At 46.9% G+C, this 252881-nt stretch overlaps 12 protein-coding genes and 2 non-coding genes across 17 annotated transcripts; 3 read left to right on the top strand and 11 right to left on the bottom strand.

Annotated features, from left to right (window-relative positions):
* Nucleotides 1-8389: 8389 nt before the first annotated feature.
* LOC148593652 (small nucleolar RNA SNORD65) lies at nt 8390-8461 on the bottom strand. Its single transcript, XR_015913667.1, has one exon. It is a non-coding gene; the product is annotated as a small nucleolar RNA SNORD65 (small nucleolar RNA).
* Nucleotides 8462-9268: 807 nt separating this feature from the next.
* Nucleotides 9269-9343, bottom strand: LOC148593651 (small nucleolar RNA SNORD49). The gene has a single exon (XR_015913671.1). It is a non-coding gene; the product is annotated as a small nucleolar RNA SNORD49 (small nucleolar RNA).
* Nucleotides 9344-11916: 2573 nt separating this feature from the next.
* On the bottom strand, nt 11917-27391 carry NCBP3 (nuclear cap binding subunit 3). The gene is made up of 13 exons (XM_088530029.1): nt 27230-27391; nt 25647-25712; nt 24548-24653; nt 24175-24300; nt 19784-19912; nt 18214-18287; nt 17232-17340; nt 16380-16479; nt 15917-16023; nt 15237-15522; nt 14317-14474; nt 12949-13113; nt 11917-12600 (listed from the first exon to the last, which is right to left on the bottom strand). The coding sequence occupies exons 1-13, from the start codon at nt 27380-27382 to the stop codon at nt 12365-12367; spliced, it is 1815 nt and encodes a 604-aa protein (XP_088386155.1). The 5' UTR covers nt 27383-27391; the 3' UTR covers nt 11917-12364.
* A 3479-nt stretch (nt 27392-30870) lies between these two features.
* On the top strand, nt 30871-44312 carry CRK (CRK proto-oncogene, adaptor protein). The gene is made up of 3 exons (XM_088530020.1): nt 30871-31192; nt 37196-37731; nt 42410-44312. The coding sequence occupies exons 1-3, from the start codon at nt 30949-30951 to the stop codon at nt 42545-42547; spliced, it is 918 nt and encodes a 305-aa protein (XP_088386146.1). The 5' UTR covers nt 30871-30948; the 3' UTR covers nt 42548-44312.
* Nucleotides 44313-49142: 4830 nt separating this feature from the next.
* YWHAE (tyrosine 3-monooxygenase/tryptophan 5-monooxygenase activation protein epsilon) lies at nt 49143-72271 on the top strand. Of its 3 annotated transcripts, none has more exons than XM_088530041.1 (6): nt 49143-49333; nt 59056-59255; nt 64755-64861; nt 65589-65795; nt 67292-67428; nt 72240-72271. In XM_088530041.1, the coding sequence occupies exons 1-6, from the start codon at nt 49270-49272 to the stop codon at nt 72254-72256; spliced, it is 732 nt and encodes a 243-aa protein (XP_088386167.1). In that variant the 5' UTR covers nt 49143-49269; the 3' UTR covers nt 72257-72271. The 3 variants fall into 3 exon arrangements, with proteins under 3 accessions (XP_088386167.1, XP_088386168.1, XP_088386166.1); XM_088530042.1 differs by lacking the exon at nt 72240-72271 and adding an exon at nt 69716-69761; XM_088530040.1 differs by lacking the exon at nt 72240-72271 and adding an exon at nt 71306-72208 and having other exon boundaries at nt 49145-49333.
* A 1030-nt stretch (nt 72272-73301) lies between these two features.
* On the bottom strand, nt 73302-124910 carry MYO1C (myosin IC). Of its 2 annotated transcripts, none has more exons than XM_088530019.1 (32): nt 124802-124910; nt 93343-93498; nt 92655-92770; nt 89518-89716; nt 88559-88639; nt 87875-88054; nt 87580-87678; nt 87243-87356; nt 86575-86646; nt 86152-86271; nt 85812-85894; nt 84952-85057; nt 84481-84561; nt 83975-84066; nt 82930-83024; nt 82655-82701; nt 82347-82427; nt 82073-82178; nt 81406-81523; nt 81099-81212; nt 80841-80917; nt 80635-80703; nt 80244-80328; nt 79501-79660; nt 79049-79132; nt 77333-77426; nt 77173-77228; nt 76790-76925; nt 75332-75402; nt 74791-74888; nt 74476-74575; nt 73302-74107 (listed from the first exon to the last, which is right to left on the bottom strand). In XM_088530019.1, exons 1-32 carry the CDS (start codon nt 124871-124873, stop codon nt 74081-74083), a joined length of 3189 nt encoding a protein of 1062 aa, XP_088386145.1. In that variant the 5' UTR covers nt 124874-124910; the 3' UTR covers nt 73302-74080. The 2 variants fall into 2 exon arrangements, with proteins under 2 accessions (XP_088386145.1, XP_088386144.1); XM_088530018.1 differs by lacking the exon at nt 124802-124910 and adding an exon at nt 100258-101558.
* Nucleotides 124911-129515: 4605 nt separating this feature from the next.
* On the bottom strand, nt 129516-139967 carry INPP5K (inositol polyphosphate-5-phosphatase K). Its single transcript, XM_088530017.1, is given in 15 exon segments — nt 129516-129882; nt 130982-131086; nt 132320-132403; nt 132900-133037; nt 133169-133361; nt 135008-135034; nt 135458-135567; nt 136115-136226; nt 136776-136948; nt 137302-137418; nt 138703-138811; nt 139388-139495; nt 139681-139805; nt 139807-139917; nt 139920-139967. Coding segments are annotated over 15 exon segments (1650 nt in total). The 5' UTR covers nt 139959-139967; the 3' UTR covers nt 129516-129783.
* A 3587-nt stretch (nt 139968-143554) lies between these two features.
* On the bottom strand, nt 143555-168070 carry PITPNA (phosphatidylinositol transfer protein alpha). The gene is made up of 12 exons (XM_088530045.1): nt 167941-168070; nt 162432-162462; nt 156078-156223; nt 155386-155477; nt 151953-151960; nt 151013-151087; nt 150541-150624; nt 149168-149245; nt 148125-148235; nt 146799-146921; nt 146011-146080; nt 143555-144730 (listed from the first exon to the last, which is right to left on the bottom strand). Exons 1-11 carry the CDS (start codon nt 167958-167960, stop codon nt 146033-146035), a joined length of 816 nt encoding a protein of 271 aa, XP_088386171.1. The 5' UTR covers nt 167961-168070; the 3' UTR covers nt 143555-144730; nt 146011-146032.
* Nucleotides 168071-172835: 4765 nt separating this feature from the next.
* On the bottom strand, nt 172836-197366 carry SLC43A2 (solute carrier family 43 member 2). Its single transcript, XM_010216655.2, has 13 exons — nt 197172-197366; nt 190615-190804; nt 189628-189683; nt 189058-189134; nt 183913-184005; nt 183499-183632; nt 182862-183064; nt 182053-182196; nt 178527-178665; nt 177888-178020; nt 176905-176978; nt 175255-175378; nt 172836-174386 (listed from the first exon to the last, which is right to left on the bottom strand). The coding sequence occupies exons 1-13, from the start codon at nt 197329-197331 to the stop codon at nt 174225-174227; spliced, it is 1689 nt and encodes a 562-aa protein (XP_010214957.2). The 5' UTR covers nt 197332-197366; the 3' UTR covers nt 172836-174224.
* A 5387-nt stretch (nt 197367-202753) lies between these two features.
* On the bottom strand, nt 202754-207037 carry SCARF1 (scavenger receptor class F member 1). Its single transcript, XM_088529942.1, has 11 exons — nt 206891-207037; nt 206354-206415; nt 205954-206055; nt 205331-205856; nt 204790-205008; nt 204588-204716; nt 204408-204511; nt 204201-204312; nt 203968-204092; nt 203711-203848; nt 202754-203568 (listed from the first exon to the last, which is right to left on the bottom strand). Exons 1-11 carry the CDS (start codon nt 206992-206994, stop codon nt 202754-202756), a joined length of 2436 nt encoding a protein of 811 aa, XP_088386068.1. The 5' UTR covers nt 206995-207037.
* Nucleotides 207038-208459: 1422 nt separating this feature from the next.
* Nucleotides 208460-213190, bottom strand: RILP (Rab interacting lysosomal protein). Its single transcript, XM_088529977.1, has 8 exons — nt 212930-213190; nt 212159-212282; nt 211661-211782; nt 211275-211466; nt 210790-210956; nt 210533-210655; nt 208748-208831; nt 208460-208619 (listed from the first exon to the last, which is right to left on the bottom strand). The coding sequence occupies exons 1-8, from the start codon at nt 213188-213190 to the stop codon at nt 208463-208465; spliced, it is 1230 nt and encodes a 409-aa protein (XP_088386103.1). The 3' UTR covers nt 208460-208462.
* Nucleotides 213191-213338: 148 nt separating this feature from the next.
* Nucleotides 213339-232766, bottom strand: PRPF8 (pre-mRNA processing factor 8). The gene is made up of 43 exons (XM_088530021.1): nt 232707-232766; nt 232495-232604; nt 232236-232404; nt 231421-231585; nt 231099-231317; nt 230509-230721; nt 230111-230236; nt 229928-230033; nt 229201-229391; nt 228885-229004; nt 228618-228807; nt 228178-228297; nt 227826-227960; nt 227602-227731; nt 227020-227216; nt 226701-226907; nt 226449-226612; nt 225955-226081; nt 225642-225834; nt 225045-225232; nt 224594-224832; nt 223855-224001; nt 223390-223600; nt 222723-222839; nt 222387-222634; nt 222028-222207; nt 221450-221585; nt 220671-220840; nt 220257-220386; nt 219936-220082; nt 219545-219705; nt 218692-218883; nt 217859-218096; nt 217478-217606; nt 216969-217082; nt 216669-216842; nt 216216-216409; nt 215625-215864; nt 215393-215534; nt 214857-214997; nt 214434-214573; nt 214034-214236; nt 213339-213537 (listed from the first exon to the last, which is right to left on the bottom strand). Exons 2-43 carry the CDS (start codon nt 232592-232594, stop codon nt 213383-213385), a joined length of 7008 nt encoding a protein of 2335 aa, XP_088386147.1. The 5' UTR covers nt 232595-232604; nt 232707-232766; the 3' UTR covers nt 213339-213382.
* Nucleotides 232767-234886: 2120 nt separating this feature from the next.
* On the bottom strand, nt 234887-237468 carry TLCD2 (TLC domain containing 2). The gene is made up of 4 exons (XM_088530043.1): nt 237281-237468; nt 236873-236955; nt 236084-236166; nt 234887-235264 (listed from the first exon to the last, which is right to left on the bottom strand). Exons 1-4 carry the CDS (start codon nt 237460-237462, stop codon nt 234887-234889), a joined length of 726 nt encoding a protein of 241 aa, XP_088386169.1. The 5' UTR covers nt 237463-237468.
* Nucleotides 237469-244893: 7425 nt separating this feature from the next.
* LOC148593650 (apoptosis-inducing factor 3-like) lies at nt 244894-251890 on the top strand. Its single transcript, XM_088530034.1, is given in 18 exon segments — nt 244894-244955; nt 245092-245201; nt 245287-245396; nt 245991-246035; nt 246114-246195; nt 246322-246434; nt 246849-246935; nt 247425-247516; nt 247748-247878; nt 248492-248607; nt 248989-249060; nt 249365-249428; nt 249875-249973; nt 249976-250149; nt 250564-250662; nt 251135-251210; nt 251622-251726; nt 251848-251890. Coding segments are annotated over 18 exon segments (1680 nt in total).
* The last annotated feature ends 991 nt before the right edge of the window (nt 251891-252881 follow it).

The raw sequence follows: 252881 nt of genomic DNA, 5'->3' as shown, positions 1-252881 counted from the left end.
AGAAATAAAACTGTTTTTTTTTCCCTCCCTCTATCACTGCTGCTCTGGGCTGGGGGCACCAGTTGACCAAAGTTTTAAAGCCTTGGAAAAGTGATTGCGTCCATTCCCCAGGGTCCAGAAGTGCTTTGTTACTACTACATTGTGGATTTTGTTCTTTTTTTAAAATTTTAGAGACACGGATATGGGTTTTTTTGACAGCAAATGACTTGCTCCAGTGCTGGAACAGTCCCTAGGGCTGCCCAACCGCAGGTTGAGGACTTCCCCCTAGCCGAGGACCAAACTTACTCCCTTTGCTAGGGAGCCGCTCCGTCTCCGTCCGCATCCCCAACTCAGCAGGGTTTACAGCCTCATGCTCCGGCTTTTAGTGAACTGTGGGCTTTGCTTTTTCTGGGTGTAAACACAGGCCTTTTGGTCCTCCCTTTGCCTCCGTCTGGTTCCCACTAGTGCACAGGAAGCCGCATGCCTTGTGGGCTGCTTCTCTTCCCTGTGCAAGCAGGAAACTTAGAAGAAACTCTGCTACTTGTTCTAATACATTCAGCAAAGTTCAATATGATTTGCATGTAGCCGAGGCTTTTTGTTTGTTTGGTTTTTAATGCTAATTCTTCCCAACAGGCATGAAAAAAATTGCAGTGAATAAAGGATTCTGTTTGAAATGAAGGAATTTTACCCATAATGGAAATAAATGAGGATGTTTAGTAAAGACTTGGTGTTGAATTTGCATCTTGGGCTACTCGCCCAGCCAAACCTGCTCAAGGAGGAGGAGGTGGTCGAAGAGCAATAAGGGTTTTTCTGCATGGGTCACCAGCTGCCTAGAAAAATAAAAAGCCCAGGTTGTTGGCTGGAGCCTGCAGGATGGACACAAGACGTGCAGAAGCATCATAAAAGTAGCATTTCTTAATTTTTATTTTATTTATTTTTAAGTTTATAATTCTCACCAGGGCTCAAAACTTTCCAAAGCTCCTGGGGAGCCTGTCAGAAAGCGTGGGGATGAATTATCCCAGCGCCGAAAGAAAAACAACCAGCAAGGGCCTCATAAGCAATACATACATGCACACTAAAGCATACACCAAATAAATGACTTTCAAAAAAAAAAAAAAAATCCACCCCGACGCGGCGCCAGTAGATGCAGTTATAAAAGCACCAGGGCTTTAGCTAATCAGGCTCTTTTCCTTGCAGTGCAGATTAGGTCAATTAGCGAGTTATTGCACTTCAGAGCAGCGATGATGCTGCGGGCACAGTAAAAAGTGCTTTTTTATTTTTATTTATTTATTTATTTGAAAAAAAAAAAGAAAAGAAAGCAGCAGGAGTCTGCTTTCCTCTCCAGCCCATCAGCATCAAAACAAGCCTGGCGCTCCCCCGTATAGCATTGCTATTGCCCTTGCTGCAGACGGATCCGGAGCTTTTCCGTAGTCCAAGAAGGGCAGAGCCGTCGCTCCCATGCTTTTCCTGCAGCCGATCAAACACACCGTGTTCACACGCAACGAGGCGTTTTGCACCCAGACTCTCACATCTCCGTGATTTCCTCCCGTTCACCCCTCAGGAAGATGCTTGGCCTTTCGTGCATTGTTGCCACGAAAGCTCCCGGTTTCCATGAGCTGGAAGCACATCGGGAGCCGACGCTATTGCCAAGGAAACCGGCTGGTCTCGGGGACACGACCCGGTGATTATTAGGATGGGGAAAAACAACAGATCCAAGCCCCGTGGTGCGGTGCGCTCGGGTGTGCAGCACATCGGAGCCCGGAAAGGCAGCACGGCTGCAAATGCCTCCGTAACGCCCAGCGCCTCCGAGCTGGGATCTGCCCAGCGGGGTGTCTTCCACCAGGAGGTCGTGCACAGCCGGCATTAAATGACATCATTAGCATTAAATCTCTTCTAATATCATCTGGAGGACTGCTAATCGGGGAGCTTCTCTGACAGCTCTTAAGAGAAAAAAAAAAGAAAAAAAGCAGGAAGTGTTTAGGTGAATATCAAGTTTTGGGGTAAGGGGGCTTTGCTGTTTCAGGAAAAGTCTTTGGGCTGTTTTCTTACAGAAAATACTGCTTTAACTCCCTACCATGGACCTGGAACTGTGCTTTTAAGCATGTAGCACAGTAAGAAGGATTTCAGAGAGTCTTAGCCTGAGATGCCCTGTCCTCTCCATCTGCCAGGTCCCTGACACCGGTGCCAAAGCAGCGGCTGGGAGACACGAATCCCTCCTACCAACTTAAATTACCCCTCAGTCTTTCCAACAGGTAAAAAAATGGGAAAACTGCTCCAAGCTGGCAGTATTTGCAGAGGCCTTGAGATGCTTCCAGACACAGCATTAAATAAAAGCAAAGGATTAAGAACACAAGCTGAACGTAATCCACAGCTGACGCTGCTCCCGCTAGTTAATGGATAAAACGTACAACCTTGGAAGGTTAAGGGTCCTCAGAGGCAGCTCCCAGGGCTTCTCTGCATAAGGAACCATCAAGGGATGGTTTCCTCGCACTGCCAGGATCGATTTCAGTTTTGGAAACATCTCACGGCTGCAGTTTACAGCCCCTTTTGGCAGTCTTAAACTCTGCATTTTCTCTCCTCTCTTCTGTAACGCTGCAGCACCCAGTAACTCTTTCACCTGAAAGAGTTAGTAACTCTGCTTAGGTGAAAGTAACTCTTTCACCCGAAACTTAGCTTATGGTGTTACCTCAAATGGAAACCCGAATTTAATGCAGTTAGAAAAGAAGCAATCTGCTCCCCACTGCCCTTTGGTTACTTGTGCAATGGTCTCAGTCGGTTCCCCACACACTAAGCGCTTACTGATTCGGTAGCATCTGCTCAACCTTTCATCTTTGTTTTCCATTTTATTAATTCACTCATAGGAGAAAATAACCCCATGGTGCCCACACGGGCACATGGGGAAGGTTTGCTTAGCTGTGTGGTCTGTTTGCTTGCACGATAGGTGAAATTACTGTGGTATAAAGATCATATAGAAGAGACTATAGCCCAAAGCATCCTATTAGGGGCACATCTGTCCGATGGGTATAAAGCCCTGGAGACGCAGGGACTGGTCCTGTGCAATAGTCAAAGCTAAAGGGGTGCCCAGAGCAGGGGGAGCTGCCCCATCCCGGCGGTGGCAGAGGGATCCCACCCTGGACACCGGGATTTAATGAGATTATTTGGGGTCTAACATTGCTGAAGGCAGATTGTGTCATCCCGGCTTGCAGCTACCCAAAGGCCTTGCTTTCTAACATGGATCAGCTTATCAGGGGATATAGAGGAGAGCAGAGAAATTGCCAGAGTGATTAACAGCAATTTGAAGCCTTTCTATCAGGAAAAAAGACTCAGCTGCATGGGATGAACCTGGGGCTGGTGGAGAAAGTCTGTGCTGCATCTGTCCCACAACTTTAATCTTATTTTGCACGTGTGGTTCAGCTCAAATACAATAAATACATGTTCTGCACAAAACAAAGGTCCTGCACGAAGGGCCGGGCTCCCAAACACCCTCTCGAGAGCTCCCTGCAGGAGCAGGGCCAACGTTTTCCAGGTTCAGCTCTGAAAAATCGTCTTAATTTCCTGCAAACATAGAGCATCTTTCGTCCTGGCCGCTACCAGGATGCTGCTACCAGGACACGCACTGGGAGAGAGGACCGGAGCAGCGTTAAATCCGATTCCAAGGGCACGCACCTCCGTGCAGCTTCCTCCCACCTCCCACCTTGCTTGGAAACAACTTTCATCTTCCTCCCAGCAGGAGCCCTGTGCATCTCACAGCCCGAGCAGCGCTCGGCACAAGGATTTCACGTATTTGCTGCTACGGTGGAAGGCAATAAATAGCCGATTTGACACAGTTAAGTAAAAGCACTTGGAGAGCTGGCCGGCTGCTCTGGTTTTCCTGGCTCACCGGGTCAGCTGCTGCTCTCCAGCTCTTTCTTCCATAACTGGGAGCTCCTGGAGCAACCCGGCCCCACAGCGATGCTCATTTTGAGGTGGTTTGAGGGGGCACGATGGAGAAAAGGGCTGTATCCTCAGCCGCCTCCCCTGCTGCCCTCGTGGGCCATGCTGCATAACTGTGACTTATCCCCAGGCCATAGCGTGGGCATTACATTTGCTATCAGCTAAACGTGCCCATAAACTGCCACCTGCACAAATCACTGGCATCTCGACCCAGATATTTATTAGTAAATCAAGGTGAGAAAAGAAACAGCAATATCCCACCAGGAAGCCATCAGTGGCATCAGCCAAACTAATCACGAGGGGGTTCATGGAGAGACTTTGTGCTGCAGCTCTTGTACACAGCTATTTTACTATAAACTATTAATAATAGCGTTATGAAAAACCTAACTAATGCAGCACAAACTCAAGCAGCCGCTCCAAGCAAAACAAGCAGGTGCCAGAAAGATGCTACAGCCCTGTAGATAAAGCTGATTGAAACAGCAGGGATTTCTGCTTCAATCTCCACAGCATAAATAATTTATTTTTCTGTGTTTTGCTCAGGTTTTACAGTTACAGGTGGAGCCGCTGGGCTGTGAAGCCACTTGACTCCCATGTGCCTGGGTTAAAAAAAAAAGGGGGATTTAATTCCTTTGGGTTCTCCCAACACTGGGTGTTTCCATCCCCACAGAAAGGAGGACTTTTGCTCCCATAAACAGTTTATTCTCCATTTATGCCCTCTGTATGCACACGCATAAACAAATTGGGGCTTGGAGCATCAGTATTTCTTGCCAAGGAAAAGGGAGTCGCTGCCTTTGCTAGTCCTGCCGTAAGAAACATGATTAACAGCCAATTAAAGGGTGACATTTCACTGTGCGGGGGATTGCCGCTTATCAATAAAAACTGCAAATCTCAGGCAACAACCAAACATGAACTAGCAGCAAACTGGCCAAAAAAGAGTCTCCCAGGGTTTCAAAAATCTCTTTCCCTATCGGAGATGCTCTGAAGTCAATCACTGCCCCATCTTGTGGTCTCCAGCACCAGGTGGCAAAACAGGGCAGCCTCCTGGAGCATAAAGTGCATATTATTTTTTATTATTGTATGTTTATATTTTCTTGAGCGTCCACATCAATGGGCAAAACAACGCAAGCAATTCCACATTGTAGTTTCTTGCAATCCGGAGTTGGGACCAAGATAAATTAATCGTATTCGTCCTCAATCATTTTAAGCATGAAAACCAGGACGCTCGCATGTACAAACTGTCAAAATACGGGGCAGAGTGGTCCTACCAGAGCACTTAAATGACATGTCAACCTTGTCCTTCCCTGCAGGCACCCATGAAGCTTGATGAGACTTTGCAGAACGAAGTCAGGCGCTAGGAGCACCGCTGGCCACAGCTATTTTGGGCCCTTCCTCAGCCCGCAGCTCTCTTGGCTTCATGCAGACCATTCAGTGCCGGCCTGGAGCACCGGAGGGATTATAACAAAGCATTTGCTAACGTGGCAGCTGGAAGAAAACAACCCCCTAAATTTTCTTTGCATGACACTCTCATCTTAGTCATGCGGTGCTGGAAAAGCTATCCCTTTGACAGCGCTTTTGCCTCCTTCATTTGAAAAGCTGAGGGAGAGGAGAGCTGAAAATTGAACTGCTCTTGCATGTACCTTCAAAAAGAAAAGGAATCCGAGTTCCACATTCCAGGACATTTCTTCACTCTGCAACGGTGACATGCTGGGAATGATCCTCCCTCTGCTTGCAGTGAGTGGATGCAGCAGCTAAGATTGATTTAACCGAAATAGCAGCCCCCAAGTCAGAAACCCAAGCACATTTTTAGATTTGATAGCTGCAGTGCAGTAGTTACAGTAATTTGTATTTTTGCAACAGTGATTATTTTAATGCTGCTGCACATGCAATTGCTTTACAATAACACATCAAGACATAATGATAACTAGCATTTATATCAACTGTGCTGCCCGTGGTTTGCAGAAAGGAAAGGGGGGCACTCAAAACGCAGCCACCTCCCCAGGCTCCCAGCTCCTCACCCTGACACGACACCGGCCCTTCCACATTTTCATTCCCATCTTTTTTTGTGCAACACTGGAACAAGCAAAGGATGAAACAAGTGAACCTTAACCAACCATGCTAGCAAACCATACGCACAAAGCACGTGTAATAACTGTTTCGTTTAAACACGTTCTCCCACCTGGAGCACTGTATCTCCTCGGGTCTTTCTCTTTTTCCCTAACTCCTTCCCCTTTGGAAGTGGTTTTCCATGTGCTCTGCCCACAGTCCCTGCCTTTTGCCCTACTCATGGGCAAATTCCCCGAGCCGAGATGCCAGGTCAGTGCTACCTGATCCCCTTCACTGCATCAAGAGGAGCCTGAGGATTCGGGTCTAGTTATTATTAAATGAGTATTCACACAGACGAGTGACCTTTTTTTTTTTTTTCTCCCAAAGGAATTACTGAACAACATTCCCACATTCCCATTCTTCTCATTGCCAAACTGACATTTCACCACTCAGCTTCTCTGATTAAGGTTTTCTTGCAGCTTTAATCTTCTCATCTATCTCAACTTTGGCTGTTGTTAAATGCTGGGGATTCCTACCAATTATTCTTTCAAAATCCTTAGAAAACCCAAAATAACTATATTTTAAATCAGTATTTTTCTATGGTTTATTTCCCAGTGCTGGAAAGCCAATGCGGTTCAAAAGTAGTAAGAAAAAAATAACAATTTTATTTCTTCTCCTCTGAACACTGTAAGATAATGTATGTTCTCATTTAAGACGTGTTGTAGTATTTCACATTCAGGGCACCTATTTTGTTCCAGAGGCTCCATGTTCTAATAGGAATAAAACGTTCTGTTTATCTTGGACAAAAACAGCCTTTTGGCTGATCCCTGCTGAGGAATCCTCTTTTTGATGAAAACAATAAACAAGTAATAACAAAATGGAACTCATGAATAGTTAACTATAACAGATTCCACCAAGTTGCAACTTCAATGAACTCAGATAAACTGTTTCCTGTTTACCTAAGTATTCCCAAATCAACTATTCCCTGTTTTAATGAGATAATCCCATACATACTAGGAAGAAACAATTAGAAAAACAAGCTGCAGCAAAGCTATCCTGGGCAAATTAAACAGCACATTAAACAACTGAGCAAAAAACTGCTGAGTTTCTTCTATTTACTGGGGTTTGAGACCCTCCTTGGCTCCACTACCATTAATAGCAGCCAGAATCTCATTTCAGAAGAACTCAGTTCCTTGTGCTCTTTCTGGACCCTATAAACCCATTTCTTATGCATATCACACGGGCTAAAAAATGTCTTCTGTCAACAAATTCTAACGCACAAGCTCTGCAAACTGGACAAAAATAGTTTTGTTTCAAGAACCAGTGGAACAGAATGTAACTTATTTAAAACTTTAATTGAAATAAATGTCCCTGGAGCAACCCATTCCTATCTGAATGCATGTTTGAATAGCACAACAAAGCTAATTAATTCCAAGCAAGTTCTGCCTACGCCATCGCCCAGGTCGAGTGATTATGGGAAGCCCCACGTATTGCAGGGGCGCCCTGTGGAAGGATTGGGGTTCATTTACCTGTGCAGCGCTACCTACTTTATTATTATTGCATTTTTCAAAACTCGTGCTCCAGACTGAGCCCTCTCATGTGATGCCACCAAGTGGGCAGAATCTCCAGGAGCTTCTGCACTGTTGGGTTGTCTTGGTGGACACATTCAATCCCTTCAGGTTTGCCAACTTTGCAGTAACCCAACGCCTCCCACCAATCCAAAAAGAGCATCAAGGCCATAGAGCTTCCCAGTTACATAAAGTACACCAATGTAACTGAAATTTCAGCCTCAAGATACCATTTTCCTCCAGCACCTCCATTTTAAGTCTTTCTCAAAAAAAGGGTAATTCTCTATTCGTCAGCTTTGCAGTTCTAGTCAAGTTTTAAAACATTAAGCTAAATAGTTGCATTTGTCTCATATGTTCTCTCTTAGTGGTACTTAGGGCCTAATCTCTGTACTAATTACAGTAGCAGTATTGGCAGCCCTTGTTTTAATTGCTTAATGCCAGAAATTATCAAACCCAATGGAATGCTTATACAGGTAAAAATCTATATACCTTATCTACAATAATCATATTGCACTTATGTTACAGCCAATTATGAATGCTATGTTTTTTAATCCATTACACAATACTGTTATCTGTCCATAAAACATCCCTTCATACAGTAAAAGAAGACAAAACACACACCTCGTTTTGATAATTTTAATATATACGCAACAGCTTCATTTTTAATATTTCTCAAAATCTTAGTACAGGAAAACACACAAGTTTATGGTGACTACTCCTCTGCTCACTGCCCTATTTCAGTGGCTTTCTTCTTCCTCAGACATCACATTTCCGCCACACAGACACCTGCAATACAATAACAGCATGAAGCATGAATAAATTATCAGCACAACACTAAATATTATGCTGTTAAGGTTAAGAGATATCATCAGAAAACCTTGCATCACCACCAGTCAATCTGCCGGTAATTCCAGCAATTTTGGTTAATTTCATCATATGATATCTTTACATTAACTGATATTTTTAACAGAAACAATACCTTATTCCTCTTCCCATTCTACAGTACCATTAGCAAAACTGTAGCACAAAAGACAACCATGTTTACACATGTATTTCACACAGTATTTTGGCCTGTGACTTCATTTATTACACCTTTAAAATCAAGACTACACAGAAACATGGCTGCTGAAAGGTCATGTTTTGAGAATGTGGCCAAAAAAATATCAAAACAAACTCGGGAGAGCACAGAACTCCCAACTCACCAGAAGAATCTCCTGCTCTTGTAGTCTTGCCTTCTTCCACACGACTTGTAAAGAACTGTTACATCTATTAACAGATATTAACAGCAATTAATATGCAGCAGCCAAGGCCTGCAAGCTCCATCTAAATATACAGATCCTAGGCCTTTAATACCACGGGGCCTTGAACTGTGAGGAACAGAATAGGGAAAAACAGATCGTTCCAAACTATTAAAATGAATCTACAAAACTCCCTTCTGAAGTTCTTGGCAACCCCATAAGCCTCATTTATTCTTAGCTTAGATTCCATCCTGTTTAGAAGTTAAATGGTCCAGCAAAACTCATCGCTTACCTTCACATTAGTGTCACTTTCAGAGAGCTGCCTGCTCCCTGCACTGAAGGGATCACATTTCTCTGGAAATACCAAGCTCTGCAGCACAAATGAAACAGAAGGATATTAAGTTATAACAAATACTATAATTTCACTTATTACAGAAAGCACAGATCAAAGTTAGTTCTAGCATGTAAACTTCCAGACAACTCAAACTCCGCATGCAGGCAGCTGTGTTTCAGACGAGTAAGAAGGTTATCGTCAGTTCTCGCATCTGACGGCACTTCCTATTCAGAGGTATCATCATCAACAGCCAACAACTCTCGTATTTAATTGTTTCAAAACTAAACCATGATTGAGTCTGAACAGATTTTCTCCTTCATTTATATTAGCTCTATAAGCTGGTGGTAGATAAAATTAGTTTTGAGACAAAGAAATTATTTTTCTTTTGTTTTTAAAGCCCTGTTTAACTATATCACGAATAAATAAAGCCTAAACATTCTTAACGACTTTGTGCAGCTTTATACAAAATAAACTTAACTTACTTTTTAGTTCAAGACACCATTTTTTCCTGAGGAGAAAAAAAAAAATTATTGTAACACTTTCCAGCGGATCCAAAAAATCTCTACAAGTAATTTTCAGTCTGGAGACCTAAAAGTCTCCCTTCGGCGGCTCTCCACGCTCTAAGGGCATTTCTATGCTGTGAAGCAACGACCCGCCCAGGCCCAGGAGCGCCGGGCGCTCTCGGGCGCAGGTCGGCGGCGGGGCCTGCAGGCCGTGCGGCGCGGACCCTCCCGGGTGAAGCCCCACGAGCCCCGGCAGCCTCATGGGAAGACGCTCGGCAGCGCCCGGACGGCGGCGCCCGGGTCCCTCCGCGGCCGCGGCCTCCTCCGCCCCCCGCCGCCCACCTGCGCCTCAGTCCCGCGAGAAAGGGCGGGAAGGCGCCTGGCGGCCGCTTATAAAGGTTTGGGCTGTACCACCGCTGCGGCGGCGGCGGGGGGGGGCGAGCAGCGCGCATGCGCGGAACGTACCATTGCTTACGAAAGGCGTGGGACGGGGGGGAAGAAGCCGCTACCATTTCGTCGTCGCCGCCGCGGGCGCTGCCCCGTCCCGGGGGCTTCAGGGCGACCTGGGGACGGGCTCGTGGCCCCGCTGGTTAAACAGGGCCCCACGTAGCGGCGGGCTTGGCCCAAGGCACCGCCGTCGAGGCTGGGCCGCAGGAGAGGCGGAGGAGGCAGCACCGTCCTCCTCCATTTCAATGGAAGACTGGAACTTCATCTGGATTTTTTCTGCTTTCTTTCCACTTCCTATATATAGTTTATATGTTCATTTTCAAAGAAAAAAGCTCAGCTTTCAGCCTTGGGGTGGACTCAGGACAAGGGATAGAAGGGCCTTTTACCTTTCACACCACATTGTCTCTATCCTTCCCTAGACTCAAATTCTTGACCTGAAAACACAGCAGTTACAGCAACACAGACACAAGAACTCTTAAAAAAAATCCTGTGGAACTTCTGGTGCTTCAGTTTGTGGCCATTTCCAACACCTTGTCCCTAGTGCAGGCCTGGGTTCACATCTACCTTCTCCTTTCAGGAAAAGATCACAGAAGCTTACTGGAAATAATAATAAATAAAAAAAGACACCGGTTAATAAAGTTACCAGGATCCTGATAAAAACAGGTTCAGTATGATTCTATTGCAAAGCTTTAGAAGGGATATTAATGAAAGCACACATTAAAATGAATTATTACAGTGATCAGACATTGCAGTCATTTACTCTTAACAGTATTTTGAGTCATAGTTATAGATTCAATAATTAAATACCAAAAATCAAGGGTGTCACAAGAAAATAAGGCTTGAAGCTCTGTCAGTCCTCAGCTGGCCTTTCTAGGCACTGCGCCTTTCGCTTTACATGCTCCTATCTCACACATAATGAAGCAACACAAAGTTAATTGCAGATTCCCCACTTCTGAGAAGCCTCAAACTAACTTCAACTTAGTATAAAAATAGAAGAAAAAGAAGAAAAGATTCATTTAAAAAAGCAGAAAGAGGAAGAGAGATCCACAGACATTTGGGGCTGACAGAACTTAGAAAATTAGGACAATGCAGACAATTTTCCAGACTGTCAGAATGCAGCAGGCAATGTTCTCATTACACGTTCAGTTTACCAGAATGTGATATGCTATCATTATTCCTTACTGAGAATTATTGGCAATCCAAATAAATGCCATAGGCAACAAGAAGAAAAAAAATGCAACTGTACACTGATTTATCTTTTACCTACCTAGGGTATGGGGCTAAAAAAAGCTGAATGTAACAACCATGTGCACATCCACATGTACTATACAATGAGAACATTGAAAAATATTGACATGAGACAGGGATCCTATAGTCCTCCTTTTCTCTTTCAATTATATATACACATATATAGTTAAACAGCACATAGTAAAACACCACTATAGCTTTCACCATGGCCAACAGGAAAATTCTCACAAATATAAAAATGTAAGATTTTAAATTGTCAAATTTCTTCAAAACATAATACAGCTAAATTGAAAGAAATACTGGGGTTTTTTTCAGCATAAAGCCAAAGGGGAGAAAAAAAAAAGTCTCAGGAATTTGCACAATTCTCAAATATCAAACTTTGCAGTCTGGAACCTCAATCTCTACTACAGCAGAACACAGTAGCACCAAAACAAACAAGTGGAACTCTTTGAGAGCAATGACGCTACTTGGATATTATTTGAAACTTTACCTTTTTTTTAAAAAAAAAAAAAAACACTTAGATTTACATTCAGTATTTTGAGGAAGGGCACATGATAGTCCCTTTATGCTTTATCCTTGCCATCTGCCCATCCAGGAAGCATTATTTTTATTACTTAGGAGGAAAGAAAAGGTGCTGGTAACAGCCGGAAGGGCAAGGCGATGTTATTTATTATGAAATGTCCTGTTCTTTGGATGAACTGTGTAAAATATTTTGTTAAAAGACTCCATGTTACAAATATTAAGAATGAAAAGGTCTTCTTAAAAATACAGAGTATTTCTGTCTCTTCTAAATTCAAAGCTTGGGGAAATGTGTTTTGCTAGAATTAACTACAAGTTTGCTGTAATAAACATGTATGACAATGCCCTACATAGCACAGGGCCAACCACAGACTGCAGACAAATGTGATTGCTTTAGGTTTCAAGTGATTACGCATCTCTATTTTCGTATAAAAGGAATGCACACACTTCTGGAACCTTCGCTGCAGAGTCTTTGCCAGTGTCCAGCTTTTGGGCAAAGGAAAACTTGCCATATTGCAGAGTCATAATCGTGAGGATCTTAAGTAAAAACCATCATGATTCAGTGTCTGATCCAGAACTGCTTTCCCGGCTGATTTCAATTTGTAGAGATGGTAAATTATCCAATCGACTCTTTTTTTGTCGAGACTGTTCTTTTTCCTTAATGAGAGCACCCCAAACCCGCTGGAGCTCCGAATCATCTTCCTCTGTAGATGCCACAGAGTTTTCAGGTTTATCTGAAGGCTTTTCTTGTGTCTTCGGAGCAGATCCTAAGCGAGTCCATAAATTACCTAATGAGATGAAGGGGGAATGAATGAATAAATAAATAAATAAAGACTAAAAGTTCTGGAAGAAGCCTGAAGAGCCCAGTACACGTATCTATATAAAAATATTGTATATAGTCCATCATGTTTTATGTGAATTGCATCAGAACTTCCCGGGGCAGAGCCTGACCCTTTTGATTTGCAATAAATGCTTTATAAGTTTTTGTAGACTTAAAAGGTCTGTACACACATTTATTAATTCACATTTAGTTACACTCAACAAAGCAGTCTGGTTTGTTGAGTTTTCAGTTGAAATTCCTCTTACACTCTAAAATCAAAGAGATTGCATTATCACATTTGCTCTACAAAACTAACCTGATTTCTTCTCTCTGGTATCTGAGTAGAGGCCTTTTACGTCTTGTTTGGGTATTCCTAATCGGCTGTGTACGTCTGATATTGGCTCTCGACGAGGAGCAGAGGTATTATTTGGAGTTTTAATTTCTGGAGAATGTGGTCTTTTTCCCAGTCTCTGCCGTACATCTATGGATATTTTCAGTGATTAAAATGACAAAAATCACATATTGCATTTAGGTTAGTTCTGCCGGCTAGTTTTATGTTCTTCACTTTGTAAAACTTCCAACCAGAGAGGTGACCTTCCTAAAAAAATCTTTTCTGAATTCCTTTCATTAAGTCTTTCGTGCTCAATATTCACTGCCTTCCCCTGCCCCCCTTTTTTTTTTTCCTCCAATATATTTAACATGAAATGTCTTCAGGCTGTGTTCTGTCCAAAGGACCAGAAAAACAGTAGTAATTACTGCATGGCTTACTGCACTTTTAGTTTAGCAACACAACAACAGAAAGAGTATCCAATATGAGGTATGATTAAAGGAAAATTGCTATGCCTTCAATGATTCTTTTCAGATAATAAATAATTTACTTTAGAATTTTAATACTGCTTAACATCCTGCAGAATAAAACAAAAACCAGAACATAAAAATCCTAAATGTATTCATAATTAATCCATGATACAAATAATGCATTTTGACATTTGCCTGGTTTGGATTGACGTTCCTTGTCTTCAAGAAGGTTCAAAGAGAAATAAGAGCACAAAGGAAGCTGAAACATTTATGTAGCAAGTTATCATAGCCTCAAATTGCACAAAAGGGGCAAAATATACTAATGGAATATATGTTTTATGTGGTACTTATGTAAAAGAGTATGTCACTGCCAGTTAGACAACCTTTGCAGCAGCTGAAGTTACATATAGATATACTTTTCTTGTCCAAAAGGGAAACAGTGTAAAATAAAACAATTGACAAATAAAAAAAAAGGCCTCATTTTCACAGTATATGAATACTTTCATATAAATAACTGGAGTCTCAAGCTTGATTTGTACATGAGCCCCCCCAAAGTGGTCTGTATTTTCCCCTAGAGGGGTACAGATTCTCTGTCTCAAAGAGTTACTAAATCTAAAAAGACAAAGTGAGGGAAATACACACAAGCAAAGAAAAAAATTGGATAAAAATAAATGTCATTCACTGACTTAAATGTACTTCATTTTTCCCCAAAAGCAATCCCCAGCTCTGTGTCTCAGTGAGGAAAATTAACTGTATAAATGCAGAAAGTGCTGCTGAACAGAATTCCCTCAGGTCTGTAAGTTACAGTGGAGGACTGATGTGAAATGAATATAACCATTTTTATGAGCCAGTCGTAACTCTGCACAATGCAGGAATTTCAAATTACCTGATTTTACAATGCTGTTTTGCTGACGTGGCCCACTGCTGTTCTGTCGTTTTTCTTCCAACAGAAGTCTTACATCTGCAACTTTCTCCAATGATCCTTTATTGCCAATCCGATTTTTGATGTTACTGGTTGCTATACTATCTGCTCGCATAGAGTTCCTAAATAAAATAACAAGAGATTAAAAAGTCCCTTACATTAAACATAGTATAGTTCTTAAGACTTCTGTATACAAAATTAGACTACTGAAACATTAAAATCAAGTTTTCTCCACTGAGAAACAGGAGTAAAAACATTACTTAAATTACTTCTCCCTGGTCCAGCTATGATGCCAACATGTATATTGTGCTTGTTTTCATCAATTTCAATTGATTCCACTTTCAGCTTCATTATTAATATCAGCAGAATTATTAACATAATGCTGGATTGCAGAAATCTCTAAAGCAGCAATATTAAAAAAAAAGGAACTGAAAGCCTGTATTAGCATTTTCATTACTGTGTATTTCTTCATTAAAATACCTACTATACAACCACACTAAGAATTAAAATTGTAGCATCAGCCATTTATCTTTACGCTGTTACAGTTCTGTTGCTAAGATCTGCTGCAATCAGTCTTAAGGGAAGAGTCATCTAAGGAAAGATTTCAAGGAGAGTTATCATCTACCACTGAGAACTCTTCACATGTACAACTGTGACTGACGTACAGTCATCTTCCCTCAAGTACTGTCAGCTCCTGGCACTGTGGACCCTAGATATCTCCAGTCACACTGGTAATTTGTTCCATCTCACTTTGTCAGAGTTCAAAACCACATACTCAAATATGGCCATAACCACTTGAATGGAACCAACTTTATACCTTATTTAGTCAGATTAATATTTTTAAAATTTGAATGTTTTCATTTATACTTTAGAAAACCTTTTACCTAATGTTTTTCAGTTGTGATTCCACCTCGTCTGCATACATTGTCATTTTCATGCTTTTTTTGGGAGAGGGGGTCGATATCATCTTCAGTTCCAGATCATAGTCCATCTCATCAGAATCAGAAGCACTAGCACTTGAGCGTCTGGTTGCGCTGCGCTCTCGAGACTGTTTGAAAGCTTGCAGTTCATCATGGTACTCAACTACAACCCTATCATCTTCATCCATATCCTGATCTTCTTCCTCCTCTTCCTCCTCCTCAATAGGTTCCTCAGGAACATTTACTAGACCTGTAGCAAAACATATTCTGATTAAGTACCTTGAAATCGAGGTTAAAAAAAAAAAGCAGTAGGGCTTAATGTGACAATTGCTGGCTGTGCATGCTGTACAATCCCTCTGAGTCATCAGCAGCAATGCCAAAGAGAACATATATATCATTAGTCTGAAAATAAAATAAAAATGCTATTTGGTAGGGAAGTGATCAGCATGAAGTTTATACCTCATCTGTTCCTTGTAAAACCTTAAAATGTACCTTACTTAGAGACTTTGTTTGTATGTTTTTGAGACATATACCTGACTTTCATGGAAACAAGACTTTCACCAGATAAGATATAGTTAAGGTCCTTTCCAGCCTTCTATTTCCCAGGTTTTGTCCTCTAGGTTCTATGTACTGGCATCAATTACCTGAATGACGATGTTTATAAGGAGGAGTCAAGCCAACATCATCCCCAATGAGGGTCCTTTTCTTTATCACATCCCGATGGATTCGACGCGAATGGTATCTTCGTTTCCTGAAACACCAATAAAAGCAGCATATTTCTGTCACAGGAAGGCATAATGAATGAGCCATATGCAATCCTACGTTAAGCAAATGCAATTAACACCCGCTTTAATAGCAGACAAACACATTTATGCCAGAAGTCTGTTTGGGCAGAATGTTTTGAATATAAAGTTCATTAACTTCAAAAGAAAACATTTGCCTTGCAAATTCATTGTCACTTTACTAAAACATGACTCACACCTAAAGATCTACATCTGAAAGAAAACAAAAATGTACAAACTAAACAGTTTTAGATTATGTTGTCTGACTACTTTCAACATTCCAATTCTTCTAGCCTGTATGCAAAGAATTGCTGAGAATACTCACCAAGAATTGCTAAGAATCCCCTTCATGCCTCCATAGTTGGGATTGCCATATTTCATGTAGTACTGGCTTCGCCTTGCAGCTCCCAGCTCCTTCTTGTCATCTGAAAAAAACATAAATTACAGGAATCTTGCCCCTGTAGAATATATCTTACTACACTAAATTAAAAATAAATAACCACCCAGCCAAAGACACAGAAAATGAATGGAAGACTGAATGCATCTTACAGATCACTATTACTTTGATCTCCCTCATAGAGGAGGCAAGGATTTGGAGGATTTTGCTGACAAAATTGTCCTCCCACCACAGTTTTGTGTTCAGAAATATAAGTCAGTGGACACTCAGACTTTCTGTGTATCAGCTTTATAGTGTGTTACATCCCACTGTAACTGCTGGAGCTCATACTTACCTTCTTCTGACTTTTTTATTCTCTATGGATTTGTCACTTTTCACACAGCCCAGAAGTAACATGTATGTTCATTTTACTCAGAAAAATGATTTATTATCTCAACTGTATTCAGCAGAAATTTCCACTGATACCTCGCAAACATCTCATATTTTCATATTTATAAAATATGAAGTTAACATTTGTGGAGAAGGGTATCATAAAATCCGTTTTACAGTATCAGGAAGAATACCTCATATTTAGCCCAAAATAAAATTGTATAAACAACAATCTTTATATATCTTGAACTTGAATTATTTATGTATTTATTGCAAAATCTTAACACCTGATGTTAAGCAAAAACTAATAATTTTTCAAATAAAAATTAGAACATTCAAGTCATTAATTAGTCAACAAATAAAACTGCAACAAGCAATCAATTCATTATGCTTGTTAAGCTGTTCATTTACCTTTAGTAGCAAATCTCATGAATAGCTTGTTTCCTTTAGCCAGTTTATTGGCAGGGCGAAGATCATTACGCAGGAGAGAATCCTCTTCTACCTGGGAGAGGGCATCCAACTTTGGGGGGCAAAAAAGGGATTTTGGACTCAAAAATAAAATTACTAGTGAATGAAAATGGATTGCTTAAAGAGAAGCAATCAACTGATTATTAAGAAAGTCACTTTTCAAGTCCTATTCAAAATAACTTTTATTCTTCTTGACAAACTGATACGAATTTAAGTAATTTGTCTTAAAGATTTTAAATATTCCTCCTCTTCCTTCATAATATTAACTCAGATTAATAAATCCAATAATTTTCCAAATGAAATACAGAATCAATTGAAATTCAGAAGATAAATAGCACTTAAGTTGGACAACGAAAAACAATTTTTTTTTTGTTTAATTTCTGAAAGGTTTAATTAACAAGTTTTCATATCCTCACATAGCGAGTAAAAGGCATTTTAGAATTGATGTGTGTTATACAGACTAAAACTCAAATTTCCATGGCCTGTATGAGTGTTTACTTATTGATCTCAAGAAAAATTGATCACACCTGTTATATATTCAGCCACTAAAGATTAATTTGACAAAATATCAATGTGTATGCCCCTTCCAACTTAAATCCATGGACAGCCTAAATCTTATTTGTCCATTTAAGCATTGTCATTATTCAGTCTCTTAATTCTCTTTCATGTCTTTTCTCACCAGAAAAGAGCAGCCACTCAAGCACTTAGCTGCTGAATGCCCTTTCATCCATCAAAATCAAGTTTCACCAAGCATTTTTATGCGGACAGCGTCTCCAACAGCATATCTGCTCTTCCTGAGATTTCTCCATCCAGTTTATTTTGAAAATTAATTAGAATGTATATAGTTAAAACTATAATGTTTTATGGACTTTATACCAATCACTGCAAAACTTAAACATTAGAGCTTTTTCCTTTTTATACCGACCTCAACATCACTTGGATTGTCATCTTCAACCTCGCCTTCTTCTGTCTCATCATCAGAACTTTCCTCTGTTTTTTCTAAAAGGAAAAAAATGGGAAAATAGTCTCCATTTTAGTATGTTGGTAGCATTTTGATAACATTACCTACATTCTCCAAAACCAAACTGAAGATGTTACCCATTCTGTGCAGCCTAGAGAATAATCAAAACAGTAAATGTCTAGAGAAATTTGAAATATGCATGAGTACAAAGTAACATTAACCAGACAGCCCCTGTGCAGATAAGTGCCTAAGGCAGCACACATGGATAATTAAATTCTATCAGGGAGAACATTCAGCCATTCTAAAAAAAAAAAAAAAAAAAAAAAGGAGGTAATATCACATCTCACACTTTAAGAGGTAATTGAAAAGCCTGAACTTTACTTAATATTCCACTTTTCTAGAAGAACAGGTGAATAAGTATGTCAGAGGAATTTAGATGGCAACACTTTATTATGTGATGCATAATGGTGGGGTAATATTTAATTTGTGGCCAACAAGATTAATATACAAATATTAACACCTGTTTAAACAAAAGATTCCCTAACATCTAAAAACGTCATAGCAAGCACTATCAATATTTGCCCAACATCTGAAATTCTGTGGATTGTTGAGCAGCCACTGCCTTGCACAGAAGAGCAACAAGAAAACAAGATGAATAAGAAGGATCCATAAGATCAAGAAAGGCCTAAAAACAGACTTCACAGAAAGCCTTTGAGTAGCACTGAAAAAGAAAGTGTGAAGATCGGTCATTTGCATTCTTTTTGATAGATTTTATTTAAATATGGTATGTAATAGGGTTAACATATTGCTCTTTGCTAGCGCTGTATGGCACAATACTTTTACCACAGCAATAATTCATGTCAGCCTAATGGCAAAACAGTTCTATACAATCACAAGGAAGCAAAAGCCTGATTCTCCATTTATATCCATAGAAGTAAAATGGATTTAAAATTAGGGCATGCAGGTACCAGATTTATCACAACATCAAAGTGTTTTGCTGCTTTTCTCTATTATAACTGACCTTTTAGTGTGCTTCCTCTGTAAAAATATAAGGGCCATATTTAGAGGTGATATGCACAGGGAAGGAGTGACACATTGTCATATTTTCTGAAATAGAGCAGTTGATTTTTTTGATATAATGCCATCCTTTACCATGTGTGTTATTAACAGTGACATTCCAATTCCTCACATCTATTTTTCCACACATAGTTATAATCCATCCTTCTAATTCCTTTGCATGCATGACTTATTTCTGTGTGACCTATAACACTATAAATATCACATCTGAACATGACCCTGCACCTAACATGCTCAGTATGGACTGAATTATTGGTCTAGCTCCAACCCACCTTTTAAGAAGCAGCTTCTTCAAAAGGTTTCCAAGATGAAAGCCTTTTTTAAAGTGGCAGAATACATTTACCTGAAACTATACGATAGAAGCTCCTTCAGTAACTTAGATTATGCAGTACCCAAGCACAAGTTTAAAGTTTCATTGATTTTACTAATCATCTCTATATATGCATATCTCATCTACCTTTCTTGCTTTTTTCAGCTGCCTTCTCTTCATTGTTTTCCTTGCTTTTTGGTTTCTCTTGATCAGGTAGAGAACTCATATTTATTAGGGCTCGTGATGCTGTTACTTCATCAAGCCAGACCACATTACCTATGAAATACACACAAAAGAAAAAGTTTCTAAAACAGGCAGTTACACACTTCCTTAGTGGAGAGGAAACACTAAGAAGAGTTCAGAAACATGTCAAAAAAAAAAAAAGCTTTATCCATTCATCCATTCAGTACAAATACAGTGTGGAGGCTTGTTCAAAGACAATAGTACCTTGTTAGCAGATAGTTAACCACAAGGGTGTCAGTCTTTGCAGCAGATGGGGGACAGAGCCGAGAAAGACGAGGACTGAGGAACACCTCCCCCTGCCTCGTGTGCGACGTGTCTTGCCAGAAGAAAAGAAACAAAGCCAGACAACCGCGCAGGTGGCCAGATGCTGATTGGTTGTGAGCTTTGCAACACTTGTGTTAAGAAAGTATAAAAAGAAGTTGGTTTGGAAATGAAGTTGTCTCACTCTGCACCCCAGACTGAGTCCGTTTCTTCACAAGGTGCAACAAATGGCGCCCAACGTGGGGCTCGAAGACTAGCTGTCTCTCCGGTTGCACCGCCCAGCTGAACTCCCGGGAATCACGCTGAAAGGAAGCGTAAGGATCAAGCTGAAAGGAAGCTTACTTTGTGTGCACACTAAAAGCCTCTTGAAAGGAAAGAGGTAAGCGGCTGGGAACTATGGGTTCATACCTAATGAAGGAACAAAAGGACGATTTAGAAGCTTCTCCTAAAAACTTGAAACCGCAAAGAAAAAAATTAGGTGAAGAAGAGCTGCAAAAGGTTCTTGCATGGGCTTCTAAAGACGATCCTTCGGTGAATAGTAAGAATGTTTTTAATCTGGAAAGATGGGACCAAATTGGGGTCCGACTGTGGGATAGTGCCACGCGCGGTGATAAGGCTGCTGCTAACCTGTTGCCACAATGGCGAGTTGTACTCGAAATATTGAAATCTCATAGTGGGTTGCAGTCGAACATAAATGACGGGATCGGGGCCCCTGCCATCCCCTCCGCGCCTCCTTTACCTCAATCGTGTCCTGATGAGAATCAGAAAAGAAAACGTGCTGCAAAAGCCTTTGCGGTACTGCCACCTGATGACCAGGACGATGATCCTTTTGGTCCGGGTCCTATTGACCCTGGAAAGGAGCCAGACCTATACCCCCCGGATCCTCACGATAAATGGGCCTCAGTAAAGCGAGGAGCAAAACAGGCGGGGGATGTGGGCATGCTGAAAGCCTTTCCCGTTATCTGTGCACCAGACCAGAATCCGCGTTGGGAAGGTTTGTCGTATAATCTTATTAAGGACGTGCGACGTACGGTGACAGATCATGGCCTTGGCGCACCATATACCACCCACCTTATACAATCTCTTTGTGATTCTTCGGTTTTTACTCCCCATGATTTTAAAACTTTGTTTCGCCTCATTATGACTGATATGCAATACACGATGTGGGAATCGAAAATGAGAGAGCTTGCTCGAGCTCAGGGGGAGGAAAACCAGCGGCTGTCGAAAAAAGGTCCTTTACGGGCTGTTACTGTGGACGTGCTAATGGGGGAGGGCGATCACAGTGCTACAACAGCACAAGCAGAAATCCCCCCTGAGGGCTTGCAACAAGTTAAGGCACTTGCTCTCCGCGCCCTTAAGGCCGTTCCGGAGAGTGGTAAACAAAGACAACCTTTTGTTAGCATAAGACAAGATGCGAATGAGCCATATATGAAGTTTTTGGATCGGCTTAATGAGGCTCTGGAGAAACAAATTGATAATGAACAAGCACGAAGCTACATTTTTAAGCAACTAGCAGTTGAGAATGCTAACCCTGATTGCCAGAGAGTTTTGCGGCCACTAAAGGATCCTACTATTGATGACATGCTAAAAGCATGTATTAATGTCGGTACCAAACAGTATGAATATTCACTGATGGCCGAAACATTTGCAACAATGTCTATGAAAAGGCCATGTTTTGCTTGTGGCCAATTTGGGCATATTCGTAAATACTGTCCGAAAACACAAGCAAACAAAGGAGCGCCTGGACTATGTCCGCGCTGCCACAAAGGACAACACTATGCTAATCAGTGTCGATCAAAATTTGATAAGGAAGGTCGACCGCTAGCCCCTTCGGGAAACTTCAAGCGGAGCGCGGCGAGGGGTCGCGCCATGACGGCAAATCACCCCTCGGAGTGGCTCCCACCGGGAAGCAGCCGCCGCCTGTGCGCCCGCACAGGGGGCAGCGCCGGGGTGGACCTGGCCACCACAATAGAAGTGCTAATTACTGATACATCAGTTGTGCTAATTCCAACTGGTGTCCACGGCCCCCTGGGGCGAGGAATGGCAGCACTGTTAATTGGGCGATCTTCAACCACGAGACAAGGGCTGTTTGTGTGTTACCTGGAGTTGTCAACGCAGATTTCAAAGGAGAAATTAAGATAATGGTATGGACTCCGATACCACCCTGTACTGTGCCGATGGGAAGATATGGACGATATATTGATTGCTGCAGAGCAAAAGGAAACAGCAGAAGAGGCTCTGCATCAGATTACGCGAGCAGCATCAGCTGCAGGATTAAAAATTGCAGAAGATAAAGTACAGGAAAGTCCGCCTTGGCGATATTTAGGATGGAGAATTTCTGATCATCAAATTCGACCACAATCATTGACCCTAAAGACAGACATAAGGACTTTGAATGATCTTCAAAAACTTTTGGGAACTATTAATTGGATCCGTCCCTCCTTAGGAATTTCCACAGAAGAATTACATCCTCTATTTAAGCTCTTAGAAGGAGACACGAGTTTGACATCCTCAAGAAAGCTCACTCCTCCCGCGCGAGCTGCGCTTGGTAAAGTTGTGGACAAATTAACCACTCAGACTGTTCACAGACGAAAGCAGAATTATCCTGTCAGTCTTTTTGTTTTTTATTCTAGCTTCCAACCTTATGGCCTATTAGCACAATGGATACCACAGGACGCATGTCCATTAATAATCTTAGAGTGGGTGTTTCTGCCTCATAATTTTGGCAAAACTGTCACCACCGCTATTGATATGATTGCAATGGTTATTCAAAAAGGAAGAGAGCGTTTGATGTTTCTAGATGGCACAGAGCCTAATATTATTTATTTACCACTTGATACAAAACAATTAACCTTTTTAACTCACCAGTCTTTTGTTTTTCAGTGTGCCTTGGCAGATTATCCAGGACAGATAAGTATTCACTTTCCAGGACATAAAATCATACAGTCTTTCAACTCTCTTTCTCTATTACCTCTTTGCCATTTGAGCCTTACGCCAATACCTGATGCTCTTACAGTATTTACTGACGGCTCGGGTAGGACAGGTCGTGCAGTTGTAGTCTGGAGAAATGATGAAGGGCATTGGGAGAGCGACATACATGTTGTCACAGGTTCACCGCAAATAGTGGAATTATCTGCAGTCGTCCGCGTCTTTACGCGATGGCCCTCTGCAGTTAACATTATAACAGACTCTGCCTATGTTGCAGGATTAGTCTCTAGGTTAGAACATTCGTTTTTAAAAGAGGTTTCAAACGAGACCCTCTTTGCGCTTCTTTGGAAGCTTAGATGGCTATTAAACAGAAGGATTTATCCGTACTTTATCCAACATGTACGCTCGCACACCTCACTGCCTGGACCTATTAGCGAAGGTAATGCTCAAGCAGACAGCCTTGCAGGAATTAAGTCATGGCTGTTCAAACAAAAACAAATAAAGAAGGGTGAGATGTGGAGGCTTGTTCAAAGACAATAGTACCTTGTTAGCAGATAGTTAACCACAAGGGTGTCAGTCTTTGCAGCAGATGGGGGACAGAGCCGAGAAAGACGAGGACTGAGGAACACCTCCCCCTGCCTCGTGTGCGACGTGTCTTGCCAGAAGAAAAGAAACAAAGCCAGACAACCGCGCAGGTGGCCAGATGCTGATTGGTTGTGAGCTTTGCAACACTTGTGTTAAGAAAGTATAAAAAGAAGTTGGTTTGGAAATGAAGTTGTCTCACTCTGCACCCCAGACTGAGTCCGTTTCTTCACAAGGTGCAACAATACAGTGTCTCAATTCAAATGATGTTCCATCATTTAAAAGTGAGACATTTTTCTTCTAAATACTCAGCTAGGTAGTGTACTTCACGTTCACTATGTGTTATTGGTTATGTCCTTCCAAATCTCTTTTCACTACGGGTGATTATTGGGAAACTGAGACAGACAAAAATCACTGACTTAAAAAGTCACTGAAAAATGAGAGGCAGAGCTAAGAGTAATATTAAAAAAAAAGACTAAGAGCTATGAAAGAAAAGAAAAGGAAAAAAAAGACTGCTTACTTACATGATGTATCATCTAACCACTCAATATGAGCAGGAGGATACTCTTTGAAATAGGCAAAGATGTCCTGTGTACTCATCTCATCAACCCCACAGATGTAAATTGTATCCAGCCTCACTTTAGGAATTGCTATGAAGAGAAATAAATACAAAAATAGTACTCATTTCTATAGAATAAGCTTTCTTGTAAAACACGTTATTAAACAAACATTTTAACTAAGCTAAAGGGGTGCTCACAAAAAACAAATATGATATACACTCTTCTAAAAGACTTGAATCATCCTACAGTGTGAAACTTATTAAGTACTATACTAAACAGTGAACAAAGAAACTAAATAAGGGCATCCTTTCTTCTTGACTTTTTGATAAACTTATACCTTTCTTCATCATGTCTCGATCCAGGGCCACATTCCTTTGGGCAAGATTCACTTCAGCTCGAAAATGAAAACGTTTTGCTCTTTGTTCCTTTTTCTCTATTGCTTCCTAGAAAGTGTAAAACAATGCAGTCAAAACAAAAAAGAACTTTTCCAGAGATGACCATTTTCTCCTGTCTAACATAACTCAGTTCTTTACTGAATTACAATATACAGAAGGTAAATATCGAAGCCAAAATATCAGATTTACAATCTTCATCAAGAATTCTTTTTGTACTCTTCAGCAAGTTTTTGAATGAGTTTCAGTAATACGAAATGTGAATACATTCCTTTTATCAAATCATTGCTGCCATGAGGATTCATATTTGTATGAACATGTAAAGTTATCAGTACTACAAAGTACATAGACAACTAAATGCTTTTTCCTCCACTACCACATGTTTTATATATAGTGGTCAACTACACACTATGAAAAAACGCCAACTCAATACTACAGAGACAGGAGCCATGAGATTAAGTTTCTGAAGTTCCATAGAACTGTGTAGTTTTAAATAATTTAAGTACAACAGCTGTTCACATTGTTCAAACTAAGTCTTAAATAATATGATGTCCTTAAGCAACACAAGACAACGAAACTAGATTTTCCTGCTAAGCACTTGTTCTTCCTCCTCCTCCACATAAGAGGAGGAAAAAAGGTCAGCTGACATGACTCAAAGGGCTTTGTTTTGCAATTTTGAATGACACCAAAGCAATTTCAATATATATATTTTTTTTAAAGTTGTGTACCAAAGCCCAATTAACAAGACTATAAATTCTTGGGGAAGTATAGAAGCTTTTTGTGTACATGAATAATTATGAATCTGCAACTCCACAGATTGTGACTTAAAAATGCTGGTTTTTTTTTTTTTTTTTTTTTTTTTTTTTACAGCTTACAGTAGACATCACATCACAAAACAAAGTGTAACCAACAAAAGAATTACATAGTTGTTGAAAAATACCAGCTATCTGAACAAAAGGTTAAACTCCTGTTGCATCTTAGAAAGAAATAAAGTGTTTCCTCCTACACAGCAGCAACTTTGAAGAACCATAATGCAAAAATTACCTTGGAGGTTACATCTATTCCAGTGATGAAACTTCCAGCTTTGTTTTCATATCTTCTACTGGTGTCCTGAAATAAAGCAAAATGGTGATGATATCTTGATACACACTGAAATCAACAAACCTGCTACTCAAAAAAAAAAAAAAAAAAAAAAAAAAAGTTCTATGAGAGATTCAGTCTCTTCTCCTTGACCCGCACTCCAAGCTACACCCCTAAATACTTACATAAACATAACTCTTACAGACATGACTGATGTTAAAAGCACATCAGATGAACCAAACTTCCTCTAGTATGAGCACTCTTTTCTTTAGCAATACTTAGTTTCTGCATTAGCATCCACTATGGTTTTTACTTACTCTGTCTCAGCAATGCACTGGAATGCATGCTTCTAATTAGAACCTTTCTAATGAAAATTTCCACGATTTAAATTTTAGCTATAATCTCCTCTGAAGACATTAAGAGATTTAACGGTTAAATCAAAGATATCAGATCCACAGAGTTTCAATTTACAACATTAAGTCACAATCAAAGTCAGAACACCAAATCATTTTCCACAGTTAAACAAGGAACTCCTGTCCGTCTTCCATTCATTATTTCATCACCCATCTCTCAAAACAGCATTAAACTTTTTTTTTTTTTTTTGGTACAAACCTATTGATAAGAGTAAATACTGAGAACAATGTAGAAAAACAAAACTCACAAGTTTCATTTCAATCAGCCACCAGGTCTGCTGAATTTGCAAGATTGCGCTAAGCTCCACATACATTGAGCTGAGTGACTGGTGCAGAGTATTCCACTGTTTGTTTTATGTAACAAGGCACCTTTTCATTCTGACTTCTGCAGCCTCAGGACCATCACCAGGTGGGCGCAAACGTGTTGTTTATGCTACTGTTGCAATAATTATTTTGGCTTAAGGTACTTTTTATGGGGGGAAGCAATCCAGTATCGATTTAGAAACAGCAAAACACACAAAATCTAAACTTTTTCTCAGGAACAGGGTCAAACTATCTCTGAAGCAGCAAAATGTGGAGAGATATTACCACGAAAGGGGAAAATAAAAGGTTATCTGAAAGTGGAAAAAACCCTGACTGGGTTTGACTCATGAAGCATAAAGAAGTGCAGTAAGGTGCTGTCTGTTGGACTGCATAGTTGGTAGGAGCTAGAGCATGTTGGTAAATCAACTAGTTAGAGATTTATTTTTACAGAATTTCCACAGAAGCTTTCAGAGTAGAAAAACGAACACAAAAACTACTCAGGCGTTTAGCTCTGCTCTGACCCACTTTTTCAGGTATTAGCCCTGCCCTCGCTAGTTTTATCCAAGGGAAAGCGGCACAAACGCGGGAAGATCCTCGGAGCCGCGCGCTCGCCAGCCCCCTCCGCCGGGGCCGCCCCCGCTGCCGGGCGCTCCCTCGTTCCCCGCCAGCCCCCCGGGTCCTTCCTCACCGTCCCCCGGCCCCCCAGCCCGTCCCGGCCGCTTCCCCCCTCGGGCACCGCCGCCCCGAACTCCCTCCCAGCTCCTCCGCGACTCCCCCCGGGACCTCCCGCCAGGCCCCCGCGGGGCTCATCCCGCCTCTGTGTTCCCTCACCGGGATGAGCTCGCGGAGCGAGCGCCTCACGGGGATGGCCTCCAGCTCGCCCTCTTCCACCTCCATGGGCTCGGGCTCCGGGCCGCGCGGCTCCGTCGCTGTCGCCGTCGCCTCCGCCTTCACGGAGATCCGCAGGCCCCGCACGGCCGCCATGGCTCCGCCGGGCCCGCCCAGCGAGACGCCGCCACCACCGAGGCGCCGCGGCGGGTAGAGCGCCTCCCCCGGCTGCCGGCGGGAGCGGCGCCGGCGGCCATAGAGACACGCTCCGAGCGCCGCCCCGCTGGTCTTCCAAGGCTACGGGTCGGCGGAGGGGGGAGGCAGCCATTTTCCTCGCGCGGGCCGGGGCCGCGTCGGTGCCCCGGGGTTTCTCCGCGCGGATTTACGGCGTCTGGGGGAATTTGGGGCCGCCCGGAGCTTCCAGGGAGGAGGCGCGGGCCTTGGATCCGTGGATCCTTTCACAGGAGCCGCCACGGGCTCTCCCATGCCTGGAAATCAGTTATGGCAAAGCAGAAAAGTCGTAGAGGAAAAAATAGAATCATTGTGGTTGGAAAAGAGCTTCAAAATCATCAAGTCCAACTAAATACACGTGTGCACAGAAATGGACTAAGATGGCAGCACGTTGTAAAGTCTCAGACCCCCTGGCACAGGCACTGCCTCCTACAATGATGTCTAGCGTGTTCAGATGCCTCAAATGTTATTTTCCTCCCTCTGTTCTATAGGAAGGTCCTTATGTATCGGATCAATCTAATCTCCAGCTTTAGGTTATTCATGGCAAATTCTATTTTGTATTCTGTCATTCCTGAGCTGTGATGTGTCACCTTTCCTTAGAGCCAATAGTGCTTCCCAACAAAGTTCAGTAGCAAATGTTGACTTTTCCAGCATGGCATGAAGAAACCTTGTAACTGGAGGAGCCTTTATGTTGCCAGCAGGACCAAAATATCTTCTTGCTACTGGTCACACTGTTGCACTTTCCTGGCTTATTATTTTTAACAGGCTCAGAGCAGAGGTCCGTACACAACGGCTAATGTCAGCTGGGCTCCCCACAGTGCTATGTTTGTCACTGACATCACGTAGCCAGTATCTGGCAGGAACCACAGACACACGTGGTACCTCCGAGCCAGATGTGAACGGTTATGGCAGAGGCCAAACGCCTTCGAATACACGTAACACAAATATGTGAGTGATTACAGGACACGGAGAGCTGCTGCGATTCTGAAATGACCACAAAAAGAAGCACAACTCTCACAGATTTTTGTTCGAGACCATGGAGAAGAGAAACCAAGAGATAAACCTCTTCCTCCTTTTAGTTTTCACTCAGTAAGTAGAAGTAGCACTGACATATGTGATCTACATTAAGAAAACAACCTCTTCAAAGTAACGATTAGGACAGGGTCATGTGACACCAGGCTCTTCAAAACTGCAGTTATTAGAGAGCAGATGAAGTCTTCGGTTAATCCAGATTTTTTCCCTTAATTTTATTTTAACATCCTTGAGTGCTTTCTGTGACAAAGGAATGCTACGGAACCATATTACATCCCTCTCTGCTCAGTAGGATTTTGACTTGATCAATGACCTCAGGAAGAAAGCTTCTACTGATTAACTGTGCTTTTAGATCAGCTGCAAAAGTTTTAGTGCTTCTTAGGAAAAATCATCTCTAGGTTCAATGCCAGGGACAGATCAACTTTAGCTGCATTGGGAGAGGAAAACCAGGCTGTGAAGAAGAGCTTGAGCTAATAGGGCTTTTATTCTCAGGTAGGTCAATGGAGTCTTTTCTTGGTATCTTGCAACTTATTTCAGAATCTTGTTTAAGCTTTTAACAGTTAATTATTCAGAATTATAGAGTGATCTGTTTTATTCCTCTGAGAATGTGGTTGAAAATTCTGTTCCTTCCCATTCATCTCAGGCTGCAATTCTCTGCCTTTAAGAGGCCAGCACAGACATGCAGGTTTGGGCAGAGGGCTCCACCTTTATTGCAGCTCTTGTGCAGAAAGAATGTGTCAACAGTAGCAAAATCCTGCGTATTGCCTAAGTGCTGAAAACGTGAAGGAAGAGGAATTCAGGAAAGGTTACCAATCGTTACGTGGAGAAACTCTTAGTAAAAGCAAAGTTACAAATAATGAGGGTCAGATATTGACTTCGAGCTAGAAAAGTAGCTTTTCACACTGGGAAAGTTTTATTCATCTCCCCATTGCTGACCACCAGAGGGAACTCTTGTAATAAGATTCCCAGCTGCTTGCAGCACGGAAAGCCCAAGCTGATGTAAAACTCCATCATCGTCTGTAGTTTTGTGGTTCAGCTCAAAACAGAAGGAGATGGGGTGCAAGGGTGGGACTGGGAAGGGAGAAAAAGCAGCAGTTTGTGAACCCACAGTCAAAAGCTTTTTTTTTTTTTTTTTTTTTTTTTACAGTGGTCTGGCAGGAATCAGGGGAAAAAAAAAGTTTGCCATTGTAAGTGGCATTTGCTGTGAACCACTGAACAGAATAGACATATTTTCTTGCCACAGTGATTTAACTCTTCTAGATGCTTGGGCTCTCAGCGAGAATCCGCAACTGCAGCTTTTCAAATATGTGAAAAACTTGGGCATGGAGCTGTGCCAGACACATATTTCTGCAGCTAGCTAGTGAACATGTCAGCAGCTGGAATGGGGCTCTGGGTTCTGAGCACATTGTGACTGTCTCCTACCTATCTGGAGAGGGCACAGGATCAGCAGGGGAGGATGTTTCTTTGTTAAACCATTGGGAAAGCCGCTATCAGCACCTCTTGTTTTCTTGTGGACTTGCTGAGCAGCAGGTCGCCACCTGTAAGCCAGGTATATTTTATCACTAGGATATTTTGAGGGTTAATATGATCCTAATTACCTGTCAAAGTCCTGTCTATAAGATAGCTATGGGGCTTCAAAGCACTGTGCAAGGAAAAAGATTCAGGCAGGCATGAGGACAGCACAGTTAAGGACAGATGGACTCCAACATTATGTTTATCCACGTACTGCCACATGGAGGCCACACAGTTGAAAAAGCCCATTCCTTTCTGGATAAAGCTCGCAGAACTGAGCAGTGCTGGAAAATAATTCAATGGATTTTTATACAGGCTCTACAGACATTCACCTGGATCTTAGGAGAGACTGGAGAATAACCTGGAAATGCTTACTATTGCTCCATCTTTACAGATACCTCCCTGAATTCATGCCCCACACGCATTTCTCTGTGGTACCACTGGATCCTGTGCTCTCCCTGTCTGCAGACCCCCGCATTGCCAGGGTCAGTGAGATGATCTGGCAAAATTTAACCTTTAAACCTGAGTAAATATAACCTAAATTTAACCACCGGCCGCCTCACGGGAGGCGGGGCCGTGGGTAGAGCCTGCGCTCGGTACCCCGAGGGGACCAGCGCGGTAGCGGGCAGCCCGCGGCAATGACCGACCCCCGCGTGAGAGCGGCCGCCACAGGTCACGCCCCCTTCGCCTCAGCGCGCCCCCGGCCGCCGCGCATGCGCACGCGCTCGCGCGCGCGCGCCCATCTCCCGCCTCACGGAGCCGCGCGGGAAGATGACGACAGCGTCGCCGCGCCCGCGTCTCCCGCGTGCGGTCACATCCGGTAGGTGAGGTCAGGGCAGGGGCCGCCATTTTGGGTGGCAGGGCTGGGCGCGGAGCGGGGCCCCGCGGGCGGCGGCGGCCGCGGTGGGGGGCGGGCAGCGAGCGCGGCCTGCGGCCCGGCGGCCCCCATGGCCGGGCAGTTCGACTCCGAGGACCGGGCGAGCTGGTACTGGGGGCGGCTGAGCCGGGCCGAGGCGGTGTCGCTGCTGCAGGGGCAGCGCCACGGCACGTTCCTGGTGCGCGACTCGGGCACCATCCCCGGCGACTTCGTGCTCTCGGTGTCTGAGAGCTCCCGCGTCTCGCACTACATCGTGAACAGCCTGGGGCCAGCGGGCGGCCGACGGGCCGGCGGCGAGGGCCCTGGGGCCCCGGGTGAGTGACCCCCCGACCCGGGCTGGCGGAGCCCCGCAGCCCGCTCCGCCCCGTGGAGAAGGCCACGGCGGCCTCCTGGCCCGGGCCTCGTGTCCGTCCCGGGCCGCGCTGCACGAACCGAGGCGCGTTTGGCTCCACCGGCCTCCCAGGAGCGGAATCACAGTTAAACTCGCTCCGGAAGCGGGAGCCCCGCGCTCCCCGCAGCGCTCCCGGGGGACCCGGCGGCCTCGGTGCTCGGCCCCAGCTTGTGGCCGCAGAGCGGGGACCAGAGGGCGGTGCGAGCCGCTCCCGGGACCCCTTTGTGGAAATGTCACCTGGCAGAGCCGAGTGGTGACGAGCTGGTCCTGCGTTAGCAGGCAGGCTTTCTTTCAGGGCGCACATCAAAGTGTGTGTTGGGTGATTTAAGTAGTGGGAATTCCTGAGGAACAGAAAGGCCTCTTTAAAAAAAAAAAATCAGTTGTGTTTTTTTTTTCTTCCTTTTGCATCCTTTGATAAGGGCGGTTGATAGCATTCCTCAGCACCCTAAGATCTAATATGAAAAAAAGCTTAAATACAACACCGGTAGGACAGAGAATATCATTTATGTTAGAAAAATATTTCATGAGAAACAGCTTTTTTGAAGGTGCAAATGTAACTTAATTGAAGGAGAGTCCCCAGCAATGCTTGATCCTTAGATGTGTGAGAACATTGAGTTAAAAGGCAGCAGAGTCCCTGCTGGGGGAATTACTGAGTGCCTTGCTAAAACTACTCAAGTTGTGATATCAGTGTTCACAAAGTGATGTGGGCATGTTACTAGCATCTCAGAAAGGAGCTACTAAAAAGTTTTGAAGTTGGGAAGACCTGCTATACAATAAGAGGTCTGTCTGACTTACTTGCAGAAAAGAAAGCTTAGCACATGAATTGCTAGAGACAGATGTTTTCTGATGCTTTCTGATATTTGTGTTTGCACCATTATGCTGTGGTCTCCTGTGCTCAAGGGATAACACTTTACAGTTGAAAAATTTGGAAAAGCCAGAAGGCTCAGTTTATCCTAGGAATCTGCCATGGTTGCACAATGCATCCAAAACATGAAAAACTTCACAAGGAGGAAATCAAAGGTGGCTGATTTCAGCTGGAAGTGGAAGTCATTACCTCCATGGGAAGTCAAATGGTTTACCAGAAGACCTGGTGAATTCCTTATTGCTTAATGTTTGTCAAAGCAGAGACTTACTGTTGTCATAGGTTTATGGAGGCTTGATGCAGGAATTGCTGTGCAAAATGCTGGATTGAAGGTATGTAGAACAGGGAAGTTACCGGGATAGTCCCCTGTGGAATCCAGTCTGATAGGATTGTAAAGATAGTAGTGAAGGAGGACCCTTCAGTTTTAGCACCAGTCACTTTGCTGGGCTGTTGTTTTGGGCAGAGGAACTCTTCTCTGGAGAAACAGTGTTTATATATGTATGTATATATATATGTATATATGTATTATTGAATGCTTGTTCTAGCTACTGTGATACTGCTTCAGTAAATAGCTGCTCTACTTTTTATTTATTTATTTAATCTTATATTACATCCTTAAACTCAGGGAAGCTTTGTGGTATTTGTTGGACTGGTTCATGTTATGAGTGTCTTAACTTCATTGGATTTTGTTTCATTTTTATTGCTGAATGTCCTGTAGATTGTTATTTTCTCTCTTAAGTGTTTGCCTTTATTAGAAAGGTATGTACTGTTGTAGCTGTGTAGGCTGTTGGCATAGTAGGATTAATCTGTAGCAAAAATAATTACATTTTAGTTGTCCATTTTTTCCCTCCCCTGGTTCCGAGGATGTTATATGAATATGGGTGATATCTGCACTACAGATATTTCTACAATGAAGTTTTAGTGGCTTTAAATTACACCTCTGTGCAGAAGTTGCTGTCTTCTCGCTCTCAAACTAATGAAGCAAATGAATAATAGAAAAACAGATTTTTTTTTCAGAAAAATGTAGGTGAAGGGGGGATGTTCAGGATTGGGAGGGAGATGGAACCATTGGTAGAAGATTCAAGAGGATTTCCTACTTGGATAGGGAAGGTGATGCATAAAAGCTAGGTAAATGTTTGCCAATTGTCATGTTTATATATTGTCATCAAGTTTTTGTCATTATTGTCATAATTGTCACTGTGGTATAACTTTCTTGAGAACTGATTGTATTTGGAAAATGCATGCCTCCACTGAGAAATCTGAATATGCCAGATCAGGTTCTTTGCTCTGATTTTTGTTAGTCTCTGTTAAGCATGTGCTTAATTTCATGGGTGCTTTAAGTTTGCCATGTGCAGATGGAACTTAGGAACCCAGCTTCAATACAGAATGAATTAGATGAGGAGCTTTGTCTCCCCTAATATAAAAAGTCTTAGTGTGTCATAAAAGTGAAATACCGTCTTCTGTTTCCAAGTTATTAAAAAAAAAAATCCTTAGTTTAGTTTTGGATTTCTTTACCTAAATGTGGGTGTTAGCATGGTAGTGGACAATAAAGGAAATATTTTAATGCATCATGTGTTTGCAATTTGACTGATGGATCCAGGGTAAAAATGTAAGATATGCACTAAAGCAAAATGCCTAAAATATCTGAAGTAAAACATGTTTCCTGTTGAAAGCACAATGTGACAAATTCGGAAACCTTATGGAGTCATAAAATTTGTCTCTCTAAAGTAGGAAAGTATGACCAATACAGTGTAAAAGATGGTGCTTTCAGTAGGTATGTGTTTCAAGAATAGGCTTCTTAACTTACCCTTTTTAATCACTTCCATTGTGATTTCATAAAATTCAGATGGTACTTCCTGGAATCATGTAAACTTTACTTAATGATATCCATACCTAGCTGTTTGTATAATGAAATTACTTTAGATATGAGTGAGGAATATGGTTTAACTCAGACACTTCTTATTATTTTTTAAGATCTCACATTCCAAGTTACCGGAAGCTTGGGAAGTGCATGAACTCAACTAGGGCAGAGTGAGGAAGAAAGGGGATACGTCTGTGTGATTCAAAGGAGTTGCTTACAGGGATGAGTAGTTCTGCTCCAGGGGCAAGCTGAGCACCTACTCTTTCTTTGCCTTTGCAGAGCTGGGAAGGAGGGAAGAGAATTTCTGGTGCTTTTTGATTGTCCAACTTCAGTAGCAAATGACTAAAGTTTCTCCACTATCTAGACTTCCTTTTACATACCTTCTCCTCTTCCCGAAGGCCCTTAGAAGATGCAGACAGCGTGCTGCTAGAAATAATGCCTTCCAGAAAAGTGTCCCATGATTATGGGAAAAAAAAATCAAAGGACTAAAATAAATGCAGAGTTTACCAGCTACTTGATAAGCAGTAGCTGTATTTTCTGACCTGCATTTTAAAATCTTTTAACTATCTTTTAAATGGTTAGTCTCATTCCTTCCCCACAGAGGTCCTAAGTAGATTTTTCCTCTTAGAGTCCAACTTAGGTTTTATCCAGCTACTTTTGGCAGCCTTTCCAGACTGTTATGTGTTAGTTCAACAAAGCTGTTTTCAGCTCCTTGCTGTAAGGTTCATTTGAGCCTCTCAAACATTTCCAGTCCCATCAAAACAAAAAATAAATCTTTATTCATCCAGCTGATAATTGTGGTGCTGACAAAGCTGATGAATGCTCCTGTTGAAGTGCTTGTTTCCTATGACTTTAAGCTTTTTCTGTATACAGTTATTTTGCTGGAGGCAGAAAGCCTACTGATTGACTTGGTTTGTAGCAGGTTTTGCAAAGGTAAATCAGTGTTTTAAACTCTAGATTTGTCATGAGAAATCAGTTCTGTGTCAATACTCTGCTGAAGTATCTCTGGTCATTAGAGAATCACTGTTCTCTGTGTGACTTCTCTGAAGATCTCTGGTGTTCTGACACACGTGTAGTTTCTATGATTTTTTTCTTTTGATATGTGTCCATGTAAGTTTAAAGGCTCTCATATGTAAAATAATAACAGATGCACACATGTTTCTGTCAGAAGCTTGATATCTCTGTCACTGCTTGTGAAACATGTCTTCCCACTGCTCACAGTGTAGCCGACGTCCACCATTGCCACATATTTGGATGTTAAATGTTTGTATTGTGAACTCAAGCTATTTTGAAGCACTGTAGGAATGTTTTGTGGCTGCACAGGTAGAATCTACTGTAAGAGCACAGAGCTAAGAGGTGCCATCAGATGAAATTTCAGAGTTCTTGCTAGTTCTAGAGCTGGGTTACATTTCATCAACAAAGTTGAGGGTTTGTTTTTGGTCTTTGTTCTTTTTCAGATAGCAGATTTTCTTCATGGTAGTATATTGTGCTTTGGGAGAGTAACAAGGAATATTACTCTTCTTTTATGCCAAGTTCACACTTCCTACTGATATTTGTGATAACTTCCTTATCTATTGTTAGCTTTTTTTTTTTTTTTTTTTTTTAAAGATATGGCTTTGTTTCTTGGCTCATTGCAGTTGCACTAATTTCTTTTGAAAGTCTTTCAGGCCTGCCAGTATGTTCAAATGTGCATTTTCCCATTACTTAATTATGCTTCTTTAAATTTCCAGTAACCAGCTTCCCTGATGTTTGAGTTCCTTCAAGATACTTTAACACTTATTTATTGAGTGTTTGTCAATGTTTATCTTATAGAATCCGGTGTCACTATTGGAACCCCTTTTTGCTCCCTTGAAGGAATTTCTTGTAGAGTTAGCATTCCATGCTGACAGTGCTACTTTGGAGGTTTTTTTGGATCAGTGACAGCTTGAAGAATTCTGCTCGCTTTGTGCTCGAGCTAAGTCTCAGAACTGTTAGATATTCCCTGCAGAGAAACAGACTTGCAAAGGAAGCCGCTCATTCTTTCTAGAAGAGTTACTCATTAAAGCATAAATCTTTTCCTCTCCATCGCCCTCCCCCACTCTTCCACAGTTCTTCCCATAACTGAATACACAGTGTATAGCATGGTGGAAATACTGCATCATGCATATGTTCTTTTTTTTCCCCAGCTAAGCCTGAAGAACAGAAAATTGGGGAAAAAAAAGGTGTAAAGAACTGGTTGAAAACTGAAGGGGGTATCTCTGCTTTCACACTTATGTCTCCAGTATGAACAGGATCAATTTCAGCGTATTTGAGGATCGGCTAATGTATAATTTAGGCTCAATTTAATGTGCAGAGAAACTAGAAGACTAGAGATTAAGAGATGGAATTACACTTGTTATGAGAACATATATTGCCTTCTCACATGCATATACATTTATAATTTTATTTAAGTAGTAACTTTTATCAAAAGGAAGAAAATATTTTGCCCACTCACGCAAGTTTGCTGTACTAAGCTGCTTCCTTAGTGGCAGTGCCTGTAACTCAAGATTTCTTACAACATATGAATGACAAATACTGCAGTGTTGTCTTTTTGAAACAAATTCAAACTGTGAAGGGAAAAGTCTTTTTTAAAACCTCTTTCTTGGAATAATACCAAAGTTTCATTTGCTTTCTAGATTTAGAATATAGAACAACAATAAGAAAGGAAACGTCTTGTAGTGAAAACTGCATATGTGCCTGAGAAACTTAGATGTACTGACTTTTTTTTATCTGTTAGGTTTGTATAATATCCAAAGAAACACAGTACTTTTTTTCCTACTTAATGAAGATTGGCAGTGCCAAATCATTTGTTTGTTACATACTTTTTCCTTTCTTTGACAAAACCTGTGCAATGCAACTTTATCTTCAGCATCGGGATAGTGCTGTCTCTGATTAAAAAGGTGCAAAAGATCATTACTTTGCTGCCCTGCTAAACCAAACTGGGAATTTCAGATTTCTTTAATATTAGGGAAATAAGTCCCAAACTATGACTAGATGCAAGCAATTTTGATTATTAAGAAGTATTCTTTCATTTTCACATCACATAGGTTAGACATGATGAATGTGGATGGTCCAAAGGTGACCATTCTGCATCGAATTACCTATCTGTAAATATACTACTTAAGTGTTTAATTTAGTCGTCACTGTTGTACACTCTGTTGATGCATTGCCTTCTTTTTTTTCAGGGTTGAATCCCACCAGATTTCGAATAGGTGACCAGGAGTTTGATTCTTTGCCATCTTTACTAGAATTCTACAAAATACACTATTTGGACACTACAACATTGATAGAACCAGTTTCCAGATCCAGGCAGAATAGTGGTGTTATCCTCAGACAGGAGGAGGCCGAATATGTGCGAGCTCTCTTTGACTTTAATGGAAATGATGAAGAAGATCTTCCATTTAAGAAAGGAGACATACTGAAAATCCGGGATAAACCTGAAGAGCAATGGTGGAATGCAGAAGACAGCGAAGGAAAGAGGGGAATGATACCTGTTCCTTACGTCGAGAAGTATAGACCTTCCTCTGCTTCAGTATCTACTCTGATTGGAGGTAACCAGGATAGTTCCCACCCACAACCACTGGGTGGGCCGGAGCCAGGGCCCTATGCCCAGCCCAGCATCAACACTCCGCTCCCTAACCTTCAGAATGGCCCTATTTATGCCCGGGTTATCCAGAAGCGAGTCCCTAATGCCTACGACAAGACAGCCTTGGCTTTGGAGGTACATAATGGGCAAAACTTAGAAGGAAGAGATCTGTTCAAGGGCTTTCCCTTTCAATCACATTATAATTTTTGTAGGAATAAGAAAGAAAAATATTGTTATACTGATTTTGCATCATGATTAATAAGTTACAGATAAAATTTTGTTTTGGAAATTAATAAGTGATTAGCAAAGAGTTTGATTATTATAGACTGTTTAGCTGGTGAATCAATATCCTGTCTTTTGTCAAGCATCACTAACATAAGTGTTTCCATCCATGTTTTCACTTCTAAAGTCTTTCTGTTTTATGGGGGAGGGAGAGGGAGTGGTGTGGTATGTCTAAGCCTATGTTTACTGTTGATTGCCTCACCCCAGTCTTTAAAAGGTGTGCTCATTTTTTTTCTCCTATCTCAGATAAGTGTGGTTTAAAAGCAATCACTGGAAGCATTGATAGGTCTCTTTAAAATTACACAAAGATGACGAGGATCACACTTGAGTTTTATAGTAACACCTTGACCTCAAGCAAAAAGTTGCATTGTTTTTAGTTTGTTGAGCATACATTACAACTCATTAGGGAGGTCTCCTGTAAAGCAGTGATTGATGGAGTATGATTTGTAATAAAATGGTGAGTTTTCCTAAGATTGATTCACTTCCTCATACAATTAAATCCTTGTACATGCCCTTTTTAATATTTCCTCTTAAAAGGGGAATAGAGTGCTCTATCTCTACACATCAGATAGTTATCCCTCAAGTCACATTTGAGGAAATTGAATCTAAGGTATTCTCAGTGGCAGACCTTTCCCTTAGGATGATATGTAAATTGTATCCTTTAATCTAGGCTTTCTTTGAGCTAAAGGCTCTGGAATTTCCTGATACCTAATTGACTTCCTGTTTATATAACATTTTAAGTACTTGGGAAAACAGTTTCTGTGCTGAGTCAGAGTATCTCCCCTCCAGTCTCAAAATACTTAGTTTAATTTTTCTTAGTATAAAATGCATATTGGTACTTCAGAGCAGTGATAAGTATATGTACATCTCTTAAGTACAAAATTAGCAAAAGTAGAACAATGTATTGATCTTTAGCTCATGAGATATAAAGTTGCTTTGTATTGCAAGCATAATTTGTCTAGGCATCAGTGTGACTACAGTCTGAGTTACTGTATGTTCTGTTTGTTACATTTCTGAATCAAAAGGATTCAGTACTTTTGGGGGATTAAGAAGTGTGCATTGATATTCATGCCAACTCACATGATTTTGTACGAACATACGAAGATTAACTCTCGGAGTTTCAAACAGCCTAAAATGACCTCTTTTTACCTCTCTCCTTTTTTAACCTCACTGTCCTAATCCAGCTGTCTCCTGGAGTTTGGAAACACCCCTGAAGTTTTCATGGGGACTGTTACAATTACCAAGTTTTAGGTTTTGCTTAAGATTTTGGAGATCATGTCTCGGCATATTTATCAAAATCTTTTGTTTTTTTTTTCTGGGTTTTGTTTTTAAGCTTTTATTGACTCCTTTGCTTTCACATAAAGCAGAACCTCAGCAGAATACTCCCACTTGTCTTAAACAAGTGAAAATGAAAACCTTTACCCACTGAAGAGCAGCTTTTTACTGCCACAGCTGATCTTCTGTTATCCTAGTCCTCTTATCAACTCTCACGTTCTGTCAATTATGTTGTGCTTGGAACGTCCAGTTTCATGGAGAGCATCACTAACTTGTATCTCTAGTGTCTTTTACTGGCTTGTGCTGATCAGCTTGAAGTGTTTGAGAGGAAGTCAAATGTGTGGACTCTGTTCATATCCTGACTCTGTCAGGATGTAAGTAAAATTTATACTGTCTTTCTACCTTTGTACTGGAGCAATGCCCTTTGTAGAGCTTGCAGACTTAAATACCTATTTGCAGACTTAAAGATTTGTATTTTTTTTTCTACAAATCTTACAAATTGAGGTGGTTATCACTGTTTCTAATAGACCTTCCTAGCTTTCCTGCTCTCTTTATCACTTAAAATTATAATGTTAGAGAGTTGCTTTCAAAGTACCGTACTGGGGTGGGCGAAGCAATGTGCACTTCTTTCTCCGAATATTTCTTCATCCGGTCTGTCTAACTACTGTTCTATGTTGTCTCCTCCTTTTTTCACATTTTCTTTCACTTCGTGGCATTCCTGTTCTACTTGAGATCTTTCTTAGATGCCTTAGTAGAAAGCGCTATGTAAGTTTTGTCAGTCCATTTTTGCCAAGGCCTCTTAATAATTATAAATATAGAACTTTTTTTTTTTTTTTCCAAAATGAGAACCCTTAATTTTAAACCTGCCAGTATCTAGAGGTGGAGGTGGAGCACACTGGTCGTTTTAGGCAGATAGGTCCTTCACATCAAACTTTTTTTTTTTGACCAAACTACAAAGAGCATATCTGTACTGTTCCATTAGGTTAAAGCTGACATAGTTTCAAAGAGCTAAGGATGGGGGATCAGAGCAAATGATGTTCTAATCAAGGCTGTGCTGCATTATGGGAAAACCCATTTAACATTTTTATCTTTTATTTGAGTTTTTGCTTGTAACTAGACCTATTCAAGGAGCTTCCAGAGTCTGTTTTTACTTAAGAGGAAGAAAAAAAATATCAGTGTGGTAGATGACTTGAAAAATATCTTGCCTTTTTCACTACAGTATTTAAGAGTGTATTTTCTTTGTAACAGTAGTAGAACTCTGCCATTTTGACCTTACCAAAGAGGGGTACCTGCAATAAAACTACTGCATAGGGAAGGCTTCACATAAAGTTTTGTTTTGCTTTGAAACATATGGGATATATTTAGTTTTACAATTTCGGATGAAGATAGGGATCAATCTGACCATGTAGCAGAGTGCAAGTGCTTTCCTGATGAGCTGTGCTTGCTGGAATAATGCACAATAGACTAAGGATACTATAAGTCAACATTAAAATTAAGGAGAATTCAGTGGAACAGCTGTCTGATCTAAAAGCAGAAAAGTTTTGCAATTCCAATAAGTTATAGTTTTGCTGAAAACTGTACCTAATCTTCAGGAGAGTATCTGAAATGCAAAGTAGCATATGGTGTTTCAAACTAGATCTAGAAAGGCCTGTAAGGAAAATTACTCCAAAAATAAATTAAAAAGAAGTTTCAATTCCAGTAATGATGGAAATGAAAAACATTAGGAGGAATGCCTCTGTGACAAAGTTAAAGCAATGAATGTATTTAGATTTTTTTAAATTTTTGCTATAAATAAAAATAAAAATAATTGAAGTAATGTGATAAAATGATCTATTTGAAAAAAGATAACTCTTCTAGCTTGAAAAAATAATACAATACAGGATCACTCCTCTGGCACAAGATATTGGCAGGCATCACTTTAATCATTGATGTTACCTGGTAATCTGTTGGTCTAGCTGGATGGGATGACAAGCTTTTTTGTCGGGTTGGAACTTACATTTTGGAAGCTCATGCAAGGATTATATTCAGATCTGAAATATTTTAAAATTATTTAGCATAGTATTCTTGTAATAGTTTGTGATTAGGAAACACAGTTGATATATTGTTTTGCTAAATGGACTTTTTCCTTGGGTGCAAAACTCCCAGTGATTAGCAGCAGTAGCAAAATTATACGTAGTGCATGCTTAGGTTCATGAAGAACAGAACCAGCATGTAGTAGTCAAGAAAAGCTTCATTTTTGCCTGTAGCAAACACATAAGAGATTTTTTTTTTCCAAATCTGATTCATGAAAGTGTCTATACCCGATGTTTACAAAAAATAAAATAAAGCAAGACGGCGAGAGTCTCCAGTGTACCTCTCATCACTGGATGAGTAACCTCAGAGGCACAGGAGATTAATTAAATGCCCGTGTAGTGTTTTGAATTTATGAATTGTTAAAAGCTGTTCTGGCAAAAGATTTCAAATGATTAAAACCTGTAAAGCTAATAGACTAACATTTTAATTTGTTTTCCTTGTTCTTCTCTCACTGCCTGGAAGGTGAGAATAATGAGATTCTGTCTTGGGTCACAGTGTTGAGCATCTTTGTAACTAGCGACTGAATATTCAGTGAATCTTTGGATGAAATGCAGTAAGGCTTGAGGACATGCCCTGAGAATTTATTTATAGTTTTATGAAATTAAAATGGAGAGTATAACTCTCTGTAGCGTTCTGCATCCTGTGACCTGGGAAGTGTTCTGAAAACCTTTCTGTGTTACCTTGTAAATAAGAGTATTGATTAGATTCTGCATGCAGGGGAAGAAATGCAGTTGGTTGAACGACTTTCAAAATTAAAATTGAGGAACTGTTTAGCTTCCAGATATACTTTGTACACCTGAAAACCACTCCATCTTAATGAAATTGCTTATCCAGTACAAGCAGAATACAGACTTCTATCAATTCTGGCAAATCCATTTATTGTGATGGAGACTGATCAGTCAAGTCTCAAGGGTCCTAAAAGGCTCTAAAAGTTGGTATTGGCTTGCAGATTTTCAATTTAGGTAGTTCTCACTTAAAATATATGTGCTACTTTCTCTTCATACTCTCTTCATGAGTGAATAACATAAGATAGCCTGGTGTATTAAAAATGGTTAAGACTAAAATTCCTTTTTTTATAGAAGTATCTCTTGATGTACTTGGGGCATAAGACTCCAGAGGGAAGGGTAGCAGATCACTCTATGTGTTTTTATGCTCTAACACTTACTTATTTCTTATTCTACAGGTCGGTGAGCTTGTAAAGGTCACAAAGATTAATGTGAGTGGTCAGTGGGAAGGAGAATGTAATGGTAAACGTGGTCACTTTCCATTCACACATGTCCGCCTGCTGGATCAACAGAATCCTGACGAGGACTTCAGCTGAGTGTGGCTCAACAGTTTCGCTTACAGATGGGAACAATCTCAACTTGTTTTAATGCAGATGCCATCAAGACTATGTTCCGACAGATGTTGAAAGCGGTATTGCTTGTATAAGCATTCTGATGATAACCTGCAAACCCCTGGGACTGAACACCACCATTCCTTAATCAAGGGTCATGTAATTCAGGGTACGACAGTAGATAACTTGTGTGTCAAGTGGCAGAACTAGTACATGATTATAGGTTGTAATGCCTGCTTATGTCCACGAGCACAGCAGACTGGACCTTGCCAGCAGCAGCAGTTGGAGAAAGCAGTAACATAGATGTTATTACAGCGTTTATAGCTCTCTCCAGTTCTGTTTCTTGTGTTGTTCTTCCTCAGGCAATAAACATCAACCTTAGACAATTCAATGTGTAGGTAGAAATTTCACAAATTTATCCTGGAGCTTTCTCCATTTTTTTTTCCATTCTGAATTCTCTGTCCTAGAAAGGCTATGTGTAGTACTCCACATGGTGAGTTAACTGCACATATTACAGATTTTTTGAAGCACATTGGGGACAGCTATATGATTTAGAGATGCTTACCATTTTAATGGTAAATGACAGATCAAATCAACCTCAGAATTCTGTAAGTTTGTGGACACTAGATGTGATTTTTTTCAGTACTGTTGATGCTTCAAACATAGCAGCTGTTTTAAATTAAAATTTTTGATAATACAGCAGTATCTCTCTTATCCACAAATATAAGGCTTATGGAAGTGTAAACATCCATATCAGTGCTGAAAAATGTGCACTTTAATGCATAGCTTTAAAGCAGTGTTTGATTCACTAAGTATACTAAAATATTGGCACTGCTTTCAGATAAAATTAAATTAGGTAGGGCTGGTTTAATATTTTTAGAATTTTTCAATATTCCTCTACATTACAGTAAAAATCAGCGTCAGACATGATGAACTGACAAACCAAATATTGCTTTTATTTTAAAGTTACTCTGGGGACTCTACTGGTTTAATTCCCATTTGTAAAAATATCTGATAGTTAATTCATGAGGATTTTATTTTTAATAAACTAATGAAAAATACCTGTGTGCTTCTGGATTGATTCTCAAAAGGCATAATAGAATAATTACAGCTTCATAGTTCATAATGAAAATCAGTGCATTGAATAGTGATATTGTGCACTGCTTGATTTGCTTTCTCAGCCTGTTCTTCTAATTATCTGGTTTTCTCTATTATAAATCAGAATGGATTCAGTAAGTTTTGTAAACTAAAATTAAACACTGAAGTAACTATCCCTCGCCTGTACCTATATACAGCACTCTAGTGACCAAACTTAAGCAAATCAGTTTTGTAACTCTGACTGCATTGTAATCCATACAGAACAGTTTTTGTAAATAGTATTAAACCAAAAGCATTTTTTTTGGTTGATAGAAACCACGTGACTAGAATGTCTCATTGGCTGTAAATGCTGCGGGGACTAGTTCTCACTGCAAAGGCTATTGCTGCAAGGCATGAACCCCTAAAACAGAATACTGGTAACACTTTACCTCAGAACTGTGTAACATGCTGGAAATAACACTTGCGATATTTAAGTACTAGTTGTTTTACTTCAGAACTAACTCGTCAGCAAGTCTGACCAATTTTCAGGTAATGGGCACCCAATAATACTGTAGACTAACGCCAGTGTACATGAATTGTACTTTTCTATCACCAATATCCTAAGCACTACAAAAGATTATTAGAAAACTGACAGTGGGTCTGTGTTTTTTTTGTGGCAGTGTTCTAAGAAGAATGGTAACAGGGTAATTGCAGTACTGTTCTAGCTTGGAGTGCTATTCTGGTTAATATGATATGCCGGTCTTCAATTGTGGGATCACTTTCAGCTTAGTACAAAGTCTACTTTGGAGAAAAATTGAGGAACTAACTCTAAGTTCAGTAACACATTGATTTTTGTAAGTCTAATTTGTATTTTTCCTCTGACTGATATTTAATGCAATTTAATTTTCAATAGTCATAGTTGTTAAATACAGACTTGCATACTAAGCTTATCAGTTTGCCCATATATGCTTATATTTTTCTTCAGGTATTGCATAAGCAGCCTAATGAACTGTTCTTCAAATAACATGGTTTACTCTGAAGGATTTTTTTTTTCCAATCACAATTATTCAAAGCCCCTGCATTTGTAACTTTCCAATCAGCAGTTAAGATACCAAAACTTTCTTTTTTCCTGAAAGTAATTTTATTATGCAAGTCTTTCATTTTTACTATAAAAAATGAATTGTTAACTAGCAGATACCCAGAAAACTTGGCAGGGTTTTTTTTTTTTTTTTTTTTTTGGTGAAGACTGTATAAATTGCAAATATTTGTATACTTTGAGAGAGAGAAAAAAAATAGAGTCTTAATAGCTGCTGTTGCACTAGAATTCAAAGTTCTTGTCAAGCAGTTTTTCTTAGTCAGCTGGTACATTATGCAACCGTTTTCCACTATTCTGTTTTAAGCTGAGATGTGATTTTGTTTCATAGGTGATAGAAATTACTATGTTTGCTTTTGTACGAAATAGACATTTCAACTTATTGAGCTCTTAAAAGGAAATAGGTAGAACATACGTTCATAAATGTGTAGACGAAATCCTCTTGTGGCCTTTGTTTCTCCTCTTCTATTTGTTCCTTCTCCCCAATGCGTGCAAAAAATCATTGCTCAGAATGTTGGTCACAATCTTTTGTCTCTACTTGGCTGTGTTTTTTTGGTCTATTGTGCATAGGCAGGTGTTAGAACTAGAATAATCATTTCTAGGAACACCGTGAAAGCAGAATGCTCAATTACACTGTGTTCTTCTGGTGCATTTACACATTATATCACACTAAAAGTACAACTGGCTGCTATGTTTTTTTTAATATATATTTCATTTTGGTAAACCCCAGCCTTTTTACTAATATTTGACCTGGTTAAATCTTGTTAATCCGTTTGAATTGTATTTGTTAATAATGCAAATATTTCTAATCATGTTAAGAATAAAACACTTTTTTTTAATGGTTTTGAGGAAGGATTCTAACCAAACCAGTTTGAAGAAAAATATGAACATGTGCCATTGTATTATAACACTATCCACTTTCTTGACAGTTCAAGTCTTTTTTTTTATTTTTTTGTAGCATGTAATGTATATGTTCATAGTACGTGAAGTAAATAAAAGTATAGCCAAAACATTGTCCTTGTCATTCAGCTACCATTAGAGTATTTGCATTTAATAATATAGAAATACAACGGTTGTCTCTAGTTTTAAATGCCCCTACTTGTATGAAAACAACTAAGCATAATACTTGCAGAAATAAGATAAACCAAGATGACTAACAAAAAGTATTAACTCATTTGCAAATGAGAATTCATAGTGTTGCTGGTGTATCAGAAGATAGTGTTGGGCTTCTTTGGATGGGGAGTGTCAGTGTGGAAATATGAAATGCTTCCTATGCAATATTTGAATTATCAGCAGAAATGAGCATTTAAGTATACAAATAGTGGCAACAACTTTCTCATATAAGCATTTACTACTGGTTTAACAGGGTTTCTTTTCAGTTGTGATAGTGGGAGAGTAAGGTTTCAATGAAAGATTAAGAGCTGTGGTGCTGTGTCAGGGGATGAAGTCCATAGAAAATGAGGAATAGGTCTGATCTCCCATGTGGGAGGACATTTCAAACATGCCCCTGTGTTAGACCTGCTTTTCCCACCAGTCCTTAAAAGCTGCAAGGGGAAGAGGCCTTCAGGCCCCCAACAATGAGAATCAATTTAGCTGTAAAACCATAAAAAAAAAAAAAGTTCTAGAAACATACTGAAAAAATGGAAAGATGTCTGTAATGGTGCTATTACTCTCCAATATCTAAAAAAACAGGCAGTTTGAACTTGTGGTGTTCCAAAGAACAGTTCTAGCTTCCCTGCACCACTTAGCTCTGCACTTTGAGCCATGGTTAATTATGGACCAAAATAAATTACATTTGAGGTATTCAAAATCCGTCCAAGCATTTGGCCTTCTGGAGGTGATCAACTGCCCCTTGCTGCCTGGAAGCTCCTTTGTTCAGTCTTCTATTTAAAACTATTTGTAAGAAGCTCTACTAAATATTCCCATTGAAACTTTATTTACTTCATTATCGTTTTTTTTTTTTCTAAAAGAATCTGAAGAGTAGCCTTTATAATGTTAGCACTGCAGTTAATAGTTTTCCTCGCTTATAAGCAAAAGGACAGCATTTCTCTTGGTCACAATATCACAGTGATGACTTCTTATATCTTAAGTTGATTCATACCCAGTTAGCTGGCTAATATAGATAATTTTCTCAGTCAATACTGCGTGGCATAGTCTTCAAGTGGAAATTTAAGTGAGTGACTGTTTTTAATCATACTGAGATGCCAACTACATTTCCTTGTAATGCCTCTATCATCTCCAGGTGGTAAATTTTCATAGGTTGCAGTTCTGCCCCAATTTTGCTGCAGTGTTCTTCTAGTTTGGCTGCAGGAGAACTGAAACCAAAGCCTGCCTTTTAATGGCATGACCTGGGATAATTTAACAGCTCAACACAGCAGGAGGGTCCTGTGCCCCTATCCACACATCCCTGAGTGCCATGTCCTGATTCTTAACATGGACCAGTACTTTGCCTGTTTTCTCTGAGCTGATGTCTCAGGACTTGCACAGAAAACTCGTGCCTCTCCTTCCTCGTCTGCCTCCTCCTGGCGATGATTTTCCACTGCAGTAGCAATTGAATCAACTCGTGTAAAGGTTGCTGCTGCAAGGGACGAGGCAAAGATTGCAGCCGGAAATTCTGCTTGGATCGTTTCCCTGCATTATACTGTTTACTCCTAATGCTCCAACAAACCCCAGACCACTTTCCAAACATTTGTGTGCCCTCTGCAACTAGTGCATTCAAAAATATTTCAAGTATCCAATAATATGCTACAATTCGGCAAGATTATCTTTTTTTTTTCACTTTTAGCAAATAAGTATTCTTAATGTGACCTGGTTTATTTGCACCATTAAGCGCCACATAACTTGAGTACCTACTCAAATAAGGATCACAGAAAAGACACTAAATGTGATCCAAATCTAATTTCTTGTGCAGAGCTCCCACGCAAAGTCTCAGCTGCTGAAAAAAAAAAAAAAAACCCAAGCTTTTATGGCCAGGATTTCTGAAGCGTAGAGGTGATTTGCAAGTCAGACACTCAGTGAGTTTTTGTATATTCACCCAAATAGATCATGACTCTGCGGTGCTGGACTCTTCTCTATGTCTTCCAGAAGCCTTGAGAATTGTACCTCATAGTTACAAATATCTCGGAGGTAGAGATATATAATGGTTTCCAATTCCTCAATTTCAGGAAAAAAAAAATGACATCTTCTGACTGTACTTACATTGGAAAGAGTGATTTTTTTAAAATTATTTTTCTAGTCTTGACACCTAATTTTCACCTTAGTCCAGAGTATGATAGAATCTTTGGGGCTTTTGTATGAATTTCTTATTAGAAATGCTGAGATTTGAACTGTGGCCCAGAATGTCACAAGGAAAGTTAGGCAAACAGTGCTATAAAAAAACAGTCTGTTACATTCTGAAGTATATTTGTAAGAAGACCTTAAGAATGTGTTAATTATATCTACTCCAAAGCTCTTTGCTTGCTAATTAAAATGAGTTAAAAGCAATCCGGAAAAAATATAAACCATTAAAAAAATGTGATTTAAATTAGGATTTGGCCATATGCTCAGTTACAGACCAGGAGCCCATTTGAACAGGAACAAGAGAAAAGAGCAAAACAGAAGGGTGCCCTGACACTGCCTGGGGCAGCTGGGTCCTCCTCAGCCCCTGTTCTATCTTAGGGCCCGGCAGGGTCCTTGGGCCCTTCCTCACCTCTGTAAGGACCTCATAGAGTCAGGAAATCCAGGCTTTGCCTCAGGTCTTTAAATCCCTGCTCCAAATACTTCAGAAATGCTCTGTGAGGAACTTCTGAGTCATTTGGCCCAGATTATGGCTCTTCTGGAAGCTGAAATCGTCGCATCCTGCCTCAGATAGGGCTTTGGAGATGCTATTTCTCTTGAGCAGTAAGCCCTGGGGAGAGAAACCTGCTTAGCGCGACCTTCACCTTTGCTTCTAGGTACACCACAACGTAAAGAGCATATGGTGTGTTTTGTAAGAATAAAAATTAAAAATGCACCGAGAGGTACTAAAATAATACTGTCAGCATCTGAGGGCGGCAGAAACGCGCTGCCTGAGAGGGAGATACCGGATGCGTGACAAAAAAAAAAAAAAAAAAAAAGCCATTTTCCTACCCACCCCCGGCGCTCCCTCACGCGGGGAAGGGGCTCCCCCTGGCAGCAGCCGGGCGGCGACCCGCGCTCCCTCCTCCATCCCCAACCACGTCTCTCCTCGGTGTCTCCCAAATAACGATCCCCACCTCCCAAGCCCCAACATCGATCGGGCCCCCACGAAGCCTCTGGTAAAAACGGCGCGACGGGATCCCCGCCGCTCCCCGCTCCTCAGGCCCAACCCGGCGCCTCCCGCCCGTTGCCAAGGAGCCGCCGTTGCCATGGGAGGGCGCAGGGCGCATGCGCAGAGTGGCGGAAGTGCCCGGATGCAGCGGGAGGAGGTGCTGCCGCCATATTTGCCCGGAGAGCAGCGAGCTGGTAGCTGCGGAGCCCCCCAGACCCATCGCCTTCCATCCGCCCCGCGCAGTCCCCGACGCCGCCCCGCCTGCAGGACATGGACGATCGGGAGGACCTCGTCTATCAGGCCAAGTTGGCCGAGCAGGCTGAGCGCTACGATGGTGAGCGCCGGCTGGCGAGGCCGTGCAAGGCCGAGGGGAGCGGGAGGGAGGGAGCGGCCACAAAATGGCGGCTGGGCGGGGGAGGGGGGGCAGGGGCGGAGGAGGAGAGGGGAGGACACGGACAAAATGGCGACTGGGAGCGCCCCGAGGGGCCCGTGGGGCTGGGGGGCACGAAGGAACCGGCCGCCTGGGTCGGGGCGGGGCCGCTTCGGGGGGCGGTGGCGGCTGAAACCGGGAGTAAAATGGCGGCCGCGAAGGGCGAGCCCCGGGGGGGAAAAAAAGGAGCCGCCCCCGCCTCGGGAAGCGGGGCACCGACAAAGAGACCCCGCGGCCCCTCGTCGCGTCGCGGCCCGAAGCGGTTCCGCTCGGTCGCGCTGCCCGCGGAGCCCGGCGGCCGAGCTCGGTTCGCCGCAGACAACGCCCAGCGCGCTGCTCTCTGCAAGGTGGGTGCCCGCCTCGCCCAGCCCCCCGGAGGCGACGCCGGGGAGCGGCCCGCTCGCCCCGGCGGCCGCGGGGAAGGGGCTGGCGCTTTCCTTCCTCCTCCTTCGCCCGTGCCGGGGAGACCGCCGCCCCTGGCAAGTGCAAAGAGAGAGGGAGCTCTCGCCCTGGAGCCGCCGAGTCCATCCTTCCCTGCCTGAAGGGAGTGCACATGCTTTCTTTATGCGGTGGAACTTGCTAGAGACCATGTTTCCCAGCGTTATCTTCTCTTTTTCTTATTTTTTTTCCTGTAAAGTTCCAGCACTGTGCCCGATGGCTTCCAGTGTGCTAGGGGAGAGGGCTGAGCTGGCAACCTGGGATGGTGTCTCTTGTCTAAAATATCTGCCCTGCAACTGTTTCTCTCACGCCTAGTAGAAAAGGCCTCTAATTTTCTTGATGATGTTAATTTCCGAGGACAGTTACTTTTGACATAAGACCTTATGTTTATGCATATAAACTGAAATAAAAACCTTTGTATGTAAAAACTGTGAACATACTTATGCTTCGTTTAGAGGTAGGAAGACACCTCAAATACTTGCCTTGTTTGTCATTTTCATGGCAAAACGACATCAATTGGCAAGAACTAGGTCATATTTTCTGAGTTACTGCTTGGAAAATTTCTAATAGCGCTATTTTCAGGCGTAAGAGAAATGCACATTTCGGGGGAGGAGAATCAAGTGCAACAAAAAAAAAAGTAAGGCTTAAATGAGAACTTTCTCTTTGTGACTATTCAGCTAGGGAAATGGGGAAGAAATAAGAACTCCAGTAAATGACAGTAAAAGTTTAGATGGTCTTATCACAATAACTGGAAGGGATTATGGAAAAAAATGCCCTGAAACAAGATCTTAGGACGAGACTGACTTGAACGGGGGATGGAGGTGGAATAAAGGTATGGGGGGGAGTACAGGAAGGGTGGGCATCAGTTCCAGTATTGCACAGAAGGCTCCCAACTTCCAGTAGTAACAAATTACTTTATATTTGTTAGTCTGTTATTACTACTCTAAACAGTGTGGAGTGGGATAATCCATTTCAGCAAAATAAAACAACTAGAAAAACAGACCCTTTCAACAAAGCTCCTAGAGTTGTTTCTTTGTTCATAGGGTCTTTTTCCTCTTAAAGAGGGGAAAAGGGCTCTCCAGCAGGTGTAGATGAATTAGTGAAACCAGAAGTGTTGGCTTTGGTTTGAGTGGAAACCCAAAGTGGGATGCTTGACTAGCATCCTAAAGGTTTCATAATCTTTTGGAGCTTTTGAGGCAAAACTGTCTTTGGTGTTTTCCCGGATCAGTGGTAGATTATTCCTATTATTCAAAAAGTAATCAAACTCTACACCAGTGTAGAGATCAGACTTCCTGTTAGCTAGGAAAAATGAGTTGGTAGGGATTGAGTTGGGGCAGCATTTCCCTGTTGGTTTTCTCTTACACCACGGTCCTGGGTGTTTGCTAAACAGTCTGGTTAGATGAAAATGTGGAAGGAGATCTCATTAAAGAAGCTGTATACTTTTCAGTTGACACATATAAAATAATGCCTTTTTCCCTTAGATTTTGTAAAGTTTTTTGGAATTGTGGAATTAAGCGTCACAAGTTCCAAGTACGTCTTTGTGTCTGTTGGTTCTGGTCTGAAAGACAATATATTGTAAATATGGTTTAGCACCTAGTTCTGTATTCCTGTTCAGCTGAAGCAATTAAAAATATTTATCTAGTTCCCTTATATGTGTGTGTATACACACACATACAGCTGAAATGCTGTAGATTTGCAAAGATTGTAGTTGATAGTGTTAAATAATCAGGTGAGCAGAATTGTTTGGGGAAGGTATGTTGAAAGTGTAGGTTAATTCTATTTTTTTATTTATTTATTTTGGTAGTCTGTAAGATAATGCGACTCTAAGGTCATGCTTAGTAATTGCAATATATTATATCCTATGATGGTAAGTACTGCTTACAAATACATAGGAATACAAATCTGTCATGTAACTTGGATGTGCTCTTGGAATGACAGTTTTTTTGTGTTAGTCCTAAAAGGTGAAGAACTTAATGTGGTTCTAGGACTAATACAAAAAAAGTCCTTTTACTTCTGGAGATATATAAAAATATATGTATAGAACACCATTTTAATATGTACTTCATGGCATTTACAGCAGCACTAATGGTAGGCATCTAGCTTGTAGTAGTTCCTTTGGAGATGCTTGCTTGATATACTTAAATTTGTGAAGTCTTGAAAGATGTGCCTGAGAACAGGTAGAAACATAGCCCTTTATTTGTATTGTCCATAGCATATTGCTGCAGATCTAGGACATGCATTTCTACGTGCTTCTGCAGTGAAAATAACACTTGAGGCCTGATCAGTAGAGACATTAGGAGATTTGAGTGTCTGTCTGACTTATCTTTACAGATCTGCTTAGGTGTGTCATGATAAATCAAAATGCCAGGAAACTAGCTTATAATATGGAAAGCTCTGACAAATTCATGAGATGCTGTATCTGCTGTTCCTGCAGAGAGCATTCTTAATAGCATAATATGTGATATAAATTGTCTTTGATAAACTATGCTGAAAATCCATTATTTTGGAAAATGATTGGAGTAGGTAAAATTGTGTTAGTATGTGAAATAAAGTAACTTATTTGACTTTTTGCAAGGGTAGGTATATGCATTTTTGTGCAGTTGAATGTTAAAACTGTTTTGGGGTGTGGGAGAAAGAGGTCTTTTTGCTTATTTTCCCTTGTGGAAGGTAGGTAACATCTCTCTTCCAATCATGTGAGATGTTCAGTGGTAAGAGTAGTCTACTAGGGCTTTAGGCACTGGTTTTGATAGTCTTGACGTCTATAAGTCAAACTTTGCATAAAGTATAATTTTGATGAGTTGATTGCCCAGTTTGGGGGATGGAGGAGAACTAAGAATCAAATTCCATCTGTGAAGAAAATGTGCCGTATTGGGAGTTCCAAGTCAGGAGACCTACCAAATAGTTGTTAACTGCTGCCTCCTATATTCTTAAAAGCAATCTATCATCTGTACTACCGAGGTGGTGAAGTGTGTATCAGCTGACTGAATCCAAGGTTTGAATGTTTAAAAGATTGTTAACAGGTCTGGAAATTACAGCTCAATCACTAAGCCAGCATGATTCTACATTACAAATGAGAACTTAAGCTGTATATTGATTTCAGTTTGTAGAGGACCTGTCTCTTTCAGCAAATGCATCAAGTACTCTTGAAGCTTTTTTCTATATTAGTGGTTAATACCTTTCAGTCAAATGTTTTACTGTTCTGGTTATACTGAGTGTAACTACTGTCTTTGTATTGGCTATGAGTGAAAGTGCTAAACGAAAAATCATATCCCTAAGAAAATGGCATGGGCAAGAAAGTGTTTGAGGAATTGGGTTATGACTGCTTTTATTTTGGAGCATAAAAATCCTGATCATGATGGGTTGTTTGAGAGAGGACCTTTTTCCATAACTAGATTCTTGAATCTTGAATACCAGATTAAACAAAGGAGATGAACCTATAACCTTACATGGTTTGATGCCCTGCAAAGAGTCCAAAAATGGAGTTGGTACCCAGTATGTTATTTGAATACTTGCATTTGAAACTCATTTAAAAGCAGACTTTGATCAAGCAGAGAAATATGTGATGAGACTTGGTCCTTAGCTTTGCCTACATCTCCTTTCAAGATTTTGTTGTTGTTGTTGTTGTTTGTTTTAAATATTGGAAAAATCCTTTTTTTTTTTTTTTTTTTTCTTTTTAAACTTGAGACTTCAGAGCTGGAAGTGATGGTAGAGATGACCTAGAAATCATGGTCTTGTTGCAGGAAATACTTCTGATGCTCTGTAGGACTGATTGTGCGAAAATAGCACTGTTGCATAGATAATTGGCCTTAAACTGTGCATTTCTCTGAACATATAGAAGTACAAGTATGTTTTGTAGGACTGTATGTTGCAGAGGTATATTATCAAATGTTAGAAGTGTCAGGGCTGCACTAGCGGTTAAACTTTGTAAAGGCAACAGCAGTATGACCCACTGCTTCTCCACAAAATCATTATCTGAGCCACCACACAGAATGGGATACTGTTATATAGTTTTTGTCTTACCTGTTTGGTTGCCTTAATCTCTAGAAATACCTCATTCTTCCGTGGATTTTTTTTTTTAATTAAATTTATGTATTGTAACACCATGCGGAGATCACTTACAGGGAGATTATCCCCGTAATAATGGGGATATTATTATGGAGGGTTATCAATATTTAGTACCTTAGTAGTTATACCCAAGTTTCACATGTCTGTAATAGTTTGTTTGGGGTGCTGAAAGCATATGAAGATCTGAGGTGGGGAAATTCATGTGCATGAATAAACATTAAGTTCATTTTAGCTTTAAAAAAAAAATAAAGATGGAATGACCTAGTCTGATAACTCTTTGCTGTTGATAGAGGATGGCTCTTCTTCCTTTGCTGTCTCGTATACTTACTTGAGTTCTAGTACAACTGTTAGGATGAGTCCGGTTCTCTAAAATGTAAGCACATCTTGCATGGTGGCATGAGGGAGTTGATGTGGACAGAAAGGAAAGGCACAAGGCACTTTTTTTGCATCCCCTCCTCCTTTCTGCCCCCCAAATCTAAGGGAACAAAAGGACCTAACATGGGCAGTGTAATAGCAGTGTATTTAGAACAAAAACTTCTAATGGATGGAAAGAATAAATCTTTCCCTTGTCTTGAGTTCAGTGCTAATCATTGTAGTTAATAGGATGGTGGCTGCTGACCAAATGGAGGCCTGCAGATCTGGGGAGAACATAGTCTGTGGATAGTAAATCATTATGTCCATACTTGCTACTTCATGAGGAAGTATGGAGATGAAGATTTTATAAACTTTGAGGTTCCTTGGTTCTTTCAGTCCTTGCCTTTACTGATCTCAACAGATTGCTGTTTCACTGAGTTACTACTTATTTGAGGGTTTTTTATTTTTTCTTTTCTTTTTTTTCTTTTTTTTTTTCCCCCTCTTGCATTGCTTGTGAGTGGTAGTGTATTTCCCAGCATTTCTGTCTGGTTTTCCACTGGTCATCTCCCTGCATTCTGAAAGCTGAGCCTGTATTCATACCCTATTTCCGGTATTTCGGCCAAGTATCTATCCATGTGAGGAATGTGCTCCTTGGAAGGATGGAATGTGCAGAATCTATGTGCTTACTTTCTTGTCCTATGGCAGTTCCTTAATCTTTGGTGAGGTACCTTGTCAAATGCCTTTGGGAAATCCAGATAGACTATATCAATCATGTCTTCCTTGCCAAATGCTTGACTTATTCACAAAGGTGCAGTATATCTGTGAGATGTTATTGGTCTTCACAGAAATTCATGTTTCGTCTTAAGTGGAGTAGTAAAATGCGGGGGAAAAATGCCTGTATCTGAGGGCAGTTGGTTTTGTCAAATGCCCTCCCTTCTCTCCATAAGAATATAAAGCTACAGTGCCTGTTCAGACCAAGCATCCATTTAGCATGTTATGTCTTAAAACAGCCAACAGCAAATTTCTAGAGAAGAGCATAAATCTAGGGCAAACGTGTTTCTCCAGAACATTCTCCAATTCTTTCTCCATAACTTAAACTTTGGGGATTTCCTGCTCTGATGGCATGATCTGACAGCACCCATAATATGGTGACAGCCATTATCAACTGCAAGACTGGAATGTAACCACTTAAATTACAGTCTGTCTTTCTGAATCTGCATAACACTGCTTTTCCATAATGCAGTGTAAGTGTCTATGGGTTGTGTATGCAATGAGTTGTCATTACTGCAGTAATCCTCCTTCCTGAAAGGTAATCTCAGATTGGCTTTTGTTGTGAATGGTCTTAAAGCTTTCTGTTGTCTTATGGAATCTTCCAGAGAGGTAAAATTACACTCCGAACATTAAATACTTGCTCTGTTTGCAGACATATATGGCTTTATTTCTGTATCTAACTGCTTTATTATTATTATTCTTTATTGAGGAAAATACAGTTATGTCATCTTATTGCATTGCCTGAATTGTTAATACTATTCATCAGGCTTAAAGTTTCGGGGCAAGACTTTGCTGTAGAATACCAAGCTATATGCATAATATCATCTAGCCCTGTTGGAATACAGATTCCTTTGTTTCGTATGTTAGTAGAACTGAGCTCCTTACCAACCCAGACACCTCTCTCATGGATATGGTAATCTTTTGTCTTTAGGCAAGATGGTTGTTCAAGGTTAGAGGGTGGGTGAGGGAACATTCTAACATGTATTTATGTATTCAACTAGTAACAAAACTAACATTTCTTTTTGAAAAGACACCTTTCAGTATTTTGGTGGCTTCCCCTTGGCATAAAGTGTATTTGTCTTACTATCAGCTCGTGGGATAAGAGACTAGGGGGAGTGACAAAGCCTGTTTTTTTTCCTGCTAGTTCCTAGCAGTTGACTCTAGTTTCTTTTGATGGTTCTGGAACATGGTAACTGTTGACCTTTGCAGAACATCTGAGAGAGACAGCAAGCTTAATACATCACCTGTCTGAGACTCTGGCTCCGCAGGCATGCCTTTGTAAAAGCTGTTGGTAGTCTTAAATTGGATTTGTCCTCCACTATGCAAAGATCTTGGATCTTTGTTTTAGGGCTTATAGGTGTTTAGACTAATGATAGATAAAATCCTGCAGAAGCTAGGCAAGTGATTAAAGTTGTAGGATTGTGTTTGAGTGTGATCAGTGAGTGAGTGTGGTCAGATGCTTGCAGGGAACGTGTCTTTATGTGGCTTTTTTTTATTATTTTTTTAATCTTATAAGTGAACTCGCTTCCAGGGTACAGACTGTAAGATCTTCAGTACAGTTGGTAAATGTTGCCTTTTTTTTTTTTTTTTCCCTTCCTTTTCTTGGTTGTTGCAGTTCTCTGATACAGGTGATCAAACGTGGGAATGGTTACATGCTTCGTGTCTCCAGGATTCTAGAGTACATAGTTTATATGTATCACACAGGTTATTTCATAACCAGCTGAGTGGGAACTGTCTTTTATTTCATTAGGAGACAGATTTTGCATGGAAGTTTTCAATCATACAAAGTTATATACTAAAAGCTCTGTAGTTAATCCCGATTGGTAAATCACAAAAGAACATGTATTCTGTTTTTTTTTTTTTTTTTTTAAGAAAAACACCTTTATCTCTTGTAGTATTTTGCTGTATGCCTGCCCAACATTACCAGTAGGGCTCAAGGTTGCTAGTGTAATCAGGTAAGACAGGGTGTTCTTCACTTTTCTGTGAAACTGACCCTTTTCTTGAGAGGAAAAGAAAAATCGGAGGAAATTGAGCAACAACTTCGTAAAAAGGCCTGATGGAGCAAAGCTAATGTGGTCTTGGTTAGACTTGCCATGTAACTGAAGCCATGCCTGCTTATTTAAAGCATAGCATCATACTGGATAAGACAAAAGATCTTGATGTAGTAGGTGAACAGGATGATGTGACTGCATCCCTTACTTTTCCTGAACTTTAAACTGTCTGTATTTCTCTACAGGATAAGTTCTTGATGCACTCTGGTTAAAGACTGGAGAGAGGGCTGTGTGTTCCCAAGTACAGCTTTATTTCTTAAACTGTAGTGCAGTTTCAATTGCTCTTATCTGATGGCTGTTAAACATTAAGCTTAAAGACAAGACGTGTTTCTTGCTAGAGGTTGGACTCCAGCAAGCAGGGCTTCCCAGAACTGAGTACTGGCAAGCAGTGTATGCGTTATGGATGTAGCTCTGCTGTTTTAAGAAACTTCAGAATCTGGGATGACTAAACTTGCACTTTTAAGTTACCTCTTGGAAATAAATTATTTAAATAGATTTTAGTAAATAACTTATAGCAGTCATTATTTAAATTGCATATTATATCACTCCACCTTTCTGATAGTGAATCAAGCCATTGGAAAAAACTTTGGCTTACACATGTGGAGACCTGCTGGAGGCTGATAACATTCTTCCTTTCAGGGAAAAAGATTGAGCCTACAGTTGCTGTTCTGAGACAGCTCATGCCTGCTATGCTTTAAGATCTGGCACCTGAGGATAAAATAGGCTGTTAAGTTTCATTTGTTTTGTATTGCCTGTGCTGCCATGATACAGTGGAACATATTCCCAAGGAGGTAAAATGGTGGGGGAGGGATGACAAGTGGACAAGTTAAACTTTACTTTTCTGTGGTTTGCTTCCTTTGTTCTCCTGTTAGATGGTCACATTAGGGGAGACATGGCCTGATGGTTTTCCCACAGTATTGACAGAAGCTAAATACAAAACACTGTCTTAAGAGTAGATAAGGGTAGTTGAGAGGGAGGAAGTAAAGGCTGTTGTTAAGGAGGCTGTGGAATCCTCATCTATAGAAGTTGGAAGGCAAATGATGACGGAAACAAAATATTGTTGGTCTGAAATATGTTTCATACTAGTCTCTTGTCTGGGATATATGTCATCCTTTCGGTTTTCGTTTTTCTGATACATAACAGGCAATCATAATGTGATTAGATAATGAAGGGATTATAACTTTCTTTAGGTAGTTAAGGCCTTTGCTTCCACTTGAGTTTTGGAATGCCGTATTAAATAATCTATCACTCCCTCGTGGCCCCTTTCTCACCCTCTCCAGTTTAGAAGTCTCTACGAATGGCTTAAACTAAAACTGCTTGGCAGGGGTAACTATGATCACTCTGGTTACCTAAGGATGATTTTTCTGTTCCTTCTCCAAGCAGTTCATTTTTCTTCTGGTGATTTCTTCTTGGAACTTTGACTTGATTTCCTAGTCACAGTATTAGTAGTTCTCTACATACATTAAAATCTGCATTTTTGTTAATTACCATAATGCGCTGTATGTTAGCTGGGAACTCAGTGGTATGTTCTGCAAATCTTCCGTTTGTCCTTAGTATGTTGAATACTAACATACACTTGCATATGTGTTGTTTTTTTTTTTTGCTATTCACCACCTTTTCTGGAGTGCCTTGAACACACATTCCTTTAGGATAGTTCTGTTAATCATTATCCGCTATGAAAATGGAGCATTTACAGCCCAACCTTTTCTTCCCCGTCTTCTCTTTAACAAACTGCTTTGAAAGAATTTTTATGTTTTCATTTTCTTTGATAGTGTGTCAGATACATCTTTTGTGTTTATGCTCATTGACTTGTTCTGAACACTAAGCATGAGATAACTGTATGAAAAGAAGGAACCTATTTTGAGAAATTAATAATAATGTGCACTTTCTATTGCAAAGCTCGAAAATGCTTTGACTGTGAGAATAATTGACTGTTTTCCTTCCTAGAAATGGTTGAATCAATGAAGAAAGTAGCTGGAATGGATGTGGAGTTGACAGTGGAAGAGAGAAACCTGCTTTCTGTTGCATATAAAAACGTGATTGGAGCCAGAAGAGCTTCCTGGAGAATAATCAGCAGCATTGAACAGAAAGAAGAAAACAAAGGTGGAGAAGATAAATTAAAAATGATCCGGGAGTATCGGCAAATGGTAAGGCTTGGTTGATGTTATGGCATAATGCCATGTGGTTTTAAAAAGGGCTAGATCCCAGTTTTGTTACATTATCACAAACTGCCATGGTATTACAGCTTGCCTGAAGCAAATGTCTTTAATGGAATGATAATATTGAAAGGAAGAGTTTTCTTCCCTATCTGGAGAAGGTATTTGGTGGTAAAGGGAGAGTGGATGTCGTTCTGTAAGTGCTCCAAAGAGTAGCTCCAGAAAGAAGTAGGGGAAGGTTTCTTTCTATGCCTGCGTATCTGCTCAGCATTTGAACCGACTTTGCAATTTGCCCAAGTGTCAGGCTGCATATTCAGGAAACCTCTTTCCTCTAATTTCAGTTATACTGAGCAGCTTTAATGGCATAACATGTCTGAAAAAGTGTTTTGCTCTTAAACTGGTCTCTACTTCTGGTGAAAGTTGCTTTAGAGCATACCAGCTTAGGCACTTGGCACTGTTGCTGGGCTTGTGACTACTGTGAACTGGAATCATGAACTAGTATGGAATTCAAGTAACATGGTTAACATGTTGAAATATTAAGAGAAGTATCTTCTCTCTGCATAAAGAGCAGCACTATATTCAGATCATCTGTATTCTCTGCATCTATTCCCACTGTGGTAGTTGGATTTCTTGTATGTTGATCCTGTTTGTTACTCTGCCTTGCAAAGGAAAACTTTGCAGGAGTTGCTGCAAGCTGAGTACTCTGCAGTTAGGTGGTAATGGAGAATAGCTACCTAGCTAGGATTAGTATAATTGAATTGACAGACCTGTTACTAGCTCAGACAGCAATGCCTGTCTTGAAATAAATGTTGGGATAATATCCACTCTCTGACAGCATTTAGTTCTTAAAACAGATTTTTTTTTTATCTCTAGGCTGGTCACTTAAACTGATAGTACTCAGGCATCCAATTTAAGGTTAATCACTATATGTTCCTGAGGGAAAAGTTAAGGTGTCATGGCTGTGAAACTTGCAAGTGTCATAGCCTCCAAGGTCTTGCTATTTTCTCTGGCTTCAAAGAGGAGGGGGAAAATGGTTCAAATAACTTTGTGGTGATCCGAATCATTTTCTGTAATTCACTTAAGACAGGGAATTTGGAGAAATCTTTGGCTTTTATCAGTAAGGGCTAGTGAAATCCTCACCTCTTAGAGAAGTGAGTCATTATCATTCCATCATCCCTTGCCCTTTGGAGGAGGCATATTCCTGTGCTCTTTAAGTTCTGCTGCACTCCTCTGCAGTGAGACTTAGTCTGTCATTTGGGGATAAGTGCTTTTCCTCTGAAAGTGAAGATGTGAACCATATGGAGGCAAAGTCCTTTATACCATCTGGCACTGATTCCTAAACCACCCATGGCAATGATACTGGCATTGGATTTTTTTTTTTAAACTCTGTGTTTTTTGTTGCTGCATGGATTTGTTAGTTACAAATTTCTAGTTCTGCTGATATGCATATGAGATGAAGCTCTGCCAGTTTCATACTATCTAGCTTAGTTGCAAATACTGTTTTCTTGATGACTGTCTAAGCTTTTTAACAGAGTACAGAAGTACTGGGAATCTAATATTCTTTAATTTTGCCGTACACTGCGTGCTTCCAGTTTACTTGCTTGAAACTTTTTTTACCTAATATTTTGTGGGCAGTTAGTATCTTCTGGCAAAGGTCCTTTAATGTCGAAGATTTATATTACTTTGAAGGGATGTTAAAACGAGGCTTTGTTCTCTTTTTGAGGGAAGTATAGCACAGAACAGGCTGGTGTGCAAGATCTACGTATGCTGTTTCAAGGACTATGTATAGCATGGAGTGCTGTGCCCTGCCAGCAGTATCTTCAGCTACCAAATTCTCAAAGGAAGCACCCATCAGGAGTTGCTGTAGGGTGAATGTAGGCTTTAGGTGGAAGAATGCTGTGGAGACCTGTAATGTGTTTCCATACAGGAGAGAGACTACTTAGCTCTGGGCTGAGTTTCCCCAGAGGCTAATACTTACCAGCTATAGCTTAAGACCATCTCCCTCGCAGTAGCTGTTGGAAAACTTAGAGTAGATACTAACTCACAGTAAGGAGAGACTTGTCAGGACAGGTTTGGAGAGTTCAGGGCCTGAAGAACTTATGCAAAGGTTTGGATGAAACTCCTGACTTGCTGTAAATGCTAAAGCAAGATGTGCAGCAGAGCTGTGCTGTTGTCATGCTGAGTGCTTCTGTTTTTACATGGAAGTTTTGCTTACTTTCCATGTCAACAGATATCCATTGGCATGGTATGGCATTTTTCAGAGTAAAGTTCAGTGCTGTTTGGACAGTCTTCCTTGGGCTGAAGAAAAATGCTTCTCTGTCTGGGACTTATAGGCTAAGCTTGAAGTGCTGGAGGAGTGGGAGAGGAATCTTTGGAAAAGATGTTTTTCACTTGCCACTTCTCTACCCTCTCCCAAACTGGTTTGGGCTTTCACGCTTATAAATTGTTGCTTGACTTGAATGGAAAGTAGCTTTTTTTTTTTTTTTTAAAGTAAATACTTGAGATTTTGGTCCACATCAGTATTTATGTTATGATTTTGACCATGACTTTTATTTCAAATGTTTGAACTACTATCCAATATGTCTTGGGGCAGGCTTTGAGGAGTGGTGGTGTTGTCAGTATAGGACTAGGATGGCTTTCAGTATGGGACATGTGTAGAGCAACCCTGAGCAGTGATGGAAGAAGCCAGCCTGTATCATTACCCAGATCATTACTTAAATGTAGCCAAACAAACGAAAAAGCCTTGGGGGGAAAATGCCACTTGCTTTGCCAGCAGGCTGCTTTTCTGAATCCAGTGGCCTTTTGGAAATGCATCGAAGTGGAGCCTCTGGCTTTCCTGCTCTCATCTGACTATACCTCTGTGAATGAGAACATGCAGTGAGGATTTCTTTGCTTGTGCTTGGAAAGATGAGGTGGTGAATGTCCCAGCACAAAATGCAAGTCACTTCCTTGTAGTAGGATCTAATGCATTCTTGAATTGCACAGGACACGCATCATCCTGTTGGCCTGTATTCATTGCATAGGCTGTGAACATTTCTAGTGTTCTGATTTTATAACCTGAGTGATATATTCTGGGGCAGCTGCAGGGGTCTCTTCTCTCCTTCATCCGTATGTGTCAGGTTGACTTAAGTGTATGTTTGTGTTAATAGCAGGTAGTGTACAGGCTTTAACAACTCCATTTCTCGTAGTTTCAGATTGCACATCAGTCATGATATGCAGCTGTTTTGGGGGGTACATGTAAAGAGGTTAAACATGTATGTATATTAACTTTTTCCCTTGGCTACTTTTAATAAGCTTCCTTACTTAAGTCACCAGGTGGTATTACAAAGCTTCTGTACCTGCAGAGCTAAGAACACAGCCTGGAATCTGCTTAAGGCAGGGCTGCCACTAAAATAGAGACAGGCTGGATCGTGGGAGTAGCAATGTGGGTTTCGGGATGATTTGTCTCTCTTTGCCAGTCAGAGCCTGTAGTTCACTATGCCATGTGCAGAGTAGAAATTTTGATAGGGCCTAAAACTTACTTGTTAACTGCCCTCAACGAGCTCAGATCAGCCTCTTGTGCAGGCTCTTAGTGAATCATTGTCTAGAGTAGATGCTTTCTGTATGAGGGGTCTTAATGTGTGTGTGTGTAGTGTTTTTTTTATCAACTCAGTCTGTATTAAATCTTCTTAAAATAGGGTAGGTCAGGGTGTCTAAATTGCCTTGGGCAGTGAATGATCTATGATAACTTGTCTGTGTGGCTGATGCTTTAAGCAAAGCTGAAAAAGGACTGTCTGAGTTGAAATGGAAGTTTGTACATTTGTTAACAAAAGAAGATTAGAAACTGATTTAATTCTTTGCAGTTTTGCTGAAGATCTCTCTGCAAGAAGTCATTGAAAAAGAGGATCAAGAGGAAAGAAGTTTGCAGGAACTGGCTGCTGGCAAAGGTTTCATAGCTTTTGTAGCCCAAGAATTTATGAAGTAGACTTTTTTTCCAATGGCCATGTATCAGTACTTTCCTTAAGCGTTTGTTTTGTAACTTAAGTGTAGAATCTAAACCTTCCTTTGAATGTTAGGGCATTCTGATGTTGTTTATGTACAAATTTTGCTGTAGATTAAGCTTTCTAAAGGAACTGCTGAAAATTGCTAAGATGCTTCTTATTTATAAGTATGTGCATACCTGCCAGTTTAATATTAAAATTTTGTGTCTGTAACTTCAGATTGCTAGCTTTTGAGGCTAATTATTTTGTTTACAAACCATAGCAATTTTGGAGCTATTTAGTGATAAAGAATATTACATAGCAGGAAAAATGTGCAAGGGAAAGCAAACTGAGGTGAGGAAAGGTAAGGGGTAATGGACTGATTATGGCTGTTCTTGTGATCAGAGACTTGCAGTTACCTATACAGTTTCTTGTAGTTGATGCTGCCTTTTTTTTTTTTGTTTTTTTTTTGTTTTGTTTTTTAAATCTGTTTTACAGTACCTAGAAGTAGCTTGAGCCAGAATAGATTTCAGCTAAAGTTGTGAAAAATCATTGCCAAATCATGAGAGCAGCAATCAACTGCTATCTATGTTAAACCAGGCCCTTTTACTGTGAGTGACTTGAGATGCTCAGTAGAGAAAATTCTTCCACAAACTGCAGCAAGTCTGGTTTTGTTGATGCTTGTTGGAAGGCAATTTTTAACTTTTTGGATATATGTAATTCCTTTGCTTTGAGGCCTGAAACTTTTCTTGACACCTAATCTCACAGACTTGTTTTATGTTTCTCAAGGTAAAATGAATAAATGAAGGTAACGTGACAAAGTCTTCAATTTTGGCTATTAAAATCCAATAGTTATTCTTAAAGAAGGCTTATATTTTGGTTTTCTTTGGCCACTGATCTGTTAATGTTGACAGTTTATCCTTCTCTTTTCTCAGCTGCTTTTTTGCCTTTTATATCTGACCATTTTGCTTGTGTGGTGTACCTTTGTGGTGTTCTAAGAGAGGCTCTCTTGGAAGCTTCTCTTAGCTGTGTTCCCCAAGTAATAATTGGAAACTTTGTTCTGAAGATGCTATTTAATAGTGGGATGGAATGAAGTCTAGCTGACTTGAAATAATTAAATAATTACCTAGAAAATGTCCCTTTTACCATTGTCACTTTTAAGGTTGCTTTCCAGGATCAAAAATTTGAGTTGGGAGTTAGGCAAGTCTTGCATTAGCTGCAAGTCTGGCAGCAGCTGCATCCTGAGACAGACCTAATCTAACTTTCTAGAAACGTATCTTCCAGGGAATTTATTCTTTTAGCTGAACTTGCATTTCATCATACGTAAATCCTCGCCTCTTTTAATGTGTGGCAGCTAATTACCCAGTACTGCTTTGCTTAATGTATCTGTGGAACAGCTGAATGTGTGTTCTGCACTTTTTCTTTCTTTTCTCTTCCTGGATTGTTACAATTTCTCCTGTTGGATATTGAGTATTTATAAAACAACATTTGAATCTTCCATACTAATCTCTTCTCTTTTGTTTGTTTTTAGGTTGAGACCGAGCTGAAGTTAATTTGTTGTGACATTCTGGATGTACTGGACAAACACCTCATTCCAGCCGCGAACACTGGCGAGTCCAAGGTTTTCTATTACAAAATGTAAGTGCTACCTTTTGAGATGAGGACATCCTGTTTGTACCTGGACTAAGTAACAGAAAGTAGCAGAGTGTGTGTGTGTGTGTGTGTATATATGTCTGTAGGATTCACTCAATCATAGTAATTTATTGGAAAAAGTAATTCAGTCATGTCTCGCTAGTTTCCTGCTTTGAATACAGCTGGTGGGCTTAGCATCCTGCTTGACAGTGTGAGCCCAGAAAGAAGGGCTGGAGACACCAGTTTGGTGTAAGGTCAGCAGATCTTCACATAAGCTATTGCACAGCTCTTATATATAAGCTATTTCTTTAATTGAACTGATAAGGTAGAGGTCACTTCTTTGCTTATTTTTAGTGTGAACTGTACACGTTCTGTGATGAAAAAGCAAAGGGGGTAGATGGCTGTCTTGTTAGTTTCCAAATTGCATTTTCAAATCACACTGGACTTTCTTGGAGTATATTGCTGTAGCCACTAGCTTTGATACTTTTGCAGTTTCTGCACTAATACCCTGGGATTCTATGTTAATGGAGTAAAATAGCTGAAACCAAAGTGTTTATCATACTTCATTTTTTTTAAGTTTACTTAGTGCCTCAGTATTTATTTTCTTGATAGTAATTAGGATGACCCTTTAAGTGTGTGGATGTATAAATATCGATTTCAGGGCTAAGGAGATTGTTTAGTAGTGTGGAAATTAGGGACTGCTAATGACTGCTTGTTCTGTTCCTGTTTTCAGGAAGGGGGACTACCATAGGTATCTGGCTGAATTTGCCACAGGAAATGACAGGAAGGAGGCTGCAGAGAATAGCTTGGTGGCTTACAAAGCTGCTAGTGATATTGCAATGACAGAACTCCCACCAACACATCCTATCCGCTTAGGACTTGCTCTCAACTTCTCTGTATTCTACTACGAAATTCTTAATTCTCCTGATCGTGCCTGCAGGTAAGTGGTGAATCAGAAGACAGAGAAATCTTGCATGATAACCAAATAAGCCAAAAGTGATTGTGACTTGGGTAATTGCTTTCTTTTAACAAAAAGATGGAATGACCAGCTGGATAGATGAGGGGAAGAGCGGTGGACGTTGTCTATCTTGACTTCACCAAGGCTTTTGACAACATCCCTTACAACATCCTCTTGGGCAGGCTCTGGAAGTGTGGGATAGACAAGTGGACAGTGAGGTGGATTGGGAATTGGCTGGATGGCAGAGCCCAGAGGGTGATGATCAGCAGTGCAGAGTCTAGTTGGAGGCCTGTGGTTAGTGGTGTCCCCGCAGGGGCACAGGGTGCAGTCCAGTGCAGGACTACGAGGATGATCAGGGGCCTGGAACATCTGCCCTATGAGGAGAGACTGAGGGAGCTGGGCCTGTTCAGCCTGGAGAAGAGAAGGCTGAGAGGGGACCTGAGCAGTGTCTAGAAGTACCTCAAGGGAGGCAGTGAGGAGGATGGTGCTGGCCTCTCTTCACTGGTGGCCACCAACAGAACTAGAGGAAACAGCTGGAAACTGAAGTATCAATAGTGCCACAGGAACTTAAGGAAATTTTTTTTAATAGTGAGGGTAACAGAGCACTGGAACAGGCTGCCCAGAAAGGTTGTGGAGTCTCCTTCTCTGGAGATCTTCAAAACCTGCTTGGACGCAGCCCTGTGCCACGTGCTCTAGGTGACCCTGCGTGTGCAGGGGGGTTGGACTAGATGATCTCTCGAGGTCCCTTCCAACCTTGAGCATTCTATGAAAATAGTGGACTGCTTTTTGCTTGCTTCTAGTTGATGTCTTCATGCTGTGTGATGTTCATTCATTAGAAAGCTTTTGAACTTTGAATCTGGACATGTTTGTTGATCTGAAAGTAGATAAGGTATGAGAAGCAAAATAGCAATAATCTTGTATTGATCAACTAAGGGCAGCTTGACAGCTTGCCCCCTAACTGCATGTGCCCTTGTTTTGCAAAAGGGTGAGTTAGTTTAACTTAGCTCTTTGGCTGTTGGCTAAGGTGCAGGGTAGCAGGGGTCACATTACTAGGCATTTCCGTGGCCTGTGAGCATATGTCAGCCACAATAGCTCATTTCTCTTTAGGGATAAAGCTTGCTTATGAGCATAAAAATACGGATTGAAGCAATTACATTTTATTATTGCTCTCACTGCGGGTGACATGGATACCTTTTCAAGCTCTTAACAGATCTTGATCAGTTGTATCATAAGATACAGGAATGTTTTATAGACAAAATCCTGAATATCCTGTTTTCGATAAGCACCTACAGTGGCCAGTTGTGAAAATTTGAGAAATTTAGGGAAACATCTAGCACTGCCTTGGGAAAAAAAATAAAGCTTAAAATGTCACATAGGCAAACTAGAAGATAGATGTTCTGTAATACAGATTTAATTTGTGTATTTCAGGATTCTCTTTAGCAGTACGCTTCTAGATCTCATGTGTTCTATACTTACAGGTTGGCAAAAGCAGCTTTCGATGATGCTATTGCAGAACTGGATACACTGAGTGAAGAAAGCTATAAGGACTCTACACTTATCATGCAGTTGTTACGTGATAATCTGACACTATGGACTTCAGACATGCAGGGTGATGGTAAGTAAACCTGTCCCAAAACACCTCGTCATGGTCAACTCAACTCCAACAAAACAAAAAGCAAAGCATGGAAATGTAGACCAGCTTGGTGTTCACTAGTTTTGTCTGTTTTTCTTGATGGCCTTCAGAATTTCTGTCCTTTCTTAACGCTGGATAACTTGATAGCAGTGACACCATTTGTTTTGAGAGGCCTCTTCAGCTCATAACTGAAGGGAGAAGATGGGGAATTACTAACATCTCCTCACTACCCCCCCCTTTCTAGAACGAATATTTGGTTTCATCAGTGACTGCTTTAAGTGTAGTAGAAACTCTTCATTTAATGCAGTTTTTCTTTCTTGAGGTTTGTGATATTTGCCATACAGTTGTCATTATAATCTAGTGTGAACCTGCAGTGCAGGAGAAAGTTCTTGCAAATGTCACTCAGTATTTCTGTAGGCATTTCAGTGGCAGATGACTTTCTGCTGTTGTGCTAATTACTTTAGAGCACTTTACATAACTGCATAACTGTCCACTCTTGGGAAGCATGAATGTGAAGAGGAAAAAGGAAAGCAATCTTTAAGTCTTTAATTACTATTACTGGTTGTGGAAATCTAATTAGCTTTTTGGGACATTAGAAGTGCCTTTGGTATTGGTGTAGTCCACTTTATGCTCCCAGTGAATGACTCAGAGCATTGCCTTAGTAAATGCTGAATGTGTCTTCTGGCACTATATCTGTGCGTGAGACATAGATTGCTTCTGTTTACTAGCATCTCATAGTTACTTAAAAGGCTTATTTTTTCCACTTTCTAGATGGACTTTTTTCAGGGACGCCAATGCGTATAAACTTTCTCTGTCACTTAAGTTTTTTTTAGCATTAATGCCTGGTTTACTGGCTAGTAGTATCAGTGAATTAAACGTTCTTTATCTAGAAAGATTATACAGGTAGAGAGATATGACTGGCTTTGTTTTTAACTTGGAGAAAACTTTTCAATCCTGTTAAGAATATATTTAGGTACATATGTATTCTGCAAGGTTTGAAACAGTATTCCAATTTGATTTTTATGTAAATTTCTGAAGAAAGGAGGGATTATTTGTGAGGAAACAAATGTTTTTAGATATTTTTGTGGTATAAACTGTTTGAAGCATAGTCATGTAGTTGCATGACACTGCTCTGAAATACTTTATTGGTTATAGTCTCCTATTTGAAAGCAATTGTAGAATCTTTTTTCATACTGCCTCTGTTACCATGTGGCTACCGAGGTTCTGTGGCTTTGTATGATTTTTATTTGTGTACCTTCTAGCTCTTCAAGTAAATAAGCAATATTGAGTGTCACAATTTACACTTTATCCCTATGCCTTTGGGCTTTGACAGTCCTATGAACTGGAAGAAGCTCTAAGTGTGCTGGGCCTGGGCTCTTAATCTACCCTACATCCCAGTGCAGAGTTTCTTGCAAGAGACTGCATACTGCTTTTGTAGGTGTAATTTTACAAATTGTAACAAGTCCATATAATTATCCTTACGCATACAGTCTCTGTATTTGGCTCAGTGCAGACACTGTTCTAAATACTGCAGGTATTAGATGCATTCCTTATTGCAATTGGCGGAAATTATTCCTTTGTCTAATTTCTGCAATTTGAGCCAAGAAGCCTTTACAGAGACTTTGTAGTAACTCATTTTATACCTAAGTCCAAACTTGTTGTTTCATCACTGGTTCCGTAGTATAGTAGACAGACACTTTGTCCTTTCTGAAATAATTCAGGTCATTCTACTCCATTTCCGATACTTGCTGTGAAGATAACTGTTGTAAACTTAAAAACCATCAAAAAACTACCATACTATTTAAGATCATGTTGCTGTGTCTGTCCACAAAGAATTTGATGTTTAGCTTAATATTTGCACACAAGTAATTATTCCATCCTTTTACTCATAGCTTGCTAATATGTTGACTTCATATAGTTAAAACTTCTGCTTTCAGAACTCTGCAGTTACTTCTAAAATTAGGTAAAGCCTGTGATGACCTATGACAGTTAATGTTAGTAATGATATTCAGAAACATGGTCACAATTACTAGTTTAAGAGGAAAAAGATTCAGAAATGGCTCATTTTTTTGCATAAAGCTTCTGTCCGTTTCCGTTGTGCAGGTTGTAGGCAGTGACTTTCCTAAGGCAACTGTTACTGAGCTGCTGTGTTTCTCCATCTCATTTATTGTATCTTCTAACCATATCATAGACGAGCTGTTGAGTTAATTTTCACGCTTGTGATGTCGTCTTCATGATTCCTGTTTTCCCCTTCTTTCCTGCTATATAGATTCCTAAAGGAAAGTCCAACTGTTCATTTCCTAAAAACTCTACTTTGTAAGTCTTTGTCATGGCTCAATGAACTTTTCAACGTCAATTTTCTGATCACTAATCATGCTTGCCTCTTTCACTCTCTTGCTGCTCATAAATTGCTTGTATCTTTGACTCCATTCCAGGGCTAAGCAATATTCAACCAGCTGGTGACCTGTTACTCCTATCCAGGTCAAAATAAGCATAACTGAGATCCAAAAGAACTGAAACATTTAATAATTGAGCTGCACACCTGGATGGATATTTAGAATATTTGGGCATGAAAAGCATTTTCACTATGGCCTGCTATAGGAGTATTTGCATAAGTGCATTGGCTAGAGCATGCTCAGATCTTTTTAATCATCTTCCTGGGTTAGGGCCTCTGCTTCCTTCTCTTAAATAATTTGTTACGTAATTCTAAATATTTTGTTGTTGGATGTCTTATGTTCCTAGGCCACCCCTTCAAATATACCCTGCATTGTAGCTGGTGATAATGCTGAATCTGGACATGCTCTCAGCAGGCATTCTGATTATATGCTGAAAGTCATTGTTCTCATTTGATTGGATTTTATTTCAAACTAATTGGAGTGGATAGTTTATTGATTGCCCTTAAGGCAATACCATCTCACATGGTTAAGGATAATTGTAAAGAAAACATTCTCCAGTTTCTTCTATCAATTAACCCAGTCTTGCATGTGTTACGGTACTAGCTCAAGTATGTTGAAGTTTTCCTGGTGCAGCAGAACTCTGGCAGAGCTGCGTGTGGGCAGCACTGCCTGCCTCTGGGTAGAGGTAACTGAAGTAAAACTGGATGTTTGATGAGTCTGTTCATTAAAACCTTTTCCCTGCATGTTGCAGGCTAGTGAAATACCTCCAAACTGATCAGACCTTCTTTCAAGAAATAAATTTCCACAAAGTATTCTCCTTTAGCAACCTCAAATCTAGGATTTCTTGTCATGTTCAACTTGTGAAGTATAGAAGCTTATTAATACTTGTTTGTGTAAACTAAATCCACACCATCACTGTCATCTTCCAAATGGACTGTAGTATTTTACTCTTGTTGAGACTAAATGGACTTGGGCAGAAAAAAACTTATCAGTCTGAAAATCTGTTTTGGTTTTATTGTTAGTGCACAGATGCTCTTAGCTCTCTGTGTAAAAATTCAGTTATTTCTCATGAAAGGTATGTTCTGATGTAAGGATGTTGATATGCAGCCATTCTGCTAACTTAGTCTTGGCTGTACATCTTTGATATGATCATATGCAAAGTTTTACTTTTCAGCAGTGTTGGTTTGTTGTTTGTCCTTACGCCAGGGTCTGTGTTCTAATAGCCTGTGCTATAACTGTTTTCATGAAACGTGGCGAGTTGATTACAAGGCTAAATGTCCATGGAAGGGCTTCAGTTCAGGACTGGCTGTGTCATGAGTGCGTGCGTGTGAGCTGTTCCTGCAAGTGTGCAAGCGAGCGTGTGTACAACTGCATGAAACTATTAATCTTCAGACACTTCTTGAGCCATTCTGCCGATCTCTTTTTTTTAAAATTTTCTTTTTTACTTTTAAAACCTCTTGTAGGTGAAGAACAGAATAAAGAAGCGCTGCAGGATGTGGAAGATGAAAACCAGTGAGACACAAAGGCCAACAAGAGAACCCATCTCTGACCACCCTCCCCCTTCCCCACAAAATCCCTCAGTGTCACTCTGAGAACCACCAAATCTGACTTTTACATTGGGTCTCAGAATTTAGGTTCCTGCCCTGTTGGGTTTCTTTATTTTATTTTTTTTTTACACAGTTTAAAAGTTCTTAAAGGCAAGAGTGAATTTCTGTGGATTTTACTGGTGCCAGCTTTTAGGTTAAGACACTAACAGGACTTTGTAAAGGCTCTTTCAGCATTACTGTATGGTCCTCTGCCAGATGTGGGGAGGGCGCCCTTAGCAGTGAACGTTACATCTGGAGGCCGGTAGACTTGTAGGGGAGATCTGTATTCGCATGGTAGCGCGCATGTGGTGGCATTTTTCTTTTTTATAACTGTTTAAACTGAATTTTATACCAATGTTTAAACTTAATTGGGTGTTTAGCTTGAAGTTACAGGTTGCATTGGGACACATTGTAGTGGTTTTACTGTAAAGTTTCCAAACTGCTCAAATGTTGCTGAAAAACATGGTGCTGGTAACAGTTCAACAATCCGTGGCTGCTCATTCTTGCCTACTCTTTACTTTTCCTCAAAGCAGGTTAGCATTGAAGGTGGCATTGATAAGCCTGCATGCGTGTTCAATATTTTTTCTTTCTCCCTCCCCTTTCCCCATCTCCCTTCGCTCGCTCAACCTCTTTTGTTCAGTATGTGTAACTTGAAGCTAATTTGTACTACTGGATATCTGACTGGAGCCACAGATACAGAATCTGTATTGTTCTTACTGAAACACAGCATGGAATTAACATTAAACTTAAATAAAACAAACCTAAATTAAAAATGCCAAATACTACTATGACTTTCTTTTAATTATTTCAGCAGGAATAATTTTCTGAGCCCAAGAGCAAGCGAGAGCCAAACGGGCTGTCTCGTGTGTGGCTGCGGGCCGTGCCCAGCAGTGCTTTATCCCGGCTGCAGCCGCTGCCAGCGCCGTCCCAGCGCCCTGGGGCAGCCTCCTGGATGCAGCTGCAAGAGGATCCTTGTCCAAGGAGCAGCAAGGGGAAAAAGCAAACGAGGAAAAAGCGCTTCCCCTTCAGAAATTAAGAGCTATGAGGAAACCTACAGACAAGGTGTGGCTTTTACTGTAAAAATTTATTTAGCGTAGTCTTGAGGTTATAATCGCGTATACAGCGTTGTACAGTATATACACTATAGCATATACAGTAGTATGGGGGGTGTGTGCATATATACTACAGTGTATACAGCATTCCAGGCCTGCTGCAGTGTTTGATACCGCGTCATGTCAGAAACCAGAAAGAAGGAGCCTCTGCCCCTTGTGTCGCTGGCAGCGGGTTTGGCTGTGTTGGGGGCGCTTCGTGTAGCCTGGAGCTACTGCAGCGGGTGGAGGGGACCACGAAGGGCTGTGAGGGGAGGCCGAAAGCCCTGCTGGGGTCTGGGGCTCGGGAGGGAGCTGGAGCTGCGACCTGCAGCTGGCAGCTGCTTGACACAAGAGCTTGATCGTCAACTTCCTCTGCTGCAGCCCGAATCCTTCTGGCTTGGAGTCGTAACGGGTGCGGGGACACAGCTTGCTTGGGAAGATGCTTCCGTGCAGAGGAGCCAGGAGCTGTTTGGTTGGCAAGGCCAGCAGTGCTGAAGTAGCCCTCTCGCCCCCTTTAAGGCAGTATGGAGAGGTTGTATAAACACGGTGGAGCTTTACTGTGAGAGCTCAAACTTCCAGTTATCCCTGAAAACATAAAGAGGAGGAAAAGCCTCCATGGGGAAGGTGCTGCTCTGAGTGGAGGGGAAGAGGCAGTGCCACTTCCAGACAGGTACAAGGTGGGAGAGAAGCTGCTGTGCACGTGCTGTGCCCAAGGGCTGTGGTTCCAGCCCGGGGGAAAGAGGAGGGGAGACCTCCTGGAGTTGGTACTTGTTGTTTGGATGTGTGGATATGAAAAAGTTACTGCAGTATAAAAACATCATAGAGCAAGAAAGGGAGAGGTGCCTTAAAAACAAGTGTTCCTGGATTGAGATTAGGGAGGAAGTTACATAAGGGGGATCCTCACTTTTAACACCTTCTAGTCATAAACTAAAAACAACATAAAATTCAAATCCAAAACAAAGTTTCCACATCAACTCCATTTCTTGTAGTGCATCTCTCATACTTAGCTATAAAGTATTTACAGGGTTTTACTCATTTACACAATATGGCTTTAATATTGTAACACAAAGCATCAAAAAGTCTCAGAGCAAACTTCTTCATAAAACATTCTTTCTGAATATAAAGTTTGGCATCTCACTGATTTGGCTGACCGTGGCAGCAGTACTCGTCTCCTGCGATTGTGCTTTTTTAGTTGATGACAGAAGCACAAATTTTGGTCATTTCCATCAGAGCTTAAACTCTCCTGGAGTCAGAGCTACCTCCCTCAAAGCCCAGCGCAGCAGGCGGGGGTCGGGAGCTGCGGTTTCACAGACAGTGCCTTGGACCCGTGTGTTTGCCACTAAGGTAAGGAAGAGAAGGCCTTTCTTTTGGAACTTTCAGATTAAGACAAGAAAGCAAGTTGTATTTTGTTTTTCTGAAAGTGCAGGTCTTTGGTAACAATAAACAAAATGAGCAAAGCGAGGAAGGAAAGGGGATTTTGCTGGGAACGTTGTCCAGCCAATTGTCGAGGGTGCAGTCGGGCTGATCCATGGCAAGGGCCGTGGTCTCGTGGCACGTTTCATCACCGAGAATTCAAACGAGGAGCAACCTGCAGGAGAAAGACGAGCTAGAAACGGCCCTGAAGAAGGTGCTGTGACAGTTGGAGCTGTTACGTGCTGGTGCCCCAGCCTTGGGGTAGGAATAAGCTGCGTGTTACACTAGGGTAAGTGAAGCTCCCTCTAGTCTGGGGAACTGGACGTGGCTGTTCTTGGGGGGAACCACCAGGCCAGAAGGGCCTGCGGCCAACTCGCTCATGTCCCCGTTCTGTGACTGTGCTCAAAGCTTCTACCTAGCTGCATGGTGCAGGAAAACGGGGTAGGAAGGAGAGCCACGCTGGGAACAAACTGGAAACGCTGCTTCCTTCCAAGCGCCCTGCAAGTGAACGGTCACCGCTCGGCAAGAGGAGCCCCTACTCACCACGGTTAGGTGGCCATTCTTGGCTTTGGCTATAAGCAGTTCTGATCCCGATATAAAGTCAATGATGCCTTCCTTGCCTTGCCCCACTGTAAATTTGATGCTGCAAAGAGAAAGGTAAGAATAGACTGAGCACGTGTGAACGTCAACCTCTTCTATCGCCTTCCTTATAAAGAGATGCTGTGTATCGATGCTGGGTTGCAGGGAGATCAGCTCATTTGACGAAACGGAGCCCTGGTTGTGGTTTCCTGGAGCTGTAATGCTAAAGCAGAGCCTCTGTTCAGAACAAACCCAAGAAAACCGGCCGGCTTCGCTCACCTTCCCTGATTGATGTTGACGTTATTGACTTTGTCCGCCCGCATCGCTGTTTTCGTTAGCGTCTCGATCACGTGGTCGCTCTGAAGCACAACATCCCCCTGCGAGGGGAAACCCACAATGAGCGTTTGCAGTCGGGCCTTTTCACAGACTAGATGACAAAATCATTTGTAGTAATTATGAATTAACAGAAAACCATCTCTGCAGGAGAGGAGCCCATGGATGGGGGTGCTGCAGTTGTCCAGGGCCTCTGTGTCACTCTCATCACACTCTGCAGCTAGAGCTACTACCCAGGTCCTGACGTGTTATCAATAATCAGGACAAGGAATAGCTCAATTCATGGGTAAGACCCAGGGTAAGGCCCATGAATTGAGTGTAAATGCAAAAGAAAAATAAAATCTTAGTTAGAGCAGGCACAAGGTTAGGTAAAGGGGCTGCTCAGCCATGAATCATCCCCCACCAGCACTTTTTGAGCTGGATCTTCTCTTCCCCCCGCCCTAATTCTTACTAGCAGTAGATGGGGAAATCAAGCAAGTCCTGCTACCTTCTGCTTGTTGTCCTCACAGTGCACGTGCAGCACAAACAGGTTGTCGCTCAGGCTGCTCACAGAGATGCCTGTAACAGAGAGGAGCCGTTTGACGCCACCGCCACAATCCCGGGATCCTCACAAGCCTTTCAGGCCTCTCCCGGGAACGCAGCAGCTGTTAAATCCACAGCAAGAAACGGGGAAGTGCACAGCAGCTCTGCAGGGAGAGCAGCGGAGGGATGGAGCGGCTGAGAGGTGACAAAAGCAGCTCAGCTGCCTCTGAACACACCTCAACTCTCTGCTGCCTCCATCAGAAAGGAGGACAGCGCTCACGGCTTTTGTGGCCCTTATCACTATGGCCTTGAAGAAGCGCCAAGGACTCTGTTCCAGCGACTAAAACGTTACTTGCCCTGGCCCCACGCACGGCCACTTGATTCTAAACTTGCGCCTGGATCAGGGCTGTAACTGCTGGGGTGCTAAGTAGGAAAGGGACACGTGCAGCAACGCGCTCGCTGTTGGCGTCTGCCCACAGCGGGTGGGAAAGGCTGGGGCAGCTGTAGGGGAGCAACTCCGGGAAGCTCCACAGCGCTGTGAATTCCTGGGCCGGGGACAAGGCTGTTGGCGTCTCGGTCTTTGCGGAGCTGCTGGGAGGTGGCTGGTGCTGCGGCTCCGGGCTCTGGATTTGAGCGCTGTGTCCGAGCCAGCTGGCAGTGCCTCCTGGCCGTGCGTCAGCAACAGGATCACCCTCTGTAACACCGTGACTGCGAGTGCTAAAACACCAAAACACCTCCCTCGGGCAGGTGGATTAATTATGGAACACTGTGCTGTGGTGCAGCAGGGTCTGTTTCTTCCCAGTTTATCTGGGGATTTTGTTTAGCATCGTGACGCTGCGTTAGCTGTTCAGCTCTCAGCCGCCGGCTGTACCGCGCTGCAGTAAGTGCCTTTTGGGAGGCCCAGGCCCCTGAAGCGCGGCTGCTCTTGGAAAACATTTTAAATGCCGACAGCTGAGTGCTTCCACATTGCCCTAATGCAATTCTTAACACCAAACCTGGCTCTAAAGAGGACTACAGCAATGCTGAGAGCTGCAGCTGAGAGGTTTCAGATGAGAAAGCCAAGCAGTGACTACAATGCATCAAAGACAATGTTTTTCTCCACCCCAACAAGGTTTTCCTCTCTTACTCCCTCTATGACATCAGTATCAAATACACAGAGGGCTTAATTCCCCTTTCAATGTGGAAGTGAGACAGGACTTTGGTACAGAGGGATTTTTTGCTGTGAGACTGAGTGATCTTTGCAGGTCCCTCTGCAGCTTCAGGCATCACAAACCTTAGAGTGCTTATTGGGATCAGGTCAAGTCTTGACCAGAACAAACACAAATTATTTTTTTTTTTACTTTTACCTGAATGGTAAAAGACCTTAGTCTTTAGCGTGGCCATAACCAAGCCAGCCCAAGCCCGTGCGTGGTGTCAGGCCCACCTGTCAGGTTGGCGTAGTCGATCCGCTGCTTGATTTTGGATTCCTCCACGATGACGACTGCGTTCTGGGTCAGGAGCAGCTGCCGGGATCTCGCTTTGTAGCCCTTGCGGTCGTACTTGGTCACCGGCACCGCGTACTAGAAAAGTGTTAGCAGGGGCTGAGCCCGGAGCCTGCGGCGGGGGCAGCTCCCTGCTCCAGCCCGGAGCGCTCGCAAGCGGCACCGACCTCCCCCCGGCTTTGTTGGAAACCTTGGAATTCTGGCCTTACCCTAATAGCAAATTCTTAATACATTTTATTTGGAAGCGCAATCTTCCCATACAGATTACAAGTCTGCTGACTAATTCTAAGATCTTAACAAAAGTAACAAAAGACACATATCTCACCTTAATTGCTTCATTTTCTAAAGCCTGCAGGACTTTAGCATTTATCTCCTCATTTCCTAAATGAAAAGCAAAGAGGAGGTGTCAGAAAGAGAAATATCTAGGAAGAAAAGAGTAGATGAGTCCCTCTTTCTTCCTGTTCAGATATGCAGCACCTACTCACCAAGTCGAGTGTTGATGAAGAGTCTAGGAACGCTCTGAGGATAATTGTCCTTTTTATCCTTAAAAATCTCACTGGCAATCACTTTTTGTTCCAGCTGCAAGGACAAGAGATGTATTTTTCTTTTTTTAGTATGAAAACTCTTTTTAAACAAAAAAAAAAAGTTTGACTTAAAGATACTAACAATAATTCTCTAGTTCTGACCCCGTGACTCATACTAGGTAGAAAATTACACAAAATATTCCCTATCCTTTCCACAGCTACCTGCTCTTTACAGAGTGGGCTGGCAGAAAAACAGTCTCTCAGCTGCCTGATTTCTGCCTTCTTCCCTCTTTCAAAACCTTTCATCCTAGTTCTGGTTTGAGTTTACAGATCTGTGGCACCTTTCTCTGCATTTGGTTACTGCCTTTCTTAGCTCAAAGAGTCTCAAATCTTCCAGTGCAGAGACTCTCTTAACCTCTTCCTTCTTTCCCACATGTTTCACATATTATTTTTCCTGAAGCCTTTTAAGCTGGTCAACATCTTTACTAAAATACAAAAACATTACGCCCCTGCTGTGTAACGTGGTCAGGGAACTCCCCCATCTGCTCAGCTCTGCCTCAGCCTCTGCCCCACAGGGTGACTCCGTTTGGGCCACACGGGCCTGGGAGCTCCCGTTTAGAGCATTAGTCACCTCGATCCTGGATCCCGGAGGACCAGCCCTGGGAGAGGGAACACTCCCCCGCCCTGGCACTAGAGCCCTGAGCTCCTGCCGCGTTTCCTTGGAAGAACAAAGGAAATGAGAAATTCCCTTTGCTCTGGGAGGGCAAGCGGACAGCACTGCGGCGTAGGCAGGAGGTGAGATAAGGAATTGGAAATTCGGTCTCGACAGGGCTGGTTTGCTTCTGGGGGAGCATCCTGCTCTGTTTCCACCTCCAATTTAGTGATGGCAGCTTTTAATCCCGTGTCCTTAATGACAGGCTTAATGACACTAGCTGATCTACAGTTTATCATTACAGGTGCTTAGTATGTTGGCTTTCAGAAGCAATATACTTCAGCAATAATGCAATATTAAAAAAAAAAAAAAAACAGCTTGTAACTGTTTGAGAGCTATCAATATTTACCTTTAAACTCGACAAATACATTTACCATTATCTCTCTTTGCTGAGCTTCTCACTATGAAAAGAACTCACCCCTAGGACTAAGCGGACTCAAATTTCAATATAATTTTCCATCTTCAACTGGAAAAACATTGGAACAGCCCATTATATGAATAATAATTCACATAACTTGCCTGTTTGGAAAAAGACTAGTTCTGTGCCTGCTGGATTCTCACTCTGCTTTATATGATGCAAGCAGGAAGATCCTGCTGCTTAGATTTTTTTTTTATCTTTCACAGGAAGAATAACATGGCAATTCAATATAGAAATTATATAGGGGCATGAATATACAAATGTTTATATAACATATTAAAATATTTATATGATGTTTTATCTTCCACACATTCCCTTCAGCTCCATCTTTCCTTTTCTGGTCTTTTGTTTATAAGGTAAAAATTGAGAACATTCCAAGCAGAGGAGAATTCAGGAATTCCTTTCCCATTCAGGAACTCCTTTCCCATTCAGGAATTCCTTTCCCTCTCTCACAGTCCCTTCATTCCTCTCGTTCCACTCTGAGAATCTGTTTTTGCTCTCAAGAGGATCAGAGTAATTGGGCAGGAGTTGCAGATTTGCGCCCTACCTGCTGCTTCCACTCGGGGCTGATCCTCTTGCAGTAGCTCCACACCATGTTCTGCATGCACAGCTGCCGCAGCAGCTGGGAGGCCTGAGGGGGAAGGCAGAGAATAAGGGCAAATAGCTCCAGTTACAAAGTCAACCCAAGAGTCTAAGCAAAGACAGAAGGACTTGCAGAAAATATAAGACTGAATTAAAAATGTTTTATTAATATTTTTTTAGAAATAAATGATAGGAAGTTTATTTCCTACTCTCTTTTAAGAAAGCTCGCCCTGCAATATTTCTCAGCTGATTCAGAACGCAGAACAAATACTGGTGAATATTCCCCTTTACCTGGTTATTCCCTTTTTTGCTATGATCCAGCAATAGGGGACTTTGGATACGATAACTGGAGGTTTCTGCAATCTTATTTTTGATCAAGTGACAAAGCCCTTCTTGTTGTCTGCTGGTGCTGCCTACCTCACAGAGCGACGGAGGAGGAGTTGGCCATGATTTGTCCAAAACCGTCTTTGGTAAATTACGCTTAAGGTTCATCAGGAAGGAAAAGCGGATGTAATCAAGGAAATACTCATTCTCTGGGCAGCGAGGGTAGTTCCGGTAAATAAAACCTTTAATGAACCTGATGGGGAGGGAAAGAAAAGAAAAAGAAAAGGGTTACTCTGATAGAGGGCTCTCCTAATCCCATCAGCTCTGGGTCCCCAGGGGGCTTTCACCTACAGGGAGGGTAAATGGTGAGTTAACATTTAAAGTGGGTGGATGGTTGGGGGCATTAAATGCACTGGGACAAGTCTTTGAAATTAGCATCAACACTGAGAGGAAAAAGGAACTGAAGTTTATGAGAACCGGGAACTTGAGTTTCATTAGGGAATCCCAGAACTGGCAAGTACCAATGGACAACTCGGAGCTGCAGACTGCCAAAAGGGATGTTTCCACAATAATAAAATATGGAAATCTAGTTTCCAAATTTTCTCTGCTGCATCTGCTAGCAGGGGAGCCAAAAAGCCTTCCCTGGCTTCAGGCACACATACTCAAATGTCACAAAATAGCCTGCTTTCAAATAACAGACACGCCAGCTTCCTGAGATTTATTTATAAAAAAAAAAAAAAAGTGTCATGGCTATTGAAAGATTCCAAGCACTTAAGCATCTTGTTGTTAGACAGTAAGTACTCAATGGATGGATTTTTAATTTTTTTTTAACGCACCTTCTAATAGTCTCTGCTGCCCACTTCTTTTTGGCAGCTTTTCGGCGTCCTAAGGTTCCCCGCCACCACGACTGGATGGTTATTGCTAGAAATAATAAAAACCATGATTTTTCCCACTGAGCAAGCTCTTTAATATAAATATTGGCTCTGTATATGAGCTGAAAATGAAGAGGGCTCATGAAAGCCCCTCCCAAAAATGAGTCTTTTCAGTGGTATATCGGAAAGAATATAACTTATTTTCTATATGATACAATGAATAAATAACTAATGTCAATAAAAACTCAACTGATGGTTGAGCAGCAAACACAAGTCATCTCTGACCTCTCCTCTAAAACCACAGTGGCCCTTTCAAGCTATGCAGGTGACTACTGCAGTTTCAGTTCTCTCATACCTGAGTGTTTCATGTGCAAGAACTTTTTCCGTCGGTAAAAACCTCTCCATGTGGCCTGCATTTTTGTTGCTGAAATGGCAAGAGAAAGAGCAATTTGAAACTGCGACCAAACATGAGATTTTTTTTGTTGTTAGGAAAGGCTTTTTTTTTTAAATAAGAAGCACAAAACAGCTAGCTGTCCATGAAGCTTCTGTGCTGTGACTCACCAAGACTTTGCTTCCTAACTTCCAGAGCATCTTCCGTTGCAAACAAAGTCTTGGGAAATCGGATAAAAATCTTTGTTCTAGAAATAGAAATGCAGAGTTATGTTTAGCATGCCAGAGAAGTCTGCTTCCTGTCCTTAGCATCCCTTTTGGGACCTCTAATCTTTTCCCCACCCATTAGACAGAGAAGCCCTATTTAAAAGCACTGGCGCTGACTTCCAATAATTCACAATCCCAAATTAAGAAAATACAGGAACTAACCGTCCCATTTTGTATTCCTCTGGTTTGTAGCCAAGATGTTTCACCAGCACAGCCACTCCGTCGTGGGGCCGTCCATCCCACGTGGGCCATGTTTCTGGACAGAGGGATTTGTACCTGTAAATTGACAGCAGGAGAAACCTCAGCAGGAGAAAGCCCAGCCTGTGCAGTGCCCTGGAAGGGAAGAAGGGAAGCTCCTCCTCTCTCCCTTGGGAAAATCTCTTGGGTTCAGGGGCTGCCTGTTTGCTGCTCACACCCTCCCTAGCCACAACACTGCAGGACAAGGCAGGGAAGCCCAAGGGCATCCTACCTCTGCAAGAAAACTTCGTATTTCCTTCGGTAGGCGAAGCCAGCTCTGCGCACTCGCAGGTTCTCCATCAGGCCCAGGTATTTCACCTGATGTCGGATTAAAACTTCATCAAATCGATCTTGAGAGAGCATGAAAATGGAGGAATGTTACTCATGTTCCCCTTCATATGGGGAAGGCACTTTCAGCTCTTTGTTAACGGATGACTTTTCACCTCTACCCCATCCTCAGGGTGTAAATCCTACCCAACTTCCTTGGTGTCCCGTGTTCTTCTCCCCACATTTTAATATACATTAAATAATGTATCCTTAAATATACATTTATATATAGGCTTCTAATCTACACTTATTTATTTCCAAAAAAACGGTGTCCTTAATGCTCTTTGTGAACAGGAAAAGGAAATGGGGGAGAATAAAGGAGATCATTAAAAGGAAGTGATGCAACTTCACATTCTTCACCTTAAACACAACCCTACTCCATCACTTCCCGCAAGACTCCCGGTTGCTGGTACTGCCACTGCCTCCCCACAAGCCCTGGCACTGGCCCAGAATAAAAATCTTGCAGGATTTAGTCATCTGAGCGCCTCTCTCTGCCCGATTGCCTGGGATCTAGTGGTCTATGCAGCTGTGGTACAAAAACAAAGAGAGAGGAAGAGGCCCCAGAGCCTTACCAGCCTGTTTGGAGTCGTTAGGTTTCATGCAACGAATGTACGAGGGTTCTTTGGACATCAGGATTTCCATGAGTTTGGAGAGGCTGTTTTTAAACTGAGTTGCTGCCTGGGAAAAAAAGGAAAAAAAGTTGTGTGAAGTGGTGGTCGGCAGCTGGCACCTGTGCCCGAGGACCCAAGTGCAGAGTCTCCCCAGCGTGCGCACGGGCCGCTCGCGCTCAGATCACTGCCCCAGGTGGCACATGGCTCTAAGGACATCTCACTCCTGTGTTCTCACCGTTTCTGGTCTCTTTTTGTCCGTCAGCTCTGTCCTGTCGAAGCACTGATTTATGATAGGATTCTCAGAGTTGCACATGGTCTGCAGAGAAATACATTTTCAGAGATGAAGCCTCAGAGGAACACGGGTCAAAACTGGGTGCTTTTTGCTTTTTTGTTGTTCTTTTAATAGGTGCCTCAATTTTCCTTTGCATAGTGCAGTCCCTATGGGTGCACATCCTCCAGATGGAGTCTAAAAGCAGGATTTCCCTCAGATGCCATCCCATTGATCCAAAACACAGTAAAACAAGCATTCCTATCCACACTCACCTCCTTCAGGTTCCGAAAGAGAAGGTCGTTGTTTTTATCTAGAAAACCTGGGTGGGAGGAAAAAGAGAAAAAAAAAAAAGCTCAGTCTACCACTGCTGTCCCATAGAAACTTCACAACGAGACAGGAATTTAAGATGAGAGATTCATGCAGTTAATCATGATATGTGGAGGTGTTCTATGCCCACATTGAGCTTTATTATCTGTGTTTTAATTGAAAGGACAGGAGATGGGAGGGGAAGGAAATAGGAGGCAGCCAATTTGGTGCCCGCACTTACCTGCAACGCTGTAGGTGACCTCCCCGGCGTAGTGCAGGAGCCGGAACTCTTCCCTGCCCAGGGACTTGCGAGTCTTCTGGTCAGCCAGCTTGTGCCTGGTGAGAAAACAAGGAAGCTGCATGAGGAACAAGCAGCTGGGAACCCACCTCAAAACCCACTGCAGTATCGGACCCCTGAGTGAGACTATATGAGCTCAAGGGGGAAAATATATCACCCTTGCTGATCTTCAGGACTGAAAATAAAAAGAGTCAGTCACCAACCAGGAAGTCGGCTTCCAGTCATAAAATCTGTTTACATTTCTTTCAAATAAAGGAACTTTCAGCTTCCTGGCAGCAAGCTGGTATGCTCCTGGGACTTGGATAAGGGCAAAGCAGTGTTTGATAGGAAGGGACAGGACATTTGGAGCTGCAGTGTTTTAAATAATCACTCCAAAGCTGAAGTGAATAGTCTTGAGAGCCACAAACATGGAATTCACACCAATTAAACCAGAGAGATGGCAATGGGGGTATTTTACCAAAGTCAAGGAGAAGATCACCTGGGAAACAGACACACACAGTGGTGAATGAGTGTGATATTGAACTCTCAGGCACACCAATTCCAAAAACACCAGCACTGCAGCATTACTAAAATCACTCTAACACATATACCTCCCTCTGACCACTTTTACGAGCAGAATTCTGCTTCATGCTCTAGTTATTCCTTTGCTAGACTTGAGTCATCTTTCCCCAGGAAGCCATCAAATGCTGGGGAATGACATGGCCTAACACTCTGAGGCAGAAGAGGAAAAGCAGAGCTCATCACACCTAGAGTATTAGGCCAGATCTTACAGCGGCCAAGAAACTGCAAGCCTGCAAATTCCTTGGACACATTAGCACAGGGATGCCAGGAAGAGATAAGCAAAGAGGGAAGAGAGTAAGGAATGTTTTATTGCTCCTATTGTATTTTGAAGGTTAGTCTTCAAAAAATCAAGGCAACTGGTATCAATAGCTCTGTCACACACTTGGATCCTGCTAGTATAACTGTCCTCAGCTATGGGAACACTCACGTGAGAAAATGAGGGTGATTCTTCACAGTTTCCTCAAGCTTCTCCAAGAATGTCATATCTGTGGCATCCCCCGGTCTCAGACACTCTTCATCCTAAAAAGGAGTTGGCAAATACATGCACTCCAGCAGTGACTTCTTCACAGGCTCGTCAGCATATGGGCCACCTCTAATTCTATCTCACTGAAACACCATCTTCATTGGGATCTTTGAACTTATCACAGCGAGGCCACGTCACACCTGCACTTCACTTAGTTCAGCAAACGAGAATTGTTGAGCTGAGAAGGAGAATTCCTTCTAAACTGCCTGACTGGAAGCTGCTTTCCTGAGAGCAGGTGAAGATGATACACATGGACCTGTGATGGTGTCACTGTTCTGTGTACTAGTGCTCTGCCCTCCAGCAGGAACTATCTTTATTTAAACTTTCGTCTTTCCCTTCTAGGTTATTTTCTCCTTGTTTTCTACCATGCTGCCCCAAGATTTTCATTTGAAAAGGTGTTGTCAACTCACCAAAATAGAAATGATGCCTTTGAATTTCTCTTCCACCAAATCACAAATGATTTTGTTATTGAAGTACTGAACTGGTTCCCACTGCAAAGACAAGAAATCACACTTGAATGACAACAATCCTAGACTGCCAAAAAAAACATGCAAAATTCAGTATATTTCAGACAACACATAATTTAAGTAGTCTTTCTGTCAAATTTGAAACCTAAAGCTTTCTCACTCATAACATTTGTTTTCTTAATGCTCCTGTCAAGTGCGTTCCTGCCCTTTCTATCAAAGACTAAAATGGCATTACTCAATTCCAGATTTTTCACCTACTGATACCAACACAGTTGAAAAAGAAAGGAAAAGCTCCTTTAAGCATTTAGTTTGGAGAACATTGTTATTAGCAGCTCCATGTCTAACCATCTGTCTTCTGGCCCACGGAAGGTGATACAAAGAAGAGAGAGGAAGGGTGGTGATGCTGGCTCTTACCGCTATGCCCTCTGACTCGTATTCCTCTTGTTCTGATTTTAAAGTGAGCTCTATGAAGAGCTGTTGCAATTTTTCATTACAATAATTAATACAAAATTGCTCAAAGCTGCAGACAAAAAAAAAAAGAAAAATAATCACTAACACTGCACTGCTGCACTGCAGGTAGCATAAGTTATAATCAGTTGACAGTTATAATCAGTTGACATGAATATATCTATGTTTAAATCAAGAGAAATATAAGAGATTTAGTGAATGTATAAATTTATTACATTTATTATTTAGTGAATCTCATGAAACAGTTCCAGAAGGAATGGAAAATAGACATGAAAGGTGATACAGAGGAAAACAAAAACTCTTAAGAAAGGCCCACAAATATCATCAATTGGAGTGTCTGGGTTCCTTGCTATCTGTCCAGAGTTGGGTTCCACACTGACATAATCTCTTAAATTGTTCAATAATTGTGTTTTCTCATTAACACTTCCACAAAAAGAAAGCAGAGCAATAGTCATAACAGTACTAGAGATCTATACAAAAGCATGGTTTAAGATATTATATGAATATGCCCCCAAAAAACAACAGTCTCTTTAAATACCAGGATGATAAATAATTCTAAATGCTAAGTATTAGCTGGATGTCTCATATATTAAAAGCTCCTACTTGTGATGTGGAGCTTAGGCTTTTCAGCTGCCCTGTGATGATCAGTTTTCAGCTGACTTCCTCAAGTAGAAACATCACCTCTTTCTCTCTTACTAAGAAGTACCAGACATGGAAAATGTCTTACTTTGCATTGGAGAAAAATACTCTGAGCACTAAGTCATGCACAGCTTACTCAAAACACAAAGAGACTGATAGAAACTAACCTGTTGTGCTGGAAAACTTCAAATCCATAGATATCAAGCAATCCTAAAACTGTGGTACTTCTCCAGCCTGGAAACTCTCCCTCCTGCAATAGGGCAAAAAATAAATGTTCATATATAGTCATGCTATGATGCCTCAATGATCTATCCCATTTAATTAGAGTATTTACTCCTTACCCTCTTCTTAGTGGAATACAAATTCATTTGGAAATTACTGTATGTATGCATGGTACTGTGGCACTGAACTCAGCACTTCTCCGCTTTGCAGCTACAAAGTTTGAACACCTTTTCACACTTGGTTGTATGTCAAAAAAAAAAAAAAAAGAAAAAAAGGTTCATTTACCTTATAAGCAAGAGACTTGTTGACCTTGTTCACGAGCCAGGAGAAAGTGCGTCCATATATTGCCTTAGCAAGAGCATCCCTTGCATAGGCTGCCTGCTCCAAGTTCAGAGGACTGATTAACTGTATGCAGAAGGAGAAGGAAAATAAAAAAAAAGCCCTTCGGCAGCCATTCCACTGAGAGATTAAGTCTCCCTAGTTCATTGTTAATAAACAGCCACTTAACAGCATCCTGTTTGGGCTCAGCTCGCATCACTGTCTCCCAGCCGCGCTGGCTGAGTCACCATTAGGTTAGATGGGACTGGCACTGACAACCTCCTTTGAGAAGTGTCAGAAATGAACTGTGTGGCTTTGGCACGAGAGCTGCTGGCTGCTTGCTGGTTTTAACTCCCTATGCCCCCCCGAGCCCGCAGGGCATCTTCTTACCTCCTCCCCTTTTGCTATGATCTTCTTGTGGATCAGCGAGTCTCGAAGGACAGAGCCCTCAACTGCTAGAAGCTGCAAAGCAGGAGAATATTAACTCTATTAAGTCTTACTTACTTACTCTATTAAGTATTACTTAATATTTTAAGTAGACTAAGTTTTGTGTAGTTTTGTGTTTTTGTGTATTAAGTAGACTAGACTTAGTCCACAAAACTACAATCCAGTGAAATCATCTTCTACTCCCCATTTAAACCGGCAAGACTTTTCATGTCAATCCCTCCTTTCCTCCCACCCAACAACTCCTTTCTGCCAGTGATATGATCTAACAAAAACACCACCACAGAGGCTTGACTATTCTTGCCCAAAGAACTGACTGAGCAGAATCACAAGGGCTCTTCTTTCTTCAAGTCTTCTCCAGAGAGGGACTATTCTTGCCCCAGTTTTAAAAGGCAAAATCTCAGCCAGCGGTGGATTGAGTGGTAAATAGAGGAATTGTTAAATAAGAAGAGTTTTAATGTTAATGTTGGCACTGTATTTAGGTGAAGGAAGAGTAATTTTGCAACAGAAGGCCGAAATCATATTCCAAAACGAAAAAAGGCACCAAGTTCAAAATACAGAAAACCTCTCTAATGCAATTTTTATGTAATGTATCTCTAATAGATGATACTTACCCTAGCCAGATATTTAATCTGATTCTCTGTAGTCACTTGAGCATTTCCTTGCTCATCAGCAGCAAACTGCACATTCCCCAGATGCAGAACACTAGCCACAATGCTCAGCAAATCCTAGGAACCAACATGGAGAAATCAGCATTATGAGTCAGAAACAAGTACGGAAAAAGCATATCTACTGAAGTCAGGGAGATTTTTGTGTTAATTATCCTAATTACCAGGCCATACATTTTGTTTCAGGATTTTTGCAGAGAATACATTCATTGCAAAGACTGCTCTCGGTCAGAAATAACAAACTGAAGCAAGAAGAACAGCTTTGCCATCAGACATGTCTTACCTCCACCTCGTTGTCATTGAAGCTTATAATGGTCAAGGCCCTTCGCACAATCTTCCAATCATTTTTGTCACTTATGGAACTCACCCTTGCACACTGACCCTAAAAAACACAGTGTTAGAAAAAAAATATTGTCAGTGACAGATTACTTTTGCTGAATGCATTTCTGCCATAAGCTTCTTTTTATAGCAGAATCATTGCAGGTATTTTTGAAGTGAGGGAAGGAAGCTACAAACTCAACTGAGAATATATTTGTCCTATAGTATAAAGCCAGGAATGCTTGTTAGTTAATGCAAACCTTTACTAGGTAATGGTACTGCTGGGGATTCTTTTCGAGGCCTAGCCTTCGCAGCAAGTCCTCTTCCCCTCCTTCTAGCAGCTGGTAGAAAATGTGGAAATTCCTCTCTCCGTGATTCTGGTGCACAACGCGAGACTTTTCCAGGAGGTAGTTCAAGATGTGGCCCCCAACAGGTGCCCCCTAAATCAAATCAGATAAATTGGAAGAGCTCAGAGAGAGGAAAATCTACAGCAAAAAACAACATAAAATGACAACCTACAAAAGCAAGAAAAATACTGTCATTTTAAATCACAATCTGTATCTCTCATATAGCCAATACACAGTGATAACTGGAGTTTTAAAGTGTATGCTAAATGAGTATAAAATGAAAATATAATGCCATTATATGGATCACTGCTACAGCACATACTGAATACTTTCACTTTTACATTCCGCTTTTCAGAAGGGATTTGACATAAAAGAAGCAAAAAGATGAGTGTGGAAGGACTACATATTGTGTTTTCAAAAGGGACGTGTGTTCTAAAACTCCTCTGCAACCAAATTTTGCCAGACATAGATGCTATTTATGTGGTCTGCAGAGAAATGCAAACCAATAGCTCCACGCAGGCATCAGTGCAAGCAGAGGCAACAGAGTCCTCCTATGACTGGGACCAGTTCTGAAGTATAGAACAGATTTCAAGTTACCCTGTAATCAAACTGCACATCCATGTATTTTCCAAATCGGCTGGAGTTATCATTCCGGAGGGTTTTTGCATTTCCAAAGGCCTGAAATGAGGATGTATTAAGAGATAGAAAAACAAAACAAAACAACAAAAAAGAGAATTATAAACACTTTGGTGAAGCTCCCAGGTGCTTATGTATGGCAATTAAAGCCCAATTTCCCACTTTGGCAAGGGAAACCAAGAAGGAAACATGGAACTTCCCAAATGCTAGTGTTGATGTTTATACCCAATGCAAGTGTTGCACAGATTCTGAAAACAATTCCACCCCTTCCAGCAAGTTTATTTTAATGCCATTTCACTGCTGACAGCACATGTCATGTCTGAGAGCCTCAAAGCTTCCTCTTCTGTCACAACTGCCGGTGCACAGAAAGCCACAGCTCCGCTCCCAGAGGCTGCAGCTCAACAGTCCTAGGCCTGCTGGGCTTTCTCCTCTCCCTGGGAATGCACCTTTCCCATGCACACAACACCAATTGGAATAAAGAGCAGAAACAGTAAAAGAAACTACCAATTCAGCTTGGGACTGGACACTAGAGGCCACCACAGCACTAGAAAATGTGGCCATAAACGTGTTTACCAAAGGGCAAAGCTGCCCTTGGCAGACGTGTCACCGCCTGGCCTTGCAGGCTCATCCAGCCCACCAGGACTCTTCCTGCTCCACCCGGCGCTCTCGTCGGGCACGAAAGGATTTTGGGAATTTGGCAGCAGCTGCCTTGGCTCAGGAGCAGCCAGGATTCCCCGTCACAGCGACCTGCCGGCGTGCAGTGACCCGGTGCTCCCGGGACACGCTCGCCACGCTGCACGCGCAGCTCAGTCAGGCTGGACGTGCCGGGGGGGTCCAGCTGCCTCCACGCTCGGGTGGAAAACACGGCCACGCTGCGGGTGACTCAGTGCCCCGTGCGGCTGCGGCGGGCTCGGACTTGCCTCGAGGACGGGGTTGGATTGCAGCAGCCGATCCTTCACCGTTTCCACCTGCTCGCTGGCCGGGCAGGTCACGGCGTAATACTGCAGGATCTTCTTGGTGGCCTCCGTCTTGCCCGCTCCGCTCTCCCCGGATATCAGGATGCACTGGTCCTTCCTCTCCATGCGCAGCGAGCGATACGAGTTGTCCGCAATGGCATAACTAGGGAGCAAAGATAACGGGGCATTACTTCATTTCCACAACTGCAGGGCAGAGGCTGCTTGGGCTAAGACTATCCCGTACTGCAAACCCTTAGCAGAGAGAGCTCAGAGAGCTACACATCCATGGGCTGGGTTGGAGCTCCTTATGGCTTCTCCACACAGGTGACAACAAGGGAAATCCCTGGGGACACCAAGATCTCCATATACATCTTTTTAGGCCAAGATTCTGCAGGATGATGGCATAAATCTGTGAAATTAAATACCTGCCCTTTATGGAAACGGCTTTCACGCTACTAAAATCATTTGGCAGTGGATGTGCAAGGCTATAAAAGGGAAAGAGCAGAGCTATTTGCTCTCTGACCATTTCCATGTGCTCAGACGAGGAGAGTTTCTGTAGAAAAAGCCTAGCTGGTGTAGATAATCTTACTTTTCTAAATAAACACCGTCTCTCAGTATTCTTCCCTGTAAGAGGAAAATATTTTACATTCAGGCAGCTTGTTTTCCACTGATCTTTATTCTAGCTTGTCCTTTAAGACTCTCGGAAAGTCTTTGCTGTGCTGCACTATGGGGGTGGCTACTGCAGCGTGGCTCCCGCATAGCCCAACCTCCTGCAGCTCCCCTGGGATTGCAGGAAGGATTGGATTAAGTCGGCACAGACGGATAAGCAGCCTAGAAGCTACACAAATCACCATCCAACCTGGACCAAATGCAACCCAAACCAGCCAGTGCTTCCCCACCTGCATACAGCCAGTGCTGTTGCTGCTATCCCTCAACCCAGGCGCCAGAATTTGTCTTTTTTTTCCTCACTTCTTTTTCTCTTTTCCTCCCTATGGCCAACCAGGCAGTGTCTTGCAGCAGGAATCTCACACACACATTTTCACAACACGGGAGAACAGGAGGTTGAGTGTGACAAAGGTGACAGCTGCTTAATGGAGGGATGGGGCAAGAGAAGGACCAGATATGAGAGAAGTGGATAAGGGAAAGGAGGAGCAGGCGCCTTCAAAGTGCGGCCACGTAAGATGACCTCAACAGCCATATTTTTAGCTGTCTTGCACGTGGTTATCAAGCACATATCCTGTCCTCATATACTTGGCAACCTTTTAGTAATTATTGGGCCTTTTCTTGTTTTTCACTCTCATGCTGTGAAATTAATTAAAAATGATAACGTCAAAACAGCAGCCATGGCCTTCTCAAGTCTATTAATACTTGGTGCTAAGGCAACACCGCCGAGCTACCTAGCAACACAACTGCACACTTGCCCCAATGAATGTCACGGCCTCTTCCCATCCACATTCTGCCTCTGCATTATTTTGAGAGCGAACCAGCCAAATAAATATAAATTTCATTTACATTTTAAGGCCTGCCTCTACACTGCGTGCCTTTACGCAGGGGTTTCAGAATACTTTTAAGGAGAAAACTGGCAGTCATGCCAACCGCCTACTTGATACAGAATCCCACTTATTTAGAGCTGTTTGCTGTCCCATTTGTAGTCACGATCCCTGAACCCCACAGCTGGCTATAAATAGGGCAGGATGTGACAGATCACTCTGGGAAGTATGCTCCGTTTTGAGCCCAATGGGATAACTTTTTTCCTTTGAATGAAACATGTGACGCACTTCCCAGAAAACCCGGCGCTCAGGCCCAGACTTGAACTATTTGGACACTGCAATAGCAATACTGAAGCACTCTGGTTTTCTAGAATCAGGTTGGGGAAAGAGGGAAAGACCTACCTGAAATGTTGCAAAGAGACAGAGGAACTCGGCGTATTACACTATGGAGCACTTCGCTGCTTTCAAAACTACTTTGAAGAGCATAAATAACCAAGTAAGGAGCAATAACAAGAGGTGACAAAAGCACTGACTTCTCAGATGCAGCAGTACTGGCATTTGGTACTCTGTGCTCAAGGGTTTACTTAGGAGCTGCACATTTTATATTTTCTTGTGGAACAAGCTGGAACACTAGAGAATTGCATTTGAGCTTCAAGTGTCCAGGCATTCCCAAGGAGCGGCGTCTCCTTCCCTCCCTGCTCTGCGCTTGCAGCGCGTCCTGCGTTTTGCTTACGCTCCTGGGTTATGTGCCAGCCATAACAAACAATCCAAATAGTTCACTTAAAAGTAATATCATTTGGTCTTCCAAGACCTTAAAAAAAAAAGAGAGGAAGAGAGAGAGAGAAAAGAAAAGGAAAAAAAAAGAACAACGCACAACCCCCCTCCAAGAGGTGACAGAATTTGGCTCTTGGTCCTGAAAGAAAGTATTTTGGAGCCAAATGTCCTCAGCTCTCAGTCATCTTTCTCTTCAGTCTGACAAAAAGAAAGTCAAATGCTTTCAAAAATAACTTTTGAACCTCAAACTTCTTTTTTTTAATTATTATTATTATTATTTTTAATGGGAAACTGGGAATGCTCTCCAGGCCAGGCCATGTAAATAAATACATTCCTTGTTCCAACAGGCTCGGGGTATCTTAGCAACGAGGGAAATATCAGATAAATACTGGTCAGGCAGCAACAGAAGAGGTAGGAAAAAATCCCCGCAAACCCAGCCCAGCGCACGTAGAGCCGCAGCCTTTCCCCGCGCCAGGTCCGTGTTGGATGAGGCTGCGGCAGCGGCGACCGGCGCGGCCGGGACCGGCAGCGTCCGAGTGACCCGGGAACAATGACCTCCTGTCCTGCCAGGGCTGGGGAGCAGCTCTGTTCCTCCAGCCAGGAAGGAACCAACTCCCTTTCCAAATACCGCTCTCGTGGAGGCAACTCATCCTCTTTGGAGGGAGGAACGGGAATAGAAAGAGCCGGCCACCGCACCCTCCGCAGGAGCCTGGACATCCCCGTGGTTTTTCGGGCTGTGTCTGGGACAAGGAGGGGTCTCGGTGGCTCATGTTCACCCAGAGGGTTACACGAGCCCCAGGGGAACAGGCATTGACTGTTGACCCACAGGCCACTCACAGGTGAGGAGAAACTTCGTAGAAGCTGACACCGCGGTACCGCTCCATGTGCTGCTTGCTGTAGATTTCCAAGTCCTTGTATGGATTGACGGACACCAGAACTGAGCCAATGTATGTCTGGAAAACAGAGCAGAAGGGGAAGTGACTACACGAGGACCAGCCCACAAGCGCTCTGAGGTTGACAAGGACTCCCTGAAGCAGGTCCTTCTGCTAACAACCTCCAAAGAGGCTGAACAAGCCACCCCCCAGCACAGAAAACATGGTGTTGGAGGCGATACGCTGGATGTGTCATCCTGGCTGGAAACACAGTTCCCATGGACAACTTTAGTCCTTCTAACCAGTGAGGATACTGGATTACTTCTCATCTATCGCTTGGGATCAAGTTCTAGCCTGGGGTTGTTGAGCGCTCACCACCATAGATTCACACACTGCAAGAACCTGGTGCACATTGCATTTTCAGTACTGGCAAAACTGCCAAGCACCAGCAGGTCTCAGCTGGAGTGCTGCAAATGAGGTCCTGCACATGTGAACACGCCACTAGCCCAGGCTAGTTCTGCATCGAGCAGGCGTGGGCTACAAAAGCTGAGACCATCATCTCCAAACCCCTCCGAGTGCAGAGCAAAGCCCCAGCAAACGCCCAAGTGCAGGTCGCTGATGAGCACTCTGCCTTCTGCCCCGCTGCTACTCACATAGATGAGGTTCTCCTTGAACCGCTTCCGCAGGTTTTCAATAAAAGCTGCTTCGCTGGTGAAGTTCTCCAGCAGGACAAAGTCCTGCACTCCCACGCGGTCGCGGGCCGTCAGAGCGCTCTCCATGGTTATTCGGACACCGTCGCTCCCTGCTCCCTGCAACCAAAAGCAGAGGAAGGTTGAGACGTTTGGGATCCTCTGTGCAGCTCATGCAGTCTGCAAGAACCGTTACTCAGGGACAACCTGTAAGTAGGAGAGGATATTAAAGCAATTGCCCTGCTGCTAAAAATGTCACTTGATGTATTTTAGCATTATCAAATAGTTTATACTAATGGCTTTAATGGAAGACAAGCCAGTATTAGGAAAAAGGCATTGCTAGATTTTAAATCACTACTTAGAAACAAACAAGCAAATGAAAAATACCCCAAAATCCCGAGCCCCAAGCATTTCACAGAGACTAATACTAAGACCTCCTTTCCCAGGCATCCTCCAGCAGGAGTGAGACTGAGATGAACTCTCAGCTCTTCTTTTTCTTTCTCATTTCATACTGGGAAGTCATTTTTAGGTAAGGAATCTTTCATGACTAACAGTGATGATTCATCTTATGAGCAAACAGCTTCACACTGCTGACCAATCTAAATGCTCTAGCAAAATACCCAATGGGAACATCCTGGGAAAACTGAGAATGGACCATTATTATATTCCAAACCACTGTTATGAATTTAGTTTGGGATCCCACGCATCAAGCAACGTCTGTTCCTTGATGCTCCCTTTAAAAAGCCACATTTTTCAGTGCAATGTGGTTCAGAGAGAAGCATCTTCGGAAAACACAACTGCCGACTTCCCACTTCATTCAGCCTCACATATTAAAATAGGAACAGGAAATGTGCACCACGAGACTCCATCACTCTTTGCAGGGAGAGTTTTTAGTAATAGCACCAAGACCCACTGGACCTGTGATAGGCGACATGCAAGGCAAAGATGAGACACCACAGAAAACAGAGACAAGAGATACAGTTATTAATTTGCCTCCTATCTGCCTGCAAGCTCTCCTGTTTCCTTGCAGTATTTTAAAAATTGTTCTTTCTTTGAAAATTCTTCAGAACAAGCACCTTTCTCCAAAGCACTAATACGATTTGGAGCTGTTATTTCCTGGGTTATTTTCATCCGTGGCAGGAACCACTGCAGCAGCCTCCTAAGGGTATCTGCTAGTGCGGGTGCCCCAAGTCATGCTGTATTGCAGCAGCACCGGTGAGTAGGAACGCAGGAGCCCTGCTCAAACACTACTTTCCAGCCCCAAAATCCTGTGCAATGATATAGATGATTTTTGCAGACTCACATTTTCAGGGCCTTTTTGCTCCTTCTTAAGATATAAGAGTGGTTAGAGCACAGGGACTGCTGCTGTGCAGGGGAAGTAATATAAAATAAAAAAACTTTGGTCAGAAGAAATTTTAACTTAAGATTTGTTTTATTAAGCATCTTACATTGGGGAAAGAAATAGGGATAAATCATGTACGAATAACTCAGGCTGGAGATCAGAAGGCTTCTACCAGAGCAGTGCAGTTCTGGAGCAGCCTTTGGACAAGGTAATGGGAACAGAAGCAAAACCAAAAGAAAATAACTAGTTCTCAAGTGGGTAAGTTTATGAATACAGTTTCAAAACACAGCTGCCTGAAAAATTACCGAGGGGAACCTTCAACTCTCGCACAGTTAATCCAAGTTTATATAATTCCGCAGACTTTCACCGAAAACGTCACTTTGCAGTTTCAGCAGCCCTTTCATCAGCTTCATCTCGGGACAAACCAAGCCCAGCTGCGCTCACCAGCCTAGGGAAGAAGCTCCTTGTTCTACTTCAAACACAATTTCCTCCACAAAACACACTGTACTTCTTTGTACATTTAAGGCATTTAAGGCTAAGCAGCTTTCGGTTTCCTCCACGCTTTTTTTTTTTCCTTCTCACTCAACGCCAATCTCTCAATCAACAAGAGCAAAACGACTGCCTGAAATTTTCAGCCCCTTCAAAATAAACAAACTAAACTTCCCAGCAATAATTACACACAATCACGTTATCCAGTTGACACGCTGCTGTCAGATTATCTGGGATATAAACTTAACTGCAGTGTTGTACCTCCCCAAGCCCAAATTCAATGTAAATTTAATACGCGACGGTCTGAAACCACAGCTGAGCAAGATGTTCTCCAGTGCCACCACTTGCTCATCCGCTTTTCCCAAGTTTACCACCTACTTAAAATGTCTACGTTAACTACTGCACTGCCAATAATATCAACGGATGCAACGAAGAAGGAGGTGGAACCTCATTTTTAATGGAAATAGAACAGTAATGCGGAGGGAAGAAAGCAGAGAAAAAAGACATAACATTTAGGAAAAAGCAGTCACAAAGACGACACTATCTTCCTACTGAATGATGAGTGTGACAGTAAGCAAGTGAATATGTACAAAAATAACTGAAGTGCTGGTTATTTTATGTCAGCAGGCAGACATAAAAGCTGGTAGGTGTTAAGTCATGGCTAGAATCCCCCTCTAAGTTAAAAATTGTTACAGTGAGGCCAAATAACCATTAAAGCAGCTCAGCTACGGACAGGAGCAGCTCCATATAGAACCTTCACAGCAACATCTCTTTTTGGCTGAGCTGCACCAGCAAAATACCAAGCAGACACTGAAAACAGGTAGTTCTCGGTCATGGAAACCACCCTACCAAGGAGGAAGGTGAGTTAAATCCTTCCGGCAGAAGGGGAGCTCATGAACCCCACCACGTGCAGCTCCAAGGGACCCATTCCCACACTATTTTAACCCACTCTTCGCTTCTAATCTCTTCTCCAGAGCCGACAGCACAACAGTGGCTCCCTGCCAGGAAAGGAAAACCCGTCACCCGGGCGGGGGACGGAGCCGGCGCCGGGCGCACCGCGTCCACACGCACCGCGTCCACGGGTCCTTTTTCAGCGGGCGCTGCTCCGAGCAGCCTGTGGAAAACGGGAGGCAACGGGAATTGGAAGCCGTAAGTCGGCATCGTGAGGATGCCGGCAAGCACCTGGCTTTGAAACTCTACCAAAACACGCTGAAGACTCTCCTGTTTAGCCCTTTGAGATCCCCGAGGAGACCCGCGGCCTCCTGACCGTTGCACAAGGAGCTCCTGAGCACTTCGGCCACGTGGGCAGTCGAACACGTTGGGGAAATGTCCTTTTGGGAGGGAAGAGGAGGGAGGGCGATTCCGGGCCTCGAGCAGAGAAGTTCAGGGTTGCTGTGACCCAAGGAAGAACCTCCCACGACCGCTTTGTGCTCAAAGGCTGCACAGTGCCCCAGTAACCCAGTAGGCCAGGAACAACATTTCCTGGCCGCGATCTTCCCCGAGGGTGTCACCGGTGCCGATACCACCCGGCAGCTCGGGCAGCCCTTGCTCCAACTGGAGCATCCATGGGGATGCACGAGAATTACCCCCAGCCCTCCAAGGGAACTAGCTCATACGGAGCGGGGAAGCTTTCCAACCATCCCATTTGGAAAGAAGTCTCGCCACGTAAAGGACATTTCTGCTTCTCCACCTAAAACGCCTGCTTTAATATTCTCCCCCGCTGCAGCGTTATCACAAATTAGCTACTGTCTATTCAAAAGACTAGGAGATCTGCACTAAAATCAGGGCAGGAAGCTGATGCCGTATGAGACGTCAGGCATCTTTATCTTGGTATCGGATGGAAGATGATTGATCTGAGGGTTTCAGAAATAGTGACAAAGCCGGGAACGGAAAAACAGGCAAGAACCAAACGCGAATGGGAAGCGAAATTCAGATTAGATTCTGGAGACAATAACAAGCCCAAAGCAAGAACAAACTTCTTGTGGGGAGGTGGCAGCTAAGATGCATTTGTCTCCTGGGTAGTATGACATTTTTCAGGATATCTGGTCATTTTAGAGTGGCAGGAAAGAAAAAAATATGAAAGAAAGAAAAGAAAAAATATACTGCACTCTACAGCCCGGGAAAGGGCTTGGACGTGGCAAGGGTTGGACAGTGGAGGAGACAAAATCAGCTATTTTGCCCAGATCCTCAGTTCCCGAGGTGCAGAATGGAGGAATTCTCAATTCCTTTGGCATTAACAAAGCAATAATGAAAACAAATAAGATGGACCAGAGCGAAGGGAGCTCGGTCCAGCACTTGCTGCCTGTCAATGATCCCCTGCCAGGGAAGTGCAGTTGCTCGAGGTCCTCCCTTGGCCCTACTGAAGCGGCTCCATGTGTGGGACACAGCAAACCCCACGTTACCAACATTATCTGGGTTGGAAAGAGGCTTCTGAAGAGCCAGCTCCATGTTGCGTGTAAAAATCCCCTTGCCCATGCCCTTTGCTGAAGCCAGCTCAGCTCAGAGGAGTAGTTATATGACACACGTATCATTCGCTGGGCTGGTTTAATGAAAAATGAAATAAGATGAACTGTTTGGTTTTGCTTTGAATTATGTCAGTCCAATGAAGAGTTAGCACCAGATTTCCCATAAAGCAGGTAAGGTCTTTAAGCGGAGAACCAGGCTTTTCAGCCTGAAGGAGATCCAAACCTGAGGACACAGACTATCAGAGCTAAAGGAAATAACTTTAACTTACAAAAAAAAAAGTTACCATGTCAGCAGCTGCCACTCAGGGACCATTTATAGCAGAATCATTTTTTATTCTTGCTTCTTTTAGAGCAATACATCGCCAGCAAAGGAATGTCTGGAGCCAGGGAGCGCCTGCCCGTGCTCAGAACTTGGTTCTGCCTCTCTGATACTTCCCTCCTAAGACACATGTTGAATGCATTTAACTGCAGAACACACTATTCCAAAAAAATAGAATGAGAAGAAATGCCACTCCCTTGACTAATTCCTTTAAGCTATTTATTTTGAACGCTTCCATATTTTCAGTACAAACTGGCATTAAAACATAGAATAAGTAAATATCTGGGGGAAACAAGCTTATTTTGCCCTCACAGAGATTTGTTACGTCCCTAGCAGCAAACTGCCTCTAAATTGAAATTCTGTCTCTCTTACTTTTCAAGCTACAAAATCATTTAATCTCCCTCCCCAAAATGCAAAGCAGACTGGGAAATCAGAGCAATGTAATCACATTGCACAGGCAATTTAAGGATCTATTAAATGTATGTAGGTCATGAGAAGTTAAAACTGCGGAAACAAAAATTTAATCTTTCGAAAAATAATAATGTGGGATGTGGATGATGCTGCAGTTAATTATTACTCTTAGTATATTAACCGATGGTTTTTGACACTTACTATTTTTAGAACAGTAGGAATCCTATCTAAGGAGGCCACAGGTACGTTAGAAATGCAAATAATGACAGATCAGAAACCACAGGAAGGCCATAGTGATTTACACGGCAAGCAGATAACACTATTTGGTTAATGCTTAGAGCTAATTTTATTTTCTTAACCTCAGTGTTCGCTTTTTAAGTTAGGAAAATAGAACAAGCAGGTAGCAGCAAGAAGAAAAAAAAAGTTTTAAAAAGTGACCTAAAGGACAGCAAAACTGTTTACTGCTAAGAGAGGATGTTGATATTTCAATCAACAAGCTAAATATAAAATAGCAGTAAAAAAATGAACTGGGCAAACCAGAAAGATCAACAAGGCTAGAGGAGCAAACGTGCTGAAATGTCTGTGTTCAGGGAGCTGCTGATTCGGTTCCTGACCAGGTGGTGCAAGCTGTGCTGCTCGTTACAAGATGCTGTTGATTATGGGACACGCTGCGGTGTCACCTGGGCCCGCGCGGCACCCTGGCCAGCGTCACTGCTTGTTGCACTCGTGTGTGTCACATATATCACACCTAAAAGCACCCGAGAGAAATTCAAAGCCAGCCCTCTGGAGCACACGCGCTCCAGCTGCCCATGCCCAGCTGCGAGCAGGAATTAGCAGGTCTTCCCAAAGCTCTGTCCTTGCCCCTTCACTTGGGCCCAGCCTGACCAACGTTCTGTCTCAGACAGTGGCCAATATTTGACTTTTCAGGAAAAAAAAAAAAAGTGCAAGAAGCTGCAGATTAAGCAGGTATGGGATGCTCTGGCCCCACACTGACTCTCCTTCAACAGAGGGAACTGCTGAATCCTGGGGACGTGATGTTTTCTGTCTTTCTCTTCCTAAATTTGGCAACTTTACTAGGTAAAGCCGCCTTCTTCCTGACCTCAGCAACTCTCAGTGCCCATAAATCCTGTGCCCCAATTGCACATTGTACAGAAAGAATCTTTGCATCCATTAGACAACTTTTAACTTAATTGAGTATCTCCCTTCTCATGTTACAACACAAAACCAGGAGCTCCTGGTCTGTTCCGTAGCACTACTGCATATATCCTTTTGTCTCCTCTTATTCATCTGTCTTTTTTGGGTAACAACCCTTGTCTCCTCGGGCTTTCACCACATATTCATTTTTCTAAGCTCACAGTTGTTCTCCTGCACTGCTGGACATCAACCCAGGCTTTTTGGCTGCTGCTAACAGGCAGACAAAGTTTTGCTAAAGTAAATAGACCTGGAGGGAACAGAGTGGCAGTGAGTCCTTAAGCAGGTATTTCCTGCCATTCCCCAGGGTGGTAGTCACAGAAAAAACAGCCCCAGTGCCCACACCAGGATGACACATTCACATGCTGGTGCCCAAGCAAATGCTCCACCCTTTCTTCTTCCCCAGTGCAGCCCACAGCTACCCCCATCTCTTCCCACTTTCTCAGCTCCCACCTTGGCTTCCACCTCAAAACATCCCCCCCAGTTTTCTCTCCTCCCCATTTCAACCATTTTCACATAACTTTCCAGCTAAGGGGTCTTTCGCGAAACAAGCGCAAACATCTCAGCTTCCTGCTGAAGCCGTGGAAACTTCGCTCCTTCCTCTTGCCCTAGATCCACCTCTGAAAACGGGGAAAACACCAAGAGTGTTAAATAAGTCTTACCGCGGCTCTGAACTTCATTTCTGCCTCCTTCCAGCTCCCCCAGCGCTTTCAGAGACTCAGTTCAGGCTGCTGCATAAAGCAGGAATCTGAGGACAACTTCTCTCTTCTGTCAGTTGCTTTTTTTTTCCCTTTTTCTTTTTTTTTATGGCATTTTCAGCGCAGTCAGAACTCCCTCCCTCCTGCCCAGCTCTTACTGGAGCATCCCGGGGAGGGCGGTTTCCGAGGCAGGGAGCGGAGCTCTCCTCCCCTTCCAGAGGGGAGAGCCGGCCGCAGGAGAGGCAGTCCCGGCACAGCTGTCCTCAGCCGGAGTCCCCGACGGCAGGGGAAAACGGAAAGAGAAGCAATCAGAGCCGCTGGAAAACTCGGTGCGCAGCCTAACATGCAAAGCCACAGCAAAAAGGACAGGAAGCCATATGCTCCATTATGGCTTTTTAATTTTTTTTTTCTTTTTTGCACTAAAACAGTTCTCTGCGCGCAGCAGGATCCAGCGGGCTCCCCAAACCACTGGAAATTCACCCCAACCGCAGCAAAATCCCCCGTGCCCACGCGGGGCCTGCGATGGTTCTTCCTGCAAATCCAAAGGACCACAAAGAGTCTCCAGGCAGAGGAAGCAGCTGGTCGTGTCTGTCTGTGCAGGGAGTTCGTGGAACTGAAATGTTTTGGGATCTCCATGCTCAAAACATCCCCTCCGTATGGAGGTCCCCGGGGTCACTGTCACAGAACAAGCCACACTCTGATGCCAGGGAATGCAAGACCCTTCCCTATAGGATACAGTCAAGAAACTGTTGTCTTAGCCTCCAGGCCTTGGAAAATTTAGCTTTCCCAGAGGCAAGCACGGGTTTGGTCCCACTTTAAAAAAAATACTGGCCTTAGCTACATTAAGAATGGGAAAAACCACCAATCTCCAGGGATAGGAGTATTTTGAGAAAAATCAAAATGCATGTGTAGCTTTTGCAAGCACTAGGTGGAAAGTGAAAGATGGGTGGTAAAGCACACAAGCCCAACTGAGGGAAATTCCAGTGGGATATTAGGAAATCTTTTTTTTTTTTTTTTTCCACAATGAGGACAGTCAAATACTGGAACAGGGGCCCCAGGCGTTGGGAAACTTCATCCTTGCAGATTCTCCCAACCAGACCAGGCAAGGCCTGAGCTACCTGAGCTACGTTGGCCCTGCTTTGAAGTGGGGTTGAAGCAGAGGTCCCTTCCAACCTGGATTATTCCCTGAGTCTCTTAATGATTTTGCTCTCAGCAGTCTAAGCTACACACGAGACCATCTCAGTGGTCTAAGCTGCATCACCCAGGCCCGGCCAATGTTCAGCAGCTTGCAGGAGTTTCAGGCCACGGAGCAGCCTGCAAAGCACCGTCAAGGGCACTGGGGCTGGGACAGACCTTGGAGGAGACGAGCTCTGCCCCGAACCACATGAGCTTCCATTTCCAAGCACTGGTGACTAAAGAGTTAGTCATCCGCTTGCAGTGACACGTAGCAGCTAATGAAGAGGATGGGTTTCTCTCCTCACATGAATAACAGTCTGCTCCACGTTTCTTCTTTATACCACCCTCTGTTTGGAGGTCACTTGCTCTAAATGCTTCCAGCTCCTATTGCGCTGAGTAAACTAGAACCTGATTCAGCCTCAACTCCTACTTATCCATGAGAGCTTTACCAAAATTAACGGGAATATAATCTTCAAAATTAAGGGGAATATAATCTTTCCTTCAGTGCATCCTCTTCAAAAAGAGACTGCTGCTGACCTTTGCATCTGCTCAAACACTTCTGCACCCTAGGTATGACACTGGAGTCACTGTCACACTGAATGTTAACTAATGTTGCTGGCTCATTGCCACGTGCAGCTGAGCAGAGGTGGCAAACCGACTAACACCCTTTCCTCCCCAGGTAGCCTTTTCAGAGGCTGCTGCTGCCTTTTTCTTTCTCCTTTTTATTTTTCTCCCCCTAAGGGTTCTACATGACCACAGGGAGATGAAGAAGGCAGAGCTAAACCAGCTCCCTTTCTCTGAAAGGCTCCTTGGTTAGTCCCAGACACCACTGCAGGAGCCCAGGTAGCATCCCTGTCCTTCAGGATAAGGCCAACTCTACACACATCTGCCCCAAACCGACATTACAACCATCTCCTGTGTTGGAATCCATTTAAAGTGGTCACACGTGGCAATCATCACCCAGTTGTCCCAAGACATGAGTCCTTCCAACTGTTGACAAGCCATGCCCTGAAAGTATTCCCAAGGCTTTCACCACTGCTGGCACCAGCTGGAGTCAGCTCTGCTTGAAGCAGCTTTTTTTCCCCTTCATCAATACTCAAAATCCTATTACAATAAGCTATAAAACAAAAAGATTTAAAGCAAAAAGCATTAAAGCAAGTGAAGACTGTGCATGACTACTGCTCTGATGGGTGACTATTTAAACCCAAGAAACGGAGCAGACCACGTCGGGGTCAGCGCTCTCCTCTAATGAGTTGTGACCCCAGGCCCCGACATGGATCTCGGACAGGGAGCATGTCATTCGTCATGGGAAGAAGATGCCAGTGCTTCCAAGGATTTGTGTGGAAGCCTGCACACCGCTTGTGAAGAGCCACGGTGCCAGTCGCTCCTCTGCCCTAATTAGATCTTCCAGGTTGGAGAAATTATTCATAGTCCCTGCGCGACTTCAATGGGCGACGGGGTCCCCTTCGCCTCTCATCATTGCGTGGCTGACGAGCAGTGTGAATTATTAAAGGCAGCAGCCTGAGGACACGATTCAGAGGTGGGTTTAACAGGGGGCTGCTCTACAGCCTTGAAATGAGCAAACGATACTCGGAGGCCCCGCTCACCGGGAAGATTATGGGGAACCTCCGGTGCATTTCCCAAAGGGAGCCTTGCCAACCGCCCCTGAATCCCTGCAGCAAGGCCCGAGCCAGGAGGAAAACTCCAGCCCTGCGCTATCGCTCCCCAGATCACCCTGGTTGCAGCCAGACACCGCAGAGGTCAACGTAGTAATTCAGGTTACGTTTTTAAATTATGCATCAGCGCAGGGTTCATCTCCACGCTGACAGCTTCACCTTTCCCATAGTGGCGGCTTCCTGACAGCCTCGGAGCACATCCCACCGCTGCAATCTGCACTACGGGAACACACAAGAAGCCAATTTTCAGGAGTGCATTTTCACACATTTCCTGCGGCTCTTGCAGGCACAGAAACCTTTCATTTATTCTTTAATCAAAACCTTTACTCAAAAACATTTTTTTTTAACGAAACTGCTGCCCAACTCCTGTTGGCCAGGAAAACAAGCCTGCCTGTGGCTTAGCCTAAATTAAGAGAATAGCTGGCAGAAAGCAGAGGTGGATGACAGCATTTTCATTTAAGATTCTCGATCCTGCACTGTTAAGGTGATAAAGCCACGTTCCTGCTTTGCAGCAACGCAGAGCCCAGCGCTAAGCGGGGCAGGCTCGGGCTGTCTCCCTGCTCCCAGCACTACACACACAGCCATGAATCAGGTTTTCCAGGCTTCGCCAGTTAGGAGTGACTCATATAAGCCTTGGATTAGAGCTCTGGGACTGCTCTGCTCGTTGCTGATAAGCAGCTGATTCCCTGCATACAATTTTGCATTCAAAGCTACAGCACTGGAAACCTTTCCTGTCAGCCCTGCTGCGCCGGGCTCGCCAGGCTGCACCCGTGAGCACCGGCTCTGCTGAGAAACGGAGCCCGGCCCGCGAAAACGGCCTCGCGGTCCCCAAAGCTGCACTGAAAATGTTAATCGGGAGGTAAGAGATGCTGCTTGGGGTACAGCATATGCCAAAGTCACCGTGGTTCACAGCTACACGATTCCAAAAGCAAAAGAGGTGAAGTTCTTCGATCGATGCTTGCATTTTTTTTTCCTGGATTTTAAAAATATTCATTATGTCTGCCTTGCAAAAGAACTGCAAAATAACATACTTTCCATAATTAGAAAGAACTTGGCAAAGATATCATGGGAAACAAACCACCCTGAACAGGCTAGGAATTTGAGAGACTCCCTCTTACAGGTCAGAGGGAAGTTTTAACCAAAAATACTAATTTCTTCAGCCTGCCAAGTGCTTATGGTATGGATATCTTACACTGAGCAGAAGAACGATCCAGCAAACATGGTTAACTAAATAAATCAATGCCTTGACAAGGAAGCAACATTAAATAGTGGAACAGGCTCAGAAACCAGGCCAAATCTCTTCCTCGTGCCATCATCTTTGTTAACATTTGTCTGGTTTTAACCCCTTTTTTTGTTTTCTTTTTTTTATTGATGCATCCCCTGGTCCCCCAGCAAGGAGCTAAGCAAGAGCAGCCTGTGCTTAGGGCATCAGTCCCAGGGGACACAGCATTCCTGGTCACTTATGAAAACGCAGACCTGAAAGGTTGAAATCAAAAGTCTATTATATTCACAAAGAAAGGTTTCTCCAGGTTGTAAATTCCTTAATTTCACTGCAAATATCATGACATCACTAGTTCTCAGAATCCTTGGGTTCTCTGTGGAAGTGTTTGCATAGAAACTTGAGAACACGATAGGGTGTGGCCAAAAGGTTCCAAAAACCAGAAAACACACAAGAAATATTTAAATTATTATTTCAGATTCTAATTTATACTTTGTAATGCCTAAAACTGTCAATACTAATTTTGTGTGTTTCAAGAAAGTCCTTTCCAGAGAGAACACTAAATGTCTCTTCTCCCCAAGCTCAGTCTTTCACAATAAGTGAGGATATTACCAAAAAAATTGAAGGCTACAGCGAATTCGGGGAGACATAAACATCTCCTTGGGCTTCCTACACTTCCTCCTAAGCGCCACTCACTATTTGGATATTTCCAATAGATGTGTTTGAACGACTGTGGATTAAAACCCACACATGCAGCACTCGTGCTTAGCCACGGCTCGCGCACAAACACAATCGTTTTGCGTCTGTGACGTGAGTGAAAACAGAAACTGGGTTAATCCAGCAAATTACAATTATTTTTCCCTCGTTGCTGCTCTCTGCCGCATCCACGGAACAGCAACGGGTGACTGGCTTTGACAGCCGCCAGCAGAAGCAGGTCCCGCTTTATAAGGACCAGATGCCCCTAATGCGACGGCTGCCGCGGGTACCAACGGCTCCGTCGGCGGCTTTGCGGGACCAGCATTCCCAAGTCCGCTCCAATTCCAGCCCTAACTGCTCCACTGGCTTTGATACCGAGGAGCTGGAGGACGAGCACTGATGCTGCCCCGTGGCTGCTTTGATAGGATCATTTTAAGCAGCTCCCCTGCCGAGGCCGCCGCACGAACGCGGCTCCGCTCAGCTGATGCACATTCCTCACTACTGACTTTCTAAACAGTCCCTCCCAGTGGCAGGACCTACAGCTTCCTTTTAAGGGGAAAAAATGTTTTCACAGGAAAAATTAAGTGTCCGAAGCCTGTGCAAATCTCAGCGCTTTCAGTGAGCGCTCTCTCCTCTAAAAACATGTTCCCGCAGTGCACAAAAACAACAAATTTCTCCCTCCTTAACATAAAACTGTTTCTCTTAACACAGGCACTAGCTTTCTGTGGATAGCCAAATGCTGGCAGAACCAGGTGAAACCTTTCTAGTATTTTTCCACCCAGGGCAACATGGAAAGGAGACTCAGTTTTCCGAAGCATTGGGAAGAGTCATTTTGAGAGAGGAACATGGCTGAGAAAGAGACGGCAAAACTCAGAGGCTGCAGACGGTGTTTGCAGCTCAGGCTGGTGACCGAGAGCTCCTATTCCTTCAAGATTCTCCCTGCATTTCTGGAAAGAGGCTTCATGTTAGAGAAGAAACTGAGATTGGCGCAAGCACATCATAACAAAAACTTCTTGTCCCACGGATGCTAGATAAGAAAGAGTGAGCAGTGCTGCTTTCCCCCCATGTTAGACGAAGGAAACAGGATTTCCCTTTGCTACTCCCCGAACAAGATCCCAAGGAAATGTTTCTAATAATAGGAAATTACTATATAAGGCCACATCAGCACTAAACTGTTTGCAGTCTGGTGAAGAAGAGTATAGCAGAGTGCTGAGGAGGGACACAGCTGGCAGGACGGGGCTCGTGGGTTTCCCGGGAAGCGGCGCATGCGGAGCCGGCAGCACAGAGCCTCCCGGGCGCTCGGGGCCTCTTCTCTCCCGCAGCCCAGAATAGGAAACTAAATGCACAAATTAGAGCTGCTGTGGCCTCTATCCCGCCCCCGCTTTTCTCCAAGGGAGGAAAAGGGCAGAATAGACTTTTAAAGCTACAAAATAACGTGGCCAACGCACGTCCTCGATGCACCAGGGCGGCACGAGACGTGGCCGTGCCCTAAGGCGCGACGGGGCTGGCGCTGCTGCCCTCCCTGCACACAGTGGCTGCCCTTTGCTCTCTTCTTCATTTTATTCCAGACTATGTTGGGCACATGTGGAGGCTGATGGTTAATTTGCACAACGTTTCCTAATGATTGTGTGCGTTAATTTTGTGCATTAACAGCTCGCAGGCGGACAGTTTTGGCGGCAAACCTCTGCGTGCATCTCGTCCTGCTCGGAGCTCTGATTCTAGCTCTCGGGCACCCCTTTTACTAGCAGCTGAACACGTGCAAAACCCGCAAGCCCAGGTGAAGACACATTTCCCTTCACCTTATCCAAATGAAAGGGAGCTCCTGCACAGAGCCTCACAAGGACCTAGTTTGGAGACCGCTGAAAAGCGAGCCCTGTCTGCCTGTGCTTCCCAGGCAGGGAATCTATCCATCGCTGCCTGTTCTTTGGATAAAGCCAGGAGCTCTCAGCTCCCTGAGCACACTGAACAAGCCCACATGGACACGGTCTCACAACTGCCATGGAAATAAGCTCACTAACACGTTCCTAGGCGGGTTTATCACCCAGGCTGTTTTTCCTTATTGGCTCAGATCTTTGAGACAGAACATACAGATAATTTTGTATCCACAGTCCTGCGACTTCCTACCTGTCTTCCACCTACAGCTGCAGTTCCTGTAGAGTTGCCCAGCTCCTAAGGGGCTTCGAGGCCAAATCCACCCAAGATTTTCAATGTATTAGCTGGTAAGGCCTCCTTGATCTGAAGCGCTCAGTTTGCCACAGCAAATTTGCGCCAAGAGCCTTGGAAAAAGAAGCTCGGCTTCCGTTTGGGAACGCTGATGAGGTGCAAAGACAGTTTTGACAGCGGGAGCGCAATCCTGCACCGCGGCCCCGGCGGGGATTTGCACATCCCCGCGCTCAGCATCACCCACCTGCAGCTGCTGCTCCCTGCGCTTGTCCCCGTGCGACGTGGCCAGAGAAGGGGGTGCTCGGCTTGTCCGTGCACCTACCTGTTCTCACCCAGGACCATGTGAGGCATTTGGCTTATCTTTAGCGATGTCTTCATTTCCCAGCACTTTTACACTAGCCTTCAATTTTTACCCAAATATTTCACATTCCTGAATGTATAGAGAAGGGAAAGACAAGCGGAGGTAAAAGCAGATTCCCCCTCTCTTTTTTTCAGAACTAGAAGACAAAAATTGTTATGATTCTTTGATAAACCTACTACAACTAACTATTTTAGATTAAACACTTTTATGCCTTTGTTTTTCTGTAACGACCACTGCATAACCATTATAAAGCAGCTCAGAGAGATGGCAAGCGCTGGGATTGCTCGTGGTCAGTAGTACCTCAAAACTAATTAATTTCAGAAAAAAAACATTTAGGGAACATAGCTCCTTGTGCATCTCATGACACATCAGCACAAAGCCTCAATTCTAACTCGTGGCCCTAATGCTGCTATCTTCTCTATTTATGTCTTAGGAGGCAATCAAATGAGTTCAGTTTCAGAAAATCTGCTCCAAGAGAAATAAGATTTTTGTCCTGGCCCTATACAGAGGAGAATCATATTTATGACACCCAGATTTTGGAAGCTGAGATCAACGGTCCCTGTTAATGTTACATAACACATAGAGACTTACCCCAATTTCTTGAGGAATTGGTCACCGATACAGTCGCTAGATTCTTCTGCAAATATAGAAATTCTCCATCTAAAACTGCTGACATCAGAACAGCTAAGTTTAAGTTCCCTCATTTACTTTAGCAGACAAAATCTGAAATTTAGAGAAGATTATCTGAGTAACTGTGTTGTTAAGTACGTCACTACATGTCATTTAGAGACATCCAAGTAACAGATTTAACTACAATCTCGGATAGCTTTACAGAAAACAAAAAAGCTCTACCCAATTGCTGTCTCCCCAGCCTCCACATTTTTAATTGGCACCTTTCATTAATGCAGCTGTGCATTAAAATAGACCACACACCTGACCACCTGATAAATAGCTTTAAAAAAAGGAAATCCCTCCCTCCAAAACATCCAAACTAGCTTGTTTCTTTTACTTCACCTGACGCTTTTCTGCTCAGTAAAGTCTGAATGAAGCTATTACTGAATTTCTAGTTTGTCATCACATCCGTGAACCTCTCTGCTACCCAGCAACCTGAACACCCCTAGCTGATACCAGGCACATTCCGGCTCATAGGAAGCTTGAAAAGTAAAGGCCAAATGGATAAAACTTTCCTGAAAAGCATGCATGAGGGGATCCCATACGGAATACATTTCCTGAAATTCTTTTTTTTTTTTTTTTAATAAATAAAGTCTATGGATTCCTTAAGAGAAAAAAAAATCAATCTGCAAGTATTCAAGTATTCTTGGGACACTTTGTTCTGCTACCAGCAGTGGCTGATATCTGGGAGAAATGACACTCTTGTTTTCCTTCTGGGTGTGACTCTCTTTTGATGCAAACTGAGCAATGCCACAAGCAAACTACAAACTCTCAAGCGGAGCCAAGTTCCGGGAGCCCAGAAGCAGGGCACATTCAATGCTTCAGATATTCTAACAAACTGCGTAGCTTTTCATTTGATGACTTAGGAGCACAGAGTTCACAGGCACAATTTGTGCTCCCACCACGTTTTCCTCCTCATGTCCCAAACTAACATTGCTGGCCTAAGGGAGGCAGCTATTTTGCCATGGTGAAAAGCTATAAATAAGTTCAATTAAAGCAATCAGGAGCACATATGGCACCGAGCTGATTTCAAGCCCTTCTCTGTAAGGCCACAAAAAAGCATTCTTCATTACTGCGATGGCATAAAGCTCCCTATTAAAAGTTCAAGAAAGCCAGTCAACACTAGTCTGAAGTAAAACCAGAGTCGAAAACCCCAAACTAGATCACAGACGCAAAACAAGAACACCAGTGATCTGCAGAAATTCCAGATTGCGCTAAAAGCAACGGCCTGAGCGGTTTCCAAAAGCAAAGAAACGTAGACAGGCAGCACAGCCGGGCTCCCTGGCCGCGTGTCAGCCCGAGGCCTGGCAGCCAAGGGGAGCACGTGGCCAGATGATATTGCAGCTGCCTTGTGTCTGAGCTGCTTCCCTTTCCCCTGTCTGTTCTCTTGCTTCGGCGAAGGAGAGGAAAAGCCACCAGATGAAGGGTATTGCCTGAGGTAATCGCCTTCTGACCAGTGCAGAGGTACCATGGGGATCCCACAGAGAGCCTGCAATGCTCAATTCTGCGTGAAATGCAACCGTTTTTATCCTTAAATAGGTATATCCTCACTTACAGATATGATCTGTGTCTTGGCAAAAGCACGTCGGGATACATGGAAAATACAGACATCATTTCAGAATGACATCCCGCATCCACTGGCACCCAGCACCCTGCAGCTTGCACTCACCAAACGATCCAAATGAAGGTTTTCCAGCAATTTCAGGAATGAGCTCTGCTATTGACTCCAAACTCTATTACATGGACATTTTTATGGCAAAAGCAGAGGTAATAGCATTGTTGGAAAAAGAAAAGTCACTGGCTTGCAAGGCAGTATCCTCTGAAGAAGAGATGGCCCCAGCTCTCTGCGCGCTCAGGAGGACCACGCTTCCCTGCTCACAGCACTTCCAAGATCTTCTGTTTTATCAGGGACATGGATTTAATCAAAAACAAAGACAAAATACACCCTAAAGAACAACCAAGAGGCCTGTTCCTTTGTGGTTCCCAGGAATGCCTATTCCACACCTGGATAAACACGGGCTATGCGGCGAGTGGAAACATTCATGCCCCGGCTGTGGCCTGGTTCAGAGCCCTTCTCTCTTTATCTCTCTGATTTACCTATGGTCCTACTTTGGGTGGCTGAGAAACTGCAAAAATCTTGCCAAGGCAGACAAAATAGGCAGCAGCTTTCCCTCTTTACCACTACTACACCAAAGAAAACCTCCTCTTCTTGGCTGTGATTTTCGACTCAAATGAGAGATTGGAAAGGAATTCCCATTGCTCCTTTGACTCAGGTATGAACAGCTGGTGTGATGGATATGGAGGTCACACAATTATCCAAAATCCCAACTGTTTTGCAGCCTTCTGGCCTCCATCGAAAGGTGAGGACCAGCAGCTCTAGGAATCAGAGGTGGGAAAGGAGAAACGTCCAGTTGTGCGAATGCAGATGATGAGAACATGAGGAAAGGCAAAGCAGAGAAGCGAAAGGCGACCCTCTGCTTTGAGGACACCAGTGTGTAGATGGAAGCCCCTTCCACATAAAGCCACAGAATTGAGGACACGGCCAGGGGAATGATAGGGATTCAGAAATTGCATGGAAGCCGGGTATGCAAAATGCAGGCAGCAGCTTTAGTCCCGCTGCTCAAACTCTCTATTCCAACAGCTCCCAGATACTGCCAGGGCAGCATCATTTGCTCATGCAGCAACATGAACCTGAGCTGCTCGACAATAATGACAGTAGCCTGCAAAAACAGAGGGCTGATAGAGTGTGCGTGGCCCGAGATTAACTCTGCCTCACTGAGATCAGCTGTGATGGAAAAAAAGGGTTAATCTTTTAAAAATGCAGCTAAAGAGAAACATGAAAACTTGCAGGTTTGCTTCAAAAGAAACAATCGCTTGCTTGGCTGGACTGGAAAAAGAGGGAGGCGGGGAAGTTCATCACTGTAAATTATTGATCCGCTGCTTTCTAGGCATTGAAACTGGTAATTAAACAAATGGTAAAAAGACACTTCATCAATTATAGAGGTGCCACTTTAAATTACACTTGCTTCAGGATGAATAAAACACAGAGGTTAAATGCTACGGCTGCTGCTTCGTGCCAGCTTCGCTTTCAAAATCCTCAGCTACGACACTGGTCCCGGTCCTCCCCGTCCTCCCTGTCACTGCTTCTGAGCAACGTGCTCTTTGCACACTATTGAGCCCAGTAAGAGGAAAGTGAGAGCCTGTATTTCTGCAAGCTTTTTCATATAACGTCCAGAAAACATATTCCCATGATCAGGAGAGGATCTGGAGTTGGGACTAGCGGGACCCGCTCTCTGTTTAACAGGATTAGTTATATGGCCTTAAGTCAAGGCCACAGCCTCTGTGAAAACTGCCCTCCCTCAAATAAAAGAGACTAAAAAAAAGTTTGTGGACTGGCAATTGTGAAAATCAAATATCTGTTCAGTACTGGGCAGACATTTGATACTGGCAATTGCTTCTTGTGTTTTCTAGTAAATATATATGTTATACACCCTCCACAACCTAAAATAACACTGGCAAGCTGCTGCTGGGGAACTAGCATGACATCAGAGATACCGTTTTAGTAGAAGTCACAGCACAACCACTGTGACTACTCTAAAGTTTGATTAACTCACAGTAATATTTTTTATATCAGGGTGCATGATTTATGGTGTGAAGCTTAAAAATATCCCAAATTCATGTGCTAATATTATATATATGTAAAAAATGTAGTCACTCTCTGAGTCACTCATATTGAAACCAAAATAAGCATGAAAAAAAGAGCTTGGCCTTCTTGAATTTGGCAACATAGAGACCTTCTAGAACCACTATTCTGTCCCATAAATACATTTCATTCCAGAAAAGCATCTACTGAAAACTGAGATCATCAACTGAGATAGGTCAGAGAGTGGAAGTGCTCCAGCTGAAAGGCTGCATGTGCAGCATAAGCAAAGAGCTTAGAAAATACAAGATATGTGTGTGTGTATGTGGATGTTGTATATGCAAACCCAGCAGGTGTGCAGAGCTGGCATCCCTCCCCGCACAGAAGCAGCAGTGAAGCAACAGTGCCTGGAGGCAAGGGCAGGAAAGCAGAAGCTGCTGATGGAGTCAGAGCGACCCTGGAAGTCAAAGAACTTTCGCCCGCCGCGGTGGAACGGGGAGGAAGCGGAGAGCCGCCCAGGAGGGAGTTCAGTTCGGGATGGAGCGCGGTTCGGTTCGAGGTGATGGAGCGCAGGGCTGCTGGGGAAGCTGGAGGATAGAGATAAATGTGTTATTGGTGGGAGATGAAGGCTGGGCTGAGGGAGAGAGCAGCTCCTGGTAGGGGAAGAAGAGCCTCAAGAGGCAGAGCTGACTCTCCCTACTGCTCCCCAGCTAACGAGGCTGAAACGCAGGCAGAACAAGCTCTGCTACGGGCCCGGCGCCAGGCGCCCTATTAACTTTTCCTTGCCTGTTCTAAGGAGAATTACACAATGCAGAGCTTCAGGCATAAGTGCTTGACGGCATCCTGTGTATGCAACAGCTCCTACCAGCAGAGCAGTTTTTGTGGGAAATGTGAGGAAGAGTGTCTAAGAGAGATAAAGGCTTTTGAGTTGCACACCAAGCTGCCAGTCCTCATTTCCAGCTTGTCAGAGCAAGTCCTGCTTGAAGTCAGCAGGCTGGAATGAAGGGAATCTGGCATTCTTGCCTGCATGTATAGTTCAGACAGACGGAACTGGCTTTAATCAGACTTTCCACGATGGGAGGGGAGTGGGAGTGGCAAAACGCAGTGAGCGAGGGGCATTATCCTCTCTGCATTCACAGATTCCTCCAATTCGCCTTTGTATTTCCAGCCTGACCTCTTTTCCTGCTTTCTATATAGCCCCTAGAGGAGCAGTGGAAGGGGGAACACCCGGCACGGGAATTTGAGACAGTCCTTTAGATTCCCTGGATTCCTGCTGTCTGTGACAGGCAGCATAAAGGCAGGACACACTTGTGCAGCGAGCCTCCAAATTCCAGGTTCTGGAGCACTGCTGGGACAGCTGATGGCTCCCAGGAGCAGCTCTGTGAAGTTGCTTCTTCCCTACGAAGCTGAGCCTCACTCCTCCAAATGCCAACCCACTGCTGGGCAGTAACCTGCGTGTAAAGCTGCTCCTGTGTAAACCACAGGACTTTGAGGATTCCTGTTAAAACCACCTTTGTTTGCCTCCTACCCTTACAATGAAGCTGTGAAATCACGTGAAGCTTCAATTCCACCTAGAAACAGCCTCTCGAAAGCTTCTGTTGTGGGATGGTGTCCCCAACTTTGTTTACTTGGGTGCCACTGCTGGTGAGGAGAGCAACAGCAGCCACGAGCTCCACTAACCTGCACGTATGCCCAGCAAGGGCACTCGCCAGAGCCAACCCCTCGCACAAAAGGTTCTGGCAGGCAGGCACATTCCTTCTCTCTCGTCCCCCCTTCTGCCTGTGTCGATCACCACGTCACGCTCAGATTGCACAAAACCGCGACCTTGTGTTGCTGCTCCACACACAACACCCTGCCGGAGCCCCAAGCCCTCCAGGAGAAGGATGTTTACTCCTTCCAGGAACAGCAACACCCTGGGAAGGGCAGAGATCCCTGCTCCAGAGAGGGCAAAGTGACATCGTGCCCGGCCGGTGTCCTCTGCTTGGACCACGCTCCTCGCTGTGGTCCCGGCTGCTCCAGCAAGAGGCAGTGGGGACACCTTTTTCTCCTGCCTCCATGTCCAAGCAGGATTGTACCCGTCTGCCTGCACCTGGAATTACCTGCGGCTCTTCCTGGTCTGATACCACGTCAATGGGCACCGTCAGGGCGAGCCCTCCATGGGCAGAGGGTCTGGCACTGCTCTAAGAAGGATTAGAATTTGGGAATCCCCATTACAGGAAGCAGAGCTGGGACGGTCTATCCGCAAAGCTTAATAAAGCCATCATTTAGAAAACAGTTAATTATCATTTCTGTTCCAAACAGCTGGCCGGGCTCCCTGTGCTCTGGGAAGCTTTAATGCCATCCAGCCCACACAGCTGCGCGCAGAAGTCCCCCGGCTCCACTGCGGAGGCTTCCAGCAACCTCAGACTTCTCCCGAGCATCGACTCCCAGGATCCCAACCCAGCAGCGGAACCAGAGAGCGGCTGCACCAGCCGCCTCCCGCGCTGGGTGGAACTGGGGACACTCCTCCGGGGTGAGGAGAGAGCACGGAGGGTCCCCGAGGTGCCAGGGCGCAGCCGCAGGCTGCTCCGAGCTCTCCTAAACTGACCTTGTTGCAGCCCGGCCCGGCTTGTCCTGTCCTGCTCCTCCTCTGCACCGTGACGGACGCGCTGAGACTCCAGGGAACTGCAGCAGCAGAAGGCTGGGGTCTGTCCCCCCAGTTCCTCCTGCCCCAGCTGCATTAGTGCTCTCCAAGTTTGGTTTCAGCTGTCTCATCAAGGGGTCCAACAGATGCTAGTACTGGAAGGCAGGGGGTGCTGAACTACAGCAACACTGGTATAAACAGGCTTATACTGACATGAAATTACACATTAAATATCAGGGGAATACACCCTCTGGGCAGACACGTGAAAAAACGTCAATTAGTTCAGAATGAAGCGGAGGAAGCTCGAAGATCCTCTGGCTGCTTGCTTACTTCCCTACTCTTTACACAGACAAGTGATTCCAAATGATTAAAATGATTAAAACTCTGGAGAACTGATGCGTGTGCATTACCAGGAGCAGCAGCAGCCTCCAGGTCGAGCCCAGGAACAATGCTAGAGGTTACAGGAGTGTCAGTCACAGTGCTCCACTAACAGGGAACCAACAGCAAAAACTACCTGACCCCAAGCACACGGGGACATAAGTCACACCAGAAACACCCCTGGCCACAACATGGACCTGCTACACAACAGGACACTGAAGGACCTGCCCTTTTCGGGACGTGCCTGAGAAGTGAGGGCTCATGATGCTGGACTCTGCCTGCGACCGTGGAGGACGGCGGTGACAGGGACACTCACTGCACATGTTTGTCACAGAGCTGCTGACTGACCCAAAGGACCTTCCAACTCCCTGTCAACCTGCAAATCTCAATCCAGCCCATGCTGAGCACTGGCTGATTGATTTTTTTACTCTGACAAGCGCTGTGTCACATCTGGGTTGATTAACTATTCACGACAGATAAGTGGTTTGCAATTAAGACCTTTCAGTTTGGAGCCAGGGAAAGCACAGACTAAAAAAGCCCCTCCAGAAATCCAGCCCGGGGCTAGTGAAGCTACCAGGGAAACTCACTGCTCCAAACAGGCGGCCGGGTCCAAGCGGACAGTCACTTCTAGACCATTTTACTAGGATTTACCCTCACAACCGAGCCAAAACAAAATGCAAGATTTGGCACAACGTTTCCCCTGAAAGCAACGCCCTGCTACAATGTTCGGAGAAGATTTTTTCATGGAAACGTGCACTCGACCTGCAGCAACATCCGTCTTCTTCAGCTCACCATTTGCAACTGACGGGGCAATGGGACCGTTTCACAGAAGCTGCCTGTTTCTGATGGATGACAATTCGTATTTCAGGCAAAAATGCATTTTAAGACAAACAGCCAACTTAACTGAAGACTCTAGAAACAAAGTAGATGGTCACGAGTGCAGCTTTTGGGCTCCATGGACTTCAGCCTGGACATAGTTCACATTCCCATCCTACACTTTTCACCACTTTCAGGAATTTTCCCTTCAGCGTAAGGCTCTGCTCTGACATCTGAGCTAAGAAAGTTGTTTGGATAACAGTAATTTCCAGGTAAACATATTCCAGACCCAAGATTAGACAGAGCTCCCCTGTGTTCCCAATAGACACAACCATCAGAGCAGGAAGAGGCACTTGGCTACCGATCAATCAGGTTCCAGTTTGAGGGAGAAAGACCAAGCTCTCACCTTCCCTCCACAAGTTTTTGTTTGATTTGCTTTGTTTTTACACACAGAACTTTGCATCTTTTGCAACATTTTCCCTTCACAAGTGCCAGAAGAGCTCATCGCTCAGGTAACTCTCCCCAGCACAACAAAGAGGCTCCAGGGTGACCACCCTCTACAACAACAGTCCCCAGAAAGTCAACTCATCTACAAGTTGCTTCTTTATTTTGCTCTCCTTTCCTTAATATTTCCTTGTAGTACCAGGACACAAGTGCTCAAATCAGGTTAGTTTACATTTTAGATGAGTAATGCCTTAAGTTTTGTCCAACTACACAGATGGCCTATAACCAAACCATGTATTCTTTAATTATATCACATAAAAAGATATTGTGCCCGCATCACTCATGGAGTCAGGTGTTTTTTTAACATCTTAGGGATTAACTCACCTGTTTTAAGATACCTCATAAAAGTGCCCATATTATCCCTTCTCTATTACTCAAATTGTTCCTAGCTTGGTTTCTCCACTCCCTGCATAAGCAATCCTGAGAGCAGCTTTTCTCCAGTGAAATCAGGACTTATTTTCTTGGTGATGTTAAAAGATAATCTTGGATAATTTTTAAAAATATCTAGCCAATATCTAAATGACAAAGACAGCATTAGCGCATCTCCGTACAGACCAAGATTTCAAGTAATTTAAAGACATTTCCTGCTGGAAACCAGAATTTTAACATCTGAAACTAAGTGCTACCTGGAATAATAAGACAGCCAAGGTATATACACAGGTCCCTAAACTATTTCATAAAGCAGAACTTCAATTTTCTTCAGCTCTGCTAAAAGGCCTGTGCACCCACTACTTCAAGAGGTTGCAGAGACCCACATGGGGGCAAAACGAGATCAGCCTGATGTCTGCCACAGGCTTCGGCCAGCACAGAACATGCAGATCTCCCAAGGGTTATGATACATGATGACCCCTATCCAAGCACCGGCATGAACCTGGATAGATGCAGATAAACTTTGACTTCTCTGGCCCTGCTCTAGCTGAGGGGTCACAAACCTGCTTCCATGCAGCATCCTGCGCTGTGCGAGCCCAGCTTTACCCCCAGGGAAAGGCTCCAGCACTGGGAGCAGCTCCAGGCTTGGCCAGGACTCTGGCACTGCACAGTTACCCTGTTAACAGGGTGAGAAGCTCTGACATGGTCAGATCCATGGGGTCACCTACAGGTATTCCTGTGATGAGCGTTTTGGAGCAATGTATTCCTAGGGTTTAGGGGTGATGCAAAGTCCCATTGTGCTTGTTTAATCAAATACACGTTTGCTAATGGCTCCATAAGCTCCTGGGTCCAGTTTACGGACAGAAGAACAGCAGGATTAAAGTTAGAAATGACCTGATCTCCTTAAGAGCAATAAGTCCAAGCACAAATAAAATGGGGTACTTAATAGAACTGAAAAAAAGGAAGAATTGTGAACTTCTGAAAAGAATAGAGTCAAAAGGAAGAGCCAAAATATTGTCGAAAGAACGTTACATTTTAACAGTCCAAGAGCTCTTCCCACACAGCTCCTTCACATGCAAGTCAGGCACGCTTAGCAGCCCCCAGTTTTATTTCCACATGCACAAACTCCTGCACAGACTATTATACTGCATCAGATACACTCAGCTTTGTTTGTTCAGTACACTGGAAAACACCAGGTACAGAAATCTTGGTTATAATAACAGTGTTCATAGATGTAATGGGTGGACAGGAAAGCTACCTGCAAGACCTGGGAGAAATAACAGAAAATAGAAGGCAGTCAAAAAAGGCAAGAAACTTCTCCCAGCTGAACTTTGGCTCTTGCTAAGGGAAAAGAATCACGTTTTGCCATCTGAGCTCCACGTCGGAGACAGAGCTCCCGGCTTCCCGATGCAAAGGTGTGGCTTTCCCTTGCAAGGTGCAGAAGCAGCAATTCCGAGGAGCCTCCAAAGCCCTGGGAGTACGGAACAACCTGCTATTGCAAACAGCAAAGCCTTCTGGTCTCTAATTTGGAAGGATGAATTAAATCGCTCTTAAAAATATTACAACCAGTCTGTAAATAAATCTTGTCAAGGCTACTCTATGGGACACATCAGCCTTTCCTAAAAAGTTCCCAGTAAAAACAGGAACTGCAGAAATACTACTTACAACACAACATTGTACAGTGCTGCCAAAGCCTACCAGGTTTTGTTCTTTAAGAACGTTGATTATAGAGTGCTGCCTTGTAACGTATGGAACTGCAAGTTTCAGTTGTTGAAGTGAGCAAACAAGTCTGGCTGCTGAAAGCCGTTTCCCTGGGTAAACAATGACTCAGTGTGGACTGTATAATGTAGAAGTTATTAGTTACTCTGAGCAAGTTTGAAGAACCCAACAGGCAGCTTTGAACAAAGACATATTTCAGAATGGAAAATAGCTTTCCTCCTACTTCTGCAGTTCCAGTTATTCTATTTTAGTGGAATTTATTTTTTAAAAAAGTTAAATAGATTGCTATCTCCTCATTATACAACTGGACATAGGCTTTTCTGGACATCTCGCCCATGTTAGATCTAGAGGGCAGGTGGTAATGAAAATGCACGTAAAAACAACCATGAAATATTGAGTATGTGGTAATGAAGTCAAAACACAGTTGTAAAATCACGAAAACCCTTTGACAAACACTGCTCTCCAGCTGAACTAGAGCTGCTTCATTAATCCTGCTCTTCATTAGCAAAATGGCTAAATACACTTGGTGGCAGGCAGCTGGCATAAGGCACCACAGAGCACTCTGCTAATGAAGTGTAATTTCTCCTTCCAGGATACAAAGGCTTCCCGAAGTCTCAAAATCTCTCTAAAGGCTGTTTTCCAGTCACGGGTATGCAGTATTCCAAAGAGCAGGACAATGTCTCTATCTTACCCTTAGAAGGAATGAAAACTCTGCTCAGAGACAAGAATACTCCAACTGAACACTGAATGTCAAACACCCATGGTAATTATTTTGCCAGAAAAGTGCCTCCAAAAAAAATTACTGAGATCATAATTTTAAAGGCACAGCCTTTTAAAGGAACTATAGCTTCCAAGGTGCGCTTTGTATCTAAATAACAGGTTGAGTGCCATCATAACTGTGTTTTGTCTGCATGATTCTTTTTGCCTGATAGTGATTTCAGAAGGCTCTTTTATGGAGAAAGAGAGAAAAAAAGTCTGTCTGTGGTAGAGGGAGGCCTGAAGCAGACTGAGTGGGTATGTGAGCAAGAGTGAGAGATTGATTCGCAGACCATCCACTTCCTCCCTAAAATAAGAACACATCTTGACACAGCATCCACCCGCTTTGCCACCAGCAATTACACTGCCCATTGGGTAAGAAAACTTCCAGTAACTGCAGGCTTCTGCATCCCCCAGCTCCAGGACTTTGCCGTCTAGGAGGTAAATGCCAGAGCACTCCAAAGGCACTGCCAAGTGCTCCAACTTGGTGTTCATTTATTATCAGCTGCTCACCTGAACTATAGGAAGGGTGGAGACTGAGTTGGACCAAGGTCAAGGTACTGGTTAAAGAGATGCAAGTGTCCCAGTGAAGAAGAGCTGGTCACTCAACTTGTAATCAAGCTCTTTGCCAAAGAAAAGAAGCTGTCAGGGAAAACTGCATGCCCAAGTGGCACAGAAGTTCGAGATAAGGAGCTTTATTGTATTCCAGTACAGGAACTTAACACAGGACGGACTATACTCAAGATATACATTAAACAGAAAAGGTATTGAGTACTGTTCCAGGTAATTAAGAATATATAATGTAGGGCAGGGCTCTAAAGCTACAGAGGTTTCGTTTCCCAGCAGAACATGACTCAGTTGCAGCAATTTACTTGAGATCTGGCCCTCCAAGAGCCTCTGTCGCAGCAGATTTTTCTTAGCTTTTCACATTTACCTATAGCACTCGAGTCCATCTGTATTAATGCTTTCAGAGAAGAGCTGGCCGCCTGCCCCACTAATGCATCCAGGAGGAATAAGCACAATAAAAGCAGCTCCCCTAGGCAGAAAAATAACAAGTGGCAACAGCTTGTTGTAAAGACAACCCGTACCAACCTCACCCACTGGGAAGGATGATAGCAGGTTAACTGCATGGTTTCCACCAGTACCCTAAAGACAGTAACCCCAGTCAGAGCCAACCACATCACTCACCGTTAGCTACAAAGGGATGAGAACTGTAACACAGTGAAAACCCTAAGACAAGCACACGCTGTAGCTACCTTTGCTTCATGTCAGTATAAACCACTGCTGTTACCACAAGTTCCACTTGATCCCAGGCGCTTCTTCCGATGCCGTAACAGGCGCTGGGCTGGCACAGACAGACTGACGTCCAGGTGTTCACGCGGTGAACGGGACTAGGAAGCAGCTCCGGACTAAAACTAACTATTCATTTTGTTTGGTCAGCTCTCACCTGGATCAGTTCTGTAAAAAATTAACCGTATTTGACTGTCGCTCGCACAGGTAAGGCAAGGCAAGCTAACAGCCGGGTTCCTGATGGCTGCATTTCAGCAGCACGCAACTACAGCTCTACCCAGGGATCTTCAGCCCACACAAAAGGGTGTGCGACCGCAGTCCCCGGCTCCTTGCCTACAAAAGGCAGGAGGACACACAAGCTGGGGAAGTTCTGCTGCGCTTTGTGGGAAATTCCACCTCCTCTTCCGCAGCAGCAGTAACACACTGGATTTCCCCCAGTTTTCACTTGTCCTATGGATGACGTTAGGTATTTGAGCACGCGCTGTGAGCAGTGCTCACCCATGGCTCTTTCCAACCTGGGGGCCAAGAGCTCCAGCCCCAGCACCCTCCACATTTTGCATACAGGAATTATTCAGAGCTGAGAGCACGCGGGTGGGCAAAGGGGCACGGGACTGAAAACACGACGCTGCTTTAGCTCATACCCTGCACCGCGGCAGCCCCAGCTACCCCAGGTTCCTCCTCCCGCGTCGAGGTGCAGGTTGTCCCTTTTGACACTGGGAGAGGAATTTGTTCAGTTCCTAGAAAGTGTACAGTTCCCAGCACAAAAAAAAAAGCTATACCACAAAGCAAATGAGCATTCCTGATGCTCAGATGCCACTAGAAAAGATTGAAATTATTTTACCTTTGCATAGAGACCTCCATAAAGTTAGAACTTATTCTTCAAAAGAATGTGTCACTTATCATTGTATTTGATCTGTTATTAGTGTCCTAGGTCCTCAGTTTCTGTATACCCATCTAGGCTTAGATCAAATTTAAAATATAAATATCTCTACCCGTCTTGAACAATTTTGTTAGGATCTACATATATATTACTAATTCTTAAAATAAATAAATAAACACCACCATCCCCCATCTGAGATCACAAGAGTCTGAAGCCACGGAAGTTCCTTCACTATTTGTTATGCAAAATACAACAAAGAACAGAAATTGCACAGTCTGGAGTCCTGAGTCACACAGGAGCCCTCACTCCCTTAGTGTATGATGATTCAGATATTAAAAAATACATATATATATACCCCCTACATAATGATACACTAGATATAGGATGCCTATAGCTTAGCACCCCTTTAGCCACAGCACAGAAGACAACGTTTTTATTTACACAGGCCCTTGCAAACCCCATGATTATAATCCTGCATCAAAAGTGAAAACCCTCAGATGTTGGAGCAGCAGTTGCCATGCCAGGGCCTATAGTGAAAATTAAGAACTCATCACTTCTGTGCGCCTTAGGCACTTTCTAAACAGTTTTCAGAAGGTGTTGACAGCTGGTAATTATCTATTGCTCCAAAAGGAGATGAAAGAAAAACGCTTCCCTTCCAAGCCATTCTCAGATGTGGTTCTGCTTTCACGGCTTGTCCCACCAACCAAGCAAATTTTCTCATTTGTCACTTGCTAAACCCAGACCGCTGTCACCTCGGAGAAGTTGTGGGGAAGCTTTTGGACTCTGGCAACAGCCTCACGGGGACTAAATACCGCAGGGCGCTCTGCACCGTACCCTGGAGTTGTTTTCCTTCTGTAGCCCCCACATCCCAAAAACTACAAAGCAAGAATACAAGCAATACAGGAAGCAACCAGAACTGGGTTAATACTTTGAATATTCAAGTCACTAAGCTAAGACCGGACCGGCACAGAGTAGGGTTCCTTCCCTAAATCGCTGCCACTTCCCCAATAAATCCAGGATACATTAGGAAGGGGCAAGACAGGCACGGAAACCAGTGCAGCACATGGGGACACTTGGAGAGGCCACCTGCAAACGTGACTTTCGCCACCGGCCTTGCGAGCAAAGCGCTTTGGAGGCACCTGTGCAGCCCGAGGAGAGAACCACGCGGCGGGCAGCGCGCGGCCGGGCGCCCCGGGCACCGAATGGGTGAAACACCCCGAAAAGGGGCATTTTAAGGGCCAGGGCCGGCCCCGCGCGCCCTCCCCACCCCCCCGGCCCGGCCCCGCTTCCGCCGCCGCGGCCGGGCCCGGCGCTGCCCGCGTGGGCCGGGGCCCCGCGCTCGCTGCGGGGACCGAACCCCCCGGGGGCACCGGGGAGCGGGACGGGGGGTCCCGCGGCGCGGAAAGCGGCACTCGCTTTTCGGCGGGGCGGATTGCGGAGTTTCCGGGCACGCCGCTCACACTTCGGGGCCCGGCGCCGCTGCCGCCCGGGCCGGGGGACGCAGGGGGGCACCGAGCGCGTCCCCCCGGCCCCGCTCCCGTCCCGGCGCCGCTCACCTGCGCGCTCCGCGGCCCCGGCTCCGCGTCCCCGCGCGGGGCCCTGCGGCGGCTCCGCGAGCGCCCGGGCGCCGAGTGGCGGCGGGAGCGCGCGCCGCGCCGCTAGTGAGCATGTCCGAGCGGCGGGAGCGCGCGGCGCCGCGCGGCCCCGCCCCGCCCTCACCTGCGGCGGCGCCGCGGGCGGCCCCGGCCCCGGCCCCATCCCCATCCCGCCGCCGAGCTCGGCCCGTGCCCGGGGAGTTGGCGGTAACGCGGCCCCCTCTTTGCGGCAAGGCCCGAGGGTGAAGGCCGGGGTGAGCCCCTGAACCCCCGGGGGCTCCGGCCAAGCGCTGCGGCAAAGAGCGAGGGCGCTGCCACCGCGTTCCCTTCCGAGGGGCTGCGCACCCGGGACGGTCACTGCAACAGGGGGGAGCGGGGTGGGCTGCAGGCGGCCGGAGCCGAGCACGGAGCAGCGCGGGGCTTCTCTCCAGCAGCACCCGCTGCTCTGCGGATACCCCGCGCCCTTCTCAAAGCAGCAAATGACGCTTCTGTGTGCTGCTAATGAGCGTTTAAAACTTTTTAACGGGAGCTTTTCTCTCCGCTGTGTCCCGCAGGACTATAGCGGACAAGCTCTGAAAGAAGCTCCCGGTGGGAAGGACAAAGGAGCAGGGCCAGAGCCCTCTGCTTCGCTGCAAGGCAGCCGTAACCTTCCCCCAGCGCTCACTGGAAACTAAAGAACAGCCGAGTTGCGACTATCACATCTCCTGACAACGTTTTTTTTTTTTTTTTGAAATAAAGCAGCTCTACCTCACACTTGGGTCATGCACACAGTAAATATCTTAGCTAATTTTCAGGTCGAGTTTCAGGTTACTTACTAGCGAGACACTGCGCACAGAGGTGTGCTCTAGCACAGGCTGGCTCTGCCCACTGCACTGCTGTTACCGGGAGGAGGGATATTAAACACTTTTCAAGGACCTATGGCAAAGAGATAGGGACATAAATACACACTTGCATTTAGGTATAACATGATTTGCTTAAGCAGCTTTAAAACCTATTGCATCTTTTTCAGCTGTGCATTAAGTACTAGTTTATCCATATTAGATGAGCAATTATGGAATGGGATGGTTTTCTTTAATGTGAGTTATTCACCCCTCAGTGTAATAAGTTGTGTTATTAGCTATAATCGACAATCACAGTTTCATATTCAGAAAATGAAGCCTTAGCAAGCAAAGAAAACACCACCTGTGACTTTTAATCACGAGAGATTTAAAGATGTTTTAAAACTGTTCATTCTCTTTAAACCCTTTCAATTAAACTTGTATAGATACAAATAGAAAATATTCTAGAGCAAATCACACAGAACCACCATTCATTGCAATCTTTGCAATTTGAAATTATTCTTAGAGAAGTACTATGTCTTTCTGAACTACTTAACACAGCTATGCCAAACTGGGAATACGCAGCTCGCTCAGATTTCCCATTTTTATGCTTACATACAGTCCTGTCCCTGAGTCAGCAAAACAGCTACAACAGTAAACGCGATTCAGCAAGAGGAAAATAATGTCCCTTTGATACATTCCTCTATCCCCAAACTTTTAAGGCAAGAGCTTCTGTGTGACATTCAAAGCATGAATCCAACAACACCACAGACAACCAGAGAGGATCAAGGTGCTCTTTTTCAAATCTGCCTCCTGCCTTTTCATTTTGAAGGTTCTTGCAATTTTCAGATACAGCCAATGCTACTGGGCCACGAGACCAACTGCTGATCACAGCGACTGAAGGACCATGAAGTAGTTTACATGAAATACACCTTAATCATCTTCTAAGTTCCCAATCACTTAAAATAAAAATTGCTCCTAGTTTTAGTGAGAGAAAATTCTTTGAAACATGACTACCATCAGGTCAATGACTACTATCACAGAAGCCTCCCCCTCTTCTCAATTTATCAAGTGAGGACACATTTACCAAGTTAGTTATCTCATAAAAAAGACTACAGCAAGAGAGAGAAAAAGGGAACAACAAAAAAGCATCTTACAGTCTTGCGCTCATTGTGACCGACCACACGGATGATTTCTCCTGTAGGAATAAGCTCAATCTGCAATTCCATCTTTATGAGGCTTAAGCTAGTAAATCTCTCTGCTCTATACAGACAGTTCCAATGTCAAAGCACCGCAGCAGAATTCAGAGTAGCTGGGAGAGCCTCTCACTTGGTGCAATCCCTGGTTCCGAGCCCTGTTGTGAGAGGAAGAGCCTAACCCCTGTATTTATACTAAGTGCAAGTGTGAGCTGGAACAACAATTAAGTTCAAGAACCAGTTTCCACCAGCTACAATGTGTCAAGACGGTTCCAAGAAACCTAAATTTATGTTTGTGTTTATTGATGTAAAATTCTGTTCATGTTCCATTTTAGTCCCGGTGGACTCAGGAAAGTCAAGCCGCTGCGGATGCCGTTTCATAGGTATTAGCACGGAAGACCCTTTGGGTAAACTACAAATCTACCCAGAGGTTTTATGTGGGAAAAGTTCCTCATCTTGCACTCCAATGCATTTTGTTTAAAGAGGAAGAGCAATAAAAAACCCCACCATTTGCTCGCATGGTAACTACAGGAAGTTCTTCAAAGCCCAGTAGAGATAAAAGCTTGAGTAGCTAAACAGTGGAAAAAAATTAATTAACCTGCACTGTACAAGATTTCCTACGATGGACATGACAGGAAGAACTAGCAAATGGTGGTTTAAGGGCTACTGAGGAGCTTTACTATAGTCCAATCATCCATTAAAGTGGATCCTTTGTGTGTTCAGCCATTTACCGTGGTTGAACAGAGCAGCCACACACAGAATATCTTACTCCGTAGGACCATTTACTACAAAACTCTTATGTTTGAAGAAACAGAGTTAAAGAATAAGAAGATGAAATAGCCAACTGGCCTCAAAAACTTCCATCTTTTCACAAAATATTTTTCCATTCTCTTTTAAGCCTGGTATAAGTGGAAAAAAAGTAGGTACAAGAAAACAAGAGTATTCCACATCTAAAGGACAAGTTGTAAAGTCGTTAATAATGTTGGTATTTACATAATGGTGAGTACAAAGAACCCTTGGAGATCATATTTGAATAATGAATTCCCTGTATCCAAGGATAGAAAGGATCATTGGATATATTCCTGGTAGTAATGCAGACTTCTCCAAAAAAAAGGTATCATTTCCTCCCTCAAGGAAAACCTAATTCCAGCTTTACTGGACTGGCCTTTCCACTGCAATATATTAAAGTAAGTTCATCTGAGTGTCACTTAGTGTCCAAGAACAGAGAAGGAAGTAGTGGTAGTAGAAACAATAGTCTTTATCAAAGTGTATTTTTAGGGTCTAGCAAACACGCAAGAGATCTTGGAAATATTTCCTGTTTACACAGAGCTGTACTATCTATGTGCAGAGATACATTACATGTCCTGCAGTTAGCTAGGAATCAGAAATATCCCATATGGAAGTTAAATACAGCTATATTAGCTAACATCCCTTGGTAGACATCTTTCCTATTTTAAAATAAATCATGAGCAACAGCAAGGAATTATGAGGACTTACACTTAGATGAAAGCCAATTGATACAAAAGTTATATAAAACAAAAATATTAAAAATATGTACTGTAACAGATCTTTCAAAAAGACAAGAAAATTTCAGGGCATGTAACCCATGAAAAAGTGTATTTGGAAGAACCTGCTTTTAAAAATAAATTTTTAAAACGTAATTTAGATGATTTAAGTGTTTTTACAAGGAAAATACCAAAACCTCAACCGAATGAAAACCTCAGTAAATGAGAAGGAAATCAGCAGTGCAATAGAGAAGCAAGAATGCTTTGGGAAAGGGAAATATTAGTTAGTACCTCTTTCTTGCATGGGAAAAGGCTCAATCCCCTGCAATAAAGTGCTTGTCCAGTTCAAAAATTTAAATTTCCTACAGGAAGAAAAAGGGCACTCCAGAATTCCATATTATTGAAGTATCTTTTGCAGTGGAGGGAGGAGGCGATAGGAGCTATTTATTCCCAACAATCTAAACACACTATTATTTTGGTGTATTCAGACATATTTTCTTAAGGAAAAAAAATTCAAAACCAAAGTTTATGATATCACTCAGGTTCATTAAATGCTAAAGTCATTTAAATGAAAGACTTCTATTTGTTCAAAAGAAAATCTATTTTGTATTTGGCCCGTGTTTTTCAATCCAAAGCCCTACGAGATATATTACTACTGTTTTGTATTTTAGAATGCAAATATATCTTCATTTTAAAAATACCAGAATTAAATGGAGAATTGCTACCACGCGTGGGATGAGTCTCCCCCCTCTCGTCCCCAGTACATTTTTTCTCAGATTAATAGAAGCATTTAGAACAGTTCACTGTCAGGATTTATTTCGGTGGTACATGAAAAGAAAAAAACATGGGAATAAAAACATTTCCAGTGATTATAACACATAATTAAAGGTTTTTTAAGAGAGAGAAATTTCATCAGAAATTACATTTTAACAGGTCATGGAATACTTTGAAAAGCTACCATAGGTAACAGTAGTAAACAATATTTAAGAGTGCTACTGTGTGCACAGGATGAAAGAAGGGAGCTACAGTTTTGTGCAGTGTCTTACTTACACACAGGCAGATTTAATCACAGCTGCTGTGGGCATTTTCAGTGAAGTCCTGTGGTGCAAAGGATTAGTTTACAAAATGCAGCTTCTCTCTCCAGGGCCTGAGAAGGTTCTCGGTTCCCATGCAACATTAAGGAGCTTAAGTTTCTTGCCCATGTGAAGTGCCCCTGCATGGCTGTGTGGCTCCCCCTCTGAGCTGTTCCTGAATGGCAGATGCACCCTGATTAGAAGAAACTGGATCTTGGTCCATAGTAAGTCACCAGCTGCAGTCTGGAATTCAGAGACCACAATTCTTTCAGCTTTGAGCCCTCCGCTGGAATCTCCTTGCATGGAACACGGTAATACAATCACACAAGTAATAGCAGAAGCAGAGCAAGAACTCAAAAACTGCAGGTTATTTGAAGTTTAGGAGGGATTTGTCTGAAGATGTAAATGCCATGGAAAGTGAAGTATTAGAAAGCTTTAGTACGAAACAAAGCCTTGCAAGGTTGGTACAAACATGAAAAAGGTTTTCAATATTGCTTCAAAGTGTAGTAAGACTGTACTAGCTGTCAGCATCAAGCTAGATTGAATCCGTGCACTGAACAAAGTACCCCCTAAATCTTCCATCACTATAGACAACCAGAAACAATTCTCAATACCAAACATTAGGCTAAGATAAACTAAACTTTACAGGCTAAGTGCTCTTAAACTCCAAATTGCAACAAAACTAACCAATTTGTACACAGTGCAAACCCTAACAGAGCTGAAGACTCTTTGACCCCAGCAAGCTACCTAAAACTGGTATCACAGAGTGCTCACTTTCTCTTTCCAAAGATCCTAACTAAAAGAACAACACTGAGACGTGAGTAAAAAGGAATCCATTCAGTCCTCAAGCAACACTCCAAAACAACACCTACATTCTCTGCTTCTCTCTCCCATTTGAACTGAATTTTCTCTTTTCCATTCAAGCCTACAGTACAGTGATTAGTAACTAAACCTACTTAACCACGCATGCTAGGCAGTTGAAAGCTGTATCTAGAACATGGGAGATTAACCAGTGCTTTTGGTTGACACCGCAGTCTGTGATTCTGTCAGAGCTACTTCCAACCCTTTTTAAAGATCTCTACTTCCTCATCAAACAAACCCATTTCTAAAGCCAACCATTTTTTTTTTAAGTTATTAGATCTATCTTTCTCATTCTACCTCCACTCCCAAATGTACAAGATACATTTAAGCAGAAGCACCTCTGGAAAATCAGAAATTTTACAGACTGGTTACTATAAACTGAAGAGCCTTACAGTTTTTGGTAGCATGGGTTATGCCATAAGAAAGAGTTTGTTCCATTTAAATTCTCTATTTATAAATCATGTGGTCTCTGCAGTAAGCGTAGCAATTATTCATGTGGCAAAATGCCATAACAGAAGTACTTAAATACGGCTTTAGCTTTCTAAATAAAACATGAGAGCGGAAAACAAAGATACTACCATCATCTAGCTCTTCATCAAATGCCTCCTGAACTTCTCTGCCTACCTACACTAAATCATTTCTTTCTATAAGATATATCTTTCTGAAAGGTGTGATCTTAGTTTAACTCCAAATCATTGAGTAGTATGTGTTTATCTTACCTTTAATCAAGGGGAGAAAGGGAATAGACAAATTGTTATATAAATTGCTTTATAAAAGAAGAATTTAAAAAACCAGAAAAAGTGCATTTTGATTGATATATCACTATATATCAATTGCTGAATTGATAAATCAATTCTGGAAGAATTACAGATGGAAAATCCTGCAAGAATTATAAGTGAGAAGGCAGAAGAAAAAGAAATCTATTACCAAAGGAGAATTTACATGCTCTAAAAACATTGTTTTCATATGACCTGTTGTCACATGAAACGTGACATGTGACGTGTTTCCCAAAAGGTTACAAATTAGCTTACATTTAAAAGTCAAACAAAAGATTAAAATATGCTAGATAACTGTATCTAATAAATAGTTTTTAAAATAACTTCAGATAAACTCAAATATCAGCAATTAAGTGATTACAACTCTGAACCGTAACACTAATAAAATATCCTCTGGAAAAAAAGAAAAAGAGTAGGTCCAAAATCTGTTATGGAATGCAACTTACTTAAGTTGAGTTATTGGATTACAAATGTCTGTTTGTTAGGTACTATTTTTACAGTTCGCATCCAGTGCAACATCAGAGTTACTCTCATTGTAACAATAAAATACTTGTTTCCACACAATACATTATCTTCTATGAGCTTATAAAGTTTCTCGGCAGCCCTACCTGTAGGACCCTTGCACTACCTCACTCCATCTTCTAAGTAGAAATGCCTATAATTACTAAGAAAAAGAAGGCAGTCATCTCTGACTCCTGAATCAGGACTAATAAACGCCTTTTCCGACTTCAAAATTCGTTATGTGATTCCAGATTGTCAGGTTTCCGCATCCAACCGATCTCCTCCTGTGCCAGATCCTTTTCTGTTAATGTTCTGTTTGGCTGAATCTAGAAGAAATTAAGTTGAAAAACTGTCAAATATAGCACAAACATTCAGAACACTGCATTTGCTCTATGCTGTCAGCACACCATTAGATAAAGATGTCCTCCATACTCTAAGAAAACATACACTAAGAAAATCGGTATCTCTACGCAGCAATTATGATGCTTAAAAAAATTCTATTAAAAAAACATCAAATTCTGATATTAACTGTTATGGAAAAAGAAAGGCATTCCAAATGACTAACGTGATTTCTCATATTCCTATAGTGCACTGTATCCACATACCACTGACAACTATGCTCCAATGTTTGTGGGACATCTTATGCTTGGAGACAGCTGAAACACTGGACTCTGCATTTTTTTTTTTTTAATGCATTAAGTATGTAGAGTAACAGGGAGTTTTACTGGCCTAGTAATCTTCAGTACTTTAATAGATTTTGAGAATCTCCTAAAACCCCTTTACTCAAGAACAGCAAGGAATTTGCATTTCAATTAATCTAGCACACATTAGGACAGTCATGGCAGCAATGAAATTTATGCATACACATTAAAAAAAAGATTTTGGCAAAAAGTGCTTAGGTAAAAGCAGCAATGACTGGTCACTTCACTGGTTTGTCTGATTAAGTTATCCTTAAAAAACAAACAAACAAACAAAAAAAAACGATACACACACAAAAAAAACAATAATGCCAACTTGAGTTTCAGCTGTCCCCTCTTTCTCAAATTTAAACATCTAAACATACAGGAAGCACTTCTGTGCGAATCTACCACAGGAGGGAGCAGAAAGGGTTCATTTATGATCTGTAAAGTTAGCAACTTAGTCAAAAAAGCTGCCAACTTTTTGACAGAAATTGACAGAGATTGAAGTTCTAAAAACGAAAGCTAAGAGAAATGAACCTGCCTTATTTCATTATGACAAAGCGTTGCTGTAACAGCTGCTTTTAGCATATCAGCGATTTTTTAACTGGATGTTAGCACATACACTTCTTGCTATTACTGCTGTAACCTTCCCCAGTATTAACAAAATCGCACACACGCATGTTCAGATGCATATGAAAGCAAAATAAATAAAAGTACCATTAATCAAAGCTTCCAAATATATTACCTGAAAAGGCTGGCTGATACCAACTATTGACTGCATATTATTGCTGTAATAACAAAGCACAAATTCTCCTCCCATATTAGGTATTTCTTCGGCATTCATGTAAACCTGCAACAAGAAAAAAAATATAGGCAAGGGATTACTTTTACAGAGAAAGCAAGTTACAAAAAAACATTTATTCACAGCCATAATGCCGTATGCACCATAAATGCAGAATTTACAAATAAGTCATTTTTTAAACATAATTTTAAAAGGAAAAGGACAAATGTAATGTTACTGCTTCACTCACATCTCAGGGAAATACCCATCCCTAGGAATGTCCTTAAAAACTTGAGGATAAGGCTACACACTCTGGCTGAGCCAACCTACCAGCTTGCTACTTTAGAAAGGGGGTATTTCTTTGTAACCCCCTTCCATGCATGCTGGAGATCAGATGACTCCTCACAAAACTACCCAGACAGAAATATTGTAGAATACTGGCCGTGTTTTGTGTGCAAGTGTGCACACATGCATGCTATTTATTCCTGTTTAATTGAGAAGTTGACACAAAGAGACAGATGGACCTATACATAGGGGAGGGCAACTGATACAACCCATTCAACTATCTGAAAACTAAGCCAGGGATGGAAGAGCAAGTATTTTTCACCACGTTAGCAAGCTGAATTTGTTCAGCAAGAAGTGAGAAAAAAAGCCACAGTTGTTCCAGGGAAACAGCAAGATAAACAAGGAAGACAGAGGGAGCTGAACTGCCTCCTGGTGGCAGTAACTGTTAGATTAAGAGTTAGCAAAACTAACCTGTGTTTTGTACTACCCTAAAAACCCAGTTCCTAGACGGCTGTCCAGAAATCTCTACTAAAACATCATTCGTAGTGTTTAAAGTTCAGAGATATTTTGAGGTTAAGCATATTCATAAAAGACATTTGTGACTAGTTATAAACTTTTTAACTTATACAATCCATAACAAGAGACATTGCTTTCTTTCAAAAGACAGTCTGGAAAATCTCATCTATTCCTCCACTGACTTGGGCTCCAAATTTAACTTAGGCAATTTCAACTTCTGCTTGTTTAGATAAACACTTCTGGAAATATTTCATTTGCAAATATTTCATTTGCAATCAAAATAAGGATAAAAGTTGCTTGAGTTTTTTTTTTTTAATTGCTTTAGTTAATCCCTACTAGAAAGGAACAAATCCTAAAGGAAAAATAGCAAGGTGAATTATAAACAGCAGTATCATTCCCATTTAGGTAGGAGAAAGGAGGGATACAGAACCAGAGCATGAAGTGAAAATGGAACAAATAGATCCCTGAATGCTACTATTTAAGTAATTATAATTGGCTTACTTGTTTGCTGTCATTGTTAGAAGAAATTTCATCATCTTTTACCCAAGCATAAGTGACATAGTCATTCACATGCTTGAATGTCACCTGCAAAGAAAGTTGCAAACTGTCAATCTCCTGAAGGGCAAACACATACTAAATGGAAAACTCAAAACTGTTAGAGACATATTTCCTACTTCACTGAAGGTCTAATTAAAACATGGTATTTTTAAAATCAAAACAATTTGGGGGCATGTATGAACCTTTAGTATCTGAAAGGATGTGAATGCTCTGTTCTTTAATTCTTCTACCAACCTCCTTCTATTTTTTTTCTCCTTTTGAGAACTGCAGGCATTTTGGAAGGACTATTCTTTTCCATAGCTTCTATCTACCTTTTTGCTCAAATAAATCATCAGCTGCACTTAGCAGAACATTTTACACAGAATGAAAAGGCCTACATCCGCCTCTGCATGGAGTTAAACTCTCAGCACACAAAACTATCAGCTATCAAGGATACAAGAAAATATTCCATAGAAAATACTTCTTCCTGTCACATTCACCATCTACATTCCAGTAAGGAGCCATGATGTAGTGGTAATATCACCTTGAAAAGTCCAATCCAGTCCCAAGTACTGCTTGGGAACTCAGGCACTGCAGAATAGCTGATTATAACATCATGTTCAGCACTCCATTCACCCTCAGGTTTCAGTATGACAGAAGGAATTGATAAAAGAGGCTTCATCTAGAACAAAAACCAAGATTTACAGTAAACCAACTCTTATTCTTTCAGTTACTCTTACAAATACTTACAAAGTTTAGAGAAATATGGCTTAAATTAACAAGCTAGTTTTAAAGAGTTAAAGCAGACAGCACCTCAAGCCCAAAAGTTCCTGTAACAGGTTTGTGATCACTGATGCCATAGCCCATGTGGCTGATATAGTTATTCAAAGTAACAGATATTGTCTGTTCTTCTTCAGATAATTCACTTTCTTTTGATGTATGCTGGCAGAGATTCTTCACTCTCCAAAGAACTCTATCAGTCCAAGCTGGCTTTCTTTTCTTCTCACTGTAAGAGCGCAAGATAGAAGTGAAATGAGCAGAAAAACAGGAGCTGCCAAAAAGCTAAGAACACTGTGTAAAAACTACTCAAAGTTAAGATTCTCAAGTACATGTATTAATATTAGAAAGCAATCACATCCAAACTTCATTTTACAGCTCTTTACCATGCTCTACAACCAAGGTTTCCTTAATTTGAACTCAGCTCCATTTACAGGAGGTAAGTTTCACAGATTTCTGAAAGAGAGGAGTAAAATGAAGGGAAGAAGGAGCATTCCCATGGGTTAGTCAAGTTTTCTACAGGAAATGATACTTTCTCCTAAAATGCACTATAAAAACATGCAAGGACATTGAGATAATACAGGATCTGCCTCAGACTTCGAATGCTGTCATTCTCAGAAAAGGGACATAACTTTTAAGGAGGATGCAGAGTTTGAATGATATTTATTTCCTTATTCAAAACTTTTTTTAGAACAAATTGTTTTCAATAACTAAAATTGGGCAAACTTATGTAGCTTATACTAATCAGAGATGACACAGCAATGTTTTATCTAAAACTCCTCAAATCTGTAGCATAGAAACTACTGTTGCCTCATAGGAAAAGGCTGTCAATCCCATAATGAAGAAAACATCTGTAGCCTGCAACTGTGCTATACATCAAACTGCAATCATAATTCAGAGTTTCCTTTTATACCATATCAATAACAACAGAAGACATGAGCCTTTCGTGGTTCTCTCTGTAGTGGGAGGAAGGCTTAACAGCAACCCTCTGTATGGATGTATCACTTCAAATTGAAATGGAGAAAAGATCATACCCTATGGAAGAGGAATTAGAATGGACTGGATTGAATTATAAAGGTTAATGAGCAGGATGTGTAAGGAAAACTGTCAGTTTAGTAACTTCGAATATCAAAATCATCATAATCTGGAAATGTCATTTAGTTTAATGTTCAACATGCTTTTTCTTTTACCCCTTCCCATATATAGGTCTGACTCACCTATAATAAGGTGGAAAGATTTTAAATGACTGAGGGGCCATATCCCACTTACTTCAGTAATTATATAAACCGACAGATATCTTTATGAGCTGCCATATGTCTGCTCTGCTGTGCAAGAAAATACCAAAAGAACAGCTTAAGTTAATACATGTGCTACTTCAGAGAAAATGGTGCATAAGATGGGAAAGAAAAACCTCAAAGCCAAACTGGAAAAAAAAAGCATCAAAGATCACAAATTCCTATGGGCTTCATTTAAAGCAAACTTGGCAAGGATGCTTAGAAGACCCAAGTGCCTTGAAGTCACCCTCCAAACAACTAAATCACCTCTGCTAGCTTTAAAATCAAGATGCATATAGCATACATAAGTGTACTCTTTGTTTATTTGTAAACTGGATTTATGTTACTCCCTTTTTATCTGTTCACACTCAGACAGCAAAAAGTCTTTGGATACGAATGAGTGGACTTCAAATCTTCAGTGCAACAGCAGAGGAGATCACACTGCAGCTTTCAGACAGGTTGAAAAAAATCCCTGAAGAAAATCAGCTATTATCTGATTTTCATATATTTTCACAAAAATCAAATCCAAAGCTCAGGAGGTGCATTGTTTTGATTCAGAAATATTTACAAATATATGAAATGCAGAAAATTCTCTTCTTACTTAAACCAAAACAGGGACTTCTGTTCTCTGGAAATAAAGAAAAAGATCAGTACAAAACCCCTGTTTGGCCAGGAGCTTATTCTTCCATTGAAACATTATTAATACTTAACAATAAACTTTACAGTCAGAGCAAAACATAACTCAGATATTAGGAGGAAAAAAAAAAAAGAAAAATGAACTACTTTGCTTCAACAAGTGCTATCTTACTCTGTGAAACTATTCTTTCCAAATAAGAATAAACAAAAAACAGGTGTGATGATTCAGCCACTCCTACTTTCCTCACACAATCAGCAGAAACATTCATTTATTTGAGCCTGAATAAGAGTTCAGCAGCCTTAGTTAACTTGTAAATTAAGGAAAGCTTAGGTTTGCTATGCAAAGTGATATTTACTTTAGCACCAAGTTCAAACTAATATCTCATGTCTTAAACACATCTTACTGCACTTTTACCTTGTATCATATACATCTGAATAAAGGTCAAACTTGTAGGTGGGTTTAAACTGCAGAGGACCCTCTATGAAATCCTGAAGAAATGCTTCCTTCTTCTTTGCCATATTTAACTGCAAAAATAATGTTTATATAAAGAATAGCTTTTGAAAGTAGCATTTACATAGCAAAGCCTGAAGAATACTCAGGAAAGGAATTCAGAGAGCACATTCCAAATAGAATCCAACCTTTCAGTAAGTACAACATATCAAAAAATTTCAGAAGGTCCCTTTGCTATTGCCAGACAGTTGACATGACCAGTTCAGAAGCTCTGTAGCAGTTCTACACAAAACAAATTCCAGCATCATCTTATCTTTTAAAAACTAATTATTAGATGAAGAAAAATGAGACTAAATCACGGCATGGAACGTGAGCCATGAAGCCCACTGAAAGCTTCAGTCATACCTGAGCGCTTGAAATTACTATGAAACTAAAAAAAAAGGGTGAGTTTGCAATTAATTACAATGTTGCTTTTGATGAAGAAGTTTGAGAACAGTTAGATCTGTTCCAGCTCAAAACTACTCTGAATCTGTTTTTCTTAAATGGAAAAGAGAAATACAAGAGACACTGTTAACTTAGGTGTTGTGTTTGTATTCAAAAAGACAAGAAAAGTCAAAATACCTGGTCCTTTTCCCACAGTAGATTGTAACGTCTGTTATTTATCGATTCTCGAACAAAATGTATGCCATAATCTGCTATTCGAAAATTCAGATCTCCAAACCAGAAGAGAACGCTTACAAAAAAAAAAAAAAAGAAAAACAAATATGTATAGCTTTACAGGACTACATTAGTGGTGCCAAATTAAGCATCACAGTTTAAGTCAGGCATCAAAAGTAGGTGTAATTCATATAGCTATAGAAATTATCAATTAAATAAAGGCCAAGAAGCCCTCGACCAGACACTAAAATTTCAAGAGGCACAAAAATGGTTCAAAACGCCACACAGATCTTTATACAAATACATGGAGGAAGAAAACAACTCCCAACAATCAGAAAGATTTTGCATATACATGGGCTTTAGCTCCTAACAATCTTCATTTCTCCATAATATCTGCACTTTACGTGCTAACAAATTCAGTATAATCCGACATGGGAAGAGACCAGTCTTCAAATTAGATCTCAGTCTTTCAGGTTACCATTTCCAGTCTGGTCCCCCCACATTCAGGAACCACACTGAATGACATAAAAGTGATCTGAGAAAAGTCCTAAGTGCAGAAAGTCACAAATTTAGAGAGTACAACAGATAAAACCAATATAGATAGAGCAGGGTCGGAACAACTCACTCATGATCCAGGGTACTTGGAATATTCTCTTCTTCAAACCGCATTTCCAGAATTTTCTCAAAGTCATCCAACCGCTGCTCTGTGTTCTCCATGTGAGCTGGCAAATGGCAATTCATGAAACAAACTGTATGGCCATAGAGGGACATGCGAATGGCAACTCCTCCTTTGTTCCCCTGGTAAGGAAGGTCAACAATATTCTCTGAAACTACAATCAACACTTGCAAATTCAATTATTAACACCATCTATTAAATTTTTAGTCTTGCTATTTAGGAAGCAATTGTGTTCATTTACATCTAAATAAGCAGCATGAAAGTAACAATTTATTTCCACTAGTCAACTGTTGAAATATTACAGTCTGTGCAGCACTTGTATACAATATTCAATTAGGCAAGACTCATACGGCTTGTCAGTTTATTCACTACTAATAAGCCACACGTTCTCTCTCCCGTCACAAACCCATTTAGAGGCACACACCAGCATAAACACCACATAAGCAAAGCAATCAAGGCTCAGACAGTGCTTTACCCAGTAGCCATAGAGGCCCGTGCGTGTATACTGGGTATGGATGTCCCGTATGAAAGGCAGGTGCACGTGCTTCAGGAAGACCAGGAGGAGCAACCCCTGCATGCGAACAGAGGAGAGCTGGAACAGAAGCAGAAAAAAGACAGGGTCACTTCCAGGGATTACAAATCTAAGGTGACCTCAACACATGGGTATTTGTTGATACAGCTCTTTACAGGCCTTTTTTTTTTCCTGCTTCACCATTCCACTGTCTCCATCTTTAAGCATTCCATTCATGAATAGACAAATCCTTGATTTTTCACCTATAATCTTAATAGTGCAAATCTACAAATCCTCCAACAACAACGACAAAAAGCTGTTCCAACCAAAGCAAACTTTATCACATAGCCAATTGTTCTGAAAACTAATAAAAACGTATAAAAAAACCCACCACAACTACTTGTAGGCATCTGCAGAAGCTACAAACTGTAAGCAGCAGCAACTCTTGCTGCAATGCCTGTAAAAGTTGATTTACTGAATGCTTCCAAAGCAAAAATGCTTAAGGAACATGTAAGACATTGTTTCTGCATTAAGATACTGGTATGTTATTCTTTGTGTGAGCAGAATTAACTCCAGATCCACAGTCCACCATAAAACCTCCCTCTGCAGGCCCTGAATATCCAAACACAATGGCAACGGATGCCTCTTTTGCTGGGACTCTTATTAATCCCACCAATATGTAAAACCAAATCAAGGAAAGACCCTTTATGGAAAAAGCAAGACTTTGCTTATGATGAAAAGAATCTGATTGATCCCAATAACCTAATGCTTTAAGAACAGATGCTTTTAGTGAAGTGAGAAAACATCCCAAGGAGGACTACACCCAACCTCAACTACACCTCTACACCTAGCCGTGCCCAAGGTCACCACAGGACAGGAGAACAGGTAACTGCTTCTCTGTCCGATCGAGCTTATGCAAGGAGTCATGTGGAAAGCTGGCTCTTCTAGATGCCCACTTTGATTTTGACCTGGCCTGCCAGGAAAGCATGTCAATGACCTGGTTCTCCTCTTATTAGAGCTAATTAAGTCTTGCTGAAAACCATTAGGTGGCAGTATCCATTCATTAGTGCATCCTAAGCTCTGCATTAATAATTAGGAATTCAGTCAGCCACGCATACCACAGGGAATTCATTTTAACTCTAGACAGTGCTTGTATGTCATCCTGTGGCTATATTTTAAAGGTTTATCAGCAAGGACTTGCACTAAAGTGAAGTATGTTTTCTTTCATTTTTTTACATTTCCAATGGCTGTTTTATTTTATTTATCTTTATGTAGAGAGATCAGTCTGAGGGAAAAAAAATCTGAATGGAGCTGGATAAGACAATTTTCTTCACTGTTGAGACATTCAGAGATGTAAACCGTTACCTTGATGTATCCCAGTGGTGACAGTACATTCATGAAAAAAATGCTCCAAGGATCATCAAACGCCAAGTCAGAGAGAAAATTCGTGATCCTTGAGTTCACTTCCTGTAAGCTGAACACATGAAAATTACCGTGAGATCATCAAGTTTTGACAGAATTCATATAACTTTATCAGAACACAAACCACAACATTCTGACAGACCCCTGTGCACATAAGCAAGAAATTTCTTAATGCTGTCCAGTTTTTCAGTTACAAGCAGTTTCACTCATCCACAGATCTAACAGAACGTGTTGACATATTCAACCAAGTTTGGAAGAGGTGACAGTTTCACTAAAAGCTGATACAAACCCAAAGGGGCACAGATTCTACCTAATTAGTTTGCACCAATTTCTTTAAAAGACACTGACTTTAGACAGCTTCTCATCGAAAATATTTAATTCCTTGAGCTTAGATAAAGAAAAGGTATTTTGTGTTTTGTCACATGAAACAACTTCAGAAGTGGGAGAAGAGTCCCTTGTCATAGATCATCTCTGTTCTTTGTCATTAACTCTAGCCTTCATCATCTACAGCGACAGTATTAAGCTCCCTCCTGGGAGATGATTCACACTGCATAGCCCTCCCCAAGCTGCTGAAATTTATAGGTTTTGGAATAAAACTTATAGAGCAACTTCTTTAACATCTACTTACCCAATAACATACATATCCATTGCTGGACCCAGTGAATTGAGCTGAAGTAAACTAGTGACATCCGGCGGTGGAGAAGCTGTGCCCACATTCCAGGTAACTATGTGCAGCCTACAAATGAAGGAGAAAAAGAAGTCACACAACACCAGTGCTAGAATTTAAATACGAATAAGTACCTGAAGAGCATCTAACCTCCCTAACCAAATTTCTGTTAATAGAACACAAGGATTTTCTGTCATTATCGGTCAATCAGAAGTTATTCCTAGTATAAAAAATAACAATCAGCTATTGGAAACCTGAATTCTTGCCACTTGTCCTTCAGCTTCTTGCCCCAGATAAGGAAAGCTTCATCTAGCGTGCGTGCCACTTTTTCATGAATTTCATCATCTGAGCTGATGTCCTCCACACAAGCCATGAGCTGGAGCTACCCGCTGCCGGAGCTGCAGGCGGCTGCTGGAGCCCGTGCTGCTGAGGCTGGCGGAGCGGCTGCGGAAGCCGTGCGGGCCCCTCAAGTCCTGCAGGTGAGAGGGGCTGGGGAATCCTGAAGAGCATCCTCGCTACTGAACGATGCCATCTGCTCTGGAAAGAGCAACTATATTCCAAAGGACTGATGCATTAAAATCCCGAGTATAAAACAGTGATTTGTCTTGAGGGTCTTTGAAGATCAAGTTTCACTTGCGCGAAATTCAGCACTGCTTCTAACCCAAACGGGACAAATGCAGATGCAGCAGTGCTGAAAACTGCAGCGGTACCACCACATTCAAGAGCCTGTTACGAAGCTGCACACTCTGAATCATTTTTTTTCTAATAGATTTAATGTGATTAGTTCTATAAGCTTAAGTTTTTAAAAGAATTTATTGTTGATGTGAATCAATCATGTGCTTCCATCCGTAGGTTAGCAGAAATATAATCTCCAGCTTCCAAGCGCACAAACACTCACTTCTGTCCAAAACCGAACCAACTGCTCCGCTCGAGCTTCCAGAGTTTGCCACAGGACTTATCCACTGTTTTACGATAAATATTTTTCTTTTTGATTTATTTTCTGTATCACAACTTCTAAAAACAAATCCACTTTACACATTTTGTGTGAAGGCCCTATAAGCACTGCTACACAGTTAAATAATTAATCTCGCCCAATATTTCCATTATTTTTATGCTCCCTGACAATCAAGGGTCTGTTCAAGGTGACACACAAAGAACAGGAAAATGACATTGCATCCCAAACTAGTTCAGTGATTCACAATTTCCCTCAACAATTATTTTTCCTTAAAAGACTACACTGATGTTAACCAAAAGCTACCACAAACTGATCCTAAAACACATTTCTAGAATAAGAAAGGGATGTTGCCTGCAGATCTCATTCTAGTTTCAAAGAGATGCATCACTTGGGAATTCTCTCCACTTATTAATTTCTGAAGATAATTACCCAAGGAGGCAAAAGTCAAATAATATTGAAGTTAGCAGTCATTACCGATAGAAATTAAACTCCTCCAATACCTACGCTACTAACAAAAACAGGAAAAACTACAGCACTAAAATTTACATCAGAAAAAAAAAAAAAAAGGAAAGAAATTCAGGAGCACCCTCAAAGTGATCATGCCTGCAGGAAGGAATTAACAGCGAGGGATGTGTGTTGTCCTGCAAAGAACATTCCGAGAGAGCATTTAGAGTCCTCGGTTTCTGTAATTACTCCAGAGCAGGGAACTTTTTTTAGGCCTGTGGAGTCATCCTAGCACAACGTCATGACCACTCGGATACCTCTAAGTAAACACGAGGTTTATTGCCCTCATTTTTATCTCTCATTGCAGAAAGCTGCTCGCGCGCTGCACACGCAGAGGCCTCCTCATGTCAAAGGGAGCTCGCCAGAGGGGACACCGCAGTTCATCAGCGTGGAGGAAACGACGACGAAAATAATAATAAAGGGGGGGTGGAGGGGAAAGAAAAATACTAAAACCTTTGTGCTCTTCCCTCCCGGCTACGAGCAGCGAGTCGAGGCCCTGCGCTGGGCAACAGGTCTCGGGCCCCCGCGAGCCGCGCAAGCCCCCCCCGGGGCGCTGCGATGGCGGCGCTTTCGCCTCAGAAAAGCGGCTTTTCCTGCCCGTTTCATGTGATCGCGTAACGCGGCCGATTAGGTCTCGCTAATTCCCCGCCGTTACGTCAAGCTGCCGCCGCGGGACCGAGCAGCCGCCGCTCACCTCAGCTCCCTGGCGCCGCCGCACCGCGCCGCCTCCATCCCGCCGGCCTGGCCGGGAGCGCTGCGAGCGGAGCGGAGCGGAGCGGGACCCCCGGCCTCGCCGCGTCCCGCCCGGCGCAGCCCCCGGCGCCGCCCGCTCCCCTCAGCGCCTCGCTCGCCTCAGCGGCGGCGCGAGCGGCGGCCGGCGCTCATTGGTGCGCGGCGCGGGCACGTGACGCCGGCGGGAGGGGACGGGGAGGCACCCGAGGGCGCCGCCCGGCGCACGGGAGGAGCGCGCGCAGCCCCCGCGCAACCCGCTTCCTGCACCGATTTTTGCACCAAACAAGAGACCCCAAAACTCCCTCTCCTTCCACCACCCCTGTAACCCCCCTTTTGCACCCCCCAGCCTCCCTCTTTGTAGCCCCCGCCATGCTCCCCCTTTTCCAAGCCCACCTTGCTGCCCTCCACACAAAGGAGGCGGATGCACATGAGCTCGGTCTAGTATTTTATTAGATTTCATTTCCAATATGCCTGTATTGGAAGATTAGGAGACAAAAAAGGCACAAACTCACATGAAAGAAACGACGAGATCATCTAACCCATCCTACAAAGTGTGTTGCCAAAGGAAAGAGCACGATGAGCCGATGAGAACGTGGCGGGGGGGGGGAACCCAGGGGCAGGCGAGCGGCCCTGGCGACACCGACACTCGTGGGCTCGGAGCGTGGAGGGTCACGGCACAACCAGCGCCCTAGAGCAGAGCAGGAGCCCAGCGGGGAGCCCTCCGGAGCCAGCGGGGTTTGGGGGCCGCGCGGCGGGCGCCGCGCCGTCTTCGCTACGGGATCCGAGCGTCGCAACCCGAGGGCCGGTACGGGTCGCGGCTATCCCAAGGCTGAGGGATGCTTTCACTTTGGATCGAATCGGGAGCAGAGCAAGCGAAGAGGGGAAAAACACAAGTTCAGGATGGAGTTCCTGCCTTTTTTTTTTTTTTTTTTTCTCCCCCCTCCTGTTTTTTCCACTAATCAGGAAAGCTTTATGTAAAAGCTCTTACTCTGAAAACAGAGGATCAGCAAAGGATTGCACGGTGGAATGCTACAATCTGCTTCCACAGCGATTAGTGTCATCGGCTAGAAAGCCTCTTGGATAACAGAAATTTAAAGAACAAACGTGCCGTGTATTCTGGAGTTGTCCTCAAGTGTAAGAATCCCTCAAAACGTAACCAACAAACACAAACAGAAGTCAGTGCATAAATTTTCAGTTAAAAATATTTCAGACTGAAAGAACTATTAAGTGGGGCCTACACTCCTAAAATACTTGTTGAACACCTACAGAAGATGCCATGAAACAACATCCTGGTCCCAAATAGCCTTGCGGATTAAGATTTAGTATCTTCACCCAGTAAGTTTGTTTTACCTCTGCCTGGTGAGTTTGCTAAAAACCCCTCATCCCTCCCACCCCGCAAAACCGCCTGAGGTCACTGAGAAGAGCCTGCCAGAGTTACTGGTACAATTCAGAGCTTATTGCACTTAGACATGAGTAAGGCAAAATAACAAACGAAAAAAAAAAAAAAAAAAAGGGATAAACTGCCCCCTCCCCAGTAACCAAAAACCATCCTCTCCCTCCAGACCTTGGATCATCTTTCCTCACACTGGAAACAGTTCAGACCCAAGCACATACTTTTCAGCATGGCCCAGGGCCATTTCGGGGTTTCCTGCTTGCAGGAAAGGGCTGAAGGAGTCAGATGCATTAATAAGTGCCCAAAAGACTCCTTGAAAGTGCAGATACACCCATGTGTCTGTTTGGCATTCAGTATTTCCCATCAGTGCCACCAAATACAGAAGTGGAAAATAAAGCGATGCCTGTTGTGGGGGGTGTCAAACATTGGGCCTGAAAGCAGAGCAGTTGGGGGGGGGGGGTCTCATACGTATTTTAAAAAAAGCACTTTTTTTTTTTATTCTGTTCTGCTTATTTGATTGTCTAAAGCTGATGCAACATAAGGATAGTTACAGAAAGAGTTAGAGTTCATTAAATACCCAGAGCTGTCTTCATTGTTCAACAGCATCTGTTGCAACTTAGAAGAACCGACAGGTATCCTACAAAACAACTGCAGGTTTTTGTAAGTTACTGTTCTATAGAAGGGAACAGCACGTTTCAAGTCAGTCTGGCAATGGGAAGAATATTATTGCTGAGCAGAACTACCGACCCAGGCACCTGAATGTGATCAGATACCAAGACCTTATTTAAACACTAGCTTTGCTACGTTCTAATTTGTCTGGAAGAATCACATTATTATTAATCAAAATATTTTTACCTTGGTGTGCTATGCTAAGTCTTGCTAAAGAAGGAACCAGGAAGTTGCAGCATTTGTCAAGTGAGTTTTTACAATGATTTTCTACAAGTGACACACGAAGCTAAAGGACAACAGGGCGACACAGGCCAAAGGGACCACAAAGGGATCACTGAACTGAAACTCCACAGTTATGTGCGGAAGGACCTAGCACAGGGATGCCGAAAACGGCTTCTGCTCAGTGTTTACTCTGTCTTAGCACAGGGGAGTTGAAATATTGCCATGCAGAAGCCACATATCAGCACGTATTCACTGCAGACCAAGAACTGTATCTGGCTACTCCTGATTACGCATTCAGGTTATACTGTTAAATTTGTTACCTTGGGAGCAAGGTCAGAGCAGAGAATTTTGCGGAACAGTTTTGCCCTCTAAAATATTGACCGTTTCCCTCTCCAAATAGACTTTCAAAGAATGGTGAAGGGCTGGGCAGAAACAAAGGTGGCAGTTTATCCCAGTTGAAAGAAAAAAAAAAATCTAAGTCACCACATCACAAGACTAGTTTAGCTAAAAATGACACTTGGAAATCAAACAGGGCCACATGGAAGTTGGTCTGAACACAATGAAAAAAAAAAAAAAGGGAGGGAGAAGTTGTAAATACAGCGATCTCTAAGTCACACGTTTCCAAGGAGCTACCTCCTTCATATACGTGCTAACATTGGAGTGCTTAGTACCAGACAGTCTATTTGCTCACAATATTAAAGGGCATCTAGAATTAGCTAAGGGAGATTTAAAATCGCCTGCCGATTGGATATAGAAAGGCTTGATCCAGAGATGGTCCATCAGTCAAGAGTGTGGATTCCCCAGGCCTTCCTGATGACTGTCTTGCAAACTAAAATAGAGAGACAACAGGAAAACATTTCAGAACCACTTTGGAAGCGTGGCAGAAGTGTCAGATTGAGCCCTCATAAAGCAAATGCTTAGACACAGTGCCTCCAGTGCAGTGGCTACACACCACGTTTCAGCCCTAATCCAAAGCAGAATTTCCAACACAGACTAAGACTGACAAACATGAATTGCAACTTAAATAGCCCTAGCAACCCAGAGGCCACAGTAGAATTATGAGAAGACCATCAAGTCACTCTCTAAAAACTAGAGTAAATGAAGAGGAAACTTAATAGCTCACATTTTGTTAAAAGATTAAAGTGTATTTAGCTGATTTTGGAAGGTGGTAAGACTCCCCCTCCATGTTCCTCTCTTACCACCACATAACCACTAATTGATAGAGCACATGTAGGGGCAAACAGTCAGTCCCTGATAAAACTGGGATTGGGCCCCATTCATTCCAAGGGCAGCCAGGACTGTGATTTACTGCCCTGGAAATGTTTTGGATTTGGAATTCTCATCTCTGCATAACATGGACAATCTTTTCTTTCTTGCTCCTACTCACTTCCCCAGTATCACATTTAAAAAGAACAACAACAACAAAAATCCACACCCAAATCCTGCCCACCCCCTCCCAAAGTCCAAATCAAACCTGATTATATGATTTAACAGAAAATGGTTTAACATTCTCAGCACTGCTTATGTCACCATCAAGTGTGCTGTCTGGAACAGAGCTTAGGGGGTTAGCCAGCAAGGGCAAATTCATATATGCTCTCCAATATGACAGTCCCTCATCCCCCAGGCTAGCACATTCATAATGAAATACATGAAGTTAGCTAAAAGCTTTAAAACTCTCCTCTTGTCCTTATTTCCCTCTGATGGGGAAGCACTGATGCAGGTTTTGATCCATTAATAAATACTGTTAACAAATGATATTCCAGAAATACATTCAAATGGTAGTATCTGCAGGTCCAACTAATTCCTCATAGACTGACGAAAGGTTTTTTTGCAAGTCTCGGAAATGGGCACATGCATTATAATGAAATAAAAATAGTAGTGAAGTGCACAAAACGTTCTAGCACATTTTACTTCAACTTGCAGCTCAAATATTGCTTTAGAATAATTCTGAAACAAGACAGTAAATTCACTCACTGACTTACCGGTAAAACAGGTTTATTATCAATTAATACTACAGTTTGATTGCCAGAAACTACAAATGGGATCATTTGTCCAAAATGTATTTGTCTTAAAGAGAGCAATGAGTTTTGTCAAACTCTCAGTACCTACAGTGTACAAGGAAGAAGTCACTTTAGTCATCTGCAGCCGTCATTCCTTTCACTGGATCTTTTTCTCTCATCTGAAAGAGGAAACACGTCAAATATTGATTCTCACGTGACGTTATTTCAAACTCTGTTGGTGTTGAACACATTAAACAATCTTCTTTATGTAAGTTCTTGTCTATATCTCGGTATTGCAAAACAGTTCCTGTGAACCTGCATATCTAGACACCACTTTTGGTTAAGCTCAGGTCTTCTGACAATCTGTAACCATTAGCCAAAGAGCAGAATGTGAAACTAATGAAACTAATAAAACATGAAACATGAATGTGAAACATGAAACGAATCCAGTACCTTGAAACACCAGGTGAGGGTGGGTGCAAAATACACCCAAATCACAGAACTATTATCTCCTTAACAGCAAAATCAAGTTTCTCATAGAGCTAAAGAATGGTTTTAGCAAACCAGTTTTTGGAAATTTCCAATGACCAGCCAGCCAGCTTTGGGTAAGAGAAGATTAAGTGACAAAAGAACCATTGACACTCGTACTCTGTATTACCTATGCGTCAATATATTTATTGACTCAAAAATGAATGCAAGGAGAAGCCCATAATGATTAGAAGGAGATACCAGAGCAACTAAGTCAGAGCAATCATTCAAACCACACGCAGAATGACCTAAATAGCAAGAGGACAATATACAATATGCTGGGACAATGGAGCAATCTTTCCTCTCTTGAACGTACTGGTCGGAAACATTTTCTTTCACAACCCACACCTGCCCTGCTTTTCCACTGACCTCATCCAGCTGTCTCTTGGTCTCCTCCTCCATCCTACGGATGTCCTCCATAGTCAGATCAACCCACTTATCAAGCCAGCAAAAGAGCTGCCGATGGAAGTTTGTGAAGAGACGCTTTTCTTGCTGAAAAAGAGAGAGGAAACATGATGTAAAATGATGTAAAAATAATCTTTCATGTAAAAACGATGCCAAAGCAATTAATATGGATCCAACTAGACCATAACAATTCTCAGAGAACAGTATCAACGAGCTCCCTGACATACCTTTCTACAGATGTGCTAGAACTGGAACTGAAACTAGCTCAGTTTCAGCTCACTTACTCTTTTAGGAGAACATCTAGAGCCTTGAATCTCTAAAGAAACTTTTTTTTTTTCCAAGCCTAGACAGCAGCCTGCACGTTGAACAACAAATTACTGAATGCTTTAGACATCTCCTTTGACTCAACAATATTGTTCTGATTGAATATAGCATTCAAGGCTTGGTTTACTTAAAGAATGATGCTAAGACTGAAGCAGCACAGAAAAGCAGAATCAAAATAAAAATTGTTTTCAAATAGCCCTTGCCTTGCTAAATAGTAGAGGCCAGCAAATGTAAAGGACTGAAATGCACTTACCTTGCTTTTCTCTTTTGCAGTGATTTCAAACAAGTCTAAACTTGTTTCCAGAGCTGAAAATCTTTCAGTGGAAGTAACTAACGTGCATAAGCTATTCCAAGTTACAGGCAATTTATTTCCGTTTTATCAGAGATAAGCTAGGCAAGATCATTATTAGATAAAGGTATGCAATTGGTCTTGGCAGGTTTTCATTGGGGAAGGGCACTTCAGTTCTACAGTTATGATTTTGCATCTGATAAGTTGGTCTCGTGAAAAGACACTTGATTACTTTGAAGCGAATGTGCAGCGAAACAGAAAAGGCTCGAAGACACTGCTTTGTTCAGGGCTTTTGTTATAGACACTTGAAACCTGGCAGCATGATCATTCCTCCTTGCAGTTCCCTTTTAAGAATGACATCACCAAACCCAGGTTTTTGCAGAAGCAGTCCTGTAGTTTATCAGTATCAACTGAATACTCTGAATCCTGAGTCTAGTATTCTGCTGTAGTTCATCAACTCATTCAGAGAAAGAAACACTCCTCCCCTCACAAAAAAACACCTTTCCAGGATACCAATTATTCACTTTAATATGATTTTTTTTCTTCTCTTTCCCTCTGCCCCCCCCCCCTTTTTTTTTTTTTCTCCAGCAGATGACTGGAAAAGGAAAACATGAATATAGGAGATGGGAGATGAAACATGCCTTAGTTCCTCATCTTTGCCCAAAGAGCTCACTTACCTTCTGTATAAAGTTCTCAACTTTGTTTTGCAGACCCCACCACTTGAATTTGACTGTTACCAGTTTATAAGCACACATGTATGGACAATCCGTCTGCTTCCCCAGCTCCTTCTGCAAAGATATAAAGATATTTACATCAGGACTCAGGTCAAACTTTTCCAGGAAAGTGGCTCCTTCTGTCAGTATCATGATGCCTTTCTACAGTGCCTCACAATCATCATTCATCCTTACACCTTTAATATTTGTCAGCAAGTTTTGGCACCTTTTTGCTCACCCTCTTTTGCATCAAACCTATAGATTTTCTGGAAACACCTTGCGGTCGCTGGTGGCCTTCCCCGCGTTTTGAAAATGGACCCTTTCTTCCTATCTTTTGTTCTTCATTTTTCCTCCATTAAATCCATCTTCACCCTTATGCCATGGCTACTTAACTTCCTTAAAAGTCTTTTGACAAAGACCCTAAACAAAGATAAATTTACAAATCCATGTAGATTTTATCAGCTGGGTCATCCATACAGTGATCAAGACTTTGAGGAGCTCCACGAGGTTTGAAAGGCAGGATTCCCCACATCCTTTCACAGAAACCAGATTCACCCACGCAGATGTACACTACTTTCATCCCTTATTACAGTTCCAACTAGCCTTGCCTGCTAGAAATCAGTTGAATACCTGTAGCTCCACAGATCCCACCCAGAGTCCCATTTAGAGAAGGGTGACATATTCACCATCTAGACTCTTCATATACCAAAGGTTTAAGTGAAAGGTTAAGCACTGCTGCTCATAACTCAGCTATCTCATCCTTGAGTTCCCTTGGTGAGCTCTTGGGTCGAACACCAGACAGTTCTAGAAATTCCTCTGAACTCCTCCTGCTCGTATCAAACTTCCAGGTTCTTTAATAAGAGAACAGATCAGCTGTTGAGTTCTGTGTTTCCTGCCACAGAAGCAGATTCAATGTCTTGCACGCATCTCTGTCTATGGTCCCCAGCAATTCAGCCATACTTCAGGCATGCAAACAGGTAGCGTTACTGAACTCATGGAATTCACACCTTCCAGTTGGGACCCAGAGGTCCACGTCCAGTCTTCACAGATTTAAATTTTGCTGGATCTTCTTCTGCCTTGTAATCCTGTTGGATGGATGCACAAGACAAAACACAGGTTATCCTAGTGTTACCCAGCTGCCCACTGTCACACAGGAGATATTTTCTTGGTGAGCAGAAATCTCTAACTCACTTCTGAAGAGCTGCTGTTTTCGCTCAGACTTCACCATTAGCTCAGGCTCTGTTCAAATATATATTTCACCCTCCTGTGGTCCATCCTAGATCTATGTGGGGAAGTGGCATCAAAATGATGCAACTTTTGTACGGCATGCTTCAGGACAACACTATCAGATCTGTAAACTCCCAGGATACTTAATTTTTCCACATATCCTTCAGGGGCTAAAACAGCTGCTGCAGAAAATACCTGTGCTGTCCAGGGCAGCGGCATCAGGTAATTTTCCTATATCAATATGATGCTTACATACTGCATAGTGCAAGTAGAGTCAAACTCACAATATCACCAAAAAGAGAGACATTAGTTACGGGCCTCTACTGAACAGCCAATACAATTTGTAGCGTCCTCCTCTTCCAGGTTAGATTAAGACCAGGGCATGCAGTCTAGTCCGAGCCCCACTTCAATTAAAATGAAAATGGACTCAAATCATCATCAAGTTACTGTCAGAAGCATCTCCAGGCGACCTTAGCTAGCTCTCTCAGAGCATTTAGTTCAGAATAGTCTGTATTTGCAGACATATCTTACTACCTGTCTAGCTTGTCAGAATGAGATGCTACTTGCATTCTGCAAATCCCTCTTTATTGGAAAGAAAAGCCAAAATAAGCACTACTTTTGTTTAAATGGCAAGACTCTGATTGAGAATACGTAAATTAGTCAAGTTCAAACTGTACCAGAAATACCAAGTGGTGGAAATCAAACACATTACTTCCAAGAAGGGTTTTAATTTTTCCATATAGGAATACCCCTTAGTTTCCTACAGTAACTGCAGTGCTTCTTAGAAAAGATTAGCTACGAGATACAAGATGCAACCACAGGTCTGCTTCAAAAGAGATGCTGTTTAAAATTCTGTAAGGAAAGGGCAGTGCACTGCTATCCAACTATGCATACATTGCCTACATGCACTCTAAAGCTAAGCAACATTTTACATTTACATTTTACATCTATTTACATTTTACAATCTTGATATAGGCTCTTAGAACAGCTTTTCCTCCACCTAGCTTCAACCATGTTAAGGAGCAAGGAAGGTTGGAGAAAGGCATTCCTCAATATCCTCTTATTTGTGACCATCCCCCCAAATGCATTTGTGTATTACCCTTTTTTAACAAAAGGCTTCCCATCCCAGGGAGTTCTTTCCTACCTACCATACCTTGGGAAGTACTTGACTCCGATCAGCAATGTCTATGTAAATAGCTTCTACATTCTTCCATACATCTGGCTCCAGTTTATGAACCTACAGGGAAAACACAAGACAAATGTAAATGATTCAGCTACAGAGCATTCCTGTGACAGTAAAAAACAGATGGAGATGCAGACACCCACTATTCCCCTTCTAGGGACAGAGCAGACATACCATAATAAAGCACAACCCGGGATCTTCTAAGTAAACAAAGGTGCTCAAGCAGCACAGGCATTTGGGGGACAGTTTTATTCAGCATATATGAGGAAGCAATGAAAGGAATTTTACTAGGCAGAGTTTCTGCCTTGCTAGGGAAATAAGCATTTTGAATCCTGGAACACTGAGAATAAAGAGAGTTTTGTGCAGCAGTTCCCTAAACTAGCAAGGAAAGCAGTTCTGTGGCATTAAAGAGATAGATAAAGTACGTGACAGAAGTACTTACATTCTCTTGTGTTCCAAGATCTGATTTATGCCAGGTTTCAATTTTGATCAGGAAATCATCCTTCATATACTCATTCTGTCATCGAAATAAAGCTTCTGGTTATTCTTTGGAAATAGAGTTTGTCTTCTTATTAGCTAGATAAGCAGCAGCAAAGTCAACTCAAATTTGACCATTATAACTTGATTGGGGTTTGAGGGAGCTTCGGATTTATCTGTAAACATGGGGGTTGCTTTTAGAAAAGTTATCTGATCACTAAGTGCACAAAACCAAATAAATCACGAGTTGTTCACTGGGAAAAACTCCACTGTCTTAGTGAAATGTGGGAAGAGAAGAGCCTAAAGAAGAAAGTCTACCACTATTTAGAATTTAGAAGGGGTAACATAAGGTAAACATGCAAAAATTGGCTTTTCAAGGAGAATATTCACCTAGCACTGCATAAGTGCTTGGATGCAACTCTTCATATGAAAAACAGTATCAAACTGATACGTTGATAGCTATTGTGCGAGAAGGGAAGGGACAAGCACACTTCTGCCAAGTAAGCAAAAAAAAAAACCCTGTCCAATAACCCAGTTATTACTGTGGTTAAAAAAAGACTTCCAAAGGTAACTCTATCCTCCCTCAAGGTAGTACAAACAAAAACACAGCCAGTGAAACACTTGGCATGGCAAAGGGAAATATCAAATTTAGAAGGCAGATTACTCAGAGGGACATAATGATAGGAACTTTCTTTTAATCTGTTTATCTGAGCAATGGTACATTCCAGCACACGTAAAGCCTGCAGTAAAAGATCTCTGTTCCTCATTACAAACTGTTTGTGGAGGTGCTGCAGGTGAGAAGGGGCTGGGAGTTTAGCTGATCTTACAATGATTCACAATTACAATGATTTACAATTTCAGACATTGCAAATGCTTGCACAGTCAGCAGTAAAAACAATACTTACTGTAATAACTGGTCCAAGAAATCGACACATGAAAAGAAAGAGATACAGTACTTTAGTGAAAAAAAAGAAGGTATAACAACCATCACCCTCCTCCCACTGTCAGCAAGACGGGGACAATTCCAGCTTCCCAGGGAGCTGTTGATATTACTGAAGAAAGAAACTCTAGAACTCTGTTAAAAATAGCTAACTTTGCCCCATTCTCCTCTGGAAATTCTCAGAATTGGAGAAACCCAGAGGAGCAGCAATTAATTATGTACTGCCACTTCTGCTCTCTGGACTCCAGCCAGCTGGATGAGAAGATGGAATAAGTTTGTTCAGCTGGCAGCATTTTACCAATCCTTTCTCAGCTTGCAGATAAGAAACCTCTCCATAGTTCTGCAGCAAACACATGCTGGATTTCAGGCCAGGGCAGACCTCATCATGCCTGCACGCAGTAACCAGACCCTCTGCTGCTCATGGTAACTGAACTCCCGGGGTAGTAGGGCTCAATTATTCAACACAGAAAATCAACTAAAGATCCTATAACAGTCGCCATCGGTTCTACCTGAGCCTTCAGAGTATGTTAGCAACTCCAGTCTCATCTTAGAATAAGGATGTCTGTGGAGCTAGAACAAACCACCAAATTTAACTGTAAAATTTAACAGGAGGGCTCCATGAAGAAGCAATTTTGTTTTAAATGTATTGTTAAAATTTGTGAATTTCCCATCCAACATCCTGTCGACAGAATCATCCCTTAACACCCATCACAGAAAACCAACTGCTTCAATTGCCTGAGCCTTAGACTAGTCTAAGCCCCTCACAGTTTGAGGATTGCTTTTTACAGAGGGCTGATTATTTCAACCAACATGAGTTTGTGGCAGAAAAAGAGCACAAGCAAGCGGAGCCTGGGCCATTTTTTAAAAGATTTAATTTCCTCTCAAAGAACACTGCATTATTTTCTGCAAGGAGGAGTTTCTTTCCTACTAGTCCATATGAAATACTGGGTAAGCCAGCAATAATTATAAACTAGAGCCTTCCCATGATAAAGTGCTTTCCATTACTAGGCTCCATGAGAGCTGCCTTAAAACAGGTTCATTCACCTTCCTATGGCAAAGATTCTTCAGTTCCAAAGGAAACAAGCTAATCTCTTTAGAAATGGCCATTAAAAGTTAGATGCTCAGCTTGTTACAAATTGAGGCCTGAACCTGGAGGTGTTACAGCAGTAACTCCTACACATTTCAGCAACAGTTTTAACTCCTCAATTTCTTGACATTTGGCCACAGGCAACTCATGCTGACACCCAGAAGAGCGGAACACACAATAAATTGCTTTTTTGGAAGCATTTAAATGACATTAATATCCAGGTCAGACTGCAAAAGAAAAGAGCCAAGACTGCTGTTCTCCTCGGCAGCAGCCCATAGTTTTTATCTATCAGGCAGGCCTCACTTCATTTTTACTGTACATGTTATCAATGCATATAAACAACCACCTAATTTACAATTCACATTCTAGTACATCTGCAGTACTTGTTTGATAATGGTGTATAAAATACGCATATTAAAGTGATATTTGAGCTTTTCAGAGGAGATATGTAAATGTAAGGATGTTCACCCTGACTTGTGTATTAAAAAAACACTGTGCTGCACAACTAGAAAGTTTTTCTCCGAACTTAAAAGGCTCTGTGTAATAGCTGTTGTGCAAGAAAGCACACCAGCACCACCTAAATATCGGAAAACACTGGCAGGATGCCACTAACTCCAGCACAGTCGATCCAAATTTAGGTCTTGCTGCATTCCCTGCTCCCAAGTTTCAACACCTGTAAGAGCCCTGGAAGCCACGCCAGGTGCTGGGAGCCACTGTGTATTTTGTGCTACGGAGAAAAACGCACGTGAGGTTATCCCAGTCTTTTCACTTCTGACCTAAAGACCTGAACTCGCCTCAGTGTAAAATGATAATCCAACAAGGCACCTATTCCACACATGAGTCCTTCCCTCCTGCCCAGTACTAGCAAGTGGAGGTTTCAACAACATTTCTGAGCACTTCTTGATTCGTGTCAGGCTGGCAGATTCTGTAAGCAGATTTGTCAGCCTCCGCATAAAAACTGCCTTCTGCTCCAGCTCCCACAACAATACAGTTTCTATCTCATTTTGTATTAGGTTTATTACAGTTGAGGATTTTTTTTCTTTATAGCATTTCTAGCATACCAAAATCCAAAGGTTTTATAGATTGTGCCAGAAAGGTTTATACTTAATTTTGGTATGGCAAGTGCAATTTTAGCAGTGAGACTCCATGCCTTTGTTCCAGCCATCGGCAGAGTAAGAAAAAGGAGGACAAAGATATTGCTAGACACTGTGTAACAAATCTGATGGAGTCAACTTAGATCCGTTTCCACAATTTAAGGATTTAGAAAGAGAATTGTTTGCATCTAAACCAGTTCAGTGTCCCTAGCATGGAAACAAACTAGATATTACTGGCTAGCAGATAGGCAACTGACACTCAAAAATAAAACTACATAGAATTGAGAAAACTAGGTTGTAAATAGGTTCTGGTTTCAGCATCTCGAGTGATTAATGGCACATTAAAAACTTATTTTTTGTTTGATGATGGCAGTATTTGAACTCTGTGCATTTGAAATATCCATGCCACTACCATTAACCCATGCACTTTTCACATACTTAATATTAATATTCCTCACTGCAAAGCACATCCATATTTTAAAACGCTCCATTTAAAGTTATGTTATCTTAAGTAAATTTTGTTGAAAAATTGTTTTCTTTTTCCACATTGACTTTCAAGAACAGTTAGAATTCTTAAGTTTATAGTTCCCATAGAAATTGTACTTCTGCCAAATAGCAAAAAAATGTATCTTTGAAAGATACAAACAGCATAAAAGGCAGCCAAAAATATGGTGCAAATTTGGAGGCAAAGTCAAAGCTGCAGTTCCTACAGCAACAAAGACCACAAACACAGTGGTGGTCAGACATTGTGGCTGATAATCTCGATGAATAAGGAGATATTAATTATTCCTCACAGCAGCAGAAGATGAGTTTGTCCCTTTGCACTGCCCTCAGAACCCCAGTCCAGAGATGACAAGTGGATTCACTTCACGTTTGTTGGTTGAGATTCTGCATTTGCGTCAAGCCACCATTTCCCACCGCCCCAGAAGCCACAGCATTATCTGCTCACGTTTCACTAACTTTAGATCCCACAACAAAGGAAATATCAATCACCTAACACTGTTGCTCCCTTCAAACTGCACCAAGAGGCAAGTATCCCCGCTCCACAACACTGGATTTTGCTTTTCCTGAGCCACTGGAAGGGCTTAGAGAACAGAAATCCAGGATAAGAGCTGAAACATCTTCTCTTTTGCTCACTTCTTTCCTCCTCCCCTCCTACTTCCCCCCTAAACGGGGCCAAAAAGCCAGCAGCTCCCAGCCTTTCCCCGCACACTCACCGGTTCTGCAGTAGGGATAGGCATTCCATGCTTTTTCATGTATATTAAGAGCTCCCTCTGGGGCCAGCATTCTCACAAATGTTGGCACTTTGCTGCAGAATTCGGGAACAGAAAGACAGACAAAGGTGTCAGTAAGAACCACGTGTAGCAAGGGCTACAGCCTAAACACTCAGAGAAAGACACACCAGCACCTAAAAGGTAGACCTAAGTGATAGATACATGATGCTGGTATTGGGGGAGTCACCCCATAAAAGTATATATATATATATATATATAGAGAGAGAGAGAGAGAGAGACTGTTGAATGTGAACAGGCTCTACTAAGCCTTCTTCACATAACCAGAAACATAAAAAAAAGAAACACACAAGGTGAACACAGGTTAAAATTTAGGAGGCATTTTGCTTTATAGGGAAATTCAAGTACCAAAATACTGCATAATGGGATTATATTTGCTTTGAAAGGAGCTCAGACACAGATTTACTCAGGGCAACAGCCACACTGAGGAGGACAGATGGGTGCTGCAGCGATGCTCACTCCAAGCTGCACCATGCACGAGCTGCTGAAGTTCTTATCTTACCTCCGTGTCTTCCAGGCTCTTCCCAACCTGTGATTTACACTAAAATCCCCTATTCCATCTTCCTGTGGCTCTGCTTGCCTTTTAACCCTGCCTGCCTGCGGGATGCTTCACTCACCTCTGTAAGTGGTAGATCTTGTGTGTGTACTGGCCCCGCTCGCCATCTCTTTCGTAGGGTTCATTCACCAGGACCTCCACTCCTTCACCTCCACCAGTTTCATTTTTACTGGCTTCTGCCACAGAATACAGCTGTCCCACTTGATACTAAAGAAGTTAAAGACACATTACTGTGATAGCTGTAATTTAGAAGAAGTTATAGTAATTTTACCAAGAGAAGCCAAGGGTAAAGTTGTTATCTGGGGAGAAGATGGGAAAATAACATCCACTGTGCATCCAGATAAGCAGCTCATTTAATTTCATTTTGACATGCAAAGCGTGACTGGTAGGAGGAAAGCAGGGCCAACAACATAACTATCTTTAACCCTTGGATCTCAAACTCAAAACCAAGACAAATTCAGAAGAAAGTAAGAAAAAGATGAAGGGACTGTCGGGATGACATTTAGAGAATCCAGGAGATCTCAGCTGTGCAGGAGCAAAAATCATTGTTATTCACTCTTTTTGGCACACAGCTGTTCAGCACTGCCAGTCCTAAATTAATAAGCATACAGCACTTTACGCATAAGAATCCCAAGGATTTTCACAAGAAACCTGTCTTAGTCTTTATGTGTATACTAACATGCCTAAACCTCTCTTGCCAAAATTAACAGTTATTTTACGCTATTTTCCTCACTGAACTTCTATTTTCCTTCTGAATCTGGTTTAAACTCTGCTCTCTCAGGTCCTTCCCAACCCAGCCCCTTTTTGCTTCAATTATCTTTACGTGACTCCAAATGACTCCCCCATATCTGTTCTTAAATTTTACTGAAATGAAATAATCGAATAAACAATCCTCCCAGAGGGCCAACCAGCCCATTCTGTCACCCCTATCCCTACTATTTTTCCTACCCTCTGACTGAAAAGAATTATTCATAGTCCAAATCTAAGCTTATTCAACTAACCTATTTTTGTTTGACTTTGGGCAGACTGCCGTAACATACCTCCTCTTGGCCACAAGCAGTAAACCACTAAGAGGGAAAGCACAGCATTTCTGCAGACAGCAAAATTTTTACCTTTAAGATCATTTTTCAGTCTCTTGAAGAGACTCATTTAACAGGATTAACCCCCAGGAGTCACCCACATTATTTCATGCCATCTAACTGCTTTCATAAGAAGCTTTTCTCAAATTTTTCACAGTTAAAACCAGAGCAAAATCAAGTATACGGGCAAGAGAACTTTCCCCTCTGCAGGAGATGTAAACACCAATGCACTCTTGCCTCTGGAAGCTAAAAAGTGGATGAAGAGCTTGGCAGAAACATGATCAAATGAAGAAAATTAATGCAAGCCTCTCCGAAGTAAAGTTAGAGAATCAGAAGAGGTTTGAGGATGGAGCTAAAGCACTAGGTCAAGAGGAAGTGTTCAAAGCATGGTCGAGTACAAGAGTTTTCTGAAGTGAAAATGACAAAAAAAAAAAACACCCTGCATCTGCAGACAACACATGGGAAGACTGTTTAGAAAACCTGCTAAGCTCATCCAGAAAGTGTCAACCATCAGAACCACAGTGACTAAATGAAAAGTAAAATAAAATCAGAGAACCCCCTCAAAACCAAAACTACAAAGCAATGGAATATGGCTTAGGCCTTCTTCCTGTGCACCAGCATCGCCCTGTGCATAAAATCAGGTCTAGGGAGCACTCAGCATTCCCTACACTGAAATCCAGACTGGAAAAGTAGAATACTGCTCAGAGCTGGTAACCCAGATATAACAGCCTGCTGGCACACCTCCAGCAATGAAGGAAGATTTCTAGAGTGGTTAAATTTTGTTGTCAGAGCATCCAAAATAAAAACGCAACCCAAGTTCCATGGAGTTTTATGCCATCTGTGACCACGTTCTCAAGCAGACATTTGACTTTGAGAGCAGAGAGGTGATGCCAAAGGTGCGGGGCTCGACGTGCTGCCCTCATTCTGGGGCACAGCTAGCAGCACAGCAGAGGGATTTAGACCAGTGCTCTTGTACGTGCTCAGGTCAACCTGTACAGTCACAGGTTTACGACAAAGCCAAATTTAACAAGTCTGACTCCCTGTTTGACTATCCCTGAAGAAAAGCACCCAGGAAAATCAGCTTCCTGAGGAGCTCTCAGCGAGCAGCAACAGCTCAGTGGGATCCCTCCAAAGGTGCTGGGCCAGGTTATCCAAACACCATTCCCATGGCTGGACAGTTCCTGCACCGTCACCGGCAGATTGGGTTTCAGCCTGGATTTGGGGCTGCAATATAACTCTCTGCCTCCTGACATTTCACACACTATATTGCTTTCCTCGTGACTAACTACAGATGACCCATGCAAAATGGAATACTCACCTCCCTCCAGAGGAGCAAAACACGGGAGTTGCAAAACCTTTGAAGTTGATCATTTTAATAGAGTAAAAGCCACACACGTGCCCTCATAGAGAAGGGCCCACATCATGAGTTTGGCAGCTACGGCGTTAGAGGGGAGGACAGAATGGCACTGACGGCTGCACAGCAAGTTGCAGGACAGACCTTCGGAGGAGCAAACTAATTCCTCTTAGGAACAGCCTCTCATTCATTCCTTTTCCCTTTTAAATACATGGGTCAAAGTTCAGACACTAAGAGGATAAGCCCTTAGGTTTGGCATCTTCACTGTTTAATCTTCCCTGTTATTTCTGATCCTTTAATCGTGTTGATAAAAGAGGAAAAAGCCCAAATAAAACTGTCCCAATGAACAGATCCCACAGCACCTGCCTGTGGAAGTCAAGAGAGGAGGAGATGCCACTTCCATGAAGTCTAGAGCAGACAGACTATCCTTGCAGCCCTGAGAGCTCCCAAAAAGTTCCTCTGTTTTGTCAGACAGCTACTCTTCTCGATCTGCCACAACATCTTTTATGTAGCTGCCTGCCTACCTTTCTAACACCACATTTCATTCAGAAGGCCTCATTTCAGTGCAGCCATCTTCCTCAAGAACAGCTATTTTCCAGAAAACAGCTTTGAACACAATTAATAAGAGTCCTTTGTGTTTGGCAAGCTCCTTCCCATGTGAGGGGAACAAAGAGGCAGCACAGCCTGTGTACACACAGCTCTAATCCATAGCAGCATTTCTAAGTGGCAGCTGGTGAGACACCCACACAGCAGCTCAAGTCCTTGCTCTCAGAGGTGACACTGGGCAGCGTGACGCAGTCGGAGACTACAAGAGGAAAGGTTAGTAGACCTGAGATGCACCGAGTTGTTTGTTGCTGCTGTTCTTTGCAGGGCAAGGACGCAGCAGACAGTGCGGGAGGGCAGCTTGCGGCGTGCCCCGAGCAGGACCGCGTTTTGGCAGAGACGCTTTGCCGAAGGCGGCTGCTGCAGCCTCACTCCTACATCGCAGTCTTCCAGTTTTAGTCATCACTAAGGCTTCTCCTCCTGTTTGTTCTCATCTCAGCAGTTACTTGGCTAAGCTATTTGCTGTTTTGCTCTTTACACATTAAGTCACATCTCCCCACTATCTTCCTGATCATTTGTTTCCTCTTGAATTTCTTACTACTGATAAAGCTCCGTTTGTTAGAGGTGAAGGGACTGAACACAGAATCACACAATGACACAGAAGATTTCCCTCAGCCCTATTACAATGCTTCAAATATACAATTTAATTTCATTCTATGCATTATACATTGGCAACAGACTTTTGGCAACAAATTGCTTGCTTAAGACGGGAGCTCTCTGGTCTTTCAAGCAAAACTTCCTTACATAAAAAGTGTCCTCCCCCCCTTCAATATCACAGATGATTAATAAGGAACTACACAGCCAAGAGCCACTACCAGTCACCACATCCTTATTTAGTTTGTATATGAAGGAGTCAAGGAAAATAACCAAGTTTTAACAGCTGTTTTGCAGCACAGACAAGCACAGACTAGTGGCAAAGTGATGCAGAGATGGGTGAACATTCCTGCACACAGGAAGGAGGAAGAAGCAGTGCACAACCCCAAGGCAGCAGTCGCCCTTCCGCTCAGCCCCAATAACCCCTCCTCTTTAGTGGATCCTTAAGGCCACCAAATCACATAAGCACCTATGCAAAGCTAAGTGAAGGCAAAACCCCCTCCTGCTTAGGGAGCTGCATCCTGAAATGTAGCCCATGGATCATATGAGAATCCACTACTCTTGACAAGGGACATAATTCCAGAGACATTCTGGTGATATGCAGGTCTGAGGAGGAATTAAGTTTGGTCAATACTTCCCATATCTAAGTGCATTCCTAAAGCATTTTCTCTAGTATTTTCTTCTCTTCTGGTTATATTTATTTGCTTTTCACTTTATAGGCTTTTCAGTGGGTTACTCAACTCTTTGGACTCCCTGCACCCAGGGTAAAGAAATACACCTTCGTAAACAGATGGCTGCAGGGCATCCTCCAACAAGGAAGTTGCTACAGTGATAGATTTATGCATTGCCTGAAACCTCAATTTTCTATACAGGCAGCCTACACACATGGCTCAAAACATGCCTGGTGCTGAACAGCCAGCCCGGGAGCAAAAAGAGCAGAGCAAGAGACTCGCTTTAACTGGATGAAGGTTAATCCTGGTATCAGAGAACTTAGAAAACCCCTGGGTTGGGCTCCATCCAGTCTAACCGCCTCAAAGAAACAATCTGTATACTGATGCTATGACTTTCCCTTAACACAGCTTGATACCTTGAAGTATCTCATTATGAAGAAGGGCTTCTGCTATTCGGGCTAAGGTCTTCCCTTACCGAGCTCTGGAGCTCCTTAACACATAGTTTAGCTTTTGCAAACACTTCTCTTGCCACTTGCAAGTTGGCATCTTTTACTTTCTTGCTAAGACTTACCCTGTTCTTTCTTTTTCAGTCTCTCCCTCACACAGGTAATAAAAGATCTAAGCACACCTACTCCAATAGGTTAGTCACACTTGGGTTAAAACTGCTTGAAACAGTTTTATGTAGAAAGCGTATAAGCTACAGATAAAGAGCAAGCAACAGCCTTTGTGCATTAACAGCTCTCATTCCTGCACCAAAATACTGCAGAGGCCTAAGATCAGCAGCTGAGCAAAGGCCCGGGTCTGATGGCAGCACGTGGCAGTGTCACAGCTGGCTGATCCACAGGAACAGGGAACTCGACGCTCAGGCTTTGCTTGTCTTTCACTCGCCAGCCCCAGGGCTGCGGCACATACCAACTTCCAAAGGGTCTCCTCTCAAAAGAGTACAAAACTGTCAAAACGACACGCTTCAAACAGGGACCATGAGCCATCTCACCACTGCCTATATTGTATATATAGCAGCTGCTATATTATGAGAAAGAAAAATGAACAAGAAGAGTGCTGTCCTCAAAAAGCCAGAACGAGCCCTTGACCAGGGCTCTGAAACTGAAGACTTGCAGTCAAGGACCACAACCCTGCCCAGAGAGGTTGTGGAGTCTCCTTCTCTGGAGATCTTCCAAACCCGCTTGGACGCAGTCCTGTGCCACGTGCTCTAGGTGACCCTGCGTGTGCAGGGGTTGGACTAGGTGACCTCGAGAGGTCCCTTCCAACCCTAAGCATTCTATGATTCTATGACAACCAAAAATCTATCCAGGAAAGGCAGACTACCCCAGCACTGCTACGACTCAGTCGTTCCCATTTCTCAGCTACTTTCCCCGCTATGAACAGAGGCAATGAGAAAAGCATTTTCACAGTCAGACTCTCTGCAAAGGATGCACAGTGCAGAAGGGAAGACTGTTAAGAGGGAGGAATTAAAGGTAAAATGCAAAATGCCACAAGGAATCAGACACAGATACTGCACAGCTCTTCCATGGCCAGTTGAACAATCAAAATCACTATCTCCACAACCTCCTTCACCAAACAACATGAAAGTTTTCTTTTTTCAAGATCTGGAGAAGATGGGTCTTAGAAAGTTTTAGGATATACCTATATAATCTTTGCTTTGATATACCAGCCTCATCAATCAGAAGAAATTGTTTTAAACTCTTAGACAAACAGTAACAAAAGAATTAAAAAAAAAAAAAACAGATTAAGGGAAACTCAAATTTGTAATAAAGCTTCCTCTTTATTTTCAAAAAAAAAATGAGGCGGGGAGAGGAGAAGAAAAAAAGAACAACAGTATTAATCTGGAAGAAATTGCATTTTAGAACAATCTGACAAGTTGAAATTTGTCATCAACAGATCTGAAAACACTTTACAGAAGGATATCAGTATCCTGAGGCTTAGAGAAATCACATTATTTGGCCAAATCGACAGTGACGGAGTGAGAGCACACAGGGTTTCTGAAGACAGCTATATCCTTCTTCTGTGTTTTGCAGTTTTTGTTCAAACAAATTGCTTTGATTGTAAGTTTATTTGCGGTCTGAAAGGGAGGAAGGAAAGAGAAAAGGACTTACCTCCTCCACAGACACAGGCAGGATAACACGACTGAAAGAGAATGCAGAAACAGAACAGGAAGTTAACAAAAGCCCCTGCAGTTGCAAAACTTAGATGACACATTCCTCACCGCAACAGCTCCCCAGCTTTCCTTTCCCCTCAGTCTCCTTTCCCTCTAGTGCAAGCATCCCTAGCACTTGCTTTTTAGGCCCCAAACTATTTGTATAACGGCCTCAAAGAGAGTCTCTGTGTGATATAGCTTAATTGCAACCTTAAACTATAATCTTGACATAGAGCCTTATGGGTAACATCTTCCCAGGCTATGAACAATAGGTAGGATTAAGGTAGTTGCAAGTTCTTTTTCAATATATTCTCCTCAATAATCTCATGTCATTTCTTGACAAGCTGTTGTAGAGCGTTGCTATGTACTTGAGCAATTCTGCAGTGAGCTGTGATAGCCACACCATTGCAATATGTACTTATGTGTCCTATGCGGTCGGAAGCAACTCCTATTTAGAGGAGCTGCACACAGCTGACTGAGAAAGGAGGAGCTGCCATTTCTACACGAGTCACTGGTTTCACATTGTGGTTTCCTTATTGCCTTTTAGATTCAACTGACTAGAGCAAAAACTGCCAGAAGTCATACTGAGATTTAGCCTTCTTCTTGTCCTTTCAAAAAATTTAAGAAGCAATAAAGATGCAGGTTTGTTAAGGCCTTTAAAACTATTATTTATGTTCTCCAAACTAAATATGTATTTTATCTCAGTTTCAGCACCGCTGATGTTAAATCAGGGAACTAAAGCAAGACAGAGATAAGAAATGGATAGAGCTACTGTGGATGCAAGACCCCAGGAGCTCAGTGGGTTTGTACTTTTTGAGGGGAGAAAAGGCGTTTCATAGCTCAGCAGCAGTCATTCCCTAGGCTGGCATGAAGAACCAAAGTAAAAACACTCAGAACTTCCACAATCCTGTGAAGTGAGAGACCATACTCAGCCCTAGCACACAGTGAATACAATGACTATTTTTAAATGCATGGAACACAATTGTTGCTATTAAAGGAGGTTTGTAAGAAGTGTTTTAAAGATGTACAAAGCTTTACGGAAATATTCCCAAGCAGCCTCATCAAAATTCGGGTGGAAAAAAACAAAAAAAAAAACTCAAACCGTGGTCAGGTAAGTCAGTACAGCTTTTAGGGCAAGGGAGTGTAACAAACTGCTAGACACATGAATAAATGTGATACATGGGAACAGTCAAGGCGGCTCTCGAAAAAAAAATCTCACACCTCAGAGGCAGATCAAATACAGAAAAGCATGGTCGGTTTATACACTCCATTTAAGCTTTGAAGAATTTCACTGTTAAGTCTCAAAGAAATGAAGATATGGGATAAGAAGAAAGTCATCTATACTAAGGATTAACAATCAGTTAAAATAGTAATAATAGTGATCTTTTTTTTTCCCCTATACAAGAAAAATGTTACCAGCGGACACCACAAGGACAAGCTGAGAGAGGCAAAAGTTTACAGATTATGCAAGATTATTTATGACAGCAAAGCTTTATGTTGGCTGCAAAATAAAGCAGAAAAAAATACTGCGAAGTGCAGATGAAATTTGGTATCAGTAAAGCAAAATAATGTGTGACAGGCACCCAGTCTCCCAAAAACACGTGGGGTAACGAGCCCCACATTAGCTGTCACCAGCGGGTATCTTGGTGTCCATATGGAAAAGCATCAGTTCAGTGGCAGTTCAAAAATAAAGACAACTTCAGAAAGTGGAGCAGAGAATATAAACAAAAAACATGAGATAATAGCCACACCTCTGTATAATCTCCTATGCATCACTGTCCTGAATATCTTGTATAGTTCTGGTCACTCCATCTCAAAAAGGATTTGGAATAGTTAGAAAAAGATAACAGATATGATTGGAGGTAAGAAAAAGCTTCTTCATTTAGAAGAAAATAGACCAGGCTCCTCATCTTGGAACAGAGGACAACTGAAGAGTTAAGACAGGTCAGCAACACTTCACAAAGTCATGAATGGTGTGAAGGAATGAATGGGGAAAAGAACAATGATTATTTCTTTAAAAAGAACAACTGTTGGGACATAATAAAAATCATTAGGCATCATATAACAAACAAGTCGAGAGTACTCCTGTATGTCATGCATAATTAAGTTATGGGATTCCTTGCCAATCACAGGAAGCATAAGTAATTTTAAAAAGGGATTTGATCAATTCATGGAAGTCTACACCACTCACTGGAAAGATACACTGAAGATCATTCTATTCACTATTCAAATATTGCTTCCTAAAAAATCTGCTAGATGGCAAGGTGGGAAAGGACCTTTGGTCCAATTCAGCGGGGTTACTCCTTATGTAGAGGAGAACAAAAACAGAGAACTGGTTTACCACAGACAGACTAGGCCATCAAATATGACATCAGGATAGATACCTGGTCTGGGATAAAACTGCAGTAAGAACCAAAGAGGGACAGAATAACAAATAAAGATGGAAGACGAAGTATCAGGGAAGAAATTCAACTAGAATTGAAGTATTTTATTTGAAAAAACTTGGCTTACAGGGGTTGACTTAATTCTGATTAGAAGGTAGAAGGCAATAGATGTAAATATTTTCGTGCATTTGTGTTTTCACAGAAAGAGAAAGAAGTGAAATAGTTTACAACCCATTTAGTCTAGCAAACAAAGAACATGCCGGTTGACTAGAATTTATAGGTAGTCAAGTGATAAGGAATGAGGAGAGAAAACGACTCAAGAGGGTAGGAAGGAAAAGCCTCTCAGGACTAGTAACTGGAACAGACACTCCCAACTTTGGGACAGAACATGATTAGATGGTAAGAAAGTATATGATGTGGTTACCTGCTATATCAAAGGCCCCAAAACACTTCAGAACACTTAAGATGTCTCTGAGATTAAGATCTGCCTCAAATGACAGCAAAGGGAAGCAGAGCTGCAGAGAAGGCCAGTGTCATTATTGTCACTCCACAGGAAAGGGAAGTGAGTCTCCGTGCTCAGATTCCCCTCAAGGTCTCCCACTGCAGTTTAAATCAAAACAGGGGAGACATGGCAAGATCTGAACTAGCATTTAAAAAACCAACAACGAGAGAGGAAAAAAAAAAAAAAAGACAAACTGCATGTTATCTGTGGCAAGGATAGGTAGAAATGAAAGATAATTGTGACTGATAGGGCATCAAATGAAAGCATTAAACAAAAGCTATTGCTGCATAACCATCAGTAAGAGAAGCTGCAGAGGAAAGGCAGATCATACACCTTGCCTGTCAGTGAAATATTTGACACAGGGCAAAGTCTCCTGAAATACCTATGGAACAGATAATACCTGTTTGGTTTACTAGGGAGGATGTAACAAGAGGTTACAGAAAGAATAATCTCCTCACATGACATGCAGCTTATTTATATTTTTACCACTTACACGAGGCAGGCAGCAAGCTGTTGAGGCACCCAGAACCAATGAAACAGTAACAGTGAATAGTCTTGCTCCAAAAGTCATGCCAAAACAAGTGGTTTCTAAATGTCTCAACAACTGCTTCCTGGAAGGCAAGATTTAGTCAAGAACAGTCTCAAGTAGCACTGGAATGGGTAACTTCTGCATACTACACTGGGGAAGATTTATACAAGACCCGGTACAATAACAAGAAAACAAAAGTAAATTATTTGACTGATTTTGCATCTGTGATTGCCCTTAGAGTCACACATCCTTTAACAGAGACAAAGAAGGGAAGGGAAAAAAAAGGAAGAGGACAACACAGCTAATGATAAGGCATGAGAGGTTCAAGGGGCTTCTGAAAATAGAAATGGAAGTCAGTTTTAAAATAATAATAATTCTTGACTTTTGCCCACTAGTCTTCATGTTCATTCTTTATATGTTATTTCTAGAACAGGTAGTGTGAATGACCAGGTAGATAAGCTGCCGTGGTGAGAATACCAAGTAAAATGATTTTTGGAGAGCATCCTCCTGTGAAGGAGCGTTGCCTTTTCAGGCTTGGGGCAGCTCCCGGCTCCGCGACACACGCTCTGGTAGAGGAGCTCCCTGGCAATGAGCTTCACTGCAGTGCGAGGCAGGACTGAAACCAAACCTAGGCTCATGAAACAGATAGCTGCACTGGAACAGAAATAAAACAGCTGCCATAAGAGAAAACGCGCATCTACCAACTATAGCCATAGATCAACAAAATAGCGGGTATAGAAGAGCAAGTTCAGTAGCTTTTCGTGCATCTACAACTGAGCGTTTATCCTGTGTGTCGCCTGCTACACAACGTGGCTGTCCAGAAGGTAAAGACGTCTCAATGTTACAAAGAACAGCTCTGCTGCTGCTGTTAAAATCTTCCCCCTCACTGCTGGGTAAAACTAGCAAGGATGGGAGAGGGGGGAAAAACGTTATTCATGATGAAAGGTAACTACAAGGTTCAGTGTGACCCTCAGCAGAGTTCAGAAGTTTAGGTCCATACTGTGCCCCAAGGTCTGGCAAAGGAATTGCCAGCAGGACACTGGCACTTAAATAAAGGCGCTTGAAGGAAATATCTGAAAGGCTTCTCTATCACCAAGATCACAGTTATCTTCCACTAGGAAGAGGGAGAAGGAAAACAAGCAAACACACAAAAAATAAAACCTCTTCCACTAATCAAAATAAGTTTAAAAGGACGGAACTTAATAAAATAACATGTAAGCTGCATCTTGAAGTTAAGCTCAAGAACACAAGGAGGAAACACGAGCAGTAGGAACGTGCAGCAGGAGCCTCCTGCCAAAGCGCTGGTCCGAAAGAGCACAGGACGCCCGGGCGGGCGAAGGGGCCCAAGGCGAGACCGCGCACAGCGACGGGACGGGGCTGCACGGCCGCTGGGACAGGCTGTCCTGCCCCTGGGTTCTTCCTCCTCTTCCCCTTCGCGGGACACAGCAACCACAGGAGACTCGGGACAGTGAAGAATTGAAAGGTGAGGTTTCCGCACAGGAAAAAAAAAAAAAAAAAAAAAAGGCCGTGGAGCTATTTTAGGTCTGTCACATTTGTTCCTCTTTGATTTTTCCTAGGTAGAAATTACATAGGGGGTATAAACAGGCTGGTCATTAGGCCCCATTACAACTGGAGGGAGGCGAGACCTCCAACCCCGCGGAAACCAATATAAACCAATATATAATGGAAGGATAAAACAGCACAAGAAAAGGCAGCAGTGCCCGGGCCGGGAGGCCGCCCTGGACACACGGACCCAGGCGAGGCCCTCGGCGGCCCCGGCCCCTCCGGGGGCACCCGAACCGCCGCGGCGGAGGGGGCACCTCCGCAGGCCGCCCCCGGGGGTGGGGGGAAGCGGGAGGCCGGGGCGCCCAAGCGGAGGTGCCCGCGGGACGCCCCGACCGCGCTGCCGCCGCCGCGACCTTCACTGCCGCCCCCGCGGGTGTCCCCCCCGCTCCGCGCCAGGCCCGCGGGGAGGACGGGGGGTGACCGGGACACGGCGGACAGCGCCGGGCGAGGGGCAAGAGGGAGGGAAGGAGGCTCCGTCCGCACTCACTATTCCTTGATGAGCACCATGGCGGCGCCGCCGCGCGCCTCCCGCCCGGGCCGGCCCCGCTGCTGAAGGTGAGAGGCGACTCGGGCCGCTCCGCTGCTCCCGCACCGCGCCGGCACCGGCAGGGGGGGGCGGCGGGCGGGGCGGGGCGTCTCTGCGGCAACCGCTGCGTCACGGCGCCGCGCACGCGCCCTCCCCGCAGCCGCCGCCGCGCGCGCGCGACCGTTGGACGTTGCGGGGGGCGGGGGGAGGGGGTGCGCGAGGGTTTCCCGCCCCTGAGGCGCCGCGCGCCGCCTCGGTCACTCGTTTTCCCCAATCTCCTTTACCGGCTTTTTTAAGGAAAGTGTGAAGGGAAACGTCAAACGAGGGCGAAGGCAAGGAGCGGGTCTGGGTCGTTGGAGCCCGCAGATAACGGAAACGACTCCGGGAGTGAGGAGAGGCGGTTTTTGGTAGCCGGGCTGTGCTCTGCGGCATTTGCACTCACTCATTTGCACTCGCCGCTTGAGAGATGCAGCAATCTGGGCTACGCTTAGCGGTAGGGATAACACCACATAGTTATTAGAAAGAGAGAATGACTTTTTTTTTTTTTTTTTTTTTTTTTAAAAGGCCTCTATCTAAAATTACCTGGGGCACAGCCATGAAAACGGCTAAAGAGGGTTAGATATACTACCTTTGTCTCAGGAATTGTGCAAAGCAAAGACTACCTCTGTGTGATTGGAAAAAATAAATAAATAAATAAATAAAAGCATATATTGAGTAGGTTTAACTGTGATGTGCAGCACCTCTTTTGTAGCATCCCAAAGCAGCCTAAGGCTATGGTGGTTTGATACGTTTGCCCTGTATTAACTAAGTCTCATCTCTTTCTCAGGTTGCTATTGAAATAAAATTTAAGAAGAAGAAGAAAAAAAAGCTTTTCCTCAGAGTGATTAATTGCCCATTAACTCCTCCCTGGAAAAGCAGCAGCATAAGGAACTGTTCAAAGTGCAGCCAAGCAGGTTGGGTGGTGAAATGATACTGTGTAAAAGACCTGTGCTTACACAGCCTCAGTACAAACCAAGCAATAACTTTATTATGTTCAGCCTCGGAAGGAAAACTAATGATTAACTTAATACCACATTTACTTTTTAAGATAGTACTGTAAGAGTGCACATCACCTTACAAACACATTGAATTACAATTCAACTTTGACAGATACAATAAAAGAACAAACAAACAAAAAAAAGAGCATCAGGAACAAGAGATGGTGGAGAAGCTAAACCCAGGAGGCTGAAAGAACGGGGATATTTTGAAAATAGGAATTGTCCCAAGAATATAGAGCAGGTGACAGAGGAGTTGGTCACACCAGAGCAATTAGCAGCAGTAGGAAGGATGATGGTACAGAATACAGGACACGAAGGAAAGCAGATTGCACAAAGACAATCTTCTCTACGTGGTGGAGAAGAGATGGAGAAGAGAGGGGAAAATAATAATAAAAACATCAAAGTCCTCAAGGGCCTCTAGTTTATAATTAACATGTGAGGCCATGCATACGTCCAGAATACATCACTGCTTCAGCTATTTCCAGAGAAAGTAAACGTTGTGAAATCTGATCAGAAGTGTCTGTTTTTACCGGCCCTTCCATAAGGAATACCACTGTAATATTAGCTTGTGATATGGATACTTTGTACTTCTAAACTGGAAAGCAGGGAACACCAAAAGCCCTGTAGATAAAGGCAGGGGGAAAAGCACTCAAAGGACAAAAAAGTAGTGGGAAGTGTGTTGTTTTAAAATTACATTCTTTTCCCAGAGAGTATCTGCTTTATATTTTTGCAAATTAATCAGCTTGTCAAGAGAGAAACCTCCTACTTTTAAAACATATTGGTGATTTACTGTTTTAAAGTCTCATTAGCCTACAATTTTCCCTTGCAGACAGAGCATGAAGAGGCCAGGCACGGCTGTGGGAGTTAAACATTTCAATCACTGTAACAGCATTGCAGTTAAGCTGGACTCTCAGCAAATCTTGCTTGTTTTCTGCAGACATCTGTGCCCAATTACATCTTAAGGACCCAGATACTCTATGACAGTAACTGAATAAAGCTACAAGACTCCTATTAAGCAAAATAGCTCAGATTTCCTCTGCTACTTATGATAGCCTCATTATATTAATGCTATAAAGATTGTTGATGGGTTTTAGGTACTGACATCTCAGTAAGAGGGAGAGCTCTCTGTCCCTTCCTCACTCCGTTTTCCTTAAATAAAGACACTTTTTAAATGCACACAAGCTCTCTGCAGACAGAGCGCACCTTTATACAGCAGCAGCACCGGGTCCGAGTACTCCCGCTGACAGCAGTGATTCACAGATCAGCTTTCTGTTTAATTCTGTTTAATTACATTCAGTTGGGGATGCTTCTACTGCAGAAATGAGGCCTTTTCCACAACCACCTCCCAGCACTCCTAATACAGGTGGGGGGAAAAAGGGGAGAAAGGACATTAAAAATGCTTATAAGTTCTAGAATTCAGAAATCATGAAACTAAACACATTGACTTATATTTTATTAAAGAGGTAAATGCATTATTGATTTAATTGATGGAGCTCCCCAGCCTTTGGTAGCCTCTCTGTTTTTCCCATGGGGTGGCTCCTGTGGGAGTACAGCAGGAATTCTCTTTGTCCTGCATCGTTTGGGTAGAAAGCAGAAGTGCTGTATTCCATGCCAGATTTAAGTAATCCACGATTATATTTCCATAAGCACCAGAGATAAGGCAGACTGCCCGTGGGCAAACACATTTAACAGAACTGTCTTGACAATGTTTGTTTCCTGCGCCATGCAAGAAAACACATAGAGGAAGCTGAAGGCAGAATATTAGTTGTCCTCTAAGGGGTCAGCTCTCAGGAGATGCAGTTTTTAAGCAACTGTGCCACAGTCAGAGGAGTATATGCACCCTGTACATGCAGATATAGCTTTGTTGATAGATATATCAGAGACTGCCTTTAAAATTAGCCTGGTCCACAACTACAGGAGTTAAATGAACCCTACAGGATCAAATCATCATTCCACCTGGCCCAGTATACCCATCAGGTAGTAGGATATATAAAGAAGCAAAGAAATGGGAAAAAGTGATCATTCCTCAGCATATTTTCTTATTTACAACTTCAAATCTCCCTGAACTAAGGATATATTAAACCAGGGTTTAAACTAGCCCCTTCTAAAAATGTGTGTACTTTGTTTCCCACCACATCCTGTGGCCACGAATTCCTCAGCTTGCCTTTGCACTCACGAGAAAGCCTAGAGAGAAGGACTCCCTTCTGTCCACTTGAACCACGACTGAAGCTGCATTGAGCATCACGCGTCCTCGTGACCGCAGCCAAAGACACACTTGGCTCCAAACCCCAAAGGGAGCCCGAAACCTTCGCTCAGGGCATATGTTCTCCTACTCCTTACAGCTGACCAGCTATTTCTAAACATTGTGCCACATCAGAGACACTGATCCCATTTATCCAGTATTTTAGTGTGAAACTGGATTGGGGAATATTCCTCATCCAGGGCAGGATTGGGAACTGTACTAGGGAGGTAGATGGCAGGAGGAAAAGACTGTTCTGCATTTAATTTGGCAGCACACCTCGAAGGCAGCAGCATCACCCCTGGGTCTTCAGGACAGTGTGCCATGTGGGATGTATTCCACTGTTTTGTAGGGACAGCCGTAGCAGGGATTTGGGTGGCAGACTGCAGGATGTCATGCTCAGGATTTTGAAGTTAAATAACCTTAATTCAAAATTGGTTACCATACTGAAGTCCTCAAACAGCACTATTTTCAGATATTTTGAAATTGAGGACTATAGTTCAGACTTACTCACCTGAAATCTTGCTAAAAAAAGTCTTTCTCACTCCACAAATACCTTGCAGCAAGAGTAGGAGTCTTTTAGAAACATGTACGAGTGGCAAGTATAGCACTACAGAATGCAGAAATCTGTACAAAGCCCGCTGGAAATACAGGAAAGCTGAGCTACTGCTACTGGATTTCTAGGCACATATTTGAGACAACTACAAGTGAGCAGGAAAGCAGATCAGGACTGCACCTCCCCAATTATTGCTTGACGAGGGGAAAAAAAAGCTGGGAATGTCAATAAATCGTCACCAAAGCTATAACGGCGAACAGAAAATGAAACAAAATCATGTTGACAGCAGGCAATAAGGCTGTCTTGGAACAAACGCATTTAATAAAAGGTAACACGTAAAAAAAAAAATCCACAAGTGTGTAAAATACTCAGTGGCAAGTCATTTTAAAACAAGTGACTGAAGACTAACAGGTACCGGAGTGTAGTAGCTTCTGCACGGCGGCGGGAGCGCTCGAGGCAGGGACTCGAGATGGCGCTGCCGTCCCACAGAGCCACCGCGTCCTCGTCCCACAGAGCCACCGCGTCCTCGTCCCACAGAGCCACCGCGGGGCTTCCCTCCTCCAGCGATTCCTCCCTCTGGGCACGAGGTTGCCAAGCTCGTGCTTTAGGTGAGCACCTGGCTGGGCTGAGCACCTGCATGTTCCAAACCACCGGCACTGCAGCCAACACTCGGTTTTCAGGGAATTTCTCAGCAGCGGGTCCAGGCGCACTGATGTTTCCGATGTCCAGCTTGGAGTTTGTGGGACAGCGGCTGAGCCTTTTTTTACACTTTTCCAACCAGACATGAAGTTGTGACTTACCGCTGCCAGGCTTTGCCGTAAATGCAGGAGCTGGCAGTTCAGAAAGTGCCACCACTGCATCTTCAGAACCGCTTTTTGCTTTTTTCCTCTCGGCTCCAACCTCCCCGCAGCCCCTAGCTCAGCCTGGCCGCACACGCGGCTGCCGACGCTCGTCCTCAACGCGGCACCGTCCTGCTCAGAGCAGCTCCAAGCAGCACAGTGCTCGTTGCAGGGCTACAGGCTGAGCTACTGACCTCACTGAAGGTTGAGGGGAGAGATGTCTACTTGGACAAGACCCGGGAAACCAATATAAAAATAAGCAAGTCAAGAATTCCCTTTGTATTCCCCCTGCGGCAAACAGACCCCAGGGCACCTTTACCCACACATATTGCTCTATAAGTCAGGTTCATCGTACAATCACTGCACACTCTGTCCAGACAGAGCATAGACATCGTTAGAAGACTTGTCATACAGCCAAACCAGCAGCTTTTTGGTCAGCCACAGTAACCTGGTGTTCAGCAGTTTGGGGACTGTTATCAGAACAACGTAAATAGGCTATGGCTAGAGGAAGAATTTCGCTGCCGCATCGTCCTGACGCGTCTTCACAGGATCCAGCTACCAGGGGCAGGGAGTGTTCTGCACTCTTGATTTAACAGCAGGTCAGCTCATGACACGTGAACACCGAGGTGCGTGTGGAGCCCCAGGACCCACCTTCAAGGAGCTTCTCCACTTTACTGAGCACGAGCCGCTGCTCCTCTCCCAGGGTCGTTTCAGAGGGAGGAGGCAGCAAAAGGCAACAAGTCTCAAAGCACTTCACTGGTAAACAAGATCCAATTCCTATCTGAAAGGCTCAGGACTGTAGACAGTTTATAGCATGTACAGGTGGTTTACAGGTCAGCAGGAGGAGGAATCCGGGCCTCTGAAGGCTTGGGATAGGACCAAGCAGTCCACTGGGCTCTTCACTTCAGTGTGGAAGGCAGATCCATTGCTCACAGTCTGTGCAATGTGTAGTAATAAAGAATTTGGGAGCTACCAACATCAGCAGCCAGCGTTTAGCAACATACTGAAGTTCTGCTCGTACACATGGGAGGAAATTTTCTTCCCTGCCTCAGGAACAGTCTGGGATACATCTGGATAAACAGTAAAACCACTGGGTCCAGCTACCCCTCGAGCAGAAAGACCACTGCCAAATTTAAGGGAAGAGAGTGCAGCTTGCATCTCAGACAAGCTGAGGTTGGGGGAAGGAGGAGGGAAAAACATCAGACTTCAGTGTTACCTTTCAAACTCAAATTATGGTTTTTCTTCCCTCTTCCCCCATCCCTCCAATTCCCTCTCTTCCCTAGTCCCCTCAGAGCAGAGACACTGCTGCTGGAGAGCGTGATCAGGGAATAATTTAAGACACAATAACTGGGTAGCCTTTATAAAAAGGAAGTGTCCCACGTTCTGGAGTAAGGAGTGGGAGGTCTCTTCCTGCCATACATCTGAGGAGGGCCGAGTCTCGCTGCACGGCCCTCGCTCCAGTGCTAAGCAAAGACTGGCAGAGCCAGGAAGGGAAGAGCCTGGCTTATGCCACAGGTAGAGCCCACGGATGTGGCAGGAACCTGTACAGGGGAAGTTGCATTCCAAGCACCAGTTTACACAAAGGCTTCCTCGTTAGGAGTGCCATTGATCTTGAGGAAGAGTTTGGCATCATCGTTCTTCTGTTTTCTTTCCCTCTCTAGCCTGCGTCTGTAGCAGACCAGGTAGATGGGAAGGCAGAAGCCCAGGAAGCTCACAGCGAGCAAGCCAACGTTCACCTGCAGGAACAAAGGTGAAATTTAGGGATTCAGAAATTTAGGAATCAAAGTTAGGAAGGCACCAACATAGCCACGCACGCTGGAGCGTCAGAACCCTACCCATATCACTCAGCTATGGCAGTCCAGGGGACGCTCTCCTCAGTGTATTGGCAACAGCCTCCGCTCTATTTTTATTTATATTCCTGCGACCAGAGCACTGTGTGTATAAAATAAACGCTGAAAGACTTTGTTGTTTTGGATCAAGGTAGAAGGACTCTTGTTTCACAAAACAAGCAGGGCTGTTGCAGTGTCGCTATGACAGGCTATGGCTAGTTTGCAGGACTGACCTTTGTCAGTCTCAGAAGCAGAAGATGGAAGAGATTTTAAGCTGTGATTTTTGCACACCATCACTTGCCAGCTGTGGGAAGAGCCTAATGCAGAGGTGGGCACATGTAGCCTGCTCTTGCTCTTAAGACCACCTGTGTCAGGACTGTTTGAGCTGCCCAGAGAGATTCTCTACCAGACACCACACAACAGTCCTCAACAGCTTTCCTGACATCAGCAAATCAAAATTTACTGATATATCGAGCTAGTAGCTCAAAGGAGATTTTACAATACCTGCCACACATTTTACAATTCCTGCATGCAAGAAGCACTCCAGTAGCCTTCTCCCTTTCCACATACAGTCATAGGGGCTAACAGGATCCCTCCCAGGGCCTCAGTACTTGCACAGAAAAGGTTCTTGGCAGCATCAAGGTAAAAGCAGACTGAGGAGCATGCAAAGTTTGCTGTTTGTAACTGGGGTTCACGCAAAGAAGCCCCCTGCTTTTCAATGAAATGAACCATAACCATCTTCATCACCAAGTCTGCCATTAGGAATGGGACTTACCCAGAGAGGGTCTCCTTTCAAAGGGCCCGTCAATGCCATGAAGAGAGGCTGCTGCAGAAGGGCAAAAAGGGCACTGACCAAAGACTGCAACCCTGTCAAGCTGCCAAACTGAGTAGAGGGGTATCTGTCATCAGAGAAAACAGCAGAATTATTATGTGTCACCTTGGCGGTTCACATCACCCAGCTCAGATTACCCTCCCAACAGCCTAACAGAGCACAGCCCCAGGAGAGGCACGGGATGAAGAACCTCTCTCCTGGCCTTCTGTGCCACAGCTCCCGACTGCAGTTTTGGCTTGTAGCCGTTTGTAGGAACCTGTTGTGCTCTCCAGAAGAGAATGAAGCTGGAGATGGGGCCAGCAGCCTCATCTCTAGACTATTCTCATGACGAACTTTAAAACTTAAGAATTGTCAGCTCTTGTTATTGCAAAGATTTATTTTGTGGCTATACCACACGACAGCTTGAAGTGTTTATACAACTATTGCTCCTAATGCACACGGAAAAGGACGTTGTTATTTACTAGTGAAGAGCAAAGACTCTTCATGCAGATGACAGCACTTGTGGCTGAGCAATCATTTTCATTTGGCCATAACAATTTGCTCTCTTTAGGAGTGAGTGAAACCTGCACAACAGGTTAGCATGTTTTCCTTTTTAGAGGACAAGTCTGATCCTATGTCAAATTAAACAATACTGTTGATTGGAAAGTGCTGAATACCAGATACTACTGATAGAAAAACAGGTCTCAGTAACAGTTCAATGTCTTTCTCTTCAGGACTGAGCAGTGTTTAAAAAGGATCAGGTTAAACTAAGCTTAGAAAAGAAGAACTGGACCAAAAAGTTTGAATATTCAAAGAAAAGTCACTTTCAAACCAAAAATACCTTAATTCAGGAAGTTCCAGACAGGATTAATTTATAAGCAAACCAACAAGTACAGGAACAAGCATTTATCTTGCCTAGGACAAAAGGTTTGTTTCTAAGTGCCATGGAACCAAAAGTTCATGCATTGCTGAAGCCAAGTCTTGGATGGGTTTACGAGCTTGGACTCTCCACATACTAAGATCAAAACCTTTGACAGAAAGGTCAATAACTTCTTTCTGCTGCCCTGTCCAACAGGTCAGGACAGAGGGACAGATCTGTTTTCAAAAACAAAACGTTGCTTAACAAGGAAGAGAGTATTTACATCCATCTATTGATAAGATGGAAACAGGAGAGATGATCCATCCTGGGAAAGGGAGGTTTCACTAAGGGCATCTTGGGCAATACTTTACTGGAGTAATTTCAGAGCAGACCAGGAGCAATGTATTCCATTGTTTTATTCACATAGCTACTCATTGTAGGAAAAAAAACCCAAACACACACTAGTTCCTACCATATAGTTTCAGTGTTGATAACCTAGCTTCCCCTGAGGCTCTGAATAGCTGCCTTACTGCAGTAAATAAGACAGTAGAAGGAGTTAACTGTAGGTCTAAACAACAAAAGCATCAGCTAGGACTTCAGTCCAGCTACTGCCATATCCAGCACTGATTGAGGAAGCAAGTCCCAGTTTTCCCCTCTGACTATGAAGTTTTATCTTCCTGAGTTCCTTCTCAGAAATTATCAACCCAAACAAGGTCACCTGGCCAGTCACACACTATAAATAAGTGGAGACTTACACAGCTGCGTAGAGGCCTCCCACTGCCGAGTGGATGAATCCTCTCACAATTGTGTGCAAAATGAAGGAAAGAATCTGGAAAAGAGAAGCAGAAAATGTCAGGTGTCAAATACCACCTAGATGTACTAGACCCCAACACATCACCGTTCCTAAAAGCTGTTTTCCTTTTTAGCACCAAGGCAGGTTTGAGGATCCCAAATCCTACAGATCAGCACAACGGAAAACAAACTGTTCTTGTTTCTAAAAGCAGCACATTCCCTTACTTTGAGAGGCCGGCACGCAGTGCCCCGAGGTTAACCACACAAGACCTATCTGATTTGGAGCTGGCACTGTTGCCACGACATGTGCCCCACAACCAGGGCCAGGGTCATAATGCTTTTTTATTGAGCTCTTTGCCAATTCAGTTAATTTTCCACAAGTTATTGCAGACAATACACAAGTATGAGCAAACCACAGCTCTTCTACATCATCAAGGTATGTTCAACTAGAGCATAAAATCACTAAATTTCTCTGCCAGAGACAGGTGGTGCCACAGAACAAATATTTTAACAGATTTATAATCCCACGAGTACCTTTGGGCATAGGTCAGGGCAGCATTTGGAGCTAAAATAGCTTACTACTTATATGGGTGTCACGCATCTTACAGCAAGTTTTCTGACAGTCAACAGCTTAAATTAGGCCCAGGTTAAACAGAGGCACAACTGAGAGGACCTCAGTAGGAAAGTATTTGTGACTACAGAGTTCAGCTGCAAAAACTCAGAAATGAGGAAAAACATGCAAGTCAACTCTAACTTTTTAACTATAGCTACTTCTTTAGGTTCTTTCTAGAGATATAAACTGTACTGTATTTGTTTTAATGCTCTCCCAAAGCTCTCCTAGCAGTGCCAAAAAGCCCTCCTGTCTTCAGCTGGCTCCCAGGGCCTCCCTGCACTGTCATTGCAAGGGCCACCCCCTCCAGCACAACCATCCCTTTGGCCTCTTCACCTGCAACGGGAGGTTAGGAATAAGACAGGTGACTCCAAATCCCACCAGCAGAAGGTTTGTGAAGGCAAAGGCATTGGTGGCGTTGGTGATCTTCTGGATCTGACGATCACGTTTTGTCTTTTTCTTATCGCTTCTGGAAAGACAGGGAGAACTACAGTGAGAACTGTGTCACAAAACACTCCCAGCAGCTACCAGAACTCACAGCAGGATTTTCCACATCCTGCATCAGTCCTGTCTAAACCAGTCAGGCTAGAGATCTGCCTAGCAAGATGGTGAAATCTCTATCAAGGGAAGTTGAGACGAGGCTGGGGAACTATTTCAGTGCAGTTACTCACACTGTCAGGCTAGGATAGCCCAAGGCCCACATTACAATTTAAATTTGCCCTTCTTAACTGATGTTAATGGGTGTGGAAGAGGGGAACATCTTTCTGAAACAGCGTTTTCAAAGCTGGATACAAAATACAAATTCAGGCCTCGATGCTAGAGGGGCATGGGTTAGGTCACAAGCCATACATTGGGATACAGAAATAAAGATGCTGTATTCATTAGCATCCAGATTGCTCTAAATCACTCTAGTGTTTGCAGTGACGCAGGGCAGAGGGGCCGGCTACGCGGCCGCGCGTCCCGCGCGCTCCGCACCGCTCCGCGTTGCTCTCCTCGGGCTCCTCCGAGGCGTCGTCGCAGTCTTTCAGCCGCCAGTCCATGATGTACCCGATCACGGGCGCCGTCAGCAAGCACAGCAGCTGCAGCACCCCAAAAATGGATGTGTAAAGACTCACTGCGGGGGGAGAGAAAAAAGCGCATCAGATCAAGGGGTACCCCAGCAGCTACAAAACTCAAAGAGAAAGCCCCTTCCCACTGACCAGCCCTCTTGTTAAGAGCTCAGACCCCACATATTCACATGCTGACAGGGCTGATGGCCCTGAAACAACAAAGCCCCATTTCACCCGTTTGCTTCTTGGATACAGACCACTACACTGGACAAACTGGTCTGCTAATGCATCACGAGGAGAGCCAAAGCAATCAGCCCAACACAGCAGCTAGGTCTCCAGGAATGGCATCCTAGCAAATGCTCAGTGCCAGAGGTTTCTTATGGCTAGGGGCAACAAGGAACATTCTCATAAAGCAATAAACCCTGAACAGCCACCCCTGCCTTCAGCTCCTCTCCTCCCTGCTGGCAGCTCCAGCTGGGAAGCTCCTGCTTTAGCCCAGCACGGACAAGCCAGGCTGGGAAGGTGAGGGCTAACCTGCTGTGCGCAGAACAGATGAATTTGGAGGTTGAGAGGGGAGAAGGGAGGATCAGCAGCAGGAAACCCAGCGTCCCAGACCAACCCTCAGCACTTCTGAACGTTCCCCACATATTAAAGATGGGAAAAGTCTTTATGAGGATTGCTGTGGGACATATGCAGCCTTGGAGGAAACTCTCCCCTCCTGTTTCTAGGCAGTCCCCTCACCCCGCGGTGCTTTTCCCGCTTCCTCGCTCCGGCCCACGTGATGGATCCGCAGGCACCGCGGAGGGGCTGGTGACTCAGAGCACCGGAGCTCCGAGAAAAAGATGCAATTCCAAAAGTGCCCATCTCAGCACAGGGAGCTCCCAACTTACAGCAGCGTAAGCAAAACATAACCAAAAGGAATCGAGCTGGTCCCTCCCTGCACATCTCTAGAGCTCTCGAAGCAACACAGCGCCGAGCGATACCAGAATTAACATGGGAACGGCGAGGAGTGACGAGCAAAACCGAGCTGGGCTCCCTCGCTGTGCCAGACCTGGCACTGGGTGACACGGTCCTGGCTCCAGCCAGAAAATGAGAGGAACTTCCCGCTCCCATCTCCAAACGCCCCTTCCTGATCCCATCGCCGGCGTGCGGACGAGCCCGGGAGCGGCCCCACATCCCATCTCGCTAGAGCGGCTGGGACAGGTGGTATCGCCCTCTGCAAACACTCCCGGAGCCGGCTGTCTGGTTATTTTTTAATAGAGGGTGAGAAGATAACCACCTTTGTCAAGCTTTGCTTCTTCAGGCTGCTCCAAACACCTAGTCTTGAGCTCTAAATGCTGAGAGCAGAAGCCACTTTGAAGAAGGGAATCAAATTTATGTGGAGAATGCAGGAAAGGAAGACTGCAGCTGCAGAAACAGAATCTCTTGGCTTTTCTATCGCTTTAAAAAGTCATTTCCCTACACCCCAGGATGAAGAACAGCATGTAGAAAATGCCAGCAGGTTTAGTAGCAGCCTAGGGAGAAGAAACAGCCATGGGTGGTGCAGGGGAACAGCCCCACGGGCTCCCCAGCCAACGTCAGCATCCTGGAGCCGGAACTGCCCTGACCAAGCAGCGCGCGGCTGAGCCTTCCCGCGCACCCAGGTCTCCAAACACGGCCAGATTTAGTAACTAGGCGTCAATTTAGGAGTGACCTGGCCAAATTTCAACTCTCAAGCACGACAACTAGGACTACAAGAGGAGAGGAGGCAACAAGATGTTCACGCTGTCATTTAGAGGGTTATTGAACTCGGCGTCTCCGTCTCCCGAGGGTTTTCAGGAAATAAATGGCCAGGGGCTGAAGGTTTTTCCTGCCTCTAGGTTTCAGAGCAGGTCTAAGTCACTGTAGCACACAGAGGAAGTATGACTATCAAGAAGGACACAGAACCTGATAAGAACTTAGAAAGTTTCGCTTTTTCCATTATTTTCCCCACTTCTCTCTCCTGTTTTGCTCCTAGACATGTTTGTGTTTTCTTAGTAACTAACATTACTTGCAAGAACAATTCCACTCTCCCTTGCCCAGCACTCCCGAGTGGAGACTCGGGTGGAATGCTCTAAAATCCCAAATGTGTAAAACCCAGCAAGAACCAAGGCGCCCAAGGGAGCGTGGTCCCATCCTCTCCGAATCCCCCTAGATCGGATTTCCAGGGATCCGCACGCTTCTTGGAACTTGCTGCTGACTCTGCTGCCACCAGACAATACCTCCGTTTTGCTGATGCCATGGAAACACCAAGGCAGCGGGTTGCACCACAAGCCCGGGCTGCGCTAAAGGGGAAGGAGGAAAGAGGAAAAACAACAGAAAAAAGGGAAAAAAATAAAGAAAAATCAAACCCAGAAAGCTCTCAGAGGTGGCACAGAAACGTGATATACCCAAGGGGCACAACCCCTTAATGTAGGGCTTGATCTAAGCTGTATATGCAGTATAAATGTGTAACCTCAAGCCTAAAATACCAAGGAGGGAAAGAAAAATTAAAGCAGTAAGAGCAAGAAGGGTAAATGGGGAAAAAGAGCAATTACCACGAAGGAGTTACAAGGTAAGCAGAGAACGGAGCTGTGCTGGGAAAGGTGGCAGCGGAGTCTGCCCTGTTTACTGTTTAATGTCTAAATTAGCTCTTGTGCCAGGAGATAAAGAGCCGAACGCAGCAGCCTGGAGAAACAAAGCGACCCGGGGAACGCCAGGGCGCTGCGGAGCTCCCGCGGCTCCGGCCCTCCCCCTGCGCCCGCTCCGCTCTCGCGGGAGGCGCCTCTTGGCTTATCAGCCGCGCGCGATCCAGAGGCAGCGAGTTCAAACTGGATCTCGCTACAAAGGACACCAAAAAAACGGAACGGGACAGCATTGTTTTGCAATCCTGGGTCTCTTCGACAACAGTAAACTAACGTACTCCTTCCTGTTTGCTCCGTGCGCTGAATCAGAGCGGCTGCCGCGAGCTCCCCGCGCGCAACAGCGATGACTTCAGCCTTCCCGCCCCCGCTGCCGGGCCCTGCACCCAGTCCAACCATTAGTCATGGGGAGGCAGCTGCTCCGCACTTGGTGCTTGTTTAGGATAAGCAAAGCAAATACCTGATGAAATAGGGTTCCCAACAAAAAAAAAAAAAAAAAAAAAAAAAAAAAAATCCCATCACAGCGTGTCCTGAGAGGCTACTTGGAACAACCCATCTGGGGTAATAGGATGGGAGAGGGTTTCAGGGACACGGAGCTAAAATTAGCGTGACATTCAAGTGCTGCCTCACTGCCCCAGTGCCCTGGGCCGGCTCCAGCTCTGCTAGAGCCCCCCAGCAGCTGCACGTTGGCACAGGCACTTTCCAAGCGCCGTGTATCTGCTGAGTAATCGGGCACGGCGGCTTCTCGCGAGGACCGAGGCTGGGGCAGGTCCCCGTTCCAAGGGAACGGACCAAGTCTTCAGACTGCCCTACCTTGGTCTTTATCCCCAGAGAGGAACTCAAGAATGGTGTTCATGGCCCCCATGTAGAAGATGAGCCTCAGCTGAGTGACACACATGGTGATAAGGCTGAGCAACAAGATGGGGCTGAAGACGCTCTTCATGAAGGAGGGAGACGCTGCAGAAGGAAGAATAAAGTCTCTGAAGAAGGCAATATCTCATTGTAAACGGGCACAATTTGATGCAATCGTACGTAATGTGCTCTAGGTGACCCTGTGTGTGCAGAGGGGTTGGACTGGATGATCTCTAAAGGTCCCTTCCAACCTTAATGATTCTGTGATTTCAGAGCAAGCCTTGGCCCCTGGGTTGGCCAGTCACACCTTGTAGCTAGTCACACCAACACTGTGCACAGTGACAGCCCCATGGAGGTCACAGCCACCATCTGGGGCAATAGGAGCTTCCTTCATGAGTGGCTGGGGACAGGAGAGCAGAAAGTCTCAATTACGTGGGTTAAAATGAAATTTCAAGACAGGAAGACTTGGTCATGATGGCAGTTGTCTAAGACAGCAATGACCAACTTGCTGTCCTCCTGTAGCATACTGGTTACTCATGCTGTACCCCCCACCACGGGCAGCAGCAAACAGTGTTTTTAGGCAAGCACACAGGGGCAAGATTCTTTATACAACTAAACCTGCATTTAAAGAAAAGCAGCTGGCACCTGGCCCTGGCAATATATGGATCATGTATCACATTATGTCTTGTAGAAACAGGTCTGGAGCATGGCAGAGGTGCCCCTGGTCTCCTGCCAGCACAAGCATCCCGCAGGCGCCCAGGGAACCACACCTGTGTTGTCAGGCTGGCACTTCACTTCCAGGTCCACCGTGGACAGGCAGAGCTTGTTATTCTCCTGCAAGGCTGTCAGCTCTTTGGGGCCCTTCATGGAGCTCCCCACACTGAGACGGCGCCCCACAGTCGTCACTTGCTTGTAAAACTGCTTCCCAGTGATTTTGTGGTCAAATCCCAGCCAGCTGAACTTTATTTTCACCCTGTTGGGCAGTAAAGAGAATGAGAGCTGCAACACAGGGTGGTGAATCAGAGGTAGCAAAGTTGCAGGAGTCAGAAAAGCAACAGATAGATTCAAGCACTGGCTTTCATTTACAAACCCACAAGAAGTCTAGGATCCCACAGCAAATAGACACTTCCCTTGGGCCATTTTGGCACAGGTCAGTACAGAAATGCTTATTGCTACTGGCAGATCATTTTCTTTCACAAACCCTACGCTCTGGATGGCTCAGCCTTCAACAGATATTCACCAGTCAAGACATAAGACTAGGGGTGTACATAAATCCCCAACCTAAGAAGCAGCAGCAGTTCACATAGGGCCGGCACAGACAATTTGGAGGAATGGCCAAGGAACTACTGCCCATTCTAGAGGGTTAAGGATGGGAGAAACCTTTGGGGCAGGTTAGATGACACTTACGTGTAGTCCATGTCCTCTGGCCCTGGGAAGGGTTCCAGGGGCCAGTTGAAGAAACAGTTGAGGAAAACTAATCCTGCACAGCTTGCCCAGACAAGCAGAATAAGGATGAAGGAGACCCCAAAGTCATATATAACCTGGAAATCACAACAGAATATGGTTATTTGCCATGAATACGAGAAGTTTGGGGTGAAGTTGTGGGGAAGAGCAACAAAAAGACCATTCTCTATCGCATTTGTTAAGTTCTTGGGACAGTCATGTGGGAAATCTGCAACACAGACAGGAACTGAATCTTGCAAACACATTTCTCTAACAAATGCGTTAAATAGTTTCTTTTTCTCTTCCCACATTATTGCCAAATGGTGAAAAACCCAAGCACGCAAGGACCAGTCATGAGTAATAAGCTGACAGCCTCACCTTGATTCCTGGAAAAGTAACAGCAGAGGAAGCATAGGAGCCAATCATCAGAGCAATGAACGTGGAACGAAGGTCACCAAACATGTTGGGCAACTGTGGAAAGAAAAAGAAAAAAAAATGGTTGAAACACATTGCAGCCAAGGGAAGGAAAGAAAAGGGAAGGAAGCTCACTTGGGAAGACCCTGATATTTAGTATTGAGACCTCTGGATACCAGAACATGAAAAAAACAACTTTTGTTTTCCAGGAATGAGGTAGCTCTTCATAGTGCTCTGGGACACTACAGGCTGCATTTGTGTCTCCACTGCCAGGCCGTGTCTATGATCCAAGAGCACCACGTGCAACGGGGCTGCTGCTTTCCAGACTGGCCACATACTCTGCATTCACTACCTTGAGCACAGCCTGTTTGTCCTGCACTGCACCTGCCCCTGTTCTTTCTTGGCTAGCTCCTTTCCCCAAGTCTGTAGCTTTTTAAATAACCAGAAGAAAACAAGTTTCTATCTATTCCTAAGGATCTGCAAGCTGGAAATTACAGGGATAGCATTAAATCATAGACTGAGACCTCAGCCCCTGCTCTTGAAGCTGGTCAACAGGCAGAGATGGAGCTTCAGGCTGACAGATTTCCCTCCCATCTCCTTTTTCAGGTCACTCCTCCCCAACTTCACTTTGCCATCAGCAGCCTGACAGTCTCAGAGGGCCTCAAAGCAGGACACGGCAGGTGCCTGGGACTGAAGCACAACCACCATTTTATCTGCTTAGAGCTGTTGCACAAAACGACCTGGAGAACATTAGGTGGAATCTGAGCAAGGAAACGCTCTCTTCAGATTCCCGACTGCAAAAACAAATCCATCTTTCCCAGGAGCGGCAGTTAAGGCAAGCAAATCTGGCTTGTGTCACGGCAGCAGCAGCGTGTTTACAATACAAGTATTCCGATGCAGGAACACTCCAGGATCCATCTGGCTGTTTATCATCCCTCCGTCTCACTGCGGCGCTTGCTGTGCACTGCAGCCTCCGGGTCCTCGGATAACCCCGGGCAGGGAGCAGTGACGAGCGGAGCCTGATGCTGCTGGAGATTCCCGAGCGGACACAGGGATGGCTGCGCTCGGATCCCCACACCCATCCCCGCATCCCTGCAGCTGGGATCGCTGCCAACAGGGCTGCTTTCGGGAGCCGCAGACAGGAAACGGCAAAGGATCCAAAGGTCTGTTACCAGGCACAAAATCCCTCCTTGGAGGCAGTGGCCTAAATACGCATCCCAGAAAATAGTATCCGCAGGATAAAATAGCTGCAGGTTGCAAGGAGGCTGGTTGCTGTTAACAGCCAGGGCATTTGCTTAGTCTGAAATACTCCAAACTTATCCCCAGAAATGACAAGCAGCAGCTGGGGAGCTGGGCACAGGGCAACAGCTCTGCAAACACAGCTGCTTCTTGCCTTGTTTGTCCCCCAGAGATGACAAAAAGCCTTTTTCATGTAGCAGACAGGCAACTCTCAGGTGGATCCTCTTACATCAGGGGCTACTGGAGACAGAGCAGGCCGGAAAGCGAGCGGTCACGCTCGGAGAAAACCCCAATCTGCCTCCTAGAAAGGCTCAAGATTTCCTAAAATCCTATTTGGCACCAAGCAAGTAGCCAGATTTAAAAAAAAAAAAAAAAAAAAAAAAGAGCAAAAGAGATGCTTTGGATTGGATAGGATCTAAAGAGGCAACTGCAGCTGCTGAGCTGGGGGAGGAAAAGCCTGAGAATACCCAAAGGAGCAGAGCGGAGGCAGAGGGAAAAGCAGCCCAGACCTAGAAAGAAAACGTCAGACTGCAAGTGCCAGCACTGGTGGTGCCTCTGCAGGGCTCTACCAAAGACCGGCTACTAAAATCACACGGTTTTTACTAACCTATTTTTCATGCTGTCTTTACAGCAGTGAGGCTTGGAAAAAAACTAAAATCTGCAGACAAACAGGCACAACAAGAAGGCTCTTTGTTTTTCTACCCCCAGAAAGGTCTGATCCTTAGTCCGGTCTTATCCTTACACTCCACAAAGGATCCCAGTAATTTCTGCCTTTACTAGCATGATTTTTCCCAGTTCCAAAAGACTGGAAGTGAGAGAGACTCCTAGAGCTTCTAGTTGTTTAAAGGTCAGTAACACCCAACATATAATTAACTTCACACCTTGTCTGAAAGATAGGGTATGTAAAAATTACATTAGTGGGGAACTGCTTTCTCCTGGGGCCCACTGCAGACATGTCATTCTCAACTTTGATAATACCATCTCAGTTTTGCAGATAATCATCCCCTCCTCTGTACTATACAGGGTTTAAGACCTTTGATTACTCTTGCAATTTTTCAGTCTTTCCCTGAAGAGTCCCCACTCTGCCAAATGAGAAAAGGAGAAACTCATGAATGAACTAGCTACTTTTACAGCTTTATAAAAGTTAAACAAACAAAAAACACACTTAAAAATGGTAGGAAATGACAGCTTAAACCGACAAATGATAGCACAGTAACATTATCAAAACTAGTTTCCCTCTTCTTTCAAGGAGTGCTCAAGAGAGTCTTGGAAAAAGTCAAGGGACTGAGAACTAAACAACTGAAGAATTATTTTTTATTGAGGTTGAACTTTGTTTTCCCTATCAGGAGGTATATTTGGACATTATACAGGCACTAAAAATATGTTCTCCAGGAAAACCTCAAACCACCCCGTTTGTCCAAGCCATATGGAAAATCCCGTTCCCCTTCTCCAACAAACAAGAGATCACAGAGCCCTAAATACTCCTAAGATTTCCGAGCAGAAAAGATTCCCTATGCAAAGATGCTCCCCCCTCCCTGGCAAATTAAAGGGCGCTGTTTGTAGTGGAGAATAAGAGCAAAGCAGCTGTAATTCTCTGAAAGGAAAACAGAACAGGAAAACAATCTATAAAAGGCTCTTTGTGGTAATTTATCACACATGTTTATTCCTTTGCATGAAATAGCTGAGGAGCAGAACCAGCGCCAGATTCCTCTGCTGCTGTCAGAGCCACCAGCACGGATCTGTTTCCATTTCCAGTCTCTGCTCATATTGGCCAAGCCCAAGTCACGCGGCAGAAGTCCCCGCTCCGCATTTCCACACCGGGCACGGCCTGACCTTGTTCCCAGCGCCGGGAAGGCCGCCGCTCGCTCCTCCCCGCGCCGCAGCGCCCGGCAAACGCGGACGCTCAACGCTGAACATCGACGCTAAACCCTGGTGCCCATGAGGGCTCTTGGTAGCCCCTCGGGCCAGCCCGAGGCCCTGCTCGTGGCCCGGGGGTCTCTCCCGTGGCGCGGGGCGCGCGCAGGTGGCCGGCGGGGAGGGCAGTCGCTTTGCTGCGACGTGGGCACCCACGAGCGGGGACGGCCCTTGGGAAGGGCTCGGAGCCTTTCCAGGCCGGGCCGACCCCGCGGGGCACCGAGCTGCCACCCCCAGCGCCCGCTGCCCTCAGAGGGACCCGCTGCCCTCGCAGACCCGCAAGGGACCAAGGCAGGACGGTTCTCCAGCTCCGGCCCGTGGGCAGAACGCCCAGGAACACCCTCATAAGGTGCCAATGGATAAATCCATGCGCTTGCACCAGCCATCGGGCACAGCGATCCAGGTGACGCATCTCCCTCCCACTTCAGGCTATTTTTGATCCCACTCGCACGTCTCAGGTACCAAAACGCCTCCGTGCAGCTCTGCTCAGAGCCACAACAGGCAACATCTGCAGCAGGTTTGAGGATCCGGGTCTGAGGCCATCGCGGCTCTCCAGCAAACACTCGGACGGGCTCTTCCTGAGGCCTCCCCATGCAAACTCACACCTCGCTGCTCCTTCAGAGCTCCTCAGAGTCTAGATCCTTTCCTGCAAGATCCAACCCTCCTGCAGCAGCCGTATGTCCGCAGTGCTGTGGAACCAGCTCCCTAACGAGGGCACTAATAGGTGGCTCTAATTATTTCGTCTTTGGCCAAAAGCCACGATATTGCACATACAGTATTTCCTTGCCCTCCCACTATCTGTGATGACTTTGAAGCAACCCATTTCCCTTGGATACTCAGCCAGACCCAGGCAACCAGTGATGGTAGCAGCAGGACGGGAGCCCTCTCCTCACCCCGGTGCTCCTTCCTTCCTCCCTTTTATTTGGAGTGGGGCAGGACAACGTTTACCCCATAGCTCCTTGGGGTGCTGGCCAAGGCTTCCCGTAGGAGCATTACATAGGAATGAGAAATCAACATCTGCACAGTTCTGAAAGCTTTGAATGTATAAAAACAACCACCACAGCAACATCACAGTAGACACCGCGATCTCTAAATCCAGCCTCTGCCAAAATTAGCTCTCAGGAGTTCAGCCAGTGCCTACGTCACATTAAATCAGAAACCACCCTAACAAACTTTAACAGCAAGTTCAACTTCAGCAGAAAGTTTAAGGTGATACAGAAAGTTTCCAGCTCCAACCTAAGAAACATCAGGGCTTCCTGGGCCGTTTTCTCCACTCAGCTCCATTTCAGCCACATTTACAAGGTTAGGAAAACAAGGTAGAAAAAGCAGCTACTTTGAGAATTGTTCCCATTTCCAGGCAACAGGAACCCCAAAAGGCACAGAGCCAGCTGCCACGGAGTGATGGCTGCAATCAATGGAAGATTCTAAGCGGTCTGTGCAGAAGGAGCTGGGTGCATTCAACAACTCAGCATTTCCAAGAAAACCTGGAAGGTTTCCCCTGCTCCAAACAATCCCAGCCCGTTATCATTCTCATCAGCAGCCCAGCAGTTAGTTGGCACTTACAGAGAGCCAGTCCTACCCGGCTGCAAGGGGTTTGTGCCTTCCTTCAACACGGGAAAGCTAAATCCAATGCAAACACATGTGCAACCTGCCCCTGTCCTGTTCCAGATAGCTGAGCACTCTGTGTACAGGCACACAGCAACTGGAGTCCAACACAAAAACACTCCTTTTCACCTTCACCTGAGAGGCAGGGAGGAAGGAATAGACAAAAAACAACTCAGAACAACAAGGAAATACTCAGGCTTTCAGATACGAGTGCACCCAATTTCTGATTTGCATCCAAGTAAAACACACGCCACTCAAGCCACAGGTAAAAGATCCACTTCATTCTTTCCTGCCAGCCCAGCTCGCAGCATAAGGAGGGATAAAGCAGTTGTGTAATAATTCTTCACTTACCGTAAGCGATGTGAAGGTCATGCACATCCCTCCAAAGCCGTTCAGAGCCAGTGCAATGAATATCAGCACAGACAGAGCTGCAACAACAACAAAAAGCCTGAAGTTTACTGGGGTGGGAAGGAAGGGGAGAACACAAAGTCCTCAGGGTGTTGGTCCTAACATGGGAAGCATCAGTGAAAAACCACCCTCAAAGTGCCACGCTGCCCATGCAACCACACACCGATGGCAAGCAAGCACACTGTGTGCAATTACCTATTTCCTAACTGTTGAGAAAGCCAGGAATTTGTTTGGAATTACTCATGTACAGCACCTGGAGCTGCCCCAGCTGACACCTGGTGCTCTCAGGTGCCTAGCTCTTGCTGTGCCACCTATGGCCACAAAAAACAGCCCTCCCCAGGGTCACTGAACTCACACGAGCCGGGACCTGCTTCACTTGTGTCCCCAAGACCCTGCTGCTGCTTGGTCAGGGCCCACAGCTTCAAGCACATTTATCTGCACCCCAGAACAGAGCCCCTCGGCAGCACCGCAGCCCCAAAACCTTTGTGGTCCAGCACAGAACAACATACTTACAGTCTGGGTTGCTGGCACCATATGCAATCAGCACACAGGACACAGCAAAGCAGGCACTGAAACAGAATCGAAGCCAGGAGTCTTACCAAAAGGCAAAACTACACATGCCTCTACCTCAGCACTGGCTTGAGTAACCCCTGTGTAATTTGTACAAAACACAGGAACACTGGCAATCTGGGCAGAAAAAAATCCAGGGAAATACCCAGGTGTTACAGAAAACCTTGCACAAAGGCCGAGGAGCCAGGCTTCCCTCCCAGCACTCTGCCTTGGCTCCTGCTGGAGTCAATTTCCCTCCTGGTTTTGACGCACAGACCCCACCACATCTCCCCAGGAGGTGACCAGAGACAGCAGCAGCCTTCGCCCTGGGGCACAGCTGTGGCCACAGCACTGAGTCCTTCCCAGCCCTCTCTCAGAAAGGCTCTGAGTCACGGGGACTTGCTCTGTTCTCCCTGCTCTGCCTACAGGCCAGTTTGGCTTCTGCTGTTCTGAACACTAGAAGCTTAGCAGAACGGGGACTCAGTGTGCCCACAAAGCCACTGATCCCCCCGTGCTATTGGCAGAAGCTGCCAACTTTGCTACGTGGGGCAGAAATCAACACCGAGCACTTGCGTGGCAAAGGAGGAACCCAGGAAAGGCAGGTGGGATGTGTTTGTCCCCGAGGAAACTCCCTGGCTCCAGCAAACTGTGATGCAACATCTCGGATTTATGTTCCCTAGGACACAGCTCCAACATCAAGGGAAAGAGCTACCCTCCATGATTCACAAATGACTCCGCGCTTCCTCCAGGCTCCATCTGGCCAGGGAGCACAGAGTGACACTGGAAAGCCAAAATTTGGACTTGGAGTCCCAGGCCTGTCCCACAGGGAACAACTTATTGCTTGATGCTGGCTGAAGTCACTCAAGATCTTCTCCAGGGCCCCACACATGGCTTGGCCGACCCCAAGTCCAGCTCTCGCCCCCAAATCCGCACGGGGACCCTGGCACCAACCTGCCCAGCAGCCGCAGCTTGCGAGGGCCGTACTTGTCCATGACGATCCCCAGGGGCAGGGTGATGGCACTGAGCAGGAAGGAGCCGATGGTGAAGGCCAAGTTGAGCATCTCGTCTTGGGCGTTGCAGGAAGGCCATTCGCTCTCGGCAGCCGTGGTGTTTTCTTGTTCGTGGTGGTCGGTGGCGTTGCCTAAATGGGATAACAGAGGATGGTCCTTGCAGCGTGATGCAGGGAAAGGACAGAGCCACGTGCAGGCTGCCAAAACGCACCCAGCACAGACCCATCATCTCCACAACAAGAACTGGAGGAAGCAGAGAACAAGAACAGCAGAAGGACCAGGGAAACACAGTCAGTTCAGCTGAGAACGGGAAAAGGCAACAGGGAACAAACCTCCCATGAAGCAGCCAGACAAAAAACCTCACATTAAGGGCAGAGATTCATTTATTTATAAAAGCAACCACACAACAAGGCTCCTGCAATTCCTGGGGACTATACCCAGTAGGATGGAAAGGGACTAATACAAAAACAAGGTACTCCTAATCCAAGACCAGTGTGTTCTCACAGATCCGTCCCTGAAGTAAACTAGAAGCACTAGCTACAGCCAAAGCATTTGTTTCGGATCCAGACACGAGGCTGACGGGGCTGACGTGCAGCAGCAGCTTTCTCAAGTGACAAACCTCCTGCCCTTGGCTCTGGACACGGCAACGAGGGACGGGGACATGGTAGCCACCAGGCTCCACGACTGCACGAGCTCCTTGATCCCTCCTAAATTTAACTCCTCCGCACCCTGGAGGAGCTACCTGCCTTCACCTCTTGTTTATGGGGGCACGGATCATTTTAACTTCTGCCCCCTAGTTCCCACTTTCTGCTCTTCCCAGGTTGCTGTAGGCTCCACATCTCCACTTTCTGTTCTTGCCTTCACACGAGGAGCGCTGCATCGAGCTCCCACGCAGAACGGCGCTCGGGTTGTGTAACCGACACAGAAACAGGACAGTTCAAAAAAAGAAAACCAGAAAGAAGTTCCCTTTTCTTTGCAGCAGCAGTTTCACTGCCTGATGTCAACTCTGTTACAAACCTACCCCAATTGGGCTAACAACTCCTAACGCATGTGCCGTGAGGCTTCCATTAACCTGGAGCCCCACGGCTCCACCCTGCGTCTCTCCGCACTTATCTGAGGTTTGAGTAACCTTTGTCAGGATGACAAAGCACTTGTTTTTCTTACTGCTGCAGCAAGCCTGTGACACAGCACTCTCCTCCATATTTAATAACCGTTCTGGCAAAACTCGGTGTTAAAGGGAAAGATCAGCCACCTACATGTATGTTTGCATGAAGTGAGAGCAGAGCAGGGCTCTCTTAGCAGGAGCTGGTCGCTAATTAACAGGAATCCCTCCCGTCCTGGCAGTTTGACACCTGCTCTTGGTGCAGCCTGGGGGCAGGATCCCTTCTCACCTGCCCCATCCTGGTGGGGATCAAATTGTCCCTCTCACAGCTGCTCTTTCCACCCAAACCTCTGCACATCCACAGTTACTGGTTGCACCCAAGTCTTCCTAGCTCCAGCTTTGCTCCACTTGCCCAAATATCCCTCCCGGTTGTGCAGTCACAAATGAGCCCTGCTCCACCACGCAGGGATTCACACACTGATGTCAGGCTTATAACCTTCCTGCACACATCCCAATGCTTCCATCCCGCTATCCCGGGGTGGCTGCGCAGTGTTTCACTGCTTCCATTGGTACCACTCTCCCCAATGCCTCCACCAACAGGGTCCCAAGCTTTCTGCAGCAGTGATAACTGTTTGCTCTTTCCTTTTGCTCTCCATGACCACTCAGTAAATTAATTTGTCCCCTTCCCTGCAAGCTGAGGTAGCCACAGAAAACATCATCCCCCAAAGCCAGGCACCACCAACAGCCCTTTTGCAGAGCAGCATGTGCCAGCACCAAGGTAGAAGGTAGCCCTGGGTGGGTGGCAGTTTCCCTGCTGCTTCTACTCCAAATCCAACTCCTTTTATCCATCTTCCCGTCTCCACGTGCTCCTGCCTCGGCCCGGGGTCTCACGGCATCGCGGTGGGGCAGGCAGCGGCCACGCGGCACCAAGGCTCCCCGCACGGATACATTGATAGGAAACAGATGTGGGCGAAAGGTTAAACTCAGAAAAACAAGGGGGGGAAGAAAGAAAGAGTGACAAAACAGCAGTGAATTCCCTGTGTCAGCACTCTGCGAGGCAGCCCGGCCGCGGGGCAGGACCTTGCAGCTCCCGCACGCCTGCCTTGAACAGCCTGTCAGCCTCACGACAGAGACATCAGCCCTGAGAACTGGAAGGGGCAAATGATTTTTGATGTCTTGGGCACACACAGTTGCACCGCGGCCCCGAGGAGCTCGGCTGGCAGATGCCTGCAAAACACGGAGCCTCCGAGGGCTGAGGTGAAGGCAGGAGCTGAGGGGACCTGGCCTTGGAAACGGCACTCGGAGGAAGCTCCCCCAAAGATCACCCGGGGTGGCCAGCGAAGCCAGGGATGCGGTGCGAAACGTTGGCATCTGCCTGCGCCAGCCGCCTTGTTTGCATCTGCTTCGAGCGGGGGCCAGCGCAGTGTAGAAATAAAAACTGTTTGCAAAAATAGCAGCAGCCCCCGAGCAACAGGAGGGGATTTGCCGAGACGCGACGGATGCGACATCAGCCGCCCTTGGCACCGCGTCGCCCTGCGGAGCCATCGCCGAGCGCGGCCGGGCACCGAGCGGCCGCAGGGTCCCCGGAGATTATCCGGGAGGAGGAGCAGGGGGGTGGCTCATCCACATGGGCATCGTCCCCAAATCCTCCTGCCAAGTCCCTTCATGCGCCAGCCTGACCGGTCCCATGCACAGGAGGTGTCACCCAGATGAGTGCCTCATTTGCTACCATCTCCTCTCACCATCCGCAGCGGCTACAGGAGCATCCTGCTCATCCCACCCTGCTCCCACCACCCGCAGCAGGATTTCTGCTGCCCAATTAGTAGCTCAAGCTGCTATTTCAAGCAGGAGGGAGGCAAGGTGAGAGGCAGGCTGCCTCGCTGATTGTGGGTGTCACGCTCATCACCCGGATTGGTTCTGGCTCTTAGCCGAGCCTTTAAAGCCATTCTTTCTCCCAAATTAAGTGCCACAGGGTTTCATCAGAGGGTCAATCATTAACTACTCCTTGCTGACCTCCCTTATCCTTGTACTACAGGAATGAGTCTGGCTTTTTACAGCAGCCACTGCCATCTCAGACAGCAGAGACAAGTTTCTCTTTCATCTTGTGTCTTAGATAAGGCTCAGGAGGCAGGCGAGCCACCCTGGCACTCGCCCCGCAGGGGACACAGCCTGTGTGGCCTCCCCTTCCTCTCCTAAAAGAGCTTGTGAAAATCAAAGTGAAGGGCACGTGGAGGTAAGTGGCCATGCAAGACCAGGATTTATTTTCAGGATGGTGTCACTTTTGGGAACCAGCTGTGCAGCCCTTCTTGCTTTGTGCCATTGCAAGTGCAGTTAGTTCAGGTTTCCCCTGCCCACCCCTCCCCTGGCACCTCTAGGACAGCCTCAGCAAGAGGCCCTGGGAAAGGAGACGTTCAGCTGGGGCTGCCTAAGGGAGGGACAACCTCATATTAATCAAACTCCCCTTTTCTCCCCAAGTAAAAGTCCACTTTGCAGCATTTCTCACAACACGTGCTGCTCCGACACCGGGGACAGCTGCAAGCCAACGCGCGGCATTTCCTGTAGACATTGAACATTTACCAGTTTTACGCTCTTCCTGTTTACAGGGTCGCACGTGCAGCCTCCCCACAAGCTGTCATCACATCTCACCAGCTTGTGAGGGACCTTCAGGCTGCGAGTTCCCCACCACAGGGCCCCTGGTTTTATCTTGAGTTTAACCAACACAGGAGCTTGGCCATGAGCAGCACCTTCTTCCTATGCGTTCCACTAAAACACACTATCTCATGGCAACCAAATTCACTTATCTTTGGGGTTCTTTGCTGCTCTGTCTTAAGGGAAGGCCCTCTGTGTCCTTATCTGTGTTCTTTGTGAACGTATTACCAAGTTTGAGAACTTTTTAACATGTATCAGGGAGCTCAAGGCTTAGCCCTTTCCATGCATGCAGCATCGCTGCGGCGTGAGGCCCTGAGCAGATTGAGCTCCCCAGAAGCTGATAAGGCCACGATCCTGATAAAGTCTGTGGAATCAGCAGTTGCACCAAGCAGAAGATGCTGCCTCAAATTGGTTAAAGGGCAACGTGCAGGAAAATTAAAAGGGGAACAAAGTGCCACCATTAGACTCTGCATCAGCAAATTGCAAATGCACCTCCCAGAGCATGGCCAAATGCACCATGCAGCCTGGGACAAGCTAGCCCTCCATTCAAACCCTGGGGCACAATTGCTTAATATATGTAGAGCAACTTTGACATTGATTTTTCTAGGTGCTCATCTTTACACCTTCAAGCAACTGAATTAGGGTCAAGCAAATCCCATGTGTTTGCAGCATGGCCAAATAAAATCCAACACCAGAGCCAAGGGCAGGCAGAAAAGAGTGGGGGGCAATAGAAAGATGGGTCCCCCATGAATTGCAGCTGCTTTCAGGACAGCTACAAATGTCTTCAGAGAAGAGCCTGCAGAAGGGACAAGGTCTAGTTCTCTTGTCAAAAGGCATCACAAAGTGCAGAGCTTTTGCTGACAAAGGGAAAGCCCTGCCAAGAACCTTTGGCTCATTAGGAAGAGACTTTTTTTTGCAATACTTGCATGCAAACAGCAGCATTAGGAACAACAAGTGCCCAAAGGCGTCTGGTTATGGTTTCTTCATTTCTACCAAGCTTCACCTCAACCGAGTACCCCACTCAGCTGTAAGACTCATCAGATTATGCTGGAAAAGGCAGAGCCAGGCCACCCTAACCCTAGGGAAGGGCTGAACCCAGCTCTGCAGGGAGCCTGTTGTCCTTGCACCCAGCCATGGTTGTTCCCTCTCAAGTGACCGATACTGCAAGGACAGAAGGAAAGCATGAGCAAGCACAGGTGAAGGAGGGAACCAGCAGAACTGGCCCCTGCTGCTCATCACAAGCCATCCCTAAGTTCAACACTGATGGTCAGATTTTTGAGGACAATAAGAACATTTAACAAGGTAATTCTTTTCTCTGTGCTCAAGGTCTTCTGCCTCCACATGCAGGTTGGTCACTGGAGGAAGAAACCGCCCTCAGGGCAGTAATTCCATCCCTATCCAAACATTTACATCTTTCTCTGCGGTATGTGGCACTCCCATAGGGAGATCCAGACAGACCACAGATTGGCAAACACGAGCGGGAAGTCCAGACAAATCCCACTGGTTTTGGGTAAAGGCTTCATGGACTGAAAGGAATCAGGACAAGCAGCATGGGGTGAGCCAAAGTGCAGCAGGGCTCTCGGCCACAGGGTCCTGCTCACAAAGCAGGTAGGAAATCACTTTCCAGGGGCAGTCAGCATTTGCTTATCAGCTCTCACATGTTTTATCTTGGAGGCAGAAAGGCTCCACTTGGTGCATTTAGTGAGGTCTCTCACACAGGCCTGTGACAAAGCTGCTGCAGCTTGACAAAAGCAGAGCAGCCTTGGCCACAAGTCTTAAATGATCTCCAGCTGAAGATCAGTCTGGAGACCACTGGAGATATAGGATATTGGCAAGTGGAAGAGCCACATTAGGAGCAAAGTTAGGAAGGAAGAAGCAGCCAGGCTACAGCTGATAGAAAGAGTCAAAAAAGGGCAAAGCCTGTTAGCTGGGTGCAGCAGCCCCGGCTCAGCAAGACTGAGGCAGCCACCCACAAGCATGCAGAGAAGAAAGGTCCCTGGCAAGCAGGAGACAAACAAGAAACTGCTGCTGGCTTAGCAGAAAAAGAGTAAATTACTATCACAAGTACTCAGAGTCAGCTGTTGCCTGGACTTTGTCTCCTCACATTTTGGCCTTCCCAGCCTCTCAGCCACGATGCACTGACTGCTCTGGGGTCCAGGCACTCACTTTGGCCATTTTTTGGCCTCCACCTTCCATACCCACTCTCATCTGCTATCTGGGCACCCCCAGCCCACACCTCTCCACGCACAGGCTGGGGGGATCTACATCCCCCTATACAACCGTCTTCCCTGCATTACCCTCCCCACACCACAGGATTGCAGATGCAGCATTGCAGGGAAGGAGACCACATAGATTTTCCTCTTACTGCTATAGACCACAGATACAAGAAAACTTGATGGAGAAGCTCTCATTTACACTCTTCTACTACAGAAAGTGTCCCCATAGTTCTTTCAAATGCTTAGGACCCCCAAAAGCATCAGGCTGCATCTCCCTTCCCATGCAAAGGTCAGGCAGGCCTCCACAAGGGAGGAGCAACCCATTGCTTGGCCTAACCTTTAAGACCTCCTTTCCATTCGCTCTGCAAAGCAGCAGCAACCACAGGCGTGTTCTTTCATCTGAAGGATGCCACTGCTTTTGGCGAGGAGCCCTATGCCAGGAGCTCAGCACTGCTCTAGCCACCTCCAAACCACCCCAGCAAACCTTAGCAGCAACCTATTCCCCCAGCCAGCCCCTCCGAGCGGCCTCACCTGGCTGGGAGCACAGGTAGGAGTAAAACCCTTCTGCTTTCAGCATGATGAGCAGAGACCCCCAGCCCAGCAGCACGGCGGAGAAGAGCAGGTTCTCGACGATGGCCGTGAACGCCATCCACCAGCGCCGGCGGTGAGCGGTGGCCAGCGTGGGGGCCATGGCTGCAGGGCAGACTGCTCCAGCAAAGCCTCAACCTGCAGGGACGGCAAGAAACCCCGGGGTTACCACATAGAGCACGGGCTGCTCAGAGCACAGAAAAAGCAGGATTTTAAGAGACTACCCCGGCAGAACAGGAGTGAGGCCGCCTGCCCAATAAAGAGCACTCGGGTGTAAAACTTATTCTTGCAGTTAACCCCAGGTGCCGAGTTACCTGGCGGGACAGGGGGCAGAGTGCCCTTGTCCCAGCCCCTCGGAGCTCCAAGGGGGGTTCAAGGTCTCCGTTCCACCTCACGAGCAACAGGTATGAAAACGCAGCAAACTGCAGCCGCCCGGAGCCGCTGCCCTCCACCTGCACGAGGCAGGGGGGCTGCTCTGCACCCAGGTGTCCCCCCTACCCAACAGGGCAGCGACCCACAGCATGGGGCCTCGCTCTGCAAGGATGGCCACATGGGGCCACTCACATCATTTATCCCATAAACTGCCCATTCCTATATCCCTATATTCCCCGGGCTCAATCCCTCCCCTCCCGCGGCACGGCTGGGTGCAGAGGCCGGGACGGGCCGCGTGCCGCTCCGTCCGCTCAGCGCGCTGGCATCCCGCGGGCGCTGCAGCTGGATTAACTGTCTCCAGCTCCACCTGTCCCTGGAGCAGCCGGCCCTGCTTTGCCAAGGGGCTGCTGCAGGGAGCTCCGCGAGGCGCGGGGGGCACGGAGCTATTTGGGACAGGCAGCAAACCCGGGGCAGACGCTATGGGGGGTCGGGTGGATGGATGCCCAGCCCCTGCGGAGCCTTTCTGTGGGGCACGAACCCAGCTCTGGGCAGCCCTGGGGATGGCCTGGCCCAGCCCACAGTGACAGGGGACACAAGATGCTGTCACCCCCCCCCGGCAGCACCCCCCACCGCGCAGGCCCGCTGCCCCCAGCGCAGCCTGCGACGCATTTCCTGCATTTCCTCCTCCGCCGCCTCCTCTAGCATCCTGTGCGCCCGCACGGCCCCCTCCCCAGCCCCACGTGCCCTCCCTCCACATGCACCACCTCTCCCCGCGGCCATCCCCAGCGCCCTGCGCTTCATGACACCCCCCATCCCAACTGCTGTCCTCAAACACCCCCCATGCACCCCATACCTCTCCCCAAGCACTGCCCCCGTGCTGTGCATGCAGAGATGCTCCCTGCACCCGGCTGCCCCCATCAGCCCCAGTGCACGCTGCTCTCCACCATGCACCCCACACACCCTGCCCTCCTGCTCCCCCCGTACACCCCATTCCCCACTCGATGCAGCCATTCCCCCCCCACAGCCCCCAGCGCCCCTTCCTCCAGCACCCCCTGCCCTCCCAGCCAATCCCCCCCCCACAGCCGGTGCTGCCCCCCTGCAGACCCCACCACGCACCCAACTCCCCCAATACACCCACCAGCCCCTCACCAGCCCCCCAGTAACCCCCACAATCGACTCCCCAATGTCCCCCCTCTCCCCAACAAACCCCCCTTCGCACCCACCCCCTACAAACCCCCTTCCCCAAAGGCACCCGGCCCTCCCCACACCCCCCCCCTACACCCGGCTCCCCCCAACGCCCACAGCTCCCCTCAGAGACCCCAGAGCTCCCTCCCACGCTAGCCCCAAACCCCCAGCGCTCTCCCCCTCCACAACACGCCGGGACGCCCCACTGCCCGCCCCCCCGCAGTCCTCTCCACGCACCCTGCCCTTCCACAACACACCGAGCTCTGCCCACCCCAAAATGGCTCCGGGTCTCCCCTAGATCCCGCCGGCCGGCTCCCCCGCGGTGTCCCCGGCCCTGTCCCCCGGGCTGTCGCCCCCCGGGGCCGGCCGCGCCGCCTCACCCTGCCCGGGCCGCGCTGCCGCCGCCGCCGCCGCGCGCCGCGCTCCCACCCGGCGCTTTTATCCGGAGAAAACAGCGGCCGCCGCTCATTGGCCGCCGCCTCCGCCAATGGGAGCGCGGGGCGCTGCCGCGCGGGGCGCGTTGCCGCCCCGGCCGCACGTGCCGCGCCTCGCGCCCCCGGCCACGCCCCCTGCCCTCTGACCACGCCCCCGCCCTCCGGCCACGCCCCAAGGCACCCCCGGCCACGCCCCCCGGGGCGCCCCGCGTTTTAACCGAAACTCGCGGTTTTGGCACCCGAGAGGATGGGGCGGGAGGGGGGTTGTGTAATGGACCCCCCCCCCGCAGTGTCCCCGTGCCCATGTGTCCCACTCTCTCCTGCTCCTACTGCCGCCATCTGTTAAAGGCTTCCTGGTGTGGCGGCGAGGCGCACAAAATGTCCACCCAACAAGCCCCTGCAGGGATGGGGACGGGGACAGGTGGCTGTTGAGGCGCTTCGGGCATGAAATGGGGCCACGCTGGAGGAGGGGGAGGCCCTTCCCTGCCCTGGTGCTGCTATGGCCCAGGGCGGCCCAAAACGGGGCCCTGGGTGCCCCAACATGGTACCTCGTGGGCACCATGTTGTGAGTGTTAAGGAGACGCTTCTCGTTTTACCCTCCTTGCGGTGAGGACAGCCATCCCATACCCATCCCAGCGTCTATTGCACACACACAGCTGGGAGTATTGAGTAATTTCACTCAATAGGGCAGCGAATAGTCCCACAGGCTGCCGCGTGCCCAGGACTAAATGCAGCAGCCCCAGGGCTGGACAAATAATCCCTCCTAGAGCCCCCGAGAGCAACAACGCAGCCAGCAGCCTGTTCCACAGAGCAAAACCCTTAAGCCAAGAGGGTGGCTTTGGGCCCGGCTCACCAGAACTCTGCTTTTCATGTTAAACATCTCTGGGCATTTCTCTGCAGGATTTCTAGGATTTTCCCAGTTGGGAGAAGGGCTTGGGTGATAGAAACGTGTAGGTGATTTTCTGTATAAACCCAAGAGGCCCCACACGCGCGTGCTGAGCGCTGCCCGGTGCCGATGTCGCTGCCGGGCTCACGTGCGGTCGGAGGAATGTGGCCATGTGAAACCACGACGGCGAATTTTTTGCTTGCCAAAAGAGTCCAGGTGGATCCTTGCGACAGGCCGGTGTCGCCGGTGACACGGACACACGTTTGTCCTTGCATCACCGGCTGGGCTCGGGGGGTGGGAAGCGGAAACCCTCTGATACGGGAGAAGGGTCAAACGTTGCGACAGCAGCAACGTAGATTTGAGCCAAAGCAAACACAAAAAAATGCCAGGGAAAATGGCCCCCAGCCTATATGGGTGCAGGGCTGTGAGCGGAGGGGACCAGGGAGACCTCAGCTGCAGCCGTATCCACAGGAATCCCGAACTGAGGAAACATGAACTCAGACTGGCCCGGGCACAAGGCGGCTCTGGGGTTACTTGAGGAAACGCAAGGCCCGTTGTGTACGGAGGGCACAGGAGCGACTCGGTTTTCCTATCCTAGAAGAGAAAAAAAGGAAGCTATCAGGTGATCCGCTGCCGTCTATAAATACGCCCAGGGAATGAGTAAACATCATGGAGAGAAAAAAAACAGAGGGAAGCCAAAGAGCAGCCCTGGCACCAAACCACATTTACTCAAACGGGCCAGCGAGGAGCCGAGGCCGGAGGTTAAAGCTCCCGGCTGGTGGCAGGGAGGTCGCGGCAGGGCCCTTGCTCCAGATGGGGCTGGAAACGGGAAGGACGATACGGCAGGAATGGAGCCCTGATGTCTGCAGGGGACAGCCCTGTCCCCCATTCCCATGGACAGGAGGCTCCCTGGAAAGCTGAGATGTGGCACCAAAAATGCACGTGCCGGCTCTGCCTGCACCCAGAATTAAGACCCAGCAAAGCATCCCCTGCGAGGAGATCCCAGCGCGACTCTGCTGCAGGGAAGCGGCCGGGAAGGCGCTGCCTGTTTTCCCTGCCCCAAGGCCGGATGAAGCCTCTCGCCAGGGACAGGACAGGAGTACCGAGGGCTCCCGGAGCAGCCGCGGCCTCAAGGCACGTTTTGGAGCGAGGAGAGGCGGGCTGAGCGCCGCCGCCGATGCCCAGGGAGAGCAGCGTGCGCGACGGCCGCTGCTGGCAGGAGGCGGCTCCGCTCGCGGGCCGAAAATATCCGGCTGATGATTAGGAGAAGGGGAAAAAAAAAAAAAAAGCTGCTTACAAATAGCACGTGGAAATGTTCCTGCCACTGCAATAAAATAGCTTCAAAACAAAAAATAGCCTGGGCAGAAATGAGGTCTGTCCGGGCCACTGTGCAAGTCCTGCCAGAATTAGCGTTCTGTTTGTGCAGCAGCGGATTTGGCGCTATGATCACGGCAGCCCGCGGTCCCCGGGGGGCTGCCCGGCCCCTTGCAAAGCCGGGGTCTCGCTGTTGGCGTGCGGGGACTCAGCGTGCGGCCTCGTGGCGGGAAGCAAAAGGAAAAAGCAAAATCCATCCCGCACGGCGGCTGTCCCGAGCCGTAACCACAACCAGGCGGCGGCTCCGCACGTGCCGGCGCGCGCGGCTCGTCCCGGCGGCCACGTCGTGCTCATGTGCGAGCCGGAGCGCGGAATGACCTCGGCTGAACCAGGAAACCATGAGAATAAAAAAAGCCTAAGGCTGCAGATAGTTTCCACACTTCTGAGAATACTTCTGGTCTTTGACTCACACGCCTGATTCAGAGAGGGACTTCGACACCGACCTGCTGGTGGGCTTTGGCGCTAATTTTATTTTCCTTTTGGGGCTTTCAAGATAAAATAAAAGGGGAAAAAAGTACACAGATCTTATTTATATATGTCTAAAACCAGTTCATGCTGCAGATCCTCTCCGGATGGGGCTGTGCGCGCACGGACAAGGCGCCGCCGCTCCATGCGTTTCTCCATCTCCCCCTCCCAATTGCAGTGTCCCCATCCCGTGCGTAGCACCAGGCCCATGCAGCAGCCCTGGCCAGCCGCATTGCGGTCGTTGTCACTCGTGGTGGCCCACGGCCACGTGTGGCAGCCATGGGAATGTCACTTCTGAGACGCAGGCGGGTGGCAAGAATTTAGAGGACCTGTGGAAATGCCGTTTCCTCCTCCGGCTTCATCCTGGTCAGGGCCCACGTGGGCACCGGGTGCCAGGTTCCCTCCTGCGCGGCCCAGCTGGGCATTCCCAGGGGTTGGAAGCTGCACGTGAAGCCCTTGGCGGGCGCAGGACCGGTGCGCAGGGCCGCGCACGTAACCCTGGCAGCCCCGGACGCCCTCGAGATGAGCAGCCAACATTAATTTCAGCCACGGCTGCTTTTGACAGCCCGTCACCGCCCCTCGAGCCGAGCGCTGCGGATAATCCCTGCCGGCAAGGGCGCCTTCCCGGCAGCGCTACCTGCGCCTCAGCGAGGGAGGAAGGGCTGGGATGGGGAGGGGTGAACGCGACACCCCCTAGAAGCAGGTTGAAGTGTCTGTTTTCTGCCTCCAAGCAGAGCCCCGGCCCGGATGGATCCGGCAGCGGGATGGCAGCCCCGGGGAGGCTCGGGAAGCCTCCGGCTGCGGCGGCCTCAGGTGCCGGCCGCGCTCCCGGCGGCGCCCGGCGGCTGCTCGGGGCCAGTCCCCACATTCTCGTATTTTGGCTCTTCCTCCGCCGTCTCCTCCAGGCTGGGGGCCGCCTCGGTGCCGGTGTCCCCCAGCGCCCCGGCGCTGCTCCGGCTCCCCGGGGGCTCGAGGAGCGGCTCGACGGCGGCGCCGCTGTCCCGCTGCCGGCCCGCCGAGTCCCTGCGCTGCGCCAGGGCCCGCCGGGGCGGCTTCTGGATGCCCTCGGCGCCGCGCCGCGCCGGCGCCTCCTCCTTGGGAGCCGCGCGGGCCCCCGCGGCGCTGCCCAGGCGCTGCAGCGCGGCCCGCGCGGACCCATCCCCTCCGCCGGCCTCGGCCTCCGGCCCGGCCGTGCCCACCGTCACGTAGATGGTGGTGACGGGGCCCTCCTTGCCCCTGGCCTCGCGGCCGCCGGCCTTCGCCGCCGCCTCCAGCGCCTCCACGCGCTGGGCCACGTGCCGCGTGCTGGAGGCCACGCGCCGGCGGCCGCGGCCCGGCGCACGGTGACTTTCCTCCCCCTGGGACACGGGCTCGGGGCTGTCGGCGCCGCCGCCGGACGGACGGTCCGGGAGGGGCTCGGCCGCGGCGCCCCGGCCGTGGGGGCCGAACTTGGTCCCTTCGGCGAAGGACACGGAGGGGCGCTTGGCCTTGGCGAGGCTGGAGGTGCGCGGGATGGCGAAGGGCTGCGACGCGTCCTCGGAGATGAAGGCCGACGGGTCTGGCAGCGCCTCGACAGAGGGGGACGCCCCGTCCTGCAGCTCGGCCCCTGCCAGCACGGGGATACCTGCGGGAGACGGGACATCAGGGACCTCCCCGGGCTCAGACTGGGACTGGGGCCACTGAGAGGGGAGTAATCGCGGCCGGGCGCAGGGTTGGAGCGGGATGTGCTCGGAGCGGAGTGGGAAGCGCAGAAGCGGCTGCGTCACCTTCCCGGGGCGGCACCGAGTACTCGGGGCCCTCGTTGTCCGTGTCGAAGGAGGAGAAGGAGCTGTCGGAGACCCAGGCGGCGGACGGCGGCTCGATGAAGCTGGGGTTGAAGGGGATCTCTGCGTCGTGGTGGGAAACTGCAGCGGGGGCAGAAGGGGAGTCACACTGGGCGCTGCTCTCCCGGGCTCAGCGCTGCAGGGAAACGCAGCGTTTCCCCCAAAACGGTGTTGGAGGGGAGCGACGTCCCGGCGTTTACCCGTGACCTTGGGGAGCTTGGAGCCGCCCAGGGCGACGCAGGGCATCATGGCGCTGAGGTTGGCCAGCACCCGCCGCACGTGGTGCTTCATGCGGGACACGACGCCGTCGTCCGCCGCGGCCGCCCTGCGGACACGGAGCAGCGTTTCCCTGCTGCTCCCTCTGGCACAGGGGGCAGCTCCAGCCGGAGCCGCTTCCCTCGGGATCCCCGGGGCTGGTTTATCGCAAAAATACCTGTCCCGGGCGTCCGCCTGGCCGGCGCCGCAGCAGCAGCAGGCGCCGCAGAGCAGCAGCAGCAGCAGCGGGACGAGGACGGCGGCTGCCACGGCCGCGTGGTCCTTAGCGCCTGCGGGGGGACCGGGCAGGCGTCAAGGGGATGTCAGGGACCCCCAGGCCCCTCCACGGAACCGGGCGCCGGCGCGATGCCAGGGACGCTCTTACTCCAAATGCAGTTGCCCCGCACGGGGTGGCAGGTCCCGCGGGAGCAGCTGCAGGCGGAGGAGCAGTTCACGCCAAAATATCCCTCAGGGCAGGTCTCGTTGCAGCTGCGGGACAGAGAGAAGGGAGAAGAGGGGTCTGCGTCCGTGTCCCCCCCAGCACCCCGCGCCCGGCTGCCCTTACCTGTCTCCCCAGTAGCCAGCCCAGCAGACACAGGCTCCCGACACGGGGTGGCAGCTCCCGGACACGCAGTCCGCACACGGCTGCTGGCACCCATCGCCGAACGTGCCCTCGGGGCAGGAGCTGTTGCAGCTGCGAGGAGAGGGGCGTCAGGGCGGGCGGCACCGGTGGCACCCCAGGCCCCACGCACGGAGCCGCCCGGTACCTGGCTCCGGTCCAGCCGGGCTCGCAGGCGGCGCAGGCGCCGCTCTCGGCGTCGCAGGCGGCGCCGTGGCGGCAGCGGGGGCAGCGCAGGCGGCAGCCCGCGCCGTGGGTGCCCGCGGCGCAGCGCTCCCGGCACAGCGTCCCGTTCCAGCCCGGCTCGCAGCCGCCGCACGCGCCGTCCGTCCCCGCGCAGGGCTGGCCCCCCGCGCAGCGCCCGCAGCTGCAGAGGCACCGGGGACATGAGACACCCCCAAAACACCCCCCGGTCCCCACATGAGGTGGCCCTGGGATCTGCAAGGAATCACCCCTGCACTTAACGCTCGCTGGTAGCAATGGGACAGGAGCAGAGCGGGGACAAATGCTGCTGCTCAAAGCCATGGGGAGCAGCACAGAGGATGCGTGTCGGGATATCCACATCATGCCTGGGGTTTTGGCTCGATTTAGCAGGATGTTTCTTTGGGTGCCGAATCCAAGCACTGCTCGAGCCTTCCCTGGGGACATCTCTCCCTGCCCCAGGGGCCATCCGTGTGTCCCGAGCTCACCTGTGCACGCACTGCGGCCCGTACGTCCCGGGCGGGCAGGGCTCGCGGCAGCTCCGGCCCTGGTAGCCGGGGCTGCAGCTGCAGTGGCCGCTGAGCGGGTTGCAGGCGCCGTGCAGGCAGTCGCAGCGCCGCTGGCACGCGGGGCCCCACGAGCCGGCCTTGCACTCGCACTTGCCCGTCTCCTGCGCGCAGGGCGACGCGCTGCACGAGCACTTGAAGCTGCAGCGGCGGCCCCACCAGCCGGGCAGGCAGCGGCAGTGGCCGGTGTGCGGGTCGCAGCGGGAGCCGCCCGGGTTGCACTGGCACTGCCTGCCGCACGCCGGGCCCCACCAGCCGGCGTCGCAGCGGCACGCGCCGCTCTGCGGCTCGCAGCGCCCGTGGGTGCCGCACGCGCACGAGAACTCGCAGCGGGGGCCCCAGTGGCCCGGCAGGCAGGTGCAGCGGCCGCTCGCCGCCTCGCAGGTGCCGCCGGGGTGGCAGGGGCAGCGGCGCTTGCAGTCGGGGCCCCAGTACTGCTCGGGGCAGCCTGCGGAGGGAAGGGGACGGAGCGGGAAAAGGAGACGTGGGCGCTCACGGAGCGGCTCCCCGGCCCGTGCGGGCGCCCGCGCCGCGTCCGTACTCACGGGAGCTGCAGTCGGCTCCGAAGAAGCCCGGTTTGCAGAGGCAGAGGCCGGGCCGCACGCACACCTCGTCCTCGCCGCAGGACTCGTCCCCCTCGCAGCGCGCTGCGGCGGCACGGCAGCGACGTGGGCACCCGCTCCGCGCAGAGCCCCAGCTCCAAACGGCGCCCCAAGCTCCGCGCGGAGCCCCAAACTCCGCACGGAACCCCAAGGGGCTCCGTGCAGAGCCCCAAGCACCACACGGAGCCCCAGGCTCCATATGGAGCCCCAAACTCCACACAGAGCCCCAAGGGGCTTCAAGCCACACGCTGGCCCTGAGGCAGCTCTGCCCTTAGCCCAGGGCTCCCTCCCGCCTCGCGGCTGCACCAGGGACCCTGGGGACACTGCTCGGGGTGGCACTTACCCTCCGTGCACTCCCGCCCTTGCTGCTTCCAGCCGGGACAGCACTCCAGGCCCGCAGGGACGCTGCGGAGAGAGTGGCGCCGTTAGCGGCGCCCTCGCGTTCGCCTCAAAAACCTCGGAGCGGGACAAAGTGGGAGCCGGGGAATTGCTCCGGAAGGAAGCCAGCAAAATAGGAGGAAGCTCCAGACGCAGCAGCCCTGAGTGGGCTGCGGGGCTGGACGCGGGCACCGCGGCTCGGGCTCGGGTACGGTTAAGCCTGTGCTAGGTGCGGGAGCCGCTCGGAGCACCGGGACGGATGTGGGATCGCGATGCCGGATACCAGGGAGAGGCGGCAGGGCAGGAGAGAAGCTGCCGTGCGGATTAGCTACCGCTCAGCATCCGAGTGGGGAAAACACCCGGGTTTTGCCCACGGGACGGCAGCCACCACCCCACAGTGCCCGGGGGCTCTGCCCGCGCGGCCGCCCTGGTCCGAAATGGGCCCAGGGGCCGGTGCCATGGCCGGACACCCCGTCCCGCCCGTGTGCGCGAGGATCCCTACCTGCCCGTGCGGCAAACGTTCCTGCCGTTGGGATCCAGCTCCTGTGCCCAGCCCTGCACCCAGAGCCACAGCTGGAGGCAGAGGACGGGCCGCGCGGGCGCCATCGCGGCCGGGCACGAGGAGCCCCGCGGCGGCCGCCCGCGTCCGGCCCCTCTGTCCCTTCCCTTCCCTTCCCTGCCACGGGCTCGGCCTCTTCCTCCCTCCGGCCTCGGGCTCCTTCCTGAGGAAACGCGGGAGGAGGCGCCCAGGTCGGCACGTCAAGGGCTGCGGAGGGAAGGAGCCGGCCGGGAACGCCGCCGCGCCACTATTTTTGGCCCCGGCCGAGCTCGTGGTAGCCGGAGCGGCGGGGGGCTCGGGGGAGCACCCGGCATCTCGTCCTGTGCTTCCCCGCTGCGCCCTCCTGCAAAGCTGTTTTATCCGGTGCCTCCCAAGGCCTGGGGAGCATTTCCCACACCCTGCCTTGCTCCAACACCTGCCGCCCGCCCCACGGCCGCTGCCGACCGCTCTGCTGCCAGCACCGTCCCCTCGTTCCGCAGGGGGACACAGCGTGGCCCAGGCGGAGCCTTGGAGGGGCCCGGACGCCGGGGCCCGCTGCTGGCCGGCTCCCCAGGAGCTCCGTGTCAGCAGATGCACAGGAAACACCTTTTTCCTACCCAAGGGCCCGGCTCGGCCGGGACGGTCACGGCTGGAAGCGCGAGCTCAACCCCGCCAGCCTTTAACTCCCGCGCGCCCGGGGACGGACGGGCACGCGGGGACAGACGGACACCGCGGAGGCAGCCGGGACGGAGCTGTGGAGCCTCCAGAATGTCCCGAGCTGCCGTCGTCCTCCGCACGGGCACGCGAGAGGCCACGGCCGCCCTGGGGGCTCCGCAAAGCCGCTCCAGAGCTTCCTCGGCCTCCTAGGAGCAAGGACAGAGCAAGGCTGCAGCAGGGACGCTGTGGGACAAGCAAGAGATGGATTTATTTCCGACTCCGCTCGTAGAGCTGGAAAACACCTGACCCGTGAGGACCCAGCTGTCCCCACGAGGATGAGGATGGGGGGGTGACATCAAAGTCTTCCAGTTTCCAGTAGTAGAAGGAAGAGGTCCCGGTACAAAAGCGATTCTAAAAAGTGCACGAGTGGCCCCGGTCGTGCCGCGTGCTGGCCCTGGTCCCCAGCACAGACCCCTGGCACCCCCTGCCCTCACGGGTGCAACGTGCTCAGCCCCGGTGCAAGCGTGCGGTGACCGAGGACCGTGCGTCCCCCAGGGCAGTGCCCAGCAGCCCGCCCGGACACTCTTCCTTCATCTTCACATTGCCGGGACGAGGAGGAGGGAGAGTGGGAAAGGAAGGAAGCAAAATACCCACGGGCTCAGCAGGGCCCCAGCGCAGGAGCCGGGAGCTGCCGGGGAGTGGGGATAGCCCCATGGGGATACCGACGTGCGACGGTGCAGGGGGATAGGGGCAGCCGAGCCCGGAAGAGTGGGAATTCAGGGCACAGCTTCCGCGGCGGGAAGCGGCCGGGATGGGAAGCGGCAGGAGGAGCTGGGGAGGGAAGCGGCGAGGCCGGAGCCACCTCCGGCTCGGCTGGGGTCAGGGAGGCGGCGACGCTCTGTGCGGGTTGCCGGCTGCCGGCTCCCTCTCGCCCTCCTGCTCTGGGTGCTCTTCCAGCGAGTCGATGATTTCCCAGGCTCCGGAGCAGCTGGGCACGGGGGAGTCTTTGCTGCTGCCCGGATACCACAGCCCGAAGCTGCAGGGAGAGCAGATAGGGGTGTGGGGGAGAGGAGCCTTCCCAGGGCCTCGTGCCAAGCCGGGGCTCCGCAGAGCAGCGCCCAAGGGAGCCGCTGATCCCGCTGTCCCGGCCGAGCGCCAACTTACAAGCTCCTGATTTTGGACTCGGGCGGCGGAGCATCCACGCAGTCGGTGCCGGGAGCCGGCAGCCAGGAGCCCTCGTCCTCGTCGCTGCAGAACAAAAACCCTGCGCTGAGTCACAGGCGGCCAGAGGCACCGCCGGGTCCCCTCCTGCGCCCCGGCCGAGCCACGGGGATGGAGGAAAAGCCGGGAAAGACCCGAGGGGGATAGTTGGGAACAGCCCGGGCACCGGAGGGCACGAGCGCGACACCGGGGCTCCCTACAGCAGCCTGGAGCGGCGCCGCTTCGCCTCCCTCCTGCGCCAGGGCCGTGGCACAACCACGAGAGCTCAGGATGTGCCGGGGTCCCTCCCTGCCCTTTCCTGCCCCTGCCAAGGCCTTTCCATTGCTTCCCAAGTAGATTCTCCTCCCTCATCCACCTCCGTCCCTTTTGTTTTCTTCCCCAGCTCCCTGCTCTTTAGGCACCCCAGGGCTGGCAGTGCCCAGCCAGGGACCCACAGCCGCCTCCTCAGCCCTGTTCCTGCTCCCAACTCCGTGGCAGTAGCAGCAAAGCTCTGCCCCCAAAACAGCCTCATTTTATGGCAGATGCCACCCCTGCTCCGTGAGCTCCATCCACAAGGCTCTTCCCAGAAATCAGCTCCAAACCCACCCGTCCTGGTCAGCAGACAGCTCATTCCCGACTGCCCCTGCAGCAGAAACCATAACCTATTTCAAAGCCTTCAGGCTGATAATGGCAGCGAGGTAACACCGGGGAGCCAGGGATAACTGCTCCATCCGGCTCCCGGGAACTGCACAGGACATTCCCAGCCCCGCTCCCGAGCTGCACGCGCTGACTCCAGTCCTGTCCGGCCCCATCCAGCTGCCGGTGAGGACGGAAACTCCCCCCGCGCTGCCAAGCCGGCGGGATGCAGTTTTCCAAGGCCGGAGGCGGCGGGGAGCCCTGAAGCTCCGGCCTCGTCGCAGCAGCCCTGGCCCCAGCTCCGTCCCTGCGCAGCGGAGCCGCAGCCACTCGCGTGTGCAGCGTGTGACTGTCCCAACCTGGCCAGCCCCGTCCAGCTGGTGACAGCCAGGACAGGGCAGGCACCGAGTCCCCCTGCCCATGCGGATGCCAGGAGCCTCCTCCCATCGGGATGGCTCCCTGCCAGGGCAGATTTAAGGTTGGCTGGACACTCCGCAGTGCAGGCGAGCAGCAATAGCAGTGTAGAAGAGCTCAGCACCCTCCAGGCCTTTATCAAGGCCCCTCAAAGCCAGTGAGAGCCAGCTCTGCATACGGCAGCTCTTGTGCAGGATCAGCCCCCGCTGTCCCCAGCGGATGAGCAGCACCCGGACTGGCACTCGGCACCGTCTTCCCCTCCCCAGAGTGACATGTTGGAGCCACCACTGCCCTCAGTCGCCTTGCACAGCCTCCAGGGACGGCTGGGGTGGCATCTTCAGGGGCTCTCCGCTGGGACAGCCTCCGAGCACAGCGTGCAGGGGTCCCGCGTCCCCAGCACCGCCACCTCGTCCTGCTTTGCCATGCGTCACCCAGCGCCAAGCGGCATGTGGCCAGGAAACAGCCACGTGTGGCTGGTGACAAGGACACGTGAGCAGCGGCAGAGCAGAGCACGGGCCCTGCAGCGCTCCCAGGGCTCAGCCCAAGCAAGACATCAAGAGCAGGCAACAAACCTTTGATCTCTGGAACAGGGACAGCACAGGACAGAGCGGCTCTGGGCCTGGGGGAGGTCCCTTCTAAAGTGTCACAGCCCTGTGCGGAGCCACCCCATGAGCCACCTCCATGGCCAGACGCACTCACCTGCTTGCTGACTCCTCCGCCGTTCCCAGCATTTTGGCTCTGATTTTCCTCCGCTGTTTTTTGATAGACGATTTCATTGCATCCAGGAAGAAGCTGGGAATTCTCTCTTCGTTCAGCAGCTCCCTGGCAAAAGAGAAACCAGCCGATTATTGAGAACCAGGCAGAGAAAACCTTTCAGGATGGCAGAGCAGCAGTGGCAGGAGCAGCCTCTGCTGGGCTCCAGGCTCCCTTTCCGTGGCTCCCACGCTGGGACTCACCGCTGGTAATAAGCCAGCTCTTCCTGCACCAGGAACAGGTTGGTCTTGAGCTCATTCCGCTCCTGCAGGATTTGCTGCAGCTCTTCCCTGGAGAAGCAGCAGTGAGTGGGGCTCTTGCCCAGGCCGTGCTGCAGCGGGGCTTCCTCTGTGGACAACGGTGCTCTTTCCTAGGATTGGGATGGAAAGAAAGTGAGCACGGAAACTCTAGCAGCAACTAGAGATCCCATCACCTCCCCTTGCTAACTCCTGCCTCCAACCGTGCCTATTCCCATGGGCTACACACCTACAGCATCCCTACACACTCGCTACTGTACAGTCTACAGTGATAAACAGCCAGATTCAAACCCTATTCCGTGATTCTGTGCATCCCTGCTAGCGGTTTGCAACACCCAGACTGATCTGGGAGCTGCAGAGCCATCCCAGCTGCAGGCTGGTCTACCCCGTGTTAGCAGTGCCCAGTGGCCACTGGGATGGGGCTTCCTCACCGGGCTGGGCTTTGGTGCCTGGGCTTCGGAGGCAGCTCTGCTCCTCCTGCTCATCTCCCTCTGCGTTTGCAGCACAGCCGCCTCCAGGTCCGACTTCTTCTCCAGGGCGCTCTTGAGCTGGGCCTGCACCACGGCCACCTTGTGCCGCAGCTCCTCGTTCATGGACATGAAGCGGTTCAGTTGCTCCTGCAGCTGGGAAGCCCGCGAGGGCCGAGGTAGAGCTACAGCAGCAGCTCTCCACACAGCTCCTGTCCGCAGACGCGTGAGGAACCACGGGGAGGGCAGAGAGGCCCAGGCAGGGCCACGAGCCGCGACAGTGGCCCCAGGGGGAGGTGACATAGCCCTGACCCCGGGCAGACGTGCCAGGTGCCCTCCCGCGCACTCACCGCCTCCGTGTCCCGGCTCTTGCAGACGATCTCGTGGGCCTGCGCGCGGATCTCGTCCCTCTGCTTGTCCACCACCTCCTTGAGGCGCAGCATCACCTCCCGCTCCTTGCGCGCCGTGCTGCCTGAGCGCGGACACGAGCGGAGTGCGTCCCCCATGAACCCAACGCTTCCCTTGAGCTGCTGCTCCAGAGCTGCCTCCCATGACTGCCCTCGCGCAGCCCTGTCCCCGTGTCCCACACGCCGGGGTCCCGCTGCTGCAGTTCTCCCGGCCGGCACCCGTCTCTCCATCCCGCGCAAGGGACGCGCTGCCCCAAGCCCTTCGCCCACGTATGAGCCCCGGTGGCTCAGGGTCCCTGCTGCTTGCAGAAGCCCCCGGCTCCTGCTCCCTGGTAGGACGGAGAAGCCTCCGCTCTCCAGAGCTGGGAACCTCCCCGGAGCCGCAGGGGACCCCGAGCGCCCGCGGTGACGGCAGGGGACCCCGAGCGCGCGGCCGCTCACCCTCGTGGGACTGATTCTCCGCCAGCTGCCCCAGGAGCCGCTGGTTCTGCTCCTCCAGCCGGGCCACGCGCTCGGCCTGGACCCGCGCGCGCCGCTCGGCCGCCCACAGCCTCTGCTCCAGCTCCTGGGGGACGGGGACAGCGGGGTCAGCTCGGGGACCCCAGGGGCACTGGGACAGCACGGTCCTGTCCTGGGACACAAGGCCGGGGCTACTGCCACTTTTGAGGGGATCCCTGGCAGTGGAAAGGGACAGTTGCATCAGCTGCTGTGCAAGAAAGGGCCACTGGGGTGAGCACCAGCCCAGCGGGTACAGGGACAACCCAGCACCTTCCCAAAAGGGACAAGAAGGACTAGGACTGGCCAGCACCACCTCGAAAGGGCTAAGAATGGGGAAGCACCGTCCCTATGGGGACAAGAAAGGGCCAACACCTCCCTCGAGGGGATCCCAAAGGGAACAAGGACAGGCCAATACCACCCCCGAGTGTGCAAACGGGTCAGCGCCTCCCCCGAGGGCGCCCCTAAGGGGACCAGGACAGGCCAACACCTCCCCAAAGGGACTAAGGAGAGGGGAGCGCCAGCCCCACAAGGACTCCTAAAGGGACAAGGTCAGGCCAACGTCTCCCCCAGGGCTGCAAAAACGGGTCAGTGCCTCCCCCGTGGGGAACCCGGAGGGGACCCGAACAGCCTCGTGCCTCTCCCGACGGGACCCCCGGCGGGACCGGCGCCTCCCCGAGGGCTCTCGCGCGGCCTGGGGGCCGGGGCCGCGCTCACCTCGCTGTCCTGGGGCCCGGGCGACGGCGGCGATGGCGGCGGCGGCACCTCGGCCTCCGCGCCCGGCGGCGCCACGAGCGCCTCGAGCAGCTCCAGGAGCCGCACGACGGGCGGCACCAGCCCGGCCACGGCGTCGGGCCCGAAGCGGCCCGAGAGGCGGCGCAGCTCGGCGCCCAGCGCGCCCGCCATGCGGTAAACGTGAGGCGGCGCCAGGCGGCCCGGCGGCGTCCGCCACAGCGGCTCCGCGCCGCGCTCCGCCATGGCCCGGCCCGCCGCGGCCCGCCCCGCGGGGCCGGCCCCGGCCCGCCCCGCCTTCCCCCGCTCACCACAGGGCGGGTGTAGAAAAGAGGTTTATTGAGCCACGCGGGGGGGGGACAGAGCGAAGGGACGCGGCGCGGGGACAGGGACACGGGGGCTGTTGAATATCAACAGTACTAAGGGGGGGACGCGGGTCTAGGCGTAGAGGTCCTCGCGGTCGGCCGAGTAGACCTCGCCCTCCTGCAGCAGCGCGAAGTTGAGGAAGTGCGAGGGCCGGTGCACCTCGTGGTAGAACTCCTTGGGGTTGGCGAGCTGCAGCTCGTACTTCATGTTGGGGTCGTGGCGCACGCCTGGGAAGGGAGGGCAGAGCGGCTGTGAGAGCGGCACCCCCAGCACCTCCTGCTTTGCCCCTCTTTCCCTCCCACAAATCGTCCCCTCAGGAGCTGTAATACCCCAACTCTTCTTGCCAAGCTCCTGCGAACTCAGAGCAGGACCTGTTACTCCCTAGAGTAGCCTCCCTGCAGCCCAGACACAACTTGCAGGTCCTGTTATCATTTCTACTGCCTGACAAAAACAGGGACATTACAAACCAGAAACACCAGAAATCTCATCTGATCTCTAAGAGGTTGCTTTGCAATGCCTAAAACATTCAGAGCTGACATGCCCCTGCAGTATCCCAATGCTAGGATTAAGGGTCATGATGGCCCTAGCTTGTCACTCAGAGGCTTGTCACTTAGAACGTAGTAGCAAACTTCCCTCAAGCCGTTTCTTTCTCCCCACCAAGCAAGACACAGAATGGGCCTGTTGCCTCCCTCCTTGTCCTTCACCCCAGGCAGTCCAGCTCACCCATGAAGTTGTAGTTCCAGGACCCTTGTGCTGGAACCATGAAGAAGCCAAGGAAACGATCCGACAGCAGCATCTGCACCCTCTCATAATGGGAGGGCAGGTAGCCCTTGGGGTTGTTCCCTTTGTCCGTATTCTGCCTGCCCCACTCGTAGCCGCTCGGAGTCAGTTTGTAGGCTGTCAGTGTGCAGGAGCCTGGGGTAAAACTGAACAGAAAGCAAACAGAGAGGGAGACATCATGTTAATGGGGGAAAGAGGGAGGAAGTCAGAAATGAGAAAACGCTCCTTTTCTCACACATTTGTAGTTTGAGGCTTCACTGTATTCCCAGAAGCAGCGCCCTCGACCCACCCCGGGAAGCCTGGGGGGTTCTCCCAGCACTGGGGCAGCCTTGCCACCCCTTACCTGCAGGTAATGATGATGGTCTTCTCACCATCCCAGGACGGGTTGTCAGCCATGACTTTGGCATGGGTGGTGACATCTTGTGGTGAGAGCTGAGGGGACTCGTTTGGTTGGGTGTGAATCCAGCCGAGAGGCTCCATTTCCTGAAATAAAGGAGCGTTATTAGAGAAAAATAAAAGACATTTATTAAAAGACTGCTTCAAGCATGGCACAAAGCACACGGGGACTAGAGCTTCTTTTTCATCTGAGCTCGAATCGGGCAGAATTCAGGCTGAGCCTGTGAAGTCTAACATCTGTAACAATACAAGAGGAGGTCTAAAGACACAGGTTATCAAGGCAAACACAGCAGAGCTGTGAGCGTGGGGACAAGAGACCTGCCACCTCTTTTCCTGGAGTGGATTAATATGGAGCAGAAGCTGGACTCACCTTGAGATACTCATGTTGCGGCAGCTGCCCTGGGAGATGCACGGTCTGGTGTGTTCCCCACTGCGGTACCATCACAATGCACCGGATCTCCTTCACTTGGGGGTTATCCGGAGGGCTCACTCCATACAGGTAGCCTGCAATCTAGAAACACAAACTCACACTTTACAAGGCCGTAACAGACCATCCTCTAAGACTTCCTCACCTTCCATGGCAGTGAGGAGTTGGCACCACAAGCTTTTAGTTCCTGAGGCAAGTTACCTGCTAGGCAGCAGGAACTCATTAGAAAACATCCTGGTCTTAGTCAGTTCTAGTAGTTTCTACCCAAGTCAGGAGCCTGCAGAGCCTGGCTAGAATTTAAGTGTGCTCAGCCCTAACACTGGTGCCCACTTGCAGCACAAAGCTCTCCACAGACAACAGCAAGATCAGCCCTGAGAGAGCACCAAGCTCTATAGCCTCCGGGGAGCCGACTGTCCAGGACTGGAATGTGCCCGAGCAGTGTGGAGTCCAACTGGAGCAGACTCATTGCACAGGCTCACCTGGGCCCGCAGATCCGAGATGCAGATAAACTTCTTCAAAACATTCTTTGGAAGAATGTAAGTATAGCCTGTTTCCTTTATATCGTCTGATGAAACATAGATGTGGTTTGTTCTCAAGTGGAGGTTGGCAGCAGAAATTGCTCTGTGAAGAGAAGACAATTATTAGAGGGTCCTTCCTTCCTGAGCACTCTGATCTTTTCTACTGTACAACAGCCCTAAACTGCCTTCCTACCTGACTCGCCACTCAGTCTTGGAGGAGAAAGTTTGGGTTTCGTAGTTGCTGGTTGTCGAGGTGATTATTTCATCCCCGTGTTTGTTAACGGTACGGGTCTGTGTGGCTGTCAGTTGAGACTGCTCCTTGGTTTGCTTTTCAATCTCTGCAATCTGCTGCCTCTGCTGGGATGGGGCAGAGATCTCCATGCCCAGGATAATATCTCGGATCTCTGACTGTGTCAGGGATGCAACGTTCACACTGAAAGAGAAGAATTTACACAAATCAGCCATTTCAACATAAATTCTGAACCCTTCTCAGCAAGGCACAAGCTCAGAAATAAACTCAGGGCAGCAGAAAAACAAAACCACAGCATTTTAGGCAGAGGAAGGACCAAATCACATGATGTACAGATTAGAAAAGATACAGTGCAGATATTTTTATCTGCCTTGCTAGAAAGTGGTTAACTTAATAAACAGTTTCCATGCAAAGCTGGTAATTCTTTGCCAAAGGCCTCTGAAAACCTTCCACTCTCTCTGAGGAGCCCTCTGAGCAGCTTTCAGAGCCGAAAGGAAAGGCTGGCAGGATTTTTGCAGCAGGTCACTGACTTACTTGTTCTTCTTGCCATAGTCAGCAAGGATCAGATCCTTCAGCTGCACCTCCACTTTGATCCATTCCTCATCTGTCAGGGTCGGCCAGATATGGTGAGGCTCTGTTATGGTCGTCTTGTCTGGTTTCAAAATAACTTTGGCTCGATCATTATTGACATGTAGCGCCCGGAGAATCAGAATGAGACGTGAGAATGCCTTGGAGAGGAATAAAGATGCAAATAGTCAGCAAAAGGACAGTTTGCATACCATGCCCTAGTACTTCTCTGTTTCAGCACACCAACACTGCATGAGAAGCCCAAGAGGAATCAATCTGAAGGAAAGCCCAGGCAGATCCAGGTCAAGTGCTAGGAGCAGGGCTTCCTGAGCAAAGCCTGGGGAGGGATCTCCAAACCCTTGGCTCTCCTTTCATACACCAGTGGCAAGGCCAAATGCAGACTAGACCTGCTGTCCTTACCGTGTAGGAAGAGATGGTTTTCAGCCAGTCATCATAGAGGTTGAAGAGAACCATCTGGGGTTCAGTAGCCTTCAAGATGAGATCACCAAACTTTTCCACCTTCAGACAGGCCTGGAAGGGCAACTGCAACTCCGAGCCTTTGATCACAATATTGGGGAAGTCCAGCAAGTGCACCTGGAATTTGAGAAGCAGAATTAATGCACACCTTTCTCAAAACACTGTTCCCTCACAGGAACACAGAGCTGTTCTGCAATCTTCTGAAGACTTTATAGTGCCTGGCAACAGTATCTGAATGGCTACCTCAAGTGGGTCCAACATGCCCTTCCGAGTCACTATGATCTGTTTAGGCTGCTCCTCCACAGGAAGTGAACGAATCAAAGCAGCCACTTCTTCAGCAGTCTTCCACTTGGCCAGCTAAAAAGCAAGAGACAGCAAAGTTAGAAGAATATCTCTACCTTGACAGCAGAGTGTCCATGCCTCTGGAAGCTTTGACTGAAAGTCTAAAAAACACAAGAAGAATTTATGGCTTGTTTCATATTACCGACAAGCCCAGTGTCTCCCAGTAACTGATCCCAGAGAACAGCACCTATTCCTGGAGTTTGTTTTTTATATTATATATTTTATATTATACTTTTATATCTCATGCTAATGCTAGTCTATGCACAGGTTCCATGCAAGATATCCAAGTTCCCAAATTTCTTGAGTGTGTTAAAGACCCTCACGATTCCTTCTGCTCAAGTACGCATCTCGAGCAGTCAGAGACCATTCCTAGTTCACCACCTAAGCAGAACAAACAGCCAAGTTCTCACCTGCCCTAGACGCTTCTGTCCTGCCCACACAGATGTATGGATGATCTTCAGGAAGAGCTGCCCAGTCCTGGGATTGAAGATGAAAATGGCCCCGTTGATAGGTTTTGTGGTCAAATTCCCTTCAAAAGTCTGAGAAAATAAGCCAAAATGAAAATACAGTGAGATGAATGCATCTCATCCACACACTTCACAACAGCAAACTCACTCTGCACTTTTAGCAGCACCTGAGCTGGAAATGCAAAAAAGGAAAACATGTTCTGTGTATGCTGCACAAGTTTTGGTCCACATTGAATCCTGATTTTCCAAACCAGGCCTCCAAAAGCGCAATGAACATAGGATATTTGTCCTTGTCCTTCCCCATCAAGACACAGGAGGACTCACCTTGTGAATGGTCACCCTGTACACATTGGTGTCATCCACAAACCAGATGATCTGGTTGGAGAAGAGCTCCCCGTAGTTCTGGGAGGACAGGTAGGGTTCTGTGGGCTCAGAGGAGTACAGCTGCAAGCCCTTGCGGATTCGTTCTCTCAACACATACAGCGCAGGGTTCGCTTTCATAATTTTGGCCATGGCTTGTTGGATCAGAGGTTTGCTCCCCGGGAACCAGTTCCCATAAGCACTGAGCAGAAAACAAGCAGAAGACCCAGTTGTTGCCATTGGCTTCCAGATGAAGACACAACAACTACCCACAAATGTTTTCATGCAGCAGCCAGGTATCTTTCTGCCTACTGAATAGGCTACAACTCTATAATTTCTCCTGTGGCTTCCTCAGGAGATGTTCACCTACTGCTTTCTCCTGGGCTTCCTTTCAGTGGGAGGCTACAAACACACACATGCTACAGCCCCAGAAGAGTTGCATCTTCTCCAAGTAGTTTAGAGGAGACGCCTGCTTTCTGGGATATCTCCCTTAGCTGCCCAGTGACAGGCAGCTGTCCCTTAGTGCAGCAGTCCCCAAACGTGGCCGCAGGAATAGTCTGGCAGGTGTCCTCGGAAAACAAATAATTAACGAGCTGGGAGAACTGAACCATTATTATTGATGGGCAGGCACTAGGGCACCTGAAAGAGCTGCCTAGATGCTGCATCCCAGTCTAGCTTCTGCCATCTCACCTTATGCTCCTGCCTGGAATATGAGCCCTGTGAGAAACTGCCTGTTCAGGGACGTGCTCGAGAAACAGCCACAAACTGCCAAGGACAGTTAAGAAGTTAAGAAGCACCTGTGCAAGTTGTAGGCCAGATCGATGGCGATGAGCACACCCGTGGGAGATGGATAGATACTCATGTTGTCCGTAGTGTAGTCCAGGAACTTGGCTCTCGCATAGCGCTCGATGTCATGAGAATCGTAATCTCCCCAGCGCAGCTGGATGTCTATCCAGTACTTCTGAGTGGTGGTGCTGTCCATCACATCTCTAAGGAAAAAACAAGCCACAACAATTCCATTTTGCCCCAAACCATCCTACAGTTGCTGCAAATCTTTAACAGAAAGTAACAAGCCCAGGACAGAAGACCAAGCCTGAACCCCAAAGCCAGCTGCCACCTGCACGCCCTCCTACAAAGAAGTTACACTGCCCTCTTCCTAGAGCAAACGAATGCAGAAGCTGTTGAAGAGAAACCCTCAGCCTATGGGGCTCAGTTGCAGGGTTAAATAACAAAGTTAACAACTTCTCTCCTATGATGGTTGTGTCCCTTGGTGAACATCTGCTGATAATGCAGATGAACTGAATATAGCATGGGTGAAAACTAAGCCACTCCACAGTGGCTTCAGGACAGCAAAAATACTCAGTAAGGCTTCCTAGGAGAAGCATTTAGAGCTCCTGAGCTGTGACTCAGGAAAAAAGGACAGCTGCAGGAGGCAAGAGCAGAAAAGGTTCTCGTCACATTTTGCAGAAGACAGTGCTAGGTGGTGCTGCAACCATCTATACGAACTAGCTCTGCAGTCTATCAGTCATGACACTGTCCTCCTGTGTCCTTATATCCCACGTGCTAAGAGACAAGGGCTCTGGCTCAGCATGACAGGCTCAGCAGCTTTGCAGCAGCAAGATCAAGGACAGAGAATAGAGAAACACTCACTTGGAATCTGCCAGCAGTGATGGACGTGACACATTCCATTTGTAGGAGGCAAAGAGGAGGATATCTGCACAGGAAGAATTCATCTTGTAGGATTTCCTAGGATGGATGGTCTCTTTCTGCACTGTCTCAATCTCTAGAGCATCCAGCTCTTGATCAAACACCTGGGGAGAAGGCAATAAGAAGTTATGTTCAAGTAGTCTAGTTAGCTAAACAAATCTATCCTCAACAAAGAGCTGAAACAGGGACCCAGGGAAATCCAATTTCATCCCCTTCCCTAGCAAATCACTGGAGAGGTTGCTGCCTTGCTACAGTGTGAGACAATCTCTATCTCTAGCAGAAGGCTGCTGTTGCACGAGGAGCGTGGCTCCATCCCCACAGATGCAGACCTCACCTGACACAAGTCCATTACGATGCTCTCGTGGATCTTTTGCCACAAGTGAGCTCGGAAAATCTGAATGAGGGAAATCTTCAGCGTGGGGATCTTGCCATGCATGAAGATGCCTGTCAAATCCAGTTGCACCTGAAACCCAACATACACCTGCAAAGGAAAAACAGCTATGAGAATATGCAAGAGCACACTTGGTCGAGTTTAGAGAACAGAACCACCACTGCTGTGGAGGTTTGGAATTATGGTTCAGCTGTAGGCAGAGTTCTGCTGCACATCTGCATGATTCAGCAGAAGTTAATACAGGCACAAAACTCAGATCCTTACGTTGGCTCTGTTAATGGTAGGAGACCACCACAGCGTGAATCTTCTGTTTGGAATTTGGTTCAGACCCGATCTCTGGGCATTCGTCAGCTTCTTCCACTTCATGGATTCCTCAAAGCCACTGGCCTTTTCCCTGAAAAGGAGCGACACAATCACATGTACAAGATGTCCCTTGTCACAGCTGAATGCCATTCACCATAAGAGGCAGGGAGCACACAAAGCAAAAGTGGAAGATCAGGAAAGACTGTTTAAGGCAAAGAAACCCCCAAGGATTTGGGCAGAGAAGTCCAATCCCACGTGCCCTCACAACTGAACAACAGAGAAAACAGACTGCCTCAAGTGAAGCAGCCAAGGACTCCTCCTGGGGCACCCCAAGCTCCAGCTCACACAACAAGGCCAGATCAAGGTTTCTCTTACCAGAAGAGACCCTCCCACGTTGGGAAGTAAGTGCCCTTAAAGAGTGTGTGCTCCAGGATCCCCTCCACTCCACCAAGTGCCTGGATCATATCCGTACGGTAGTTGTTCAGGTTCCAGAGCTTCCCGTCATGCCGCTGGTGTGTCCACCAGAATGGGTTCTGCTTGAGGACCTGCAAACAACAGGCTGCTAGTGACCAAACCAGCTTTGTGTTCACATCATTTAACCCAGCTGCACTGGCAAGAAAAATCACTCATTTTAGGAAACAAGATGATGCCAGCTAGTAAGCAAAACGCCTCATGCCCATGGTCCTGGAGGAAACAGAATACAGCTTCTCCACAAGACGAGTTTGAATCAATCCTAGCAGGCAATTTAGAGCACGTAAGAGTCTCAGATGAGGGTTTTATCTTTCAGGCACTGGCCATTTACAGAACCACCATTAAAGGCCTTAAGTAAAAGTTTTACTAAAAATTCAAGACTTTGCAATATTTTTTCTAGGGTCTTTTATTTTTTTCCTCTTTGGAACTTCTTTAAGATCCAACTGAGTTAAGAATAGTGTTCCCTAAGACACTGCAGTCCATAGAGGCACTTTTAAAAGAAGCTAGCTACATCCCAAAGTGTATGGTTCTCAGCTGCCTTTATTATTCCCAACACATGGCTCCAAGTGCTTCCTGCAGCAGACAGGCAAGGAAAGTGTACCTGCAATAACACCAGGTGAAAGAACACTGAAAGAGCAGCTGTTTGAACCTTGCACTCAGCCAGAGAAATTCCCAGTCAATACCTGGTACTGTTTGAAGTCAGTCCTGACTCTCCATCCTTTATCGTAAGCTAGGGTGTGTCGGTCCTTCTGGAAAAGGGTATTAATACGAGGGATCCCCCTGTCCCATGAGTCCTCCAGGTCCTCCAGGGTCAGACGTCTGAAAAAAATAAAATTAAAATATCCCCACGTGCACTTTGGTACCTTGTGATTTCCCAACAGTGAATCATGAGTGAAAACTGCAGGTGAGACTGTAGAAATAATACAGCTTTGAGGCTCTAGCAGGAGAGGTTCTAAAACGCCAAGCACCCAGAGGTGGCATAAAAAGCTTGGCCTTATAAGCTCACAGAACTAACTGCAAATGGATTTGATGCTACCTGTTTCTGGCACCCCTGGCATATCATTTCCCCCTCAGACTTTGTACTGAGTGAAGTATCTGCTTGCAGTGCCCACACCTCGTCCCCAAAGTTGAGAGCAGCTTTGCAGGCAGCCTCCTATCATGGACCCGACTAGGTCTCCAGAACCTGGATGCAGTGCAAGTCTTCTCACGCCTGCCTGGGTGTCAGATGACACCACAGATCTGGTTGCACATGGAAACGTACCTGTTCTGGGCTATAGCCTCTTGTCGCTTGAGGGCATATTCTGCCCAAACTCTCTGGGAGTCAATGAATTCACTCTCCCATGGCTGAATGTAACGATACAAGTTTGGAATCAGCTGGTCCTCCTCATGACTCATTCCGGAGCGGAAGTGAGTGATGCCAACATCTGTCTGCTTGGACCACCTGGAGCAAAGAGACATAAAAAGGGGTAGGAGTGATGGGGCTTCACAAGTCGCACTGCCATGAACTACTGTAAAGGCTACACAAGACAACATCGTGTCTCTAGGACAAGGCATGAGGTTTAGCATTCCCAGGTATTTGTACTGGGAAGAATATAAAACAGAACATCCAGCACAACTCACCTCAGGTCAGACTGTGGAATGAGAACGTGGCCCATGGACAGCATGCCCAGCCCACCTAGCTCTTTAGGGGTGTAAAACACCACGGGTGGGAAACGGCTGGGCATTTTGGAATTCAGACCAATTTTAATTCGAGTCTGGATTTTATTCTCACACTTCACCAGTAAATCAAGCAACTCCTGAGTATTTACAACAGCTTCCCGGAAATATGTCATCAAGCCAATCAGGGCTGTATTCCATTTATTGACAATCTAGAAAGGAAAGCAAATGATCAGTCCTCAGCCTGTCCTCCCAGTGCCTGGGGCAAAAGCTCTGCCACGCATCTTCCTGCCACCTTACCTTAGTGAAGGTTGTGGAGCCCGATGCCATGAGGATCTGCCTCACTCTGTTGTGAAACCTCTGCATGGACTCGTCATCCACGCGCAGGAAGCACTGAGCTGTGCGCTCCTTGGTGACCTACAAGAGCACAGGGCAATGTGTTCTTTCCAGGGAGCTCTCTCCCCAGCAGAGGTGGGAAGCTGAGCTCCCACAATCACATGTTTAGGAAATGTGGGGAGTGAAAGGGCTGAACTAGACTTTCAGGTTACCCTTCATCCCTAGCCAGTTTCCGCTCATCCCAAGAAATAAAAAAATAACCTAGTTAATGTCCACTCTTACTGCCAACAGTCCTAGTCACAGAGCTGGCAAATACACAATACTGCACCCTTCACAGAATCACAGAATGGTTGAGGTTGGAAGGGACCTCTCGAGATCACCTAGTACAAACCCCTGCTCCAGCAGGGACACCCAGAGCACGTGGCACAGGACTGCAACCAGGCAGGTTTTGAAGATCTCCAAAAATGGAGCCTCCACAGTCTCTCTGGGCACCCTGTTCCAGGGCTCTGGCACCCTCAAATGAGGGGTTCTTCCTCAAACTTCCTTCCCCCTCCTCTGGAAGCAGGGATAAGCTCTGCTTTAAAGCCAGGTGCAGCAGGACTGTATTCCCACCCTGCCAACTTCACAATACCTCATTCTGCAGGTTCCAGACCCCATCCTTGTGAGTGAACTCCTCATAGCTGGTGCGGCACTTGGGCAGGATGCGGCATTCAAACCCGCACATGTTGAACAGCAAGTTGGGGTTGTCTTTGCTGTACACAGACACAAAGCTGTTCTCCCACTGCACTGTGGTGACTGAGCGGGGTAAGCGGTTCTTGATATCCCAGAACACAGCACGGCCACTGAAAAGACAGACATTTGCACACAGGGAGGTGAGACAGTCCCTTGTAGAAGGGACACACAAACCGTACAGTTTTTTCAATGCTTTCCTAGCAATATACAGTCTCCCACAAGCATCATCCCCTATCAGAATTACAGCAGAGACCCCTTAGCTTATCTCATCGCTGTTCCCTGAGCACTTCCCTATCATAGTCTCTAGCACTTCTTTATCATAACTGATCTTATCCCACCATTTGTTTCTCTGTGTAGCACTTACAGGTTCACATCGTGCTTCATGAGGCGCATCCGAGCATCCCGGGGCCAGCATTTCTTGTTATTGTAGCCTACAATGTTCTCATTGTTGGGATCTGGATGCTCTGTCAGGTAGCGCTGGATCAAATCTCGTGCCTCATCTGCTGTAAATCTGGAAATTCATAGAAAAGGATCTGCAGTTACATGACAAATTCCCCAGAACACCAGCCAGCCCAGACACAGGTAAGGAGCCTGCTTATAGACAGCTACTGGCTATAGAGCATTTGGAGGGAACTGTCCAATTCCTGAATCTTCCCCAAAAATGAGACTTCAGCTTCATTAGCACAGACTATGCCATGACTGTCCATGGTATCTTGACATAAACAGACATAGAATTCTGTGTCTGCTTGCAAAGAAGCAAGAAAAGGCCTATTTATCAGTAAAAAAAAAACCTGTAACAATCTGAATGTTGATGTTACTGCTTTTCCCCTGCTCCAGTGGCTGGAAAAGAGCAAAACAAAACAAAAAAAACCCACTCTCTTAATACAATGAACTAGGATAGCAAGAGGCAGCATCTGGACATCCAGTTGCTCCCAAAAGTCTGTCACTTTAGATATTCCTGCTCTTTCTTAGAAGATGAGAAAAAAAAAGTATGGAATAGAAGTGCATTCATGTCCCTGGAGTAGGTAGCCTTTTCAGAGCATTTGCTGCAAGACATCAGAGCAAAAGTTTAGCAGAGGGACAGGATACCACGGAGCTCTCACCTGAAGAAGATGTGAATACGGTCAATGTATCTGCAGAAGAGGCGGATGGGATGGGCCACCTCAGTAGCAATGTCTTGGAAGCTCAGGAAGTCATTTGGCATCTGGGGAGGCCCTGCCATTTCACTGGCACGGTGCAGACCCAGCACCAGCAGGTCCATCACCAGCCCATAATACTGGACGATGAAAGAAGCAAACTGCAGCCCACGAATAATCCCATAGGAGTTGGTGTGATTCATGTCCTGAGGAAGTGAAGGGGACATGTGAGAACCTGACTGTCAAAGTCTCACCAGACACCTTTTACCTGAGCAACTGCTCTCCAGTACCCGAAGGTTTTTATTATTCCCTAATTACTTCTTTCTCTGACAAGTCTTAGGTGCCCTCCTATCGCACGGATCCCAAATCTCTCCATTTTACAATCCAGCGCGCCCCCTTTCCAGACAAGAAACATCACCTTGTAGTTGATCACCACGTTGTTCTTGGCTGTCATGTAGTCAGCAATGTTGTGATCAACAATGAGACGCAAGAGCCTGTTGAGCAGCGTCAGGTCGATCTTCTCATACATCTTCTCAAAGCGAGACTCCAGCATCACATTGCATTCACCTTCACTCGTTTCCCAAACATCTTGCAGATTATTAATCCCTGAAGAGACAAACAAGCCTGTTATCTGAAACAAAATATAGCAGTACCTTTCTGTGCATAGAAAGTCAACATATTTGCTCCAAATTTCTGCTTTTTTTGGCCTCTAGCCCTTCCCATCCATCCAGAGATGGGAACAAACATATGCAATCAACTGCAAATGCTATGGAAGATCTTCTCCAGTACATACATACATATATGCTAGCCTACAAATAAACCTCTAAGCATGATGGCCATATAACCAACTGCAAGTTGCAAATGTGAAAACTCCAGAAGCCCCCAGAAGAACTCCAGAAGCCCCCAGAAGAACTCCAGAAGCCCCCAGAAGAACTCCAAGAAGAAAGTCCCTGCTTAAAATAAACGAAGAGACACCCCTCCCCATTTCTGCAGGGAAAACAAAGCTCCCACTAACCTTGGCACCACTTGTACACTAACAGTGGAGGAGGCTCAGTGTCAGCAGGCTTGATCCAAGGAGGGAAGAGTCTTCGCTTATCAGCCTCATACCACAAGTACTGATCCAGATAAGCATCCGTGATTTTCTCCAGGGGCTCAACATCATACACAGGAACTAAGTGGCTGTAGAGATCCATGAACTCAATACCCACCTAGGGAAGAGGAGGCAAAGCTGAGGCTTCTACTTGACAGAGAAGGCCCCTTGATAGCCTTAGTGCTCTTTAGCTCCTGAATGAAGAGTAAATTTCAGTATTCCCCGGTGGGACGTTTACCTCCTTGAAGGCTCTCTGAGTTAGAAGGTGTCGTTTGATCCTAGACAGAGCCTCATGAGGATTATCGTAAGCTTGTTCAATCAAGCCCAACTCCTCTCTCTGCGACTGATTCAGGCGAGATTTCACACTGAAAATTAAGAAGAACAGTTCACACACCCAAAGTATGAACAAATGAACAGCCACTGCATTAAGGGATGCTCTCCAACTAAGCAGATCCAGACAAGATCTTTAACTCTTTACAAGCTACATCCCTAAGCTGCCAAATGATCCCCAGGAGCCTAGTACTGTATTTTCACTCGAGGTGACAGTCCATGAAGAACTCCCAAGCAGCCTTAGCAGTGTAACAACCTACAGCCTTTAGCTGCCCATCAGGTTAAGTTTTAGGATATATTAAACTGTGGGAATAGCTGCTAACAAAACAGCTTCAGAAGCCTTTTCCTAGGCAGGTGTTTTGCCCTGCCTCCAGAAGAACACAGTCCTTTTCCACTTCTTACCTGTAGGCTTCCTTCAGCCTTTCCAGGGCCAATATGAGCAATTTTGTGTCATGCTTGTAGGAGAGCGGAGGGAAGGGAATGGGTGAGAACCTCCTGCTTTCCAGCCAGTGCACGGTGGTTGTGTACACAGCAACAGCCTCTTCTGCAGTGATGTAAGGCCCATCCTGCACAACCACAACAGCACTGTTAGCACGTGAAAATCTCTCTAGGAAAACAGCACCAATTTGGACAACTTCAACAGGACAGAAGTACCTTCAAGTAATTATGCTGCCGTTCCTGCTCAGCTTTCAGGTAGAGCCTGGTCAGCCGGCCCAGATTCTTCTTGCAGACAGTTTTGTCCACTGTGGCACCGCGACGGATCCGCTCCCTGTTGTAGTGAGCTGTGTTTGTCCACCAGTCAGCTTTCGCCTTCACGTACCTCAAGATCATGTTCTCAATAGGAGTTGGCAGCCCAGGCACCTGGGGAGGGACAGTAATGTTAGGAAAGCAGGAGCAGGAGCCTTTATGAGAGCAGTTCTTCTTGTGAGATGTTAAAATTGAACAGAAAGGAAGGGCTAAGCAAAGGACTTACTTTCCAAGGAATATTGGCCTTCCAGCACCGCCAAGCCTCACTCAAATGCTGCAGGATGGTTCTGGCTTTGTTCTGTTTGATCCCTTCTGGCATCATATCCAGAATGTCGTGCATAACAGCCGCCCTCAGCTCCAGGTCAAAGTGAGACTCCACACGCTGCTTCGTAACAGTCTTCGCTACACCCTTTGAGTGACGGCCTGGAAAAAAACAAGTACTTTGAAAATCCACACAGCACTGGGACAGTGCTGCTCTTCTTCCCAATATAGGAGTCTCCTGCAGAAGCGCAGGATGTCTGAAGAAACTGAACTGTCACCAGAGAATAGCTGAGTTTGGAATAGATGATTAGGAAGCTATGGACCCCAGAGTGCTATGGATCAGGGAATTGCACTTTCATTTGGAATCGGCTCTGGAGGCACCAGTCTTAGGAGGTGTAAACTGGTCATTAGCTCTTAGGGTTGACATGGAGCGTGGGCCCAACCCACCACTTGGAAAAGGGAACTAGAGTTCAAGCCGAGAAGTAAACAGCATTAAAATCTTCCCCACGCACTCCTCCCGCATCCAAGGTTTACGGAGTGCACTGACCTTCAAACTGCCTGGCCAGCAGATTCCCCAGCCAGCGTTCCAGAAGCGGCGTGATGCCCCTCATGAAGAACAGCCACACTCTCCAGCCTGGAGCCCAGAAGCCACAGCCAGGACCTTTGCCCACAGGTCCCTTAAAGAAAAAGGGCACAGTAACAGCAGGTTATTTAGTGACACTCCAGAATCCCTCTCCTGATGCTCATTTTACCAGGAAAAGTGAAACTTACTGTGTTAAATCTGTAATAGATGAGATGTTTCAGGTCCTTGCACATACGAATCTGCCTCATCAATTTGTACTTGTATCTGTACATTCCTGTCAGCTGACCTACATGGGCGAAGATGTACTGCAAGCCATCTGCCAACTGAAACACAGGGAGCACCATCAGGGATGACGCTAAACGCTGTATGTTGCCTCAAGAAGTCAGGTTTATTTTACTGCCAGGAGCTGAGCATATTATGCCATGCTCCTGTTTTTTTTCCCTCATATAAATGCTGAAGCTTATAAACTAGTATAAATAGAATTCCCCAAAACATTGTACGCTTCCATCGTTGCCCTTGTTCTTCAGGATAAGGGCCTACCTGAAAGGCATCCACGTTTCCAAGTCTGTATTGGACATGGCTGTCCACCACCAGCTTAGTTAGCCGCAGGACCTCTCGGCACAGATGGAAAGCGTTACCAAATCGGGACTTTTTTCTTTCCTGGAAAAGCAGACACAGATCCAGGATTTACATAACTATGTTATATAAGAACAAAAACAACTCCCAATTAGTCAGTGTGTAAAACAGAAATCTAGCAGTCTTCTTTAAAAACAGTTTTTATGGATTGATAAAATGGTATAAAATGAATTCTGAGAAGCCATACATGTGGCACAGAACTCAAACTCTGCTTCAGGAATTCTCAAGCCAAAAACCTTGCCTAAAAGTCAACTAAGAATTGAGGCAGCGGGGCAGTATTACTATATGAATATTTGGATCTTCAGGTAAATTTTACTAGAGTGTAAAATCACGTGGACTGATACCTTGGTGGTGAGGGTCTTCACTGGCTTCAGGTTGAAGTTGTAATCCAAGTGAAGGTAGTTCAGGTTCTTTCTGTGGATCAGCAAGTTCAGCATATTGTAGCCCTGGCGACACACTTGCAGGCCAACTTCCACCCAGTCTAACTTTGTGGACTGGAAAAATTTTGTGGCCTTGAAAGAGCGGAACAGGTACCTGAAGAGAGAAGAGAAGACGATCAGCTGTGTCCCTGCACAGACCAGAAGTTCACCATCAAAAAGTCCCTCACTTACCTCTTCTTCTGGGCCTTCGGGGGTCTGTGCTTGAGTGCATTCAGAACATAGTATTTCAGTAACTTCTGATAGGAGACTCGCACCTTCACTGGTTGGCCTGCTGGGCAGTGCTCACGATACCTGGAAATAAGCCAAATTACAGATTTTCAGGTAACTTACATTCCTCAAAAAAGGGACAAGACTCCCTAAAACACTCCTAAAGTTTCTAGAAACCAGTCACTCACCCACCAGAGGATCTCTTTATTCTATTTTCATTTTTAAGAACACTATAACATTACAATCAGTAGATGACTCTACCCTCCAGAGGAGAACTCACCAGTTCTTGACAAGGGGAATGTCAAGAGCTCTCCGAGTCCTGCCAGATCTCAAGTTGAACGGCCGTGGGGCCCACAGCAGGGCAATGCCATTGGCTGTATTGTCTGTGTACAGCGGAGTATCCTTCAGGAAAGGTTCCACAAACTCCGGCAACTCAAACTCTTCATCATCATCAGGCAATGGTTCCTGACTCTGAAAAGCAAACACAAGTAGACAGTTCAGTTAATGCAGTTAAATAAGGAGCCTGACCTCTGTGCTGATATGGAGAAATGCTGACTGTCCTGATCGTTGGAGAGGGCAATAAAAGAGTTTGCAAAGCACCAACAGGCCCCAAGAACTGTTTCTGGCTACTGCACTCCTGTTCTGCAGTAAGTCAGGGGAGATGGCAGCTCCATGAATGCTCTGAGAGCACTCAAAAACAAACGACTGATTAATCTAAAATAATACTGATAATTAGGCATTTGGCTTATTGTGCAAAGACCAAAGGACATAATTTGGTGCAACTCCAGAAGACAAGAAGGTTTATAAGGGAAGATGGCACGGGCCTTCTGTGAAAGGCCCTTATGCCTTCTCCTGAGATATCCACATGTGTGCATCACTGCCAGAGCAGTGTTCTCACAAGCTGCTAAAGGCCCTATACCCTCGACATGCAGAGTTTATCAAGGCCAAAAGGAGCTCTCCTACAGACACTCTTCCTGTGTACACTGTCTCTCTTGGATAGTACTCACCTTGACAGAATGCCTGTGCGAAATGGGATTGATCAACGGATCAAAGTAAAAAGCTGGGAGATCGGGATCTTCTGTTTTGATGAAAACGACATTTGGAGTGTGGTACCTACAACACACAACAAGTGTCAGAGCATCCCGACAGCTTTGTCCTGCTCTCCCTGCTCCTGAGGCTGCGGCACTTACCAGGTCAGGTGGACGTGGTGTGGCAGGTTATTGTACAGGTATGGGAAAGCAATTTTGTACTCTGTCCTGATCGGCTGCCTGATGATAATTTTGTTGATGTCATTAAATTCATTCCAGTCTTCATCCCTCAAATGAGACAAAAAGAAGTTGTCATACAAACATTCAAGCAGAATAGAAAGGCAAATACCTTTGAACAGAGGTGTGATAAGCAGCCCTCTTCCCTGAGTCTCCTCCTGACACTAACAACCACTCAATGTTTTTTAATCAGCAAGTACATCATTGACTTTCTGCTTCACAGACACAACACCCAGGAATAGCTCAGCCAGCACAAGGCACAAGGACCCTCCCAACACTTACCCAGAGCACTACTTACTTTTCCTCCTAAACTCAACACTTACTGAAGATTGATGTCTCTAACGAGAGGTTCGAACTTGGGACCTCCAGGAATAGCCATGTTCAGGGCCTTGGAGGTGAAGAACGCTTTCAGGTCAAACAGGTAGAAGTAGTTGTCATCCACAAGGTCAGTGAGCAGCTGGTTGGCCAACCGGTACAACGTGGACATCATGGGAAGCGTGAACTGCCAACGCTGGTACGTGGAACCGTTCACGTACCTGCGCAGGAACAAAGAATGGAACACTCACTACCCTGGCAGAAGACAACAAGGCCTTTACCAAAGAAGCAAAACCATAAAAAATATCTTTCACTGCCTGATATTTACACACAAAAAAAAAAAAAGCTAGAGAGCTAACACGTGGGCCCCTCCCAAAAAGGGGAGGTGGAAGGACTGATTGCTTGAGACCCTCATGGACCACAACCGCCCAGCAGTTACTGACTGGTTCAGTTCCTCTCTTCCAAATCCAGATTGACACATCGACCCCTGAAGTCATCACATTCAACTAACTTTGATGCATAAGGGCACTCCTAACAAATACCAATTGAAATTCCAATTTAAAAATTGAGATTTTCACATTCATGCTCATGTACATACTTCCTGTTGTCCTTCAGCGGCTGGTGGTCATAGAACCAGTCCAGCACAGGAGCATCTTCCTCTGGGTCCAGCTCAAGCTGGATTGCTTCCAGGGGCTCTACATCCAGGATGTTATCGGCATAATCCAGAGGCGGCTCCTCATCATCAAAGGGAGGGAATCTCATCCTCTTGAAGTGACGTCTATCCCTCTTCTCTCGCCTCATCATAATCCACATGGACCTGGCAGAAACCAAGACCGTTAAGCGCAGTGTCACATCAGTGAAGATCCAAGAGTTTTTACGCAGGAGCTCCCTGCTCAGGGGTTAAGGAAGAAGGTGCTCACCCCCACTGCGCGATGTACACAGGCTCTATGACCCAAGGGATCTCATTCACAAAAGAGATGGCCCCTGTGATGTGGTACAAGACTGGGACATCTCTGATTTGTTCCCAAGGCATGGGCATGTTCTCCAGGAGCTTCAGAACAGCATGAGGCATGTACTTCAGAGCACTGCAGGCAGAAAGCAAAGGAAAACAGGGCTGGAGGGGATCTTGGATATTAGCCATCTGTCTGCAAACTGCTGCCTAAGAAGTTAGGTTAGTCAATAGTAGGTAAATACACATATTTTATTCCTGAAAACTGTTTGTCTGATCTGAACTGTGACAAAATCACAACATTCCTACCCATGTATTATTGTGCTTCATATATCTCACTACCAGTCTGCTGTTTTGGCTTCAGAAAAAGTAATATGCGAGAAAATCAGAACCACCCAGCCAAACTAATTTCAAATGAATTTCTAGAGATAGCTGCAAGCTAGCACAAAGCATCGCAGTTTGAGCCCAAAAAACAAAGAAGTATAGATAATATATATTAGCTGTCCCAAAAAAAAACATGTGTTGGCCACCTCACACATTTCCTCAAACTGCATTTAAGACATATCTGCTAAGCAGGGTGATGATTTTCTTAAAAATTCAAAGCAACTGCAGCCTTTGCTTATATCCTTCCCCAGTGCACAAGTGACAAACACATCTCCCTCAGGCCGTTATGCTGTTTACTACGAGCAAGAGGCACCAAAGGCACTTCGGGGAGCGGCCTGTCCTCGCAGGAGGCAGCAGGGCGGCCACGAGCGAGTCCCCGGCGCCCGCGGGGGGCTGCGTTACCCCAGGTAGACGCGCTTGTCGTGGCGGAACTTCCTGTTGGTCATGTCGCCGTGGTCGCGGATGATCTTGCGGACGTGCTCGGGGGGCATGTCCTCCTTCTGCGCGTCCACGAAGCCGAATTTCCTCTTCTCCGCGTAGCGCTTCGCCTGCAGCTGCTGCCACTTGCGGGCTGCGGGGGCAGAGGCGCCGCGCGGTGAGGCGGGGAGGCCCGGGGGCGCTGGGGGGCGCGGGGGGAGCCGGCCCTACGGGCCCTACGTACCCTTCTCCTGCAGCTTCTCCTCGGACATGTAGTCGGGCAGCGGCGCCAGCGGGCTGGGCACCGGCGCGCAGCCGCCGCGGAACGGGAACACGGCGGCCATGGCGACGCTCCTGCGGGAACGGGAGGCGCTGCCGTTACCGTTACGTTACGTTACCGTTACCGTTACCGTTACCGTTACCGTTACCGTCCCGCCCTCTCTCCTCGGCCCTCACCGGCCCCCGCGACGCCCCGCGTCTCCCCACCACAATGGCGGCCCAGGCCCGTCGCCTCCGCGCCTCGGAGGCCCGGATGTGGGTGGGGCGCCGTGGAGCGGCGAGTCCAATCAGCTCCCGCGCTGTCTCGCTGACAGCTGCCGCAGCCCGTCAGAGCGCGAGGAGCGGCGGGGAAGGCGGGGCAAGAGGGAGCCGTGCGCGCAGGGCGCTTCCGATAGGGAGAGCGCCCCGCTCCGGTCCCGCCCTGCCGGCGTTCCCATTGGTGGGCGGCGGAAAGACGGTGATGGCTCTGATTGGACAAGGCCCAGTCCATCCAACTACGTCACCGGCCTCCCCTTACCGGGGGGGGGGGGGCGCGGGGCGCTCCGTGGGGCGCGGGGATCCCCATGGGGGTCTCGGGGACCCTCCCTGTTGCGCTGTGGGGCAAGGGGGACCCTCCGTGGGGTCCTGGGGGCCGAGGGAGGCGCAAGGGGGTCTCCCTAGATGACAGGGATTCCTCCGTGGGGTGATTTGGGGGCGGGGGGGGGGGGCGAATGCGCCCCGTGGGGTCACTCCGTGAGGGGCTGTGGGGCAGGGGGGACCTCCCGTGGGGTGCGGGGGGTGAGAGGGACCTTCCATAGGGTGCTGGGGAGCAAAGGCCTCCCTCATAGGAGCTGTGGGCTGAGAGGGACCCTCCATAGGGTGCCTCTGCCCCCCCATAGGACCTCATGGGCTAAGGAGGGGCTTCTATAGGGTGCTATGGGGTGCTGTGGGGTGAGAGACCCAGGCAAGCGGGGTCTGGCCGTCCTGGCACACGGGTGCCACGCTGGCCCGCGGCGGCAGGGACATGGCAGCACAGTGTGGGCCTCGAGCAGCGTCCCCGGCATGGGCAGAAGCGGGAGCACGGAGCCAGCCTTGCTGCGGGGGGGCGGAAAATCCATATGGAAACGGGCCGAATCCCAAAGGCAGCGCGGGCTGCCCGCTCCGCCCTGGCTGGGAGCTGTGTGAGACACACGGGTGCCCAAAACTGCTGTGGGGCACGAACCCCAATGCTGCTCCTGCAGCTGCGCTGCCGCAAACAGCAGCATGAGCAGCTTTGGCCTCGAGGCATCTCCCGGTGCCCACACATGGCACGGGGCACAGAGCTGCAGCCGGTGTTGCTCTCCTTACACTCCTACCCGGGCCTTCCTCGTACTCCATAGGCAGGAGAGGGTAGAAGCCCCTAGCAGAGGTAAATTGTGGGGTATAGGGTGCATTTCAACTCGAACTCAACTGCGCCAAGCTGATGGTTGGACAATGATTTTGAAGGTCTTCTCCAACCATAACGATTCTGTGGTTCTGGCCTCCGTGGAGCAGCCTGGGGTGCAGAGCCCCTTTCCCCCTCAGAGCCCCTTCCCTTCAAGCTGTTTCGTTGCAACCATTTATTAAAAGCTCGTGTTAGTGCGAGTGCTGGCTGCCCTGCCAGGGTGTCGTGGGGCTCTGGTGCAGGGCTTTTCATTCCTCAAAAATGCCCAAATCTGACCCGTTTGCCACCTGCAGTGGGAGGCGACCACTGCGTCACCCCATCTGGCCCCTTTTCCCATGCCTGTGCAGGGGAACTTGTTGCACCTGGGGATGAGGTGACACTGGAAACACGTGTAGGTGCCAGGAGGATCTGGCAGCTGGTCCCCAAGCACAGGGATACGGCACCCGGCGCCCTGTCACCCGAGCCGGACTGGCCGCACGCTGGCATCAGCCTCTCCCTCCACCACCCAGCTGGGACCATCTCCAGAGCAGGACTCCCACATGCGGGATTTGGCTTTTTCCAGACCTGGCCTCAAGCGTGAGGCCTTGGAGCCTCTCCCGCCTGCTGGGACAGGGCCCGCGAGACCCTGCAGATCCATGTGTAGCAGCACTCTTCCCTGCTCCCTTTTCATCTCGGCGGCGGCCTTACGGAGCTGCGAGACCTGTTGGGGCTTCCTTGAGCACCCGACCACCTCATCCAAAGGTGCAGGGAAGCAGGGCCCCAACCCCGGGTCCAGGAGCGACTTCTCTGCAGCGCAGGGTCCGGAACCGCAGCCGCTGGAGCCACCCGGGTACTCTGGTTAGTGCGGACCCTCCAAGCAGGGTCCTGAGATACCCCTGCTCGCTCTCCACTGCTCCTCTTCCTCCCTGTCTTTCTCCTCGAGGCTGCTCATCCCCTGGAGCCTGCAGGAGAGGGGCTATTCCTCCTTGTCCTGCCGCACCTCCCGCATGGACTTGAAGAAGTCGCTGCGCAGCAGGCGGTAGAGCAGGACGATGTTCATGGGCGTCATGATGGCCATGCCCACCGCGCTCACGGCGTACGTTGCCGGCGGCACGTTCTCCCGGTTGAGGAAGAGCCACCGCGTCATCCAGGCCAGCGTGGCGATGCGGAACACCACGTAGGTGCCCAGGTTGGCGATGCTGTTGAGGCGGTAGCAGGCGGTGTGCTCTAGGTTGGCCATGAGCAGAATCTGCCGCAGGTGGAGGAAGATGGAGTTAATCTCCACCAGCAGGGCCACGAGGGCAAACCCCACGTACTGGTGGAGCAGCACCGCGATACCGAAGCAGACGATGACCTGAGAAAGAGAAGAGAGGAGAGGCTGATCCGGGATGTCCCTCCAGATAGGGTAGGGGCTGCAGGAACAGCAGTTCTCACGCACCCCAACCTGGAGCCCTCTGTGCTTGAGCACAGCATGGAGCAGAGGTGCAAACTGTTGTCACGCCAGTGTCAAACCACTTCTCATCCCCCCGCTTCCATCTCTGTCTCCAGCATGAGATCAAGTCACCTTTTTTTTTTTTTTTTCTGGTGGGAGGAAGGGGCAAACGGAAGGAGGAGATGGAGATGCTTCTACAAACTCCATGCTGGAAAAGGAGATGGGAACAGCTAGAGCTGACCCTGCTCTTTTGGCCTGGGAAATGCTGCTGCTTGTGGTCCAGCAGGTTTTTCCTGCTATGAAGAGGGGAGATGCAGAGCATGGGGCTGCCGCTGGCTCTGTGACTGACCCCAGGGCAGCCAAATGGAGGGGACAAAGAGTGCCCTAGCGAGTCCTGGGGCTGCTTTGCTGCATACTCAGACCTTCCTCCAGTTCCTACCAGCAACGCTGCTCTCCGCACGGGCTCTGTAATGAGATTTCCCATTCCCTGCTGGCTAAGTCACTGCCTCGGTGCTGCTCAAGGGTCTCCGGCTCTGCCCGCTCCCCTGTCCCTTCCTGCCCGGCGCTGCGGTGTCCGCACTGCAATGCGGGAAACCCTCTGTCCTGCCGAACCCGGGGCCTCCTGGCAGCCCCGGCCTGGTGGGGCAAGTGCCGGGGGTCTGTGCCCACCGCGCCGACCAGCCCCGTGATGAGGGGCAGTCCTCAGAGCCGCTGTTCCCCCAGAGCACCCACTGGACTCACCACGGAGTGATGGAAAAGCAGCTCCCAGGACTGCCGGAGCTTCTGATTGCACAGCATGTCCACAAAGTCCTCAAGGAAGTAACCTGGGAAGAGAGAACCATGGGCTGGGGCTCAGCCTGGGAGCCTCTGCGGTGCAGGACCCTTGGGGACAGCAGCAGCTGTGACTCCACCGTGCAGACGGCGCCAGGGCTCACAAGCGGCACCACAAACGCTGACCAGGAGGAGCAGGGGCTGCGCGTTTCGCACCCTCCGCAATCGCGCTGCAGGGTGCTGCTCCCGGCGGAGGGAGACGGGAGGGTGCCCAGCATGGGGACCCTCACCCTGCGAAGGCACCTGAGCCACCCGGCCCTCCCCGCTGAGCCGCAGCGATGCCGGGAGGCCGATTAGTGCTGCCCATGGGGCTGCCAACAGCCCTGCAAGGAGCCAACAGGGGAACAAGCTTCTCCAGCCAGAAGACTTGGAACCCCATGCCAGCAGGTTGGGCTGGGCACAGGGATCCGCGGGATGTCCGAGCTGCCTGCTCTGGGGGAAGGACCTGTGTGGATCCAGCACCAGAGACCCTGCCGGGACACCCCTGGGCTGCCCCTGGAGGAGCGTGCGGGCAGGCCGGTGCCCGGTACCTCCTGGCCGTGGGTGCCGTGGGGCAGAAAGGAGCCACTGTCCTTGCCGAGAATAGGGTGATTGTCTGGGGCGCCCGAGACGTCGCCGCTGGGGATGTGGCGCAGGGGGCTGATCCTGGGCACCGACAGTCCCTAGGGAAGTGCTGGACGCAGAGCCCGCTCCTCTCACCTACGGACACGGCCACCAGGCTGTGCGCCCCGGCGGGGTGCGTGGCGGCCACGTCCTCCGGCAGCTCCGGGTACAGGCAGAACCTGGGGGAGAAGCATCGTGAGCACCGGGCAGTGTCCTGGTCACCCGCGTCCCCCCCCAGTTCCCTCAGTGCCTCCTGATGCCTCTGATCCCTCCAGGGCCTCCCTGTCCCCCACTATCCCTCAGACCCCGATCTCCCACCAACCCGGCACCTCCCGGATCCCTCCGGTACCTCCGTGTCCCTTCATCCCCCATCAGCGCCCGGGGGCGCCCAGAGCCCTCCTGCTCCCTTGGATGTCGCAGCACCCGCAGCTGCGGGTCCGTCCCCGCTCCTTCCCGGTGCCTCCCGGTGCCCCGGGGAGCCGCCGCGTCCCCGGCGCCGCTCACCCGGCCAGGGCGCCGCCGCCGCTGAGCACGCTGTGCGCCAGCGACGTCCAGATGTTGCGCCACTTCCAGCGGTTGCGCCGCGCCGAGGGCGGCGGCGGCACGAGCCGCTCCAGCGCCCGGTTCAGCAGGCGGAAAGCGGCGAAGGAGCCGGCGACCAGCAGCAGCGCCGGGCCCGGAGCCATGGGCGCCGCCGCCGCCCCCGCCGCTGCCCCGGGCACCGGCCCCGCCCCGGGCACCGGTACCGCCCCGGGCATCGCCCCGGGCACCGCCCCGGGCACCGGCCCCGGCACCGCCCCGAGCATCGCCCCGGGAACCGGCACTGCCCCGAGCAACGGCCCCGCCTCGGGCACCGTCCCCAAGACGGATATCGCCCCCGACACCGGTACCGCCCCCAGCACCGGTACCACCCCGAGCATCGCCCTGGGCACCGGTACCTCCTCAGGCATCGGCCCCGCCCCGGGTACCGGTACCGTCCCGGGCACCGGTACCGCCCCGAGCATCGCCCCGGGCACCGGCCCCGCCCCGGGCACCGGCCCCGCCTCGGGCACCGTCCCCAAGATGAATATCGCCCCCGACACCGGTACCGCCCCCAGCACCGGTACCACCCCGAGCATCGTCCCGCGCACCGGTACGGCCCCCTGCACCAGTACCGCCCCGAGCATCGTCCCCAGGACCGGTACCGCCCCAGGCACCAGCACCAGCACCACTCCAGGCACTGGTACCGCCCCCAGCATCGTCCCCATGACTGGTACCGCCCCCAGCACCGGTACCATCCCGAACACTGCCCCAGGCAACGGCTCCACCCCAAGCATCATCCTACTGCCCCAGGCACTGGTACCGTCCTGAGCATCCTCCCGGGCATCAGCACCACCTCGGGCACTGGTACGGCCGCGAGCATCATCGCAACCACCAGTATTACCCCAGGCACTGGTACTGCCCTGAGCATTGGCACTGCCTCGGGCATCCTCCCAACCACTGGTACCGCCACAGGAACCGGTACTGCCCCGAGCATCGCCTTGGCCATGGGCACCGCTGTGGGCAACCACCCTGGCCATCGGAACGGCCCCGGTGCGCGGGCAGCAGCACTGGCACCACCCTGGGCACCAGCACCAACCTGGCATCACCCCAGAGACCAGGCAGTGGCACCGGGCGGTAGCATCACCCCAAACAGTACCCATGGGTCCACCTTGGTACCATGGTACCAAACCAGACTGTTGGCTCAGAGAAGCTGGGGAGGTGGCTCCAGGGAAGCCACCACTGCCAGGGGACACTTGGTCCTCCTGTGTGAGTCACTTAAACGTGCCCACAGTGCTGCCCACGTGCGCTCACCTCCATCGGCTCATCCCTCACCCCTGGTGGCTGCTCCTTTCCCTTACCTCCATCCTAATCAAGGGAGCTAATTACAAGGTGAGAGTGTTAATTACCCCATTAAATGCTTTGGTTTCACCCAAGCTCGGTCACACAAACACGAAAGCCCGTGTACGTGCGTGGCTACGCAACATCCTGGGATTTGTTTTCCCTCCTGGCACAGGATTGCTTTGCAAAACTGCGGCAGCAGAAAGTGCTGAGGGAGCTGGAGGACACATGGACACACACACGGACACACTCGTGACACAGAAAGGGAAATGGGGGTCAACAGGGTTTGTGTCATTCTTCCCTTGGCCTCTGCACATCAGACACGAGGACTGGGCTAAGAGCTCCCACCTGGAGCAAGGGACATCTCCATGTCCTGCTCATGTCCCTCCTTCGCATTCAACCCCAGGCTGAAACCCCCCAGAGAGGAAAGTCCAGGGCCTGGGACAGCCCTGTCAGGGACTTGCGGCAATTCAGCACTGTCCATCCACAGCATCTTGTGCTCCCTCCTCTAATCCTGTTCTCACACGTTTGTTATTTTATTTTATTTTATTTTATTTTCTGCTTCCCATAGTTTGATGATTCTCCTGGTGCCACCAGAAGCCTGGATGCCGCACGGTCCCTGTGTCTGCTTTGCAGATGGCGTGAGTCATCGTGTACACACTGATTAATGTCAAAGCCTGCCTCTCCTTTGAGGGATTAATTTGGGATGAAATCCTCTCAAAAGAAGCGCCTGGAGCTGGAAATCGCAGGTGCTGCCCTGGCAGGTGATGGACACTGGAACATCAGCAGTGATAGCAGGGATGCGGATTTACTGGGGAGGGAGATGCTTGAACCAGATCCTAACAAGGCAGGGGGAGATATTCCCCACAGATAGCAAAGTGTCTGCTCATGCTTCAGAAACATGCTTGAAAGCCGGAAAATACGATGTAATTCTGCAGTGGCTGGGGCAGGAAGACACTGGCTGGAGTAATCAGCGAACCCAACTGCTTGGAGGATTATAAATAATCCAATGTATTAGGATTGAAGGATCCCATGGGCTAATACCGAGAAGGCCAAGGAAGCCAGGGCCACTTTTCCTCGTACTGAGGGTGTCCCGTGGCTTCTCCATGAGCACCAATATTCCTGTTGCCAACATCTGGCCAGGTGTGGGCTGAGGAGAGGATTTTCTTACCTGCCTCTTCCCCCGGGATGGATTTAAGCTGTGATGGAGTCTCGGGGGCTTTGAGCCCTCTCCCGCAGCCCCTGCAGAGGCAGCACTTTTGGCAACACTAAAAACGTCGCTACCGGTGGCCCCGTTTGGCCCCGAGCTCGTTTCTCCTCGGCAGTGCGGGCCGTGGGGCATCACCGTCCTTGCATTCCTGCTTTCCGCTTTCCCTGCCCTTCTCCACAGCGTGGGATGAGCCGGGGATGTTCTCTGGGGCGCAGGCTCCCAGCTCCATGTACTAACAGGTCCTTTGCCGTCAGGCCAGGGGAAAATCCTTGGCCATTCAGGGACCAGCCATGGCCCTCCTGGCCCGCAGGAAGCCTCATGGAGAAGCCGGGACGCGGAGCGCTCCGGCACCGCTGCCACAAGAGGTCCCTGCTCCCTCGCTGGAGAGCCGGGCAGACCAGGGCCCTGCTCCAAAAAGGATTCCGCATTCGCACCTTATTTGGAGATATTCCCCCTTTTCCCCCCAGTTCCGAGGAGTTTTCCAACAGCCCCCAAAAGGCCGTTGCCTCTCGTCGCAGGGAGGCAGCTCAACCCCACGGAGCCCCTCAGGTCTGTGCCTGAGCTCCCAGCAGGGCCGGTGGCTCCTTCCAGACATCCAGCAAGGACGTTCCTAGGTCCATCCCGTAAGGCTGTGGGGAACGGGGCTAATCCCACAGTGGAGCCTGCACGGGTGACAGTCAAGGTGTCAATCGGCGACGCAGCAGTTTTTTAAACCGCCAGACACCGTCTCTTTCTTATCTTCCCGCTGCGGTTCCTCTGCAGCAGGTTGTGCCACATGCGGCACCGATGAGGCATTGCCCACAGGGCAGACACGGCAGTTCAGTGATAATTCCCAGGCTCTCCAAGACAAACCGGGCCCTGTCCCAGATGCTTCCCGTGCTCACGGACGGGATTTTGGTGCTTGTGGGGCGCTCCATGATGGCATGGGCTCCCACAGCCCCGCTCTCACCAACAGCCATAGGAAATGGGATGATACAGGGAAGTTTAACTCTCCATGTACACATTTTGATCCAGAAAGTCCTCACATTTATGGGAAAATCTATGGTGTCAAATGCATCTGCACATGGTCCACCCAGTCCCTTCTCTCCCTCCGTTCCCCACCACAGAGTTTCAAGCATCCACTAACCCTTTGGGAGGCTGTTCCTTGGATACCAGCGTGTCTCCCGCTGTGCTCCCCCCAACCAGGGCCAGTCCCTGCCCCGTGCTGGCACCGTCCCCTCCAGCACCCGGAGCGCAGGAATAACCCGCTCCGCCAAGCCCAGAACCGGCTGGACCCACACGCCCAACCGGCCCATGGTGGGAGCTGGTCTCCAAGAACCGGCTGGGCCCACACGCCCAACCGGCCCATGGTGGGAGCTGGTCTCCATTGGGTCCAAGAAAACCAGGCATCTGGAGACGCTTGTTTTTCTCTTCCCTTTCCCAAGGATTGGATGGCTCTTTGTTCAGGATTTGGAAAAACCTGCGACAAGAGAAGATCTACAAGAACGTGGTGGGATCTCTACCCATGGCCGCAGCTGGGACCTTTCCCATGGCTCTGCCAGGTTCCGGAGCGCTGGTGATGTCCCACATGCAGTGACACAGGCGCACGCATGCGGCTCGCAGCGTGCTCAATTCCTTGGGTTTCTCCCACAGACTTAAAAACTGTCATGCCCCAAATTTGTCTGCTTTACAGATTTCCTTACCTGGTGCCGTGTTCCTCTTGGGATGGGACAGACAGGGAAATGTGGGGTCGGGTGCCCATCCAGCTGAGTATCCCACCCCTTACTATGGCCAGACATGAAAAATTTGGAAAAACACGTGAAAGCCTATGTGTAATTATCCTTACCTTATAAGCAAATCCATTTTCCTTCTCCATCTTCCTCCCATGGGGGATAAACATTTTTATCCTGTCCAATTTACTGCTCTGAAGCTCAAGGAATTCCCGATGGATACCCATGTGTTTTTTGCACAGTCAGAGGGTACTTACATTGCCACCAGTTCTTGCAATTCAGGGAATTTTGCAGGGAACCTGGCAAGGTGGGTGCATTGCCGAGTCCCCAGCAATTCCCACACCAGGAGGAGAAGCGCAGGAGCTGGTAGCAGCCTCACTGCTCTATTCCCCTCTGGATTCTCTTGGTATTAATATCTCAAACCGAGCTGCTCTGAGAGCAACGGCCCATTAATCATTGTAGCTCTGCTGCAGTTTCACACCACTTCCTCCTCCTGCATGTTCTTCCATTGACTCTGCCTTTTGTGCTCAGCTCAAATCTGCAGGTTTTCGAGGCAGGAAAAGACTGCGACCTGTTCAAGCCGATGGAAAAGCAGAGGAGGGACAACTCTATATCTACAAACCCACAGCTCTGTTACAGCGTGAACGAACATGCTGTGCTGGCTCATGGTGACAGGGACCTGGAGGGAGGAAAGCTGCCTCCAGTAAATCCTTGCCTACAAACCCGGATTTTCTGGAGCGCAGGCAGCGCTGGAGTGACGCAGGAGAAATGGAGATACCCGGTACAGCAGGAGACCGGCTCAGGAGCTGGCGAGAGTCAGCCCCAGGGCGGGAGGAAGGTCCCTTGAGAGCCGCCTTGGGCTCACCCGTGCGCTGGGCCTTGAGGACACCACGTCCTTTCCTCTCCTTCCCTCTCCTTTCCCATCTTTTCCCCTTTCCTTTCTCCTCTCCTCCCTTTTCTCCTTTCCTTTCCCCTTTCTCCTCTCCTTTCCCCTTTCCTCTCCTCTCCTTTCCCTTTTCCCCTTTCCTCTCCTCCCCATTCTCCTCTCCTTTCCCCTTTCCCCTTTCCTCTCCTCCCCGTTCTCCTCTCCTTTCCCCTTTCTCCTTTCCTCTCCTTTCCCCTTTCTCCTTTCCTCTCCTTTCCTCTCCTTTCCTCTCCTTTCCTCTCCTTTCCCCTTTCTCCTTTCCTCTCCTTTCCTCTCCTTTCCTCTCCTTTCCTCTCCTTTCCTCTCCTTTCCTCTCCTTTCCTCTCCTTTCCTCTCCTTTCCTCTCCTTTCCTCTCCTTTCCTCTCCTTTCCTCTCCTTTCCTCTACTTTCCTCTACTTTCCTCTCCTTTCCCTTCCTTCTCTGCTTGGCAAAGGTTTGAACCCCTCTGCACAGCAAGCTCTGCGTTAGCTAATGTACTAACAAAGTACAGTCCAGAAAACCGGCCTCCGGCACCATGCCATGCCCTGAATCCCTAGGTGTGCTCCTAGGTGCTGCCCGCCCGACGAGCCACAGCCATGCTCAGCCTTTGCTCTTACAGCCGATGCCTTTTTTAACTTTCCTGGCAGAGGAGTCCAGAGCCGCTGCCGTCTTTATTCCCCCGAGGGGTGGGATTTGGTTTCTCTTTCCTGCCTTTGCACTGTTCAAAAGTCACCCCCGCCGCCTCTGAAGCGGAGCTTGGGCTGCAGCCAGCGTCCCAATAAGCTGCAGTGCAAAAGTCCCTGCCGCTTGGCAGCGACGCGAGTGCCACCTGGCTCGTCCCCGAGCCGAACACCAGCCTTTGTACCTGCCACTTGGCAGGAGCGCCGCGGCTCTCGCCCGGGAGCATTTCCCAGCAAACAGCATTTCTGGCCTTTTTTTTTCCCCTCCTGACAAATTCTGCTGAGTCAGAGGAAGCCTCGGCGAGAGCTGCCGCGTCTCCACGTGGGAACTCGCTGCTGCGGAATAATTACGGAGTTGAAACAGAGCTGCTCAGCGGCCAAATTGCTTCACGCTCAGGCACCTGGCCAGGAGGCAGAGCCCCAAAGCTGCTCGTTGGCACCGAGAGAGGGAAAAAGCCTTCGCACCTGTGCCCGTGGCGGGCACGCAGCGCGCCGGGGCCGCGCGGCCCTGGCACCGGCCCCGCAGGAATGCGCTCCGACCGCTCACCTGCCGCGTGACGCCCATCGGGACCGGCCAGCTCTGCCCATGGCCACGTGCCCATGGCCACCCGCGTCCTGCGCCCACCGCAAGATGCGGCCGCAGGAGTTTCGTTTGCTGGTCTCTCCATATGCTGCATTTCCAGCTGCGCCCTGGAAGGATGTTCCCTGCAAGGGAGATGGGGAAAACACACCGAGAAACCCGCTGGCTGCCCTAACTTTTAAGCTGTGTTTTAAGTTTTTTTTTTTTTTTTTTTTTTTTTTCAGATGCTGGCTGAGAAATAGAGACAAAAACTGGAGTAGACACCAACAGCGTAGGCGTTACTCCCATTTCTGCAACTCCCACTCGGCTGCAAAAATAGCACCATGGCCAAGGGGAAGGAGCGCGTTGCTTTTTGCAAGGCTTAGCAGTGCCTTTGCTGAGCAAACAGCGCGGGGACCCCAGGATCCGGCTGTCTGCTAACACCAATTTGTGTGCACAGAAGCAGAGTTTGCACAGAAATCATTTGCAGAGGGGCCGAGCGCTCACAAGTCGTTAAAATCCGCCAGAGATAGAGACTGCAGGCCAAAACAATGGAGTTAAATGACATTATTGACACGGGGCTGCACGGAAAGGAGGAATAGCACCCCAAAGCGCTGCAGAGACCCGATGCGCATGCACGGGGGACAAAACCCGACCGTCGGCACTTTGCGGCCGCGTTGCACCCACGCGCTCGGCGTCACCGTTCCTGTGCATCCCCAACGCTTTCGCAAGCGGCTCCCAAACTGGGGCGATCCCGCGGGAGCGACGAGCAATTGCCGGGAGCAGATAAGCGTCGGGCTCCTGCCCACGGTGCCCACCCGCGTGCGGCTCCTGCCCGGGCGGCGCCCGACTTCCCGGGAGCATCCGCCCGCACGCGGGCAGAAAAGGGGCGGCTGGACCCGTTCCCTGGGCAGGGACGCGCGGACGGCGGCGGGAGCAGAGCCGGGAGCCTGGAGCGAGCGGCGCTTCCCGGAGGAATTGTCCGGCACGGGCAGCCGCTCCTGGCAGCGCTGCTGTTTGCGTCGTGCCTGAACTGAACCTTTTCTGCTCTTTTATTTATTCTTTTCCCTCCAAAACAGAGGGGGAAGGCGGCTTTGTCCTTAGCACTCTCTAACGAATCGCTCGCTAGGTGCTAATAAGGAGGGTTTTGCCTCGTTTCCAGGTGGGAAGCCGTCCCTCCGCGTGCCCCCAGGCATGGGCTGTGAAGACACCGTCACCGTGGAGGTGTGCGACGAGGACGACTTCAGGGACGGCGAGTGAGTACCGGGGGGGAGGCCCGAGGCCACCGTGAGGCCTGGGCGGGTGAGGGAGGCCGGGTGGCATCCCCGTGGCGACGGCGCCGCCATGCTGTCCTGCCCGGTGTCCCCTCCTCCCTGTCCCCCTCTCCTGCAGGCTGCGGGAGGTCCTGGTGGCCGGTTACCCCGTGCTGCTGCTGAGGAGCCGGACCCGGTTCAGCGCCCTGGGCAGCCGGTGCCCGCACTGCGGCGCACAGCTCTGCGGAGGTAACCGCCGCCGCGGCCGAGGTCACCCCAGCAGGCGAGTTCGCGCTCATGGCGTCACTCGTGGTTTTCCTGCTTTCAACCGCAGGTGTCTTGAGGGGCAACAGGCTGCGCTGCCCCTGCTATGGCTCCTGCTTCGACATCCATACGGGAGATATTGAGGAGTATCCCGGCCTGGACTGCCTTCAGTGCTACCAGGTGCTGAGCCGAGCTCCTCCGAGCTCCCAGCCCCTGCTCCTCCGAGCTCCGGATCCCCGCTCCTCCGAGCTCCCAGCCCCTGCTCCTCCAAGCTCCGGATCCCTGCTCCTCCGAGCTCCCAGCCCCTGCTCCTCCGAGCTCCGGATCCCCGCTCCTCCGAGCTCCCAGCCCCTGCTCCTCCAAGCTCCGGATCCCTGCTCCTCCGAGCTCCCAGCCCCTGCTCCTCCGAGCTCCGGATCCCTGCTCCTCCAAGCTCCGGATCCCCGCTCCTCCGAGCTCCCGGCCCCTGCTCCTCCGAGCTCCCGGCCCCTGCTCCTCCGAGCTCCCGGCCCCTGCTCCTACAAGCCACTCTCCATCACGCAGCCTCTTCCCAGCAGGTCTCCAGCTTGGTGTCCCAGACCCCTCTCCCTCCAGGCTCTGACCCGCACAGCCGCTCGCTGTCACCAGGATCCCCCCGGCAGTGGCGCCCGGACAGACCCCTGTGTGCCCGGGAGCTCGGAGCCGCGTGGCCGCTCTAACGGAGCTGCTCAGGAGCGCTCCTGCCACCACCCATGGAACATGGCACCAAATCGCGCTCTGCTCTCATCCCTACAGGTAACCGTGGAGAACGGAAAGGTGTTTGTCACAGCACGAATAAAGGTATGGACCTTACCTGCCCCCGAGCACAGGCAGCACCCCGGGCTAGGAACCGTTCCAGCATTTCCCGCTTTCCTCCAGGATCTCGAATGCAGCGTGAGGGTGAAGGAGGCAAGCGGACGATGCCTTCTCAACACGGAGACGGTGCTGCTCCTGGGCGGAGGTCAGCGATGTGCTCTGCCCTCCCCATGGAGGCCGGGCGCTGCTGGCCTCTTCTCTGGGAAGGGCCTTCCTCCTCCTCCTCCTCCCTCCCGTCATGGGTAGGGGCTGAGCTGAGCATCTCTCCTAGGGGTGGCTGCGCTGATCTGTGCCGAAACCCTTCGCCAGGAGGGCTTCACCGGCAGGATCATCATGGCCACCAGAGAGAAACACCTCCCATACGACAGGTCTAAACTGAGCAAGGTTTGTGCGGGCAAAGGGAAGGACCTTGGTGGGACCCACATGAATCAGGGGCATGGCCCACCACTGAGGGCAGGCTGAGCGCCAAAAAAATCCATTCCGGCAAGCTGGCCGGAGCTCTGATGTGATGGAAGCGAGTGCACTTCCCAGGTAACATCTCACTGCTTCCTCCCAAAAAGTCTTTGATCAAAGCCCACCCTAAGCTGGAGGTTTTACACCTTTCGGCTGAGTTCTCCCTGCTACAGCTGAGGGCTTTTTGAGGGGGCGACAGGAAGATGATGGGGATGGGGCAGTGTGAGCAGCTGTGAGTCACTAGTGCAGAATTTGCCTCTTATGCAAACTTGCCTGTAAACACTGCAAGAGTGTCGCTGGCAGCGGGGAGAGATATTTCACTTTACATTTCTGTCCTGTTTCCAGGAAATGAACTTGAAGCCTGAGGACATGTACCTGAGGACAGCTGAATTCCTTGATGCTCACTGCATAGAGCACTGGGCAGAAAGAGAGGTGTGAGAGCAGCTCAGAGGGTTCCTCAACGCGTGGTCTTGTCCTTGGTGTGTGGAGAGGATGCCCACACCTGCGGGTGTAGCGTTGCACAACGTTATAGCAAGCAGAGCTCTGCCTCTGTACACATGTTATTGCCTGGGACAGCACTCCAAGGCCAGTGCTAGGGACCGTGTGCATGTTTGGGGTGTAAAGTCTATCTACACCTTGTGGGGACAGTTGTGCCCATCACATGCGAACAGGAGGATCTTTGAAATCAGCCTTCTGTGCACCCCTTAGAGGAACCCAGGTTTAGCGTTGTGATGTTTAGAGCTCCCAAAACCTAATATTTGTGGGAAGGGGGAGGCAGGACCCCAACACTCCTTGTTTTATCTCAATGTTCAAAGAGAGGAGATTCAGTCACAGGCGAGTAGAACAACTTGCCTGGCATGAAAAGTGCTGGTGTCAGCCAGAGATGCTGGTCTGATCGTTACCTCCTATCTCCTCCTTCAGGCCGTGTCCGTGGACGTGCAGAGGCAGAAGGTCCGCTTCAAGGATGGGTCCTCCCAGAAGTACAGCCACCTGCTCATTGCCACGGGCAGCCAGTGAGTGCACAAAACACTTGTCCCACGCAAGATTTCTGAGTGGATAAGATGCACTGGGGTTGATGCTCTTCAGCAGCATCAGGCTCTCCAGAGGTGCACGAGAGCGAGGGAAATAGGGGATGAGATTAAAGGATAGAGTAGGAGGAGGGGGCAAAGGGATTGAATGGATTTGTGGGACTTCCTCCCTGTTCCATTTATGATCATGACATGTCTGGATTCTCTCTCTTTCAGCCCCCACTCTCTTGAAAAGCCAGGTGCAGACCTGCAGAACATATGTCTTCTCCAAACGCCAGAAGACTCTAAGAAGATCTTAGAGTTATCAACTGGCAGGAATCTGGTGATCATAGGAGCTTCGTTCATAGGTACAAGGCTGGGGTGGATATCAAGGCGTTAATGATAGCCTTGACACTCACTTCTGCTGTGTATGCAGATCAGCTAGGAGCCCTCAGGGAAGGGATGATCATTTGTTACCTGTCTTGGTTCCTCCCTGGAGTCCTGTAAATACTGGGGTATGTGTTACCCAGCGTGCAGTAACTCTTTCTTCTGACAGGCAGGAACCCTGAGAACTATAAACAGTTTTGATTGAATTTGATCAGAACAACAGATTTGATTGAAAGGAAATGTGAAAACGTCTTTATGAAAAGGGGCTTATGAAAAGGTTACAGTCCTTTGGAGGAGCTGGACTCCCCAAAAGCACTGGAAAGGGAAGGGGTAAGGCAGGACAAGGGGGCTGTTTTGCACACAGTCAGGAGCTTTTCTTTGCAGTTCCTAATATCTGGGTCAACAGTGCATGAGAACAGAGAACTGGGGAGGGGAGGCTAAATATATCAGCCCAGAAACACGCAGAAGAACAGTTAAGTGCTGGCAACACATCAGAGTTGTTCTCTTCGTCTGGAAGGGGAAAAGATTTCCAAGGAGGAGGGTGCAGGTTGATGCTTGCAGCAGACTTACCTTGGGCATGTCCTCTCCTTGCAGGAATGGAGATAGCTGCCTTCCTCGCAGACAAGGCTGCAGCCGTCTCCGTGGTGGAGAAAAAGGAATTCCCTTTCCAGAGTGTGCTGGGTCCTCAGGTTGGAGGCGTCGCCATGAAGGTTAGGAAATCTGCTGTTAATTCCTAGGACGGAGAACACAGGCCAGCCAAACAGCCGTGCGATCTGCAGCGGCCCAGGAAATCCAGCCTTGCTCTGAGTCACAGCCCGACGTGCGGAGCCACTTTTCTCACCCGAAGCTGGTGCAGGGCTGGCCCCAACCTCCCCCACGCAAGAGCCACATGTCCCCTGGCTGGGCTCTGTCACCCGGCTCACTTCACACCCCGGTGCTGAGCAGGAGAGCTGAGCAAAGCCAGGCCAGGCTGCCAGCGGGCCCTGCAGCAGCAGCAAAGCTCCCTGCCTGCCTTTTGACTGGGCACTGCTGTTTTTACCAGCCTTGACTTTCCTAGGAAGCGCTCGCTCCAGCTTCTGCTCCCCTTTCAGATGCTGCAAAATGTAGGAGTGAAGTTTTACATGAAGGAAGAACTCTTCGAGCTGAAAGGAGAATATGGAAAGGTCAGTGACACCCTGTGATTCCTGATCTGATAATTTTAGGGGAAAAAAAAAAAAAAAAAGCCTCTTCTCCCATGTCCAGACCCCGCTGCTCACAGCTCTGGGCTCAAAGGGCACCAGCCTGCGTTTCTATGTTGGGGACTACACCTTTATTTTCTCTTCATGTTCCTAGCAACATGTTAGTTAGACAAAGTGGTTTAAAGTCAAGGGCTGAACGGAGGGAAGCAAAGAACCAGGCAGCTGGGAGGCTGTGGGAATTAGGACAGAGTTTTCAGCCCTTTGTTAATAATTCTTGCTTCTTTCCCAGGTCACAGAGGTTGTTCTGCAGAGTGGAATAAAAATACCTGCAGATGTGGTGGTGGCTGGAACAGGTAAGAGACTCCAGATGGGAGAAAGAGACAGCCTGGGGGGAAAGCAACCAGCACTCCAGCACATTCCCAGGGCACATAATTCCTTGCAATCTCTTTCTCAGTGTATTATCCAGCCCTTCCTCCTGGCCCCAAACTCCAGAGAAAGTCAAAGCCCACGTGCAATCACTTGCAGGAGGGAAGCAGCCCTCTCTGCATGAGTCTAGGTGGCTTGCTGAGCTCTGGAGGTCACTGCTGTGCTCTCGGAGCCCGCTTTGTTGTGTGACCTGGTTTTACTGCCTCTGGAGCAGCTCTGCACCAGCCCAAGCACCGGTCACTGCTGCTGGTTGCGCTGGTCCGGGCAGGCTGAACAGACACCAAGGACAGTGCCCGCTGCAGGGGACAAGGCCACATCTCCCGCCTGCCTGTGCAGAGCTTGGCTGCATGTGTCCTTGTTCCTTTCCCCGCAGGGGTGTCTCCCAACTCGGAATTCCTGAAGGGCACCCCCATTGCCAGGGATAAGAGCGGGGCCATCCTGGTGGATCTGGTGAGTGCCAGCGGGATGTCCGGGTCCTCTCCCCATCCTGTTCCCCTCGTCACTCACTCACTGCCTCCTCCGCCCCTCAGCGCATGCAGACCAACATCCCGAACGTCTACGCCGCGGGGGACGTGGCTGCCTTCCCCGTCGCTCTGCTCAAGGGGAAGCCCTCCAGCATCCAGCACCAACAAGTGGCCGAGGCCCACGGTGAGACGGGGAGCTGCTGCCTCGCTCGGAGCTCCCCATGGAGAGAGGCAGCGAGGGAGCAGGGCCATGGGGATGGCACAGCGGGATGCAGGGCCTGAGGAGCCCACACGAGCCTCAGGAGCCAGCTACACCCTTGCAGATAATCTGATCAGAAAGGCAGGAGCCTGGTTCCTCCCAAACACGGGGCCAGCCCCAGCATGGTGAAAGAGGAGGGAAAGAGACCCAGGAACCTTCTGGTCCAACCTCCAATGAATCCAGACCAAGGCACCCAGCTCCTCCATGCACAGCAGCTCTTAGCTTGGGTGATTCGGGGCACCAAGAAGCCAGAGGTGGGGTTGGGATGAGCAGGCTTAGGCTTCAGCAACAACTTTGAAGACCTACAAGGAAGGTGTTTCCTCTGCTGGGTCATCACAGGTCACATTGCTGCCTTCAACATGCTGAAGGAATGGAAGGAATTGCACACTGTCCCCTTCTTCTGGACTACGATGCTCGGGGAAAGCATCCGCTACGCAGGTAGGAGGGAGCAGAGAGAGGAGAACAGCTCAGCTGCCTCCTGGCTGAGCTCCTTGGACATTACTGGGTCTGGGGTCTGTAAATGCACAACCTTGTCCAGGCTGTGGGCAGATGCAGTTGCAGAGATCACCCGAAGCAGTTCACACTTTGGACTTGCTGCCATGGCAGGTTTGTGAGCTCCATTTAGGAGATCTGGCACCACAACACACACAGAGCCCTCGTCCTTTGCTGATCTCTAGTGGCTTGGAAGTTACAGAGGAGGAAGAATTTTCCTCTCCAATCTGAGTAAAGGCTGGAGGTGGTGACAGTCCTTCACCTCCTGGTTCTGCTTGCCTGGGACCTCCAAACCCTGTCCCTCATCCCTGTCCCAGCCCTCCACTAGCCAGAGTCACATCCCATCTGCACAGCCTGTGTCGGTACCGGTGGTAGCTGCCACGCTGGAGCTCCCTGAACAGGCTACGATCTCTCACAGGCTACGGGAAGGGCTACACAGAGACCGTCGTGAAGGGCAGCCTGGAGGATCTGAGGTTCCTGGTCTTTTACATCAAGTGAGTGACTCTGTGGCCAGTCCACAGCCCGACACAGCAGCACTGGGGCAACAGGGTCCACTCCTCTCTGCTCTGCACCCACCTGCAGAGCCTTCTTGTGGGGGGCAATCAGCTCCACGGCAGCAAAATGATTCCAGAGCACGGAGGGGAAGATGCAGCAGGGCAGGAGAGGAGCAAAATGGGAATGGGTTAAGGTGAAGGAGCTGGGACGCATCTCCTGCTCTCCGACGTGGTCCCCAGCCTCCAGCAGCACCAGGCAACCTGCTGCAAGTGGCCGTGTGTGCTAAAATATCAGCTGCCCTGCCCTGCTCACTCCAGCACGCGGCTGGCCTGCAGCCCCAGAGCCCTGGGATGCTGCCATGAGAGTTATTTGCTCTGGGGAGATCCACATTCCTCTGCTCTCTCTTTCAGAGACGGCTACGTGGTAGCCGCTGCCAGCCTCAACTGCGACCCCATGGTGCCTCTGATCGCTGAAGTTTTATGGTCAGGGAGACAAATCTCTAAAGAAGAAGCAGAGTAAGTGACACCAGGACCGTTGGGCTGCTCTGCCCTGCATCCCCCGTGCGAGCAGAGAGCCCCAAGAGGCACAGAGCCGAGATGAGTTACTGCAGCTCCCCAGTGAACCTCTGCTTTCCAGGGCCTGTGATGTCAACAGCATTCCCTGGCTGGCACCTACCTGAGCTCCGGACACGCACGGCCGGGAAGGGCACAGAGCCGCCCAGGTGCCTCTGCGCCGCAGCCCATCGTCCTCCCGTCCCGGCACGGGAGGAATAAAGGCACGAGCGAGGCTCATCCCTGTTCCTGCGTTTTCTGTTTGCAAAGCTGGGCATTGCACAAGGGGAGGATGCCCAGGCCCTGGTGCTCGGCTCTGCTGAGGATCCGGGCACAGGGAGAGGGCTCCGAGCCCACAGCTCTGCCCCAGGCTCCTGCTGGCAGCGGCTCTCGCTCGGCGCGCCGGTCACACTGACCTTGTGCTTCCCAAAAGGGCCTTATCCCAGCGAGGGAGCCGCGGCCAAGGCAAGCGGCTCCCGCAGGCGGGAGCTGCACGAGAGCACCCAGCACCTCATCCCTAACAGCAGGGCCGGCCCCGGCCTTTGCACGAGCAGCACCTGCCGGCACCGCTGCGGCATCCTGGATATTCCATTAGTTTCCCCGGCGAGCGCTTCCCAACCCTGAGCAGCCCAGGGATCCGAGGCTGGCGGGCACCGCACCGGCCCCAGGGGCAGCCCTCCTGCGGCAGGGCCTGCGCGGGGGACGCTCCGAGGAGGCAGCAGGAAACCCGGGCTGGGCGCTAGAGGAAGGAGCTGCTGGATTTCTGCAAAGCAACAGCAGGTCCGGGCCGTCTGCAGGAAACCCTGCAAGCGCTGCACTTACTCACACATCACGTGGCCCTGCGCGAGAGGAAGGGTAAACCCTGAGAGCAGGGCAAGTTCCCTCGCCTAAAATCCCTCCACTTTTGACCCGGACAAGGGCCAGGTGCTGCAGAGCCCGTTTGCTCCGCAGGGGAGCTGGGGGACGGCAGCTTGGCCTTGAACACGCGCACGGGAGCTCCGGTACCGCCGCACGGCGCTCACCTGAAACGCAGCACTCCCAATTCCCGACCTCCGCAGCTTCGCGCTGTTGAATTGCTCGGGTCAGTTCTCTGTCCCTTTTTCCTCACCAGGGATAAGG

The sequence above is a fragment of the Tinamus guttatus genome, unplaced genomic scaffold, assembly GCF_059628265.1.
Source record: "Tinamus guttatus ecotype Peru unplaced genomic scaffold, ASM5962826v1 Tinamus_guttatus_pri_ptg000356l, whole genome shotgun sequence".
Classification (NCBI taxonomy): domain Eukaryota; kingdom Metazoa; phylum Chordata; class Aves; order Tinamiformes; family Tinamidae; genus Tinamus; species Tinamus guttatus.
This window is presented reverse-complemented; position numbering and strand designations above follow the sequence as displayed.

Excerpts from the sequence above, each read along its gene's own strand:
- NCBP3 (XM_088530029.1), bottom strand. The coding sequence starts at position 27,382 with ATGGCGGCCGTGCGGGGCCTGCGGATCTCCGTGAAGGCGGAGGCGACG. Across the intron at positions 17,341-18,213 it reads ACAATCCAAGTGATGTTGAG|TTGGATGCCCTCTCCCAGGT; the intron begins GTCGGTATAAAA and ends TGCCCCCCAAAG. Across the intron at positions 12,601-12,948 it reads TACCAGAGAGAAGAAATCAG|GTAATTTATGGACTCGCTTA; the intron begins GTTAGTTTTGTA and ends TCATCTCATTAG.
- CRK (XM_088530020.1), top strand. The coding sequence starts at position 30,949 with ATGGCCGGGCAGTTCGACTCCGAGGACCGGGCGAGCTGGTACTGGGGG. Across the intron at positions 31,193-37,195 it reads CGAGGGCCCTGGGGCCCCGG|GGTTGAATCCCACCAGATTT; the intron begins GTGAGTGACCCC and ends CTTTTTTTTCAG. Across the intron at positions 37,732-42,409 it reads AGACAGCCTTGGCTTTGGAG|GTCGGTGAGCTTGTAAAGGT; the intron begins GTACATAATGGG and ends CTTATTCTACAG.
- YWHAE (XM_088530040.1), top strand. The coding sequence starts at position 49,270 with ATGGACGATCGGGAGGACCTCGTCTATCAGGCCAAGTTGGCCGAGCAG. Across the intron at positions 49,334-59,055 it reads GCAGGCTGAGCGCTACGATG|AAATGGTTGAATCAATGAAG; the intron begins GTGAGCGCCGGC and ends TTTCCTTCCTAG. Across the intron at positions 67,429-71,305 it reads TTCAGACATGCAGGGTGATG|GTGAAGAACAGAATAAAGAA; the intron begins GTAAGTAAACCT and ends AACCTCTTGTAG.
- MYO1C (XM_088530019.1), bottom strand. The coding sequence starts at position 124,873 with ATGGAATTGCAGATTGAGCTTATTCCTACAGGAGAAATCATCCGTGTG. Across the intron at positions 92,771-93,342 it reads TCAAGGAGAACCTCATCTAT|ACATACATTGGCTCAGTTCT; the intron begins GTGAGTAGCAGC and ends TCTGTTTTCCAG. Across the intron at positions 82,428-82,654 it reads TCTTTCGGAACCTGAAGGAG|ACCATGTGCAACTCTGAGAA; the intron begins GTGAGTGTGGAT and ends ATTTCTCTGCAG.
- PITPNA (XM_088530045.1), bottom strand. The coding sequence starts at position 167,960 with ATGGTGCTCATCAAGGAATA. Across the intron at positions 162,463-167,940 it reads ATGGTGCTCATCAAGGAATA|TCGTGTTATCCTGCCTGTGT; the intron begins GTGAGTGCGGAC and ends ATTCTCTTTCAG. Across the intron at positions 155,478-156,077 it reads AAGATCTACCACTTACAGAG|CAAAGTGCCAACATTTGTGA; the intron begins GTGAGTGAAGCA and ends CGAATTCTGCAG.
- SLC43A2 (XM_010216655.2), bottom strand. The coding sequence starts at position 197,331 with ATGGCCCCCACGCTGGCCACCGCTCACCGCCGGCGCTGGTGGATGGCG. Across the intron at positions 183,633-183,912 it reads TTACTTTTCCAGGAATCAAG|GTTATATATGACTTTGGGGT; the intron begins GTGAGGCTGTCA and ends TGTGATTTCCAG. Across the intron at positions 183,065-183,498 it reads CCAGAGGACATGGACTACAC|GGTGAAAATAAAGTTCAGCT; the intron begins GTAAGTGTCATC and ends ACTGCCCAACAG.
- SCARF1 (XM_088529942.1), bottom strand. The coding sequence starts at position 206,994 with ATGGCGCCCGCGCGGCCCGTCCTCTGCCTCCAGCTGTGGCTCTGGGTG. Across the intron at positions 205,009-205,330 it reads GGGCCGCAGTGCGTGCACAG|CTGCGGGCGCTGCGCGGGGG; the intron begins GTGAGCTCGGGA and ends GTGCCTCTGCAG. Across the intron at positions 204,717-204,789 it reads CCCGGCTGGACCGGAGCCAG|CTGCAACAGCTCCTGCCCCG; the intron begins GTACCGGGCGGC and ends CTCTCCTCGCAG.
- RILP (XM_088529977.1), bottom strand. The coding sequence starts at position 213,190 with ATGGCGGAGCGCGGCGCGGAGCCGCTGTGGCGGACGCCGCCGGGCCGC. Across the intron at positions 211,467-211,660 it reads AGAGCCGGGACACGGAGGCG|CTGCAGGAGCAACTGAACCG; the intron begins GTGAGTGCGCGG and ends CGGGCTTCCCAG. Across the intron at positions 210,957-211,274 it reads AGGCACCAAAGCCCAGCCCG|GAAAGAGCACCGTTGTCCAC; the intron begins GTGAGGAAGCCC and ends TCCCAATCCTAG.
- PRPF8 (XM_088530021.1), bottom strand. The coding sequence starts at position 232,594 with ATGGCCGCCGTGTTCCCGTTCCGCGGCGGCTGCGCGCCGGTGCCCAGC. Across the intron at positions 229,392-229,927 it reads CGCACAGGCATTCTGTCAAG|AGTCAGGAACCATTGCCTGA; the intron begins GTGAGTACTATC and ends TTTGCTTTTCAG. Across the intron at positions 227,961-228,177 it reads GAAACGTGGATGCCTTTCAG|TTGGCAGATGGCTTGCAGTA; the intron begins GTAGGCCCTTAT and ends CCTGTGTTTCAG.
- TLCD2 (XM_088530043.1), bottom strand. The coding sequence starts at position 237,462 with ATGGCTCCGGGCCCGGCGCTGCTGCTGGTCGCCGGCTCCTTCGCCGCT. Across the intron at positions 236,167-236,872 it reads CCTGGTGGCCGTGTCCGTAG|GTTACTTCCTTGAGGACTTT; the intron begins GTGAGAGGAGCG and ends CTCTCTTCCCAG. Across the intron at positions 235,265-236,083 it reads TGCTTTTCCATCACTCCGTG|GTCATCGTCTGCTTCGGTAT; the intron begins GTGAGTCCAGTG and ends TCTCTTTCTCAG.